This window comes from Pholcus phalangioides, unplaced genomic scaffold (genome assembly GCF_987345545.1).
Source record: "Pholcus phalangioides strain wild (caught in Gottingen) unplaced genomic scaffold, Ppha-v1.0 ptg000017l_1, whole genome shotgun sequence".
Classification (NCBI taxonomy): Eukaryota; Metazoa; Arthropoda; class Arachnida; order Araneae; family Pholcidae; genus Pholcus; species Pholcus phalangioides.
The window spans coordinates 36,698,097-36,982,680 of record NW_028301610.1 but is presented as its reverse complement, the minus strand read 5'-3'; the positions used below and the strand labels follow the sequence as shown (position 1 = coordinate 36,982,680).

Here is a 284,584-nt window from a genome sequence, read left to right as displayed (position 1 = left end):
ATACGTCCCGTATTTTCCAGGACAGTCCCGGTTTTTTGTGTTTTTTGGCTGCCTTGACTTTTTCGCAGAAATGTCCCCGTTTTTCACGTATTTTCAACGAAGCCAACTTGACTTTTTATTCCTCATTTTATTCATCAAATCAACGAATAAAATTATGTTCCCAACTCAGAAAATATATTATGGCAATTACGATAGCAAATTACAATATCAAGGAAACAGTTATTTTCCGGATATTATGCTGAGGTGAGCTCGAAAAGAAAAGTCATCACGTCTCCGCCGGGACTCGAACCCAGGCCCTCTTGCATACCGGGCAAGCATGCTACCATCTACACCCCTGGAGACACATGAATCTGCCTTCCAAGTTTACTTTACTTTCCTGAAGTTAAGAGAGGCTACTAATGCCTCTACTTCAGCGCCTCACGACACAGGGCGTGAAATTTGGAAGGCAGATTCATGTGTCTCCAGTGGTGTAGATGGTAGCATACTTGCCCGGTATGCAAGAGGGCCTGGGTTCGAGTCCCGGCGGAGACGTGATGACTTTTCTTTCCGAGCTCACCTCAGCATAATATCAGGAAAATAACTGTTTCCTTGATATCTCTGGCTGAGAAAAAAGCCATCTATATCTCTCTAAATTACAATATGTTCATCTCACATATTTGTCATGTTTTTTACTATCTTTCACTACAATTTCAAGTGGAGATTCATTGCCCGTGATTGGCGCCTTTTCTGTGATTTTCGCATGATTTGACAACTTTACACACCTTTGGCAATATTTTTGGCGATAATTTGCAATGTCCCGTATTTTCCCGTATTTTGAAGCCAAAGTTCCCGTATTTTTCTCGAACATATATGGTCAGCCTGTTTCTATCAGTAATTTTGCGATTATTGCTTTCAGTGATTCTGTGATTATTTTTCATTAATTCTAAAATTATTATTTTTTCAATAATTCTAAAATTATTTTTTTCTCAATAACTCTAAAATTATTTTTTTCATCAAGTCATTTTTTTAGCATTTCTGTAAATTCTATAATTACGCATACCTTTTAGATGCCAAGTTTGGCCTCGAAATATGTAGCCTTTTTTTTTTTTCAAACCGAGCCCAACTCAGGTCTATCGCCATGGGCAATTTATTACCTAGTGAGTTGTGCCGGAAGTGTGAGTATGTATACCTAACAGTCTGAGTACGTATCTAGTGTTGTGTATGATTTTTTTTTTAGTGCTGCCATCTATATCTCAGAAGTGAAGTGTAATGACTGAATATTTGTTAATTTTTAATACTGTTTGTAGGACTGTTGCTCTCTGTGGCGAGACTTTTTAACGGGAAGATCGACTCGCATTTGCGCCTTGAAGTTGGGAACCACAGAAAACCAACTTCAGCCGACCACCACTGTGATAACGGGGGGACTTGAACCCGGGTCTCCGCGATGCGAGTCCGTCACTATGACCACTCGACCATAGCGGCGAAATATGTAGCCTATATGAAATCATCGGGTCTCCTGACGGCCCATTTACTGTATCAAATGCACAGCATTACTATTGATTCTGGGAAGTACAGACATGCCCCCCCCCATCGGGGGGGCTGAAAGGGCCCGGGAGTCAGGGAGCCCGCGGGAAAGTCTTTTCGATTTTTTTTTTCTTTCAGATATGTCCCATAGGAAAATAGGCAAATAGACAGGACTCTAATATCAGTCATATCAATTTTTACTTGTATGGACGGATATTTTGAATTACGTACCTTCTATTCTCATTAATGAGAGTTCGTTTAATTGCAATATTGCAATTAAACGAAAACAAAAACCCTAAAAAAAGAAAAACGGAAGAAAAGGACAATATACTACAAGGGGGTCCCCTCTCGGATGGCAGTCGTTCTCCTGGAAGGAAGAAAAGACATTGTGATGGTCATGGCTACTGACGTATAAAGACACCAGCATTTTGTGTGTGTCCTCAGGGCCACAGCGTGACCCCTGCTGTTTCAGTTCGTAGAAGGCCATGTCTGGATGGAATGAAAATTGGCATAAACAGATAAGCAGATGTCGCATTTCGCAGTGAAATTGCCTTTGGGTGCCGATAAAACACATGAACCCCCCCCCCAACATCCTGGAACAGGGGCCCCCGTAGGCTGCGCTATTCAGCGGGTCCCCTCTATAGTGAACTAACATTGTTAAAAAAAAGATAAGTATGGTGTAGGTCCCCAGGCCTGAATCTTCGCCAGCCCCACTCTCGTGGGCGGGCCATGATACTGAGACAGCTTCGCTGCAAGCTTTTGTACACAATACAGTGGATCCCGCTTATAATGGTTTCCTCCTTAGTGCGACTTATTTTCCTCTCTCTGGTGCCAACTCTTATTACTGATATTCATCGAGATTTCTCGTTTAAAGCGTTTTCCTGCAAAAAGTATTGTACGAAATGGCTATTAAATGACGTGTGTACTGAATCACGTGATTTCGCTCACGGTCCCTCTAATAATCCCCTCCCTCCCCAGTCCGAACAAATCAAGGGGTTTTTTCCTTTTTTCTGAAAAAAGGCTACATTCCGCATCAGCCTTTTTTATTCGCTGTACTGTCTGGAGGACACATCTCCCCTCAAAACTTCTATTCACAGACGACATTCTTGGATCGGTTAAACAGAAAAATATTTACGGTTCGCGTCTGCAAAAATGCAGTTGTTCGAAATCTTTTATTAAAATAGTTGAACGTACTAGCGTACAGAAAGGATTACTTTTTTTTTTCCACGTGGATGAATCCTACGGTTCTAGCCCGAAAGAACGGTAAGCAAAGCTAAAAATGTAAATTTTTGTTAAATTTTTATTTTGAGAATTAAGAGTTAACTATAATAAATCTATGTCCGAAGAGTTTGGCCCTGCATCGAGGCCAGTTGCGATGTTTGTTGAATTGTGTTTCATAAAGTTTAAAACGCTTATTTTTAATAGGGCATATCTACTAATTACCGAGTAACCTCATTCATACGTGATTCAGTTATAAGACACTCACGTTTATACGACGTTTGGCTTTGGTCGCAATTGGTTCCTATACATTTTAATGTTAAAGTAATTCATTCATTTATTTAACGTATAACCTCAATTATTCGACGTTTCTACTTCGACTCAAACTCGGAAACTTTTGAAAAAAAAAGTTTTTCGTATGCAATGAAAACGCGTTGGTGCAACAGTTCTTCTTGCATATTGTCACCGCAAAAGACAAATTTTAGGGCGATTGCTGACGTATACAAAAATTGCCAGTGAGATGGCTGATGACCATTTAGAGTGGACACTTAGGTAATTTGTTTATTGCTTGTTTCTGAAAATACGCAGATGTGGCGAGTCCCGATGAAATGAGTTTCAATTATTTTGACGGACGTATGTCCTTTCAGAATTTTTTTTCTCCCAATGTTTTCAGCGTTATCCCGAGAGGGTGAGAAAGTCTATTGTAAGCATTTGGAGGGTACAGGTCTGCCGAAAAGAGACAGATACGGTAATGCCCAGTAAGTTCTATCGATTATTTCCTGTAGAATTTTCTTTCGATGTGGTGCTTTGCTTACTGATAGGGCCATCTTAAGAGCATTATGGGCCCCCGGGCCAATTGATTTTTCTGAGGCTCAACCTGGAGAATTCTCGAAAATTTCAATTAGTTCCCATTTTTGTGAGGCCCTTCTTCTCTTGAGGCCCCCGGGCCGTGCTTGGGTGAGACCATGCGTTCAGACGGCACTGCTTGCTGACTGTGTCAAATCCGCCGTTCGTAATGTCGAAAAAACAAAAAACGCTCTCTAAAAAAAACTGGAAATTTTGGAAGAATTCAACAAGAATTGTAAATTAATAACGAAAGTTCATCTTGCACATCTTGCAAATGAATATTCTCGTTTCATGTTTTTGAAACGACTATAAAGCAGAGAAGCAAAATCAAAGAGCAAGCTCCCGATTGAAATCATCTACTGCCAAAAAAAATGAGGGTCCAAGATGGGGGAAATTTTCGCAAGTCGAGAAGATTTTCTTGTAATTTTGTACCCAATGTCGTGCCTCAAAGGTAATGTGCTAAATTTTATTTCTTTAAATGATTTGAAATGTGATTTAATTTCCTCTCAAGTATGAAATGATATGTTTTAGAACAGAATTGGAATGCAGTTAAACACACATTAAATTTTATAAAATTTTATATGCATGGTGGGGAGGGGGGAAATAATTTTTAAAAAAGGCTCAGTTATTCGACTTCGACTTACACATTTATAAAACGTTTTGATTCGGCCTCTCGAACGTCATATAAACGACTGTAACAGAATTGTCAAGTTGTTTAATTGAATAGATAGAATGAACATAAATATTTGCATTATTTCAGTTCAATTTTGCAGGCCGGTGCTTCGGCCACAAGGCCAATGAAAACAGTTTTTATTATTATTACTTTCATTAACTCTTTTATTCACTAAATTAATTTATTATTTTTGGACGCCTTAAGTGAATCGCCTGGCATAACGGAATCTCTTCGTTTTAATAAAAAAACATTGTATAGAATAACTTTACGTTAGAGCAGGGCATCTCAAACTTTTTTGACCAGAGGCACCATTTTTCCTTATTTAATGCTTATCCGCGAGCTCCACCGGCTCCCCAGAGCTGTTTAACAAAGAATATTTTCGAAAACCTTTGTCGGGTTGGAGGCCCACATTTTGAGAACCTGTGCGTTTGAGGAATGCTCTTTAATGGTCTAAATATCTAAATGAAAGGAAAGTCAAATGTTTGGATAGAAATTTTGTTTTGTGCAAAACACGTTTCAAACTTGTTCGTTTTATGTAGAGACTCTACAGTAGTTTTTCATTTGGGGTAGTATGAGTGTACTTGCTTGCTTAACAACGAAACTATAGAGATGCGATGGATATCTTATCTGAGAGAAACTAAGGATAAATTTGATAGTATCAAATTGATACTGTGTGCATACATATCTATATATATATATATATAAAATTGATTTTCTGTCTGTGTGTATGCTCTCTATGAAAATCCACAATTTTAGATCGATCGTCGCCAAATTTTGGATATATACCAAACAGGGCCTGAATCGAACGATGGGCTACTTTAAAAGTTCGTGAGAGAAGGGCAAATGCCCGAAATGGACAAAAACCGTAGGGCAACAATGGTTTCTGGGCCTGAACAATCACTTTCGGAATGTTTACCGTGGTTCCCAAGTAATGCGTTTTAGACGTGCATATGCCTTTAAAAATGGTTTGTCACTTCTTTAATCTCTTGCTAGTATTATATATTTATCCCTTTATAATGGTTTGTCACTTTTTCAATCCTCCCAATAAATGAAGAAAACACGGATAGTGCCGTGTATTACAGCTAGTATTATGCATAATAAAACTGCAGTGAAATCTCGATATAACGATATTCTGCGAACGAAGAAAAATACCATACTAGAGGTTTTTTTTTATTGATTGTTTGAATAGTGCACCTGTGGAGTTAGAGCCTACTGGCCTTGCACAGGTTTGTATATAATAAATAAATAAATAAATAAATAAAAATAATTATCGTTGATCGAGAGACTTTGACATTGAACACCAACCATCAGGGCCCAAACTAAATGCTTGATCAGCTGAGGTAAGCACATATTTTGACACCGCCCCCGTAATTTTGAAGAGGTTATAAAAGGTGAATTCTACTCACCCTCTATTCCGGGGCAAGAGACCCGCTTGTCCCCCCCCCCCCAGTTGTGGCCCTGCTGACCATGGATCATGATCACCATTGGCGTACGGAAAGGGGGGGGGGTTTAAGGTTCTTACACCCCCCCCCCCCAGAGCCGAGATTATAGAATTATTTTGCAGGAAAAAAACGTGAGCCCCATCCCCGCGAAAATCCTGTGTACGCCTAAGGCAATCACAAGTTTCTATGAGAAAACCATATCGCCTAACCAATTTGTTCTCTTAACTGGCCCATAGGGGAGCTCTATTGCATCGCGCAAAATTATATACAAATCACGTAATCATATCGAAATGTAATAATATTTATTACACACACACACACAATTATATTTTATTATTTAGTTTAAATATACAGTGAAACCTCGATATAACAATATTCTACAGACCAAGAAAAAATATTATGGTAGAGGGATTTAAGAAGCAACATTATCCTTATGAGTGATCAAATTTATGCTATTGGTGTCATTTTTTCTATATCTGCATTGTTAATAGCATCGAAAAATGCGCTTTTATGTATTTATTCGTTACAAACAATTTTATAATTGATTAGTTTTATTTATAAAATTCACTTAGATGTGTATTGTCCCTGTAAATAAGTTTACCGCATAGCGCTTTTGTGTCGTACACAGAGTGTAGCAATACAAATAACTTTAGCTTTCGGTGATCATTTAGTGCAAAATATATTGATGTTATCAGACGCCTTCAGAAGAACGAGAACAGTGACGAAGTTAAAATTAAATTCACAACGATTTTGAACAAAATATAAAAATATTGTTGTGGCGATTTCAAAAATCTCCTAAAAATATCGCTATAGAGGGGTTTATCATAGTAGAGGATGTCGTTGTACCGAGAGTTTAACATTAAACCAATCAATTCAAACAAGGTTTGAAAAAAATATCATTGTAGATGTATTTACTATCGATTATAGTTGTAGCGATGTTTTGCTGCATATACAAGCGCCGTAGCGTATGCAGGATTTTGTCATGTGGGGGGGGGGGGGCAGGCAGTCAACATTTTTTCACACTTCAGTAAGCTGGTGCTTTCACGTGTCCCTTTCCATAGTACGCTGATGAAGTGGGACGAAATAAACAAGATATGTTGTGATGAGAAAAGGGGGGGGGGGTTGGTCGCCAAAGTATATATATATTTGTATGTATGTATACCATTTTTATAGTGTATTTTTAAAAGCCCCCACCCTCCCTCGAATGACTGCCCTGGATTTGTCAACACCTTGATGGATTAGCAGGGGTTCTCAAACTGTGCGCGCCAACCTTTGTCAGGGGTGCAGCTTCGCAGTGGTCCTGACAAAGGTTTTTCAAAGAAATGCTTTGCTTACAACTGCTCTTCACATAGGCGTACGCAGAATTTTCTCGGGCGACGGGGGGGTTAGAATCTCAAATCCCCCCCTTTGCGTACGCCAATGGCTCTTCATAAGGGAAATGGGCGGTGCGGGTGGAAAATGTTTGAGATTGAGAACCCGTTTTTAGGAAAACGGATAAACACCGTGATGATTACTCATCGCTTGCTAACATTGTCGGCACACGGTTTCTGTTTTTTTTTTCTCTTTTATTTTATTGTACTGAATATCTATTATTTCCGTGGATTTGAATTGGAATGCCGTGTGTTATAAAAGAGACACGAGATTTTTTTCTGATACAAATAATGAACATCTCACATACAATACATATCTCTGTATTTCTCACAAACTCGAAACCAGTTTATTGCAGCATCCGTGCGTTCTTTGAAATTGGTTATGCACAGAACATGCCGGATAAAAGCAGTGCCGTCTTAAGGCATGGGCCCACCACGGCACGCCCCGGGGGAACTCAAGATAAAAAAGGCTTCACAAAAGAGAGATGTGATTGAAATTTTCGAGAATTTGCCTGGTAGGGCCTCAGAAAAATCGTTTGGCCCTTGGGCCCATGATGCTCTTAGGACGGCCCTGCTTATAGGAGGAATCTATAATTCTGGGATGTCATAAATAATGGATCCACACTGATAATTTGTGATTAACGACCACGTATACATCTATCGCTAATAACAATCATTTTCATAATGATACGCTGGGCATAAAGAAATTACGGTTTCATCATCGAGGTGTATGGATAACTTCTCGCTTCATTTCATTAACGGTGATATTTTGTTTTGAAAGTATCGAAATTAGTTTCTGCGGATTATAGGCATGTATTTTTATTCAGTGTCTAACTAATTCTGTTGTCTCTCTATCTTGATTGAAGTATAATTATTTCAATCTTTATACATATTATGCAATAATATTCGAAACAACGGTTTGATACAAGAAGTCATTAAAAACATATATCATAACTTGTAGTCTTTTGAGGATTAACGCGTTTAGTGCAGCGCTTTTCAACCTTTTTTGACCCTCGGAGCCCTTTCTGGTACGTAATTTCTATGGCAGCCCCAGACGACTATTTTTTATTTATTCATCAAAGTTTCTGACTTATTTTTATTATTCAAAAATATAAATAATTATGTTTTTCAAATTTACTGGTTTTTTGTATTTATTTTCTTCGAGTGGCCGCGGAGCCCCTGGGAGTTCACACGGGGCCTTAAGGGCTCTGCCGAGCACTGGTTGAGAACCGCTGGTTTATTGGAATCCTCCAATATTGCCAAACTGATTGATTTGGCTAGTAGGGTTACTAGTTGATGAGATGTCACGTTTCCCGCTCAAATGCTTTTCTTCTTTACCCTTCAGAACGCCTGCGGTCATTTTCGCTCTCCTCCGCCTCCTCAGTATGTTAAGGGACATCGATGCTGATCTCGATGTATTTTCTCTTTTGAAATCGCTCTCTTTGTTCGACTCCCCAGTATGTGTTCGGCCTTAGGCGTCACCCCCGTGCCCGTTCCCACCCACATCCTGCCGCAGGGCATAGAGGCTATTTTCTTTGCCGGGCCGCCACTGTAGTGAATTTTTAGCGTGGGAAAAAGAATGATGGGAATCGTCTCTGGCTCTGAAACCAGAATCCTGATCCCAGCCTCACCTTTAGGGGGGGGGCGAATGGCTTGAGAATAATGACATATTCATTACACTATTAATGGAATCACCGAAGTCAGTAACTTTGAGTAGGTATCTTGATCTATTCTGAGAAAATTATGCCAATCTTTAGGTGCAAATCTCACACAATTCCCGTAATAATTTAACGTGCGAATATTGTTGACTTTTCTTAACCAATCTTTGCACCGCGCATTACCCGTTTTTCTTCTTTTTTTGAGTTAATAACTTTCAGTGCCATAACCAATCCAACTACACCCAAAACATCATCTGTGGAAATCATACTAGAAAATTCCGAACTTTATAGACTATGAAAAAATCCGAACTGATCAAAAGACCGCGAAGAATGAAAATATCCCCCCACAGATCGCCTAGAACCGGTTCCAGAGGCTTCGCCTGCACAGGTATAACTGAGTAGTGTGGATGTACCGAACCGTTCAGTTATGACTGTGCAGATATAACTGAGCGTGTGTAGGGGCCTTTACTCATCATTTCAGTCAATGAAGGTAGGAAATGAAAAAGTCAATATTTTACAAGTTTTTTTAGAGATCAAAAGTCATTTAGAAAAATAGGCGCCAATGTAGGCAAAATTTCGATTGGGGGAGCAATCGCTCTCTCTGCTCTCCCCCCCCCCCCGGCTACGCCACTGTGTGTGACATCAATATTGTTATGGGCATCTGGCCTGTTGTGACCTTGCATTTGTATAATAGGTAAAAATTATGTTTAGGCCACTTTTATATTTTTTTGAAAAAGAAATCACTTGGTTTAAATCAAACAATCTTGGTGATCAGATCCTGGTTCAGATCAGTCAAAGATGCCCTCATTAAAAAGGATGGTTGTATTCAAAGGCTCTTTTGACAGGTAGGGAAGAAAATGAAAGTTCTTTTCAGAGGCAGGAATAAGTTATATAAGTGTACATCCGAGGATGATGTCACTCTCACTATCCATACAAAGGTTTTAACAGCTGGCTGATGTGAAGATATATTTAGGAAAGAGAGAAAATTCAACTGCTCTTGTGGGAATCAAACCCACATCCTCTCACTCGCCGGATAAGCGCCCTAGACTATAAAGGCACTATGAGTGACATCATCCTCGGATAAGTTGGCATCTGGTGGCAGTGTCAGCAATTGTGAGCTTTGGCCTGAATTAGGTCTGACCAATCCATGTACGGTCTCGTTCAGTGCACACAAGTTCTAAGGAAAGATTGAAATATTCATTGCCTTTGTAGTCTAGAGCAGTGTTTCTTAACCTTTTTTTGCCCGTGGCCCCCTTTGAACCATATTTTTTTCTCGTGCCCCTCCCCCCGTCTTACCCAGAGTTTACGACCCTCATCTAGAAGCAAGATCCTTTATACGTATTGAATTGATTTTTTTAAGTGAATTTATACTGAACGAAAATTTTGCAAATAAGATTGGCCTAGAATTTATTGAGCTCCCCGCTAGTCCGAGTTCTATTCGGGGCCGTCTCAACATCATGGGCGCCCTAGGCAAAGTGATGCTATGGCAGTCCCATACTTAGCTGGAAATAAGCAGCCTACATATTTTCAAAATTTATTGTACTATACAAAATATTTATACAAAAATTGCCACGTTTTTAAGACAAATAAATTCGAATGGTCGACGCGTTTCGGCTCTTCCACGGAGAGCCGTCATCAGGACCTCGTGGTCAGAATACACACGAATGAGTCGTGGAAGAGTCAGTACCAGACGTAAACATCACTCTTCCACGACTCATTCGTGTGTATTCTGACCACGAGGTCCTGATGACGGCTCTCCGTGGAAGAGCCGAAACGCGTCGACCATTCGAATTTATTTGTCTTAAAAACGTGGCAATTTTTGTATAAATTAAAACCAGGCAAAGTTACTCATTTTTTGTGATAATATACAAAATATCATAAGGTGGGATCCACTTATGGACATGACCCCTCACAAGAGTGGGACTGACAGAACTGCAGACCAGGGCCTGATATGGTTGTCATAATTTTTTGTTTTTCACACTATAATTTAATATAGAGGAGGGCCTGCAAAAAAAAACCCCCATCCTAGGGATCCTGCTGCAAAATGTAGGCGGTGAGGCACGGGTGGGTCCATACCCTAAGACGGCCCTGGGTTTTATGGGTGGTTTTGTTAGAGATTCTGTAAGTGTATAGTCACCTTAATTTTTCTTCTCACCTCTCTGCAGCCCTCCAAACCACCTGTCGTGGCCACTTTCTCCATTTTCTTCTGTGGCCCCCCTGAAGTATCCCAGTACCACTAGGGGGGCCATATGACCCCCGGTTGAGAACCACTGGTCTAGAGTGGTCATCTGGCAAGTGAGAGGACGTGGGTTTGACTCCCCACAAGGGCAGTTGAATTTTCTCATTCCTAAATAAATCAGCTACCTGTCAAAAAACTTCATAAATCTACATGCTCCAAAGTTGTCAAAATCAGATAATTTAAATTATCTATTTATGTAAATCCTGCACGAAATAGAAACATTTATGTCAACATTGGCATACGCAAAGGGGAGTTTTGGAGTTCTAACCACCCCCTCCCCGAGCCAAGATTATAGTGTTATTTTGCAGGAAAAACAAAAAAAAAAAAACCCAGAAGGAAAAAAATCTGAACCCCCCTTCGAGAAAATTCTGCGTACACCTATGTATGCCAATATACTGCTTTGATGTTCCACACAACTGCCAAAATCATAAACAATGTTTCCTCACATTTTTATTTCATGTGGGTGAATCTGTTTCTTCTATGCAAGGAATAGAAATATGCCATATTCACTTATGGTGTGTTTTTTTTATCAGCACACCTGCGCAGCTTGGATAGATAAGGATCATAAAAGATAATATTTACAGCATTTACTATGGTGATTTTAAATTTTTTCAGGCATCAAATTAATAAATTAGGTCTGATTTTTATAAATAAGAACTACAGTGGAACCCTATTCAAGTAGTTTATGGGCGGTATTCACTGACATGGTTTAAACTATAGTCACAATTTTTTGATGAGAGATCAACATGGATTGGTTAAATTGTGGTTTTTAATCAATCTATGTTGATCTCTTTTCCAAAAATTGTGACTACAGTTTAAACCATGTTGGTGAATACGGCCCTATATGATGAGGTTTAAGATGCCACATCAAAACATCTTGTATATGTGAAAGTTGTACAGCTGAAACATAGATTTGAATTACAGTGGACATCACAATCCCAGATAAAAATTCCATGTTTTTTACTTCACTTTTGAATCCTGTTTGAAAATAATCTGAATATCTAAAATAGTTACAAAAAGAAAAAAAATCATGAAAGTGAATTTCATAAAAAAAACCACATAAATATGATAACTCAATTATCCTTTACTTGAATCTAAGGATTCCAATGACATTCTTTTAAAAATTCTGTGAAAATAAATGTAAATTTTTAAATTTTATGAAGATTATTTGCAAGAGCTAACATATTTACACATTTTTCTTCAAAGTTGACTTTTGGTATTTAATTTTTTCATAAATGATTTTTTTTTATTGATTCAAAATTTTTATCAAATTTTTTTCGTAAAGTCTATTTTGAGGGGGACTTTGTGTGTGCATGTGTTTGCAAGAACAGGGAATTTGACACAGACAGCTAGCAAAGAATTGTAGCTAAAGGTAATTCTACTGGAAACAAAAGAGATGATTTATACTGTACATGCTTTTTATTTGTAAACCTGTACCCTCTAAAAAGTCTGAATGGGTTTACAATTCTTCAGGAATCTGAAAACAAAGCACTAACTTTGAAGTAAAAAAAACTCAACAGAAACATCTAGTATGGTTGCATTTTAAAAAATTAAAACTAATTTGGACTCGTAGCATTTGAAGAATTCTAAAAAAAAATTACAGTAAATTTTAATGCTCACTCAAGTGGTCATCAGCCTGCTTGGTACTCATAGAATTTCTTTATCCAAAAGTTTTGTTTTTATGGTGGCAATATACATAAAAGATGATTGATTTGCAGTGTGAATATATATACAGTAAAACTTCGATAAGTTGTCACCTCATGTTATCGAAAAATTATGACGGCTTAAGCGGAGTGCAGTCAGTTTCAATGTGCAATCTTGTGAAAATCGTATTAATTTAAGTAATATGACATTTATTGAAGTATGAATCAAAATAACAATATTAATAAAATTTATAAATTGTAAAAGAAAAAATGATAGCCAATTTTTTTACCTTTTTTGATCTATTACTTAACTTATTGGGGTAAAATGTACTGTACACTTTGATTTATATATATACCAGTAATTTTTAATTTAGACTAACAGAGAAACTGTTAGAATAAGTAGCTTTTCTACATAATAGAACTCTCTATTGCGCATTAATTTTACATATACATCAAATTTAATTTTAGTGTTTCAATTCTTCATCAGTAGTTAACTATACAACTACAAGGTAATCTCGAACACTTTTGACTTGAGGTGGGGGGCCCTGGGCAGGGAAAAGTAAACAGAAGACCTCAACTTGGGGAAGAATGTCTAATTTTTTTCAACAGATATTTTGTTTAAATTTGAAGTCCTAAATTAGTAGAGCCAATGCAGAAATGAGATCTAGCTCGAATAGACCCTAACGTTTCAAAAACCTTAGTTGGCAAATGAACTTCTCCAGCGTAACTTTTGTTACTTAAACTAATCCATTTGGGTATATAGGATTTTATGGTGAGTTTTAAGCATATGGCAATGATTTTAACAAGCTATTTTTTTCAATGGGAGCCATAAAAATAGTGTTTTTTTTTTCTGACTTTCTCAAACGTTTTCATAGTGACGAGTAAACGAGGGTTTAATAACATTGTTGTCTATAAAAGTTGGAAGAGCCTAAAGAAAAATGACGACTTAACTGGAGTGATGACTTATCAGGGTGACGATTTAACGAGGTTTTACTGTATATACCAATGGAAAAAAAAAATTTGATTGATGGAAATGATATTGTTTCTGAAATTTAGGATTCAAGTAGAAATAAGAAAATGCGTAAGAGAAGCTGTGTGATTGTATAAATAAAATATTTTAACATCAAAATATATTAAGATGAATGGAGACCAAGGTTTGACGAATCAAAAATATTTAGGAGAGCTATGTCTATATACAGAGCTTGACAAATCACAAAATAATCTAGGCACCAGAAAAAAAATTTTCAAAGAAAAATGGGTTTACAATAATATTTCTTCAAACGTTTCTAGAACATATAGCGCCCCCTTCCATGTTGATAGATACACTGATATCCCAAAAATTTTATGTTGTTCTGACACTAATTTAGTAATCACATATAGAAAATTTTAGGCGTCACTCCTGATTATTTAGTCGCCATGACCAACTGGAGCTTAAGATTTGTCCACACACACACACAGCCCTGCTATATATATATATATATATTTTCCAGAAAAGGAAGGTTAAACATAATTTTTCCAGGACTTGGCTACCTCTTTCCATGTTGGTAGACAAGACATCAATTCCAAAAAGTCATCCTCAGACTTGAATCTAGTAGAAACACATTATTGAAACAATGCACTAACACAAGTAAAAACTTTTAGATGCCATCATTTTTTTGTCACAATCAGGAGCGAATACAGAGGAGGAAATGGGACGATCGCCCCTCACAAGAGAAGAATAATATGGAAGATAATTGGTCTATCCTGTAAAATATAGGGCCATTTAACTAACCCATGGCAATTACCTCTCCAAACACACTCCTAGATCCGTAGCTGATAGCTGATTGTCATGCCCTGATTGAAACCGATCCCATATGTTGTATATTATAATAGAGTTCATATAAATGAATCATATAAACACAATTCTACTGTTGTGGCATCACTCCAGCATGATAGTTTACAATAAATTGTAGGATGAAATTTGAGCATTTAAATGCCACCCATGACAATTTTTAACAATTTAAAAAAAAAACCCTGCATGGGTTATGAAATTAATGTGCCCCTCATAAAAAAACACAAGTTTCTGCATAATATTACAAAATCAAATATTTTTTACATATAAATAAACAGCATATAGCTATTACAAATTTTGATATTCTAAATGTTTTCATGCATGCAAAAATAGTCCATGGCAAAAATAAATGACTAGTTTTTAGCAGCTGCTGAAATTTTCAATGAAGAAACATTAAAACCATCATCAGCAAATGAAGCAACCGATTTCAAGAGTGCATGTTTTTTAGCTGCACAATAAGATGATTCTAGTTCGTATAATGTACAGATGTTAAACATGATACTATCGTGAAGATATGCTTTGGGATTAACATGTATAGCATTCTCCAATAGTGAAAGAGATTCTTTAAGTTTCCCCATGTATAAAAGACATACTGATAAATTATTAGTTAACAAAGGGTCCATGGGTCGAAAAGCCAAAGCTTCTTTGTACAAATCATGAGCTTTATCGATCTCTCCAAGCGCAACAGCTAATAATGCTCTATTGATTATTTCTTTGTACTTCAAATTTAAGTCACCATCTTTTTCAGAGCTGGAGAAAGCAGAGTTGAAACATTCTTGGGCTGATTTCACATCTCCTAACTGTAAGTATATTCGACCCAGTGCTGAATACAATTCAACCACATGGATTTTATCTTTCTCTAATAAACTCTGAGCGACATTGATAGCCATAACATAATCTCTTTGGGAAAAAAAACAGTTCAGTATTGAATACAAAACTCTACATTCTCTTTGATTCCAAAGTTTTAACGATTCATCACGTCGGTTTTCAGATACACTTTCTTTACTGCCATTTTCAGTTTGCCCATTCATGACGTTCTTTTTCATTTTTGAGATCACATGATGTATCGCATATAGTTTGTTTAATGTTATGCCATAATTTCCATTGTATTGTGGTATTTCAGCAAAGAGAAGTCTTAAAGAAAAAGGTACCATACATCCTTTCTTACCACTAAATTTATCACCATAAAATTCATAGTAGAGATCTGGGTTGTCTAAATTACCGAAGGTATCAATTTCAGCTTCAGCTAAAGAAAATTTTCTTAGCTTAACTAACAAGGCAATACGGACAAACCAAATTTGAAATGAATCAGGACTTGGCGGAACAATGCATGTATTTCCAACTGAAAGCGATTTCAAAAGCGCAGTTGTAAGATTGAATGCTGCATGGTAAGATCCACACTCAACAATTTTTTTTAAACTTTCTACATCAGAAGAAACATTAGTCATAGCAATAGCTTCTCTCTGGGATCCAAACTGACTTATTTCATCGAGCATCGACTTGACAGGGTCAGCAACTTTTTCCAATACAATAATTGTAGGTTTCGTAATCATCTCTTTCTCAACAGGATTAGGTTCAGCTAATGGACTTATAACAGAATCTAAAACTCGTTTAGTCCTTTCACAAGGGATCCAAGCACTAATAATTTCCTGAGTATCTGATTCGAATAGCACTGAACTACAAGAATTGTCATTTTTATGTAAATCAGTTGCAACATCGATGTTGACTGTTCCAACAACTTTAGTTTCAGACGCGATCTGTTCGAAAAATGCAACACCAGCAGTGTCCTTGCCGAATCTATCCTCTGCGAAGAGATGAAGAATTGAAGACTGTTTGGTAGAAGAGTTTCCATTATCATTCTCTTGTTCCAGATCATTTTTGGACTCAATGTGATCAAATTTAGAACCTTTGCTATCAATTAAAACAGATTCATTAGATTTACCATCCAGAGATTGAACAACTGGAATGTCACTGGGAGAAATACCTTCTCCATCAGTCCTATCTCCACTCACCACCTCGATGATGTCTTTCGCGTCCGACATGATGTATACACCACTTGATAATTAAATGATTTCGACGTCCGCCAAATTTTCAAAAGCATTGAACATACTTCATGTGAACATTACAAATACGTATACTTAATCGCATTAACTATACAGTTTGTCTAAGAAGGCGGTACAGAGTAAATAAATATCATTTGATACACTATTTATTATACAGGGTATATGTGATTGAGGCTCTGATTTTTCACTATTTCAAGTGTCAAGATCAAGTACGCACTATTTAATTGACCATATTTTATCGAGAAAAATACAGAAAACGGTAATCTAAATCCGGATTAATACAGCCAACATGGGGTGACCATATGTTCCATATTTCCCGAATAGTCCCAGTTTTTCTCTGTTTTTCCAACTGTCCCGATTTTTTAAACGGAGTTAACTTGGATTCGCTACTTCCGTTGATACATTTTCTATTATTTCTACTATTCTGTTGCCTTTTCTTGTATATTCCCTGAATTCTTCCTTAAATATTCCCCAAACTATTATGGGGAGCCGCAGAGGAACCATGAACTAAGCAAGGGAGCCACGGGTGATAAAAGTTTGGGAACCACTTCCCTACAATATTTAAATGAAGGTAAAGTTAATAGAGAGCTAATAAGGACCTTCCTCGTGCCAAAAGAAAAAGCAGAACTAAAACTCAATTTCTGGACGACATGAAAAATAAAGTTGAATCGATTTTTGAGAAGCAAAATATTCTGAATTCTCGAATCACCACAAATGAAATTATTTTGAAAATCTTTTCAAACTTGGGGGGCTCCGAAACGGCTATTTGAGGTGTATTTGAAAAATTTGTGGAATAATTGGCACATTCGTCGAAATTTGGCGACTCTTTGGCGATAATTGGCAATGTCCCATATTTTACCGTATTAGCGAACCAAAATTTCCTATATTTTTCTCGACGAAATATAGTCATCCTAAGATAATATATCCTAAGACGATACTTCCGAGATGGAAGTATCGATATGTGTGCCTATTAATGCTTTGAAGTGGTCTTTTATGAATGCATAAATCTACTAAACACTTCATCGGGAGTGGTTCATCGGGAGCCACCGATGAACCACGAGTAGAGCAAGGTAGCTGCGAGTGAGAAAAGTTTGAGTGATACTGTTTTATGGTACTAGTCTCTATGGTAAGTAAGATTTATGATGATTTACGATGATTTTCAGGAGTTGGTTACTCAATGACACCAATTGTAGAAAATATGGTTTTTTATTCAACAAAAGTGCAAATGTTTCACCATTAACACATTTGATAAAACACCTGGTTAAATCGTTGAATAGTATTTAATCAATACTTCAATTATTACTGCCAATAATTCAACAGTAATGCTTTTGCCGTTGATCAAAGCACCGAGCAGAAAGCCCTCATCTTCTCCGTCACTGCTTCCTTTTCAGCGAGAAATTTTAGTTCACACAAAAATATATTATTGAACAATAGTAATACGATATGATTATTTGAAATGAGCTTCAGAATAATCCGAACGTTTCTTGCAGTTTTCTTACTCGATTGATCTGACGTAAATTTGATTTTTTTAGCATTTGCTCCTTTCTCAAGTTTGTTTTGTTCTCAAACAGACATTTTTTGAAGACAGTGGGTTCTCAAATTTTTGTCACCTTCGCCTAAAATTCATGGTTCACCTGCGGCTGCCCAGAATAATTTAGTACAGTTTGGTTCGAGCTTTTTCAGGAACGGTCCAAAAAACACAAAGGAAAAGTTTTGGTGGGCCGGGCATATTCGAACATTGATTCATATAATTGGAATTTTATGCTTAGAAATGAAGTAGCGGAACGCGTTGTGTAGACTTTGAAAACTCCCGCGGTTTTATTCCAAACTAGCTTACCCGTCGCGCGTTGCTGCGATCTCAGAAGAAAGGAAATTCAAGGAAATGAAGGAAAGGGAAAAAAAGTATGCCAGAGAGAGAGAGAGAAACCTTCGCGGAGTATACTCAACAACTTTCCAAAGTTTCATGGCGATCGGATGAATGGTGTAGTAATGCATAAAGAACAAACAGACATACATTTGTTTTTATATATATAGATGAGAGACAATGGTTTGTTCTTTACAACTGTGAAAAAACAAATAATTATATTTCAATAACTTTAATGCATATTTTTTATATGTATTCCATTATTTAGCATATGTAAAGTTTTTAAGTCAATTTAAAATACATTAGTACCCGTGGGGGCAGTGATGAATTTTCTTCCTTGTAATCTTCATCTCCACAAATAACCAGTCTTTCAATGAATCTTGTATTAACAAGTGGAGAGGACATTTCTGTATGCATGTGGCCATCTGGTGGCCTATGTTATTCACAAGCTATTAGTTGACTGCTGCCGCCGTCCATGTACGGAGCCTTTCCATACACGCTCCAAGGTCCAATATATGCCGTCCATATACGCTCCAAGGTTAAAGTAGTCTATCTGCTTCCATAGCTTAGACGGTAGAGCACTCGCCGGCAAGCGAAAGACCGTTGGGACAGTGATGAATTTTCTTTCTTGTGTGTAATCTTCATCTCCACAAATAACCAGTTTTTCAATGAATCTTGTACGTTATATAGACTTATAGATAAGTCAATGAATAGAAGAATTCAGTATGTACTTGTGGGGGGGGGGTATCATTTACAATGTGTTCAAAGGTTTCTGTGAAACGGGGGTTTATCTACTACAGAAGTACACACCTCTCTGACATTTTCTTTTTTTCTCTCTCAATAGTCAATACACGGCTAGTCACATACAAATACGGCTGTACAAAACCTTTCGCAATTTAAAAGAATTCCCATTATCCGGATTATTTTTGGAATCCGAAATTTTCTTTCAGTACTGTACATAAAACGTCGTTTTATATACAGTGTTGAGTAATATTAATTAATTGCATCTCAATATTCCTCATTCTCATATTATTTTGCTGAAATTAATGTTACTGTAAATATAAAAGGTAAATTTTTTATATTATTTTTTTACTTCATAAGGCAAATTTTTGGTCTTTCGGAGCATATTCATTTTTTATAGAGCATTTTTTATCAGTTTTTAGGTTATGAAAATCGTAGCCCTAGTTATAAGCATACTTGCCAACTACTACGGAATTTAGATTTCCACCACAAAATATGAAACTACAGTGAATCGCGAAAAATTACGGAAATATGGTTTTTTTAGAATCTTCTTTTGTTCAAGGATTTCTTTGAATTCCATTACCCTGTCGTGTACAAAATGACGTCATGCAAAGACTGCACTTCCAAAGAATAAATATCAAATTAATAACAAATCAACAATTGACCTAAAAAGGTGTAGTTTACACTAAGATAACTTATCGTGCAGGTGGGTAACTAGGCTGGGGCAAACGGAGCCCTCTCTCAACTTCCTCCGTGAGAGAGAGCACATTACTATATGTTATTATATTTTGTATAACAAGCTGCAACATCTCTCCCTATATTTATTACCTCATCATAATATTATAAATTATAATGCAATTGTAATTTCTATAATTTGATCATTTTTGTCGCACCACGGTCATTTCCTGCACACGAGGGCTAATTTTTTAGACCAGGGCCTACAATTTATTGAAGATTCCGAACTGCAGGCTTGTTTTTATACTCATCGAGAGGTTGGTGCGCTAACCCCTCGATGGGGGACTCCCTGCGGTAGCAATTTTTTCTGCGGTCATGTCGCCGTTTCTGTTGTACCCCTGTGTCAGGAAGGTTTTCTGACAAGGGGTATCGAACTCGCGACACCTCTAAACATCATCTGATACGTTAGGCGAGTATCTTATCGACCTGGGCTACCGCGCCCTATATATAGTTATTTCATGTCATTTATAATAGTAATAAATTATTTTTACATGTTTGTGTGCTCATAGAATCATACAAAGGTGGTTGGAGGTGGTAACCCCCTAAGACATTGCTTCAGTGCACCTTTGGTGTATAAGCAACATCACTAAAGCGATCCTGAAAATTCACAATTGTATTCCCTAGTACGCAACAGTAAAACTTTAGCCGAGAGCCCTGTATAATTATTATTGTATTGTATTGAACAGTAAAACTTATCGACCTGGGCTACCGCGCCCAATTTCTATAATGATACAGTAATACCCCAACTTACGTTACCACGAGTTGCGTGATTTTCTATGAAAAGTTGCATGTTTCTGACATTCAAACATAATCACGGGATTAATGCTGCGATAGTAGAATATATTAAGTAAAACTCAAATAAGAGTTGTTTTATTCAATCAGAACACCATATGTAATGAAACTACATCGATTTCTGAAAGGCTACAATATATAAAGATGAAAAATTTGCAGTGATTTAGAAATTAAATCACAAGGGTTTTATGATATCAACCATTTTTGTGGAAAAGGTCATAATTTTCAACACACACGGTAAAACGGGTGGGGGTGGAGGCAGGGCCGTCTTAAGAGCATCATGGGCCCCCGGGCCAAGTGATTTTCCTGAGGCCCTACCAGGCAAATTCTCCAAAATTTGAACTAATTCTCATTTTTGTGAGGCCCTCTTCTCCTGAGGCCCCCGGGCCGTGCCCGGGTGGGCCCCATGCGTTAAGACGGCACTGGGTGGAGGGCAGGGCCGTCATTTCAACTTTTTCCAGGGGGCATATCTCGGTTTAAATATTTCATAGTTGTTTGCGGTTATTAATGTGAACGCCATATTTTTTCATACTATAATTTATTGGTTTATTTTTAGTTGATTTACTATCGAAAAATGCATTGATAAATTGGAGAAGGTTTTTACTAAAATTTACAAGGATTTTCTATCACATTTTCAGAAATTTGAAGTCGTTATCGTCCTTTAATTGCTTGAATATTTAAGTGTGCTTTCAATGCATAAATTTGTTGGTTTAAAAAATAAAATCGTTTTCATAACATTGTGTGTGAAAATAGCGCGATTGCACATTTGAAATGCCTCGCGGGACATCAGTCGAAATGTCTACCTTGTTTGCACCACTGTTCCGCGATCAGATACGAAAATGGAGATATCGTAGAGTTACGCAAATTATCGTAGAGACTGAAGCAACGTGATTGGCTGTGTGGGAAAAAATGCGAAAGAAATCGTGTTATCGCGGAATATATATATATAAATAGAGAGAGAGAGAGAGCCAAACGTATCAATAATCTTTAATACGCTTTGATATGAACTCCTTCAGTATTGGAATGCCTTTCACATCCTTGGTAACTACAACGGTTAGAAGTTTTTGCCATCGCAAAAATGAACGTAATTCAAAAAATTAAATAAAAAATAAACTTCAAAAGGGAAAAACACGTTCAGAGAAGTTAAAGAAAAAAAATAATGGCCCTGAAAAGGACCTTTTATTAAAATAATTAAACTAAATGATGAAATTAAACGGGAGAAAAAAAGTACCACGAGTCGCTAATACAAGGAAAAGGAGGTGGAATGTCCTTCAAATTCAAATCCCCAACGGCAGTTTCGGAAGTTCTGCCCTCTGCCGACGGTGTCGCATGCCCTTGAAAGGATTGACCTTTCATCTCCGAGGAGAGGACCGGTTCCTTCATAGGAGAGAAGACGCTTGTCTTTAATACGCTTTGGAGAGAGCCCTCCTGCGAGGGGTGTGGGTCATAATGGGTCATATTCCCGACAGACGAAATCCCGACAGGTCACAATCCCGACAAGTCAAAATCCCGACAAGGTCAAATTTAAAAATTCAATTTCGCCGTATAAGCCGCACTTCGCGATTTCTGCCGGGATTTGAAATTCTCGCGGCGAGGGGCGCTGGGGCGCCGATGAGAATGATAAATTGCGATCAAATAAATTTTTCAAATTTTAATTTCGCCGTATAAGCCGCACTTCGTGATTTCTGTCGGGATTTGAATTTCTCGCGGCGAGGGGCGGCGATGAGAATGATAAATTGCGATCAAATAAATTTTTCAAATTTTAATTTTTTCGTATAAGCCGCACTTCGTGATTTCTGTCGGGATTTGAATTTCTCACGGCGAGGGGCGTTGGGGCGGCGATGAGAATGATAAATTGCGATCAAATAAATTTTCAAATTTTAATTTCGCCGTATAAGCCGCACTTCGTGATTTCTGTCGGGATTTGAATTTCTCGCGGCGAGGGGCGGCGATGAGAATGATAAATTGCGATCAAATAAATTTTTCAAATTTTAATTTTTTCGTATAAGCCGCACTTCGTGATTTCTGTCGGGATTTGAATTTCTCACGGCGAGGGGCGTTGGGGCGGCGATGAGAATGATAAATTGCGATCAAATAAATTTTCAAATTTTAATTTCGCCGTATAAGCCGCACTTCGTGATTTCTGTCGGGATTTGAATTTCTCGCGGCGAGGGGCGGCGATGAGAATGATAAATTGCGATCAAATAAATTTTCAAATTTTAATTTCGCCGTATAAACCGCACTTCGCGATTTCTGCCGGGATTTGAATTTCTCGCGGCGAGGGGCGTGGGGGCGCCGATGAGAATGATGAATTGCGATCAAATAAAATTTTCAAATTTTAATTTTGCCGTATAAGCCGCACTTCGCGATTTCTGTCGGGATTTGACTTTCTCGCGATGAAGGGCGTTGGGGCGACGATGAGAATGATGAATTGCGATCAAATAAAATTTTCAAATTTTAATTTCGCCGTATAAGCCGCACTTCGCGATTTCTGTCGGGATTTCCGTTTGTCGCTGCAAGTGGTTTGTGGCGCATACCATGATCAATGGAGATCAATAATTTGGAAATTCATTTACTTTTCCAACTTGGCGAAAAGCAAAGGATTCAGGGTTGCCTTTTTCTGGCATTTATCGCTTTTTCTATCCTCCACAAATACTGCTATTCCTTATTATTTTCTTTGAGAATTTTTCGAAATTCTTTCTCGCTCAAGTTTCAAATAGACTTAAAATGTCAAATGATATTGCACAAAGTTAGACGGTATCATGAAGATCTTAATTTAAAATTTTCAAGGTTTTCGAAAGCAATGTAATAGTAGATAAATATTTTTATTCATATGTATAAAATTACATGTCTTGACAGCTTAATTCACTGATTCATCGCCGAGCCGCAACCACTGAAGGTCAGGCCCGTATCTAGAAATTCCATTCGGAGGGGGGGGGGGGGACAAGGTGGTCAAATAATATATTTGGCCATGTTTTACCTTATTTCAATCATTTTCTCTCATTTCGAAGGGACCGGATCCCCAATTCCCCCCTTCTCACTACGAAGCTATAAACATAAAATTCTGTCAGTAGTTTTATTTTATACTGTTGAGACTCCCAAAAAAATTTCTTAAAATTCTACCTCTAAGTTGGTCTTAAGGCTTTGAAGAGAGTATGCAAATTGTGTGGTAGTGTAGTTGCATACAGGGTGTCCTTTAAGAGTTAGTACGGCCATTGTCTCCTCAACCATCCGTGGTAGAGATGATTTCAGTTTGAAAAAATGCTCAAAAGGCGTTCAAAAATTACCCTGTACCAGTTTTGAGAGTGAAAACACAGTGTGTAACAAAATAAAAAAATATAAATTTTTAAAACTTCTAATTATAAAGTGACTGCACCGTATCTCCTGAGACCAACAAAAAAAAATCTAAGTTGACAAGTACAATGTTCGCCGAGATATTTGAATTCAAAATTCGAAGGAAAGATGGAAAGGACAGCATAAATTTGGGGAAGGAGCGTTGTAGATTAGTTTTTGCTGTCTTTTCATAACTTTTCTCCAGTTTTTGAATTCAAATATCTTAGCGAATATTGCACTGAGAAACATGCAATTTTTCTGTTGGCATCAGGAGAGACAATGCAACAACTTTCTAATTGGAAGTTAAAGGACGGGAAATCAAAGAAAAATTTAGATTTTTTTGTTTTGAGCCACACACACTGTATTTTCCGAGGATGGTATCACTTTCCGCTATCCATACGAAGGTTTCAACGGTTTGCTGATGCGAGATGAACTTAGGAAAGAAAAATTCAACTGTGCTCTTGCTAGGAATCGAACCCACGTTCTCGAGCTTTCTGGGTGAGCACACTAGACTACAAAGGCAAAGAATATCAATGTTTCCTTGGAACTTGTATGCGATGAACGGTCGGACCTAACTCAGGGCTCTGGTGCCAGATACACTGCCACCAGTCCATGTACGGTCCCGTTTAGCGCACGCAAGCTCTAACGAAAGATTGAGATATTCGTTGCCAATGCAGTCTAAGACGCTCACACGGCAAGTGAGAGAACGTGGAATCGATTCCCCGCAAAAACAGTTTTGAATGTTCTTCCTTCCCTAAATTCATCTTCGCATTGGCTAACCGTTGAAAAAAACACTATTTCCACTCTCAAAACTGGTAAAGGGTAATCTTTGAAAGTATTTTGAGCATTTTTTAAATTGAAACTATACCTCTCCGACGGACGATTGATAAGAAAAGGCAGCACTAGCACGTACAGGACACCCTGTATAGCTAGATAGGGGCCTCAGAAAAATTTGTTTCACCTGCGGGGATGATGCTGTTGAGATAGCTCTGGGCTTACTTTATGGAAATAGAGCACAAAATCTCTCAATCCAAAAACTGTGCATTAACGCAAGTTCTTGTTCGAAATTAACTTTGTCTCTCTGCTTTGTATACAGCACCTCTCGCACACTCCACTGCATAATACACTTGAAATTAAAATTTGAAAATTTATTTGATCGCAATTTATCATTCTCATCGGCGCCCCCACGCCCCTCGCAGAGAGAAATTTAAATCCCGGCAGAAATCGCGAAGTGCGGCTTATACGGCGAAATTAAAATTTGAAAAATTTATTTGATCGCAATTTATCATTCTCATCGGCGCCCCCACGCCCCTCACCGCGAAAAATTCAAATCCCGACAGAAATCGAAAAGTGCAGCTTATACGGCAAAATTAAAATTTGAAAATTTATTTGATCGCAATTTATCATTCTCATCGTCACCCCAACGCCCCTTGCCGCAAGAAATTCAAATCCCGACAGAAATTGCGAAGTGCGGCTTATACGGCGAAATTAAAATTTGAAAAATTTATTTGATCGCAATTTATCATTCTCATCGGCGCCCCCACGCCCCTCACAGCGAAAAATTCAAATCCCGACAGAAATCGAAAAGTGCAGCCTATACGGCGAAATTAAAATTTGAAAATTTAGTTGATCGCAATTTATCATTCTCATCGGCACCCCCACGCCCCTCGCCGCGAGAAATTTAAATCCCGGCAGAAATCGCGAAGTGCGGCTTATACGGCAAAATTAAAATTTGAAAATTTAGTTGATCGCAATTTATCATTCTCATCGGCACCCCCACGCCCCTCGCCGCGAGAAATTCAAATCCCGACAGAAATGTGTGGTGGTCGAGTGGTTATAGTGACGGACTCGCGATGCGAGGATCCGGGTTCGAACCCCACAGTGGTGGTCGGCGGAAGTTGGTTTTCTGTGGTTCCCAACTTCAAGGCGCAAATGCGAGCCGATCTCCCCGTTAAAAAGTCTCGCCACAGAGAGCAACAGTCCTACAACGATAAATCATTCAATCATAACACTTCACTCATAGTTTGAAAAACTTGTGGCAGATGGCAGCACTACACATAACAAGCATTACAGAGAAACAACAAAAACTTCACGTCAGGTTTCACTACACGTACACGCACATTCCTGCATGTACCGATTCGTTGGGGGGTTCCGCGGAGAGGGGGGGTTGTGGGCGGGGTGCATGCATGTGGGGTGTAGTAGTAGGTAGGGCCTCCAAAAAATGGCTCGGGGATCAATGGTGTTCTTAAGTCAGCCACCTCGTTGGGCAATTTGCCTGTTGTGGCGTTGTATTTGTATTTGTATTTGTATTAAATCGAAAAGTGCAGCTTATACGGCGAAATTAAAATTTGAAAATTTAGTTGATCGCAATTTATCATTCTCATCGGCACCCCCACGCCCCTCGCCGCGAGAAATTCAAATCCCGACAGAAATTGCGAAGTGCGGCTTATACGGCGAAATTAAAATTTGAAAAATTTATTTGATCGCAATTTATCATTCTCATCGGCGCCCCCACGCCCCTCACCGCGAAAAATTCAAATCCCGACAGAAATCGAAAAGTGCAGCTTATACGGCGAAATTAAAATTTGAAAATTTAGTTGATCGCAATTTATCATTCTCATCGGCGCCCCCACGCCCCTCACCGCGAAAAATTCAAATCCCGACAGAAATCGAAAAGTGCAGCTTATACGGCGAAATTAAAATTTGAAAATTTAGTTGATCGCAATTTATCATTCTCATCGGCACCCCCACGCCCCTCGCCGCGAGAAATTCAAATCCCGACAGAAATTGCGAAGTGCGGCTTATACGGCGAAATTAAAATTTGAAAAATTTATTTGATCGCAATTTATCATTCTCATCGGCGCCCCCACGCCCCTCACCGCGAAAAATTCAAATCCCGACAGAAATCGAAAAGTGCAGCTTATACGGCGAAATTAAAATTTGAAAATTTAGTTGATCGCAATTTATCATTCTCATCGGCGCCCCCACGCCCCTCGCCGCGAGAAATTTAAATCCCGGCAGAAATCGCGAAGTGCGGCTTATACGGCAAAATTAAAATTTGAAAAATTTATTTGATCGCAATTTATCATTCTCATCGGCGCCCCCACGCCCCTCACCGCGAAAAATTCAAATCCCGACAGAAATCGAAAAGTGCAGCTTATACGGCGAAATTAAAATTTGAAAATTTAGTTGATCGCAATTTATCATTCTCATCGGCACCCCCACGCCCCTCGCCGCGAGAAATTCAAATCCCGACAGAAATTGCGAAGTGCGGCTTATACGGCGAAATTAAAATTTGAAAAATTTATTTGATCGCAATTTATCATTCTCATCGGCGCCCCCACGCCCCTCACCGCGAAAAATTCAAATCCCGACAGAAATCGAAAAGTGCAGCTTATACGGCGAAATTAAAATTTGAAAATTTAGTTGATCGCAATTTATCATTCTCATCGGCGCCCCCACGCCCCTCACCGCGAAAAATTCAAATCCCGACAGAAATCGAAAAGTGCAGCTTATACGGCGAAATTAAAATTTGAAAATTTAGTTGATCGCAATTTATCATTCTCATCGGCACCCCCACGCCCCTCGCCGCGAGAAATTCAAATCCCGACAGAAATTGCGAAGTGCGGCTTATACGGCGAAATTAAAATTTGAAAAATTTATTTGATCGCAATTTATCATTCTCATCGGCGCCCCCACGCCCCTCACCGCGAAAAATTCAAATCCCGACAGAAATCGAAAAGTGCAGCTTATACGGCGAAATTAAAATTTGAAAATTTAGTTGATCGCAATTTATCATTCTCATCGGCGCCCCCACGCCCCTCGCCGCGAGAAATTTAAATCCCGGCAGAAATCGCGAAGTGCGGCTTATACGGCAAAATTAAAATTTGAAAAATTTATTTGATCGCAATTTATCATTCTCATCGGCGCCCCCACGCCCCTCACCGCGAAAAATTCAAATCCCGACAGAAATCGAAAAGTGCAGCTTATACGGCGAAATTAAAATTTGAAAATTTAGTTGATCGCAATTTATCATTCTCATCGGCACCCCCACGCCCCTCGCCGCGAGAAATTCAAATCCCGACAGAAATTGCGAAGTGCGGCTTATACGGCGAAATTAAAATTTGAAAAATTTATTTGATCGCAATTTATCATTCTCATCGGCGCCCCCACGCCCCTCACCGCGAAAAATTCAAATCCCGACAGAAATCGAAAAGTGCAGCTTATACGGCGAAATTAAAATTTGAAAATTTAGTTGATCGCAATTTATCATTCTCATCGGCGCCCCCACGCCCCTCGCCGCGAGAAATTTAAATCCCGGCAGAAATCGCGAAGTGCGGCTTATACGGCAAAATTAAAATTTGAAAATTTAGTTGATCGCAATTTATCATTCTCATCGGCACCCCCACGCCCCTCGCCGCGAGAAATTCAAATCCCGACAGAAATTGCGAAGTGCGGCTTATACGGCGAAATTAAAATTTGAAAAATTTATTTGATCGCAATTTATCATTCTCATCGGCGCCCCCACGCCCCTCACCGCGAAAAATTCAAATCCCGACAGAAATTGCGAAGTGCGGCTTATACGGCGAAATTAAAATTTGAAAAATTTATTTGATCGCAATTTATCATTCTCATCGGCGCCCCCACGCCCCTCACCGCGAAAAATTCAAATCCCGACAGAAATCGAAAAGTGCAGCTTATACGGCGAAATTAAAATTTGAAAATTTTGTTGATCGCAATTTATCATTCTCATCGGCGCCCCCACGCCCCTCACCGCGAAAAATTCAAATCCCGACAGAAATTGCGAAGTGCGGCTTATACGGCGAAATTAAAATTTGAAAAATTTATTTGATCGCAATTTATCATTCTCATCGGCGCCCCCACGCCCCTCACCGCGAAAAATTCAAATCCCGACAGAAATCGGAAAGTGCAGCTTATACGGCGAAATTAAAATTTGAAAATTTAGTTGATCGCAATTTATCATTCTCATCGGCGCCCCCACGCCCCTCGCCGCGAAAAATTCAAATCCCGACAGAAATTGCGAAGTGCGGCTTATACGGCGAAATTAAAATTTGAAAAATTTATTTGATCGCAATTTATCATTCTCATCGGCGCCCCCACGCCCCTCACCGCGAAAAATTCAAATCCCGACAGAAATCGAAAAGTGCAGCTTATACGGCGAAATTAAAATTTGAAAATTTAGTTGATCGCAATTTATCATTCTCATCGGCGCCCCCACGCCCCTCGCCGCGAGAAATTTAAATCCCGGCAGAAATCGCGAAGTGCGGCTTATACGGCAAAATTAAAATTTGAAAATTTAGTTGATCGCAATTTATCATTCTCATCGGCACCCCCACGCCCCTCGCCGCGAGAAATTCAAATCCCGACAGAAATTGCGAAGTGCGGCTTATACGGCGAAATTAAAATTTGAAAAATTTATTTGATCGCAATTTATCATTCTCATCGGCGCCCCCACGCCCCTCACCGCGAAAAATTCAAATCCCGACAGAAATCGAAAAGTGCAGCTTATACGGCGAAATTAAAATTTGAAAATTTATTTGATTGCAATTTATCATTCTCATCGGCGCCCCCACGCCCCTCGCAGAGAGAAATTTAATCCCGGCAGAAATCGCGAAGTGCGGCTTATACGGCAAAATTAAAATTTGAAAATTTATTTGATCGCAGTTTATCATTCTCATCGTCACCCCAACTCCCCTTGCCGCAAGAAATTCAAATCCCGACAGAAATTGCGAAGTGCGGCTTATACGGCGAAATTAAAATTTGAAAAATTTATTTGATCGCAATTTATCATTCTCATCGGCGCCCCCACGCCTCTCACCGCGAAAAATTCAAATCCCGACAGAAATCGAAAAGTGCAGCTTATACGGCGAAATTAAAATTTGAAAATTTAGTTGATCGCAATTTATCATTCTCATCGGCGCCCCCACGCCCCTCACCGCGAAAAATTCAAATCCCGACAGAAATCGAAAAGTGCAGCTTATACGGCGAAATTAAAATTTGAAAATTTATTTGATCGCAATTTATCATTCTCATCGGCGCCCCCACGCCCCTCGCAGAGAGAAATTTAATCCCGGCAGAAATCGCGAAGTGCGACTTATACGGCAAAATTAAAATTTGAAAATTTATTTGATCGCAATTTATCATTCTCATCGTCACCCCAACTCCCCTTGCCGCAAGAAATTCAAATCCCGACAGAAATTGCGAAGTGCGGCTTATACGGCGAAATTAAAATTTGAAAAATTTATTTGATCGCAATTTATCATTCTCATCGGCGCCCCCACGCCCCTCACCGCGAAAAATTCAAATCCCGACAGAAATCGAAAAGTGCAGCTTATACGGCGAAATTAAAATTTGAAAATTTTGTTGATCGCAATTTATCATTCTCATCGGCGCCCCCACGCCCCTCACCGCGAAAAATTCAAATCCCGACAGAAATTGCGAAGTGCGGCTTATACGGCGAAATTAAAATTTGAAAAATTTATTTGATCGCAATTTATCATTCTCATCGGCGCCCCCACGCCCCTCACCGCGAAAAATTCAAATCCCGACAGAAATTGCGAAGTGCGGCTTATACGGCGAAATTAAAATTTGAAAAATTTATTTGATCGCAATTTATCATTCTCATCGGCGCCCCCACGCCCCTCACCGCGAAAAATTCAAATCCCGACAGAAATCGAAAAGTGCAGCTTATACGGCGAAATTAAAATTTGAAAATTTAGTTGATCGCAATTTATCATTCTCATCGGCGCCCCCACGCCCCTCGCCGCGAGAAATTTAAATCCCGGCAGAAATCGCGAAGTGCGGCTTATACGGCAAAATTAAAATTTGAAAATTTAGTTGATCGCAATTTATCATTCTCATCGGCACCCCCACGCCCCTCGCCGCGAGAAATTCAAATCCCGACAGAAATTGCGAAGTGCGGCTTATACGGCGAAATTAAAATTTGAAAAATTTATTTGATCGCAATTTATCATTCTCATCGGCGCCCCCACGCCCCTCACCGCGAAAAATTCAAATCCCGACAGAAATCGAAAAGTGCAGCTTATACGGCGAAATTAAAATTTGAAAATTTATTTGATTGCAATTTATCATTCTCATCGGCGCCCCCACGCCCCTCGCAGAGAGAAATTTAATCCCGGCAGAAATCGCGAAGTGCGGCTTATACGGCAAAATTAAAATTTGAAAATTTATTTGATCGCAATTTATCATTCTCATCGTCACCCCAACTCCCCTTGCCGCAAGAAATTCAAATCCCGACAGAAATTGCGAAGTGCGGCTTATACGGCGAAATTAAAATTTGAAAAATTTATTTGATCGCAATTTATCATTCTCATCGGCGCCCCCACGCCTCTCACCGCGAAAAATTCAAATCCCGACAGAAATCGAAAAGTGCAGCTTATACGGCGAAATTAAAATTTGAAAATTTAGTTGATCGCAATTTATCATTCTCATCGGCGCCCCCACGCCCCTCACCGCGAAAAATTCAAATCCCGACAGAAATCGAAAAGTGCAGCTTATACGGCGAAATTAAAATTTGAAAATTTATTTGATCGCAATTTATCATTCTCATCGGCGCCCCCACGCCCCTCGCAGAGAGAAATTTAATCCCGGCAGAAATCGCGAAGTGCGACTTATACGGCAAAATTAAAATTTGAAAATTTATTTGATCGCAATTTATCATTCTCATCGTCACCCCAACTCCCCTTGCCGCAAGAAATTCAAATCCCGACAGAAATTGCGAAGTGCGGCTTATACGGCGAAATTAAAATTTGAAAAATTTATTTGATCGCAATTTATCATTCTCATCGGCGCCCCACGCCTCTCACCGCGAAAAATTCAAATCCCGACAGAAATCGAAAAGTGCAGCTTATACGGCGAAATTAAAATTTGAAAAATTTAGTTGATCGCAATTTATCATTCTCATCGGCACCCCCACGCCCCTCGCCGCGAGAAATTCAAATCCCGACAGAAATTGCGAAGTGCGGCTTATACGGCGAAATTAAAATTTGAAAAATTTATTTGATCGCAATTTATCATTCTCATCGGCGCCCCCACGCCTCTCACCGCGAAAAATTCAAATCCCGACAGAAATCGAAAAGTGCAGCTTATACGGCGAAATTAAAATTTGAAAATTTAGTTGATCGCAATTTATCATTCTCATCGGCACCCCCACGCCCCTCGCCGCGAGAAATTCAAATCCCGACAGAAATTGCGAAGTGCGGCTTATACGGCGAAATTAAAATTTTAAAAATTTATTTGATCGCAATTTATCATTCTCATCGGCGCCCCCACGCCCCTCACCGCGAAAAATTCAAATCCCGACAGAAATCGAAAAGTGCAGCTTATACGGCGAAATTAAAATTTGAAAATTTAGTTGATCGCAATTTATCATTCTCATCGGCGCCCCCACGCCCCTCGCCGCGTGAAATTCAAATCCCGACAGAAATCGCGAAGTGCGGCTTATACGGCGAAATTAAAATTTGAAAATTTATTTGATAGCAATTTATCATTCTCATCGTCACCCCAACGCCCTTCATCGCGAGAAATTCAAATCCCGACAGAAATCGCGAAGTGCGGCTTATACAGCGAAATTGAATTTTTAAATTCGGCAGTGTCGGGATTTCGACTTGTCGGGATTGTGAACGGAACCCTTAAACATCTATTCGAACCTTGGTCTTCAGGTTCGCAGTCCGATACACTATCACCTATAGGCCTATACCACTTTAGCTGACGGCGGAGGTCCTAAAACTGTTTATACAAATACAACGCCACAACAGGCAAAATGCCCAACGAGGTGGCTGAGAAAAAAATGCCCATAAAAATATGGATGTCATATATTTCAAAAATATAGCAACCCAATTAATAATGCAATTAACAAAAATTGTGAACAATATATACACATGATAAAATATTATACAATGCCCATAAAGAATACTTATGGTTGTCTTATTCTAAGTATGGATAGCTTCTCGATTTACCCCAACATGTTTATCGTATTTCTTTTTAAACGTGCCAGTTGTGATACAATTTACTACCTCCGGGGGTACGCCATTCCATTTATTAACAACCCTATTAGAGAAAAATTCCCTGCGACACCATAGCCTTGCATTGTCCCTCACCAATCGATACTGGTGTCCCCTTGTAAAAGCAGTCGATTGGCGGTGTACTAAAAGTTCATGGTCCATCCTATCCATCCCATTGAAAATTTTTAACACTTCGATCATATCTCCTCGACACCTGCGTTTATCACCAAAAGCATATACTTTTAGTGAAAATTTTTTTTTTCGAAATTGATTACCACCTTCATCACTCGCTACTATTAAGCACGGAATTTTAATCCTTCCCTTACGCGAATTAAAATGAACAATTTTGTTCGGCATACAGTGTTAATCTTTCAGAATACATTCCAGTAATTACATAACGAAGCCACCTTATGACGGAAAGCACAACAGATCGCTGAATCGTGTAATCGAGGAATAGCGGTGCATGTGCGAAAATAGCTTCCAGGGGAGGCAAAGAACATGTACTCAATGTATGTATATACGGGGTGATTATAAAAAAACTATCCCGACATATGGGCCCCTAACTATCATACCATTCACAGAAACTGAATGAAATTTTGGCATAAGGTATTTTGAGGTATGCGCTCAAGAATGATATGGAAAACAACAGTGTCACTCTAACAGTTACGGTTACAGTGAGAAAATTTCGAAAATATCAAACGGCAACACCAAGTTTTTTGTATTGGAATGTGATCTCCATACTGAAAAACACTAAATAGCGTTGGAATGGCACCTGTAGCACGAAAATCCCCGGAGCTAGGCAAGGAAAAAGTAAAAAGGACTTTGCCGTGCATCAGAGCATTAATGTTCGTTTCATTCGTCACACCGTTTCTTCGGCTGAGATCCCAGCCTGATTAGTCCTCCACAAGGTCATGTGGAAAATTTGTGACACACAATAAAATGCTTTATTTTATCCTGCTTCTCTGTCCTTATTGGTTGTCCTCACTTTTAGCCTATCTACCGCCGGTGATTTTCATGCTACAGTTGCCGTTCGAACGCTATTTAGGGTTTTTCACAATGGAGATCACATTCCAATACAAAAAACTTGGTGTTGCCATTTGATATTTTCGAAATTTTCTCACTGTAACCGTAACTGTTAGAGTGACACTGTTGTTTTCCATATCATTCTAAATGACGGGCCTGGTAGAGGGTTGAAAAGAAAATATGGTTTTTTTTCCACAACGTAATGCAAAAACATTTTGTTTGCTAATTGATCATCATAGTGCACCGCCCCTCCCCCCCACCCAGAGCAAAATTCTAATTACGGACGTGGGGGGGAAGATGAAACAAGTAAAGTGTGACGGACCAGAGGTGCGCCAAAAGGCATTTTGTCGGGCTGGCCGAGTTTTTGGCTGCAGCCCTGGCTGAATTAACTACATTTATTGAATTCTTAAATGATCAACTTGAGAATTCTAAAAATCTAACTCTCAAGAATCATTTAAGAAATATTACAATAAATATTATTACAATTATTCAAGAAATCCTAATTTTAGAGAAAGAAATCTTGATATTAATGAAATTTCTAAAGAATGTTAATTTTAAAAGTTTAAAAATTTGAACTTCTCAGAACTATATTACTGTATTTAACAAGTGCAATAAATTATATTACGATGTTTCCGAAGTTCTTTGGGAATATTATAAAAAAGTACCCGTAACACAAGAAACGAGTTTTCTCAAACACTCAGTTATAACCACACCCACACAGAGAAATTTCGCTATTCAAGATAACTATAGTACATAGAGAACAGTATCCTTTATTCACGTCTGCTTACTATATTATTTGCCAGTGAAGAGCTTCCTACCAGGGCCGTGTTAAGAGTATCATGGGCCCCCGGGCCAAGTGGTTTTTCGGAGGCCCTAACTGGTAAATCCTAGAAAATTTCAACCGGATCTCATTTTTGTGAGGCCCCTCTTCTCTTGGGGCCCTCGGGCCATGTCCGGGTGGGCCCATGCGTTTAGAAGGCACAGCTTCCTACAGTGAGATCATCATTACTGAATGCAGAGGGAGGAGCTCGTCAAACAGCATGGGTGACAAGTATCAGACAAAGCAGCTAGGGGAAGGCACTGGTCTGACCAGGACGTGTTGACGCGTCCTTGCCCGTTTTCGAGAAAGTTTTTTAGACGCGTCAACATGTTTTTGCCCGTTTTCAAAAAATTTTTTTGACGCATCAACCGTCGTGCAGCGAGGGAAATTCATTTTTCCTAATATGCAAATTAGCCTAGATGGCACTTAGAGCGCTTTAACTTGTATAAGAAGGTGTAGTTCCTTCTTGCTTCGCTGCATTTTGTGATTTGGTTGTGAGCGTGAGTGCTGTTGGGGCGCTTGGAGTTCCTCATCCCTAGAAGCGATCTGCCAAGTCATTGCTGAGGTCTCTGAAAGCACATGGATCTAACTTCTCTTTTCTGAGGACCACCTCCACCAGAAGTTGCCTATGCTGAGTTGTCAGATAGACTCATCATTTCGATCTGCTACGTTGGACTAATCTTACGTTCTTGAACGCCCTTGCTTCGTTTTCATCAGTTGGACAAATCGTACCATCGGGAGCCTACGTATCCATCGCTGCCGACTGTGCCTTACGATATCGTTGTTGTCGCCGATTGCTCATCACCGCCGACCGGACCTTACGGACTCGCCGTCACCAATCGTTCATCGCAGCCGACTGGACCCTACGGACTCGTAGCCGCCGAATAGACCAAGGGCCGTCTTAAGAGCATCATGGGGCCCCCTGTACAAGTGATTTTTCTGAGGTCCTACCCAGTGCCGTCTTAACGCATGGGCCCACCCGAACACGGCCCGGGGCCTCAAAAAAAATGAGAAGTAGTTGAATTTTTCGAGAATTTTCCAGGTAGGGCCTCAGAAAAATCACTTGGCCCGGGGACCCGTGATGCCCTTAAAATAACCCTGGCCCTACCTGACAAATTTTTGAAAATTTCAACCGGTTCTAATTTCTCTGAGGCTCCCGGGCCGCACCCGGTTGGGCCCATGCGTTAAGCCGGCACTGACTGGATCCTACGGGCTCGTTGCCGCCGACTGAACCCTGCAATCTCATCGTCGCTGATCGCACGCGAGCGCTATGATCTCATTTTTCTCATTGTCACTGACCAGACCCTACAGACTCGTTGCCAACTACTCATCGCCACCGAGTGGACCCTACGGACTCGTCGCCGATCGCTCATCTTCGCCGACCGAACCCTGTGGATTCGTCACCACTTGTCAAAAGGATTGATTGCTTGTGGACTTGCCTCGACCCCTTCGAATTCCCCGACTCGTGAAAAGGTTATCAAATTTTTGTTCAGAATTCTTTGATTGTTAGGAAACGTAATAAATTGTTTGTTCCTTGTCAATGTGTGTCTTTATCTGGTCACTTGCAGCAACGTATACAAAAACTCTTAATGCAATGTTAAGCCGTAATGCTAAAGCGTTGCATTATATGTTTGCAGCCGCACACGCACATTCACGATGTGTAGCCACAGGCTCGCATCAGTGGTGATGGTAGATACACGTCAAGACCAACAATTTTCCCAGTAGAGTCCCAAGAACCCACTTATTCGGAGAGATACGTCATGGCTCCCAAAAGAGTGGAGCGACACGGTTCCAGCCAGAGTTCCGGTGACGTTTCTTAGCAATTTTTGCTTTTTCACACTATAAATTCACTACAGAGAGGCCTGTGAAGTCTGATCTGGGGGCAGGGACATTTTGAGTGCATCATGGACTCCCCCCCCCCGGGCAAAGAGATTTTTCTGAGAACCCCCGTGTCCAGAAATGCGTTACAAATTTACATCGATCTCGAAAATCTTAAATAGATCTCACTATATCCAGGCCGTGCTTGGTGGGGACATGCGTTAAGACGGCCCTGTCTGGAGGTCCGCTAAAACATGTACTGATCCAGAGAGAACAATTGCCCCCCCCCCCAAAGAAACATTAATACAATGGGAAATGGTGGGTTTTGTTCTGTAAAATATGAGACGCATGTCTCCCGCACGCCCTTTGTTCCCATTAATTCACCCTCCCCTCCTCTAGATTTGCACATGCATTAAAGACCCTAGGTTAGGGGCCCTGCTGCAGGATTTGGGGGGATACGTGCATCACCCTACTTCAGAAGTCATCGAAATATGGCACCCTTGCTCAAACCATGAGAAGTGACAGAAATTTCTTTCCAGTCACTAGCACAATTAAAGATGGAAAAATGTTGTCCCTTTTTTATTCTTTAAAGGCGCATTTTCATGTGCTTACTCAATTTGTGACTTTTTTTTTTTTTTTTGCCGTTCCTTTTTTTCTCTTTTCATATCTTTCCTCCTATCCACACATAACCCAGTTCTGACCGCAGTACCAAAAAGCCTTCGCGCAAAATTTAACAGATTATAAACGCCCGGGGGGTGTCTTACCTTACATGTTCTGCTCGCTAAAGGCGCATATACATTATCGGGTACACAAACTTCCTTTGTGTTCATTGAAAAAACCGACTCCTGGCGGTTTGAACGGCTCAAAAACAATTAATTCGTCGTTCACAACATACATTTGAACAACCATTTCCAAATGCTTACATTACATCATCCGCTAGCTAATGTATATGCGCCTTTAGAGACACAACGTGAATCCCTTTGATGTGCCGATCGTCGGCGGGTCGCCTCAAGTATGACGTTCGTCTAATGCGCGTTGCTTAGCTCGCGATGAAATACAGGGTTGGCAAAAAGTCCATAGAAACTTTAAAAATTCATAAAAACCGAAATAAAAAACGGTTTTCAGGGTTAACATCGCTAGGTCACGGGGATTTTTTAAGACAGGAAAAAAGCAGCCGATAGATGCACTGACGTACACAAGTCAAAGGAAAGATAAGCAAATTAACGAACGGAATGCCTCCAAATAGTTTATTACAGCAGTATGTGTGTGCGTTCCACATGACCATCACCACAGGGGATAACACATTGCAGGCAGATTCCTAGAGATCACAAGGCTGTTCGACTTAATTAATCGGGTAAAAACCCATACTCCCTCACACTGCACTACTAAAAACAAAAGTGTGAAGAGGCCCTTATTCTCATTCTAAGTTTTGATAATGACACCCATGAATTTAAACAAGTTCTTGAATCCAATTGTGATTATTAATCTTAAACATTGGTTTAAATTTCATTTATTTAGTGTCATATGCAAAGTACAAATTTTTCATTAATCACACTTTCATATATTTTACCTCTGACTCCTGCAGAAAAGTTCTGATAAGCAAAAAGCAGAGTGAGGAGAAAACTTTCAAGCCAAAATCCATTTATAACAAATAACTTTATGAACAATGAAACATTAAATGTCCACAGTTTTATTTCAGTTCTTTGTTCAAACATATTCTAAAATTATCATTAAAGAAAATGGTTTACGAACATAAAAAACAAACAAATAGGATAAACAATCACATGGAACTTACAAATGCAGAATTTTTACGTACACATATTATAATATATATGTATATGTAAGAAACACATGAAAATCCTCACAATATAAGTTTTGAGATGTTTAATTTTAAAACTGCTAAATGAAAAGTAAATTCTCATATGCAAGGTTTTTTTAAAACTTGGGACACATTTTTGAACAAAATTGATTTTTTTGCATGCCCTGAAATTTACACACACATATATATATATATACACACATGTACACAAAACAAATGATGCATACAAAATGACATCATACCTAATTTTTAAAAAAATGATACAAACACATTTTTCTGGAATTCTAATTATGACTATAACATAGGAATGTTGATTTCAAATATTGAAACTTGCACATAATCGTCGCTGACGTAAGTCATTAATTATGTAAAAAGCATTAAGCTGCCATAAAATGCAATATATATATATATATATAATATATACACATACATACACTTTTATAAAAGACATATATATATCACGTATAAAACAGAATGGTTGTATTCCCACTCTGACAATGAGATATGAACTGATTCAATTTGAGATTAAAGTTGTGAAAAACACTTAATAGAAAAACTTAAGTTTGATATAATTTAAAAAATTACAAATTTATGAAATTTGAACTTACTTGTTTTACAGAATCACATAAAATATGTGTGAAAGAGAATGTGCAGTTAAAACAAGTAAATACATAGACAAAATACATCAAAAACAAAAATAAAAATGGAATGCATATATAAATCTATCACATTAGTCACACAGTCCCCCAATTACTGGCAACATAGAACAAAATGGGAAAAAAAGATAATTTGTACATTTCATAATAAATGTGTAGTGTTAAACACACACACAGCAATCGTTTTTTAAAATGCTCACAGCTATTATCACAGCCTGATAGAGTAATTACATATTGTTTGTTCAAAGTACTTGAACTTTAAGTTATGTAAGACAAGGATCATATTGTATCAGTTTGGACAATTCACATATATTTATAACACATGACTACATATCACTCGTCAAATAGTGTAAAACAATAATGTAAAATACCATGTGAGCAAAATTATATAAATGTGAGCAAAATTTGAAAAAAATTGAAATTTATTGTGCTATTATCAGTTAAACTTTTAAACTTACAAGCAGCCATTAGAAAAAAAAACTTTTTGGCACTTTCTCACATAAAAACACTAAAAGATATAAAATTTTGATTAAAAATAATTTAATTAAAGACTTTAACATTAAAAGCTTCCAAACAAAATATCAAAAAAAGTTATATATATTACAATGGAAAGTTACTCTGCTTGAATTCATTCTTTACCACTGTGCAACTTCTGAGTGATGATTGATAAGAAAATAGGAACAAATAAGCACTCAAAGGTCTCAGCAATACCTCAAGGTATTTCATGATATTTAGTTTGATATTCATACTGCATCTACTGGAAAATTGGGATAAATTTGAAGATCATAATAAAACAGATAATGTAAATTTTCTAGTGACAGAAGCTCAATCAGTGACTGGGCATAAATATTTATTCAAAAAAAAATAATTAATTTTGAAAAGTGTAAGCTTGTAATGGTATATGCCTTTTAAAATGTTTATAGTGATATTTCATTTAATAACAAAATAAACATTTGTGGCATATCTTTCAGCAGCATATGAAGTAGGCCTATGCCAAAATCCTATTTTTTTTTTTTCAATTTATATTAGAAACTAAGTTTATTATTTATTTCTTCATTTGGACTGAAACAAATTCTACATTTTGACTAACATGGGAAGACTTACACTTCATGCATATTGTGCTATAAGTCAATTGAAACAATGTGTGTTGGATCTGATGTTTGTCTCAATGAATAAGTTTCCTGTCTACAATTGTCTACAATACACTCTCACAGAACATAGCTATTTCTAGATTTTTATTATATATTTTTTGTCTCATTAGTCAACAGTGATTACTTTTCCTGTCAAATTACAATGAGATATAAATTATTTTTGTGTGTGTATGGCTGTTATTCAGTTTCTGAAAAATTATTCAAAATAATTATTTTGATAAAAAAGGGGCCACTATATCAATTGGTTAAGGACAATTCCAGGTTATGGTATCACATGGAATCTTTTCCTAACAGGGTTTTGAATAAAAAAAATGGAACAGCTCACTATCTGTTGTCGTAAATTCTATAAAAATTTACACATTTAAAAAGAAATCTGAAATTCATGTGGGGAAAAATCAAAAAGCTATTCATTCCTAATTTGATGACATCCGTATTTGTTATGGGCATTTTATTTTTCAGCCACCTTGTTGGGCAATTTCCCTGCTGTGGCCATTGAATTTGTATTTATATAACACACAGATTCAATCAGAAAAACTAAAATTTCGTCAGCACTGAAATTCATAAACATGCTGAAATTTATATAAACTATGTAAATGCTATTCCTACAAAATAATTATGCTACTTAAACCTATATGTGACTTTTATGGTTGCAACAAACACATAGAAAATTTTTAAATAAATACTTGAAATACTAAGATTCTAAAAAGTCAGCTTACTTAAGACATTCTATCTAAAAACATATAAATGATATGGAAAATTTTCAATTCTATCTGCAATATAGCAACTTTACATTCCTAGATACTTTAGAATAATTTACATTTTTTTTGTCTTAGAAAATTTGTTTTTATTTGGTAGCAAAATCATTTGCTTTTTATTTGATAGAAAAAGCATTATTGCTGATATCTGTTTGAAATTTTTTGTGTACAAAAATAAATTTCATTTATCAGTCAAAATATAAATTTGACACTATGATATATAGTTATTATTAGGTTGATATAGTTCAAGATATTAAAAAAAAACTGAAAAAAGTGTTTTTTAATCACTTGAAACATAAAAGTTTACCATTTCTTAAAAAAACTATATCAATTTGAAATATCTATAAAAAGAAACAGAAAATATAAGTAAATCATATTAATGTTTTGTTAATGAAATTTAAACTTTAAAAAATCAAATTTATTTCTATATCTTACAACATTTATAATTTTTTTCATTATAAATTTTTATAGTACTTGGAGAAACTAGTATACAGGGTTGGCAGAAAGTCCATGAAAAATGGAAAAAGAATCTTATTGAGGAGTGGTTGGCAAAGTTGTTTTTGTCTGCCGCAGGGATTTTTTTGACAGAGAGAAAAAATATTGCCAATGCACCAGAACTAGACAAATCTCAAAAAATTTAAATGTCCAACTTGAAATAATACATGCCCAAATCAATATTTATATGATGCCTACATGCATGTGTTGAAAAAATACATGTCCAGTAAACATTTTTACATGCCCCGTGCATGTCAGACCAGATTTCCAGCCCTGCAATAAACCCTATCAGCATTGGCAAAAAATACAACGAATGTATATTCAGGGTGTCCTGTAAGTGTTAGCACGACCTTTATCTCATCAACCGTCCATCGTAGAAGTATGATTCCAATTCAAAAAATACTCAACAGAGGTCCAAAAGTTACCCTGTACCAGTTTTGAGAGTGAAAATACAATGTGTAATAAAATTAAAAAATCTAAATTTTTATACGGTCCCCCATGCTCTAATTTCCGAAAGTGCAATATTCACAGTGGTATTCAAACTCAAAAAATTAAAGAAATTTGGGAAGGAACAGTGTTAAATGTGGGTAAAGCAGTTTTTCTGCATTTAACGCTGTTCTTTTCCAAATTTCTTCCATTTTTCAAATTTGAATATTGCACTTAGAAACATGCAATTCTTTTGTTGGCATCAGGAGAGACATGGTAACAACTTTCTAATTGGAAGTTAGAGCACAGAGGACCTTATAAAAATTTAGATTTTTTTATCTTGTTACACACTGTATTTTCACTCTCAAAACTGGTACTGGGAAATTTTTGAATGCCTGTTAAGCATTTTTTAAATTGGAATCATACCTCTATGATGGATGGTTGATGAGAGGCTGTGCTAGCACTTACAGGACACCCTGTATATATATATATATATATATATATATATATATATATATATATATATATATATATATATATATATATATATATATATATATATATAATTTTTCATTATATATATATACATCTGACAGAGAAAATCTCTTCGACTGTGTTTATTATGGTCAATATCACACTATCATGTGTAAGGGGAGATAGAGAAACCCTATTTTGCTCGGCCGGATCGTTAAAGTCATGTGACTTATAGATGGTCTTTCCCCTGCCGCTGCCATTCTCTATGTGTTTACAATAGACTCTTGGAAGTTCTGTCTGTTTCCTTGCATTATTTTTGTTAATAACAGTGCTTTTGTGCTGTGCCTATGCTTGTTTTGAAAAGCATGTCATAGGGGGGTGAATAAAATTTCATGGGAATGAAAAAATTGTTGCATATTTTTATATTTTTTAATAAATATTAGTTATTAAAGCTTGCCAAGTAAAAGTGCATTCATTAAAACTTGTGTTCTTCTCCTAAATAAGCTGCACAATTCAAGCCTTTTTTAGCATGTTAACTGGTGGGGTTTTCGGCCCACAAGCCTTTCTATTTGGCCCATCAGTAAAGAGGAAAAATGTTCATTCATGGCTTATGACCCATTGTTTTTTTGTCAATCATCATGACTCCTGCCACAATGCTGGATGCCCTTTCTTCAAAGTGGCCCACCAGTTTGAATTTGGCCTTCATTATAAAATGGCCCACCAGTTTGAATTTGGCCTTCATTATAAAATGGCCCACCAGTTTGAATTTGACCTTCATTATAAAATGGCCTGGCATAATCTCGCTAGTTTTTGAATAAGTATTGAAATTTAATTCAAAAACTAAATGGTTATAGATGTATCTGTGCTTTTGAATAAAAAGTTAAAATTTTGATTTATTTGTCCATCATTACTAGAGAATATTTATTTATTCTGAGATTTTTCATTAAATTGATTATGAATCTAGAAAACAGACATCTATAATGGCATCTATAAGAAAACAGACATCTATATGAATTTCCATTAATTCTGAATTTGTTTCTCATCAAATATGAATGTTCATAAATTCAGAAAATTTTTTTAATTACCCATGGATTTTCATGAATTGAGAAATAACTTTTTCAACAAATTCTGAAATTATTTCTTTCATTAATTCTAAAAGTTTTGCTTTCATTAGTTCTAAAATTTTTGCTTTCATTAATTCTGAAATTTTTGCTTTCATTAATTTTGAAATTTTTGCTTTAATTAATTCTGAAATTTTTGCTTTCATTAATTCTGAAATTTTTGCTTTCATTAATTCTAAAATTATTTCATTCAATTAATTCTAAAATTATTTCATTCAATTAATTATGAAATAATTTCATTAGTTCTGAAATGTTTTTCTGAAAGTAATTTTGAAACTATTTCTTTCACTAGTTATGGAATTGGTTTTTTTAATCAAAGTTTTTTTTTCAGATTTTCTATAAATTTAAGCCTCTTCATTGGCGGGCCACTGCAAAAAACTTTGAGGGCCCATGTGGCTCGTGGGCCATACGTTAAAGACTCCTGCAGTAGAACCTTTCCTGATGGATCAATTCTGTCAAAGGGACTTCAATGTTGTTTCACAACTCATTAGAGAACACATTTTTTGCAGAATACAGTTGTATCCTTTCATAAAAGTTTAATTCCAATAAATATTTAAAATACTCAATATCAATTAAAGTCAACCAAAAGTGCGAAATATGAAAACAAATTCAAAGAAAAGTAATTAATGTTCATGTAAGGTGTACCAAATATCACTACAGAATGATGGACATTTAAACTGGGTTGATGTGGAAGGTAAAAAAAGATAACTGAACACGAACTCGCCAAATCATGAATCGTATAAGATTACCACCAAACATGGCAGCTTCACTTATATTACAGATTTCCAACTGGTGTTCCATGGAACCCTAGGATTCCATGAGAGCTTTTCTGGGGTTCCACAGAATAAATCTGTGATGTTTGATTTATGTTCTGATTTTTGAAGAAACTTTACAAATTTCAGAACCCGGAGAGCTTTTACAGAAAAGAATTTTCTAGTTATTGATATTCATAAAGCTATTATTTATTGGAAATTCTGAGAATAAAGTACGTAAATTAGGAGGTGGAGACCCAGCATATCATTTTACCTGAGGTCCCATGATGATGTTAGGATGGCCTTGGGAATACATGTCAATTAGACAAACATTCAAAATTAATTTTGGTTCTGTTGGACAGCCTTATAACCATCAAGGGTTTCATGGAGCAACTTCATAATCATCAGAGGTTTCATGGAGCAACTTCATAATCATCAGAGGTTTCATGGAGCAACTTCATAATCATCAGAGGTTTCATGGAGCAACTTCATAATCATCAGAGGTTTCATGGAGCAACTTCATAATCATCAGAGGTTCCACAGAACAGCTTCATAACCACTGAAGGTTTGTGAGAGCTTTTACATTGGAAACCCCTGGATTATATATTGGCACGTTTCTCATTCTGAGCACCCGATCGGAAGGAGGCATTAATGGACTTGCTCCCTCCACTTCTAAACCTCCTGTAAGGTTCATGTCTGCCAAAGCTTTTTATGGCAAACTTTAAAAAAATGTGTTATTCACATACACCTATGAATGAAGAATTTATTGGGCACTCAATCTTTAACAACTGTACTGTATTTGCATTCTTAAGTACATTTTTTGGTGGTTGCTTGACCTATTAACAATTTTTTGAACTTTTGTCAGTTAAAAAAATAAAAAATATCCCTTGTGCTGAAAGTACCAAATCTGCCACCTACAACTCAATAATTATAATTTTTAATTTTTTAAATGAATTTTTGAAATTTCACCCACTTTCTGCACACTCTGTGAGTAAAACCAACAAAAACTCAAACAGCAAAGTATTTTTACAGTATATTTTATAATATATCCTCTTGAAGTTCATGTTTTCCCCCTTATGCCAGAGACATGGATGTGTAAATTTTCACTTTTTGGGTTTATCAGCTGGTTGGATAAATTATTGTGCTATCTAAGTTTTGCCAGGCGTGGATGTGTATACCCATTAAAAAAACATGTTATAAAACATTTTAGGAAAATGACATCCATAGAGTAGCATGGATATAGTAAACATTCAAATGTCAATTCCTAATTTTATGAAATTTGCACGTTCATGGTTCAGGCATAGGAGAGATGATATGACAAATTAGGGAAGTAAAATAAACAGTAGTTGTGGAGACCTTTCAGACTGACAAATGGGTTTATTTCTACAGTAAGATGTCAAATATCCCTACATATGACCTACTGTTTGCCTATTTATTTGATGGAGATGGGCTAATTATACACTCTATTACTACTCAACCATACATGTACGTTGTACACATTCCTCGACAGAATTTCTAACGAATCGATACATGCAGGAATGTGTTGTGTATGAATGTGTGTGTGTATATGCTCGCCTTAATGTATTTATGTTGTCAGAGTTGTTCTTGTTTTGTGTTCTAGATTTATGTGTTGCAGTTCCAACGTTAGATAATATTTTATGTTGTATAGTAATTTATAATAGCATCTCACAGTCCCCAAAGCAGAATATGCTGAGAACTGTGCAGAAAAAGTGAAGAAAAGAACTCTTATGTGTATAAAACAATATTGTGGAATTTGAACTGTAGAACCATTTCAGTCAGCTGAAGTCTCATTGCAGAACAATGCAAAAAATTCTGCCTTACGGCATTTAAGGCCCACTGTTTGCCTTAAAACAGTTATACAGACACTTTTTTAAATAAGTGACTGGGTTATGAATGGTCAAAAATCATCATACAAAAAAATTGAAAGAAAAATATTAAATTTCACTTCATACCATTGGAGATATATATATTACGTAAATGTGATATATTCGATGATTATATATAATTGCCATTTATACATAATCATCTGATACATATACATAATCACTGGCTAGTTGATAAATTTTGTTCATATATTATGAATTTATGACATTTACAGGTGATTATGCTTTTCTGTATACAGTATATGACCAACTTCTTGTACCCCACTATAACCTCAAATGCAGGGCCGGGCTCAAGAATTTCGCAGCCTGGTGCGAAAAACTTTTTGCAGACTTTTGTTTTGTAGTCACTTCTCGACTTATAAACTTTTCGAGTTACGAACATAAATCTTGAAGGGAAAAAAATGTTCAGAAAGAACTCATTTTTTCATTATTTCAAGAACAAGTTTATAGTTTGGATTGTAACCAATAGAGCTCAGAAGTTTAAGCACTAAAACACCTAAAATAGGCATTAAAAAAAGGCATTTATTATTTATGGAAGGAAGAAAATATAACTAAAAACTGAAGTATAAGGGTCCAAAAACTAGTTGAAAAATTGGTTGCACTTAATCTGCCTATTATTTAAATTACAGTTTATAAATGTATTATTATCCAAGTTAAATTGATTTCAAGCCCAAAATAGAGTATTTGATTAAATAAAGTAATTGACAAAAGAAATTATTTTTTATATTCCACACACTTACTTCTTATTTTTTATATTCCCACATATGTGACACTCTTCCAAGCATGGGACCCTCTGTGGCCACATCTGTCACACACCCCTGCAGGCAACCCTGATCAATTGAATTGAATACAAAAAAAATTTATGTATGTAAAATAAATAGCCATTGTTGTTTGCAGTGCATTTATGGTGTAAAAAAACTAAATCAAAACAACATGGGCCCTCAGAGCTCTGTCTTCTCCTACCCCACCTTGGGCGAGTCATGATGTCAACTGATGACCTCTTGTGACAGTCATCGGTCAGCTATACATATACAATGCAGTCCAATGCCTGAGCAAGACATAATATAAAGCATGTGAAGCAAAACTTTTTAATTTTTCTCTGCTTTTATAACATGGGCTGTGTTCATCTGAAACACCACATCTAACACACACCCATGGCCCCACAAGGGTGGGGTTGACAGGGCTCTAGCCTGGGGAACTGGGACAATTTTTACCATTTTTTGTTTTTTCATTTAATAAATTCACTACTTTGGGAACCATGAAACATCTGACAAAGGGCCTGCCAAAGATGCCCGACCAGGGGCCCTGGTGCAGGATGTGGGGACCATGCTAACACCATCCAGTTAAAGCAAAGTTAATTCATGACAACACCAAGTTCCCTATCTCTCAAATCACTCATTCGCGTTTAAATGGATCTAGAAGAGGGGAGGGCACTTTCTGATGAAACTCAATACTGAGAGTTTGAAATTTTTTTATAAAAGCATTTCTTTTGTTCTCAATGCTCAAAATATCCAAGTTTTGTATATTATGGTCTCTGAAATGCACCAATAAACTTAAAACTATGTTAAAATAGGCAACTTTTGCATCCAACTTTTGCATATTATGGCCTCTAGCCAATAAACTTAAAACTATGTTAGAATATCCAAGTTTTGCATATTATGGCCTCTGAAAATGTAGATTAATTTAAAATTACTACAGTATATTTCACTTAACGTTCCCACTCAGAAAGTTTTCTCACATTTTCGTAATCATAACTTTTACTAACACTTAATCAAAATTTCCTGTTTAAAGCGTTTTCCCGCATGCAACATTTTTCATGACAAGTTTTTGGAAAGCACTATAAGTGGGATTTACTGTATATGAGTTTTTCAATGTTATTACTTGTTTAAAACCAGGAGTTTCTTGCCACAAATAAAATCCAAGATTGAAATCTCCATATTTAAATTCTTAATTTTAAAAAGAAGCCTTGGAATAGGTTCTAAAATACTAACAACACTGGCTGCAATCAGCCTAAATCTCAGATATAATTTATTGAATAGTAGACAAACACATCGTCTCATCAGATAATTAACTACCGGGGCTGCAAGCAATGTAGCCTATATCCTAAATTTTTGGACCTCTGTGCTCTTAAATGTTTTTATGCATGAACTCTCTATTCATGAAACAAAATATCTCTAATTTTGCTACTATACTAGGTGAATAATTAGATTTAGAAAAAAAAATCAGAGAAACGTCTTACCTGTTTTTTCGGAAGTTCAGTAGTAAAAATTGAAAAATTGTCAAAATGTTTAGAATTTATACATTGTATATCAGTCTTCCGGAATATATGAGAGTATGATTCAGATGGTGGTGTTTATGACTGAAAATTTTGAAGAAGTTCTCAAGCCTCCCTAGGGAAACATCGTGACAGTTCAGAGGTTCTCAGGAAGGCATGCATTTAACACTCAGAATTAAGTCGAAGTTGTCTCACTCTGGGACAGTTGTCGTCTAGAGATGCCCATGCTACAGGATACTAAGGGAACATCAATAGTGGAAGCACAGCTGAATAAAACTACAAACATTCACCTTGTGCACACTATTGGTACCTTCAGACTAGATGGTAGCTCCAACAAGAGGGGAAGTTTTCAAGAGAAAAAATCACTAGATTTCTTTTGTCGTGTCCCTCCTCATTTGATGTCCTAATCATGTTTTTTTCCCCTCGGTTAATACAGCCCTGTTATTCTTTATGTTTATGGCAGAAAGAAAGGCCAGACTTTTTTCAGGGGTAAAGAATGCGACAAACTGCATACACTCTTTTCTCTTTTTAAACAAGCTACCGCCATATCTAGTAACACTAAAAACTATATTATAGGGGATTTAAACTGAAAGCCTCCTTTCATAACCAATAATATTAATAGTTTAATGGGAAAAAAATTAAATTTTTTAATCAAAAATTTTCAAAACATCTTCTGAGAAAGGAAAGGGTTTCTTTTGGAAAAATTGTGGCCAGGTGTGATAGCGTTTTTCGCACCCCCTCCCCCTAAGTCCAGTCCTACTCAAACACAATGAATACATAATAATACGGGTGATTATGTATGATCCTCCAGGTCACGTTGGTAAACATGATATATCTTCAATGAACTAAAGTTTACAGGAACAGTACTTAAACTTGTCTAGGATGATGAATTCGATAGTAATGTTGGTTTTGTTGGCACATGTTGATACATGTGAAAAAAATCAACATTACAAGACTGATAATAATTTTCATGTTCTACCTTTTTCACACTTATTTTCATTTGATAATTTTTATGGCAAAATATGTGTGGTGTATATGCATCACATACAGGTTAAACTGATGAGGAGAACTAAAACTAAAGAGAAGAGAGGAAATAATTTTTTGCATATTTATCAAACTTACCAACTTCATTTGAGAATTATGTATAATTTCAGGTAAAAGTGATGAATTTAGTGAAATTTATCAAAATTATTGAAATTATTGGTGATTATGCATAATTGCTAATTTATCACATTTATCACAACACATACATAAAATAATGGTATAAAACATTGCAAAAGAATAAAAAAAACATGATTTCTACTTTTTTAATGTATGTTTTGAACATCTGAATAAATTTTGGTTAATTTTGTGTATTAAATATGATTAACTCAAAATTTAATATTCTTCAAAAAAATCTATATTTTGTTTCTGTTTATTTCACATTTCTTATCTCTTAAAATATTTTTTATTAACTACATCAGTTTATATATAGTAAAGAAAAAAAACATGCTGTGTAATATATAAATGTGAATTTTTAGTGTACCCTTAAATGTTAAATTGAAAATTATTTTTTTATCCACCAGGATAATTGGAACAAATATTGGAACAAATATTTTTAAATATATGCGTATTCCTCACAGATCCATTCTTGGTCTTATGTTATGAAGAACTCATCTATATGCATATGCATGCCATCTTTATTGTATTGCACACATAAACCACAATTTATTTCCTCCCTAAAGAGAATATATTTTTTAGCTAATTATAATAATCAACAATAAATTATATGATTAAAAACTGAAATATGCTATATGTTTGAACATACATATATATATATATACATACACATACGAACATGTAATATAGAGCTATTGCAATTATAAAGAACACAAGTCCAAGAAATCATGCACTGATTACTTAGATGTAAAATGGAAAATAACAATATGAAATTAAATGAAGAATAAAAAACTTAATGACCCTGAATACCAAATAAACAATGAGCCTTATAACCAGACATTTAGATCATATACAAGAAATGATAAAATTATAGGCGTATTCGACTGAAAACATTATTGTTTGTCTCTTCTTCTTTCCTTGCCTCGGGACATGGCAGAAGTTTAGACATGGCTCTAGGGGGACATGGATCAACCATAGTTTCTTGTGGTACAGGGGGTGGAGGAGGAAGATTGTGTTCCTTCTGATAAAGTTCCCACCTTGCATCATCTGATTCATGAGTGAGATATCGCCATCCCACTTGAGATTCAAGTTCACGGAGGTCACACCAAGTTTGATAGTCCTAAAATTAATGAAAAATTAATATGAAACTATTTAAATTATCATTATCAATAAATATAATTATTTATCAATAGAAAAATTAATTTGAATTTCATTAAAGAAAAATAAATCAATGTAAATGTTGTATAACAATCATATCTCCTACACAGAGAGATTTGCACATGAAAAAATGAAAAGAGCATAATGGAACAAAACATTCCAGTCTTGAAGTGAAAACTAGCTGAATTCACATTAAAAATTGTATGATTCTAAAAAATAAAGCAGGGTAAAATATAGGAGTGCAAAAGAAAGCAGCATTTTGCTTTGAAGATATCTTTTAAGGCATCTGAAATTATGATTTTTTAGTAAAATTGAGTAGAAAAAGCAACAGATGGCTTTCATTCTATGGTGCAAGTACTATATCTACTAGTAGTATAAAGTTGATGACTAAACCAAAGTGATATTTGATTAAGAATTTGAACTTCTTTTTTGTTGAATGAAATTATGGCAGAATCATCTACCAGTAGAAAGTCAGTCCCCTTGGGGCAACGGGAAGTCATTCATATGGAAATTTTGCAGCAATGATCCAATGACACTTCCTTGAGCAATTGATTACCTAATCTGCCTGGGGTTGAAGTGTAGTCATTAATTCAAACTCGGAAGGTCATTTTCTGCAACAGTCCCTTATGCAAAACTTCGTCGAAACTTTTGGCTGAATTCAAGAGGGCCTTTGTGGCAGTATCGCTATGTATTTTGACATCCTGCAAGAGCTCAGTAACTCACAGCAGTTGGGTAGCACAAGAATAGGCCCAGCAGAAGACATGTTGTTCTGGCTATCTGCAAAATGATTTATGCTAGCAACAATCACTCATTCAAATACTTTTGAGAGGTTGCTCAAAAGTGATATCTGTCTACAATTAGAACAGAAGGTGAAAGACAAAAAGTCCTTCCCTCATTTGGGAACACATTTGATTATAGCACTTTTTCAATAGTTTGGGAAGTAATGCAGTCGCAAGAGTTGATTAAATATTTTTACAAGATATTGCAATGAGTTGGGTGGGAAGACTTCAAGGGCCTGATTTGTTATTTCATCATCACCAATGGCCTTATACAAGCGGAGGTTCTTGATGAATTTTGACAGTTCCTCTGCATGTGTAGGATAGAGGGCGGCGTCAGACTCAGCAAAGTCACCACTTAGAAATATGTTGACTATTTTGTCAGTTTAGTGAATGGAGGAATGTTATTCCATGGACTAAATTGTTGTTGAAATTCATCTGCGAATATTTCAGCCTCATCTTCGTCTGTATAGGCCAGGCCCGAAGGGTCATCAATAGCTCTCATTGGTGGGCTATGCATCTTTCACATCCAATAAAGTTTGAAGAGGGAGCCATCTTCACATGTGACTTCTGTGATGTAGTTGATATATTGCTCATTGATAAAACTAAGAATTTCACAGGAGACTCACATATATTTTTAAACCTCTCGTGAAAGTAGGGGTTCCAGGTATGTTGCCATTTATGGCAAAATTTATTTCTGAGCTGGATACTGTCTTTTAACCCTCTGGGAATACCCAGGAGATTAAAATTGTTCTTTTCCTGAGACGATTCTAGAATGGTGGTTTGGATAGTATCTGCAAGATCAGAAATTTCTGCTTCAATCTCATCTGTGTTGGTGCTTACACTCTCCAGAAAAATCTGCTGGGTTAATAAGTATAAAGTTTACAATATTCATTATAAACATCTGACTGTACTTAGAATTCTCTTCTTCATAATAACAGTATCCAATGAATGAATGAACTAGTATTCATTTCAAAAATATTGTTCATTGCATTTCTAGTAGAAATGCAACAGTTTTATTTCATATCCTCTCTGTTTAAATGAAGCACTTGGTTTTTCAATCGGAACAAGCATACTGCTAAACCAAACAAAATAAATAAATACATAAATAAAATAAGATAAAACATGTGACAAAACAAAATACAAAACTGGCAAAATGCCCAATGAGGTGGCTGACAAAAAAACCCATATATTTGGAATCATTCTAATCAGTTAGGCAGGAGAAATATGGAACTCTGTCATTACAGATAAATATAATTTCATCAATGTGACAAAATGATTTTCAAGATATATTAATGCAAAGAAATTTTGTGACAATATTAATAGATTTGGAAAACAAAACAATTCAATTAAAAACTATTAATTATTAGATTGAATTAAAGACCATTTCAGTCCAGCTAGAGGGCTGCAAGAAAAAAGATTAATTAAAATAAATTTTGTTTCTCACAATTGTCACTCATGTACCTGACATGTGGGCATTGCATATTTACAGTAAGAATAGCAATAAATATCAGAAAGCAATAATAGCAATAAATGTTTATTAAATAGAATGACATGATCACAAACCTGTAACCAAGCATGACTGAGGGATTTGTCAACAGTGTATCGCTTTCTTGTTTTCACTTGCAACAAATTATTTATCAAGTCAATAGCTGCAACAAAAAACATATATATATATATATATAGTAGGAACAAAAATCGCATAGTGTGAAAAATCTAGAGATATGAAGATAGAGAATATATATATATAACAAGAAAAAAAAGAGAGAGAATATATAATATAAGAAGAAGAGAAGAAACCAAAATATTCAGTGTTGCTTGGAAAAAGTGGCAACTAATCAAAATTCAAGTTAAAACTTATACAGTGGTACTTCAGTTTATAAGCATAATTCCTTTTGTAAACTTTCTTGTAATCCAAAACATTCATATAACAAAATGATCTTCCCCATAAGAAATAGCATAAACTCAAATGGTTTATTTCACAACTGTCTCCCTCGATTCTTTTTCTGTTTAATGCTTCATTGGGTGCAATATAAAATGTACAATGTAAAAGAAAATATTTAAAATGTAAAATAAGTTTGTGATGTGCCTGACAGACACATTGCGCCTGATGGAGGATTACAGATAGAATGCAGATTTATTTTATTTAATATTATTGTATTTTTACTTATTTTATATCGAAGGCTCAAGTATTTTCAGAATGGTACAAAAGAATAGGGAGCTCCACTTTGAAATTCCTACTTACATTAACATGCACAACAAGAGTATGAGATAGTCTTTAATGGGCTCAGCTATGAATTCCCATTACTGTAGTCAGTTACCTACCTCATAATGGATAGGGCCCCTGAATTATGTATTGAAAGTTTCATTGATATGCATACAATAATGTCACTAATGTGCTGTAGTGTGTTGGATACATGGAATTTTAGAACACTAAAAATTTTAATTTGTGAATCCTGTGATATACTTTTACTCGTTTAAGACCCAGATTCTTGTACAACCAAGTTCCAGGGATCCAGTCAAGGGTGAATATGCAAAACCTGTCATAGACTAGTCCTCATTTAGAAGGCTTTGGTATATGTATTATTGGTAATTGTGAGCTATATTTTTTTATATATCCTGCAAACAACTCCTAAACCAATTTACTCATAATCTAAAGTTTTATGTATCTTCATTGACATGATAATAAAAGATTAAAGAAATAATTGATTACAGACTTTAACTAATAGTATGAAACATTTTTAGGGGAAATGTTAATAATAGTATGCAGTCGGGTAAGAGTTTTGCTGTTGGTAGCAGGGCAAGAAAAAAAAAACAAATAGTGACCAAGTTCACACATTCGTTTTGAACTATCTCAAGACACTGCCATTATTGGTAACATTCTTGATGTCTTCAATTTATTAGGTAAAATGTGATTTTGTCATGTTAATAAGAATTTTTCTGTGAAGGAATCTTAATTCTTAGTAGTATGTGGAAATAAATATGCAAAAAAATAAAATTACCCCTTGAAAGCACACAATATTGGCAGGCCTAAATTCAATTTTTACATCCATGTAGCCAATGATAATTGACCAAATGATTCAGGCTAGTTCTATTCTGCATCAACCTATATTGATGCAAGATGTTCGTAGGGGGATAGAAGTTAGGTGTTTGCATAGTTCTAATCTTATCTTATAGATGCCCTATAGGCAGAGATAGACTTGAAAGGCTGGGGGGGGACATGATGGTGATGATGTCAATTCATACATATGGATATACATTATATGAGTCGGCTCCACCATTGGTGCTCGGAGGGCAATGACCCCCTCCCCCATGAGATGCCCTGAGGAATGTTGAGGAAAGTTTGATTATTTTTATACTTTTTATTTGTTAATAATGTCTTTTTAAGTAAAACGATTCTTGCATATTATGTTTTTATGAGCTTGTTTTTAAAACAAAATGTTACTGAGAGCGTTATTTCCTTTAAAGAACCTACAAAAATGAGATTTAAGCCCATGGCCTCACTTCCTGGAGCTGGGTCTCTAAGTTGTCATCTCTGGTTGGCCCCAGGACAGGATTTTTCACAAGTCATTCTGAAGTAAATTTATAGGATTAAAAAAGGGATTTGTTATGAGCACCAGGGCTGAAGCTCTGTCAATCCCACCCCATATGGATCCCAACCACCTTATGAGGTTATGTTGTACTCACATGCTTTGGGAAATTAGTATTATATGTGTGACAATATTATATTTGAAGATGTTTTCCCAGTTAATTTTTCTACTCCATTGTGCAATCTAAAAATATCAAAAATTTAGTTACTATTTAAAATGAAGTACATCAGAGTAGGATGTCTCTAATTTTAAAAGTAAAAAATAACAATGGATTTGTCAGGGGTTGCACCACTTTTTCTTATAATCTGAAAATACTTCAGTGCACGCTAAATCATAAAATACTTCATAGGTGGGTGTGACATATTGCCATTCCACACACTTAAGAAACATTTCCACACACATAAAATAAAAACTAGAGGGAGCGGTGGGTTGCACACATTTTAATTGTATGTTCTGAGTGTACCTTCTTAAGGAATGAAAAGAATGTGAACAATTTCAAAGTTCTATCACCATATTCTAAACTAGCTGTTACCCGTGACTTCACTCGCATGGATTTTTTAATATGAAAATCAGGGTTGGCAAGTTTTTGCAGCAGTGGAAAAACCATGGTAAAAACCGCCCTGGTAAAAATAGTTTTTTGCCACATTTTTGCCAGTGGCAAAAATTCATAGAATTAAAACACTAGATTTATCTTTTCGAATTTATGAATAAATAATTATAAAGCCTTATGCTTATCAATTTTTTATGACAAATCTGGGTGATGCATATTTTGTTTGGATAAAGCAAATATTTTTGCCACCTGGCAAAAATTCATATTTTATTTCGCAAAAAAATATTTCATTTGGATAAAGCAAATATTTTTGTCACATTTTTGTCAAAAAGTTGGATTTATCTGTTTGCAATTCTAAAATAAAGTCTTTTACTTATGAATTTTTTTATAACAAATCTGGGTGATGCATATTTTATTTGGATATGTTTTCATATATTTGTTTGCTGAATATTCATTTTTATACCATGTAATTTTATGTTTCATATGTTTTTTAAGTTTTTATATTGAAAAGAATATTTTGTAATTGAAAAACCAAGCTTGGTATGTCTTGAGTAAAAATAATAATTTTTACCAATTTTTGCCTGGTTTTTTCCACTGTCCCAGCAAAAATCCAACCCTGATGAAAATTCTTCTTTAAGACTTTCAAGGGTTTAATTTTGAAAAATCCCCTCTTAGTGAGTCTCCATATTACAAAATAAGACTACTGACCAAATTTCATGTTCATACAGCTTCAACGGTTTCAGCTAGGCGATGTTGCCCCACATAACTTTTGTTACAACAAAACCCTAACAATGCCCCTTGGGGTTGAATTTTGAGAAATCCCCTCTGAGTCTCTGCATTATAAAATAAAACTACTGACCAAATTTCACATTTATAGTTTCAGCAGTTTTGGCTCGGCAATGTTGCCCCATATAACCTTTGAAACTCCTTAAGATCCCCCCCCCCCCAGAGGTTAAATTTTGAAAAATCCCTTCTTAGTGTGAGTCTCTACATTATAAAATAAAACTACTGACCAAATTTCATATTTGTATTATTGTTGGTTGGGTCGTTGTTGTCATTTCATTAACGCTCATTCATCCCTGTGTAATTTGAATTGGAATTCTCTTTTAATGTTAATTAAGGTGAGTAAAAACTTATCATTTATATTTTTTTGGTTGAAATATTGTTTTTTTAAGGGACATCCAAGCTTTTTTTTGTATGTAATGTGTTTTTTTTTATATATAATATTTTAATTTTTTTTTCATTCAGATACTGTTAAATAATCGTTATTAATTCTCAGCCACCTTGTTGGGCATTCTGCCTGTTGTGGTCTTGTAGTGTATCTTCAGTGGTTTTGACTCTGTAATGATGAATCAGTCAGTCAGGGCATGTTATTTTATATGTATAGATTCACAAAAAAATTACCCTCTGCAGAGACTTCTTTCCATGGGCATGGAGGATACATAAAAGCTGCATTCTGAATCTGGTCATTGATATCTTCATCTTCATTAAATGGAAAGGTTCCACTTAAACTGGAATCAATTTTTCAGAACAGTAAATAATAAAATAAAGAAATAAAATAGACATATATATACACATGTTTCTAAACCCTAAAATGATATCAATCTTATAGATGAGAATTGAAATTCTATACTTAATGGGGCAGTCATAACTTAGGGTAGCATCAGAGGATTAAAATTATAGTAGATTTCATTAATAAAACTCATATAGGAATGAAAAATTAGATTGGTTTAAGAAGCAAAATTCAAGACCTCCTATTGCATAACAACTTACAGTTAAACAAGATAATATTAAATATACCTGAGTTTGAATGAAAAGAATAACCACATTTTTTTTAAATATTTCTAAAAAAAATGATGGGCAGAATTTAATGAAATTTAGCATAGATATTAAATTGCTCTAATAGAGAGCAGTTTGTACCAATTAAAGCAAAAGAAATAATAATAACAATAATACTGAAACTGTGATAGAATAAATGTCTAGGTTAGGGCTTGATGAATCGAAAGTAATTTAAGCACCGCCAAATTTCTTAAAAGAAAAACATTTATTTATTTTGAGGAAACTACAAGAATGATCTCATTTCCCTTCATCTCATTCCCAACTTTTCTGGGTGTTGGTAATTCATTTCATGTTTTAAATAAAACATCTTTAGGAATGAGTAACATGAATCAGTTTCATGAGAAAGGCAGCGTCTTGCAAAGGAAAATGCTTCTCTAAATTCATCTACAGTAGGAGTCTGTGATAATGATGTATTTGAAGTGGTGTATTGGGAAAAAATCCACTTACCATCACCAACCTTTGCTATGATTGTGTGAATGATGGTGGTTTGAAACCAGGCATTTGAGTAACTAAGAAAACTCATAGGCCATATTTACAGAGTTTTCTCATGGCATTATTGTCTTCAGGACATTTTCTGTGGTGCCTATAACAGCAGGGTCATCCAGTTGTCAACAGAGAGCCCTGAAGCAGTAGAATATTTTCAGGCAAGAGGGGCCGAGAGTATAGAAAAACATTTTTTACCCAGCTGTATTGTGTGGGTTTCATGATGACGGTACTCAAAATTGCAAAAAGAAAAAAAATACAATTAAAAATACAGCTGTGACCAGAGGCACATTTCCCTTCCTTGGGCCTTGCAACAAAACGAATGATTTTCAGTGCGATAGGAGGAAGGGGGATCATCCAAATTTCTATAACTTATGGTTGCAGCTGGAAGCTTTTGTCGAGGAACTATAAGAAGGTTTTTCATCTTTACCCTTGTATGATTTTTAGACTGAAAAATTCGATTTTCCATAGTGGTGAAATAAACGAATTAGTCATTACTGTGGAAATGATTTGAGGAATGAAAGGGTAATGAATATATTCTCGCAGTCTGGTACGATTGATGTCACGGCCAGGCGGTTGAGAAACACTGCAATATAAGATATAATACAAGATAATATAGCCTATACCGTATCTAATTACTTCTATGCTCCTCAGTCCATTTCAGCACTTTCAAATGAACAAGGGACAATATACCCCAACTGGATAATTGGTATAACTCAGTGGTTCCTAAACTTTCATGCATCAATTATACAGAAAAGGTTTGAGGCATAACCCTTAAAATATGTAGGATGCATGCTTACCCCCAAAAATGTATGGAAGTTGTGTACACCCCTAGGAATGTATAGGAGGTTTTCTTACTCCTAGAGATGTATTGTATATGTACATACACCTACAGCAAGAGAGAAATGTGTAGGGAGCTTGGGTACCTCCCTTGAATATTATGCGAGAACTGATGAATAACTAACGTGCAGAACTTTTTCACTTTCTTTTTAAATTCATTTTTTCCACTATTACTGATTATTTTTTGCATACCCTTGAGGGCCTGTAATGTATCCTCAAGGGTACACATACCACAGATTGGGAACCACTGACTAAGCTCATTGGTATGAAACCAAAAGCCTAATTTGTCTGTACCGGACACCTGAATGCAATTAGTGCACGACGTAACCTGTTCTTCATAGCTCTACTTGGTTGTTCAGTTATGCCATGATTGGTACAAAAAGATTATTTAAATTATCCCCTTAAATTTTTCTGTATACATTATGTGGATTATTCTACTACTTGAACCCTCAAACTAAGCAAATGAAAAATTAATAAACCACTAAATGGTCCCCATACACCCCATTCCAAAATACTTAAAAAACAATACAATTTATGCTTTGGCAGAATCATTAATTGCAATCTACTACATTTGTATTATTTGGCATTATATCAATGATTCCCTCCTCAATTAAAATCAATTATACAAATTTTGTTGATAGGTTTTGGTAAAAAAGTAGGAAAAGTAGGACAAAAACTAGAAAGCAGGACGAAACTGAGAAAGTAGGAGCACCAAAATGTCAGATAATTTTTCTGCATTCACTTGTGAAAATGATTATGGGAAAGAAGATATGAAACACCCCTTTATCCCTGAAGAAAGTAGGTACAATTTTTGTACTTCCTTTCTTCTCTGCTAGGGGGGAAAAGTTTTCAAGGGGGTTCAATATGAAGAAATAGACAGGCTTTTCGACTGCAATCTTGCTCATGTGAATGGATAGTGTGAAAAGGGAGTATGGTATGACTAGTACTGGAGGTCCCACAGTACACACACAATGGATGTAATAAAAAATTAAATAATGGGCATGAATATAAAGAAAAATGAGATGATCCTCCACCAATATGAATAGGAAGTACAGAATTATGGAATAGTCTGGAATAACAGGTTTTCTCTGCCTTCAGGTATGATCCCCAAGTGGAACAGTGATAAACTACTTTAAAATGCCACCACAATACTCTGCTGTCAGTGTCACTCGGTTAAAACCATCATCACAGGTGCTATAGGAGAAGATTTGTTTTTCCACTTCCAGAAATTTACTCAGGCAAGTTTTATAAAAAGTGTTTATTAATTACTGGAATAAACCTAATAATAATTACCTAATAATTTGAAACTAAGTACAATGCACATCACAAGAGTTGCATTTTATTGTGCTGTGTTCATTTCCTCTAGTTGGAAGGAACACTGTTTTTCCGAGGATGGTGTATCAAGTTACATGGAATACTATAAGTATCATCTGACTTGAGTTAAAATGTCTCTTGAAGACAGAAAGTTATGGAAGGTAGAAGAAAGGTCTGGGAATAATGTGTCCCATTCTCTATGGGTCAACCTTGACTATTTTGAGACAGAAAGGAATATTGCATCTGTGATTTTTATAAATAGACACAATCACCACTATGAACTATAAAAAAAAAGGAAAAACTATGAATTTTTCATTTACCATTTTTCATTTTTATTTATCATTGTCACAGACACATTAAATCTTGCTTTTGATTAATTTTAGTAGGTTTTCTTCATTTTGAACCCTCTATTCCACACAACCAGACTATTTCATATTAGCCCTTTAATATCATTTTTTATAAATACCCTTTTCTCTGACATGATATTTAATTTGAATACCATACATTTGTTGATGCAATGAGAAGAACTTTATATAATATTTTACAAAAAATACAGGTTTTTCCCATCTTTCTAGTTAGAATAATAATAAAAAATAAAAATTTTATTTGCATAATCCCTTCTTATTCTAAATGATTCAAAAATAAACATATATTTGAATATATATAATATATAGTTGAAAATATAATTTTTACAGTAGTATTCCTAATCGTTTCCTATATGTGTCCACTAATATAGAGTATTTACGGAATGTCACAATGATATATTCAAGATAATTTTATGAAGATTTCACACTGTAATCCATTACTTTTGAAAGACAAAATTCAAAACATTAGATAACCAAGTTCAGACCTTATATCGACTGGGTGATAGTCATTTAACATGACTTTTTCTGAATGTATGTTACAGATTGTATAAGTGGGCATATAGGCAAATACAAGGTGATTGCTCCTATCGCCTTATGTAAATTGGTATGTGTAATTTATGCATGCAAAGTTTGGAAACTTCAACATTTCAGCTTAATTAGATTCTTATATTTTTCCTCAAACTCATAAAGCACCAAAATAAAATCAAAATTATTTATTCTTTGAAAGACCATCTGAAAGAATACTTTTAGACTACATAAAATGCTATCTAACATACACTAACTTATCGTGAGTATCAAGCACACTGAAATTTAGTAGATCTTATCAGTGACATAAAAATCAGGTTTCGGATAGGTGCAAAGAGGCATATACAGTAGACCAGTGTTTCCCAAAGTGGCCAATATCGCCCCCTGGAAGCAATAGAAGTGTCCGGGAGGGGTAGAAGCTTGGGGTTTAGTATAGCATCCTATGGGTTGGCTTGAGTTGGAGGGAAGGGGCAATGAGAAGAAAAAAATTGAGAATGGGGTGATATGGAGCAAAAAGTGTGGGAAACTATGCAGTAGACTCACGATAATTCAGACTATACATTAATCCTGTCCATCCAGTAATTTGCCATTTTTCCAAGGAATATATAAGAGGAGGATTTAAGAGGAATATATGTCGCTGCATATACAGGGGTTGGACAAAACAATATAAACACCTGTGAAATGAGACAAAATCTTTATTAATAGGCTGTTAGCCCTCCTTTTGCACTAATTACAGCTTGTATCCATCGTGGGATGGACAAATACAAGTCATGCACCACAGTCACTGGGACACGTAACCACTCTTCCTGCAAAAAATTCACTAATTCAGAATGTGTCTTTGGACGTGGAAACCTACTGCACAGTTTGGCCTCCAAAATACTCCACAAAGGTTCAATTATATTAAGATCAGGGAACTGAGCGGGCCACACAAGGTGTTGCAGTTCATCATGTTCATCAAGCCAGTCTCCAACAATTCCACCAGTGTGAACGGGCGAATTACATCTTGGAACACAGGTCAAGAATTAGGGAACTAATTTTGCACCATTGAATGAAGATGGCCGGCCAGAATACTGACATAAACCGATGCTTCAACCCACCCATCCAGGACAACAAGTGGGCCGATACCATGGTGAGACATGATGCCCCACAACATCACTGATCCCCCTCCATTCTTAACAGTAGAAAGGAGACAGTCAACATCATAAGCTTGTGCTAGCGTTCTCCAAACATAAACACGTCCGTTAATCTGGAATAATGTGAACGACGATTCGTCTGACCAGATGACATTCTACCATTGTTGTTGTGTTCAATTCTTATGTTCATGACACCATGTTCATTGTTTCAAGGCATTGCATGGTGTCACCAATGATTTTGGAATAGTCACTCTACCTTGTATGTTTGCTGCATGCAGTTCACGGCGGATAGTTTTTGTCGATATACCTTCCTGTAGATGTGTGTTCATCTCAGATGTTATCTGGGATGCTGTTATCTTGTGCTTTCTGGCCACAATCCGCTTCAGAACCCTTCTGGGTCTATCAGACATCTTCGACTTTCGGCCACTGTTATGCTTGGTAGATGATAGTCTTTCCCTGTTTGCTATAGGCTGTCATTACCATCGATACAGTACTTCTCCCGACACCAACAAGGGTGGCCATTTTCATTACTGTGTTTCATTACCGTCACGGCAAGACGGGCTCCAACAATCATGCCTCTTTCGAAATCTGTGAGGTCAGCCATAACGAAGTTTTAATGCCCCAATATACATCACATCCGAAAGCTATCACTGCTACGACTAGACTGATGTATGCACATTATCACCCACTAAGAAGAACTCTTCCACACTAGAGAGCGGGTGTATACGACAGGTTCCCTTGAGTGTTGTTTTTTGCACAGGTGTTCGCATTATTTTGTCCAACCCCTGTATATTGATAATATAGATGCACTGTATAACTTCTGTTCACAGAAGTTTATACAGTGCATGCCGCTTAATGTGATCACATTCAAGGTTTCTGATAACAATAATCGATTGATAACGATATCTCAAAGAAATCCAAAAGCAAATACGATGACCATACCTCCAGTTTAATACGATGGGAAAAATGGAAACGAGACTCATCGTTTTTCTTTTCCACAAATGGTTGCAAAATATGCTCATTATGCCATTTTCTTTTTCCATACTGTTCCAAAATGAGATGTTTTTGCTTTAAGCTAAAATTCTATGTTTATTATCATTATTCAGCCACTATGAGGAGCTTAAATGAAATAATTTATTATGTTTATGGATTATGGTAATTTTTTTGATATAAGTTATGGTACGCTCCATAGATAACACCTGAGAAAGTCTTTCAGTTGAGTAATTGTGAATCTGGTCAACTGAAAGAAACGAAACTGAACCAAGAACTGAAGGAAGGGGGCTTTTGTTTTTACATTGCATTGTCTCCACTATAGGTGGGCCATTTAAAAAGTCACTTCATGTGTACATGAATTACAGCGGCTACTACTGCCCGAATATAGCATTATGAACCGAGTATGGAAATGATTGTAGACAAGGAAAGGGTACACCTTCATGGCGATAATTTATTGAGAAAGAAAGTCTGGTTCAACCTCAGCGTCAAAATACTCAAAAAAAAAAATTTTAACAAAAAGAAATTGATAACATAAACCATAATCCTGATAACTATAAGCAAATTTTTCTCATATTAAGATATTGGTCTGTTCTGTACTTTGCAAAAGTCATAACAATACCTGAATGAAAATATTATCCATTATTCTAATAAGCAGCACCTACTGTGTTATTCAAATGGGCTTTTTCCACTAACTAAAAAGTTTAACCTTACAGCCCCAGATGTGCGTACTAAAAACTTTTGTTTCAAACCTCTAAAGATGCTATACCACAGAATAAACAATGGAGCATTTATTATATTCCATATGGTGATTGCCCACTTGGCTACATAGGACCAACACAGAGACCCATAAAAATTAGATTAAATGAACATGATCACTGTGTTAAAAATCAAGAATGTGAAAATTCGATCATCGCCACTCAATGCTGGCAAGAGGGCCATAGATTCAAATTTCAGGAAGCGAGAGTTAGTGAAATCCATGGCCGATTTAGACTTCTATGAAGGCACATACGTCCGAGCCTTCAAAAATAAATTAGTAAACAACAGTAAATCAACAGCACCAATCACATCACCATGGCTTAAATTCATTACGAGCAGGAATTCAAAGGAAATTCAAATAGACCAATCGGATAGCTCCATTTTGCAAGCAGCCAATCAGGTTGTTGCAAAAGACTTAAAAGCAGGCGCTTTGCTTCATTCTTGCCACGACATTTGACAGACGTATTGTTTTACGTTCCGCTGAACAACCAAGATTGAAGATTTAGTACTCAATCCAAGTGGGAAACTCGGTCGGCATGATACTCTTATCCTCTGAAGACGACACCCATAGCGTTTTGAAAGTTTTTTAGTATTTCCTGGTATTTGCCTTATTTGTTGACAATTCTTTTGAGTATTATTAGGCAAAGTCATCTACTCTTCTGTAACTTCCAGTAATCCTGCAATTTCGATAATCCTTAGTATCCCATGGAAACCTACTACTTCACCAAACACCAACTATGGACATATTGCTATATTGCAATTTACTGCCATTAATGGGATGAGTTGGAAATGAAGGTGCTGTCTATCAGTGCTGTCTATCATTGGTAGAGAAAATATTTATCTATATCCTCCTCCAGGTTTGAATCGATCCAGGTAAATCGCGAAGCTATCCATACTTAGAATAAGACAACCATAAGTATTCTTTATGGGCATTGTATAATATTTTATCATGTGTGTATATTGTTTACAATTTTTGTTAATTGCATTTTAAATTGGGTTGCTATATTTTTGAAATATATGACATCCATATTTTTATGGGCATCTTTTTCTCAGCCCCCTCGTTGGGCATTTTGCCTGTTGTGGCGTTGTATTTGTATTTGAACCCAGGACAGTGACAGCAAGCTCCTTACCACCATGCCACTCAGTGCAATTTCGATAATCCGACACACCCTGGTCTGATAAGTGCCAGATTAGCAAGAATCTATTGTAACAGGGAAGAAAGCTCACTTGTATCATTTCACCACTTCAAAACCCAAATTGACAGAATACAGGAGCTATCTGACTTCAAGGAAGGGGAATAAGATTTTTGACCATAATCACTGTGAAACATCAGTTTGTGCAATTTTCAAGTTTTTTTATATCTTGTATATCAAGTCTTTATATCTTGTTGTAGCTTTCACAAGCCAATTGTGTTACTCTCAGACTATGAGTAAATAGAAATAGATTAATGAAAACTGTATATAGTTTAGAATTATGCTCTATATGCTAAGTTAAAATCCCTCACTATCATACCCACTAACAACATTGTAAATTATACTTACAATTTTCACTCCTATCACTCAAGGTTTTCACTTCTTTTTTTGCAAACCAGATGAAAACTTAAAAATCACTCAATATTTTGCATTCAATTACATAAACTCAAATATAGAGTAACATATTGGCACCTATAAAAAATTAAGTAACAGCCATAAAATCTGGAATGCAAATGATAAAAATCTGGGTATTGATGATGTTAGTAGGATTTGTTCTAGGTGCATGAGAAAAGTATAACTTAACCAGTCAAGTGCTTACGATGGCATTTGTCGACGCGCAGACTTTTTTCGGTCTTTTTCACCAGTCAAGTGGTTAAGACGGCATTTGCCATCGCTGATATATGTAATGGTGTTGCCTACAACGGCATTTGCCGACACAGACTTTACGGTCTTTTTCACATAGATATGACGAAATAATTTGTCATACATGTGCTGCCATCTCTGTACAGCCATCCTTCAACTTTATTATCTCATCACTAGATGGAGTTGACAATTATATTTCAAGGTCTGAGATTATTATTACTATTATCTTTGTCATGTTTTGCAAAGCTGCATCGCCATCGTTTTTGTTTCAATTTCCAACTCCCTTGCGAAGATGCATCTGTTTTATTACTCATATATCTTTTAGCAAAGATTCAACTACTATGGTTCCACATAAATCCATCAACAGCATTTCTTTTAGTCACAGGACATCATGACCGCCCCTCCCCACTTTTGGGGTGTCATATTATGTCTCAACACATTCGAGCTATAAAAAAAATATTTTAATATTTCAAACTTCCAAGAAAAGGAAAAAACGGGGAAAAAGCGCGTGCATTTTCAAAAAAAAAAGTGGGCACTGAGGGTAACGCTCGGAGAAATTAATTGAACAGTTGACTGGTTAAAGCACTTGAAAGCACTAATGTGCTTGCTTACAGAAAATTTCAACCGGACTTCCTGCCTTTAAATTTTCAGCTGTGTAAAAGATTCCTTTTCTGTGCACTTAATAAGTAATTGTGTAATTTTGTAATCAACCAGTAATTGTGTAATTTTGAGATGGTATCATTGGCATAAGACAGATGTTCTCAAATTTTTGTAACTTTTAGCTCTCTTGAACAAGTCATTATATGTTTTTCATTATTTTATCTCACAAATCAAAGAATCTTCAAACTTTATATCCATAATTATTATCTTCTGGTGCCTGCATTAACACTGATGGCAGAGACTTTGTGAATCCTGACTTTTTAAAATAAATTTCTGACGTGGTCCTGCCCTACTTTATGGAAGTAATGGCTAAAATTGTCACCAGATCATACAGCCTGGGCCATGTACAATTTGAAAGAAAGAAAAACACTTCTGCTTATCAGAAGTAGAAAAATTCTTACATATGCTTAATAAAAACAATTTGGGAGAAAAAGCAAGTCAAGATGAGTGGAAGAAAATTTGAAAGGAGAGTGAAACTTTCAGTAGAAGAAATGTGTGACTGGGTAAAGATGGAAAGGAGGTCCTCCTTAAAGTTTCATAAAAAAGTATAGTGTATAAAAACAACACCAAAACAAAAGAAAAAGATACCCCTGAGATGAATTTATTTTTTGTTTCCAAAATTCTGATCATTCCTATTTTTCCACAAAAATGATGAATTCATACCAAGTCTCATAACTGTAACTCAATGTTTTATAGCTGCATATACTTTTTTGCAGCAGAGAGAGAATGAGAACATAATTACTCAGTGTCATAAGAATAATGATGAATACTCTATAAGACTTCATAAAGAGAAAAAATTTATACAAACCTAACATATACAATCACACCAACTGACCACATGTCCAAAGATCTATTGTAACCTTTATTCCGCAAGACTTCTGGAGCTGGAAAAAATAATCTCAATAGAACCAGAACATATATACTATATAAATACTAATATAAATATCATTTGACAGTGCAAGGAGAATTTATGAACTACTATCACCATATATATCATTATATTTTCAAATTTTAGGTTAAATTTTAGACTATCACACCATTGATTTTAAGCCAATCACTATTATCTCCTTATGCTGCAAGTTATTTCAACAAATAGTAGCCGAGGTAATTTGTACTCATCTTGATTCTATAAATTTTATTCTCCTGACAAACACACTGCTTCAGACCATCATTATCTGCATCCCCACAATTGGCTCTTACTTACAGGAGAAAGGGTCCGAAAGTGACATCTTCAAAAAGTTTTGAAAAAATGCCACTGATTTTACTCATTTAAATATGCACAGAAATATAAAAAATCCAGCAAAATTATTATTGACCACTCAAAAAAAAATATTAATATTAATATTTTGAATGCTAATCAAGGCCAAGAATTAATTTAAAAAGCCAGCAACCCTAGAGTGATGTCATTCACGAATATTCACTCGTAGAGATGTTTCCCAATCTCCATATACCACAAGGTCTATTTTCATCGAATCGCTAAAACCTTTTTTGTGTGAACTCATCTAAATGTTTAATCGCTTAAATGCCTGGAAGCTTTCAAGATATCACAAAACCACTGAAGTATTTATGATGTTTGATGAGCATTGCTAAATTCTTGACCCAATCTGTGTTTTCCATTCTCAAAAAAGTTTAGGTGCTGGAAACTAAAAGACAGAGACAGATGAATCATAAGACTTCTTTGTATGCAGGTGTACATTGGACTCTCCACTTTTTGATTCCAGAAGTTGAAACCTCCTATGTAGATGACAATTTCATTTGCTATCAAGTATTTGCTCATGTGAATAGCTGTAGCATCTATACGACTTGTACATAGATAAAATCTTGCTGAAAAATGAAATTTCTATCTCCATACAAAACATGAATGTCTGGAATGAACAGGTAGAGAGCTTAATGTACACCCGCATCCAGAAAAGTCTTCTGATTCATTGGCCTCTATTTTTTGGTTCCAATAACTGAAAACATTGTTTGCACGCAAGAAACGTATATAGGATCAAGAATTTAGCAATGTTATTGAACACCGTAGCTACTTCAGTGGTTTTGTGATATCCAACGATTGTACCTGATGCCAATCCTATCAAGAAATAGTGGAGTTGTGCTAAAATCCTAAAATAGAAAAAGCTGATCAATTGCAAACCAGCTGCTATCAGGTGGGTCTACAATAGCTACAATGGGATTCATGGTTGAGGTCTAATCCAGATGTGGTGGTGGTCGAGTGGTTATAGTGACGGACTCGTGATGCGAGGATCCGGGTTCGAACCGCACAGTGGTGGTCGGCTGAAGTTGGTTTTCTGTGGTTCCCAACTTCAAGGTGCAAATGTGAGCCGATCTCCCCGTTAAAAAGTCTCGCCACAGAGAGCAACAGTCCTACAACGATAAATCATTCAATCATAACACTTCACTCATAGTTAGAAAAACTGGTGGCAGATGGCAGCACTACACATACCAAACATTACACAGAAACAAACTTTACGTCAGGTTGCACTACACGTACACGCACATTCCCGCATGTACTGATTCGTTGGGGGGTTCCGCGGGGGGAGGGTGCATTTGGGGTGTAGCAGTAGTAGGTAGGGCCTCCAAAAAATGGCTCGGGGATCCATGATGTTCTTAAGTCAGCCACCTCGTTGGGCAATTTGCCTGTTGTGGCGTTGTATTTGTATTTGTATTTGTATCTGTGCTGGAGACTTATCAATTTAATGTCTTGATGCATAACATTCATCATTAAGGCCAAAGATGACCATAGTAGAATGTATTCATATGATATTGGCATGTGTTTTATCATACCATTCAAACAAATGCACATGTAATTCTACTTTTGCAGAAATGTCCATTTTTCTTACCTATAATGTGAAGATTGAATCATTCTACATTCATAACTCAATAATAATTCATAACATCATATAGTTACGAATTCAGACTAAATTCGAGACTTATAACACTTATTTGATCAAGTTATACGGTAAATTTTCTAACTTGAGCATTTCATGAACTGCGCTCTTAAATTTCTGGGGTGTTCTAATTTTTTGAAACAAACGTACATGTAAATTACCTCAAAGAAACCCTTAATTTCTCTATTAGCAGGGGATACTCCTGAACAAAACCCAAAGGTGCATGCCTCCCTAGAAAATTTTCAGTTATTAATTTAATACTTCAAATGAATTTGACACCAACTTAATTCCACTGAATTACTTTTTAATTAGGGCTGTGAATCGATTAAAGTTTTCAACTGTTTAAATCAAAAATTTTTAGTCGATCAATCGAATTTTAATTGAATATTTTCTGTGACCATATAATATTAATAAATGCTATAAAAATATATTTTATTCATTTCACTCACCTATTCGGTAAATGTAAAAAAATATAGAAATTAGGTTCAGAAATTAAATCTGCTTGCTTCAAACAATTTAATATGCTGAACGTAATATAGCCAAACCTTTAATTTCTCCACTTGGATCTTGTCGTTTTTAAAAAAAAAATTGGTTATTTTTGATTATTATTGACTGATTTAGAAACTATTTGTGATTATACCATTACTTGTTTTCCTAGAAACTCCTCTTGAATGATACTTGTGAGGAGATGAGCTGATACTTTCAAGAATATGAAAAACTATTGTTCATAGTGGAGACAATAAATTTTGTTCATCTTCCAAAACTCCCACCAAACTCAATTTGAAACTGAAATCATCAGTTTTTGTTGAATCTAATTTGGTCAAAATATTGGTTCAAATACTTTAGATATGGTTACCTATCCAAAATGATCTGTATAGAACATGATTTACTAGAGAAGTTGGTGATATCTAATCGGTTTTTTTTTTAAAAAAAATCCAGTTAATTCACAAACTTTTAATTAAAATTTTAATCAAATTTTTTGATTGAGTTGATTAACTCAACTAAAATTTTTAACTGCGATTAACAATTGATCAATTAACCGCCCCAATTAATCGATTAATCTGACAAGCCCTGCTTCTAATCAAATGAATTTGTTAAATTAGAAAAGGAATTTCTTTTTTTGGAAGAACTGATAAAAAAGTGCCCAGTAAAATATGGGTCTTATGTAAAATTATATATCATAAGCAACCGATATATTTCCAAATACCACGGATCGATGGTGCATTCCATCCGTACTAGAAAGAGATAGCCTTTGTAGTTGGAAACACGGGGAAGGGAGAAAGGGAATAGTTGTTACACATGTTGTTATGCTTCTTCTGGCAATGTAGAATAAAGCACCCATGGATCCTGATGCTGGCCCATCTATTTTCTATCTTTTAAATCTACTCTATACCTCAAATTTGAATATAATTCAATATAAAAATATAATACATATCATTCGGTCATTATTTTTGTCGCACCATGATCATTTCCTCACAAGAGGGCTAATTAGACCACACACAGGACCTACAATTTATTGCCAATTCTGAATGGCAGCTTTTTTTTTTATACTCATCAAAAAATTGGTTGGTGCACTAAGCTCTTAGTGTGGGACTCTCAACGGTAGCAATTTTTTTCTGTGGTGATGTCACTGTTTTTGTTGCACCCAGCGTCAGGAAAGTTCTTATTTGTTATATATCTCTAAATCATCTAAAAGATGTATTATATTGGAATACAAATACAAAAACAATGCCAAAATACGCCAAATGCCCAACGAGGTGGATGAGAAAAAATGTCCACAAAAAATATGGATGCCATACACTTCAAAAACACAGCAACCCAATTAAAAATGCAATTAAAAACAATATATATACAATGCCCATAAAGAATACTTATGGTTGTCTTATTCTAAGTATGGATAGTTTCTCGATTTGCCCTAACATGTTTATCGTATTTCTTTTTAAATGTGTCAATTGTGTTAGAATTTACTACCTCCATGGGTAAGCTATTCGTCACGTGAACATAGAAGCAAAGGTGGTTAGTCACACGTGACTTCCCCTTCCTGAACCCATGCTGATTATCTGACAATACATTATATTCTCATCTATCCACTTTACCTTGCCTTTGATAATAATTTCTGAAATTTTTGAGAGGGAGCTCATCAAACTCACTGGATGATAATTGGACACATCTTCTCTGCTACCCTTTTTAAATATTGGAACAAAATTAGCAAGTTTCCAATCCTTTGAATCCCTTGGGACGATACCCTCAGCAAAAATACTCCTGCAGATCTGTGCGACTGACTCCAAAAATTCATTAGCACATTCCCTGAGGACATGGCCCCCCACATCTTGGAGCAGAGGCCCCTGGCTGGGATCTTTTGCAGGCCCCCTGAACAGACTTTCACGGACCCCTTTATGATTAATTTATAGCGAGGAAAAACAAAAAATGACAGAAAATGTCAGCCCCACCTATGGGGGGGGGGCACGCCTGAGGACCTTGGGATAGGTATCATCTGGTCCTGGTGCTTTGCTTGCACATACATTTTTTAAAAGATTTAGGACCCCGTCTACCACTGTTGAGCACCACATTGTTGAGCATTTTATTACCCCATGCAACAGCTGTACATTGAATAACATTATCTGTATTAAAAACCCATGCGAAAATATAATACATCTTTTTAAAATGGAAAATTCTAAAGAAGGGAGTGAATCATTTTCAAAATAAGTCATAAATAATTGCTGATGACAACTGCTGAAACTAAATGATTTTCAATGTTGATCAACTTCAAGATATCGGCTAGGCTCACTGCACAAATTATTTATGTTAATGTTGTATATTATTCAGCATTATTATTTTTATACTGTATAGATAACAGATAGGGGCCATTCAATTATTCCGTGAGCAGATTTTTGTCCTTTTTTGACCTCCCTTCCTCCTCCATTGTCAACAAGAGTCAGCAAAACTCTGATCCCCTATCTCCACCATCAGCAAAATTTCATCAGATCTGCCCCCTTCCTCTAAATGCTATTGGGATCAGAGACCTATGCAAGGAGGTGTGACGAGCCCCCTATGTCTCACCCCCATACAATCAAAAATTTATTTTTGATGCAAAAAAGTATTTTTGAAAAAATTGAAATATCTCAAGAAAATAACTTATGTTATTATAATCAATTTCTGTTCATTTCAATACCCTTTTGAAGGCTAAGAACTCAAAATTTCTCTTTAAGAAATTCATTGTGACACCCACCCCCAAGCCTTTTGTGCCCCTTTCAAAGACTGATCTTGCATATGCCTCTGATTGGAGTGCCCTTGGACAATATACGTATGGAGTCTGACCACCACCATCTGACGATGCTCTAGTGAACTTTGCTATGTATGTGCACTGGGATATATTTCAATTGATTATATAGACTACTGAGAGATGTCTTAAGAGCATCATGGACCCCAGGGTCGAGTGGTTTTTCTGAGGCCCTATTTGGAACATTCTTGAAAAATTCAACTACCTCTCATTTTTCTGAGGCCTCTCTTCTCTTGAGGCCCTTGGCCCATGCATTACATGAAAATATAAATGGATGGGCCCATGCATCAAGACGGCACTGAAACTACTAATAATACATACCCGCATATGCACCTCGTACACATTCCTCCATGTAATTCTGAATGAGACACATGCCAGAATGTGTGGCCCTAACGTATTCGTGTTGCTGAGTTGCACTTGTTTTGTGTTCATGCTGCCATCTGTCTTCCATTTTCTGAAGTAAAAATGGAAATGCTTGAATTTTCATGTTATGTCAGCATTGTGTTGTAGGTCTGCCTGCTCTCTGTGGAGAGATTTTTTCAAATGGGAGACCGGCTCCCATTTGTGCCTTGAAACTAGAAAATTGCAGAAAAACAACTTCAGCTGACTACCACTGTGTTGTCAATGGAATTCAAACTTGGATCCTCAGGATGGCAGTCCAGCATAATGCTCACACAACCGCACAGCAGCTGATTATGTAGACTCAACACATTATATTTTTAGCTTGTGTTTTAAGTTTATTAATTACTGGTTTAAGTTAAGCATAATTTAATGGAGTGGTCTAGATTTGCCGTTGCTAGTTGGAGCTAATTACCGAGCTTTGAGCTCTTGTCTTCTTCATCATGGTTTCTCTAAATTCCAGAGATGTTAATTAATGGCATGATGGTTACTCAAACACAATCATTTGAGTAATTTGAAGTAGGTTACTATTTAACCATTGATGCAATTGATGGAATTATTGCGGATGTATCTGGCCTCGTCTAGCTAATGATTACCATTTTTTTCTGAATGCAAGGTAGCCCCACACCATGCATCATCATGTATTTTGGGAAAATAGTAAATAAATGTACAAATGCAGGGCCATCATTTCAACTTTTCCCGAGGAGGGGGCAAAGAACATGTACTCAATGTATGTATGTATGTATATATATATATATATATATATATATATATACACAATTTCTAGTGTATTTTCCAAAGCTGAGGAAGGTTCCTGACCAAATTTTTGCTTCTTTTTTAATATCCCACCAATGTACGAACCAGTTGCAGTCACAACTTTCTAATCATACAAGAAAATTGTTTTCATGAGTGCCAGTTTCTTTGTTTATCTTGTAAATTTCATCGCAGCTTGTTTTCTTGTCTACTTGTCTACATCATACAGGAGAATAGATCTGTACGGGGGGAGGGGGATGATCCATCATTTATGAAAAATTGTATCATAAGCATTAGCAGCAAGGCGAAAGTAGATACGTCAGTTCCTTCAGATCACCTTGTACACCCTCGATGAACTGCATTCCCCCATGTGTCTGCTTATGTATGGGAGTTTAGCAAGTCACTCTAGCCTAACGCATGCGACGCTTTGAGTGGAGACAAAACAGTCTAGCCAACCCACTTCCTCTATAAGTGAGACAGGATCAGGATGTGGGAGGCGGTCTGTAGAGGTCATACAGGGTGGTTGATGTAATCATCATTCAAACCCCCTTCTTCTTTGTCATCAAAAGTCAGCAAATCCGAAACCCCCTTCCCCCACCAATGCAGACATAATACTTAAATGGACCCATAATGTGAAAAATAATTTGATAAACAAAAATAGTTGCTTATCCGTATCCAGGACCCAATTTCAACTTCAGTAGGCCCTGGGCAAAGCAGAAATTAGATGTGTGTCCCTGCAACTGGGGTCAAAGATATATTTAGTCAATGAATATTTCTTTCAGAGTTCACCTCAGCATAATATCCAGAAAGTAAATGTTTCCTTGATATCTTGGGCGCTGAAAAAGCCATCCATCTCTCTAAAAAACCGTCCCACCTGGGGGCCATTTCCTGAAGTTAAGAGAGGCTACTAATGTCTCTACTTCAGTGCCTCACGCCACAGTGCCTGAAATAAGGAAGGCAGAGTCGTGTCTCCAGTGGTGTAGATGGTAGCATGCTTGCCCGATATGCAAGAGAGCCTGGGTTCAAGTCCCGGTGGAGACAAGATGACTTTTCTTTCAGAGTTCAGCTCAGCATAATATCCAGAAAATAAATGTTTCCTCAATAAATATGTGTTTAAATTTTTGGGGCCCCCAAAATCATGAGGTCCATGGCTAATGCCTCAATTGTCTATGTGGAAGTTGGGTCCTTTCAGTATCATAGTACAATACAATATGATTTTGGCACCCCCCTCCCCAGAATTTTTTGTGATGAGGCGCTACTGACTTTCCGTAGATGACTATATTATTTACTAAATTATATAGGGCCAAGAATTTTTCTTATTATAAGTATAATTATTTTAATTATTATTTCAGTATAATATAACCTGTAATTCAGTACAATCTAAAACATAGTTTCCCAAACTTTTCTTTCTATTGACATCCATGTTTTTATGGGCATCTTTTTCTCAGCCACCTCGTTGGGCATTTTGCCTGTTGTGGCGTTGTATTTGTATTCCATCGCCCCCTTCATCAGAAATTTTTTTCTCTCATGCCCCCCCCCCAACTCAAGCAAAAAATAGGATCCTATGTTATACACACAGCTTCTATCACCCCCCTGGACCATTGCCCACCAGAGGGTGATATTGCCCACTTTAGGAAACTGATCTAAACTTTATTCCAGACTATTTCTCAACCTGGGGATCCCCCCCCCCCGCCAGCTACCCACAAAAGGTTTTTCCTCTCTAAAATTTTTTTTTACTCAATCAATAATTCTACTGCACCCAAAAGGTTGCCCATTAGAAATATCTAGACATAATAATCAGTCTTCTGTTAACTTCCATGTCAGCCACACCTTCATCTAAACTGGTGGTGTTCTTGAATCTCTATTATAAAAACTGTCTTTGTGATGACAGGACCAGGGCTCTCTACATGGTTAGTAAAGTCTCTATTTATAGAACTAAAAAACCAATTTAATACCCAACCTCTCACTACTCATATACTTCCCTCTACTCATATACTTTTCACCACTCATATCCCTCAATTGAAGTTGCTTTTTAAGATCTGTAGTCATTTCAACAGTGACACTTCTTATAAAAAAAAATTCCCAAAAATGAAACCTACTTTTCATGTACTGTTTTGAATTTATTTTCTTTCTTCAATAAATAACCAGCTGGAATAACCTCCAATCACTATTGTCGAAAGTCTACCAATAATTGATTTTATTCATAATGGCAAACAACACGTGTATCAAATTTCACCCCACATTCTAATATAGACCTTGGCTAATCAATAAACAAAAATATAATAACATATTACACTAAAAACTGAATTCACACTCAACAATTTTTAGGTAAGGTTTCTGAGTGAGAATTCTTTCCCATGCATTCTCTGGCATTTTTAATGATTTCCTATTCCTAAATTATTGAAAAACTGGTAAGAAAATTCTTCTTCAAACCTAATACATAATATCCACATTGAGGAATAAACATATTGTTGTTGAAACATATTGAAATAGTTTTGAAGAAATCAAAAGTATTTTATGGCTTCAGTTTTCAACTCTAGTTATGACACTAACACATGATGATTACAGTGCTATATATTAATATGCAGTGGAATAGCCAGGTTTTTGTCAATGGGGGAAGTGAAATTATAAAAGGCACCTTTTTCTGTTCCTGATCAAGGCGCCAATTTAAAATTATGCATTTGTTGAAGGTACTTTAAATTTCAATAAGAATATCAAATTAAAATTATTTTGTATTTTCCATTTATGTTTATTTTTCAAATTAGATTAATTACCTTTTGATTGATTTAATTGATTTTTATTTTTTTAATCAATTTTTATTTTTTTAATCAATTTTAAAATGTTTTAAATATTTTAGAATTTACTGTATGCTTATAAAAATACAAACTCTAGAGCTATAACAGGCAAGTTGCTCAACAAAGTAACTGGAAAAATAGGGTCAAATATTAAAAAAAATAAAGTAAATACAAAAAATATATATATAATCAAAGAAATGAAAGTTTAGAAAACTTCCATTATTCCATCCCAATTGTAGCTTTCATCATGTTACACTGTTAAGCAGATATCAAATACTACTAGATTCCAGACACTCGTGCAATGGGTTCCGTTTTCCAAAAAAGGTTTGGAACTACTGTTGATTAATTTCAAACGAATTGATGTGTGGCAGATAATGTCGTGTGTGCATAATGTATTTTGGAGTGTCAGAAGCAAATCCATCTTCCAAATCAGAAGTGAAAGTAGCAGGTGTATGAATCGATTGAATATTGAGTGAAATTATTTTAGTGCTCATCGGATCTACCTGCTTTCTGTGGGGAGACTTTTTACAGGAAAGGCCTGCTTGAAGTTGGAGAACCTAAGAAGGCATTGTGCAGTTTATTTGAAAAAATATATATGGACAAGGTGCACTTGCAGTTCAGTAGTGGTATGTTTGTTTTTAATTAAATAAATCCATGGGATCAATGGCACCTCAAGACAGAGTTTTCACCAACTCAAAACCATTTTTAGCATGCCCTCTGGTGTATAACTCACACCAGTAAAACAACCATGAAAACTTGCAACTGCGTTCCCTGCTAGATAAAATGCATAAAAAATTACAGTTTTCTCTATTAATCATTCCATCTAATGCAAATTTTCTGCACATTGTAATTTGAATTTTACACACAAAACATTTGTTTTCCAAAATTTTTTTCTGCATTAATTTTTCTCTTTACCTTCTCATTTGGCGTTCCTCCTATCTTGATGCTCTTTGGGGCGGCATGGGTGGCACAGCCTTATAGAGCCGCCCCTGCATGGGGTGTATTTCAGAACATGAAAGAATTAATGATCCTTTAATTTGAAAAACTATGAAATTCCTAATGAGTTTCGATACATGATGAGTGACATCTTCAGAAGATAAATCATGAAGACCGGGAATTCCACTTGAGTTGTGGTTACCAAATTTTAATTCTTGGTTTTTCATTTAGGAGAATAGGCTCCAGTGTAGGTAAAACTGTGATTAGGGGCTGCAATGAACTACGGAGCTACAGGAGACACTCTCAATACTATGGAAATTGGTTTAAAAAAATCGGGTCTGAGTTTCTCGTGGTGTTTTACTTACATAGATCTTTACCGTAATGATGAATTCGTATACACATGTGTCAGAGAGAAGACAAACTCAAAGCCGATCTGTTTTGTCTGTGCACGGAAGGCAATCTCTAATTAAGCTATGTCTAAACCTGCTGCTCTACTCGATGCCCAAATGCGCAAAAACCTGTTTTGCATCAAAACCGCGCCCCACACTAAAAACAGGTTTTTGAATGGGTCATCATGGCAGGTCCGGACCTAGCTTCATTTGCATAGTCCATAGCGCATGGTCGAGCTCATGGAACTTGTGTCGGAAAGAATGTTTCATCATAGGTGATTTGATATGGATGAAACAGGGATGGAAGGGGACCTAGGGTTACTAGACGTCCATGTATACTACCCACAAGGGCGTAGAGCCCGGATTATATGCATTTGCATATTTTGGCCTTTTTTAGCATTAACCGTTTAAAGGCCAATGTTCCATACATGGAACATAGTTTTTATTTACAAAAATATCAGATAAAAATTGATTCAAACATTTCTGGTTTTTTATCGTATATAGAGAAGAGTTCAAAGCATTTTTTGAAATATATTCGGAAACTTTAGGTTGATATAAACTTTTTTGACAGAATTTTGAAATTTGACATTTTCTGGGCATTTTTTCCTATTTCGATTAAAATTTGCCAAAATTTCAATTTTGAAGTAAATTGAAAATTATTGTGTGTTTCTACCACTGAATATATCAATCAAAGTAAATCAATTAGTTTCTTTGTATTGTTAAACGTTAAAGAACTACATGCGTTGAAAAATGCATGTTCCATTTATGGAACATTGGCCTTTCAAGAGAGCGGGATTCTAGGGATATCTAACGTGCAATGCGCTGATTTGATTTTCCCGTACGACATGGTTATAAGGGCTAATTCTGGATAATATGACACAGAGGAATGTGGTTTCTGGGGTTGATTGTTTATATTGGGTAAGTCATTTTTTATTCTTGCATTCTTAGAAATGTATGTTTTTGCGAACTGCAGAGTAATGAAACCAAGTTCGACAATCCTAGATAGTGTTATTATGTTTAGCTGAGTGTAACATAATCAAAAAGTATATCAAAAAGATATCTCACATTAGAAGAAGCTGTAGGATATTTAGAACCTCGTTCAGATTCCGAATTAGAGGATATAGATACATGAAAATTACGTGCTAATGAAAATGTACATCATGGATGTAATGGAAGTAATTTTGCAATGAGGATGAAGTATTAGGAAACTCCTAAAATGTGTTCTCAAAAGTTGTAAGGCAGAAAAAAAAGGGGTAAAAAGTGAGTGCAACACTCAAGTTTCAAGAAAAGGCAAGACAGTTTTGAGCAATTCGAAAAAAAAACCAAAAAAAAACCAATTGCATAGGATAAGAAAAAGTCTTTCCAGAATCCGATCAAAACATCGGCTCTGGATTCCATTGGAAAAAATTAGCCATATAACCATTATAGCATGTTGGATAATTCATTCAGAGTTGCGAGAAGCGGCTCGTATTTCACATTTGGAATTCCGAAGAGAAGTGACAATGGACCTTCTACGAACAAAGGAGGGGATAATTATTTATCCAGGTCCATGTTGTCAACTAAAAAAACATGTATGGTTATCCGATGGTCATTATTATCTGCGATGCAAGGAAGGTGTGTGGTTTGCCAAAAAAGCACTATATATAAATGCTACCAATGCGACAAACGGGTCCATCAAAATATATGTATGTTTTCCTTCTTTTATTATGGACATTAGAAAAAAATTTGAATTTTCTGCATTCATTTTAATGTTAAAAAAACCAGTATGTGTTACGAAATGAAATTTTAGTAGAAAATAGAAAATTTTGTGTGATAATTGTACTCCAGAAATAAATAATCGTGAGAATATAGGCGATACTAGTTTCCGCTTTCACCTCTTTCCAAGTGCCAATGTTCCATTTATGGAACATCGTGAAAAACAAAGAAAAAAAATTTTTTCTTCAAATTTCAAAGTCGATCTATGTATAGGTATGCAAAAGGACCCCGAATTCTAAATTTCAAAACAATAAGTGACTTTGTTCATTTATAACTTGACATAGTTCGGCCTTTAAACAGTTAATGCATATAAATGCATAAAATCAAAGAATTTCCAGTATAAGTGCATATTTGTGAAGGTTTATTTAAGCTCACTCAATTTTTTAAAATAATTTTTCAAATAAATATTGTTCCTAATGTTTTCAAAAAATTGGTTTTTTTCCCACAGGTGAAATTTAGTGAATTAATACATATTTATAAAGTATTTTAAGAATACTAACTGTTTGATTGTAAGGCTATTTCTAGAGATATGTCAAAGTGTTCTTTTTTTTTTTTTTTTTTTGAAATAGTGTCGAAATTCTTTTCTTACTGGTATTTTCGTTATTGTGTGTGTGTGAGCAACTAAAACAAATTGAAAATTAAAAAATGCCTAAATATGTAGAAGTTATTTGCATATATATATATATATGAGGGGGTATTTTTTTGTAAATGGAATACATATGTACGACGAAATAGAAAAGATGCCTTTTAAAAATACATCTGCTTTTTTTTTGCATGGTGATTTTTTTAATGCGTATTTTCTCATTTTTTGTATATATTTTGGAATTTTTGACTTTTAAGATTTCTAGGGCATATTCTGGGGTGTTTAATGCATATTTTGGGTTTTTCACTGCATATTTTGGCATATTAAGTGCACATTTTGTATTTAGGTGCTTATTTTTGCATTTTCAAGTGCATATTTTTTCATTTATAAGTGCATGTTTTTGCATTTTCAAGTGCATATTTTGCATTTTGAGTGCATATTTTGTATTTTGAGTGCATATTTTTGCATTTTTAAGTGCATATTTTTTTGCATTTTGAGTGCATATTTTTGCATTTTTGAGTGCATATTTTTTTGCATTTTGAGTGCATATTTTTGCATTTTTAAGTGCATATAATCCGGGCTCTATTCATGAATTATTAAGGGACTCTGCGACTTCGGAACGTTGGGGCTCATGTAGGCTGAGCCCTCTAGGTTCCAGTGCCACTGAGGTGCTGTATTTAATGAACTTTGAATTAAAATTAAAAAAAATTAAATTTTTGAGTGATTATTTTTTATTATACTATGATTATGTAGCCCTAGAGGGGTATCCACCACCATGGCAAAGCTGAACATTCACTCCTACTCACAAGCTTTAAGCCAATGTTGGCATGTCTGTATATATATATATATATAATATATATATTTGAACTTTTAATACTGTAACGATTATTATGGATAAAGAAAATTTTGAAATATCACAAATCTGATTATGATCATTTTTATAAGATAGGAAAGAATATTAATATGAAATGTTTAAACGATGCTGAACACCAAAAGTCTCGGCCTAGGGGCCCAGTTTTAGGATGTTGTGGGAGGGATTGCTTTATTATCATTACTACTGAAAATTTATAAAAACTAAATAAGAAAGATGATTTCCGAAATTCTCAGGAAATACGATTTCCTATTCCTGATTCTAAAAGGTCTCAATCAGATATTTAGAAACTCTAGTTTCAAGACCAGGTGCATCCAAATATTTCATGCCTGTTGAAAATTCGAATATTTATCAGCTCATTGCTTAAATTCCCCCAGTGGCAGTTTCCAGGCATTAATACTACTACATTGCTTACATTAAAAAAAAAAAAAAATTCTAGATTCTGCTATGCTTATATTTCTTTTCTTTTTAATAAAAAATCCAAAAATTGTCCAGTTGCTGATTCATACGCAACATAAGCTTAAGTACAAGATTGCTAAAATTATGACTTTTTGATTAACAGTGTTATCTCACTATTTCAATGCCAGTTTGCAAGTCAGATTTTTTTTTTTTTAGAAAAACATAAGAGAAATAAGCAGTTCATGAAATTAACCCTTTCAGTGGCAATTCTGAAATATCTTGTCAACTAAAGCAGATACTTGATCTGTCATCCTGAAACATTTTGTCAAACTTGATCTGCTTTTTTTCTGTCACCCTGAGATATTTTGTCTTCTAAAAATGCAATGAAGCTGTTTTCACAATAAAACACAGAACAACCAATCAACTGCCAGTGGGTAGAGTCAGCTCTTGCTCAAGGTTAGATAAATAGGAACGAGAAAAAGAGAGAAAGAAATATAAGCTCAGTATGAATAATACAAAAAGATTTTTCCCCCAAAAAAAGTATTTCTCTTCCTAGAAAGGCACATCATGGCAGGTGTTTTTGTACCATATGGCGGGAAATAAAAGTGATGGGTGGAGTAAATTTTCTTGTTGGGAGGAAAAGCAGTTATGTGTTCGCAATTGGAAAACATTCTTCTTAAAATATGTGGCAATTTGGGAAGGTTTCGCAATTTCAAATGTGGCAGTCATAATGACCCGATCAGGAAAATTTTAAAAACCACTTAAAGGGTTAAAAAAATAAACTGCTTTTCAAAAGCTATAAAAAAGTTGGTTTCTAATATTCAAACCAACATAATTTTTCAGTATAGAATTTATAATATAAGAACATCTTGAAACTGTTTTAAAACCTGATAGATACTTTAGTTTAATGAACAAAGAGTAAAGCAAAAGAATCGAAAATATCAAACTTGACTCAATGCATATAACAACTGAAAAATAGTCATAGAATATAAAACACTAAACATTATATTTCGATTAGAAGCTTTATAAACATTCAGCAGAACAGAAAAAGAATTTTTAGGAACAAGGGATGTCATAGGCAGAGATGTATTTACAAGAGCAGGTGGGCTAAGCAGCAGGAGGATAAATTTACGGACTGGGTGGTCACGAAATTTAGACTAGAACAGGAAGAGAGCTGCAAAATTTGCCTAGCTCACAGGCAGGAACAGGGCCGCAACTAGATGCTTGGTCACTCGGGGCAAGCGCGCATTTTGACACCCCCTTGTAATGTTGAAGGAGAGGTTTCAGAATGAAATTTGAACCTCCTCGGGTCTAGCGCTCGGGGCACGAGACCCGCTTGCTCCCCCGTAGTTGGGGTCCTGAGCAGGAAAACCACAAATCCATCTCTGGTCATAGGTACAAGTTTATTTTCATCTCAATGTTCCCAAATGCTAGTAGTTGTCATCATCAAGAGGTGACCAAGTTTGTGTTACAGAGTTTGAAGATTTTATTTCTAGCTACAAGAATTTCTAAAAGAGCTGCCTGACTAACTCACTTTCCAACAGCTACCTGATCCATGGTTCATACTCTTTGAAAGTAAAAAGATTCAAGCACTTTTCCAGGCAAAATTTTAAAATTCAAGGACATTTATATTGCGTTAGATAAAGATAGTAATTTAAAAAAAAATTGAATTCTTTTATTCTGGTGGCTAATATCTTTTTGTTCTGCCATTGTACACTTGGCCATACATGCAAGTTATTTGGTAGACCCTGGCTGTTAGTAGGGGACTGTGCTGGTCTTTCGCTCATCACAAATTGTTTCAACAACTGAAGAAAGTTCTGTTCAACAGAATGTCTGCTGCTGAAGCAACTTATAGGCCTATTTTTCAAGTCTCAACTGAACAAAAAATATAGGAGGTTTCATTTTTCTCATCTCAAATCTGTTTTACTCTTCCCATCAAGTACTGATTTTTTCCTAGTTTGAGAAAAATATCTGCATGATATGAAATAAAAAAAATGTTCATGCATGAATTTAGAAATGTCACATTGCCACAATCAGTGGTCGGCTATCATAAAATTTTTGAACAGAGCCAAAAAAAGAATGTAATAGTTACACTTTTATAATCTGAAAGGGAATAGGTTCTTTTCACAATTTAAAAGAGTGAGCAACAAAATATTTTTAAAAATCTCGAATTGACATACCAAGGTAGGCTGGTGTACCAACAACAGACCTACGAAAAGATTTCTCTCCAATAATCCTGGCAAATCCAAAGTCACATAGCTTAACCTAGATATAGATTTGAGAGAACATGTGTATACAGTATACGGGGTGAACATGACCTGTTCTGCCAAACAGAAGGGGATGATAGTCAAGCCCAAGTGGAACATCAAACACCCTATCAACCCTGTCCTATCTTGAATCACTTTTGAATTATGGTAGATAATCGATTATGGGGAAAAAGGTGTCAAGTTTGAAAAACCCTGAATTTGAGAAGTTTCTGAAAGACCTATGTGAAAACTAAGTACATGTTTGAAAAGAACAAAAAAAATCTATAATATGACCCAATTTTGTCATAATATCTGGATTTAATGGTGAGCTACAAGCGTTGAAAGATTGCCCAAGTTCAAAATCAAATTGACACCAAAAATTTTAATTGCCAATTCTTCAAATACCCTTCTAGCTACAATCTGTCTAATTAACCAAAAATTTGTCCATTCTACCAACTTTAAAAAAAAAAAAAACATACAGTAAACCATATCGGTGTTCTGATTAAGAAGGAATTCAGTCTTTTGTTTGCAATACATCACTGAAATCAGTGTTCGTCAAAGTAGATATGTGACAAAAATTTCGATGACAATTTGGATTTGCAGAAAAATACTATAAAGTGACACTACCTCTATCTACAGGAAGTCTGTATTTAATGTGAGCTCTATGCGCTGAAAGATTGGTGAAGTGAAAAATCAAATTGTTGCCTAAACTTACTAAAATTACTTTGCTGAATGATGATTTCAGTGATGTGTTGTAAATAAAAGGCTAAATTTCTCTTGAACCAGAACACACTGATATGATTAACTGTAGACTCATTCGAAAGTTGGTGGAACGGACAAGTTTTTGATAAATTTGACTGATTGTAACTAGAAGGGTGTTTTTTTAGTACTTGTAGGTCGCCATTAAATCCAGATATTACAATGAAAGTGGTGTCACCTTATAGGATTTTTTTGGCTCCTTTCAAACATGCACTTAGTTTTTGTGCAGGTCTTTCAGAAACTTCACAAATTTGGGTGTTTTAAGACTTGACACATTTTTTCCCATAATCAATTATTCACCATAACTCTAAACAAGTTTGAGACAGGGTAGGGTTGGTAGGGTGTTCCATGTTCCACTTGGGCTCATCTATCATCTTTTGTTTGGCAGAACAGGTCACGTTCCCCCTGTATACTAAGGAGAACAGAGAAATTAAAAAAGCTTACAAAAAAAATGAAAATTAAATATTGGAACAATTCAGACGTTGTTATCATGAGGGCAAACCCCAACATTGTTAAAAGAGCAAAACATTTCTGATGATGGTTTGCCAAAATGGCAGAGTTTACCATTAGTTATCCAATGGTTTGCAACTTAAACACTGGAAGTCTAATGAGGTGAGAAACACAAAAGAGACAAAAAATTCTTTTGTATGTATTATTTTTATCTATGTTTATGGTTTAGCCAACTGGATTATGGGAAGATGAATTCAAGAAAGATAAAAGAAAACTGAACTGCCTCTGTATGAAATCAAATCACTGTCCCTAAGCAATATAAGGAAAGAAAAATGTTTGTTGCTTCTGTAGCACTGTGGTCTAGTGCTTTGCCGAGATTGCAAGGGGATGGTGGTTTGATTCCCCATAGAGAAGTTGAATTTTCTATCTGGAATTCATCTTTGCATAAATGGTATGAATAGTAGAGGGTGACATCACATCTTCATAGTAAAAAAATACTAGTTCTATATTATCGTGAATATACTATTAGATATTTTTGATTAGTATAGATACAGTAGGTACCATTGCAGAAATATAACACCATGTAGAAAGTTTTATTATTTTTTTGCTACGACAATGGGAAGAAAATTTCCTAATCAATAAAAACTTAGAAAACTGATAAGTATTATTAGTTTCTAGATATGAGACAATTAGCTAGATATTATAAATAAAATATTAGATAATTAGTTTTTATTATTATTACAGTAGCTAATTACTTGGCTAATGAAGAAAATCCATTCTCCAATTAAATTTGTAAACCAAAACATGATTTTTTGAAGGTTTTTATAAAAAAATGTTTAATCCATAAATAATGGATGCAGCTTAAAATTTAAAGATTCAATTTATGTAACAGTAAGAACTATAAAAAAGACAAAAACTCAGTCAACACCAGAATGACTGGAATTTTGAACTACCTAGAATGACGGAAGCAGTCATTTTGATCGCAATAGAAAAAATTCAACAAAAATTATTTTTCTTCACTGATTTTTTTATGAAACAGCATAGATTCAATTTATTTACCATATTTTTGTAATGAACCCTTTTTCATTTGCCATTTTTTTGGAATTTGAGACAAACTGACTCAGAGTATGATAAACACCAATGTTGTGTTTTAATACCTCAATATGGGTTTGGATTGTAATTCTTTCAGTTGCTTAATTTTCACTTGACAATCCACTGATAATGTTTGCAGTATAATACTATTAAGAAATTTGCCAAGAGATTGAAGGGTGGAATGAAAAATTTTGAATAACCATGAAATATTGAGCATTGTAAAGTATGTAGGTGCACAGCTGTAACTAGGATTTTTGCTGCCTGGGGCAAACATGATTTTGCCACCCCCACAATTTTAAACTTTTATAGTTTTATAATAGTGTAAATAAAAATACTAGTAACTTTTATAGTTTTATAAATATTCTTTGTTCCCACCTAAAACTTCCACCCCCCCCCTAAATTTTTCCACTGTATCAGTTCCCCCCTTCTAGTTCAGGCCTTGCATAGGTGAGACAGCTTTTTGATGTCCATTGCATCATGCACTGGATGGATTCATTTTGTCGAAAAAAAATCAACAGTACTCATTAGTAGATTGATAAAATTTCATAATTTCTGGCAGCCATCTGTGTATGATATACAAGAACTAGATTTTCTCTGCTTACCAACTGTAGACAGTGAGAGTGATTTAGCCATTCGCCACTAAACTTCAATCAGATCAGCTCATTACTATAATTCGGGGGAGGTTTTCTGGGATTTGGTTAGCAATTGTCATCATCATTTTTTATGTTCTCATCAGTTTGAGAATTAACCACTGATTTCCAAAATTAAAAATAAAAACACCAAAAAAGAAGTTAGTAGCTCAGGAATCAGAGTAAATGAATTGTTTGTTTGCTCAGTAGAAAGTATGATATGTGGTAACATCATGGCTATGGCAGAGTAGATGACTTTGCCTAATAATACTCAAAAAATCGTCAACAAATAAGGCAAAAATACCAAGAAATAATAAAAAATTCCCAATGCATTTCGACACACTACAGGTGTCATCTTCAGAGGATAAGAGTATCACGCTGACCAAGTTTTGCACTTGGATTGGGTACCAAATCTTCAATCTCGGTTTCTCAGTGGAACGAAAAAACAATACTTCTGTTCAAGTCAAATGACGTGGCAAGAATGAAGTAAAGAGCCTGCTTGTAAGTCTTTTGCAACAAACTGGTTGGCTGCTTGCGAAATGGAGCTATCCAATTGGTCTATTTGAATTTTCTTTAAATTCCCGCTCATAGTGAATCTAATTCATGGCGATGCGATTGGTTCTGTTGATTTACTGTCGTTTATTAATTTATTTTTGAAGGCCCGGTTGTATGTGCCTTCGTAGAAGTCTAAATCGGCCGTGGATTTCACTTTGTGAAAAATTCTCGCTTCCTGAAAATTGAATCTATGGCCCTCTTGCCAGCAGTGAGCGGTGATGGTCGATTTTTTACATTTTTGATTTTTAACACAGCGAGCATCTTCATTTAATCTAGTTTTTATGGGTCTCCGTGTTTGTCCTATGTTGCCAAGCAGCAATCACCATATGGAATATAATAAATGCCCCATTGTTTATTCTGTGGTATAGCATCTTTAGGGGATTTGAAACAAAAATTTTCAGTAAGCACATCTATGGCTGTAAGGTTAAACTTTTTGGGAATAGGCTTGATCTTAAGTGAGACTATTGGATCGTATGGTATCACTAAACTTTCATTGAGTGGCTTCTCAGGTTATATTTTCCAAAGTGGTTTCTCTTGCTGGTTTCATGAATTTTCTACTCATTTCGTCAACAATCTTGGGATTGAACCCCGTCTTTAGCAATTGCTTCGATGGTTTCAAGTTCACTGTCTAATGTGTTTCGATCTGAGCAAATGTTAAATGCTCTTTCATTTATATTTTGGGGGTTTGAATGTCTCAACAAGATTAAAAAGTCATGAATAGTGCCCGGATTAATGCAAATGCATATATACATATGTATTTGCATATTTTGGCCTTTTTCAGCATTAATACATATAAATGCATAAAATCAAAGAATTTTCAGAATAAGTGCATATTTGTGAAGGATTATTGAAGCTCAATCACTTTTACATAGTTTTTCAAATGAATATTGCTCACAATATTTTGATAACATCGGTTTTTTCTCGCAGGTGGGATTGTTTTTTTTTCTCCAAATATCAACTGCTTCGTTGTAACGCTATTTCTAAAAGATAGAGTCAAAAATGTTCAACTCTTTTAGAAATAACCTCAAAATTCTTTTTTACTGGTATTTCATTACTAAACACAGCCATGACTAACTAGAAATTAAAAATGCTTAAATAAAAAATATTAGAAGTTATTTGCATATGCATATGTGGGAATATTTTTTATAAATGAATAACAAACAATGCACTAACAAATAGAAAATATGCATTTTTTAAAAATATTAGTGTTTTTTTTTTTTGCATAGTGATTTTTTTTAACGCATATTTTCTCATTTTTGCTATATATTTTGGAATTTTTAATTTTTTTCAAGATTTTTTAAATACGAACACAAAGGCCACCACAAGCAAATTGCCTAATGAGGTGGCTGAAAAAAAGATATCCATAAAAAATATAGATGTGTGTAAAAATTGTGTATATTTTGACATTTTTAAGTGTATATTTTGGCATTTTTAAGTGCATATTTTGGCATTTTTAAGTGCATATTTGCATATTTTTAGAGCATATTTTGCCACCTTTTAAGTGCATATAAACTGGGCTCTAGTCATGAAATTTCAATACCTGAGATCAACCATTTAGTTGTAATTGCATGTCGAAATAGCTTTGCGGTCAAAATGACTACTCATCATTCTAGTGTTAAGGCTGAGATAAACAGCTTCACAGTTAGATGAAGGGGAATTGAAAGGAAGATGAGAGATTCTGAAGATCTTTTTATTTTACATCTTGTGCAGTGGATTGATAGGTCTAAGTTATAGGCAACGCAGTTGGATTGATAGGTCTCCCCCAATGTGACTTAGTCATACAGATGGAAAAAATAGGCTCACATAGAATAACTTGACCACTCAGTTTGATGCTAAAAGTTTTACTATGTGTGAAAACATTCAAGAGTCAGGACGACTTTTCCAAAGAAAAAATAAGTTGCATTACTCGTATACAAATACAAATGATAGAATGGCAAAATGCCCAACTAGGTGGCTGCAAAAAGATGCTCATAAAAAAATATGGATGTCAAATGTACCTAAAACGGCAACCCAAAACAAGAGCAATTATCAAGAAAAAAACTAACAATTATCATAAAATACAGTGGATCCTGTGTATAAAACCATCATGAAAAAACACTGCAAGTGGGAAAATGATTTAAATGGGAAATCTTAATGAGTATTAGTAAGAGTTGGAACCTGGAAAATAAGTTGTTCCAAGTGGGAACATTATAAGTGGGATCCAGTGTATAATATACTACCCATAAAAATTATGGTTGTTTTATCTAGGTATGGATCTCCTCCATTAATCCCAATATGAATATTATATTTAAGCAGTATTTATTGATTTTACATGAAATAGCTCAGAAGCTTTCTGAAAGAAAAATAGAGGTATTTCTGGAAAGTGATTTTGAGGCTAACATAAATTCATCAAGCTTGGATGACAATAACAGGAATAATTCTGAAGATAATTGGCACAAAAGTTTAGCTCACAACATGGCTGGCTGCATTTGTTAGAACACATATCCACATAAATATTTGTTAGCTGAGGTATCACTGTATTGATTCAAATTATAAATTGTATATTAATAACATATAGTAGAACCCATTTATAATAAGATTGTACTTAATGAGAGGCTGGATATAATGAGGAAACAGATATATTTTGGTATAATGTTAATTTTATGCAAAGTCCCTTTCTCATTTAGCGAACAAATTATTTTTTTTTCTGTATCTTGAATTAGATAAGGGAACTAACAGGGTGAATTTAAAAACCCCATAAAATATAGTAGATATAAATTGCAAGGAAAACTATGCAAATGTTTGATTTCATTTATTATTATCCTAATAAGCAGATAATGCGCTTGGCCAGGAGCATAGGTGGAGATAGACTTGGAAGTCTGGGGGTGGGGGGGGGCAAGGTCATTATTGCTGGGGGGGGCGGCACGATGATGTCAATTCATATACACACATATACATTAGATTTGCCCACTCCACTTTTAATGCTGGGGGTCCCCCCCCCGTATCTCCACCCATGGCCAGGAGTGAATGTCAGTCAGATACCAAAAAATGAAGAAAGCATTGAGGGGGCTGAAAGTTGCCAGTTGTTTTGTATATACAGGACTCTAGCCCTTATGCAGGAGGGGGAGTGGTGCATTATATTGTACATTTATAAATTGTTGGGGGATGTGGGCTCAGCCCCTGTGAAAATTTATTGAAGAGGGACACAATTATCCGCAGCCCTCAAATTTTGGTAACTATGATGTCAGTTGAATAGTCCAAGAAAAAGCTTCCCACTCTTGCTGTCAATTCAGAAAGAACACATAAAACTTTATCCAGAGAGGGGGGATATGAGCATAGGAAAATGAAAATAAGAAATTAGCCAATCAGTAAAATGTCTGTCAGTGGAAATTGACCAAAATGATGCTTTTTCCAGATGAAGGAAAGGCATAAAAATCAATGTTTCTGAACTCAGTCAATTTTGGACATAAAAAAATTGTTGTTTTTCATGTGCCAGTGCATGACAACCATTTTACTATACAAAAAACATATAAGACTGTATAAAAAATTTAAATTTCATAACTTTTTCTGAAAATATTGCATCCATTCCCAGTGCATCATACTCAACTTCACAACGAGAAAGCTTAAATTTGATACTGATGTATAAAATATTAAAGTATCTTCACATTAGTTATGGGGAAATTTACTGCATTTGATTTTTTAGAAAAATATTTTGCACTTTACACACAACATAGATTTGTAAAAACTAAAAAAAAAAATACACTGTCAAGCACACAGGGCAGTCTCAACCATATGAAGGGCAAAAGGATTTTTTGGGGCCCAGCTGAATTGAAAGTTAAAACAGCCCCGTTGGCAAGTCTCTATATATCATAAAGTCTTTATATTCCATTAAAAAATTTGTTCTACAGAAATTTTATCAGAACTAATTTTCAATATGGAGCCAATGAGAAAAAATTTAGTAACTGGTAAGCATTTCATTTTTAGAGACTATCATACCTCATATCCTGCTTGTGATATTATAAAAATAAAAACAAAAAACACTAACCTGCGGAAAATCTGAATCAGAGGACAGAAGAACATTTTCTGGTTTCAGGTCACAGTGAACAATATTTTTGAAATGCAAATGGCGCAATGCAGTTAAAATCTAAAAGAGCATTCATTCACACAGTAAATAAATTGATATAATTCACAGCGTGCATCAGAAAATTTTAGTATAAATGTTTAGAGGGAGGGGGGGGGTATATAACATCTAAATCTAAAGGAATGATAATTTCATAGGGATTCATAACTAGAAATATCATGGGAAAGTGGTAGCAGAGGCACAAGAAGCTGAAGTGGCACTAGACAGTGATTAGCGAGAAAACTTTTATATATATTGGACACAATTGTTCTTGATAAATTTGTTGAGTGGTTTGTCCATTGCCCTCAGCCATTCTATGCCCTAGGTACATGTCTGTCAGCTACATGTTCATATAAAAAAAGGTTTTTAACAGCTGGCTGATGCGAAGATATATTTTGGAAAGAGAAAATTCAACTGCTCTTGAGGGGAATCGAACCCACGTCCTTTCACTTTCTGGATGAACACCCTAGACCACTAGACTACAGATAGGGACGTAGCCAGAAATTTCGTTCGGGGGGGGGCCCACTTTCATTTTGGGGGGGGGGGGGACCAAAGTGACAGAACAATGGATTTGGCCTTTTTCCCTTTTTTCGGTCATTTTCTCATATTTCGGGGGGGGGGGGGGGACCAGACCCCCAAGTCCCCCCCCCCTCGCTACGCCCTTGACTACAGAGGTAATGAATATCTCAATCTTTCCTTGGAGCTCATGCGCACTGAATGGGGTCATACATGGATGGTCTGACCTAACTCAGGCCAAAGCTCACAATGCCACCAGATGGAGACTTATCCGAGGACGATGTCACTCTCCGCTGTCATACAAAGATTTAAACACCACTAGACTACAGAGGCAAGGAATATCTCAATCTTTGCTTGTAGCTCATGTGCACTGAATGCATATTCATATACCAATGCATGCTCTTCGTATGGGGTACTACTCCTTGAATGAAGAAACCAGAAATTTCCCCTCTAGCACACTGATGAATGGCATGGCTTACCAGCTCACAGTGGCATTTCCAATCATGGGTTCTTTCAATTCTCATTCCTTCATATGTTAGCTACCTCCCTTAAATGTTTACAATAGTATTTTTGAGGCACCCTGTATATGCTAAATGATATCAACATGTTTATGACATTTAAAAGTATAGTTCACAAATCCAGAAATATATATACAGTCTATGCTCAGTTTTACAAACCTACAGTTTATAAACATGCTCTTTTTACAAACTGATAGAGCTGATTCGAACTTAGTTTTTCTTCCACAAATTTTTTTTTATTTTATTCTTCCAGCTACCTCTGAGTTTGTTGTAACCAAAAGTAAACTTCAATTCTGACGTTCTATTCGTCTTAAAAGAAAACAGAGAAAGAGGTGGGGGAGGTAAAGAGTTTTCAATTTGTCATCAACAACATGAAAATCCACATACTATGGTTTGCAGGGTTGACTATGAAGTGAAGATGCATTGACAATGTAATTCCTCTTTTGTGAATTATGATTGCATAAACTGGTAGTTTGAGAAATGATGCATTAGATTATTGATAAGGCAATATCTGAGTTGGGAGTCGATCAAATTTTATGACTAGCAGCTGTTTGTAGACATTCCTCTTTGCTATTTCAACAAAATTGAAAAGATTGTGCTTGGCAGTAGATGAAACAAAATATTTTAACAGAAATTGATGTGAGAACTCTCTTGTTGAAGAAAGAAATTGTCAAAACATATGGGATTCCAAAAAGTACATTGAGTATTCTAATGAAAGATCAGCAAAAGATCATTTCTGATGCTGCAAGTAGATCAAGCGACTTTCCACCATCCCGAAAATATTTCATAAAATCGAAATCTCTGGAGATTGAAAAGGCACTTGGTGCTTGGCTGAAGAAAATGAGAGGTAAAAATTCCAATCAACAAAAACTTTTTATTATTTGAAGAGAAATATATTAAACTACTTTATTGAGAGAAATTATTTACCTCAAAGTTAAACTTGAGGGATTTCAAAAAATCAGATGGAAGGCTGCGGAAATTCAAGAAAAGACACCGCCTGACTTTCCGGATAACTATGCAGGGAAAGTGCAGCTGTGGATACAACTTCACCAGTGAATAAAAAGAAGGGAAGCTAAAATCATTGATTATTGAAAACACAGCAAAACGTTATGATGAAAAACACAGCAAAATGTTATGATGAAAAACACAAAAATAAGTGATTTTTTGGAAATCATCAAATAATCGTGTGTGACAAACTCATTTTTTATATCCCAAATTTTTTCGTCTCTCCTATTTACAAACTTTCAATTTTATGATCAAACTATCAAGCCTGTACGGGTTCGTAAAAATGAGCGTTGACTGTATTTATCCTCACCAACACAAATTACACAGAGAGAGTAAAACTTTAGACTAGTAACTCGTTTACAAGTGCTTAATTAGCTACATTAGCCCTAAAACAGCTGTATGGTAGCCTACTCTATATATTTTGAGTGCATTAACGGTGTATGCTACATCTTCTATCTGCTCAAAAGGTGTTTTCCTTCGTAACAATAATTTTTGCATGAGATTCAAATACATGATTTTATGTTGACAAGCGGCCATAAAAAAATTTGGATCTCTCACTGAGCAAAGTCATAAAAGAAACAAAAGAAATGTGAAAATAAGTTTGAGATATTCATAAAACCTCAGAACTAAAGATTGATCCCTTCCTGACTTCACCTGATTTGATCTCTGGCACGTGTGGTATGCCAATTTGGCCCATCCTGAATGTAGCGATCAGGCAAAGAAATTTTATATTGATTAAGTTGTCTTTCTCCCATTGTTTTGTATATGTCTTTTACTGACTGTACCTTTCACCAACTTTTTAGAGCACAGACACTAACACTAAACATTAAGTGCAAATGACTTTTTTGTGTGCAAAGGTTTTAAGTACAGGTTTTTGAACTTTTTTTGTAATTTAATCAGCTTATCACCATGGCTGATGCTGTCCTATGAAAAGTTTCATTCGTGGGAAAAGGATAGCACACAATCCCATGAAATTTTTTAACAGCTGGCTGATGCAAAGATGAATTTAGGAAAGAAAGAAACTGCCCTTGTGTTGTGGGGAATCGAACTTGCTGGGTACGAATTCTATGATGCAGTAAATGGCAATCATTTTTACTTACACGAGACATTAAATTGCCACGAACCAAACCAGTTTTTGTTGTTCATTGCCTGCTGACAAAAACAGACAGGGATCTGAAGATAATCTAATGATTCATGACATATTTCTGTTTGTCCTTGTTTTTTCATCAGAAATTACGTGGAATGAAATGTGTGTGTGAGGAATTATTTACATTCAAGTGCTTATTTAAAATGACTATATATATATATATATATTATTAATTAGTATACATACAGTATTTCAGAAGATAAAAATGATTTTCTGTGAGAAGTGATTTTAAATAAATACTTCAGGTTTTTTTGGTATATTTTTTTTCCTTTAGTACACATAATCCTAATGTTGATGCATGGCCTTCATAATGATGATGCATGGCTAATGTGATGCATAGGGGGGGGGGGGGGTCGACAGGGCTCTAGCCCTGGGGCCCGGGACGGTTATCATTATTTTTTTACTTTTTCATGCTATAAATTAACTGCAGAAGGGGTACGTTAAAAGTCTGACCAAGGGGCCCACAAAAGATCCCAGCCTAGGGGCTCCGCTACAGGATGTGGGGCCATGTGTTGATGATATACAACTATATACAGTCGACACTCATTCTAATGACATTTCATTATAATGACCGGTACTAGAGGTCCCAAATATTTTATCATTTCTGCAATGTTATTTTTTAATCCTATATAACAACGGGTAAAAGATGACAAGAAACTGATGTCAAAAACTAAAATAGCACAATCACTGAATATTTCAAAGAGTACTTTGTTCATCATAATTAAAAACTGTGATTCAATTATGGAAGCAGAAGAGTTTGGGTTTCCTTTTTCACATTGTCAATAACTGAAAGGAAAATTCCAACAATTGGAAAGTGCATTGCATGAATGGTTGAAACTAATGTGATGATGAAAGAATATTCTGATAGATAAAAACATGCTAAAGACAAAGCCCAACGTTTTGCAGAAAAAATGGACATTGACAAAACAACGTTCAAAGCATAGATGGCTTAACCAGACAGATGGTTAAAAAAATTCAAAGTCAGACATGGTGTTTTTTCCGGCAGCTTTGTGTTGAAAGTGGAGCTGTTAATGAAGAAACAGTTGATGCTTGGCGAGAAAAGAGTAGAAGAACATAATTGGAAATTATTCCCCATAAGACATATTTAATGCCAATGAAACAAGACTTATGTATAATATGACACCAGATAGATCATTGGTTTTCAAAAATGAAATTAATTATGAATAGAAGAAAGCTAAACAGTGAGTTACAGTTCTCTTATGTACAAACATATCAGGAACCAAAAAATTTTCTCTTGTGTTGATCGGCAAGTACAAAAGTCCAGTCCAAGATGTTTTAAAGGTGTTAAAACATTGCCATTTCCTACAGAAATAATATGAAATTATGGATGACAGCAAGCATTTCTGAAGAAGGGTTGAAGAGTTAAGACAGACAAATAACAAATAAACAAAGAAAAATAGCTGTTGTAATTGACAACTGTACAGCAATCTTAAAGTTGCATGTTTGAAATTTACTGCAGTGGAATACTTGCCTCCAAATATGATGCCAGTTCTACAGCTGCTAGCTCAGGGGATCATCTTAATTCGTTTTTGACTGCTCTTCAAATTCTTGACTAAATTGCATAATTTATATATATATAATGACTGGTTACTCGAATAACATATTTGAGAAGTTTTAAAAAATTGACCATTAATTTAGCATGTTTTTCTTTGTATTTAATATAATTTACAAATAATTAACTTTTCAATTAATATAAATTCATTAACTTGATTTAATAAAATTAATCAGAAAGATGATTTTGGGAAATGTTATGTATCGTGACAAATGAAAAAAAAAAATTTTAATGAAAAAAAAATTATTTCTGTTTGTGATCATGAAAAAAAAAAAACCAAGATAACACTTCTTAAAATTTCATTTTTGGAAAGTCATAAAAATCAAATTTTTTTGTATAAACAAATTTTAAAAAATACTTTGACATTCATTAAATCCAATCTCCGATTCCCAAAAATATCAATTTCATACAAAAATTTGCATGAAAATTACTTGAAAAAAAAATAAACAAAGCATTGCACTAATGCAAGGTTGGTCAAAATGGGTTAAGCTTTATACAAAATTACAGGGAACTGCTCTTAAGACAGATCGTTTCATCCATAGATGAAGGTAAAATTGACAAAGCAGACATGCTTACAGCATCACACTTTTGTAAAGTAGCGTGGAATGCAGTTTTAGAGAAAACAATTAAAAATAGCTTCCATCATGCTGGTTTTATAGTGGACTATTTTGATATTCAGCCAGTAGGTGATGAAAGTTACAATGATAAAGAAATGAAGAAAGAAAGTTCTGAGAGATTAAATCTGAAAAAAAAAATTATGTTTGATGATTTTGTTATGGTTGATAGAAATCTAGAATGTGGAGAAAATCTAATTGAAAATGACATTATTTCTCACTATAAACCTGAATGTGAAATGATATCATCAAATGAAGAAGAAATTCAGATGCTGAATATAAAAAGTGTTGCGAACGCTATTAACATTCTAAAATGTTTTTTCAGAATCACAAAAATATAGAAAATCATTTATTGTCATTAATTAAAATGGAAATTTTTTTTTTTGAGAAAAGATCAAGTTCAAAGAAACAAATGAAGACTTGATTATTTTGCTGTATATTGTAGAAAATAAATGTAGGTTTTGGCCATATACAGTATTTTCATAAGTACAATATGTATACTACTGAACAACACATGCCCCTCATCCACATTCCTCAGCAGAACTTCTAATGAATTGGTACATGTTGGAATGTGCATGCACGTGTTGTGAACCTAACATGAAGTTTTTTCTGTTTAATGCTTGTTATGTGTAGTGCTGCCATCTGCCATCAATTTTTCTAACTGAGTGAAGTGTAATGATTGAATAATGAATCCTTCCCTTCATCCCATTTCGTGGAATGAAGGGAGGTCATCATTATAATGAGCAATATATGTATATGAATTATAAAAAATTAACCCATTTGCATCATATTTTAATACCTATTCATCTGACTGAGAAATTAGATTTAAATTCCTATCATTTGTAAGAGTATATTAATGATCTCTACAATGCCAGAAATTTTATTTATGTGCCAGAAATCATTGTGCCACCACAGTTAATCAAATGATGCAAATGAGTTAATAAAATTAAAAAACATACAATGCAAATCAATGTGATTTGCTACAAATGAATGAAGGTAAATATATCTTACTTGGAAGACAAGAAATTTTGTAATTCTTTCAGATAATCTACGTTTCTCACTGGACAGGATCATTTCTAACATATCTCCTTTGAGTTTTTCCATCACAACAAATATCTAAAACATAAAAAAAAATTCATCAATATTTTGAATCAAAATACTTCACACTCAAACATGAAACTTAAACTGTTAGAAGTCTTATATAGTCATTATCACCAAGATAATATTTTAAAGCAGTTTGTAACAAAATAATGTAAATTCATGTTTTAAAAAACAAGTAGATTCAATGTATAGATTCGTAAATTATTAATGCACCTGGAAATTAAAGCATTCATATTGAAGTACCATAATTACTATTAATAAAGTTCAGACTCACACAATTTTGGAAGTTAATTTTTGCTTTTGCAGCTAATTTGAAGCTGAGCCTATTCAACAACATTTTTTTCATTGCCTTGTGGGGTAGCGGTGATGAACTTTTGCTGTGTAGTGATAGGGTCAGAAGAATGTAATCAGTCATTAGATATAGCCTACTCAAATATTCATAGCCCAGCTTTGCTACTCTTAATTTGTTTTTGGAACAAATCTTGATGCTTTGTCTGAATTCATGGCAGATATTATGAGTAGGAAAAAAACTTATTGAAAATAGTTACCTTTTGATGCAGTTATTGGTATTTTTAAAAGCTTTTGAAGAAGACATCAATGGTCTGCTCTGAAGATATTTTAGATGGTGAGCTGTGAGGAAAGGAAGGCTGTCAAGGAAGAGAGCAATTGACTGTTTATTTTAAAATACTATATTTATTTGATTTTTTAAAAACAAAGGGAATTAACCCCCTCCCCATATAATCTATGCAGAATTCTGGATTTTTTATAAGTTGCAATGGTGTTCTTGATATGAATGTAGAGGTTTTCTCCTTCTTAAATGGCGTTTCCAGTTTTTGACTTCTAATTTCAGCAGTAAACTAGGATCCCAGCAAACTAATAGCAACATCAACATGGGTGGAAAAATAGGGGGACATGCATAGCTCCACCAATGAAGCAAATGGATTTAGTATATATGTACTGACATCATCAACATTATGCCTCTTTCCCCAGCACTTCAAGTTTATCTCTGCTAACAGAGATTATCACGGTCAGAGCAACAGCCTTGCCTACAGAGCAATGTAGAGGCTCTTTTGGTAAAGTATATATAAAAATTTTGATGAAAAACTATCAAAGCATGTTAATTTTTATATCAAACACACAAAAACATACACAGATAGACAACCAGATACAAAACACAGAGGAACCCCATTTATACAACACTCATTTTTCTAAAAGACCTGGTGATAGTAATATTATTATTGTCTGAGGAATGTTATTGTGACATTTCCTAGATTCACTTACACTTCTAGAAGTCAATTTAAACCATTACGATTATCAACTTCCCCTAGCACATTATATATATCAATAAATATTTATTGTCCTTCCTGGGGTGTGTCGGAACTTCCAGAATGTGTGTGTGTGTAGTATTACAACACACTATTTCATGCTGAAATGTCTGAAAATTGTAGAAATAGCATGACCAAGACTTTCAGGTACTTTTCTGGTAATCCAATTCTTTTTCTTTTTTTAAACCGAGCACAACTCAGGTCTATCGCCATAGGCAATTTACTACCTAGTGAGTTGTGCCGGAAGTGTAAGTGTGTGTACCTAACAGTCTTAGTGCGTATCTAGTGTTGTGTATGATTTTTCAGTGCTGCCATCTATATCTCAGAAGTGAAGTGAGTGATGTGTAGTGCCTAAATATTTGTACTGTTTGTAGGCCTGTTGCTCTCTGTGGCGAGACTTTTTAACGCTGCAAACTTTAACAAAATCAAATAAATTAGGACCAGATCAATACAAATACAAGGCCATAATAGGCAAATTGTTGCCCAACAAGGTGGCTGAAAAATTTTTCCATAAAAAATTTGGATATCAAATGTAATCAAAATACCCAATATATAAAAGCATATATCACCAAAAAAAAATTTCATAATATATGTAGGGTCGGGGGGGGGGGGAGATGATGATAGTCACAATTTGCTTATTTTTTGTAAAACAGGAAACAAATGCAGGTCTCCCACTCAAAGAACTAGAAAGAGTAGGACTGAGGAGGGTACCCCCTTAGACAATATAATCAGAGTGTAATAAAAAAAAAAATCCCTGAAAAAAAATTTGAAAAATTTTAATTCCCTTTTTTTCATAACACTATTTCCTGTAATAACCACTAGTATCCTGTAAGATTGACTCGAGAAAAAGCAAAATGACAGAAATGACTTGGTTACAAAAACTATTTTTGGCCAAAATGGGGTATATTAGAAACCACACATAATTTTTTTCTCTCCTCATAATATATATGACATACTTTTTTTGTAGTCTTCCACAGTCCAGTCAGACAACTCTCTTCGACAATGCACACAGCAAATTATGAAGACTTGTAAATTTTTTAAAAATGACACTATTTCTAGACCACTTCCAAAAGCAATGTGCAAAATGTGTAAATTACAAGGTCTGATATAAATAAGTTAAGGTGAAACAGATGGTTTTACTGCATTGTCCATTCCTTTTTTAAAAGGATTTGTTTAAATTTTAGCTCTCAATGCCAGTGTAATCATTTTTGACAAATGAAGCACTTCCATTTCTAGGTCTTTGCTGAGCATTGTAAATATTGTTTATGTCTCTGCATGCCCTAAAAATACAGAAGACAATTGAATGTTATTGGGTATCATCAGAGTCACAAAAGCTAGAATAGGCCCATGTATCCAAAAGCTTCATAATGCAAACTGTTATTTCACCTATACGCAAAATGTGAACCATAATTTTGAATGATGAATGTTAGTTACTATGTTAGTCCAAGACCATGAAGAAGTAAATATAAACTTACTTTTTTTAACCAGGCAGAAGTTTTTAATCACTACTCTACTTGTTGAACCCTCAAACTAAGCAAATGAAAAATTAATAAACCAACAAATGGTCCACATACACCTCCCCCCAAATAAATTAAAAAACCATACAATTTCTGCTTCGGCAAAATCATTAATTGCAATCTACTACATTTGCATTATTTGGCATTATATTAATGATCCCTTCCTCAATTAAAATCAACTATACAAATTTTGTTGATAGGTTTTGGTAAAAAAAGTGAGAAAAGTAGGACAAAACTAAGAAAGTAGGACAAGTGGGAGCCCTGCAAATGGGACTATCATCATTCTTCCATATTGGATCTTATTTTAGAATGTGTTTTTAAGGGGAAACTATCATTTTTTTAATTCCCCTTACTCATTCTAGATATCGATAGTATACCTCATAAACCAACAGATGGCACCATTAAATCATTTTCGTCAAAAAATAGACTATCATCGTTTTCCTTCCTGTCCCTCCGTATCATACACTGCCAATAAAAAAGATTATGATTGTCTTAACTAAGTATGGATAGCTTCTCAATTTATCCCACTAAATCCATTGTACTTTTTTTAAACTTATCAATTGTGTTAGAATTCACAACCCCAAGTAAGCAATTCACAAGTAAGCTATTCCATTTAATCAACGCTATTACAGAAAAACTCCATGTGACACCACAACCTGGAATTGTTCCTTACTAAACAAGACCAGTGTCCCCTTGTCAAAGATGTTGATTGACAGTGTATTAATAACTCATAGTCCATCCTATCCATCTCGTTGAAAATTTTGAACACTTTGATAATATCCCTGATATCTGTGTTCTTCCAATGTAAACATATTCAAGAAATTTAGTCTTTCTTGGTAGCTCAAGCCTTGTGTGCCAACATTAGCATTAGTAGCTCTTCTTTGCACCCCCTCAACCAAGTCTATGTTCCTGTGTAGGTATGGAACAATCATCATAGTTCTTTCTTTTGATCTTCTGCCATGCATTTTCCAGCAGCTACTGAGTGGCAGGCAGTCTGCATTGCTCTAGAAGTCTAGATGAATGTAACAACCTTCCAGAATTTTATTGTATCACTTGAAAATCATCTTACTGCTGCCGGTATTACACGACACTGTTTTTCTGGATATCGTCTGGCAATCAAATTAATGTGACTTGACTATGTATGAGGTAAATGGTCATTACAATTTTAAATAAACAGAATAAATTTAGACACTGTTTTTCTGGATATTGTCTGGCAATCAAATTAATGTGACTCGACTATGTATGAGGTAAATCGTCACTACGTTTTTAAATAAATGAAATAAATTTTTACAAAATTATTTGCTCACTGTGGAATCCTTCTTTAGCAACCACAAAGTTAAACAACATGGAGTCCACACCATACAAATGCTGATACACACAATACAAACCTCACAGTCAGAAGTGATGGGCGTTAAGATGGGGAGATCAGGATGCAACCTATGAGATAACATGCTTGCTAAGGAAGTGTACTCCCTGAGCACATAATCTTGTATGAGCCATTGCTCCATCTTGCATTAGGACAGAACTATTCTTCTGATATCAATGCAACAGACTAGAAGGTGATTATATTGTTTTCTTGCAACTTTACATCATAGGCAAAGATAGACATGAAATGCTTGGGGGGGGGGCAAGATAATGAAAGCTGGAGGGCATGATGATGATGTCAATTCCCATATATGCATATACATTATATCAGTCAACTCTATCATTGACGTTGGGGTGCACCCATATCTCTGCCCATGCTGTACACCTCACAAAACATCCAAGAATTACTTCATTGAAGAGGAAAGGGCCAAGAAAGAAATTGAGAGGGAAACTGCATCATGTTACTATGTATAATGGAGTACACTTATAACATACCCTGGATTTTCCATACACTACAGATATAACACATGGTTTTGTAATCACAAGTTACTCAAATAAGTCAAAAAATAACTTATTTGTGAAACAATTATTGTACAGTGATATCTCTCATTTATGCCTCAGTGCAAGGAAACAAGAGAAAAAGACACATAAGTTAGATAGGCCTATAAGTGAATAGTATTATTATGCTATATTCTTCGACTGGGAGTGCAGAAAATCATCTTATAGCTGAGATAAACATATAAATAGGAAGTCACTGTATTCAGGTGATACCTTATTGTATTCTTTAACAGAAAGACATAGGAATTTCTTTTATAACAAAAAATTTAGCTGAAATAGTAACATTTGCTACTGATATATGGCTCCATAATTGATCAGGTATGAATCCAGGGGTTGGGGATGGGACAAATCCCCCCATAGAGCTAGAAATACAATAGAAAATAATGATTTCATCTGTAAAATACGGAATGTATATTCACTGTTTGAACTTATATTCACTCCCACTAATTTGCCCTTCCCAACATATTGCTCTGGATTCACGCCTGTGGTGAATGGCTAGAAAGTGCTTCCTGTTAGTATCAAATATACCTATTTTGACTATGAAATTTCTTGTTATTTGAAAATATCACATCTTTCCTCCATTTCTGTTAAAAATGCATAGTCTATGCTTTTCAAATAATCAAATGCTTACATTTTCTGATGCTTTTGGATCACCTGGTAGATGGTAGTGATAAACAAATACTTATTGTGATTCAGAAAAGCAGAAATTTGCACTGTTTTGAAAGCATCAAATCTCTGCACGTTGAAGACTATGCAAAAGCATGTTGATTGATGATAAATTAAATTTATGAACAATAGTTTCTTTTTTTAAATTGATTGTACAAATACGCCAACAACTTTGAATAAAAACTCAAATAATGCCAGTGAAATCAATCAAATTAAGCAAAAATTTGCATGTTTGGTATAACAGACAGATATGACCGCTGACCGCCCAGAGAGACCATCTTGGAATGGTTTGCGCTCTTTCCCAAAGGGATGGACGGTCTCGGAGAATGTTTGGTATAACATATAATCTAATAAATTATAAAAATTCCTCAGAAGATAGTAACCAAAAAATATTTTCATTCTGCATAAGCTTATTTTTCCACGACAATCTCAATAACGCACTTACTTTATGCATATATATAACTGTTATAAAAGCTAATTTAAAGACCTCACTTATAACATACACATCGGTTATAACATATAGAAGAGGATATAGACTTTGCCTAATAATACTCAGAAATCAGTAACAAATAAGGAAAATATACAAAAAACAAAATCTCTAATGTATTTTGACATACTTTGGGTAACATTTTCAGAGGAAAAATATATAACTACTAATCATGCTGACTGCAAATCCTACTTGGGTTGGATACCAAATCTTAACTCTCTGTTGCTCAGCTGAAAAGGAGGACACCCTCAACAAGAAATTTTCTAAATTAGCATCTAATAAAGTTTCCTTGTTTGCACCTCCATCAGTATAAACAAATATAAAATAATTCATTTAACTAACAACCAACTGTTAGGAATGCAAACTAAATTCAACCCAATTATTAATTTAATTGCCCCATAGAGAAGTCGGTTTCACAAAATAAGATCTAACCTGAACAGAAAGACACCCTGAGTCATCTTATATCCAAACTTTTGGTGGATATTGAGAGGATGAACAATAAGAAGGTCTCAGTAGGATATTCATCAGATGAACGTCAAAACATCAAACAACTACAAAATGATAAAAATATTGTGATTTCTAGAGCAGATAAAAAAGAACAAATTGTGATAATGTCTGAAGAGCAATACTCAGACTTAATGACATCACATATTTCGAGTGGTCCTTTTAAAGAATTAAAGAAAGATCTATATCCAATTCCCACTTGAGAAAATTGAAAGAGGTGGTAAAAACAAGTGTCTTTTTTCCCAATCATGTAAAAAAGAGCATAATTCCATCTAATGTCATTTCCTCACATATCTATGGCCTACCCAAAATGCACAAACCTACATTAACTCTACGTCCTATAGTCTCTAATATAGGTTTCAAGAAGTTATGTGCAGTGCCACATCGGTACTATTATCCAATCATTACAATTTGCTCATAGTTAGAAAAATTGATGATAGATGCTAGCACTACACATAACAAGCATTAGACAGAAATGATCTTCAAGTTAGGCCCAAAGCAGAATATGCCGAAATGTGCGACGCATGTCGCAGAACAACCAGTGCTGTTGCAGAACAATCTGGAAGAATTTTAAGAAAAGTGTAGAAAAACGCTATTATTATATGTATATTCGAATTTTTACCGCAGAACATTTTCAGTCAGCTGAGGGCTCGTTGCAGAACATCGCAAAACATTCTGCTTTGGGGACGTTAGGTTCACTACACATACATTCCAACATGTACCAATTTGTTAGAAGTTCCACAGAAGAATATAGATGAGATGCATGTGTGGTTTAGTAGTAGTGGTCTCTAACATAGGTACAATTTCATACAACCTTGTTAAATTCCTTGTTCTGATTCTCTCTCCACTCACTACATCAAACAATAATACAGTTAGAACCATGTCAAGCTTTGCTCAAATCAAACGTGCAGTTCAACCCAAACAGTCTAACATGTATAGCCATATGCAGAATTTTCTGCAGGGTTCAAATTTTTTTTCTTCTGAAGGGTTTTTAATGTCTTTTCCCGCAAATTAACACTATAATCTCAGTTTGGGGGTTAGAAACCTAAACCCCCTTTTTGCGCGTTCGCCAATGCTAACATGATGTCTTTTGATGCAGTCTCAATGTTTACTAACACTCCCATAACCGGGGTAGTATCAGATTTCTAGAGAGACAACTTAAAACACACAATTTTTCACAGCCTGAAGTAGGAGAAATATGCAGTCTTACAGTCACATGTGTTTCACAAACAGCCTTCAGTTTCAATGATAAGTTTTACACCCAAACAGACAGTCTAGCAATAAGAAATCCCCTCTCCCTGATTTTGTGTGATATATATATACATGGATGAGTTTCAGGGTAAGCTATTGAACATTGTGCCATTTTCATTTTATCAGAGATATGTGGATGATACTTTTGTGCTTTTTGTGATGTTTCAAACGATGACTTGAAACAATGGTTGCTCATTATGAATGATATAGACCCTCATGTTCAGTTCACAACCAACATTGAAACAAATAATGAAGTATCTTTCTTGGACCTAAACCAAGCAAAAATCACATTTCCAAACCTCTGTCTATTGTAAGCCTCTCTCGGTTTCACTACCACCTCATTTTATATCTGGTCATTTCATACAACAGAAATTCTCTGCGTTTCATACTTATGTAGCGAGAGCATTTAGCATCTATTCAGATCAAAACACATTAGACAGTGAACTTGAAACCATCAGAGCAATTGCTAAAGACAAGGGTTCAACACCAATATTGTTGATGAAATAAGTAGAAAATATGAGCATGCTTATAAATACTGTGTTAAGAATTAAGAATACGAAAAATCAACCATCACCACTCAAGAGAGCCATGGATTCAAATTTCAGGAAGCGAGATTTTTTCACAAAGTCCATGGCTGATTTAGACTTCTACAAAGGCCTTCAAAAATATATTAGTAAAAGATAACAAATCAACACTATTGATCACAACGCCATGGCTTAGGTTCATTACAAGGGGGAATTTTAATCAAATTTCAATAGACCAATCAGGTAGCTCCATTTTGCAAGTGGCCAATCAAGGCATTGCATTAGACTTACACACAGGCTCTTAGGTTCATTCTGAACCAGACATTTGAAGTGAACAGACATATTTTTTTCAGTTGAGCAACTGAGAGTTAAGATTTAGGTATCCAATCCAAGTGGAATCCTCAGTCAGCGTGATTTTTTTCTCTGAAGACAACACCTACTGTGTATTGAAATGCATTAGGAGTTTTGTATTTCCCATATATTTGTTAGTGATTTCTGGGTGGTTATGACATGTACTTATCAAATAATCAAGGGGTATGTAATAAGCGAATTTGACTGTACAATCTGCCCTCGGTATTCGCCGGGGTTATGCTCCAGATGTGACAGCAAATACAGAAATTCGCAAATAACCGAAACCATAGGGTTTTTTATATATCTCATTTATTGAACATCAGAAGAAGAGCAGGGTGACACAGGGGTAATAGAATATGTAAAAGAGAGTGGAGATGTTTACTGAAAGAACATTGTGATTTCTGTTTACCGTTTCTTCTTCATATCATCAAGTATTTTGGAGTATGTTGATAAGGCTTCTTCTAATTTTTCTGCATGTGAAGAATGTGCCATAGAAGGATCTATGTCATGAAAATAATCTATTGCTGATTTGAACTTGCGAAACCCTTCCGCAATGTTACACATGGTGAACTGGTCTTGTACTTCTTCATCTGATACAGCTTCAGTTTCAGGAGCAGTAACTCAGCTTCATTAATTCCTCTTCAGTTAATGCCTCTGAATCGCTATTAATTAGCTGTTCAATTTCTTCTATATCCATACCATTGAACCCTTCTCCCCACACCTGTTTCGCTAATGTGACAATGTCTTTTATAATTTCTTTGGAAATTTTCTAGCTGCATCCTGGCAGAGGCTTGATCGTCAGTGATTTTTTTACATTGCGTAATCGAAATTGTTACTTAAACCTATAAAACCAACCTTTACTTGCATCAAGTTCTGATGAAATAGACGTTTTACCAGCTCTTTCCTTTATAGAAGAGTAAAATTTTTTCGCCTTTTCCTCTATAATATTACAATCTATTTGAATACCTTTTCTGTGGCAGTCTTGACCCACAAAAAAACAGCATTTTCTGTACAAAAAACACACGGGTACCGTAGGCAATGAAAAGTTTTCGCTGCCATAGGTGCAGCTACAGCCTCGGGTGATTGAATTTCAGATTCTTTTTTCTTGATATATCTCACCATAGATTCATTGATTCCATAATGGCAGGCAACAGCAGCAATTGATTTACTTTCTCCAAGCATATATATAGTCAATATATATCCAATTTTTCTTGTAAACCTTTAACTTTTTTTTGTCTTTTCGAAACATTATCAGTAGCACTAGAAAAATGAGCCATCCTAAACATGTACAACTCAAATTTTGTAAACAAAACATGTGAATGACGATTGCTGAGTGTTGACGAAAAATATTCTCAATGAAGAAAAAAAACAGCAAATACGGAAACCGCGAATGCGGGGGGTCGACAATATATGCCAAATATAACAGCAACCATGCTGTGCTACGTTCCCTTGCTAGCAATAACTTCTACTATTTTTCTTCATAAATCACTTGTTTATGATCTGTATATAGCATGTGTACTTTCATTTTGAAGTTTCATTCAAATTTGCTCTCTAAAATGGGAACAACAAGTGTCTGAGTGTCATCAGTTCAACTATGACTTATAATGACTGTGTCTGCTAGAAGGCATTAACAGGTTCATTAGTAGCTAATCAAACAGATCACAATTGAATAATTTTTATTATAACTGTGATTAAAACAATTGGATTTTATTATAAATTTTTGTACCCTTTAATTTACCCAGGAATTTCCTAAAAATTCATTATAGGAAAAGAACCAAGCATACCCTTTCTTGAGTTTCAAACATTTTTTCTAAATTCACAACACCAGGATGATGAATGTTATGTAGAATGGAAACCTCATTCTTTAGCTGTGCCTCCTGTTTTGTAGGAAATCTAGCTTTTTCTATCACTTTGATAGCAACACTTCTTCCACTTGTACGATGGACTCCTAAAACAGTGGATTTATTTTGAATAATTTTATACACATGTTTCACATTTGAGAACAAACAACTCATCTTGCATAAGTTGAACTAATAATAATTTAATACAGATAAGAAAAGGACAAGAAATCTTGCTTTAAAAGTCAACTTGGATTACAGTTACTCATATTTTTTCAATGTAAGAAAATGTCTAGAGAGAAGATGCATAATAAAATGATAAAAAATTCAAAAATGTATATAGCTTTCAATTTTTCTTATCATTTTATTATTATTCCTATAGGAACCATCAACAACTAGTAATTACACATGGAATGTTCAAATCAGTAATTGGTGAAACCTCCCCTGGCAGCGATGCATGCTTGGAGTACATCTATTTAAGAAGTGATAAAAGTTCCTAATCTCATCCAGTGATACAAACTGTCAAGCATTCCTCAATTGCCATTCCAGATCTCCAACATTTGAAGGTGCCTGAATCAGGTGGCTTAACATGTTATACATGCTCAACTTTTGAAAGGTCTGGTGACCTTGCTGGCAAAGAAAGATTATGAACAGACCGGAAGCAGTCCAGAGCAGGGCCGGACAAATCTATTTCCAGACATGACTAGGGCATGTAAAAGAAAAGAACCAAATATTTGAACTTTTTCGTTATTTGAATTTTTTTATCAATGATGCAAGTGTTGCTACACACATACGTGAGATTTCACAGAAATGCTTTCTTTGGCAGCCATGATGCAAATGTGCACATAAAACATCACATAAAACATTTTATCCATTTTCCACAGTCCTAATATTTAGGAGACTGGTGCAATCATGGGCTCACATATATTGCAACTGGGCTCAAAATGGAATCATATACTGCACACAACTGGGCACAAAATGGAATCATATACTGCAACTGGGCTGTTTTGGAAAACCTCACTTCTAACGAAATAGTATATCCTAATGGTATTCACAGAACAAGAGAAAAGACTTCTCAGTTCCCTTAAAAACGTTAAAATATATTTTCCAAAAAAATTATATATTATATGCTTTATTCTACAATGTATAAAGTGCCCAAAGGGGATAAAAATTCTGCAATTGATTCTAAAATTGTAGAAAATGATTTATGTCACATTTCTCTTCTGCACAAAAATATCAGAAAAATACCCATCACAAAGATATGGGATTCCTTCTGCCACCTATAAAATAAAAACTAAACTATCTGTCACAATTTGTTAATTAAAGTTAGTTGTTGGTTTCAAACCAGCATGCAGCATGAAACCAAACAAAATGTGTTATAATACTACAGTAGACTCTTGCTAATCTGGCACATATCAGATCAAGGTGTGCTAGATTATCAAAATTGCTGGATGATTACTGAAAGTTAGTAAAAAAAGCCCATTTGAATAATACAGTAGACAATGTTTATTAGATTCATGGATTATGTTACGACTTTTGCAAAGTATGGAATGGACCAATATCATGACATGGGAATAAATGTGTTTATAGTTATCAGGATTTTGGTTTATGTCATCAAATTTTTTTTCAGTGGAAAGTTTTTTGTGCATTTTGACACTGAGGTTGAACCAGATTTTCTTTCCCGATAAATTATTGTTATCAACCTGTGAAACTGTGTAAGAGGTCAGAAGGCATACTCTTTTCTTGTCAACAATTTTTCCCATATTCGGTTCACAATGCCCTATTTGGGCAGTGGTAGCAACTATAATCCATGTATGCATGAAGTTTCTTTTAAAATGGTCTACCTAAAATGGATACAAATATAATGCAAAAACAAAAGGTCCTTGCTTCAGTTCTTGGTCAATTTCTTTCAGTTTCACAGTTACCAGGACAAAAGAATTTCTCAAGGGATCAATGGAACATACCATACTTTAAAAAAACTATCATAATTCATAAAATACATCAGACAGTTCCATTCAAACTCCTCATTTTGGCACAGCTTGACCTAATTGGTTCTTGCGCCAATAAAATCAAAATCCAATCCAATCCAAACTCCTCATAACGGCTAAATAGTAATAATAAACTCAGTATTTTAACTTAAAGCAAAAACCTGTTTTAAAACAATATGGGAAAGAAAATGGCACACTAACATTTTGCAACTTGTTGTGTGAAAAAAAACGAGTTTTCCCAATTTCATGCATCCCACTCAATTAAACTGGAAGAATTGGTCATCATGTTTGTTTTTGGATTTCTTTTGGGTATAGTTATCAATTAGTTATTGTTATCAGTACGTTAGTATTGTTATCACATTAAGTACATTGCACTGCATAAGCTTCTATGCACAGACATACACTGACATGTTTTCCTCTTCAATGTTTGAAGAAAGAAACGCCAATTACTGTACAGGCCAGATTACCACAAGGCAGAATCATTCAGAATCTACTGTACATATTATTTGTTTTTATACTGCATACCAGTATGAATTTTCTGCGTTAAAATACTGGTTAATATGTTTTTATGTTTGCTGATAGATTACTTTTTGTAAACATAAAAAAACAATACACTAACCAGTATTTTAGCACATAAAAAAATTGGACAAAATTTTTATCCATTTGTCTTACAATTTGACACTATAGTACCTTTTGAAATTTTTTTTTCAAGATGCCTCAGTTTCTCCGTCACATTATCTGGCTCCGTGATAATGTGACGTAATGTTAATGCTCCGGGTAATGTTATTCCACCTGCCATCCAGTACTGTACCGTAAATTAGCTATGATTCTAAAAGCAAGCTGAATTATAACTTGGTGACTTCTTTTACCATGCTAACAAAGCGGAAAACTTAAAGAGTGGTTTGACTAATTTTAGATTTTTAATTCCTGATCTCATTCCTTTTGAATTTTTGGATTTCATTCAAAATTTCTATTTAAAAAAGTTAGTCACTTTCAATACTTTTTATGCAAATAAATCAATTTTTAAAAAAAAGTTTTAATGTAAGTAAATCCAGTGATAACATTTTTGGGGTACATAAGATATTAATTCAGGCATCTGTTATTTTAAGTTACATGGCCGACTGGGCGTGTCAATTTTTTGGCAATTTGTCCAGTCCTAGTCCAGAGATATGTGAGCCATAGAAGGCCAGGCATTACCCTATTTGGAAAGGACTTCAAGATATCGTGCCACAAAGGGTAGCACAAACAGTAGCAGGACGTAATCAACATCAGCTGTTAAAGATGTACACAGGATGACTATGGGTGACTTGCTGTCATAAGAGATAGCACCCCCACACCATCACATCAGGGAAAATGACTGTGTGTCTGTGAAAAATAAAGGTTGATTAAGACCACTGCCTCTGGCACTGCCACACATGTATGATGGTCATCTGCTCCAAGACTGAAGCAAGTTCATTGCTGAATACTATGAGATACTAGTATACTGGCAGCCATGATAATCATTACAGCGCTACTTCAGATAACTCTGTTGATATTGTGGATTTAAAACTAGATGTCTTAAAGGCCACTATGAGCGTAACCCCACCTATACAAAGTGCTGTGAGATGGTGGAATGTACTACGGTAGTATGGAATCAGCTGTAGTTCTTTGCCCCCCCCCCCCGTAAAAAGTTGAAATGGCGGCCCTGGTGTTTTGTAACCTTTTTTCTTCATGGCCCTCTTGGACCATAATTATTTTTCGAGGCCCCTGTCTTAATCAGGGTTCCCACCATAGGCAGAGATCCTTAGACTTGGAAGTCTAGGGGGGGGGACATGGTCATTATTGCTGGGGGGGGGGCACGATGATGATGATGTCAATTCATATATACATTTATACATCTCAACCTTTGACGCTGGGGGGTATTGCCCCCCCCCCTCGTATCTCCGCCCATGGTTCCCACCCCTCACTCAGGAACGAGATCCATTCAACTCATTAAATTAATTTTTCTAGTAAATTTGTAGTGAGAAAAAAATGTGTATGGTCCATTTCTGGATCCCTGTGCTGAGGTTCAGTGAACTTCCCTTTTGTGAGGTTCTGTGCAGACCTTTGTTAACATCATGGGCAACTGGGCAAAATGATGTTCTTGGGCCCCATAATAAACTAGAAGTAACAATCTTACACATATCAACATACTTACTCTCAAAAAGCATGGTAACAGATCTCAACATGTTGTAGGGGCCCTATGGACATGATGCCGCCCAGGGTCATCGCTGGATAGATATATGCATTGAGATGACCCTAGTTTTGTAGACATCACTACAGGAATTCAGAAGTGGTCACAATTTTCTTACCCATATTTTTCTGAAAAGCTTCATTTCTTCACATCTGAATTTTTTTCATGGCTCTTTGTGGCCCCTTAGACACTTGTCATGGCTCCCTTAGTATATCCCGGTACGGCAAGAAGCCACGTGGGTCCCAGGTTGAGAAACACTATTAGATGATGCCATTATCTTCAGATTCACAACAGGGACATCTTAAGAGCATCATGGGCCCAAAGGGATTTTTCTGAGGCTCCACCTGACAAATTCTTGAAAAATTCAACTACTTCTCATTTTTCTGAGGCCCCACTTCTTTTGAGGCCCTGGGCATGCCCAGGTGGGCCCGTGTGTTGAGACGGCACTGTTTTACAATTGCAAGGTATAAAGTCATGAAAATGAAAGTTTCAGCACTGACCTCCATATACAACACCAAACTGCCCAGATCCCAACACTTCTTCTGGAAATATTTGATACTGAAGGCTAATATCCTGTCAAGAAAATAGAATAATAAAGTAAAAAAATACAGAAAAAAGCTGAATATAGATAATTTTTACAGAGGGAAAAGACTTACGACATTTTGATCTGTGCTCTTATCTTTATCACTTGAATCTTGGTTAGGTGCTATAAAAAGATTAAATATAATAAAATCCAACACCCCTTTTTAATAAAATTTGCATGTATAAAAGTAGTTTATCTCAATAGAATCATTGATTAATAGAATCAATCATTCATCAAAAAATAAATTCAATCTAATGTATTTTGTAGTAGTCTATAGAGTCATCTACCCGATGAAAAGTCATTTTGGCTGCCATTTAGAATCTGCAATAAATTTTATGGCTGGGTCTAATTAGCCCTCAAGTGCATAAAATGACTGTGATGCAACAAAAATACAAATACAAATACAAATACAAATACAACGCCACAACAGGCAAATTGCCCACCGAGGTGGCTGACTTAAGAACATCATGGATCCCCGAGCCCCTACCTACTACTGCTACACCCCCACCTGCACCCCCCCCCCACGGAACCCCCCAACGAATCGGTACATGCGGGAATGTGCGTGTACGTGTAGTGCAACCTGACGTAAAGTTTGTTTCTGTGTAATGCTTGTTATGTGTAGTGCTGTCATCTGCCCCCAGTTTTTACTAACTATGAGTGAAGTGTTATGGGTGAATGATTTATCGTTGTAGGACTGTTGCTCTCTGTGGCGAGACTTTTTAACGGGAGATCGGCTCGCATTTGCACCTTGAAGTTGGGAACCACAGAAAACCAACTTCAGCCGACCACCACTGTGGGGTTCGAACCCGGATCCTCGCATCACGAGGCCGGCACTATAACCACTCGACCACCACAGCGGCCAATAATCAAATGAAAGGTATCCCCTAGAACTACTGTAGCGGTCTTATCCATATTTACAGCTATATCTGCAAAAATACATGATTTAGCTGTAAATATGGATTTATTTTGGATTAAAACAAGTTTCATTAGAACCAGGGTTGCCTGTCTTGAAATATGTGGTTGTATAAGGGTTTTAGAAGACATGGGGCCCCATGGGGTCCCACCCCCTGTGAAAAAATCTCTGTACAAATTTTTCAAATTTACATAGCATATTATTCATTGATTCCAAAATTTTTAAATGCAAGTTGCTCAACGACAACCTAGCGACACCTCCCTCCTACTCAAAGGTTCTGATACGGCAAAACTGAAGGTTTTCTCGGGATGCCAAATCATCTGGCATATAAGGGATTCATTAAAGCAAGCAGGGACAGATACATGTGTATGTATTCCTTTGTATGTAATTAACTATTACTGTATAATGTAATTGTATGATGAGCCAAAATAATATGGAAAACAATGGTTTTCTGTATGGTAACAAAATATGGTACCTAAGGTCACCATACAACTTTTACTCACACTTAGTTGACCCTTTGACACATCTGCCTGCACCTGCAAAATACATAGTCAAAAATAAAATGAGATTCACCTCTTTGGCTTTATGTTACCTAATGGGCACGCTGGCACCTTTGTGTCCTATTTTCCACCAAGTAATTCTGAGACAAAAAATAGATTATTTCAATGCATTATACCACCTTTTACAAATTAGACCATCTTTTTTTAAGCACCCTGTATGTTTATTTACGCCTGAAAAGTAATGAAACATGAACAATTCTATACCCTAGTTTTAGAAGAAAAAAATGGATAACTTTATTTTCTTAAAAATAGTCCTTAAATGCTCCAGCGAAGTCTGTACTTCCACATTGTATGCTCTTGATCAAACAGCTGCTAGATTTGAGGAAATTGTTCTATGATTTATAGGAATTATTGGAACATGTTCGATAATTGATGCTGTACTCTGTGCTGTTAGATAAGCATGTGATTCGGGATAAGAGAGCTTGAGGTCCTGATCAAAGTGCATGATAAGGTTAAGCCTTCTGAAGAGTGCTGACGTGTTGACTATGTTTGGGTACCAATTGAAAGGATCCTGAATGCTTGTGATGATAATTAATCAATCTTTGAACTGTACGAATTCGCTTTTGATGGGTACACATAGAGGATAATGGTCAATGAATTGGAGAAGAGTGCCAAAGGTTACCCAGGAGTAAAAGTCAGTCATTGATAATGATGACTTCGTGATCTACGTATCTATCTTCCCAATCACCTCTCATTTTGTAATGAGCATCAGGATAATTTAGTTCAGCTTATGAATTTGCTAGTGCCAGGAGGTCCCCAGAAAATAAGACAAATTTGTCAGTCTCTGGGGATCTCATATAGCATACGTGTAGAAAAAAGTATGAAATCTAGCTAATATGCTAAAGAATTTGTCATAGATATCTCTGATAGATTCACCATCTTGGAATCTTCTTTGAATTTCTATCATGATATTAAATCTGGATTCGACTCCATAGGAGTACACTGGTGATACGCTAGTCTCTCGCTTTGAGCAGTAAGAGACGTTGTCTTGTAACGTTCCATGCATCACTTCCCAGTGACACCTTGTATGCATATTCTTAAGCTGGCTTAGTCTTTTTTTTCTAGAGAAGATAGCATATCCTTGATAATGAAAAGTTCTTGACTCACCTTGCTGTACCTGGCACACGAAACTCTCACAATCATCAAGCCAGACCCCTGGGTGGTCATGGGAATAGGGATTGTTGAGAGTGAAGCACCAACGCAACATTATCATCACATTTCATCAAATTTATGCTGTTGTCATTTTTCCTAAATTGACATAGTTAACACCACTAGAAAATGTGCTTTCATGTATTTAATCACCGCAAAAAATTGTGATTTATTATTTGATTAATAAAATTCAGTTAAATGCATTGCCTCCATAAAGTTGTTTACTTTATTGCATTTTCATGTCATGCACAGAAAGTAGTAATACCAATTACTTCCTTAGAGCTTTTGGCGATCCTGTGTTGCAAAATATTGATGAGACTCAACAGAAGAATGAAAACAAATGATAAAGTTAAAATAAAATTCAAAATGATTTTAAGCAAATTATTAAAAAATAATGTTGTAGCAGTTTTAAAAAAAATCTCAAAAAATATTGTTACACAGGAATTTATCATAATAAAGGATATTGTTGTATCGAGAAGAGTTTAACATTAGACTAAAGGCAATTCCAAACAAGATTCGAAAAAATATCATTGTGGAGGGATTTATTGTTATAACGAGTATCATTGTATCAAGGTTTAGCTATATATTTAAAATCTGGTTAAGCAACAGAATTTTTAACTAAGGTCAAAATTGACTCCGTGGTAATTCTGGGTAAAATAATTTTCAAAAATCAACAGGATGACATAAATTTTTCATTTGTGCTCCAAAAGAATCCTTTTGACAAATTAGGAAAAGTCATGGAGGAAAATTTTCAAATTTAAAAAAATAGAGTTGCAAATGGCAATAAAAGTTTGAAAAGCAGTCAGAATGACCATGTGGTGTGTCTGTCTAGCGTTAAAGGCAATGTTGTCATTTATTCACACTTATAAAGTCGGCTTTATTAACAACTTCATTACCATCAGTAGAGAAATTTCAACTTTGAGAATAATTTCCTTGTAATGAAGGAAAAAGTTATGACTAAGAAAACCCACAGAATTTAACAGAGAGTTCAGGATAAACGAGGGTAAATAATAATCTAGGTTTGACTGTACTCCAAAAATCATATAAAATCAAACCGACCGATAATTTTTTTGACTTTGCATGCTTATATAACCTTACTAGTACTGGAGATCTAGTATTGTATGTTTGCAATACAAAATAAAAAGTTGAAACATTGTACATACAGGATATCTTATAAATAGAGGTACAAACTTTAAGGGGAGGTAGGAACATCAAAAAGATTGAGAATTGCAAAGGAACCCATGACCTGATTGAACACATGACAACATCATTGTACAATGCTAGGTGGCACTGTTCGTGATAGTGCTGGAGTGGAAATATGTGGGTTTTTTTTTCTCATTCTATAGCAGTAGTTGCCATAGGAGGAGCATGCAACAATATACGAACAGGGAGCTGGCAGAAAAAAAGGAAAAATCATTTCTCCTCCAGCCCTGTCATGAACAGTGCCACCTAGCGACATGCAATAATGATTTTGGTCACGGATTACTATGCAATTCTCAATCCTTTTGATGTTATCTACCTCCCCTTAAAGGTTGTACCTATATTTATGGGACACCCTGTATAAGATATCAGATTGTGATGTATTCTGAATGGTTGCTTTGCCTAGTAAACACAGTCAGCCCTCAGTTTACAAACTTAATTTGTTCCTGAAGTCTGTTCGTAAACCTAATTATTTGCCTTTCTGGGACTTTGAAGATTACTAGTGCCAATTTTTATAACACTCTTTCAAGCTGAGGTGCATAACATCAAAAAATTGAAATCATCATACTGAAATTGAAAGCACTTTGCCCTAGAGAGAAATAACTTCAACCTTATGAGATATTGGGCTTATATCTTATACCAGAGCAGAGCTGGACCAATGTTTGGTCCAGTATTTGTAGTTAGTATGGTATTAGTATTTGTTAATGGAAGGTAAAACACATTGAGGCCTGTCGACATAATTCGAAAAAAGTGTCCATTAATAGGAGGTGTCTGGCAACAAGGACTGTCTGTTAAGGTAGGTTCTACAGTTTATCTCAGTGGCAAAGCTCTCAAAATTTGTGCCAGCAAAGCAACCTGGCCTTCTAAACCGAGTTCATGGTTATGGAAGTCACTGGCTGGAAGTCAAAGCTGTAGTGAAAGAAGGGGTCCTCCCCAAAGTGTTAGAAAATATGACTAATACGACTAACGGTGGAGTATTTGTGGCGAAGTGAACTTTGACTTTAACCATAACCGTGAAATATACGCACATCGTGGATCTATAAATACTACCGAATTTTATTGTACATTCACATTATATTTGTTCAACTCTATAACCATCATTCAATAGTTCACGTTAATTAATCATGTTACTCAGTTCCAAATATTTAACCTTCTGATAAGTTAAATGTAATAAATAACAGTTATGTTGATTATGGAGTCTACTGCTATTTCTGAAGTCCTGTCATCCCTTCACATATTTGACAATTTTTAATTTAAACTCTAAAATATTTTGTGAGTTTCATAAAATAGAAGCTACAATAAGGAGCCATTCAAGTATTAAATCAGCATTTATGGGGAGTCAGATTTGCTGACTTTTGATGGAAGGGTTCAAATAATGATTATTTCATCAACAGCCCTTTACGAAATATTCTTAATGGCATCTTTACTAGGAATGTCAAAGTAGGTCGACGAGAAAAACCTTTCCTCAGTTTGTGATCATCTGAACTAACATTCCTGTCGAAAAGCCCTCTATAGACACCCCAACCCGTCTTACTTATGGTGGGGGGGGGGGGGTGTTGGCTAAACTGTTTTGTGTCCACTCCATGCGTCTCATGCGTTGATACCCTCAGTGATTTGCTGAACTCCCATAAAAAATGAGTATTTACATGCCCTTCAAATGGGGGATTCTCTACTTTAGCTCTCTTGACTGCCAATAATACAATTTTTCATGAACAAGGTGATCACCACCCCCTCCTCTATGCCATCTATGCTCTGGTATGATGTAGATGAGATAAAAAGTTGAGATTATTTATGTTGCAATTGGGTTGTGCATGGTGGGATATAAAAAAAGAAGAAAAAGTATGATGTATTTATATTTACTATTCCCCTGAAAAACTTGACTATGTGGGCCCATCTACAGGTGCTCAAGAAAAATTTATAATCATTGGCTTGTCGAAATAAGACACATCCACAATAATCCCATCATCACATCGATAGCTAAATAGAAAAGTATTACTTCAAATCGCTCAAATGATTTGTTATTAAGAAACCATTAATTATTATTCTGGAATTTAGAGAAACCATGATGAATAAGACGAGAACTTAATGCTTGGTAATTTGCACCGGCGATCTACATCACTCCATTAATTAACGCTCAAAACTGAAAACACAGTAAAGTAAATTTTTGATCATCTTGGGTGCGGACACACAAGCCCGCTATGTTCTCCTCCATCGTGCACCTCTGATCTCAATATATGGTGGAGAGCAGGGCTATAACTAGGATTTTTGCCTCCTGGGATAAACATGATGGTGCTGCCCCCATAACTTTAAAATTTGATAATTTTATAATGGTGTTCTTTGTTCCCACCTAAAATTGCAGCCCCCCCCCTAAATTTTTCCGCCTGGGCAGATTAGTTCCGGCCCTGGTGGGGAGGCAGAGCTGAAAAAATTTTGCTGCCAAGAGGGGAGAAAGAGTTTCGCTGACTTTTGCTGACAAGTGAGGGGGAAGAATGGCTAAAAATCTGCTGACATAATACTTGAATAACCCATAAAATAAGGGGGAAAGTATCATCACTACCTTTTGGCAACATATATACACTGCTGGCCACCGTAAATGCAACACCCTTGTAGGAAGCATGCAAATAATATGAAATTTACAACATGCATTACATGCATTAGCGGAGGTGAGATATGCAAATGATTAGAATTTCAGCGCAGACGCACATCACGCGCGCCTGTGGCGCCACTTCAAAGCGCTATTTAAGGCTTGGAGATTTCGACGATTTGAAGTACGGCAATTGTGTTTTTCTTTCAAAAAAACGATCAATTATGCCTCGTAGAAAACAGCGATCATCTTTTGATCAAGTATCCGAGTTCGACAGAGGAAGGATAGTGGCCTACCGAGATTGTGGATTATCTTTCAGGGAAATCTGTAGTCGTGTTGGACAAAACCAAACAACTGTAATGCGGATAAGTGATCGTTGGATGCAGGAGGGTACGACGGACCGATGTGTTCGATCGCATCCACCTCAGTGCACCACTTCACGTGATGACAGGCGTATTGTGCGTATGGCAGTGACGGATCGCTCAGCCACATCACGAACCATAGCACAGCACATTCAGTCTGTACCGCATCATCCAGTGTCTGCGCGTACCATTCGACGCCGTTTACAGCAGAGTGGTCTGTCCGTAAGACGTCCATTGCTTTGTCTACCCTTGACGCAGAACCACAGACGTCTCTGCCGTCAATGGTGCGATGAAAGAAGGATGTGGACGGCACAATGGAATGAAATTGTCTTTACTGACGAGTCACGCTTCTGTCTGTAACACCACGATGGTCGGATTCGAGTCTGAAGACACCGTGGAGAGAGGATGCTGAACAGCTGTGTTATGCACCGCCACACTGGTCCTGCACCAGGTATTATGGTATGGGGCAGTATTGGATATCACTCTCGCACTCCTCTAGTACGCATTGCCGGTACTTTAAAAAGCCAGCGCTACATCTCCGTGGTGTTGGAGCCAGTTGTCCTTCCTTACCTTCAGGGCTTGCCCACAGCCATATTTCAACAGGATAATTCGCGACCACACGTGGCACGCATTGTCCAAAGGTTCTTCGTCAATCGCCAGATTGAATTGCTTCCCTGGCCAGCTCGCTCTCCGGATCTTTCGCCGATAGAAAACATGTGGTCCATGGTTGCTCAACGATTGACCCAGATTACATCCCCAGCTGCCACACCAGATCAACTTTGGCAACGCGTGGAAGCTGCTTGGTCTGCTGTACCCCAAGAACACATCCAAAGTCTCTTTGAATCAATGCCGAGGCGTGTGGCAGCGGTGATCTCCAACAATGGCGACTACTCTGGCTACTGATTTTGGCAGGAACCACACTTCACAGAAGTCTATAAATTTAATCATTTGATGCTTGGTCAACATGTTATCCACAAAATAAATATTGTTGCGATATCTCTTGTCTTTCTTGGTGTTGCAATTTGGGTGGCCAGCAGCGTATTTTCAAAAATGAAAATTTCATAATCTAAAAGTTATTTATTACCTCCGACTTCTTTAGTTAATGTTATTGTTGTAGGAGCTGTTACTGGCATAAGGGCTTGTCGAATTGCCATTTCCCATCCTCGAGACATATCTTGGTCTTCACCAACATAATAGTCAACATTCGCTGTTCGAAGCTCAAAACAGTACACTTGCTGATTGTTATTGGCTACAGTTTTCACTGACTCCACAGACAGAATTTCTGACAGCGGTATTTCCTAGAAGATTTGGGAAGTTTCAACACTGACTAAATCAAAGTATTTCACTTAGACTAAAATATTTTTAACTGAAAAAAAATTTATAATACATGTGTGAGAAACTCACACACAAAAAAAAATTAAAAATGGAGTCTGTGTCTCTGGTTTCTTTTTTTTTCTTCTTTTTTTTTACACTGAAATGATGAGTAAGTTGTTTTTAAAAAGCATGTTTTTTTTTTTCAAATTGCCTAAAAATAGCTATTAATATTGAAAATTAAATGATGGGAGAAAGATACCCAAAGAAATATATATTGGGGCAAATATGAAATTAAATATTCTATTCCCATTATGCTTTTAATTTGAAATATTTTTGAATGAAGATATATTCATGATTTTGATATATAATTCCTGTAAGGACTATATAGATTGTGTGCAATATAACACTAAGGGATTCATGGATGTGGAAACAGGAAACGTTATAAGCTATCAATTTCTCCATCATTACTTTTTTTTTCTGTTAAGATAAAAACAAAAAGATGTTAAACAGTTTAGAGAGAGTTTAACATCTTTGTTTTTATTAATGGAGTTTTTCAGATACATTGTTTTTAACATCTGTTTTTTAAATAAAAACAACCAGGAAAAGATCATGCATTCAAAATGAAAATTGAATCACATGACTAATAATGACATGCACAAGTGATAAGGTCTTAAGAAGAGTAAAATACTATTAAATGTGATAATAAAAGCATCCTTAAATTGAAAAAAAATTATTGTGCAATGCAGCATTGAATCAAGGAACCTTTGGATGGGCTTGCAAAGCTGCTTGTGTGCAAGTCAAAAGTTTACTGATATTGACTATTGCAGAATTTGGGGTGGGGGGAGGGGCAATGTGTGGTGCAGTCATTTCCTAAACATATTCAATATGTAACATCTGGAACATACAAACAAGATAAAAAAAATTGTCTACTGTACAGAGAGAAAACAAAAATTTCTGTAATACAATGGTTTCACTGAATTTTTATTTTGTTTGCCCTGCTTTTCCCCATTTTAATGGAAGTGTAGGACTTTTGGTTTATAAACTTTCCTATGATACTCGTGTTGAAATTATCCCAAATTTGTAACAACCCAGATCATGATTGGTACCCAATGGTGTCCCACACTTACATGTTTGGAAGGATGTGATCATTATGATATCTCCTGAGGTCTCTGATTATAGCATCCCAGTCTAATTCAGAGACCGCTCACATTACATGTAAAATACTTATCACCACAATCTCTATCAAAATCTGCAGAAATCGGATTCAAATTATCCCAAATTTGTAAAAATCCAGATCATGATTGGTATCCAATGGTGTCCCACATTTACATGTTGGAAGGATGTGATCATCATGATATCTTCTAAGGTCTCTGATTATAGCATCACAGTCTAATTCAAAGACCGCTTACATTACATGTAAAATACTCATCACCACAATCTCTATCGAAATCTGCAGAACCGGATCTTGTGTACACGTTGGGACACCCTCATTAAATACTCTATTTAGCTATGTTAATGTTAATAAACTCACTCATAACAAGAAGAAAAACATTATAAACTGAAGAGCCAAAAAAACTGGCACAGACATGCATATGCAAATAAAGAGATATGGAACCAATCAGAGTACGGCGCTGCAGTCGGCAACACCTATATAACACAACAATTGTCTGGCATAGTTGTTAGATCGGTTACTGCTGCTACAATGGCAGGTTATCACGATTTAAGTGAGTTTGAACGTGGTGTTATAGTCAGCGCACAAGAGATGGGACATAGCATCTCCGAGGTAGCGATGAAATTTGGATTTTCACGTACAACCATTTCACGAGTGTACTGACGAGAATCATTAAACGTGACAGACGAGCAACCCTTCTGCAAATTGCGGCAGATTTCAATGCTGGGCCATCAACAAGTTTTTCAGTGTGCGAACCATTCAACGAAACATCATCAATATGGACTTTCGGAGCCGAAGGCCCACTCATGTACCCTTGATGACTGCACGACACAAAGCTTTACGCCTTGCCTGGGCCTGACAACACCGACATTGGACTGTTGAGGACTGGAAACACGTTGCCTGGCCTGACGAGTCTCAGTTCCAATTGCTTTGAGCTGATGGACGTGTACATGTCAACAGGGGACTGTTCAAGCTGGTGGAGGCTCTGTGATGGTATGGGGCGTGTGCAGTTGGCGTGATATGACCCCTGATACGTCTAGATACGACTCTGACAGGTGACAGGTACGTAAGCATCCTGTCTGATCACCTGCACCCATTCATGTCCGTTGTGCATTCCGACGGACTTGGACAATTTTAGTAGGACAATGCGACACCCCACACGTCCAGAATTGCTACAAAGTGGCTCCAGGAACAATCTTCTGACTTTAGACACTTCCGCTGGCTACCTAAATCCCCTGACATGAACATTATTGAACATATCTGGGATGCCTTGCAACGTGCTGTTCAGAAGAGATCTCCACCCCCTCTTACTCCTACGGATTTATGGACAGCCCTGCAGGATTCATGGTGTCAATTACCTCCAGCACTACTTCAGACATTAGTCGAGTCCATGCCACGTCGTGTTGCGGCACTTCTGCGTGCTCGCGGGGGCCCTACACGATATTAGGCAGGTGTACCAGTTTTTTTGGCTCTTCAGTGTAATACAAATGCATACTGCATTATTTATATAACTTTAGAAAAACATGCATACATGAATTTTTGAATCCATATACAATTCATATAACAGTGAGAGAAAATTAAATGAATGTAGAGGTCTTCGACTATGAATGTTTGGTCTATCTACTGTAAAATGAATATACAGGTCTTCGACTATGAATGTTTGGTCTATCTACTGTAAAATGAATGTACTCCATGTATAAAAAACAATTGTAGCACTCTGTAGTAAAGTTAGAAATGAGGAAATCTCTCCAATTTAGTAATAAAGCAAGGTGCAAAATAAATGTCAATTACAAAGTTGTAGAACATTGTCAAATTATTAGGAACCCAGTGCTGTCTTAATGCATGGGTCCACCCGGGTATAGCCTGTGGCCTCAAGAGAAGAGGAGTCTGAGAAAATTGAGAGAAGTAATTAATTTTTTAAAAATTTACCAGGTAGAGCCTCAGAAAAACCACTTGCCCCAGGGGCCCATGATGATCTTAAGACAGCCCTGTAGGAACCACCACCAACAAGGCAGTGTCATCAGTCTATGAGAAGCCCTGTAGTACATTTGTTTCTTGGTAAAAATTTTGATGAAAAAAATCATGCTTATATTATACGAGAATCAATTGCCATTTCATCTTAAATGGATGTTGACATTTATATGTTGGTATTAAACGAAGATGTTGCTATTATTTCCAAATATTGATCCAGTGTGGGAAATATTCATTGGTATCAAGTGAGTATTCACATTAAGCAACTTAGTCTTAATGCAGTTCAAATGTACATTAAAGTAATATTTCTTGAAAATACTGTACTTGTGACAAAACTCTGAAGGAACGATGGAGCAACTCAGCAATTTAAAAATGATTGAAAGCAGCTTTATAGATAAACTATCTGGATTTGATACAACACTAAGGAACCAAAACTAATTATGTAAAAATAGAATGAAAATGAAGATATCCAAAAAAAAAAACTTTTGCAATTGATATTAATGAAAAGCAAACATTGTAGTCACATTGTAGAACATGTATTATGTAGGTACAAGAAGAGAAGAAACAAACAAAAAAAAAATCAGCAGCAACAACTAATTATGTATTTAGAAACTGATTTAATCAAAAGATTTTCAAATGGTAATTAGCTATTTATCTATGTTGTTTTTAAATCAATTGCCTCATAAAAACTGATGCAACTAATGGTAATTTTTTTTATTTCTGTTGATTTTTGATATTTTATTGACTTTACTTACACTGCTCAAAACAATTAGGGGAGCACAAACAAAATTACGCAAAGATGTATACCGATAAGTAACATAAAATAAATCATCCATAATTTAAAGCCTAGCAGAAAACGGAAGAAGAAAACTTCATATGCAAATCAAAGTTCATGACGTCAAAAACCAGAAAAAGGAGATAAGGGCAGAAATTGGGATGTTGCAGAAACGTCTGTTTTACTGCCGTAACTGTGAAATTCGATTGCGCAGTATTTTTTTTTTGAGACAAGGTGACTTGAGGATGTCTCAACAACATGATTTACCGGAATCCATGGCATGGCGTGTTATAGGCAGACTGGAATCCGGGTAAACACAACGTAGTGTCGCGGACGCTGTTGGAGTCGCCAGAAGTGTTGTTGCAAGGCTGTGGAATCGATTCCAAGAAACAGGAAATGTTAGACGTCGACCAGGGCAAGGTCGGCCACGCGCCACTACAGCAACTGATGACCGGTATGTACGGTTAACAGCCCGTCAAAACAGAACAGAGAATGCTACGCAGCTGCAAAGACGGTTGCTCTTGGCAACAGGACGAAGGGTGTCCAGCCAAACAGTACGTAATCGGCTTCATGAGGGAGGGCTCTATGCACGTAGGCCAATGGTCTGCATTCCGTTGACCCCACGCCACCGTACGGCCCGAAGAAGATGGGCTGCTGAACATCGAGATTGGGAGCAACATGATTGGAGCCAAGTGCTGTTTACAGACGAGTCCGGATTCAGTCTGGAGTGTGACACCCGATGTGTTCTGGTATGGAGGGACAGGGGCACTCGAAATAACCCCGCATTCGTTCGTGAAAGGTCACAATACAGACGAGCTGGTTGGATGGTATGGGGTGGAATCAGCATAGGCGGACGTACGGACCTGCATATCATTCGTAATGGCACTTTGACGGCCCGAAGGTATGCAGACGAGATACTGCGACCTCATGTCATCCCTTACGCTGGAGCCATTGGAGATTCCTTTGTTTTCCAGGATGATAATGCCCGACCGCATAGAGCTCGTCTGGTGGAGAACATGCTTGAAGCTGAAACAATACAGCGTATGGAATGGCCAGCGTGCTCTCCTGACCAAGGCCGCCTGTTACTGTCAGAGACTTGCAGATTGCACTTCTTGAGGAGTGGAACAGTATTCCCCAAAGTCTGATCGATAACCTCATCACATCCATGGCAAACAGGTATGCAGCAGTCTTAGCTGTTCGAGGAGACCACACGCCCTATTAAAACTCATGCATCATGTCTAAACAGTACTTTTTTTTATCGTTTACATGTAACCAAATCGTTGCCCTAAATCATCTTTTCATGTTTTTTCCATATTTTCAAAGAATTAAAGCTTAATTCCAAATTTTTTTACGTCTTTTTTCTGTATTGCGCATTGATACGCGTGTACTATCCATTGTATGCCAATACGTGGCTGTCTCGCACGGTTTTCTTCACTTTTTTGCTTGCTCCCCTAATTGTTTTGAGCAGTGTAGTTTGATACCCTTTCACAAAAGAATGAATTTGTCACTTCCTCGAATCCTAGGAAAATCACCTCCTTTGGTTTTATATATTTAAAAGTAAATTAGAATACACGTACCTTGTAATACTTCGTTGTAGTTTCATTTTGAAACATGACAATTGATTTAGTGTCCAGCCTCCAAAAATGGCGTTTTCTCTGTAATGATAACACAGCCAGAAAATGAAATCTGATTATTAAAATTAGGCATCAATATAAATTGAATATCAACTTGATATACACATGACTCATACAAATTATCACCCAATAATGTTCCATAGTTGCAAATAATACAGCAATAAAATCCTTTCCTTTTTTTCATTTTACTGTTAATATTATTACTGTTGCTGTTCCACTTCATTGATACATATATATTTTGTTTGTTTAAATTAATTTTATGATAATTTTCTATGAGTTTCTATGGAGCACTTATGAAAAAGAAAAGAATAAAGGGCTGTTAGTGTTTAAAAAAATTAATGGTAATCAATTTTTTTTTTTAAATATATAGTTCAGTCATTTAGCACTTATGGTTTTTAACACCTCAGATTTTTTTGACGTAATATTACATAGGGAGTTTGTATAGAAGAGATACCTTATTTTCAGTTTCAGTTTGTTATATCCAGTATGTGTGTGTCAATTTTTCATTATATATTAACCCTACGAATCTTTCAAGCAAATGGTAAAAAAAGTTTTCACTCAAGATATCTTTTATTTTTCTTCTGTTTGTCTTTGCCTAAATAGTATACTGAAATATAGTTGGACCCACGTATAACAAGCCCACTTTTAGCAAGAGTCTGCATTTAATGAGAAAATTAATGTATCTGGTTTGATGCAATGCTAATAGTATTGTAATTCTGTCACTTAGCGAGCATGTTTTTCATGGCAGCTCTGATTTAATGAGGGATTCAACTTTAAAAAATTAATACAAAAAGGAAAGAAACAAAAAGTAAATGCAAGAAGAACCACACAAAGTATTTGAGTTTTTTTCACTGCTCTCATAATATAGACATAATGCTCTTTGATGAGGATAATGTACTTGACAAGGGATGACTGTTAAATCAAATAGTTCAACAGAAGGTTTATCATTCTTTTAGGTTTGTTGTCAGTGTGCAGGAACAGCCACACTTCCTCTAGAACAGTGTTTCTCAACCACCAGACTGTGACATTAGTGAAACCAGACTGAGTAATTTTTTTTATTTTTTTCATCCATTTATTTTCTACTAGTTGTATTTATGTCTCAACCTTTTATTCCAAAACAATTCAATCAGTCCTCAGGATTGTAAAGGTTGAGAATCACTGCTCTAGAAGAGAGGAATGAGCATGGAAAATGAAGATAAGATATGAAACTGACCAATCAGAATTTTAGAAGATGGCTAATTCAACCGTTACCAAATAAACAGAAATTATCTGGTTACTATAAGAAGGTGAAAAAAATATTTTATATGTCAAATATTGATATAATATAAACTTTTCAAAAGCACTTAATGTCTGAAATTTCATTTTTTTGACTGAAAACTGGTTTAGCAAGTGACCAGATTTAACAAGCACTTTAGCTGAAGACTCATTACACAAGCTCGTTCAACTGTGCATTCATGAAGAAAGGATTATATGTGATTAATACACTATTTTCTGTGTGTGATTTTCCATTTAAAAGTTGTTCATTATGAAGCCATAAAATTACTCAAATATTACTCTTTTGTATTTTTATTTTACATGATATTATGTACCATAGTGATGTTTGCTCAATATTTATGTGCGACATTATATTCCTTTGACACTTTTCTCTTTTATCTATCTAATTTGGTTAACTTTAAATAAATAGATTTGCATATGTTTGAAATTCATTATTGCTGATGTTACATATGATTTTTTTTGTTAAATTTATATAAAAAAATATTGTGCAGTGCTTACATATTTTTACAGTATGAACAATTCTATAAAAAGTTTCGTTTTGCAATTACATCAAAACATTATTTAAAAAATATCAGCATTGAAGCTCAAGGGGATTGCGAAAAAACAAAATTATCTAAAAATTTGAATTAACTAAGTTCTGCTGCATTTTATACTTTTTACAGTTGCATGTGATATCTGACTAGTGGTTTTGTGCTAGACCTGAAGGTCCTTATTGAAACTAAGTGTAATGATGGCATGACTGATGCACATTCTGCCATTAAATGCACATAACTAGAGTCCTGAAGTTCAGGCAAAACGCCATACATGCCTTTTTGTGCCTATTTTCAAACTTTTTAATGAAAATACCTTTTATGAGATTTTTCTGCCATAAATGCCTATTTGGACATTGTTTTATGTTTATTCTTGAATTTTAGAGACTATTTTCTGTCGAATTTAGATATTTTTAGCATTGAGAACTTTGAATTTTGTTTTAAATCCTCAACCCTTAGTATTAATACTCATCAGAAAGCCTTCCTTCACCACCCCAGTCCTATTTACACACAAATAGGCATAAGTGCCTGAGAGATTGTTATTTCAGGTATGCAAATTTGTCCAAAATTTGAGAGATCTTTTTTAAAATTGATGCAGATCGACCAAATACAAAGCTTAATCTGTGAAAATTTTGAGAAAAATTTGTCACTATTATGAAAATATTTTTCTAAACAATTCCATTTGAAAATGTTATAATTTTGATACAATTTATTCGTTAATTTTGGCTAGCACTATTTTTGCATGTGAGTTAATTATGTATCAAGTTTGAAGTCCGACCTAACGTTGAGGGACCACAAAAACAATTTTTTTGGCATGATACGTAACATCAAATTAACCTGACAAAAAAAATTAAATTATTATAATCTATTATTGAAACAATAGAGATTGAATGAGTGCAGCCAATGTTTTAGCTAGTTTTCGGACTTTTTAACATTGTGGCTTTTATAGTCCGTTTCAGGTTAACTTTGCAGTGAAGGGGAAGCTACGAGGGAACCGCATCACTCGTTGCTATGGGAACGAAAGCCTCTTAACCAATGTATCGATGCGCGGCCTCAGTAAGATAGGGCCGATTCTCGCCAATCTCACTGAGAAAAATATTTTTTACGTGTAACGTAATTGCACAGTTAAATTAGTAATAATTATAGAATTAAAAGAAAACCACTGCCGATACTTTCAGAAACTAAAGTGAGGTTTTTGAAATCATTTGTTTTGTTTTTTGATTAGAAAATGTTTTAAAATTTAGAAAAAAATAATTATCTTCTATCAGCGTGTCACTTACTCTTCATTGATGGACCGTAAGTAACATTAAAAATTTCGAAAAAGTCATATATTTTTCTGCAATATTTCCCTTACCTCAGCTGAAATTTATTTACAAAAAAAAAATCCAAACAATATTATGAAAGCAACGTATAATTTTAAAATACTGTATATTAACCATGGCTCCCAAAAACTTGGGGATTTTTAATTTTTTCTTCAATTTATATGGAAAAAATTAATGTTAAATAAAATTAAGAAGAAGCAGGTTAACTCTGTTTTCACGTGTAAATGCAGGAATAGCACCAAATAATAATAATGATACGGAAAAGTTTAGAATTTTTTTACTCACTTTTCTTGCCGAAATTTCCGTCACTCGATCTCCCCCCTTCCCCGAACGGTATACGTCGATGCCACTTGTTTTCCCGACAGCTTTAGTCTTTTGTTACGGTTGATGTGCTGCTCATGGTTATTACGGATTATTCTTATGGAGTTTTGTTTACAACGAATATTCAAAAACCAAAAATATAGTATTCAGGAATGGAAGAGAAAAGAACTTTAGCGTAGCCTACCTCTGGTGAAAATTAAGACACAACTGTCACATAACAGATGAAAGCCCAAACCACTGTGGACCCCCCCCCCCCACTCATTTATTGTATCTCAAGAGACGCTAAAGGCAAGGGACATGAGGAGAAACAGGCGGGTGGAAGATGGCGTCCGTTCGTGTGAGTGGAAGTCGCGACTCTGTCAACACTCTCCGTGATCGGAAACTAAAACTACCCCATAAACATGGCAAAAAATAAATAATTGAAAAAAGGAGGACCTATAACCAAAACTTCTGCACCCATAGAGGGCCTCTCACAAGTCACAATAGTATCGGCACTCTCGTGGAAGAGAAACACTTCTTCTAATCTATGAGTGAATATCTGAACTCACTGAAGCCTATTTTTAGGAGAAAATAAAACTGATTGAATATTCGTTTTTATGTAAGCCTACAACTGCATGTAAAACTGAATGGAAAATTGTATCGTTATGGAAAATTCAACCAAATAACGAAAAAAAAAATTTATATATACAGTATATAATTGTGTAACGAAAAAAAACACGACAGTGATATTGGCGGGGAAAATTTCTAGGATATCGCGCCAGAGTGTCGTTGCCGTTGCTATGGATTTTTAATAATGGTAACCAATATTTTTTATAATTTAAAGATTTTAAACAAGTAAACATCTGTTCAAAACGATTTTTTTTCAGTATTTTTTTTCAAAATCATGGAAAAAATTGAAATATTCTGTATAAAGGTTCATCTTAAACCTCCGATATATGAGAACTATATTTTGCGGCGAAGGAATACGCTTTCTACCTTTCTCTTCACTGCAAAGTTAACCTGAAACAGACTATAGTTACTTTTCTTTTTTACCATTAATTATAAATGTCTTTTTTAGTACCTATTTCAGGCATTTTTAGTGCCTTTTTGCCTGCTTATTTTGACCATTTTTAGTGCCTGAACTTCCAGGCTCTACACATAACAATAAGCAAACACGAAATCTGAATCATTTCTCAGTATATATTATTCTTGTCCTGATTCTAGTTGAAAACATAAAGCTTTACACAATTTTTTTTCTTGCCAAAGACTGATAAAAATTCCCTCCCAGGCCCCAAAGCAGAATGTTTTGCATTGTTCAGCAATGAGCGCTCGACTGACTGGAAATGTTCTGCAGTTCCCATAATAGTGTTTTCTATATTTTTCTTAAAATTCTTCCCGATTGTTCTGCAATAGCACTGATTGTTCTGTGACGTACGTCGTAGAGTTCGGCATATTCTGCTTTGGGGCTCACAGGTTTCTTCCCAATCACTATGGTCTTTTGTTATCCCAAAAACCAGTCTGGTATCCAAATATAAAAAATAACAATAATAACCTAACTAGATTGATCTTTTTGCTCTTGTTTTTTTGATTTAATATTCCATTCTTGGCAAGTTTTGGAATCCAAAAAAATAAAATGCATTCCATTGAAAGAAGTGGAAAGAATTGGAACATTCAAGGGGTTAATACTGGACATACATGCTCTAGCTTTAGCAATTTCAGCCTAACATTTGGTAACTGAAGTCTTTAAAATAGACAAGTAAGCAGAAAAATTACTTTATATTATGGAAAAACATACTTATTAAAATCAGGGTTCATACAAAATTTTCAAAATGAAAAGTAAGGAGTTTTTAAGGACTTTTTAAGGAGTTTCAAGCAGTTTTTAAGGAGTCATGGCAAACTTCATAACTTACAAGTTTTACAGCAAAAAAAAGGGGGCGGGGCACATATGCAAATTTATTTTGAATTTGCAAACAAACTTCCCCTCTTCTCAAAAATATAGATCTAGAAGTGGTTCAAAAATTACAAGTTTTGATTTGTTACCCGACATCATAAGAATTCATAAAATAATCAATCCACGTACATGCTTTCTGTCATCACCAAAGTGTTCTAAAACCTTCAAGTGTTAGTCAAAAATATAACTCATAATAGCATCACATAAATTATAAAAATTCTAAAAGTGATATTCATTCCCCCTCCAATTATTCAAAATAAAAACCACAGCCAACAAAGATTTTTCTTACAAAATTATTTATATTTGCAGCAACTCTTCAGGGCTCATATAAAATTTTCAAAATGAAAAGTAAGGAGTTTTTAAGGTGTCATGGGGCCACGCCCCCTCCGAAAAAAAAAATTGCACCACTAGACAATAAAAGAAGCCCACATGTGAATTGATTTTCATTTAATTTCTTTTTCAATGTTTCCAAGACTTCAACTTTCAGAATAAAGGGTATGATGGGTAGCAATTTCAGCTGAAAAGAAAGAGATATGCCGTGACTGTACGCACGAGTAACAAGCGACAAGAGAACACAAATTTGAACAGTAACAGAGCATGATGATCAAGATTAGGTATTGAGAAGTGTAGTAAGAAAGAACAGAGAGAGTTACGGTAGTATATAGTATTAAAATGATTTAAAGAAATCGGAAGTGATGTATTGAGTTCGCAATAAATTTTGTTTTTATCTTGCTTGAGCTGTGGCCACTTCTGCCAGAGAGAGATACAAATACAACGCCACAACAGGCAAAATGTCCAACGAGGTGGCTAAGAAAAAGATGCCCATAAAAATATGGATGTCATATTTCAAAAATACAGCAACCCAATTAAAAATGCAATGATCTGCGGCATAATCACGGATCACTTATATGATGCGCGGGACAGCTCCAGAGCATTTGGATCCGCTAAGTATTTGAAGATCACTAGAGTGGCTCTGTAGGGGACTCAATAGGAAGAATGTTAGTTCAGGTGCCCACAAACTAGTGAAAAGTTTTACTCGTTTTTCGCGCACCGAGTAAGGCGCCATTAAGAATATTTCATATTTTTTTATAAAGGGTGGTTGATGACGTAAGAATCATCCAACCCCCCCCCCCTCCACGTCATCAAGTCAGCAAATCGAAAATCCCCCATCCATGCTGACGTAATACTTGAATGACCCCTAACATAAAGATACCCGAAAGTTATTTTCAGAAGGTTAAGGTTAAAAAAAGTGGGTTCAGCTATAGCGGCTGATCGGCTCGTCCTCCCCCCTCCCCTCCTGTAAAACCAGACGTGGCTCGGGCTGTCACTTTTAAAAGCCGGGTTTTACTAGCAGGTTTTCTATGCCACGCGCAACGTGAATCACCCAGCGCTACACGCCGTCTATTCATCAATATGAAAAGCAGTACGACTGTTTTCCTATAGAGCGCAATACGGCTCACGACAGCGCTTTACATCGGGCGTGATTGGCAGACTGCTTCTAGTGAGTTAAGCGTCGTGTGCCGCGCGTTTCAGCGATCTTCCCTTCATTTTCGTGTTGTGTCTCTTCCCTTTAAACCGGATAGAGTAGATGACGCCAGGGTCATATAGCCATCCTGAGCCGATGCGCCACGCTTGGAAAACGCAAATGCGTAACGCCATTATGTAACTCATTTCTGCCGACACGAAATGATCCAGTTAGGTTCACGCGGCGCAAAAAGCCTACTCCTAGGAAAACCTGGCTTCAGGGATGAACGCTCGTTACGAGATCCCAGGAGAGATAAACCCATTCTCTCTCATGGAATCTTGTGTGTGGATAGAGCCTGTACCTCCTTTTTTTTTTTTGCCTTTTTATTTACTGCAACCAATCTGCGAAACAGATTCGCTTTCCCCACTGGACTTCAGTTTTTAGCATTTTAAGGCGCGGCGGCGAAAAGATACGCTTGTCGTCATCCCTTACTCGAAATTTTTTTTCCTTTCTTTTGCAGTAGCGAGTTGTAATGTGAATAAAACACGTCAAAAAAACTACGGAAAGCAGTGACATTTTGCGGTTTCTCGGAATTTTCGTAATGAGATATTGGCTGTAAGCAAATAGGAAGGAGGGATAAAATAGGAATAATACGAGAGAATTGCGGTAAAAAAAAAGACGATTGCGGCAAAAGTAGGAAAATAGTAGGATAAATAGGAAAGCTGCGAGGTCTGCACTCAGTATACTGCGTAATATAGGAGGTTCGAGACATCGTTTCGCCACATAAGTAAAAACTTTCTCACCACTGGGCATGGGGGAATTTTCGGCTACTGGTTCAGCGGAGTGATGTCGTTCTACGGACCATCGATTTCCAACGCTGACCACCAGTTTGCGACATAGGCAGGAAAACACGTCAAAACTAGCGATTCGGTAAAAAATCGCATTTTTAGAAGCAAAAGCGTATAATCGTATTAATTTATTAAATACGACAAAAAAGTTTTATCAGGCGTTGTTGTTGCAACCGTAACGGTTGGCAGGTATGCACAACCATTGGATGTTCCAATCCCATCCCCTGCTTTCACATTTCCTATTATAAAGGGAGAGCGCGTTTTTTTTTAAATCTTTTCTTCCTCTTTATATTGGGGGGAAGCTTCCTCTTATTTTTTTAGGCAATGCTATTCATCACCGTGGGGAACGCCTATTCTAAAAAAGATCATCCCTTCAGAGAGAAAAAAAAAAAAAGACTTTTTCAGGCGTGGCTGCAAAAAGTAAGGAGTTATAAGGGCCCTTCCAGAGGGAAATGAAAAGTAAGGAGTTTTTAAGGAGTTTGTAAGGATGTGCGAACCCTGAAAATGATATACAAAACATGGTCATTCAACTTGTGTCACAGCAGATCAGTTGCATATTCATGCAAACTTCACTCTTAGCTAAGTAACATTGTTGTAAATACAAAGCAAGTCACAATAATTTATGAAGGTCACTTTCTGTGCACAAATTAGAATGTTTGAGAATATTTGGATAATATGAGATCCTTAAAAACTGATTGACATGTATGATTTATCCAAATAATTTATTGAAAGTTGTTAAATCATGGAGTGAAAAAGTAGCAATATGCTTTGGCACATCAATTCACAGATTATAAATGTTCAATGTGCTTTTGCATAAAAATTAATAATTGTTTTGATTTCATTAGAGATATATTAACAGTTTTACATACCAAATGAAATTCATAATACACAAACTTTGACCATTTTGTTGTTTCATGAAATGCTTTGAGTTTCTTGTTTTAAAATGTACACATGCAATTTTGGTATACTAACCTTTACAGTGCATATTTCTGAGGAGAAGCCAAAGAATTTCAGATTCTACAATGGAAGTACAGTATATATAAATGTAACTAAAATATAAAGGGAAAAACATGCAACATAAAATAATTTGTATGAAAGCAGCAGCATGCAAAAACAGGCTCCTTGATATATTAAATAGCAGAATGTGCAAGCTTTTGCAATCATGAAAAAGCATAACCTTTAATATCCACTAAGTCAAAACACTACAAATCCCCTCCCAAAAAAATATGATTTCTAAGAGGGTCAGGTCAAAATCTACTACAACAGCAGCATTTCTCAATCTATGGACCAGAGTTGATCCACCAAGGTGAGACAGGTACTCTATAGATAAACTTTAAAAGTTAATCTTAATTAAAATGAAGTTAAATTAAAACTATTCAATTGTATGCCACAAATATTAGAAATACTCAGAGTTTCAAATAAAACTGTTTAGTATTTACGTTTACTGTTTAGTATTTACGTTTACTGTTTAGTATATTACTAATGATTAGATGCACATACTTTGGTGGTCCTTTTGAATTGTTTCATTGAACTATCCTCAGGTTTATAGAGGTTGAGAAATGCTGATAATCCTGGGATAATAATGAGACTAACTTTGAGGTCTTAACCAGTCATCTGTCCAATTAATTTCCCTGTATGCTACCCGCAGTGGCTGTTTCATAAGAACGCATGCATTTCCCCCTTTTTTGAGGTTTGAAACTGATAAAATATATTTTTTTATTACCATTTTTCATGAATAGACCAACATGAAAAGTGATTTTAAACTGTTTTTTTTGTTGATTAATCAATAAAAAAAATTATAATTCAACTATTTACTCATTAGTTTGTCTAAATAGAAACATTACATCCTTTATTACATAATTACATACAATGATATCATGGATCAAATTTAAAATAAAGTCAACTTAGGAAACTGAAAATAAAGACAACTTAGGGAACTGAAAATTTGGAAATTAGCCAAGAGCATCTTTTATGTGCTAGACATAGGTGGAGCTAGACTTGAAAGGCTGTGGGGGGAATGATGATGACGATGTAGAGGCTACTTTACCGTACACCAACTCCGGTCATATATCGCCATATGGCAATTTCCAACCAGTGGAGTTGGGTGGGAAATGAAGGTTCCATCCATCGGTGGTCACCCCAGGTTTGGTAGGTAAAGAACTTGCTTGTGGCGTTCTGTGGCCTGATTCGAATCCATGGACTATGATGGTAACCTTCGTAGTGGAAGACTAGCATCTTACCACTGTGTGCGCCACTTGGGCACTCGATGTAGAGGCTGAGGAGGCACAATAGTGATGATGTCAATTCATATATATGCATATAAATTGGATCACTCCCTTCTGTCAGTGACACTGGAGGGGGCATTAACCTCCATGCTCCCCCATATCTCCACCCATGGTGCTAGATAGTGTCCAATTAGCTCATGTGATGCACTGCTAGGGAGAGTAGCCACATCAAGGAATGTGGTGAAGTGTAATATGATAACCTCAGAAATGCTGTGGTATCATATTACACTCCACCACAGTTAGGGTTGTACAATGTCCTGTGGCCATGAAAAATGCTGCTGAGGGATGTACATGGATACATAATATGTGAACCTTTGATAAAAGATATATGAGTAAGTAAACACACAAACATTTTCACAGTAGAATCTGTGAAGGAAAAAGGCTTAGAAGGGCTTCATAAAGCCTTGCAAGGCATTATGAAGATGGCATCCCAAACCTTGAAATTGAATAATTCTACACCTTTTACTGTTGAGATGTAAAAAAATAAATGTATTTGATGGTGGTAGTAGGTAGGTTTACGAGCAATTTTTTCCATCAGCATGAGGTGAAATTTCCAATTTCCATCATAGTCATCAGTGTTGTTGGTGGGTTGTTGCATATGGCCATATTTTGGACCTCACGGTCAGATGACCAGTTAAATACAGTATATTTAAAATGTTCTATCTTTATTTCACAATTTTTTTTTGAATCATCTTAATTTTTCCATCAATGGATAACAAAAAAGTACTGAGTTTCTGAATGAAGAACATCAGAAACACTTAATAGATATTTAGCAGGATATGTTGATATCTAGATGGAGTAACTGGACTAAAACAGACTATAAATCAGAGCATGACAACGAGAACAACACAAAATTTCAAAATTTATGTCAGCATGTTGACTAACATATAAATGGGGCACCAAGACTCAAAAAAGTAGAAAAAGAATTATTTCAAATCTTTTTTCTTAAAAAAAAGAAACTTGGTTCCAAAGAAATTTGACCTAATTTTTTTAGGTTTGTCAAAGCTTGCTCTAAATCCTTTTGCTCTTGTTTGTAGACTGGATTTTATATCAAAACTAATTTGCCTGTTGTGCAAAATAATAACGACATTTATTCATTCTATTTCAAAGCTGTGTCATTTTCTCTCTAATTATAATTTTAATTGTAAGTCTTTGGATTTAGTGACTCAATATCATAACATGATTTATGCTGTAAGCTTAGTCAAAGAAAATTTCCCATATAATAAAAGCAAACACCAGCAATATAAAAAAACCTTGGGTCAATAAAAAAATTTACAATTTAATTACATGTAAAGAAAAACTTTGGAAAAAACTTAGAAGCATCTGTTGGATGAAGTTTATAGGCTTGCCTATAAAACTATAGCTTGAAATCTTAAACTGATGATTACTATCGCAAAAAATAATTATTTTAAGACCAAATTTAGTAGATGTAACACTGCAAGGAAACAGTGGTCATATATAAACAAACTTACTGGTAGGATTTCTAATGCAGTTTTACCTCATGGTACGGATGATGACAAATTAACTAAAAATTTTATCTCTCATTTTGAATTAATTTCTAACAGTTTAAATCGTCCTGGTAAATACAGGAAATTTTTAACCTCTACTTCCTTGCATTCATTTTTCTTTTTCCCTACTCTATGTGTAGTCAGACTACACCAGATTATGACGATGTGAATGAAAAGATTCTCAAAGCCTTTAGCATTAATAATATTGACTACATTTTAAATTTTATAAATGAATCTATTGCTCAACAATGTTTTCCTCATCCTTTGAAATGTGCTACAATTATTCCTATTTTTAAAGCTGGAGATAGAAATATCTTAAATAATTACTGCCCTATTTCTATTCTTCCTATCTTTTCTAAGTTAATCAAAACTGCTGTGAAAAGAAGCTACTAACTTTTTTTAAATAGCTGTAAATATTTTGCCCCTATTCAATATGGTTTCTTGGAACTTGAGTTACAGAAAAGTCTTTAATAGAATTCTGTAGGTTTATCTATAAAAGCATTGACCAAAATGTTTCTCTGTTCTCTGACATCTCAATGCAGGGTATGAGGTGATGAGGTGACCATAGGGCGGCATGATCACAGGTGCAGCATATTTTATGAAAGATTTGTTATAACAGTGTGTTTTCATTCTCATGAATAATTTACATATCAAAATAATTTTGAAGGAAAAGCGCAAGTGGATAAATAAGCACAGGTAAATGTAATACTTTTCAGGATTGGAATGCTATTCAACTCTTTGCTATTCAATGATCTCATCTCCAACAAAGATCTCAGTCTTGAGGAAACTAGCTCCATGATGGGGGGGTGGTGGTATGACGAGCATCGAGATGCTTGCAGTAAAAAGGAAAAATTTTATTCTTACATGAAATCTGCCCTTTAACTTTTTCCACCCCAGATAGGGGGCACATTGCCTTTTATTTCACCTGCATATCTTCTGTTTCTCTGCTCAGATTTTCTATATTTGTGCAGAATGACAAAATAACATGCAACCTTATACAATAAGGGGCTTTTTTCTGAGCAACAAAATTCTGTGATTAGAGTCTGAGCATTCTCAGACTTGTTGTTTCTACAAGGTAAAACAATGTTAGTAAAATTTGCAAAGTGTAGCCATCCTTGGCTATCCTTGGCCATCCATTACAATCATAGAAAGCTTAGGATGGATACACATTGCTAGGAAAATCTCCTGCATACTACGGTCACTAACGTATGAACCCAGTGATGTCACTTTACTACAAAATTTTGCAGCAACGTATAAATAAATAGGTAGGAAAAACTTAACTTTCTGCTACGCAACATAATGTAAAGAATCACAATTTTAAAAACTAGGAAATGAGGAAAGTGATTCTTGGATTTTCAATAAGTAAAATTTGTCTTTGGATTCAGAATAAATATCAAATTTATTAATTTCCATGTTTTCTCATAAAAATGCACATAAGTACATTCGTGGTACTTAATTGAATAAGATTTTTCTTCAAATTATTTTGGTAAATTTTATGTAGAATTTCAATGCATTATAAGATATGTGTATGTGTGCTAAACAGCTCAATTAATCCTTTGAAGGGCAGACATTTTTCTAAAACCAATAAAAAAAAAGGTAAACAGGTGTGAGCACTATGGGACCCCCCCCCCCCATCCTTCCAAAGAAGAGATTTGATACATTTACTCTCATCAGGACGTTTTTATTTACGAAATTCTCTCGCGACATCTTAAATCATCAATGTTACCCCTTGATTTGTCTCAGGCGGCAGAATTTCTAGGACTGGCCCTGCTCAAAAACATTTGAAAACATCAATCATGAGATCTTACTTTATAAATTATCTAATGCTGGTATTAGAGGTGAAATGTTTCAATGGTTCAAGTCGTATCTAAATAAAAGAAAACAGAATTTTTTAAGATAAACAACTCTTTCAGTGAATATACAACTATAACAAAAGGAGTTTCTCAGGGCTCTATTTTAGGTCCAATTCTTTTCATTATTTTTATTAATGATTTTTGTACGCTGAAACTCTTTGGTAAAATAATAACAACCCCGCGTGGATGACGCTGTCATTCTCTATTCCCGTATTGACGTACATTCACTTAAGAGACAGGTTGAACACGATCTTCTAATAATCAATGATTGGTTCAATAATAACCAGGGGCAGCTCGTGAAGGAGGCGCATAGGTACGTGCGCCCCTGAAAATCACAAGCCATTAATTTAATTCTATAAATGGATTTTATACCAACTGAATACCAATGAATTTCTTTTTTTCTTTTTTTAAAATTAATTTAATAAATTAGAAAAGAAAAATTTTTGGAAGCATTTACAAAAAAAAAGTCCTGTAAAATACGGGTCATATGGTCAAGGTTAGGCAGTGCTTTCCATGGAGAGAGCTCTGTATTCTTCTTTCTTCTTTGGTTGCTTTCAGTCGTGCACCATATGAGATACATTTTGGTAGTATAAATACCAGAAAAGGGAGAAAGGGGGATGGGGTTAGCACAGATTATTATGCTCGTTTGGCCGAGCTAAAAATGTTCCGTGGAGACTGATGCTGCCATCTATTTTTTTTAATCTACCATCTTTTATATCTGTTGTATTTTCTAAAAATTAGAATATATTTTAATTAAAAAAAAATATATATATATATATATATATATCAACTTTATCATAGAAATTTATAAGCGTTTTAAATTAGAGTATAATATTCAGGCGTCTGTTCAGACTTTTCTTGTAGGGTCCTGTTTTTGTGAAAATTTCCCTTATTTTTGTGAAAAGGATCATTAATTTTGTGAAAAGGATCATTAATTTTGTGAAAAATAAGTAATTTTGTGGGAAGCGAAGTAATCTAGTTAATATACACAAAAGAAATTAAATTACAAATTTATGGTTTCATTAATTTTTATTTTGTGAACTGATCATTTTTCAGGTCCGGAATTGTGTGAAGGGTCAGTTTTACGTCCGGAATTTTACAAAGGGTTCATTTTTTAGATTCAGAATTTTGTGAAGGCTCCAGAAAACGGGCCCAAATTTTGGCTGGGTGCAGACCCCTGATATTTGAAGAGTATGAATTTTCACAATTTGCAAAAACAGAGTGTATACCAAATACCAAAAGCAAAATTTGGTGACTTTTTGGGGACTTTTAGGTGATTTTTCTGACTTTTTCTCATTCAACAAAATGAACCATGCTGGACTGTTTTCTTATTTCAGTGGTTTCAAACTGTGAGTAGCGACCACCTGGGGAGTTAATAAAATAGGGGGGTCTTCATGAAAGGGGAAACGCAAGTGAATTTACAAAATAAAAACATTTGATAAGAAATCAATTATTTTAATCCTTCGAAACTTTCCGCAAAGCATGATGAAGATGTCAATGCATATACACACATATAGACATGCCAACATTGGCATGAAGCCTTTCAGTGATGCTGAATGTTGAGCTTTACCACGATGGGGGGATAACCCCTCCAACCAACATATAAAAAAAATTTAATTTTTTAAAAATTTGAATTTAAAGATTTAAATACAACACCCCATAGGAATTAGACCCTAAGGGCTCAATCACATAAGTCGCCTTTGCAAAGGTATATGCGGCTGGAGGTTGTTTCTCAAACGGGGAGGGGAGGACAAATGTCCACCTTCTGCTCTTTTGCCTATGGCAATTTTTTTTTAATCAGGTGTCCAACCCATGCCTTCAACCAACTTTGCAAGGTCGCCTAAGCCCTCAGTAGGCCATGAATACTCAATGCAATCCATCCCAGAATACGCCCCTGCACAAGCAGATTAAAATATAGCAGATTAAAGCGGATTTTAAATGCATCTCGGGAATGCAAAACTACTGAACATGCTATTGATCAATATTAAGCTGTACGCCCATTGTGCATATATGCACAACAACATACATATGCAGAGTTGTGTTGCAAAGCACTGTGACGCATAGCGATAGTGGGCTCAAAACAGAGCAAAAGAGCCGAACAACACATCGAACGGAACAAGATGTAGGTGATAGAGCCGTTTGTTCGACGCCGCCAACTGTAGAAATCGTCAGTTTGCCATCGGAATTGACAAGCATCGCCAGACAAGGATGTGCATCAGAAGAAAAGGTCGTTTAAATAGAATGTGCATGAATGAGCCCATTTCTTTACTGATTGAATTACCGTGCACAGACAAAACATATCGGCGCAGGTAAAATAAAAAAATTAAAAGAAACATTTCTTACATATGAGAGCTGAAACCATAGTGTAAACATACAAAAATAGTCTGACAGCCAATGCCCCATTCACCCACGCTGGGAAGCACAGTAGGGGGATGACATGGTTCCAGTTTGGGACCCGAGATAATTCTTAATTTTGTTTCACACTATCAATTCACTATACGGAGGCCCGTGAAAAATCTGGCCTGGCCTGTCGAAGATCTCAGCCTAGGGGCCCTACTGCAGGATGCGGTTCTCAACCTTTGGAATTCCGCGGCACGGTTGATTTCTTTTTCTTGATTGGAAGGCTCGGCCATACACACGATTAATGGGAAATAAATGGGTAAAAATGAAATAATAAGCCACTCACGGCCTGGTTTCACCAATGTCAGGGCCCGGCGGTTGAGAAACAATGCACTAGACCAGGCCTTTGTGATATTCATTTTTTCCCTCTTATTCTAGTAAGAGGGAAAAAATCATGATGGTCCAGACTAGACCAACCCAGGGCCCTTCCGAAGGATGGATTTCACATATTGCTTTTCCTATTCACATCTTTCAAAGTCCAGTATTAGACGCTTGTTATTTGCTCTATTTGATAGAGCAAATAACATCTTAGATCGCCATGCTTTGTTGTCGGTCTAAGATCGCAAGCTTGTCATCGTATTCCAATGGTTCTCTTTTGTCAGCTGCCTCCCTGCATTTTACCATATAAAAGAACCACTTCAAAGCATAAATAAGAGCACAGATCAATATTTTAAGCTCACCATGACGCTTATAGGAGCTGTGACATCACACTTTTAGAAACACTATGGTATTCCTTTAGATTCAGCCTAAATGTTGCATCACAACACAATTAATGGCGAATGAGTCAGATTTTTGTCATCTCTTGAACTCTATCGTTTTCTGCCACATACTTTCTTTTCTTTCTTTTAAACCGAGCACAACTCAGGTCTATTACCATCTATGGGCAATTTACTACCTAGTGAGTTGTGCCAGAAGTGTAACTGTGTGTGTACCTAACAGTCTGAGTGCATATGTAGTGTTGTGTTTTATTTTTTAGTGCCGCCATCTATATTTCAGAAGTGAAGTGAGTGATGTGTTATGATTGAATTATGTTTGTATTGCTTGTAGGTCTGTTGCTCTTTGTAGCAAGACGTTTTAAACGGGAGATCGGCTCGCATTTGCACCTTGAATTTGGGAACCACAGAAAACCAACTTTAGCCGACCACCACTGTGGCCACGGTGGGGTTCGAATCCGGGACCTCACGACGCGAGTCCTTCACAATGACCACTCGACCACCAGAGCGGCACATGAACATACTGTACGATTTCGTTGTTCACTAGCTATACCCAATCTGTAAAGATCGACTGGATTTAAAAAAAAATTAGTGCCTTTTCACCTGGCTCCCACAAGGATGGATGTGATAAGGCTGTAGAGATGAGGCCCGGGACAATCATAATCATTGTTTGTTTTTCATGCTACAAATTCTCTACAGAGCCCTACACTGTGAAAACTCTCGCTAACAGACTCACCAAAGATCCAACAGACCTGCTCCAAGACGTGGGGGGGGGGGGAATCATATCATTTCTATGGAAAACCAATATAGTTCCCAACTTTCCTGCCAGTCAACTCCTCCCCACTTCTCTAGAAATTACCACCTGATCCTGCGAACACTGCTTTAGACAAATATTACAGATGTTGAAAGCTCCAAACAAGCAAAGAAAGAAAAATTCTCTTTTGTTCATCCAGGCTGAATAGCTTTTTTTGCCCCACCCATATAATGTCTGCCCATGGAGCTTATATTACTATAATATAAGCTCCACGTGTCTGCCCCAATGTAGGGTGACTGCACATTGACATTGTTCTTTTCTGTTGCTACTCACCCATCCATCTCTCCTGGGCAAAAAACAGTAGAAATGAAACCTGAGAGAGAGAGAGGAAAAATACTGAATTCCACAGCTTTTCCAAAGCCTAGATTTTGAAGGAAAAAAGATCTGTGGAGAATCAAAAACTCTGTGACCTTCACTCAAATTTTGTGACTTTTATGGGACTTCTGTGACCTTTTTCTCATTCCGGGACTTTGTGACTTTTCCATGATGGTAGACACTGCCAGGGTGTCTACCAAATACCAAAAGCAAAATTCTGTGACTTTTTAGGGACTTTTCTGTGACCTTTTTTCATTTGACAAAATGAACCATGCTCTGGACTGTTTTCTTATATTAGTGGTTCCCAAACTGTGAGTAGCGACCGCTTGGGGGTTAATAAAATAAGGGGGGGGGGTCTTAATGAAAGGGGGGAATGCAAATGAATTTACAAAATAAAAGCATTTGATAAGAAATCAATTATTTTAATCCTTCAGTGCAATTCAGTGATGAAGATGTCAATGCATATACACACACATATATATTTTGATCAACTGTACAAATCTTTGATGCTGGGGTGGGGGTGCAACCCCCTTCATGCTCCCATGTATCTCTGCCCATGGAAATCACTGTCTCGCAGTATAAACAGCAAGCAAATTTCTCTATCAGAGTCAAACCTTGTTACTGAGTAAATAAAAAGGACCGAGGAAATTATTTCACTTAGACAAAATTTACGGATAGCCACCTAGGACAACATAATCATAGTAGAATAAAAAAAATCATTCAATAATTTAAGTTTTTCAAATATTTTTAATTGAAAGCTCATTAAATACAGCACCTCATAGGCACTGGAACCTAGAAGGCTCAGGCCATGAGCCCCCACACCCCCCGAAACAACTTTCTGAGGTCGCCGGGTCCCTTAATAATTTATGAACATTCAGTGCAATCCCAACCTGCACAAGCCCCTATGGGCTGTATATACAAACGTCTAGCAACCCTAGACTTCCCTCCCCATCCCCGTTTTATTCATATCAGAGCTCCTACAGCACCAACGACAAAACATTTTTTTCCACCACAAGTTCCGAAAGCACGACCATGCACTATTCAAATGAAACTGGGTCCAGACCCACCACACTGAACCACTCAAAAACCTGTTTTTAGCCCACAGCGTGGGGCGGTTGTGATGGTAAACAGGTTTTTGCACATGTTGAGGTTCAGCGGGGAAGGGGGGGGGGAGTTAGTACCATCCAACCCAATTAAAAAACTAAATTTTTTTAAATTTTCAAAAAACTTTTAAATTTAAAGATTTAAATACAACACCCCTAGGAACTGGATCCTAAGGGCTCAAGCCACATAAGCCCCCCTCCCTCGCAAAAGCATAAGTGGATACAGGTTGTTTCTTGAACGAGGGGGAACAAATGTCCACCTTCTGCTCTTCTGCCTATGCCAATAATTTTCTTAATTGGGGAGGGGGGGGGCGATAGGGATGTGTGGTTGCTTTTTCTCTGTATCCCCACCCATCTTCAACCAACACTGTGAGGTCGCCTAAGCCCTCAGTAGATCATGAATATTCATTGCAATCCATCCCCAGAATACAGTCTTGTGGGTCGTCATGTATACGGACGTATAGCAACCCTAGACCCGTGTGCACAGCATTGCTTTGGGAAGCACTGCAATGCATAGCAATAGTGGGCTCAAAACAAAGAAAAAGAACCGAAAAACATTGAATGGAGCAAGGTGTAAGTGATCGAGCAATTTAGTTGATCGGTTCAACAATCGGCACTGACTGTCAGAATTGATGCGCATCGCCAGACAAGGATGTGCATCAGCAAAAAACACCGTCCAAAGAGAACGTGAATGAATGTGGCCATTTTTTTAATGACTGCATTACAGTGGGCAAACAAAATATATCAGCACAGGTAAATAAAAAAATCTGAAGAAACATTTCTTAAACAGGGTGTCCCATTAAGACCACTCAAACTATGCACAGCCAGATTCCTCGCTTGGAATACATAAAAAATGCCTAAAGAACTCTACCTGTACAACCCATTGTTTTTGACATAAATTCGGAAGAACGGTATGACGTCATATCTGGTGCAAGAAAAAGAAACTTTATTGGAAAACAGCATGAACATCTGTATTTACTTATGTTTACATAGGAAGTTATTCAAAATTTCCAAGACATGCAAATACCAATGTTCATGTTTCAATGAAGTTTTTTACTTTGCACCGGATATGAACTCGTACTATTCTTTCGAATTTTTCTTGAAAACTATGGGTCGTACAGGTACAGTTCTTTGGGCATTTTTTATATATTCCAAGGGAGGAATCTGGCTGTGCAGAATTTGGATGGTCTTGATGAGACACCCTGTATACAAGAGCTGAAACCCTCGTGTAAGGAAACATAGTCCGGTGATTTTCCAATTCTGACAGTCAATGCCCCATTCACCTGTGCTGGGAAGCACAGTAGGAGGGTTGACAGGGTTCCAGCCTGGGATAAGAGATAATTCTCAATTTTTTTTCACACTATGAATTCACAATACGGGGGTCCTGTGCAAAATCTGACCTGGGGTAAAGATCTCAGCTTAGGGGCCCTACTGCAGGATGTGGGGCCACTAGCCCAGTGGTTCTCAACCTTTGGAATCCCGGAGCACGGTTGATTTCTTTTTCTTGGTTGAAAAGACCGACCATACACATGGGAAATAAATGGGTAAAAATGAAATTATAAACCATTCATGGCCCAGTTTAGCCGATGTCAAGGCCCGGCGGTCGAAGACACAGCACTAGACCAGATGGATTTCACACATTCCTTTTCCGATTTGCATTTTTCAAAGTACGATATTAGATGCTTGTTATTTTCTCTATCGTCATGCTTTGGTGTCGGTCTAGATCACAAGCTCTTCACCGTATTACAATAGTTCTCTTTTGTCAGCTGCCTCCCTTGCGTAATTCATGGTTCATCGGCAGTTCTCCAAAAAGTCTGGCAGATATTTTCCTGTATAAAAGAATATTTTCAAAGCATACATAGGTGCACAAATCAATATTTTCAGCTAGCCACGACGCTCCTAGGAGCCGCGATGCACACTTTTAGAAATACTGTGCTGCCTAAATATCAACACAATTAATAGAGAATGAGTCTGATGCTTGTCTTCTCATGAACTCTCTCATTCTGTCACATGCATATACTGTATGATTTATTTGTTTGCTATAGCTAGTTGGTAAAGATAGACACGATTAAATAAAAAAATAGATGATAATTTAAAAAAAAAACCTTTCTTCCTTCATGGGGGAAATGGCCCCTTTTCACACTATAAATTCACTACAGAGCACTCCCCCCCCCCCCCACCGCAGCGAAAACTCTGGCTTGTGGACCCACCAATTCCTCTCTGTAGGAATTATCACGGGATCTTAAAAACACTGCTTTAGGGGAATATTGTAGATGCTGAAAGGTCCCCACAAGCAAAGAAAGAAAAGGGCATCCAGGCTAAATAGTTTTTTTGTGCCACCCATATAACACCTGCCCCAATGTAGGGTTACTACACATTGACATTGTTTTTGTCTGTTGCTACTCACCCATCCATCCACTCACTCACCCATCCACAAAAAAGGGAGAAAAGAAAAAATATTGAATACCACAGCTTCTCCAAAGCCTAGATTTAAGGGAAAAAAATCTAAAAAAAAAGATCTCTGGAAAATGAAAAAAAAAATAAACAAATCTGTGACCTTCACTCAAATTTTGTCAATTTTTTGGGACTTGCATGATATTTTTTTCATTCCGTGACTTCACAACTTTTCTGTGATGGTAGACACCCGCCCAAACCGGGACCTACAGTTTATTGCCAAATACAAATGGCAGTGTTCCATATCAGATTTTCATATATCTTGCCCAGAGGTTGGTGCACTAACCCCTCAGTGGGGGACTTGATGAAGTAGCAATGTGTTAAATGATTATATTATGTTGAATTACGATATCTCGCCAACCTTGGCAACAAAAAAATATGTAGTACCGTCAAGTCAGTTCGTTCGTCATCAGTCGAGATCTGTACTCACGGAGACTGGGTTGTGTATGTGCTAAGCATCATGTAATATTTTTGTTTCACTTTACTATTAATTAAAATAATAATTAAGTATGAAGCACTCCGTATTACTTTTCAAACTCCGTTATCAACTCTGCTACACCTTGCGTCTGTAGAAATCGCAAGATATTATCACTATTTTTGTTGTCCTCTGCGCCAGGAAATATTCTGATAGACAAACCGACCACCAAGGCCCCTGCTCTGCCTATAGAGAGATGGAAACAGTGTGTTCTGAAGAACTTGGGCCACAGTTGAGGGAGGAAAAATTCTTAAATGGACAAATCAGGCATCAAACTCGCGACACTTCTGAACATCATTTGGTACTATAGACGAGTATCTTATCAACCTGGGTTAGCACACCCTTCAGTAAATATAAAAATATCTTTACTTAAATCTTTAACGGGCCAGGTCCAAGCATTTTTAGACTTCTTTGAAGAATAAAATTTTAAAAAAATCATGTCTTATGTATATAGATATGTTATGCATGTCCAGTCTTGTTTGGGTATGTGTATTAATGAGAACCTTCAATATGGTAGGGCCTCTTGTTTAATTTAGACTCCTTCCCGGGCCCCATGAGCGCATTTGTTAAGATGCCACTAAGTACGAGGAGATTAGCATCTATAGCACAAGCCCATGGGAAAACTGTCTCATCCTCTTATTCTTTCTGTGTTAATACAAACAGGATTTGAAAGCACCCCCCCCCCCTGTTTTTCTTGTAATAAGAGAGAAACAATGTCACTCTCTGCTGTTCATACAAAGTACAAAAGACTGGATTTGAGCGCAAATGAAATTTGGAAAGATTGATTCCAGCCTCCTCTGGGAATTGAACCACCAACCTCTCGTGGTGTAGGCGAGTGCCCTACTATTAAACTACAGAGGACTGACATTTCTTTCTTTGGAGAATATATCAATGTGCTCAACAAGACTGTGCATGGGCAGCCTCTTAGCTCAGCTAATGGCTTTTGACAAAAACAGGCCCCAGATGGCAATTTGTCGCGAGAAATGTCAGAAATGTCATCCTTTGCAGCTTAGTGGTAGAGCACTCACCTGGACTGATAGAGGTTCGATTCCTCACAGAGGCATGTGAATATTTTTCCAAATTTCATTTTCATCTCCACTTGGTATTCAGTCTTTTGTACTTGTATCTTTTGCATTATCTTGAAAATATTTGAATATTTAAATTAAGTAAAAATATTATCATGCATATAAAATAAATCAACCTGCACATTATCTTTGGAAAGAATCATGGCTGATATGGGAGATATGGTTATGGAACAAACCATTTGAGTTTTTGTTCTCTTCATATTTTGGGTATACTTATGTTGTTTCCCTATGTGTGTGTATATTATCTTCCTAAAAGATAATTTATTTCTATTTGAGTTTTCATTATTTCTTACAGGAGTATTCGCTTTGATATATCATTATTTTGGATAAGAAAATCTAGTTGGGATGTCTACTACTATTCCAAACACCAACTCTGGCCATATTGCTATATTGCAATTTACTTCCATTAATGAGATGAGTTGGAAATAAAGACAGTGTCTGTCGGTGGTCTCACCTCCTCGGGTTTGAACCTGGGACCATGACAGTAACATTCCTGGTGGTAGACGAGAATCTTACCACCATGCCACTCGGGCGCTAGTTCGAATGTCTAGCACCTAATAATCATGATAATAGTTGCAGCAGGGAATTATTCAAAGAAAACATATTACATGCCTAGTAAAATCCATTTTGTCAATATAATAGAAAATATAATTCTCATGAACTGAACTTAATGAGGCATTAAATAGATGCTTATTCAGAATAATTAAAATTCGAACTGTAAATAAAAAAAAATACTAGACACAAAATTTTATTTCAGCGTGAATTATGCCACGATAAAAATTTGAAAATTCAAATTTACATCCTGCATCAAAATAAACTTCATAGCAGTAAAAAAAACTTAATTTGAAATTGTTGAGCTTAACTGAGTTAACAAAATACTCTCTTAAAAAAATAAGTGCAAAAAAAAAAACAATTTTAAAAAGGCACATCCAGAAAACAGAGTGGGTAAAAAAAATGCTTTACATGGACATGCATGGAACACAAAATCAAAAAGTAAACAGGAATACTAAACGGAAAATTTTAATTAATTTTACTGAAACAACATGCAACTTTGGCAGCTTATCTCATTTCTCTTAATTCTATTTCAATTTATATTTTTTTATAAAGTACAGTAGAATTGCTTTGAAATTCAAAGGTTTTTGATGATGAAATTTTTAAAATTTTGTTTTCACACAAAGATACCCCTATTTCTTCCCTCCCATGGAACGCAACTTGCTTTATTTTCTCTATGAATGTGAATAAATTCAGTTTGAACGAGAGTTAGCAGCCTTATTTTACAATGATCTAGGGGGAAAAAAACTGAGATGATCAAACACAGAAATACAAAGAAATCAACCATGAATAATTATTAAGAAGACACCAACGAATAAGGCAAACACACGAAAATACAAAAAATCCTAATACATTTCAAAACATTGTTTATTCTGTGGTATAGCATCTTTAGGGAGTATAGCATCTTAGGGGGCACATTCCATTCGTTCTTGGTTATAGGACAGACAAGGATACCCATAAAAGCAAGATTAAATTAACACACTCGCTGTGTTAAGAATCAGGAATGTGAAAAATTGACCATCGCCACTCACTGTTGGCAAGAGGGCCATAGATTCAAATTTCAAGAAGCAAGAGTTTTTCAAAGTCAAGTTCACAGTTGATTTAGATTTCTATGAAGGAACATATATTCAGGCCTTCAAAAATACACTAGTAAAAGGCAACAAATCTACACCCCCCCGATCGCAACAACACGGGGCTTAAATTCATTTCGAGCGGGAATTGTAAGAAAATTCAAATAGACCAATCAACCCAAGTGGGAAACTTTGTCAGGCTAGTGGTTAAATATTTTTCCTCTGACGACGACACCCATTGGTGTTAAAATGCATTAGGATTTTTTGTATTTTCATGTATTTGCCTTATTCACAAGTGTCTTCTTAATATTCTTGGGCAAAGTTAATCAACTCTTCCATGAATAATTATATCACTGAATAAGGATAAGTTCTTTTTTAATTGCAAACTTCATAAAAAATGACCTATGTCCTTTAGGTATTCAAGTATTTTTGCAATTTGACCTTTTCTTTAAGAAAAACTTACATATTTGCATAATAAGCATTTTACATATTTGTTATCATTTTTTTTTTCAGTTGCCCAAGTTTTCAGTAATCTGTGATGGTTTCTCAGTCTCATTCACTTATGATTTTAATCAAAACGCTACTGCATTTTGATTTTCTATAACAGAAAAAGTAAGATATATTTGTTGATATTGTACCAACAGAAGTGAAAAAAAAAAAATTAGAAAACTTTACAATTTCAAGGATCAAAATCTTCTTATAACACACATGCAATAGAGATTGCATTGGTCAATTGTGGTTTGAGAGACGCTCGATATAATCTCTCTCTCTTTCTCAGTTTTTCCTGCCATATATCATTGACTGCAAGATTTTACGTCTATTCATTGTAAAAACAACCAATTAAATAAACAAATTTTTCATGTTAAAAAACAATGATTTTTTTTTTAATACAATGACTTACAAAACAAGTTTTATGTAAATTAGGAAAATTTAAAGCTAGAAGTGATTAACAGACCTTAAAAAATTAAGAACCTCTTATACATTAAAAATGATAAATATATATTTATTTATGCTACATATTTCATGTCATACAATTTAAAATGGAATTATTTCCTTTTTTTTCTGTCTCCATGTAGCAAATTGATTAATTAAGTTTAAGAAGAAAGTTTTCAATTAGAGTTATACTTCCACAAATTGAAAAATACAAGATATAATATTTGTTCTAAGACTCAAGTCCATAAGCAAAAATGAAATAACACTATTCATAATATCACTATAAGCTTACCATATTATCTTTGCTTGTGAAATGGACCATCCATCCTTCCTTCAGTATTTTAGATCCTTTCCGCCTCATTTGTTTAATACTTTGCACAATCCTCATCAGAGGAATATTATTACTTGATGTAACACTGTTTAAAGAATTATTGGAAAGTTAAATATCCGTATCATCTAAATAATCATTCATAAACTAATATTTCATAAACTGTACATACATATGCATAAAAGTAAAATAGACATGGCTCTCACAAGTGAGTTTCATCACGAAACCCAGGAGATAAAACCTCTTCAAAAACTTGAAAGAATAAATAGTCAAGGGTCTGCCCAGACTATTTTTCAGGGTCCTGTTTTTGTGAAAAGGGTCATTAATTTTGTGAAAAATAGGTTAATTTTGTTGAAACCAAAATAATCTAGTTAATCTTCCACAAAAGAAATTAAATGGCAAATTCATGGTTTCATTAATTTTTATTTTGTGAAGGGTCCATTTTCCAGATCTGGAATTTTGTGAAGGGTCCAGAAAACAAGCTTGAATTTTGGCTGGACAGACCCCTGATAGCATACTGGGGGTGGGGCATAATGTAAGGCCTGTAACTTTGCTAGTTGAAAACAACCATGATGATGCCAAATTGAATGCTACCACTGACTGTGAAACATGGTAAGGAATACCCAAATTTCGATCTTTTTCAGAATACATCAGCAGTATCATTAACTTGAATTTAGAACATGAGAGTATTGAAGAGATGATGCACATTGACAATGATGGTAAGTTTTTAAAAATTAACAGAGGGCAAAAGAATGAAATCCATAATATGGTTCGGAATAAAAATGGAAGTGATTCAGAAAGAGTGGTGAAACTGAAAGTGATAAGGAAACACAGCAACTCCAACTAATAAGTTGTTTCTTACTTGGTTGGTGTTTCTAGGGAATTAGGCCATTGTAACCAGGGTTGGGTTTTTGACATGACATACCTTAAAACCTAAATAAATGCTTTTTGATAATGTTTTGAACACAATAGGTATATAACATGGTGGGAAACTTACTTTTTTGCATATTACCAAGATTCATTTTTACACACTAATTTATTATAATAATTAAAACAAAATATTAATTTTGAATTGGATTTATGAATATTTCAACATACAAAGAGTCTAGAACAGATAATATACAGTTTTTTATGATTCATTTAATCTACTAATTACCTGTGTTCAATTTACTAAGCAAAATAGAGATGTTTATTCAAAATATATGTGATAGGGGATCACACAGAGTTTAGGTTTGTGACCTCAGAAACTAACTCAGTCTATTACTATTTGAATATTAAACAGTCAAAAACTTGTTGTCAGTGTTGTCAAATAGTTTTTTAACCTGATTTATGACCTGTTAAATCACAAAATAAATTAAGTGTTTTTAATTATAATTACTAAATATAAAATATATCTATATTTTTTGATATTTTAAATTTTCTGATATTTGCCCAAACTTTTATTCCATATTAAAAATTATTGTGCAGCATCTGTTAATACAAGGTGATTACTACACTAATTAAACTCATTCTCACCTAAAAATTTCTTAGCTTAGGTTGTATAAATCCAGAGTTTCAAAGAGTATTTTCAATCAAAGCAGAGCTGGAAGGATTTGATACCCTAAGCATTATTTCATAAACACCTATCTGTTATAAAAAAAATATAGTGGATGTCAAGAATCATCTTGAATTGAAGCATATTAAATCATTCCACAGTTTTTTCTTCAACTTTTATGATTGTGGTGGCCCATTGATTGATGACTGAAGACACGCCATGTGCAAAAACATGTGGGCATGAGATAGGAGATGAAAAGAAGAAACTGTTACATGAGCAGTCTACACACATGTCTCAATGACATCGCTTTCAAATTCAATAATAAGCTATAAGTGTGGATAATGATAAATACGAGTAGTTATAATTATGTGCAATTCTTAAATGTTAATAAATAGAAGATCATGATTATTGAAGACCAACACTCATCTTTAGTGGTGACCCGGACACGATCTTAGAACTGAACCCACACTATGTAGTTGAAACACAGTGTAGCTTAGGAAAATCTGCAAAAAACACAGAACTAACAGACTTGCGAACTAAAATGGCAGCACTAAATGAGCAGGTACAACGTCTCTCACGAGATAGACAGAGAGAGAGCCATTACCATTCATGCAACAGACAGTGTAACATGAGGGGCCTGCAAATCACAGATATTATCATAGGAGAGGTCCCGCGGATCGTGGGTGGGAATTCACCCCCCCCCCCCCCCCGCGCGGGAGGGTTCATCGTCACCCTCTGCGAAATTGTGATATTGTGATAAAAGAAATTTGCAATATAAATTTAAAATTATAAATGCAACTATAATTATACATGAAAATGTAATATTTTACCTTCATGCTGTCAGTCGGCCATGGACCACTTTGTGGTCAATAGCATCATAAAATTCTTCAATGTGCAATAGGCCTAGTATTGTAGACCCTGGCCAAGTCTCCAATTGTTTGTGTTTTGTAATGTTTCCAGATTCTGTATCGCATTATTCTGCAATATCGTTTCATACCATGTTATGTAAATAAGATGTTGTCCGTCACTGTAATATGCAAATTTTTCAGAATTGCTGGTCCCATATTTTGATTGGACATTATGATGATGGATGCTAGGATACGTTTCATTCAAATACCAGCAGTGTGCTGGGAATCGAGGCATTTTAACCATTTCAATGCATTTGTTCTAGTCTTTACCAGTTCCAGAGAAGTTCCATCCTGAGGGCTGTATGTCGGGTTGCCTCTCAATCAGCAAAATGTACTGACCATTCCGTAGCATGCTTCTGCACTAAACCAGTTACTCCGCCTCTCTTCCTGCTCATTGTCTCGGGGCCTAACCAAAAGCCTGACCAGAATGCCTTTGTGAATCTTCCTCTCAAATGAAGTGAACTTGCCATAGAGGACAGCGATCTGTCTACATTGTCCTTGGACTCATCGACTCTGGTTTCCTGCTGTACTTATACCACTGGGAGATGACTAGACTGTTCTTGTAAACCGAGAAATTGTGATTCTCGTGGTGATGTGAAGCGTGTCATGATGGACAGAACCGGTGAGAAAGAACCATTTTGTTGAACTTTCAATACTAACCTTTTAAGGAAAAATTTGTTACCGAGATAATAAAATCTAAACCTTTAGTTGTGAAAAACTTAAAAACTAATATTGTTGAATAAATGTTACAGTGGAAAATTTGTGTTCGTCTTTCATTGTTGTCATTCGTACAATGAATCAAAGTTGGGTTAACAAAAAACAAACCGGGAAATGTATTGAAGAATGGTACAGCAGCGATCACAAAGTCTGAGGCGATCGCTACCAGAAGGTATATGCCGGTATCATTTCAATTCTGCTGACAAAGCCTATAAAAGCCAGCAACCATGTTACTACAACAGTCACGAAAACTAAATCATAAATGACATGTGGTGGAGTGTGATTTCAAATTCAATTCCTCTGTCCGCCTATTCGTTCATGACCAAACTTAACATCGCTATCATTTAATTGACAGTGATAGTGACGTTTGCGCTTGCCCTGCAACTATGTTATGTCGTTTGTAGCACCATTATCCTTAACATTATATTCTGCCAACACCAGTCTCATCAAAATTTTTGGCACCAAGACCATTTCAGTCAGCCTTAATTTACATCGTGAATTCCAGTGGAGATTCATCATAGCTAACGTTAGCAAACCTATCATAGGTGCTTATTTTTTTAAACATTATGAACTGTTGATCGATTTGAAAAATTCTTGCCTCGGGGATCCTTTAACTAGATTAAGTTAACCTAGTTTATGACATGCTCTACTATCAACAGTCCAGAGATGAGCATTACACTCATAACTACTGATGAAAAGTTCAAGGACATTTTCCACAAATACAAAGAAATCCTCTGTACATATCCATCCTCATCTAATGTGAAACACAACACGGTACACAGAATCATTACGAAGGGACAACCTGTTTTCGCTCGCACCCAGCGTTTAAATCCCAAGCAACTGGAAGTCGCAAAAAGAGAATTTTGGATTACGCTTGAGCAAGGAATTTGTAGACCCAGTAAGTCAAATTGGTCTAATTCTCTTCATATGGTCCCAAAACCCTAAGGATATTTCTGTCCTATGTGGGACTATCGTGCTTTAAATAAACAAACACAAAAGGACTGCTATCCACTACTTCACATGCAAGATTTTTCTCAGACATTATTTGGCAAAAACATCCCAAAAATTCATTTGACCAGGGCATACCATAAAAGACCTGTTCATCCAGATGATATTCAAAAGACGGCCATTACATCACCATTTGGTGTTTTTGAGTTTTTATATATGCCCTTTGGGCTAATGAGCACTGTTCAGGCATTCCAATGCTTTATACACAAAGTTTTGTATTGCTTCGATTTTACTTACCTCTATCATATTCTGATCAGCAGCTGCTCAGATGATGAGCATATGAAACATCTTGACATGGTGTGCAAATGACTCTCCAAGTATGGTATCAGGATTAATGTAGACAAATGTATTCTGGGAGCCAAAGAACTTCCTTTCTTGGAGTAGCTAGTGACCAACAAAGGTATCTATCCTCTCCCAGACAGATTTGAGGCCATTCTAAAATTTGAACATCCCAAAACTATCACCGTCTTAAGACGATATTTAGGCTTATTGAATTATTACCATTGCAACATTCCACATGCAGCATTTTCTCAATCATTATTATGTACACATTTGCAAGGCACAAAAAAGTCTGATAAAACAGAAATAACTTGGACACACCAGAGTCCTTGAAAGCTGTTGAGGAATTCAAATACCAATTAGCGACCGGCGACCCTACTCTACCATCCTTCTCCCAATGTGGAGTTGGCATTATATGTTGATGCATCTGATTTCGCCATTGGTACTACCTTGCATCAAGTCACTTCAACAGGCTTAGAACCTTTAGGTTTCTTTTCCCGCAAACTCTCAGACACAGAAGAAAAAAAATACTCAGCTTATGACAGAGAGTTGCTAGCTGCCTATGCGGTGATTAAACACTTTTGTTTCATGGCTGAAATGCATAATTTTTTGGTTTATATGGACCATATAAGCCCCTCGTTTTTGCATTCTCACGGAAGAATGACAGATGTTCTCCATGCTAATTGCGTCAGCTAAACTACATGGGTCAGTTTATAACCAACATCAGACATGTCAAAGAAATAGAAAATAATCCTGCCAATACTTTCTGTATGGTCAATGCCATAGCATATCCAAATCCAATAGATTACAAAAATATAGTGGAGGCACAAATTGCTGACAAGGAACTGGTATCACTAATAGGCGATGAACATTCATTATTAAAGTTGAAAAAGTTAACTTCCAGATAGCTCTGTCAAATTATATTGTGACATTTCTGCAGGCAAAATTCGTCCATTTGTACCGAAATGCTAGAGATACAACATTTTCACTTCCTTACACAATTTGGCATGCCCAGGCACTAAAGCTTTAATTAAGTTCATCACAGACAGGTTTTTTTAGCCAAAAATAAACTTTGATTCTAATAAGTGAGCAAGATCTTGCATACCTTGCCAAAGGTCAAATATAGTCAAACATATAAAAAGCCCAGTTACAAATATCACAGCCAGCAATTCATGTTTTTATCACATTCACATTGGATTTAATAGGATCTCTACCTACTTCAAACAGTAACACATACTGTTTGACAATGATTGATAGATTTACTAAGTGGGCAGAAGCAGAATATTTACCAAATACAGAGGCGCTAACAGTGGCCAAAGTATTTTCTTTCTTTCAAACTGAGCCCAACTCAGGTCTATCGCCATGGTCCATCGCAATTTACTACCGAGTGAGTAGTGCCGGAAGTGTGAGTGTGTGTACCTAACAGTCTGAGTTCGTATACAGTGTTGTGTCTAATTTTTCAGGGCTGCCATCCATATTTCAGAAATGAAGTGTAATAATTGAATATTTGTACAGTTTGTAGTAGGGTTGGTTTTTTAAAAAAAACCAAATAAAAGTTGCCTAAATATAATTTTTTTCCTTGAAAAATATCATATTGGTTCATTATTAGCCAAAATGTTTCATTTTTACCCCATTTTATATCCTTGGGGTACATTCTGATGGTATATCTTTAAATGACAAACAAGATTTTATAAGTGGTTTTTTTTCAAAAAGTCTCATAAAAGTGGCCAGAATATATATATATTTTTCATATGAAGTATCTTAGTTATATAAAGTTATATACAAAAGCCAAAATTTCTCATTCTTACAACATTTTCTAACCTTTGGCTACATTCTGATGCTCTACCTTTAGCAAATTAATGAATAAGGATTGCATCACACATCTAAAAGTAGTGGTGTATTATCTCACAGGGTTTCTTTTTCCCTTCACAAAGAAGCAGCTACAGTAGTGACATTATCATGCTAGGGGCAGGTGGTCCTATAATCCAATGAAGACATCAGCTGTCCTTAAAGGACAAAGACCAGTGTACTAGTAGTTACATTACCTCACATACATTTTCATTTTCTTTCCCATAAGAAGTAGCACATCTCCTACTGTAACTGTACATCTCCCAGTCTTAATATTCAATAGTTGTTTTTTTTATACTTTCACACACACACTGTTAAGCCCAGTTAATCAAGGTTCTACTGTATAGTAGTAACAGATTTATGAACAATAATCAGCTATATACAGGGTGATTATAATTTAAGTTTTGATTCTCCAAAACTATACAATAAGTACTGATCAGAATGACTTGAAAATTTGCATGGATACTCCTGAAGCAATGGAAGTTTCTTTCGCAAAAAAAAAAAAGTGCAAAATGTGCAAGTAGATGATGCTGTACTTGACAAGCAGTATAATCTATTTTGTGCAACCACATCATTTCGGCACTTCCACAGCATCAGTGTGTGGATAGAACTTCTATTAAGATGCACATTGCAATACCAGCAAAGCAGCTGCTGAAGACCCATTTCGACAGGATGCACCTTAACCCTTGCAACTTCTGGCTGTGGGGGTACCTCAAAATGTGTTATGAACAGTGGTCAGATTGCAATCTCCAGCGCATCCCCCTATATGTTAGAAGTTCCTCAGGAATATTAATGGGGGGGGGGGGGCGCGTTTGGTTTAATAAAGGTAAATTGCAAGCACATCTACATCATGACCATGACATACTCTGATCTGTTGTTGCAACAAGAATTTTTGCTTGCCTTTTATCCCTTCACTTCATAGCCAGAACACGGTGGACAACATATTTAACATTTCTTGAGTAAGTTGTAGTTATATTTTCAATTACTTTGGTTTTTTTTTGTGATGTTTCCATGAATTATGAAATCGTGCAATGCTATAATTAAGTTATCATTTTGCCGTGACTGGCTATCGTTTCCATTCTGCAAGCGAATTTCCCAAGTGTTTGATGATGTCATTAATTTTACATTTTTAAGTATTTTTTCCCCTTTATCAAATAAAATTGAATTTTTTCAAGAATATTCATGTCAATTTTCAAGTCATTCTGACAATCGTTCTTTTTTACAGTGTTTTGAAACCAGAACCTTAGTTATAATCACCCTGTATATCGTAAATCATTGCTAATTAATCTGCATTATTTGTGCTTCATTAAATGCATTATATTCACCTAATTTTTATTATAGTTTTTGCAAAATAGCTTCATAATTAAGCATACTGAAAGTAACTGGAGAAAAATCTTTATATATTATATGATTAATAATAACATTAAAAGAATTTTGAAACACACAGTAATCCATTGAGTTAAGCAAAAAATAATTAAATTGCAAAAGTTGGTTTTTGTTAAAATGTAATAAATATTTATTGATTAATTAGCATGGGAATAGTGTTAATTACATTAATAAACATTTTGTTTTAGTTAATTATTGGAAGTTTGAATGATTTTTCAGAAATTTCATTGTTTTTAATGTTAATACTATTTAAAACAAAAAAACCGGTTTAAACAAAAAAAACCCAGTTTTTTGGTTTTTTTACCAACCCTGGTTTGTAGGCCTGTTGCTCTCTGTGGCAAGACTTTTTAACAGGGTGATTGGCTTGCATTCAAATGTGGGGAACCACAGAAAACCAACTTCAGCCGACCACCACTGTGAAGCCCTGGGCTTTGAACCTGTTACTATGACCACTCCATCACCACAGTGGCTGGCCAAAGCACTATACCGCTCATGGATATCTCATTTTGGCATTCCAACTGCCATCACCACCAATTAGGGACGACAATTTGAATCATGCCTTTTCCAATTCCTCGCCATGCTATTAGACATTAAACATATGCACATAATTATAACGTTATTATTTTCTACATTATAGCTTATTATTAAAGTTGAAAGTGAAAGCTTAATGTTTCTACAGAGATAATCTTTCACCATTGAGACACATGTGTAGACTGGTCGCATAACCGTTTCTTCTTTTTTATCACCTATTGCCCGCCCATGCGTTTTTACACACAGGGCATCTTCAGTCAGCAATTGGTGGGCCACCGCAGTACCCCGCTCCAGAAACAGGATGTTACGGAAAGCCGAAGCTTTTTGTTCCCCAAGAACTCAATTCATGCAATCGTGTTTTCCTCTGGCATGATACAGTTCGAGCCCCACTATGACCACCATAAAATGAACCATTTCCAGTTGTGGACAGAAATGATAAGACTTTCAAAATCCATAAAAAATGGTAAAGACATCGTGTCTCTATTGATGGGGTCAAGTCTGCCTTTCTTCTACATGACAGACCTGCAGAAGCAAGAGACAACCTAAAGACAGCACAGCCATCATTGATTCAATCAACTACCAGGTCTGGCTGCCACATTCAGTTGCCGGCTCGCTTTCAAGAACCTTGTTTCTAGGGGCAGGGTACTGCGGTGGCCCACCAATTGACAAATGAAGATGTGTCATTGCAGCGTATACAAGCTACTGTCCCATGATTCTCAGATACATGCTAAGTCAACAGGCAATATTAATAGCAACAAAGGCAAGTTTGAAGTCAAAACATTTATTTAACACAGTTAGTTTTAATACAATTACATTTTAGTATTCAATTATCATTGATTAAGTTAACTCTGATTTTATTTTGAGATTACATGTTACCAAATTCTCGTGAATAAACTAGAGTGATCTCACCCATTCAGCTGTAGATAATTCACTCTTTCAGCAAGGCATTCCCATGTCCACAAGCAGGGCTGGTCTTAGACTTAGTGGTGTCCGATGCAAAAACAGTAGTCAGTGCCCCCCCCCCCAGGTGCAGATCCAGAGTGATGTGTCAGAGGATGTAATTTTTGCTTGTCCGGAGCGTTTCCGCCGTTACTGTCCAGTAAAATACGGGACAGATTCATTCTACCATATTATCAGACTCTTGGTGTGGTGATCATACCCATCGCTCCCTCCTTTTGGTTGGATATTAAGGTACGAAGAAGTCGTAAAAGCTGTCTTCCTAGAGTGGGTCTACTGCTATTTAACTTGTAAAGAAGCATAAAAACCCAACTTGTTTGATTTAATTAAGAGATTTAAAAACATTAGAAAAACAAAACATCACGCATTTATACAAGATACGCATCACAAAAGATCTATCTTCTTCACACTTATTTTAATTTAATTTTTTTTGTAAAATTCGTGCAGTGCACGCATCACGTATGGGCTAAACTGATAATAAAAGTGGTCAAATGAATGTGATATTTCCATATGATTTCTTTCATATGTATAAAACTGTCTCTCATGAACATTTTAAATTATCCCTTTCAGACCCAGTATTAAGAAATGGAAGGGGCAGGGAAACACGAGCTAAAGCACTGGGCCCTGTGCTTTAGGTGCAGGCCCGTAACTATTTTGAGACAACTTGGGTGGTGCCCGAGCCAAATGGAGGGGCGCTTGTAACTCCTCCTTTTTCTCAGCATAACCATTTCAAGGAGACTCCAAGAAAAGACTGCCCCCGAGAAAGCACGCTATGGCCCTGGGGAAGGGGCAGGGCCACATTATGAGCATCATGGGCCCCTGGGCCAAGCAGTTTTTCTGAGGCCCTACCTAGTAAATTCTAGAAAATTTTAACTAGATCTCCTTTTCGTGAGGCCCCTCTACTCTTGAGGTTGCTGGGCTGTGCCTGGGTGGGCCCATACATTAAGACGGCACTGGGAAGAGGTTGTTTTTCTCTGTGTAGAATTTTTTTTTAACCTCAGGGACTTCGACTTCAATCTCAACGATAACGCACAATTCTTGAAGTTTGGGCTGAACATCCCCAAGTTTAAAAAAAAAGAATATTTAGAGTGAAAAAAAACAACCCGCACGTTTGTGCATACAGGGTCTAAAAGGATTATGCATAATCACTGGTAAAAGTGATAAATGTTGCAAAATTTATCAAACTTACCGAGACGGTTAGTGATTATGCTTTACTAATTCAACGCATTTACCATAACATACATTTAATTCTATATTTCATCCCCCAGCTTAAAAAAACCTTATTTCAAATATACAAAGATGCATATCCGAAATTTCTCTTATTCGAATGGATTTGCCACGAGGGGGGAAACTTGGGGGGTCTGGTTCCCCCTGAAATGTAAGAAAATGACTGAAAAAGGGAAAAAGATGGCCAAATCTATTGTTCTATCACTTTGCCCGCTCCCCCCGAACAAAATTTCTGGCTACGGGCCTGTTATACATTTACACATTATTGTTTTTTTAGATTTGAACAGAATGGCCCAACTCCACTTGAAAAGCCATAAAAAACAGGGGAAACAACAATCGTTTTACATGCCTATCTTCTGACTCAACAGGCATAGCTGTGTCCAGCTTCCTATAGTTCTAAATCAATGATTATCAACCTCCTCCACTTTTGAAAGAAAGAAAACTTTTACTGTCAACTTCTTCACTTGTACAGAGCAAACTGTTCTGAAAAAGGAGTTTGATCTATAGTTATGCAAAGCTCAGCTAATCAAACTTCCAACTATTCTTTCTACATCGCCTTTTAATGGCAACAAAAGACCACTCAATCTGCTCCTGGAAAATCTCATATTTCTCTCTTTTCCTAAAACATGGTCATAAAAATCACTATCGTTCCCGAACTTCTTTTTTTTTATTTCGCGGTGCCAATCCAAATTTTTCCAATATGTTTCCCAAATGTTTTCCACTGTGCCTCAAATCGTAATGCATAAGCTTACCTTAGTACAGGCAGCTAGATTGATTTAGTTCACAAAATGATTTGTATTCCCCCAAATTATATATAACAATAGAAAAATTGCATGTTTTAATAAACTAGGAACACTATTTAATTAATAAATCTATTTGGTGAGACGTATCATTGCTCTTCCATCTAGAACCTTACCAAGGTGCAAAACAATGTAGTGAAGCATATTTTAGAGCAACGATCCCAATGGAATAAAGCAATATATATTTTGCACCTCAAACTTTTTACTTAGTCTCAAAAACAGAATTAGGGGGGGGGGGGTCATGATTGTGGAATCTGGTTTACAAAGCTGTTTAAAAAAAAAATCAAATTGAATTTTCAACATATGTTTCTCATTAGTTTCTTGAAAGGGAAAAGATGTCTTTTTAGAGTCCAGTTGTATCTACACCTTACCAAGGCATCCTAGACAGTATCTCTGTCTAGGAGCCTCATAGGAGGCTTTACTCACCGGGTATCTGGAACAAGATCCATGAAACTCTGAAAAGTTGTTCAGTTGTGTATGCACGGTTTATTACAATTTTCAAGTCCAGACACACATACGTTGCACTCAGGAGCGGCTCGAGACAAAATTTCTAACCGCGCAGGAGCTATTTTTGGGCCCCCTGACCTCCCCCATTTAAAAAAAATCGGTTGTTTCAATCACTTTGTTTTGATGCATTCAAAAGAACAGAGATATTTTATGTAATAACATATCATGTCGAATTTTTTTGCCCTCTTACCTTGAATTTGACGCTCCTCCTAGAGCAGGCAGAAATCATTTTCCCATTTGTTTACCTCAGACTCGACATCCCTTATATAGAGAGGGCACAAATAAGTTTTCCTAATTATTATTATTTTTGAGTTTCCACTTCGGATATGACGTCCCTCCTAAAGCAGGCAGAAATCATTTTATGTAATTTCTTCCACCCTTTTATGTCGGATTTGGTGCTCCTACTAGGGGAGAGGACAGAAATCATTTCCCCTAACTTTTTTTCACCCTTTCTACATCAGACTTACGCCCCTCCTACAGCGGCACAAATACTTTTTCCTAATTTTTTCCTAACTAATTTTCCTAATTAATTTAACTAATAGGAAAGTCTGGTGAGTTGAGAGACTGGCAGTGATCGAAGGTGCCAAAGTGCATGGGTTTTCTCATGTGAGCACATTTTTGTTTCTCTTCGTGTGACGGGTAGGAAAGAGGTCCAAGTGCAGGATCCCTATAATGTCAGCAAATCATAGGTTTTAATTCATTTATATTTTTTTAATATCTATTCAATATTTTTTTTCCAATTCTGTACTGTGCTGGCGATTCGATTCTGTGTTTTTAATACAATTAATACAAGTCGGGAAAAAAGAGGCATAAAGGCCTTTTTCTGGCTCAAAATCTTTCCCACATGAGAAGACACCTTCAATTCCTGTAATACTCCCCACAACACAGGAAAACACTTTTGCTCTTGTCAATACAAAAATTGGGTGACCGAGAGCGATTCCTCTCATTATTTTTATTTTTGACAGCACAACAAAAGAGAAAGAAATTGCATCTCTCCCCCCCCCCCAAAATCTCCTTCAGGGGTAAATGAAAAGAGCTAAAGAGAGAGAGTAATTTTATCTCACCAAAATTGCTATGTACGGTACATATATAGGCGCACTGCCCATCGATTTTTTTGTTTTGGAAAAATAACTGTAATATTATATAGACTCAAACCTCCAATTTTTTTTCTCATCTCGGTCATTTTTTGTGTATATGTTATAGTTATTTTTTTTAAATACATATCTTAAAGATATTTTTCTAGTAATGTATATCTATATATTTTTTAACATGTTTTGGCGCCCCTTCGCGTTTGGCACCCAGTGCAATTGCACCAGTCACACTGCCCTAAGACTGCCCCTGTCCACAAGGGCTATGATGACAATCGGTATCCAAAACACTCAAGTGAAACGAAAATTCCCAGTCACCCAATAATGTTCAGGAACACAATAGAATATGGAGAACACCATCAGTCACTGAAGAATTAGTCAAATGCACTGGATCATATTCAACGATCGCACACGAAGGTGATCATCAACATATGATGTCAGGCCCGGAGAAGCATCACAGTCTACCACTTTATAAGACTTATATGTAGCAACACCTTAAATGATCATTTTGTAGATCACCCAATCTTCCCACGAACTATTTCAAAAAACTTGACTAGAACACATAATAAATTTTAATGAAGTGACTAGGAAAACATAATTAGGAACAACTACCCGGACCAGCCGGAGTAGCTTGACTGCACAAAGAAAGTATTTCCACATCTTTAGTACTCGATAAACAACAACAATTAGTTGTTAGTAGGGATGAGCAGCCCATCTTCTACGATGAGAGAATGCGAGAAGGAATGCAATCGTTCAGGTTTCTCCAAGTCTATTTATACTTGCTGAGAACTGGTTTTTTCTCAGTCCAATCGGAGAACTTGTTATCTCCAAGGCACAAAGAAAACTATGAGATCATTCAACCTGTTTTAGATATTGTAACAATAATTATTTCGAGTATTACTGTTTTTTGGATGACAACGGTTCAAACAAGATGAAGGAAGTTGTCTGGACTTCCCCACGATGTCAACAGGACTATTATGGGTGAGATCAAACAATTATCAGCACCAAAGGAAGTCTGCCTTCTGCTAGTGGACAAGGTATTTTACATAATATAATTAGTTACATCATTTCTATTTTGGAAAATATGCAACATAATATAATTAATTAATTATGATCCTTAACAACTCAACCGGGTTTGGGTTTTCTCCTGGGAGTATAACATAGTGTTAGTTGAACTAGGGGGTTAATGGTGGTGACACATGGGTGGAGATACGGGGGGGGGGGGCCCATGCATCAAAGGTGAAGTCGACTGATCTAATGCATATATGTATAGATGAATCGACGACAGCAGCATCATCATCTTGCACCCCCCAGCAATAATGGCCGTGCCCCCCCCCCAGACTTCCAAGTCTATCTCCGCCTATGTGGTGACACGACAATGGTACTACTGGAATGCGGAGTCTAAGGGGCGATACTGAATATACAGTGTGCAAAAACGTGTGGGTGCACGATAGGTGATAAAAAAGAAGAAACTGTTACACGACCAGTCTACACATATGTCTCAATGGTGAAGGATTATCTCCGTACGAACTGCATCTAAGTTTGGTTGTAAGCTTTCACTCTTTCAACTTTAGTAATAAGCTATAAGTATGGATAATAGTAATGTTATAATTATGTGTAATTCTTAAATGTTAATAAATATAAGATTACGATTATCATCGACCAACACTCATCTTTACTATGCTCTATTCAAACTGTGTATTTTACAAAAAAAATACCTATATATTGTCCAAACTAATTCAGTAGAAAATTATTTTACAGTCATATATTAAGTATTTATTCTTTGTATCACATAGTCACTTTAAACATTAAATGCAATGAATGTGTGCAATTTCAATGGGAATTTTTATATTGAAAAGCAATATTTGAGGTCTTTGACAGTTTTTAACAAAGGTTTTTCAATGGGGGTTTTTGACATAACAGTTTAAACCAAGATCTAAACCTTCAAAAACTGTCAGGAACCTGCAATCCTTGATTGTAACTACACAAGGAGAGATTATGACTCTTCATAAAAATCTGAGAGAGCTAGGAATATCAAAGGCTACATGAAACCACAGAAAATAACGAAACGTGTGTTTTGAGTGACTCGAGTAAAATATACATCAAGAATAATTAAAGTGATTTATATACACAGTTGGCACTCTGTATTAGCGGATTTTTTCGCAGTTTTTATATTCACGGTTTTAGTACTCATGGTCGCTTTCCAAGTTTTCTATAGAAAACACTATTACAGTGCTAACTCTTGTATCATAACAAAGTATAAATTGTACATGTTGAATAAACATTTTAAAATCCCCTCCTATATAGGTTTTTCTAGCTCTTATGGGAATGTTTTTAAAAAACTGTTATTTAAATGTTTGCAAAAGTGAAAAACTTGAAGGAAAGTATTGCCAATGGTTAGCTTCATTGCTGTTTCTCCATTATCAAGGCATCAAAGAATGTAGAGTCAAATATTTCAAAGAAAAAGAACTTTAAATTTGATCAGCCTTGCTGTAGCTACACCTGCTACTACATAGACCTGGATCCACATGTCTGGCACATAGAAAGTGCTGATTTTTTGTGGATGCTATAAAAAAGGCATGCAAGTTATGTAATACATAACTAATGGCCCTCGCCAAGTTATGTAATACATAACTTGGGTACTAAAACTGTCATTATTAAACCTGGAAATCTGCGAGCATTGAAGGGGGAAGAATAATTGACATCTTCCAGTATTTTGTATTAACAATAAAAAAGCTTAGACAATGGAAACACTATTCCTGGATTGGTTTAAACAGTGTTTTGTTCCAGATGTCAGAAGGCACCTTGACAGTAACAAAAAACAACAAAGTTCTTTGTATAAGCTACTAGATAATGCCCCTGAACACCATGGTGTTTATATTTTATGTAACTTCTAACTTTATATACCTTCTAACACAACATATAACATTCAGCTGCTTGATCGGTGGTTATACGAACATATGGCTATCGCCCCCAAAGCAGAATGTTTTTCATTGTTCTGCAATGACTCTTCTGCTAACTGGAAATGTTCTGCCATAAAAATTCTTATAATAGTGTTTTCTACATTTTCCTTGAAATTCTTCTAGATTGTTCTGCAGTAGCACTGATTGTCTGCAATGTATGTCACAGATTTTGTCATATTCTGCTTTGGGGCTATCACTATGGTGATTGTACAGGCGATAGAAAAAGAATTAAATGTAAGACATGTCCTACAGTAATAGATTAATTTCACAAATGCCATTAGCACCATTGCTTGAGCGTAAGCCAATACAGTGGCTCCCCATAGGAGGGGTGAATTTCCACAAGTATGCATAGTGAAGGGCCAGGAGGCTAATGGCCACCTCCACCCTCCTGCATATGCCAATAATAAATTTTTTTCACTGAATGGGGGGGGGAATCAACCAAGCCCGGGATTTGGGGGAGTCAGGGCGGGCAGGGCCGGACCCCCCGGCTTTTGAAAATACGCTAAAAATGGTATATATATATATATATATATATATATATATATGTGTGTACATTGAGTACATGTTGTTTGCCCCCCGCTCCCCCATTGACGTCTTAACGCATGGGCCCAGAGGCCTCAACAGAAGAGGGGCCTCGCAAAAATGAGATCCAGTTGAAATTTTCTAGGATTTACCAGGTAGGGCCTCCGAAAAACGACTTGGCCCGGGGGCCCATGATACTCTTAAGACGGTCCTGCCCTCCCCCTGGAAAAAGTCTCCTCTGGGAATCGAACCTAGTTCCCCTTGCATGCCGGGCAAGTAAACTAACCAGTACACCAGAGACACACTTTTCAATTCCTTATAACATGCATTAGTAGCGTGATGTGCTGAGTGGAGACATAGCAGCCTCCCTTAATATTAGGTTTAGCATTACATCCAGAAAATTCAATTTCTCAGTATATTTCAGATGAAAAAATGCCATCTCTTAATACAAAAATGTCAACTGGGACAAAAATAGTTGCAGTTAAGGGAGGCTGCTGTCTCCACTCAGCACTTCATACTACTAATGCGTGTTATATGGAATTGAAAAGTGTGTCTCTGGTGTACTGGTTAGCGCACTTGCCCGGTATGCAAGGGGATCCAGGTTCGATTCCCAGAGAAGACAAATCACTTTTCTTTTCAAATATTAGTTTCACCAAAACATCCAGAAAATTCAATTTCTCAGTATATTTCAGGCCGAAAAAATACTATCTCTTAATACAAAATTTTTTTTAATCCTGCGGATTATACAATGTTTTTCTTTCTTTCTTCAAATTTCGCATGCGGATCATGTGCCACAGCAGATGATACGTAGGAAAATATGGTAATAACTTTTCTTTGAAGGGAGAGTGAAATCGAAATTTCTTATGGGCATCTCTTTTCATCACCTCGTTGGGCATTTTGTCTGTTGTGGCATTTGTATTTGTATTTTATCATGTTCGTGAGCTGTTTTTTAAGCATTTTTTTTGAAAATTTACAAAAAAGTAAGTATCCGAAATATATAAAACTTTATACCAGCATATGATAGCACATACAATCAACAGCATGCATAAAAAATTTGAGATACATTAATGATTAAATAGTATTTTTAATGATATTTCTATTAGAGCATAGTTTGTCACCATGTTAAAATCATCAACTACCCTTAATGCAGTTGAACTTGGTTATAACAAACAGGGATGTATAATGAATTTCTACACATAACAACAAATTTTCAAGTCCCGTGAATTTAGTGTTACATATCAGCTGGTACAGATACAATGAAGTTTGTGTGTAATGAATAATTTTGCTATTTTTCAGAGTTGGTTATAAGCAGATCTGACTGTATTATATTTAGTCAATAGAAATATAATTTTTTAGCTTACTGATATAATTCCAGATAATGATTACACTACTGCTCAGAAAAACATTGATCTAAAGTTATTAAGAAAAATAAAACATTAAATTAAAGGAACATAAAGAACCTTTAATTACCAACAAAATTCAGTTTCAGGTTTTATTGCAGATATAAAACTACTCCTAAGTATACTCACTTAGCTGGTATTTTCGAATCATCATCTTCTTCTTGACTACTTTGATTGTTCGTTGATTTTTCGATAGCTTCCACCTCATTGTCAGATTCTTCATCAAGATTCTCTCTCTCTCCAGAATTATCTCCATCTCCATTGCGACTAGACTCATTAGCTAAATTATATATGTTTCCAATATTATTAAAAATAATACTAATTTGAAACTTGAAATGTTGAACAAGGAAAAAACACTATGAATCTGCATATTAAATGTCAAAACTGCATTAGACAAAAGAAAATATATTAAAATCAATGTGAAAAGCCCTCAATTTATGTGCACTAAAAATTAGTATAATAATGCTCTAAAAATGTCATAATAAGTATGATATAGGTGTTCCTCATTTTATGCAATTAACTGGTTTTCCAAAATGATCACATAAGATGAAACTGTGTAAAGTGAGTTGAATTCAGCCCAGTTATGAAAGAGATACAGGTATTTTTTTCACAGAAGAAAAAAAAACAATAACTGCCAAATGGGAAACAAATTTTTTTTGTGAATAAATTAATGTAATTACTCAAAATTATATAAACTCATCTCACAAATTCACTCTTGATGAAGAATTGGTTTTGGCATGAGTAGATCTCTGTAGATTTTTGAAGTGAAACATCTTTAGCCAGGGAAGTGAATTTTTGTGAAGGAAAGGAAATACTTCTTTGAAATGCTATTTTGGATTTGGTTCTTACTAGTTCTGAGGATCTTGTTGAACATGTTTTAGTGGGGGACATATTTTCTTCCAGTGATCACAGTGTCGTCAGTTTTCACTGTAACTTTTCTTTGGGTAAGGTTGATAACAAAAGACTGGTTCCTTGTTTTCGGAGAACTAACTTTGATGTTTTGAGAGGAAGGTTAGCGGAAGTTTTCAAAGACCGTTTGGAATCAGTCGGGGTGCTAAGTCAATGGGAAGAATTTAGTACGGAGCTGTCCTGTGTTTTGCACAACGTCATACCCTTTGTTCGAAAAAAAAATGTGTTTGTACATCATCTCACCCTCTATGGTTCACAGATAGCATGCGCAACCTTTATCTTGAAAAGAAAGGAGCATTCAGTGAGTATGAAAGTAGACAAGGTTGCATATCATTGTTTACTGATAAAAGAAGAGCGCTGAAGAAAGTGATAAGGGATAGTAACCGACCATAAAAATCTACCTTCTCTTTTCAATAAATATGTTATTTAATATTATCATTATTTGCTATTCTTTTTCGAAATCTAAATTTTGTTGTTCCAAGATTCAAAACATTCTGCAAATGAATATTGTCAATGACAGATAAATCACCAGTAAAAATGTATTAACAATCTTTGTCAATAAAAGGTTTATAAGTACTTTCGTTGCAAAAACAATTTTTATTAACAACTAACTGTTACTCGCATGGTTTTATTAATCTGAGAATTACTTGACAATGATTCCTCCATATAATGTTTACCCACTCATGACCTCTTGGGGATCGAATTTTCAGAAATTCCATCTTAGTGCGTCTATACATTATAGAATATAATACTGACCAAATTGTATATTTATAGCTTCCACGGTTTTGGCTTGGCCATGATTGCCTCATATAATCTTTGAACCATCTTATGATGCTCTCGGAGGTTGAAATTCGAAAAGTCCCTGCTTAGTGAGTCTTTACATCCTAAAATAAAACTACTGACTAAATTTAATATTTATAGCTTCAGCAGTTTTGGCTCAGCGATGACTTCCCCATATAACCTTAAAGCCCCTTTATGACCCTTTTAGGAGTAAAATGTCAAAATACCCATTTTTAGTGAGTCTTTGCATCATGAAATGGAACTACTTGAACTTCAGAAAACCCTTTCTCCGTAAGTCTTTACGTCACAAAATAAAAATAAATGGCCCAATTTCATATTCTTAGCTCTAGTGGTTTTGGCTCTGTGATGATGAATCAGTGAATTAGTCAGTCAGGACATGTCATTTTATTTATATATAGAATTGCCAACTGCTATGGTTTGTACGAAGTGTCTACATTTGAAGTTATTAAACTACAGAGTTACAGAAAGAACCCTGGATATCACAGAAGAAATTTTTATACATTCCATAAATGGAAATATACACAAGAAGACTAGTAAATCTGTTAGAAAAACTTTTTTCTGCTAGTTTTTTTTTTCAGGAGAAAAATGGCAGAAAAGTTTCCCCACACAATCATGCTGCTTTTTACCCTAAGAATTAAGAAAAATGATGTCACAGGATAGCTGTTTCGGGATTATAGTAGAGAGCGAAAAAAATTTCCAGCTGACATTCATGCCTACTTGTTATACAGCTGTTTTTCCTTCCTTGTACCATGGGCTTGATGGGGGGGGGGGGAAGAGGTTGTAACAGTATATGGGCTGGTCACTCCTGAAGCCTTCTAGCAGGATGAGAGCAAGTGTCTTAATTTATTGTTAAAAACAGCTACTTGAAACATTTAACTCTTCTATGGGGAGGGTGCTTTCCTGAGAACAATTTGCCCCCACAATGGTCTACATGAAAGTACTCTGATGGTTCATCATGGGGGCGGGCGGGTAATAAATACATACAATGTGGAGGGCTTTTGTGCTTTTTTTCCCTCCACCCATGCACCAAGTTGCAACTGCAGCCACTGTTCAAGATCCAGAGGCCCTGCCCAAATCTCTCTGGTGTGCTCAAGGGGCAGGTTGGGGGAGGCTCTTGGGGGTAATACATATATAGGTCTAACTTTTGCTCCTTTTTATCCTACACCCACACAACAACTGTACAAGATCCTAGAGGAGGAGGAGGAATGCAAGTTCTTCTGATGTACTGATGCCTTAGAATGCTTTGCCCTATATCATCATAACTTATTATTACCTTCAGATTAAAAGGGGCTCAGCAAATCCCTCAAGAGCAACAGGTAGAGTACTAAGGGAGAGGGGGGATGTTGTTGGATAACACCATGTCATGGGGGCATCAGCATCAATAGAACACCAGTTCTCTCCTGACATTTTTAATAGCGTTAAAATGAATTAGTGCTGGGTCAAGATTGGCAACTTAAAATATCCTGATAGATGCCAGAGATGGCATTGACGCGTTATAACGAGTCAAATACCCGGAATTTCGGAAAAGGACGTGTAAAAATTATGTTCTTTCCTAGTTCTAAGAAGAAAAAAGTAGAGAGATAAACCTCCCCAACTTTTTTCCCATCCTTTTTTTTTTCTTCTTTTTACCGTGTATCATGATCGCGTGACCTTGAAAAACTGGTTTTACTACTTTGTACACTACTGTATTGATATACACGCGAGTTGTTGAAGAATAAAGCCGGATTTTCCTAGGAGCAGGTTTCCTGTGCTGCGCGCAACGTAATTCGCCTAGCGCGACACGCCGTCCACTCACCGATAAGAAAAGCAGCATGACTGTTTTCCTACAGAGCGCAATACGCCTCACGACAGCGCTTTACGTCGGGCGTGATTGGCCCACTGCTTCTGGAGGAGTCAAATGCGTCGTGCGCTGCGCGTTTTGCGGATATTCTCTTCACTCTCTCTCTCGTGTTTTCTTTCGCTTCCCTTCAAACCGGAGCATGCAGACGACAGAGTAGCTGATGCCAAGGCCATGTACTATAATATAGCCGCCCTGATCTGATGCGCCACGCTAGGAAAACACAAACGCGTAGCGTAATTATGTAACACGTTTCTGCCGGCGCGAAATCGTCTAATTCGGTTCACGCTGTGCAAAAAACTTATTCCTAGGAAAATCCGGCTTAAGATGAGGGATATCTAGTTGCTTCCCTGAATGAGGGGCCGTGTACAGAAGTTTCAAATTTTGGATTTCTATTACCCTGAAGATTTTCTCTCTTCTGCTTCTATACGGGAAATTACGGTACTTTCGCGGAGATCTGTCGATATTCAAAGACCGCGTCTATATGGCGTAAATTCGTCTTGTTCCTACAATATTGCGAAATGCGCACTTTTTTTTTAATCGGAAAGGATTGGAACGCTTCAAATTGTAAAACTTTACCAATATCGTGGAAAAAACCGAATCTGTAAAAACTCGAGACCTTGAATATCCAGTCTTGTCATCTAGCTGCTATGCGGTAGTCACCGTTTCGCATCGCGAAAATCACGGGTGTGTACGCAGAATCGGCTTTTGGAGGGGCACCACAATCAAATTCTTCACAGATAGTATAAAATAAATTATTTTATTCCAATATTTTAATTCTCTACAAAAATTTTTTTAATTTTTGATCTCAGGGGGGGGGGGAAGTAAGAGGCCCCTTATAACATCCCCCAAATCTTCCTTTTGGCGAAAATCCGTGTTTGGAACTTGTGATTGCGCAATGGTAATCGGCTAAAAATGTGATTTTCTAACGATTTCAAATTTTTGAGTTGGCTATTCCTTTGAAAAAAACTTCTGGTTGACACGGCGATCACACAGACCTACAATAAAAATGTGCATACATTGAACTTCAAATGCACGCATTACCAGTTTGGAGAATAAATGCAGGGCCGCAACTGGGAGGGGCAGGCGGGCCTAGTGTCCTGCGCTCTGGACTATAGGGGGCACCAAATTCACCCTTTATAAGTGCTTCTTCTACATCACATGGGTGAGCCAAAATGTGTACTTGCCCCGTTTGTGAAAGTATCTAGTAGCGGCGCTAGATAGATGGCACCACCTACTGAACACAAAACATGCCAAATGCTGGGCACACACACATAAGCACACTGTTAAGTTTCCCCAACACAAATCTGACATAGCTTCCATATTAAGGTGTTAAAATATGTGACAGTTAAATGGTGACAGATCAGAATGTTGAACCATCAGGGAAGGAAAATAAAATCATTTTCCAAGGAAAATCAAAGTATGAATAAGGAATCAGAAGATAAGTGTCTGAGAGAGGAGAGAATCTAATTTGCTTTAAATTTGATCAGAAGATATTGAGAATGCTAAGATATTTTTAACGAAATGTAAAATCAATCAGAAGGAAATTTATACATTGATTAATAGTAAATATATATATGTGTGCCTCCAACTGTTAATTAAAGTGGATCTTGCTTATAATGTTTTCAAAAACCGTCATAAAAAACGTTATAAATAGGAAAACACTTTAAACGGGAAATCTCAATGAGAATTACTTATTGTTAGGACCACAAAAATAAGTTCATACATTCTAAATGGGAGAAACGTTATAAGCGGGATCAACTGTATATTTGCTTTAGATTTATTACATGTGCGCGGAATACCATACATTAAACTCTCAGTGCTAATGAGCTTTTTTTGCAAGTTTTTCCTACTAGTAGACAATGAAAGTAAATGAACCTTTGGATAGAACATGTTTTTAGAAATGTAGTTGATTCACAGATACCTTCTACTTATGGCCCCCACATGCTAGTGCCGGGCCCCCAGGCCAGGATTATAAATAATGCGATACTATTTCAAAATTATGAATAATGCGACGTTTTCAAGATTATAAATGATGTAACACAAGAGTAATATAAAATATATTACTAGTATTTATAGCATAATTATTAAATTCATATCCTAATCAAAATTTAAAGATTATAAATAATGCAACAAGTAATACGAAAAATATATACAGTATTTATGCACATATAAATTAAATTCATATCATATTGTGCTTTCTAACTTTTGCAGTTGCAAACTTATCGATCACATCAGAAAAATCTATATGCCTAGCAAATTCATTTTTGATGCACATTATCGCCAAGTTGTTGAGTCGTTCTTGACTTGTTGTGCTTCTTTGCCACGTTTTCAATGCATTTCCCAACTTGCTGAATGACCTTTCAGACCTCAGGCTGTGTTAATCAGTCTTGCCACTTTGGTGGAGAGCTGGTTTTCGTCCAGTTTGGTAAAGTTTAAGATTGGTGAAAATATGTCGTATACAATCTCAGCTGTTTCGAATCGGGTTATCAAATCATTGATAATGAAGTCCAGTACTGGAAATACAACCGAAACTCTAAAGTCTTGATCAGTGTTAGCTTTTCGACTGTCAGGAAATTTAGTTTTCAATCCTACAGCCTCAGCAACTATTTTTGCTTCTTGCATAGCTGCCAACTTTTGAAAATGAAAATTCGGGAGATTTTCGTGCAAACCCGTATTTTATGCTAAAACCACTCCCTAATAAATACAATAGGGATTTTTCCAAATAAAATAGGAATTTTCCAAACATAAAAGTTAAAGCGTAGGGAATAAATTGTGTAATAATATTGGGAATAATATTGTGTTCATTCAGAAACGCTGCGAACAAACATTCTGCGCGAATGACCCCAAGATTATCGGAAGATGAAGGAAAACGCTGTGTCAATTTTTGAAGAACACTGACTTTTTGTGACACTTGCTTGATGTTTTTTTTTCATTTCACGAGTGATGATGGCAGTCTTCCCATGACCGATGTTTATGTCCGCAACACAACTTGTACAAAAAGGAAAAGTCGGCCCTCTTCTGGAACGTTTGATGAAAGGAAATTCATCGGAATAAGTATTTTTAAAATTGATTAAATATGTTTTTGCTTATCATTATTCATGCTTTGTTATATCGCACGTAACTTCAACAAAAGAAATTTTGACCATATGCACGTCACTATAATCTTCAATTATTATCCAGGACTATTGGCTGCTAAGCCATTTCCCTGCACGATAAGGCAAACAACTTTCTTGTTACCATCAGAGGGTTTGTAAAACTTCCTTAAAAAGGGAATTTTCCCATTTACGACATGTGACGTCATTTCAAAAGGAGAAAAAAAGAGGCTTCATGCCCCACAAGAAATTCCTTAGGGATTGTTTTCATAAGTGGGGATTTTTTTAATGAAGTAGGGAATTTTTAGGGACAATTAGGGATTTTTGTGATTTTCGTAAAAATTCGGGAGATTTAAGAACTTTTCGGGAGGTCGAGCGATGAAGCTAAAATTCGGGAGATTCCCGAAAAATTCGGGAGACTTGGCAGCTATGTTCTTGGAGTATATTCGCCCACGAATCTCGTAAATGCTGCATCTCTTGCACCAAATCTCTTATGAGCAAAATCTCAACATCAAGAGATATTCCTTCGCTTTGCATAACTACATTTTTTTTGGTCAATACTGGCTAGTATTTTGTGCCAAAAAACAGTCATCAGCAAACCTTTAAAAGATTTGAAATACTTATTCACACCTTTAGCTATATTGAGTGCAGAAGGTGTTAAACTCGTTGCCATCTCCCCTAAAAGAACGCATAACGCATTAAGAATGCTGGGATAATGCTTAACAATTGGACGCACAGCTTGAATCCTCTCACTCCACCTTGTTTCCGACAGACTTTGAAGAGACAACGGCTTGACATGCTTTTTTAGGACACCCTGTATATAGATAATACTGAATTCTGATGTTACTTACAATAATGATGAATTCTTTCGAAAATATTACAGTAAATAGAAATGAAACACCTTTTAAGTGAGACACTAAAAGGTTACTAGGGAAACAACGTAACTATACCCAAAATGAGAAGCGAACAACAGCGTGAGTTACTCGCTGTTGTAGACAAGAGTCAAATTCTAAATGAACCGGCAACAAAAGAGCAAGAGGACGGAAAAAAGAAGAAAAATGGCAGAGCCAATCACAACCAAGAACGTGTTAGTGATGCTGATGAAGAAGAAGAATTATTGTAGAAACTGTTGCCAGATTTTTGAGGAGGGTGGTGTGCTAGATATATCGTTGACCAACTGGTTTGTGTTTTTGTTGATGTGGAATGATTCGAAGAAATCATTTGGTCAACAAATGAGTTGGGTCAACACAAACCAGTTGGTCAACGACCTATCTAGCACACCATCCTTCTCAAAAATCTGGCAACAGTTTCTATACTAATTATTCTTCTTCATCAGCATCACTATCCCGTTCTCGGTTGTGATTGGCTCTGCCATTTTTCTTCTTTTTTACGTCCTCTTGCTCTTTTGTTGCCGGTTCATTTTGAATTTGACTCTTGTCTACAACAGCAAGTAACTCCTGCTATAAGGAGTTTTTTCAATTTTTTCTTTCCTCTTTTTTTCTGCTACTGATGAAGGAACTTCATATATTTCTGAAACGCGTTTAGCCGTGTTCGTTTTGGAATTTTGGGTACACCCAAACGTTGATTATTTAATCGTATTATCAAACCCAAAAGGTAATCCATTTCTATTTCTAAAACCTTTGAGACACTAATGAAAACACTGGGTATTACACTCAGTACATCATCTGGCCATCCTCGAGGTAATGCTTAGAGCGAGAGGATCAACACCTCTCTAAAATCAACTATTTCACCATTCCAAGAGCAAGATTTCTCTTTCAACATGCAATAGATACACATAAATCCATTTATATTGGTTCTGAACACTCGAGCACTGGACACACTCCTAACCTACTGCACTTTGAAAGAGAAATCTCCCTATTCTATGATATGTATAGTCCCACTATACCAAATGTCAGTGTTGACAATTAGCATTATTTGTCTCAGGTATTTTCAAACATGAAAGGTATTTTTATGAAAATGTGTATAATAATCGAAGGTTCCCAAAATTTACAATATCTATGACAACTTCAAAAAGCAAAACTTAGAAGTTTAACAGTGGGAGACATGGTGTACTTAAAATTGAAGGAATCTTTCACCCACAATTTTATGGACCATACAAGGTCATACATAAATGTTCTAATATAAACTCTATAATATTCAGTTGCACAATAATCCCCATTCAAATGTGTGTACTATACATATTGATTGCTTGCATTACACTATTCCCAGAAGACTGTACATGCTACCTACACCCAGAGATGCTGCTGTACTCTAATTTATCTGGGTCCCGGGACCCAGGTCATTCAAAAAATATTTTTGAGTGAAAGTGAGTCCCTCTCAAAAAAAGTTACCTTGAAAAACTTATGCCCCTCTTTTCCCCCATAATTCACTGGTATCTCTAGGAATTTTTTTTCAGCATTCCCCAGGTCTTTGATCACCTGCTTATATCTCTTCCTTGAGACAGAGCAGTGGGCCATGTTCTGGGTAGGAGGAGGAGGTATCTAAATGCTATCTATCTGTGAATGAAATAAATAATTCATTTATACAAATATGTTCTATGCAAAGGTTCATTTACTTTCATTGTCTACTAGTGGGAAAAGCTTGCAAAGAAGCCCATTAACACTGAGAATTTAACATATGGAATGTAGCACATATAACAAATCTAAACCAAATATACAGTTGATCGCGCTTATAACGTTCCCATTTAGAACGTTTTTCCAATTCGTACAACTGATTTTCATGGTACCAACTCTAAGCAATTTTTATTAAGATTTCTCGTTTGAAGTGTTTTCCTCCTTACATTTTTTATGAAATGTTATTGAAGATCATTATACGCAGGATCCACTGTAATTAAAAGTTAGAGGCACACATTTACATATTTACTAATAAATCAATCTATAAATTCCCTTCTGATTGATTTTTCATTTCTTTAAAAAAACCTTAGCTCTTTCAATAATATCTTCTGGTTTAAATTTAAAGCAAATGAGATTCTTTCTCCCTCTCAGTACACACTCTCTCAGACACTTATCTTCCGATTCCCTATTCATATAGGAACAAGGATTTCATATAAATCCTTGCGAAGCGATTTCCTGGTAGAATTATTTTATTTTCCCTCTCTGATGATCCACCATTCTGATCTGTTCCCGTTTAACTGCCACATATTTTCACACCTGAATATTGGAGATATGTCAGATTTGTGTTGGTGAAACTTAAGTGTGTTTGTGTGTGCCCAGCATTTAGCGTGTTTTGTGTTTAGTAGGCGGTGCCATCTATCTAGAGCCGCAACTAGATACTTTCTCAAACAGGGCAAGCACACTTTTTAGTACCCCGTGTAATATAGAAGAAGCAGTTATAAAGGGTGAATTCAGCACCTCCTCTAGTCCAGAGCCCAGGAGGGGGCACTAGACCCGCCTGCTTTTCCCCCTAGTTGCCCTGCATCTATTCTCCAAATTGGTAATGCATGGATTTGAAATTTAATGTATACATATTTGTGTTGTAGGTTTGTGTGATTGTCGTGGCAACCCGAGCTTTTTTCAAAAGAATAGCCAACTCAAAATTGTAAAACCTTAAAAAATCATATTTTTGGCCAATTACTACTGTGCAGTTAAGGGTTCCAAACACAGATTTTAACCAAATGCGAAATCTGGGGTATGGAGGCCTGAGGCTCCCGCACTAAGAAAATGAAAAATATTTTTGTAGAAAATTAAAATATTGGATATATATAAAATACAGTCTTATGCTATGTTAATTCTTTTTGAGCATTAGGGACCCACAATTTCTATGGAAGAAATCCTTCTGCCCCTCCAAAAGCTGATTCTGTGCACACACCCATGATTTTCGCAATGCGAAATGGTCACTGATAGATGATAAAACTGGATATTCAAGGTAGAGTTTTTACAGATTCACCTGTTTTTTTATTTTCTGAATGATCTCTGAAAATGTTTCACACTTTGAACAGGCATTCCAAATCCTTTACGACTCTTCAAGAAATGTGCATTTGCAATCTTGTAAGAAAGAACAAGGCGAATTTACACCCTATAGACTGCTGTCTGCCGGCAGATAGCTGTGAAAGTATCGTAATTTCCAATACATAACCAGAGAAAATGGTAAATACTCGACAAAACAATCTGCAATGTACAGGGTGTGCAAAAAGAATATTCACACAGTGGTCTTTGTTTCATATTGTATAATCACTGGTCATACTCAGATATCATGAATGTATAACGACATGTCAATATGCTTTTGACATAGTGATTGAAGTACAGGGTACTTCACAAAGATGTGCAATATTTTTATATTGTGGCGTAGAATTATTTGTTGATCAATCACACACACACACATATTTCACGGCATAATAGCATAATCATATGTATTACCCTTAACTTTAATTTTGGCTCTGCTATTTAGGTTTTTTTGACTCTGCTAACCTGTAATGTTTTTATTTGTATATGCAATGACTGTGTGTTCACAATTTATTTTTTTTTGGCGGGGTTTCATGTCAAACATGAATTTGAATTTTTTACATATTTTTTAGTACTCAACCCTAAATCCACTGCTCCCCAAGAATGTGTGTGTGTTCGCTACAAAGAACGCTGGACTGTTTGTCAGCAAAAATTCATTCTTCACAATGGTCTCTTGTGCTCAAATCTTCAGCAATTACGCGACCACCAGATTTCACCAGTTAGAATGACCGCTGCAACAAGAAAGGACACTCAATCCAGCCAGCTTGGCAAGATCATCACCACCAATTTGTGAAATTACTGAGCCCGGCCATGTACCACGCAAAAGTACACTTCAACACATGATCCTGAACAAAAAAGACTCATTCGTGTTTCTCAAAGTCCATTTTTTTTTCCAAAGTTCTTTTTTGTTACTAGTATGTGATTCTAGAATTTGAATCAATGCATCACATATCCATCTTCACCGCATCGTACAATAGTGATGTTATAAATTCACGACTGTTAGCAATATTTTGTGAACTGCTCATCTTTCAGTTGAAGCAAGTTGTAGATGTCCAGTGTCTCATCTTCATCTTCATCGCTGTAAGTAACGGTAAATGACTTGTATGCCAGCTTGCTCACCAGCACAGGGTAAACGATGTCACCCACGGATTCATCTTCATCATCAACATGGCGGGAAAACTATCACAAACTTTGTCACCCCCAAGTATCCTGTTATCGCAATGTATGAGGTATTCCATTCAAATCAGTAGCGCTACCGTTTTACCTGTTTTTTTTATGTGTATATCCCGCATTTTTGTGGTATAATAATTTTCCGTGTGAGCACAGCCCATAAGCTAAACAACTTAAAAAAAACATGAAAAGCATAATTTTTACTATGCATTTACTTTGCATTTACATTTTTGTGTATAAGCTACATAGAAAAATCACATTTATGAGTCATTAATTTTGTATCGCATCAAATCACTTGATCTGAAATGCAAGTAATTTGTTCTGTCCTCCTTTATTGTTATCTTCTAGATTTTATTAAATATGATGTAACGTTCTACCACTAACATCATCTGGCCTTTTCAATTTTGTTGCATTGCTTATTTTTGCCATCCGTCCTCTTTTGCCTTTTCACAGGTTACTTCATCAGGATAACACCACCAATTTAATTTAATTTAATTTAAATCTCAACAACCAAGTTTTTTTATGTAATCTTAAGTACTCATATAAATATTTCATCACAAGGTTAATTGTACAAAACATGTTTTCTCAATTACAGTTTTTATTATTTATAGTTTAGTTTACATGCATTTCTACATGCTTATTTCTCTAGTAAAAAATATTCACATGCTAATAACTATCACATGCCTTTATCTTAAGCATTTTTAGTTTTTATTATAGTTTTTTTGCTGAGCTACTGGTACAACTGGTGTTCTGATGAACTCTGGATTTTTGTGAAAGTTTTTTCGAGGTTCCCTAATAATAAAAACTGTAAGTTTTTTCATTGGTCATGCAATAAAAATATCTATATCAGGGTTGGACAAATCCCAGGCGCCAGGCCATCATAGTTACAAAAAAAATTGTAATTGTGCCCAAAAAGTTTTCTTGTGTAGTTACTAACTTGCAGGCTGAGAGCAACACAAAATATTTGACATTTATAGCAACATATCTGCCACCATGAAAGAGGGCCACTATATCCAGATAAAAAAAGTCAAAATAAGTATAATTTTTTACTTTTTTAGTGCTGGTTAAATTTTTTTTTTGGTGGCTAGATTTTTCTTGTGATTTGTCTAGCCCTGATCGATATTATAGAAATATTCATGTTTATTTGAGTTTACGAAGCAGACTCCTAACCATCAAGGGTTTTGTTCACACTAAAACACTGGAAACCTCTGGTCTAGCTTAAAAATAGGGGAATAAATATCTTCAGTAAAAAGGAAAAAATGAGCTGTATTTTTATCCAATCAGGACAGTTGCTGAATCCATGCTACAAATGTCTCCAAATAGTGAAAGTTTTTTTTTATGATCACCCAGTAATATTATTTGATAATGAGTAAACAAATTTTTTTAAACTAAACAGCCATAATTATACCAATAAATAAGTATAGAAAATTATAAATGTAAGGAAATTCAATATCACATCATAACACACATAAAAAAAATGAAATATTTGATTTTCAAATGCTTTACCCCATTCTTTTGGTGCTTCCCCAGTACAGTCCATAGGAACACGATCCATGCATTTCTTGTGGACATTAAATTTGCAATCTAAGGGAATAAAATTATTGAAAAGAGCTTATTGCACTGGTCACAACATTTATTATTACAACTTAGTAGGCTGTGTGTGAAATAAACTGTAGCAGTTAGCATATGAAAAAATGAAACATACCATATTTCTCGGCCTATCCCTCTTACATTTTTAAAAACATAATTTTGGATATACAGATATAGTGCCTATAGATAAATTTTCATTTTAAAAAATACAATGTATGATAAATTGACAACAAGCATTAACATATAACAGTTAAATACCAACAAATGAAATTGCATTGCAACTATTCAGAATCCATTTCAAATAGTTAGCAAGCATTTTTTAACAAATATTTGTTAATACAAGAAAACAATAATTACATGAAAGTTAACCTTTTCACTTGCATAATTCATTTCACTAATCTGCATTAGAGAGAGATGGCACATCTTTTTCAAAAAAGCTTTCTCCCAATTTTGAGCATGTGTAAGTGCTTCCTCCCTGCCCTCTTTAATCCAAAAACAATAAGAATACGTCCAGGAGAGAAGTAATCACTCTTTTTCTACTATATATGCTGTATACAGGGTATCCCATAAATAGAGGTAAAAACTTTGAGGGGAGGTGGAGAACATCAAAAGGATTAAGAATTGCCTAGAAGCCCATGACAAAACGTCATCGTATGTTGCTTACTCTCTCTTATTTGTACTTATGTATTATACTGTTTTCCTTTCATTTGTTTTTTTTCCTTCAATTTCTTTACTTTTCTCTAAAGTGCAGTTAGGTTAGGACAAGGTTACCACATTTTATCGCCAATTCGTCAAAATAGAGATCATCCAAATTTCTTGCCAATATCTTGTAAACCACGAGGCATAATGATATCATTATTGAAATACATCATTATTACTAATCTATTAATATTATTACTACAATTAAAACATTTGAATCATTTCAGTAATTGATATCATTTAGATAATTTCTGTGCTTTAGTGATTTGTAAAGCAATAGTACCTTAAATAAATAAAAACCTGACACTATCGTTGATAATCATTTATTGATACATAAGTGCATGAATATTAATACAAATTCAAAGAATTCTTCAAGCGTAAAATGTCTTCAAATGAAAATTTGGAGAAAATTTAAAGTCGAGTGTGCAATTTTGTTTGAATGGAAATGAAAAAAGTTTGCATGAATAATTTTTCATATGAAATTTTGGCTTTAATAGGATAAAATATGTTGATATATCAACACATTTTATCAATTATAATTGAATCCATAATACTGTGTATGTTTTTTACCGAACATTTGAAAACCAGTGGAATCAGTCGATGATTGAAAAAGATGCAGTGAACTAGAAAAAAATTATTTTAAAGTCTTCCTTTTTTCTTTCTTTTTTTAGCAAATTATAAACAAACACAAACAATTAATTCTGTCATTTATATTTTTTGAATGATAAAAAAAATGAAAGATGACCAAAATAAGCGCAATCAACATTATTTAACAATAATGAAGGGGATCAAGTTAATATCATTACTTGTACGCTAATGCTACATAATAAAGTGCAAATCATAAATTCTTTATAATTTTTCAAGGATAAAAAAATGAAGTTAACTTATTCCTAAACTCATGTTATAATAGCCATATGCATGTTATAATAGCACTGCTGCGGTGGCAAAATTGGGTAAGGTGTTAGTTAGTGAAGTCCGATTTGGCCCCAGAAGGCTGAATTCACTTGTTTTTTTTCTGAAATGGCGCCATCTATCATCTAAATAGAAAAAATAATAAATTTACCTTTACTTTACACTTTGAAATGAATCTTATCTTAATAGTCCAGGAATATGAAAGCACTTTGAAGGACGTCAATTAAACTATGGCAAAGTCTTATTCTTTTTTTTCATTCAAACTCAAAATATTTTTGTCTTATGCTTGGTAATTTTCTCTGGAAAATCAAATTTTCACACAGTTCCTAAACTTTTGAAACATGCTGTGTATGGAATTATTAACTGTGCATACATAAAATCATTCTTGTTTTTCCAAACACTATCACTTAAAACTCGAAACAATTGGTTTGAATCAGTATTCGATGGTAAATTTTAATAAAACACCTATTTCATCTTGCACTTTGATGCAAGAAAAAAAAACATAAAATTGATTTGTGAATTCTTACCTTTACACTGAAGGCCTTGCCGAATTAATCCTTTTAAAAGCTTTTTACAATGTTGACAGACAGTTGGTCGGGTGTATGAATGTACAACAAAAGTATGAGGTACACGGATACGACCAGCAAGCTCTCGTTCAACCCATGCTGGGCGTCCCATATTTAGTGATGGAGACCTGGATCGACTAGGAGAGGTACCACCAAGCTAAAAAAACAAACTTATATTAAATGTAAATTGTTTTCAAACAAAAACCATAAGCATGATATGTATTTTTTCTCAGAATGAAACTAGCAAAGTTGTTTCATTTGGTAAAACATTTTATATATATTACAATAATGACAAGATAGAGTAGTTTTTTGGTTGATAATTTTCAGAATATTCTTTTTCATAGCAATGATTCAATTTCAAACTAAATACTCAAACAACCTCATCAATAGAAACAGCTCACCTTTCGGGTGAAAGAGTATTAATAGAAGAAAAATAACATGGATACACCTAAAAATTGGTAAAAATGGCAGCTACATGCATTTCGGAACTGTATGAAGTTTCTTCTGTTGCATGAAACACATAAAAAGCCAAAAAAATACAAAAAAATACTCTCACAGTGGAGGTTGCTCATTTGTCAGGACACAAAGTCTAAATGTATGACTATTCAACTTTGTGACATTTTGACAATTTATGATAATTAATTGGATAACCTGAAACTGTTAATCAAGGTTTAAATATTTGATGTCACACTGAATTTATCATTTTGAGAGAAAGATAAAACATTACAGGCAATGAAATCAAATTTTCTTATGTGTCTTAATATATGCATACTCAAATATTTCAGAAAAATAGATTGTAACATAAATTTTATAAGCCTGTCATCTTCAGAAGTGTTGTTCTATTATTTTGTCATGGAATTAATATAATTATTTTATTTTTATGTAATACTGCAACTATGCATGGGCTAGTGAACATTGCAAAAAAATGAAAGTTTAAAAATGAAAATAAATTCCTTCTGTTTCATTTACAGTGTTCAGTATTTCATTATAAATTAGGAGGACTGATGTACCTATCAACAATAGTCTAAGCTTGAAATGATGATATCAGGTGATGCAACTACACTTTGATCTTAGCCAAAAGGCAGAGAAGCGATCAGGTGATGCAACTGGCACTAAAGTTGTAGAAAAATACAGTATTAAGAGAAGCTGGGTGAGAATTTTAAAATATATGCAGGAAAGGGTGTGTAAAAACATTTGCAAAAATATATGGAAAAGTGACAGTGAGCAACATTCACAGATATGGTGTAATGGGGAGAGGAAGACAAAATATATAATAAATAAATAAATAAATAAATATATATATATATATATATACAGGGTGAATCTGACTTATTCTGCCAAACAAAAGTGGGTGATAGATGAGCCCAAGTGGATCATGAAACACCCTACCCACCCTGACTTATCTCAAACCGTTTTCAAGTTATCGTGTGGTGGATAATCTATTGTAGTGTTTTTACAGGGGGGCTAAGCGGGCTACAGCCCAGCGCTGCGAATTTTGGTGTATAAAAAGAGGGTGGTGAGAAAAAAACATATTTTTTTAATTCATGTTTCGTAAACGTGCCATATGCATCATTTCTATCGTAAATAATATATAATTATTAAACCATATTGTTTAGTAAACCACTCTGTATATTCAAGTAATGCAAGTACATTAAAAGTTAGCACATAAAAAAGTTAGAATGAAATGGGAGGGGGGGGGGCGGCAAAATTTGTATAGCCCACAGTCGGCAAAAGTGTAAATACGGCCCTGATCAAGTCTGAAAAAAAACTAGAATTGGTGAAGTTTCTGAAAGACCTATACACAAACTAAGCACACATTTGGAAAGAGCAGAAAAAATTCTATAAGGTGGCATCAATTTCATCAAAATATCTGGTTTAAATGGTGAGCTACATGTGCTGAAAGATTGGCAAAGTTCAAAATCAAATTGTCACCAAAATTTTTAATCATCAATTCAGCAAACGCCCTTCTAGCTACAATTGGTCAAATCTGACAAAAACTTGTCCATTCCACCAGCTTCTGAAAAAGCTTACAATAAACCATATCAGTTTTCTGGTTCAGGAGAAATTTAGTCTTTTGTTTGCAATACATTACTGAAATTAGCATTTATCAAAGTAGATATTCGACAAAAATTAGGAATTTGTGGTTACAGATTTTGACAACAATTTTATTTTGCACAAAAAAACCCTATAAGGTGACACTTACCTATATCTACAGGATAACCGTATTTAATGGTGAGCTACAAGCGCTGAGAGATCAGTGAAAAATCAAATTGTTGCTAGAACCTACTAAAATTACTTCGGCGAATGCTGATTTCAGCGTTCAACAAATGACTGAATTTCTCCTGGACTAGAAGGCCAATTTCGTTTATTCTAGGCTTGTTTCGAAAGCTGGTAGAATGGACAAGTTTTGGCAAATTTGATTTATTGTAGCTAGAAGGGTGTTTGCGAGATTGGCAATTAAAAATTTTGGTGACAATTTGATTTTGAGTGCTAATCTTTCAGCACTTGTAGCTCGCCATTAAATCCAGATATTTCAATGAAATTGGTGTGACCTTATAGGATTTTTTCTGCACTTTCTAAATATGTGCTTAGTTTGCGTGTAGGTCTCTCAAAAACTTCACAAATCAAAATCAGGGTTTTTTCAGACATCAAGCATTTTTTCCCTTAATCAATTACCCACCATAAATCAAAAATGGTTCAAGATACGACAGGGTTGGTAGGTTGTTTCATGATCTACTTGGGCTTGTCTATCACCCCCCCCCCTTTTGTTTGGTGTTTGGCAGAATAGGTCGGATTCACCCTGTATATATGCTTGAACAAGATACAAAAACATCTGTAAGGAGTGAAATTATTTTGTTTACGAGGAGTTTGATGAGAATTGTATAGCATATGCAAGAGAGGGTTGCATAAACATTTGAGAGAGAGAAAAGTAGGAGTCACAGTGTACTGCATTCAAAAGCGGTAGAATGGAAATTGTGATATATATCGCTAGCTAAGGTTAAAAAAAAATTGAAAATTTGCCAGTACCTATTCGGTGAACATATCACAACCATTAAAAAGGAACAGTAAAATATGCTACACAGAGCAGAAGAACCAATGTAAAAAAATGTAGTCATAATGCAGGGCTTGTAAAGTTCCAGTTGCCATGGCAACTAAGAAATTAGTATTCACACCTAAAATTTTTTCATGTGTAATTACTAAACAAATTTGAGGGCAATACAAGGTTTCTGGAATTTATATGCACATATCTATCAATACTGAAGTCAATCTCTATGCCCAGCAAAAGTGAAAAATATATTATTTCTGACCTGTTTTTCATGAAAAAAATGTTTTGTACCTAGAAAAATTGTTTTGTCAGAACAGACAAGGTCCGGGCTCTGTCCCTTTTGCGATATTAGCCCTTTACCCATGCAGGCCTCGAAGTGAAAATTTGAAAAAAAAAGTAGGAAAAATAGGAACACCATTGACAAAAAATAGGAAAAAAATAGGAGGGAAAAAATGGAATTGTCGAATTATCGTGGCATTTCAAAATGTTGTGCCGTTAAGATTCACACCTTATATACTTTAATTATAGTATTATCTATAGATATTTTAGGAAACTCAAGTTCTAATGAATTAAAAAATCTTTCATTTCCACAGAATTTGGTATCAAAAACAATGTAAATAGCAAAACTAAAAAGAAATTAATCAAATTGCTACTGTTACTTGAAAAGTCCAATTATTGATCGTGATCCATCCCCTCCCCCCCTTCTTTTCGAAGAAAGAAAAAAAACCTGTCTAGGTGCCATAAAAATTACACCCATGCATGCTTAATCCATTGTCCACGGGCCGAATGTGGCCCGGAGTCATCTGTTGTGGCTCACAACTTCACATCTTATTTTGTAAAAATGAACCAAGCGACACTTCCATATCGTTCAAGAGACCCTGCAGCACAGATTCATGTCATTCAAGTGGCTCGCATCACATTCGCAGATCACCGCAGCACAGTTCCAGATTACCCAAGTTACCCCAGCTGCTGTTCCACTTCACTTAAATAACCTGTGGCACATTCCTAGATCATTTAAGTGACTCACAGCATAGCTCCAGACCACTCAACTACCCGCGGAACGTTTACACGTCATTCAAGTGACCCGCGGCACATTCCTTGATCAGTAAATATGTCGCTGAATATTTACAGATCATTTCGAAATCAATGAAATGGCCAATACTCTACTGAATGTTGAGCACCGCTGATGTAACACACACACACACACCTCCTGGAGTTACATTACACCCGAAGGATACAACGATTAGAATAGCCTGCATATTATGTTCATGAATTATTATTTCTTTTTCATAGACAATGGCAGTTGTCAATAGCATACACATGAACCTAGTTATGCCTTAAAACAGACATGCTAACCAATGGCACCTCGGAGTTATCTTATGTGGCCCATTATGAATAACAAAACCACACAAGTGGCTCACGAACGACATCAAATCATTTAAGTAGGACTCATTTCCAGATTACTTCAGTGGCCAGCGGCACATTTCCAGATCATTTACGCTGCCAACGGCATATATACAGATCACCTAAGTGACCCCAAGCACATTTCCAAATCACTTGAGCGACACGCTGCAAACCCCCAGTTCACTTAAGTAGCTTGTAGTTCAGTTGCAGATTACTGTAAGTGTCTGGAGACACATTTACATATCATTTGAGTGGCCCTCGGCACGCTTCGAGATCATTTGAGTGGCTCGCAGCACACATATCACCTAATGGTCTGCAATACATTAACACTTTAAGTGGCTCGATGCATTCTTTATAGATTATTTTAGTGCCACTCTTGACACATTTTTAGACCACTTAAGTGGCCCGCTGCACACTTTCAGATCATCCAAGTGACTTGTGGCACATTTCTAAATAACTCAAGCGGCCCGCGGCACATTACAACTTAACTCCACCTTTTGTGAACAGTGTGGGGGCCACTTCATTGATTTGAAAACGTGTCGTGGGCCACTTAATTAAGTGATCTAGAACAACGCGCAGATTATTTGCAATCTGTAAATGTGCCGCGGGTCACTCAAGTAATCTGGAAATGTGCCACGGGCCACTTGAGTGATCTGTACCGAGGCCACTGGAGGCACGCCATATTTAGGCCATGAGTTGAGCACATGCTTAAAAAAAAGGGGCCGTTCAAGCATTACGTCAGCAAATTTTTAGCGATTTTTGACCCCTTCTCCCCTTGTTAGAAAAAGTCAGCAAAACTCTGATCCTCCCCCTTTCAGCAAAATTTCGTCAGCGCTCTGCCCCCAGCTCCTAACGCATATTGAGTGGATCAGAGATGTACATGGGGCTCGTGGTCTCCCCCCCCCCAAACGATCAAAAATATATTTTTTAATCAAGAAATATTTTTTTTAATAATTAAAATTTCGAAAGAAAATATCTTATTACAATGAATTTCAGTTAATTTCAATGTTATTTGAAGGCCAAGAACTCAAATTTTTTAAGAAATTCATTGCGACCCTACCTCTAAGCCCGTAGGTAACACTTGACCCGTGCGGCCTAAATGTGGCCTGTCCCTTTCAAACCTAACTTTGTAAAAATGAACCAAGGGGCACATTCACAGATCGCTTAAGTGACCTGTGACATAATTCCAGACCATTTAAACGATCCGTGGCACATTTATAGATCCGTTGAGTGACATGTGGCACAGTTTTAGAGCACTGACACGTTCACAAGTGCTGTTCTATAACACTCAAGTTATCCGCGACCCATTCCCAAATTACTTAAGTGATCCGCGGCATAATCACGGATCACTTGTATGACGCGCGGCACAGAACCAGAGCACTTGGATCCGCTAAGTATTTAGAGATCACTAAAGTGGCTCTGTAGAAGACTCAATAGGGAGAATGTTAGTTCAGGTGCCCACAAACTAGCGAAAAGTTTTATTCGTTTTTGGCGCACCGATTAAGATGCCATTAAGAATATTTCATATTTGTATAAAGGGTGGGTGCTGAAGTAAACATCATCCTAACACCCCTCTCCGTCATCAAATCGCAACACCTCCCCCCCCCCCCTCCCCCACCATCGATGCTGACGTAATACTTACTCCGAAGATAAAGAAACCCGAAAGTTATTTCTAAAGGTTAAAAAAAAAAGGGTTATAAAAAAAAGCTAATTGCCCCCCCCCCCCCCCGTAAAGCCAGATGGGGCTCGGGCTCTGTCCCGTAAAGCTGGGTTTTCTATGCCGCGCGCAACGTGAATCACCCAAAGCGAAACGCCGTCCACTCACCAATAAGAAAAGCACTGTTTCCTACAGAGCGCAATACGGCTCACGACAACGCTTTACGTCGGGCGTGATTGGCCAACCGATATTTACGGCAACCGATATCTCAAACAGATTCGCTGTACGGCGCGGGGGCGAAAATACAGTTATCGTCATCCCCTACTCCCGTGGAACTGAAAAAAAAATGTATTTTTTCCCTCTCTTTTTCAGTAGCGAGTTGTGAATAAAGCACGTCAAAAAGGGACGGAAAGCAAAGCAGTGAAATTTTGCGATTTCTCGGAATTTTCGTAGTGAGATATTGGCCGTAAATAAAAGGAAGGAAGGGATAAAATAGGAATAGTAGGAGAGAATTTGAATAAAATAGGGCAACTGCGATGAAAGTAGGAAAATAGGAGGACATTTCTAAAAAATGGGAAAAGTAGGAAAAATAGGAGCGCTGCGAGGTCTGCCCATGTGGGTTGGGCTGTACTGGGGAGAGAAAAATTGTTCTGTCACCTAAATTTTTTTGCAGTTTGTCAAGCTCTGATATAATGCAAACAAAGAATTACTATTTAGCAATGTGATTCCAATAGGCATCAAATCTCTGTTGTCAAAGTGGATCAAAATGGGTTTTTAAATCTAAAAAAAAGATAAAATAACACTAGCTGATATACATCTCAATTAGTAGCTCAGGGTTTCAAATGAAAACCCAGAATCAATTATAAAAATGCATTTTCATGCATTGTAAACTTTTCTACATGTCTGTTCATAATTTTAGTGTGCTTCCTAAATTTGCATCATGTTGTGTTAGATGTGTGCAGCTGCTTGATGGGGCAGAAAAAATTATCTTGTTCAGAAAAAATCTTTCAGCTAACTGTAAATGTAAGACGTGCCAGATGACAAACTGATATGAACTCGTATTTTCACTTTCATGATTAGTTTAAAATTAAATGCTTGAATTGATAATATTTTTAATATGTTTCGTGAAGCAATCTCTTTTTGTGTTGAAACACTTTGATAGTTGTGACATTGTTCATACTCTTCCAACGAAACAAAAATTCAAGGACTATTCAAGCACTTTTCAAGGTAAAAATTAATTCAAGGACTCTTTTTACAATAGCATATTTTTCACATGAATAATAGGCGCATTTTTAATTTTGATTGAAACTTTCAGAGATTACATTTCTACATACTTTATTTCACATCATCCATAATGTATATCATTGCATACTTATGTATCTTCAAATTTTCACATCAACATTGAAATATTTAAAAAAAAAATTTCAGACAAACAAGGTACATGTTTTTATCATAGAAAAAAAACCCACTGTGTGAATCATTAAGAAATCACTGAGCTTTATGACAAATTTCTCCCATGGAAAATGTTTCCACTACAAACAAATCAAAAGTACAAATTACTCTAATTTCTTGCTGATAATTCAAGAATTATAAACTAGAAACACAGAGTATTTATAATAATTCATGCTCTAATACATTTCTCAGAATGATTTATAGGCCACTGCATATTATCTACAGCTCCCTCCAGGTTGTTTATAGTGATTTGTACGAATGATGGTTTTTTTATACGTTGTAGTGTCCATATAATTTCTACATTCACAACTTCATTTTTCAATGAATGACCTCCAATGAAACATTTATTTTGTTTTAAACAGTGTCACTTTCAGGCTTGATGGAATCATTCACGGCAGGAAGTTTCTTGAGCAATAGATTCGAAGACGAAGCCAGATTTTCATCAAATAGCAATACTTTTCACTTTTCATACAGGATTTCAGCATCAAGCTTTTATTACTGGAGGGAGCATGGAGCTGCAGTGACAGCAGCAACAACAAAATGCAAGGAAAACATATGACGCATTGAATAACACAGTTCGGGCCTGTCAATTTCCTCATTGAAACATACAGTTTAGTCTCTAAATATTGCAGTTAATTTTCTTTTAAAACTAAAAAAAAAAGAACTCTTCTAAAGACAGAAAAAGATTAAATTATTTCTTTCATTAATTCTGAATATATTTCATTAATGCTGAAAAAATTTCTTTTGTTAATGCTGAAAAATTTCTTTTGTTAATGCTGAAAAATTTCTTTTGTTAATGCTGGAATAATTTCTTTCATCAATTCTGGAATTATTTCTTTCATAAATTCTGGAATTATTTCTTTCATAAATTCTGGAATTATTTCTTTCATAAATTCTGGAATTATTTCTTTCATAAATTCTGGAATTATTTCTTTCATAAATTCTGGAATTATTTCTTTCATTAATTCCAGAATTATCTGTTTTATTAATTCTAGAATTATTTCTTTCATTACTTCTGGAATAATTGCTTTCATCAATTCTAGATTTGTTTCTTTCGCTAATGCTAAAATTCTTTCTTTTATTAATGCTGAATTATTTTATTGATTCTGAAATTATCTTTCATTTATTCTGGAATAATCTCTTTCATTAATTTTGGAATTATTGCTTTATTAATTTTGGAATTATTGCTTTATTAATTTTGGAATTATTGCTTTATTAATTTTGGAATTATTGCTTTATTAATTTTGGAATTATTACTTTCATCAATGCTGAAATTACCTCTTTCATTAATTCTGGAATTATCTTTTTCATTAAATTTGGAATCATATCATCAATAATGAAATGATTTCTTTCATTTATTGTTTTTAACTCCTTTAAACGACTATGGATGCCATTAAAAATGACAGAAATTGCGCCAACATTCAACGCATCACGTGATCTTCCAAGAAATGATGTAGACCGCTGACATCATACCAGTGCCGGGACTAGAGGGCGGGGGCAACTGCCCAGGGTGGCAATTTTTAGGTGCACACCGTTATAAAATTATTGATTTCCGAATTGGTGGGGGCAGCAAGACAATACAAAAATCCTAGTTATGGCCCTGCATCACATACTCCCTCCAGTAATATAAGCTCAATGGATTTCAGCACCGATTCACTCATTGAAGCGATATTGGTGATTTTGAAGCACAGCTTGCATTTGGCGGCATTTTTATCTATCACACTCAGCAACCAATCTTGATAGCAGGGATTTTTCAGCCACATTTAAAAGTACATACACTTGCCACTCATTTTTTTGCTTCACATCACTCCTAAATTTTAAAAAAAAATCAATATTTTGTTGACACTAATCAGAGGTAGATTCGCTCACTTGCAGACAGAAAGGCTGAAATTATTTTGGCAAAAATAATGAAACTTTCTTTTTAAGATATTGATTTCTCAAGTCCTCCACAAAAAATACCTACTACAAAAGTTTAATGACTTCCAACGACTCCAAATACGTCTACATACGATCACAGGATACATGCTACCATAAAGCCGGGTTTTCCTAGAAGTGGGTTGTTGGGGGCCAGAGCGTGCCGACTGAGTTGAAGAAAAAAACAACGATCGGAAGTTCATTTTGAACTCTAGCTTTTATTCCACAAAAGTTGCAAGGAAAGAAACAAGATCATTTACGATCATAAAAATAATAAATAAATAAAACGGCCGACAAATAACAACCAGCAATCTCGGAGAAAAAAAAAACAATCCTGACATACATGTGGAAAAAAACCAGCCTACAATATAAAGCCGAGCTCCCGTGAGGGTGAGAGTACGCCGCCGGCGATTTAAATATTGTCTCAGGCCGAGCAGTTCCACGTGCACAGAGAATAAAAAGGGAAAAAACATAGGTTTTTGGCTCAGCATGAAGTGAACTGGATCATTTCGCATCGGCAGAAACGTGTTACATAATCACACTAAGCATTTGTGTTTTCTTAGCATGGTGCATCAGCTCACAGCCCTGGCATCAGCTACTCTGTCGTTTACATGCTCTGGTTTAAAGAGAAACATCGAGCTTGATGAAGTGAAAGAAAACAACAAAAATTAAGAGAAGATCGGTGAAACGCGTGGTACACAACGCATTTGACTCCTCCAGAAGCAGTCGGCCAATCACGCCCAACGTAAAACACTACTGTGAGGCTTGTTGTACTCTCTAGGAAAACAGTCAAACCTGTTTTCTTATTACTGGTGAGTGGACGGCGTGTCACGCTGGGCGATCCACTTTTGCACTCGGCACAGAAAACCTGCTCCTAGGAAAACCTGGCTTAAGAATAATGGGAAAAAAACGTGCTTTAAATCCAGTTATCCAGGGTTATTGGCTGCTAAGGCTTTTTCCGTTTTTTCCGGTGCTTTGCACTTTGTTTTAAAGACGTCACTTATGGAGTAAAAAAAAATGGCTAAAACTATTTCGGAAAACACTCGTTTTTTTTTTCAAGGACTCTCGCAGAATTCTTTAAAAAAATTTCTTTTTCAAGGACTTTTCAAGGACCATACGAACCATGAGTGATATTTGTTTTCTGACATACAAAACTGTATGTCACACTCTGAGCCAGGATAAACTAAGACATGGAAAAGTATAAGAATGACTTTAGGAGAACATGATGAGACCTAGGCTGCTCATCAATGAGAATTCCTAAACCGGTAGACTAGTTCCATCCAGTGGTAAGAAATAAATTTATTGGTAACAAATAAACTTCTTGGCAATAGCTTTACTAATTTTTATTGTTTTTACTGTTTGTCTACTTGACCAAGTATGAATTTCGAAACTATGCATTGGCAACAGGGAATTAGTGACACACCCAAAAATACAAATACTGACCATGCTCATTATAAAGACCATTTAAACTCATTATAACCCCATGTAATAGCAACCATTCCACTATAAGAACCTATAATATAAGTCCCAAATGTTTTCATATAATGACTATATATACACTGAAGAGCCAAAAAAACTGGTACACCTGCCTAATATCGTGTAGGGCCCCTGTAGGGGTTGTAGACCAAACATTCATAGTCGAAGACCTCTACATTCATTTAATTTTCTCTCACTGTTATATGAATTGTATATGGATTCAAAAATTCATGTATGCATGTTTTTCTAAAGTTATATAAATAATGCAGTATGCATTTGTATTACACTGAAGAGCCAAAAAAACTGGTACACCTGCCTAATATCGTGTAGGGCCCCCGCGAGCACGCAGAAGTGCCGCAACACGACGTGGCATGGACTCGACTAATGTCTGAAGTAGTGCTGGAGGTAATTGACACCATGAATCCTGCAGGGCTGTCCATAAATCCGTAGGAGTAAGAGGGGGTGGAGATCTCTTCTGAACAGCACGTTGCAAGGCATCCCAGATATGTTCAATAATGTTCATGTCTGGGGATTTAGGTGGCCAGCGGAAGTGTCTAAAGTCAGAAGAGAGTTCCTGGAGCCACTTTGTAGCAATTCTGGACGTGTGGGGTGTCGCATTGTCCTGCTGAAATTGTCCAAGTCCGTCGGAATGCACAACGGACATGAATGGGTGCAGGTGATCAGACAGGATGCTTACCTACCTGTCACCTGTCAGAGTCGTATCTAGACGTATCAGGGGTCCCATATCACGCCAACTGCACACGCCCCCATACCATCACAGAGCCTCCACCAGCTTGAACAGTCCCCTGTCGACATGTAGGGTCCATGGATTCATGAGGTTGTCTCCATACCCGTACACGTCCATCAGCTTGAAGCAATTGGAACCGAGACTCGTCAGAACAGGCAACGTGTTTCCAGTCCTCAACAGTCCAATGTCTGTGTTGTCGGGCCCAGGTGAGGCGTAAAGCTTTGTGTCATGCAGTCATCAAGGGTACACGAGATATATATCAATGATGTTTCGTTGAATGGTTTGCACGCTGACACTTGTTGATGGCCCAGCATTGAAATCTGCAGCAATTTGCGGAAGGGTTGCACGTCTGTCATGTTTAATGATTCTCATCAGTCGTTGTTGGTCCCGTTCTTGCATGATCTTTTTCCGGCCGCAGCGGTGTCGTAGATTTAATTTTTTACTGGATTCCCAATATTCACGGTACACTCGTGAAATGGTCGTACATGAAAATCCAAATTTCTTGCTACCTCGGAGATGCTATGTCCCATCTCTCGTGCGCCGACTATAACACCACGTTCAAACTCATTTAAATCTCAATAACCTGCCATTGTAGCAGCAGTAACTGATCTAACAACTATGCCAGACACTTGTTGTGTTATATAGGCGTTGCCGACCGCAGCACTGTACTCTGATTGGTTCCATATCTCTTTATTTGCATACGCATGCCTGTACCAGTTTTTTGGCTCTTCAGTTTATATATCCTATGTTTTTCCTTTACTTTCAATATAACATTGGTTTTTGATGGAATGATAGGGTTGTTATAATGAGCATTGACTGTATATTGTTTTCCCCTTTCTATGTTGTTTTTGTATAATTATTGTACTTGAAGGTGACCTTCAGCACCTTTACTTTACTCTCGCTGTGTTTTTGCAAGAATTTTGTCACAAAGAATGGCAATAAATCAATACTAACCATAGTATCATCAGCAAAACTAGCAGCACTGCTTGCGGTGTGACCCAGAGGTTCTGTTGGACTGTGAGGATATAATGAAGTGGCTGATCTTCTACGTCGTGTGTGAGTGCAATTATTTGGTATTTTATAAGCACATCGTTTGTGAAAGTTCAAACCGCATCCTAAAGAGACAAAATTTTTATATAATATAGATCAAATGCAGTTAGTCATACATTAATCAGAAGTCACATGTTCTGAAAAATGGTATAAATGTTAAAAATTATACAAATACAAAGTAATGGTCCCAACAGGCAAATTGCCGCACAAGGTGGCTGACACAAATATTTATATGCCCATAGAAAACTATAGATGTCAATTGCAATTAAAGCAACTCAAACTAGAAATAAAAAAAGAGTATACACTGTTCATAAAAAATATGGTTATTATCAATCATGGTTCGTACTCTTCCAACGAAAAAAAATTCAAGAACTATTCAAGCACTTTTCAAGGTAAAACTTAAAAATTCAAGGACTTTTTTTACAAACGCATATTTTTCACATGAATAGGCGCATATTTAATTTCGATTAAAACTTTCAGAGATTACATTTCTACCTACATTATTTCACATCATCTGTAATGAATAAAAGAGGCCACATACACATATATATCATACAAAACATATGACACATTGAATAACACAGTCCGTGCCCGTCAATTTCCTCATTGAAACGTAGTTTAGTCTCTAAATATTGCAATTAATTTTCTTTTAAAGACTAAAAAAAGAACCCTTCTAAAGACAGAAAAAGATTAAATTATTTCTTTCATTAATTCTGAATTTATTTCATTAATGCTGAAAAAATTTCTTTCGTTAATGCTGGAATAATTTTTCATCAATTCTGGAATTATTTCTTTTAACAATTCTGGAATTATTTCTTTCATTACTTTTGGAATAATTGCTTTCATCAATTCTGGATTTGTTTCTTTCGCTAATGCTGAAATTCTTTCTTTCATTAATGCTGAATTATTTTATTGATTATAAAATTATTTCATTAATTCTGGAAATACTGCTTTATTAATTTTGGAATTATCTCTTTTATCAATACTGAAATTGTCTTTCATTAATTCTGGAATTATCTCTCATTAATTTTGGAATTATCTCTCATTAATTTTGGAATTATCTTTCATTAATTCTGTAATTTTTTCTTTCATTAATTCTGGAATTATCTTTTTCATTAATTTTGGAATCATATCATCGATAATGAAATTATTTCTTTCATTTATTGTTTTAAACTCCTTTAAACAACTATGGATGCCATTAGAAAATAACGGAGATGCACCGACATTCAACATGTCACGTGATTTTCCAAGGAATGATGTAGACTACTGACGTCATACAAGTACCGGAACTACAGGGCCGAAATGCCCCGGGTGGAAATTATTAAGTGAACACTGTTATAAAATTATCGAATTCCGAATTGGTGGGGGCAGCAAGACAATACAAAAATCCTAGTTATGGCCCTGCGTCACATACTCCCTTCAGTAATATAAGCTCAATGGATTTCAGCGCCGGTTCACCCATTGAAGCACAGCTTGCATTTGGCGGCATTTTTGTCTGGCACACTCAGAAGGGATTTTTCAGCCACACAAGTAATTAAAAGTACACACACTTGCTACTCATTTTTTGTTTTCTTTCTTTAAAGAACCTTGTACAAAAAAAAGCACTTCACATCACTCATAAATAAATATTTTGTTGACAGCAAGGGCGGATATACGGGTGGGGGGGGGCAGCGTGAAAGGTGAAGTTGACTGATCTAATGTACATATGCATATATGAATTGACATCATCATCGTGCCCCCCCCCCCCAGACTTCTAAGTCATTGATTTCTCAAGTCCTCCAGAAAAAATACCTAGTACATAAGTTTAATGACTTCCAACGACTCCAAATACATCTACATACGATCACATGATACATGCTACCATAAAGCCGGGTTTCCCTAGAAGTGGGTTGTTGCAATACCTTCTAGAGCAGAAGGACTTCTACTCTAGAAGGAGGTATTGGTTGTTGGGGGCCAGAGCGTGCCGACTGAGCTGAAGAAAAAAAACAACGATCGGAAGTTCATTTTGAACTCTAGCTTTTATTCCATAAAAGTTGCAAGGGGAAAAAACAAGATCATTTACGATCACAACATACACGTGGAAAAAAAACCAGCCTACAGTATAAAGCGGAGCTCCCGTGAGGGTGAGAGCACGCCGCCAGTGATTTACATATTACGTCGGGACGAGCGGTTCCACGTGCACAGAGAATGAAAAGGGAAAAAACATTCCAACATAGGTTTTTGGCGCCGCATGAACCGAACTGGATCATTTCGCATCGACAGAAACGTGTTACATAATCACACTACGTGTTTGTGTATTCCTACCGAGGCGCATCAGCTCACGGCCGGCCCTGATATCAGCTACTCTGTCATCTGCATGCTCCGGTTTGAAGGGAAGCATCGAGCTCGATGAAGGGAAGTGAAAGAAAACAAAAATGAAGAAAAGATCGGTAAAACGAGTGGCGCACAACGCATCTGACTCCTCCGGAAGCAGTCGGCCAATCATGCCCAACGTAAAACACGACCGTGAGGCTCGTTGCGCTCTCTAGGAAAACAGTCAAACTTGTTTTCTTATTATTGGTGAGTGAACGGCGTGTCACGCTGGGCGATTCACTTTGCACGCGGCACAGAACATCTGCTCCTAAACCCGGCTTAAGAATGGGAAAAAACTTGCTTTAAATCCAATTATCCAGGGTTATTGGCTACTAAGGCTTTTTTCCTGTGCTTTGCACTTTTTTAAGGACGTCACTTACGGAGTAAAAAAAAAGTGGCGAAAACTATTTCGGAAAACACAAATTTTTCAAGGACTCTTATGGATTTTCAAGGACTTTCAAGGCCTTGAAAATGAACTTTTTTTTCAAGGACTTTTCAAGGTTGTCAAGGACCGTACGAACCATGTCAGTTTCCAGATGAATAGCTTCTTGATTGTTTCCTACAGAATAACATATATTTTTGAACATGTTAATTATAGTAGAATTCATGACAACTGAGGGTAACCTATTCCATTTATTCACAAGCCTGCTAAAAAAATACTTTCTGGGACACCACAACCTTGACCGATCCCTTACCGAGTGATACTGCTGACCCCTTGTTAAAACACTCGATTGATGATGTGTGAACATCTCATGACCCATCCCAATAAAAATTGCAAACATTTCAATCATTTTATATATCACCTATGCTTTTCTAATGAAATTTTTTTTTTAAATATAAAGTCTCTCTATAGCTCAGGCCCTGTACGCCAGCAAGAGCCAGTGTAGCTCTTCTCTGAGCCCTCTCAACCAATTCTACATCTTTCTGTTGATATGGCTTACAAAACTGTATGTAACACTCTGAGCCAGGATAAACTAAGACATGGAAAAGTATAAGAATGACTTTAAGAAAACATGAGGAGACCTAAGCTGCTTATCAATGAGAATTCCCAAACCGGTAGTCTAGTTCCATCCAGAATAATTTTAATATACATCTTGTAAGTGAAACATTGGTTACCCAAAGCAAAGTGAGCAACCAAGCATTTCTCAACATTACATCCATTAGTTTAGGTCATTTGTGAATGTGTTACCCTTACCCAGTTTTCGATAAAAAGTGAAAAAAAAGTATGAGGCACTTATTCAATTAGGAAATTCTCCATTCACTATGACCCACTGTGAATTAAGTAAGATAAATTTATGCTAATTTTGACATCAATGTAAGAAAATAACTTTGTAGTTATTTTCTTACATTGATGTCAAAATTAGTGTTCAAACTTTGTTAATGCTGCTGAGTATGAATTTTGAATATATTGTATTCCGCTCCTTCTCCCATATCAGGCTTGCATACCCTAAAAATCACGGGGCACCAGCTCTTTGGATGTTCAAGCCTGGCTGGTTTGGATTTTCAAACAAAAGTGAGGTTCAACAAGGATCGTGCAATACATTCAGAAGTTTGATATTAATCTTTATTTAATTCTGGATTAATACAAGAATCAGAATGAAATAATAGCTTCCATTGTAGCAAACATGTTTTGTCAAGGAATTTGATAACAATAATGAAAAAATTAAGCATTTACTTATTACTCTGACTTAATTACCACCAGGCTAATGCAGATATAGTGCTTTGTGCTTTTCTTTGCATGTTCAGAAAGATTGAAGAAATATGCTCTCACTTTTTTATTACAATATTATGTTTTACAGTGCAATTTAATTTTTGCTCTGCTTATTCAAATATTGAGCGCATGATCAAAGAACACAAAAATAGCTCATTGTATATTAATTTTTCTATTTAGCTCATCTAATCTATGAGAACGAATAGCATTAACATCCCATTTTTGCAATAAAACAAGATTTATGGTAGCAAAAGAAAACCAACATTAGCTAATAAAACTCAATATCCTAAAAAGCAGTGAACAGGCAAGGTTCAAATTAACCAAATCAATTAATTCTTTGACTCCAAATATTTAAGAATTTCACAGAAACCATGACTTGAATTTCCCAGTATAGCAGTCTCTTTAACTGTTCCGCAGCATGCCCAAGCAAAATGGCATCTCACCTATAGCCATTGGATATACTACAAAAAAGGGTAAAGATAGTGCATGCATCTGCTTGCTATATCTAATGGCTATAGGTGAGATGGCCTTCTTCAGTGACGTCACAAGCTTTGTGTGGAGGCCTTCTTATTTAAGTGATGTTGCACTTGAGGAGTCAGGATGTCTTAGCCATGGGATTCTCAAATCCTTTACATGCCTGAACTCTTCTTCAGTGAGGATTCCTGACAGTCGGAAGGAATTCATGAGCTGAATTGTATATCCAATGTGATCAATGTGATCAAACTCTTGTGTTGGGTTGAGTCGTGTTACTTACTCATGATCCCTGAGTTGTGACTCGGTTAATCATGCCCTCTTAGTTAAACTTTATTAGAAGAATGACAAACGTGCCAGTGTGTCTTTGCAGGCATATCAACTCATACATGGTATGCGAGATGGTGAAGGACCAATGACGTGTTTCCTCAGTCACAGAAATGGTACAACCACTTGAAGCCACAGGTTCTTTAGAGACGTGCCCAAGAAGTGGCTGGCCCTCAACATCCACTGTTGCTGCCTAGCAAATTGACCAGACTGTGCAATCAAGTTTGGCAGTTTCTGCATATGGGGATTGCAGCACTTGTGAAGTGTCCAGACAAAATGGCATTTCGTAGGGCAGCGCCTGGAGATCAATGAGAATTGCTCTGCCCTTAAGTGATATCTGTACATAAAAAAGTAATTGCGGGTGGGGGGGGTTGCTTTTTTCTTTCCTTTCAAGTTTTAATGACCACTGACAGAGATCAGCTTTAAATGCCATGCAAAACAAAAAACTGTGATGTACAAGTGGGGGAAAAATCACTCTACAATTGAAGCTACAAATCTCAAACGTTTAAACATAGTTTAAAACGCAGAATTCTTGTATGCTTATTCTGTGTTAGTGGGTATGAATTATTATATTTATCAGTATGATAAGAACGATTAAGAGTGATGTGTAAGCATGTGATCAGTCTAATTGGAGTGAAGCCATCTTAGTGCTACATGAGCAAGTTGTAATTCAAACTACACAAAAGGTAAGGCATATTTCTTTCTTTTTTTTTTCCTTTGGTAACTGTAGGATAATTAGAGAAAATAAAATTTCTTGCTGTGTAAATTTAATTTAATCTGCAACAGGAAAAATATTGAATCATATAAGTTTTCGGAGCCTGGCCAAACTACAATGAAACTTAGGATCTAGTGCTAGGGCCGACACCAAGAGAGTCGAGTACACAAGCACGAGTGCCAATTCAGCCTTTAATGCAAAGATTTATAAACTTCCTACGTTTAACTGTGTGTGGATCATTAATATTATAATACTAAAAATATAATAATATAATATCAATCCTAAAATTTGTGATTCGTGTCATGAAAATGTCGTATAATTGAAGTTGTGTGATGCATAAATGTGAAATATTTTAACTTCAAAAAGTATAAAGAGTAATCAAGGCCAAAAATAATGTTGTATAAACAGAGGGAGTCATGTAAATAGGGTTTCACTGTAAATAAGTGAATTTGGAAATTCTCAATAATTCTTGGGAAATATGATTTCCCGTTCCTGATGGCTTCAAAATGTCGGGAATTTGGAAACCCTAGACTATTTAAATTTTGCTACCCTTCTCCCATTCTAATTTAATTTTCTTGAAAAAAAATTACTTAAATTTGCCACCCTGTGAACTTATTGCCACCACTAAATATACTTCTGAAGGTTGTATGTGTTGTATTTCCATCATTTCCTTTTAATTGAGTAATAAATAGCTTTCTATGCTTTGGTAGTACTACATAAGGTAGACATGGTAAAACATGGAACTCAAAATTTGCCCTTGCACTCATTTGAATTCTCTGTTGATCAGACCTGAAACAGTCATTGATTTTGTGGATCCAGAACAGCCTTTACCAGACCTGGGGACCAGTGGTAAAATAACCATGGGCCCTCTTGGAGGATGCAAGATTTCACATATTCTTTATATTTTTCAAATTTCAATATTAGACCCTGGTTATTTGCTATATTGTCATGACCGCTTGTCAGCTTGGATCGTGAACTTGCCATGACTGTATTAATTTAAATTTGGCCCAAATATTCCGTTGCAACACTCTTAATGGTAAACGATAAGTCAATTTGATCACTGAACTTTTTTCCAGTCCGAGTTCTTCTCTTCAACTTTCTTGTGCTGTAGCTTTGCATATACAAATTTGTTGTTACGCTATAACTACATAGTTGCTAAATATTGACACAAAAAAAGAGTAAAATACCAATGAGACCAAAGAAATTGAAGATCTGATTTTTTCTGAAAGAAAATACCTGAAGAAAAAACATTTCCCATAGTATTGAGATTGTCTCCCATAGCTTCGTCGTCGTCGAGTGCAACCCTCCATAGAAATCTATTAATCATTTCTACTTCCCGGTATTTGTATACATATATACACTGCTCAAAACAATTAGGGGAGCAAGCAAAAAAGTGAAGAAAACCGTGCGAGACAGCCACGTATTGGCATACAATGGATAGTACACGCGTATCAATGTGCAATACAGAAAAAAGACGTAAAAAAATTTGGAATTAAGCTTTAATTCCAAATTCTTTGAAAATATGGAAAAAACATGAAAAGATGATTTAGGGCAACAATTTGGTTACATGTAAACGATAAAAAAAAGTACTGTTTAGACATGATGCATGAGTTTTAATAGGGCGTGTGGTCTCCTCGAACAGCTAAGACTGCTGCATACCTGTTTGCCATGGATGTGATGAGGTTATCGATCAGACTTTGGGGAATACTGTTCCACTCCTCAAGAAGTGCAATCTGCAAGTCTCTGACAGTAACAGGCGGCCTTGGTCAGGAGAGCACGCTGGCCATACCATACACAGTATTGTTTCAGCTTCAAGCATGTTCTCCACCAGACGAGCTCTATGCGGTCGGGCATTATCATCCTGGAAAACAAAGGAATCTCCAATGGCTCCAGCGTAAGGGATGACATGAGGTCGCAGTATCTCGTCTGCATACCTTCGGGCCGTCAAAGTGCCATTACGAATGATATGCAGGTCCGTACGTCCGCCTATGCTGATTCCACCCCATACCATCCAACCAGCTCGTCTGTATTGTGACCTTTCACGAAATGCGGGGTTATTTCGAGTGCCCCTGTCCCTCCATACCAGAACACGTCGGGTGTCACACTCCAGACTGAATCGGGACTCGTCTGTAAACAGCACTTGGCTCCAATCATGTTGCTCCCAATCTCGATGTTCAGCAGCCCATCTTCTTCGGGCCGTACGGTGGCGTGGGGTCAACGGAATGCAGACCATTGGCCTACGTGCATAGAGCCCTCCCTCATGAAGCCGATTACGTACTGTTTGGCTGGACACCCTTCGTCCTGTTGCCAAGAGCAACCGTCTTTGCAGCTGCATAGCATTCTCTGTTCTGTTTCGACGGGCTGTTAACCGTACATACCGGTCATCAGTTGCTGTAGTGGCGCGTGGCCGACCTTGCCCTGGTCGACGTCTAACATTTCCTGTTTCTTGGAATCGATTCCACAGCCTTGCAACAACACTTCTGGCGACTCCAACAGCGTCCGCGACACTACGTTGTGTTTACCCGGATTCCAGTCTGCCTATAACACGCCATGCCATGGATTCCGGTAAATCATGTTGTTGAGACATCCTCAAGTCAAATTGTCTCAAAAAAAAATACTGCGCAATCGAATTTCACAGTTACGGCAGTAAAACAGACGTTTCTGCAACATCCCAATTTCTGCCCTTATCTCCTTTTTCTGGTTTTTGACGTCATGAACTTTGATTTGCATATGAAGGTTTCTTCTTCCGTTTCCTGCTAGGCTTTAAATTATGGATGATTCATTTTATGTTACTTATCGGTATACATCTTTGCGTAATTTTGTTAAAACCATGTGCTCCCCTAATTGTTTTGAGCAGTGTAGTAGCCATTCCCCATATTTATCTCTATGAAAGAACAGTCTGTCTAGTAATTACCTTCTTGGTGAGAGATTTTTTTAAAATATATCTAATATATTTTGTTAATTATCCTCTAATTTTGCATACCAGTGTAGTAGAAGTCGGTTAACTGAGTGTCAGATAATCAAGTATACTATATGTACAATAAATTATTTTTTATGATGCATTATAATTATATTTTTCATTATTATTATTTCAAACACCAAAGGCAAATTAAGTATTAAAGTTAAGTGAATTAAAGTTAACAGCTGCTTAAAAAGCTCTGTTTCCATGGCAATTTTGGGACTTAGATCTCGACTTGGTCGACTAGAGGATGGTGCACAAACTGCCAAGCAGCCATGGTTTATAAAAAAATAACATATAAGTATTCAATTTATTTAAATTTTCATTTCATTTTAAAATCATTTACTACATCAACCTATTAAAAACTATTAAGGTATCTTGATTCTAAAAAAAATAAGAAAATATTGCTTAGATAATAAATAATTCTAACTGCATTTCTATTAAAGCACAATATCACAAAAAGGGTAAATTTGCTCACACAAGCTAATACATAAATATGCATCACCTTCACATTTCAAACCTTGCCTGACAAGACCAAACAACATTTCACCACAGAAATCACAAAAAGTAGGCGATTTGTATGAGTGGACCATAAGAGAATGAGGCATTATCTGAATGTCTTCAGACGGATCTTTTCCTGCATATGAAAATAATAATATTTGAAACATTAGTGCAAAATAAAGAAATATAAACATTTCACACAAACACAAACATTTCACTGAAAAAAAAGTTGATATGAAAACAATGAAGAATTTAACAATAGTGAGATTGAAATGTGTAAAAAAATATTTAAGTACCAGGGTGAAGTTCTGCCTTATAACGCTAAGGAAATTACAGATCAGTATCATAAGAAAAAATAATAATCTTTTGCCTGATACTGACACAATAAAGAAAAACCAGTGATAAAGGCAAACAACAAACAAATGCACAATTTTTTGGGACTTCAAGTAGGGTCTCCACTCAAGGTGATAGTATGGTTATATATAATAAAAGTTTGATATACCGCTTATAACAAGAATCTCTGTATAATGAGTGATTTTGTGAGTAGCTATCTAAAATATCTAATGTTAAAGATACAAAATATATTTGGTTATAGTGAGTTAAAAGTGATGAAGTTTTCATACCAAAGTCAACAAAATTTTCCAAAAACATCAGTTTTTCTCCTTTTCCCTTGAAGAATTCAACTAAAAGCATGGATTATTATCACTTGTTTCAAATTATCCCAGTAAACATTACTCTGAGGTACTACTAACAAAGAATGGATTCAGAAAAGTCTCATTTTTTACATCCCCTTCTTATTTTTAGGGTTTTCCACTACATGTCCCCCCCCCCCCACATCTTGGAGCAGAGCCCCTAGGCTGGGATCTTTTGCAGGCCCCCGGTCAGACTTTTCACAGGCTCTTCTACAGTTAATTTATAGCGTGAAAAACAAAAAAATGATTTGAATTGTCCCGGGCTCTGGGGCTAGAGCCCTGTCAGCCCAGCCCTTCTGGGAGTCATGACCCACTATACATACATAAGATATGTTGTGATTTTATTAGACTTTCGTCTCTCTCTCAGTGACTAAGAGACCACAGTCACTGCTTATTTGGCCCAGATAATGATAATAAAACTTCCTGATTGGCAGCAAAATGTTAATGAGTCTATGAAGCCTACAGTGAGAATTTTAATTGTTCAATCGGTTTGCTAAATCGTTCTGGGAATACAAAATTCTATGCAAAAACGTCTTACAGAATGAACTGATGTGAGAGAGAGAGACAAAAATCAATTTAACGATTGAAACCCTGCTAATTCACTAATATTAAAATGAAATGATCTAAAAGACTATCATAATGCAGATATAACAGGAATTTTCTACAATTTATAACCTGTCACAGCAAAAAATCAGAATTTGCTTTTAACAAGAAGTTTGTTATAATGACCATTTTCACTGTGATTGTGAGCTCTTATTATAATGGACTTTACTGTATATATTCTCTGACAATAGCACCTATACTGTGTTGCAGGATGTTAGGAAATTTGCAGTTTTCTTTGTTATATGCCTTCTGTTGGTTTTTTCTTCCATGGAATCGATGTTCTCTATTAAAATACAGTGGAACTCTGGTTAAGAAATGACACAGTTTATAAGTATTTCAATATGCGAGCAAATATTTTGAGCAAATTTTGACTTGATAAACAAGCAATGATTTGCATTATGAACAAAAATTTTGCATTTTGCTTACATGGTCAAAACCGAACCAACACGTTTTCACTTTTACCGGCACAGACACTGTGGGACTATGCGTAATCTTCAGTAAACAGAACAACCCCTACCTTCTGAAAGTTTTGGGGGTTTTTTTTCCACACATCGTGCACTGTCTCAAGATCATTAGTAAAGTCTGGAATGGAGTCACCAAGAGAAGCTCCACTTCTGCTTGGAGAAAACTGTGGGCTGATTATATTATTCAATGTGACTTTTAATAGTTATCTCATGAACAGAAACCCTCATTTGTTGAAGAAATTATGTGCTTGAGGGAGGGGAAGCCATGGGACCGGAGGTGAATGAGGATAACATTCTAAAACTAGTGGAGAAACATGGCTAGGAGTTGACCACAGATGAACTGGTGGATCTCCATTGCATGCAACAGCAAGAGCATATAGATGGAATCTTGTCTGAGGAGCAGAGGAGAGAAATGAGAGGGAATCCCTCACTTCAAATGAGATTAGAAGAATGTGTAAAATGTGTGGGAAGCCAAGCAAAATTTTGAAGGAAGAAACCACCCAAATAAAACTGTAGCACTGTATGCAATAAATCTGAAGAACAATTTAATTCCTCATTTCTGCAAAATTCTCAAAAAGAGTCATTGTACTGGTCCAAGTTGCATGAAAAGAAAAAGATTGTGGAGAGCCAGCAGATAACAATGAGTCAAACAATATTCCTCTTTCTCCTCGTCGTTTAGAGTAGGTGAATTTGGAAAATTACTTAATGTATAAATTAAATAATAAGGAAAGGGGGTGGAGTGTTGACATACATAAAATCATGTTTGAAGGCTAGAGAGTGTAACGCGAAGAGAAGTGATATCGAAACTATATATATGGGTTGAGCTTGAAAACAAAAGACATCATAAACTTATTGTTGGGGTTTGTTACAATCCACTGAATAGGGATCCAAACTACATCACCAAATTTCATGATGAAATTTCCTACATGTGTAAGCGTAAGAGAGTTATCATACTTGGGGATTTCAATTACCCAGGTATTGATTGGGAGAATCTTTCATCTGGAGATCAGTATGAAAGAGACTTTCTTAAGTTGGTGCTCGAAATTTTTTTGTATCAGCATGTATCAGAAGCTACTAGGGGTACTGCTATTTTGGATTTAGTTCTTACTAGTTCTGAGGATCTTGTTGAACATGTCTCAGTGGGGGGAAGAGTTTTCTTCCAGTGATCATCGTATCGTCAGATTTCACAGTAACTTTTCCGTGAGTAAGGTTGATAACAAAAGACATGGGGTAATAAAATCCTCAACGATATTCAAGTGAAAGACGTGGAGGTCCTGAATCTTGGAACCTTGTTAATGTTGTTCCGATATTTAAGAAGGTATCGTATATTTATCGAAGGTAGTAGAGGAGCTGTGTCCAATTATCGTCCAGTGAGTCTGACGAGCTCCCTCTAGAAAATTTTGGAAATTATCATCAAAAGGCAGTTTGTGAGGTGGATAGACGAGAATAATGTATTGTCGGGAAATCAACATGGTAAACTCTTGAAGCGTTTACACGAGATTGGAATTGGGGGCAACTTGCTGAATTGGGTAGAATTGTGGTTAGGTTGCAATGAGTTATGGTGAACGGGGAATTCTCTGGTTGGACAGACGTCACAAATGAAGTTCCTCAAGGAAGTGTCCTTGGCCCCATACTTTTTTCACTTTTTATCGATAAACTCGATCAGGGTATCGATGGGATTGCTAGCAAATTCGCAGATGATGTGAAGCTAATGGGGGTAATCGGGAATCAAAACGATAGGGAGTTGCTCCAGACCAACTTAAACAGGATTGCAGCATGGGAAAATGAATGGAGCATGACGTTTAGCGTTGATAAGTGCATTGTTGCTCATTTTGGTTCGAATAACCCACGGTCTCTTACGAGTTGAATGGTGGGTCATTCCATTTCAAACCACCCGGCAAAATGCCAAAATGACACCCATAGTCTCAGATTTCAATGATTTTTTTTTTATTTGTTGCATTTACCATCCTTATTAACCGTGTGAAATATTATTTGCATATCTCTAAAACTTTTTGAGAAAAAAAATGTTGAAATTTATCAAAAACTGATGCAGATGACTTTTCCGAGTCTCAATTTTTAAGCGGCATTGTTTGAGAAAATAAATCATAACTTTTTCGATTTTCAATATATTCAAGTGAAATTTTCACTAAAGTGTTCACAAAAACATACAGAATATGAATAAAAATAATTCATACACTTACATTTGAAATTTACATGCAAAAAAAATTATGTAAACTTTGTTTTTGTGGAATTTTTCGTTAGAAAAAATACAATTTTTCAAACGTATTTTTAGACCAGAGGCACAGCAGTTACCAAAACAACTTTTATTTTAAATTTCTCCTAAATATATGAAGTAAAATACTGGAGAAAAAAAATAATGGTTTTTTGACCGTTAATATGTTTATTCTGGCTCGCAACACAAAATTCATCGAAATAAGACTGGATCGTTCCGATTTCAAATCATTCAACTAGATACTGAAATGCAACCCATCATCCCGGATTCCAATTATTATTTTTTATTTATTGCTTCTACCATGCTTGTTGACCATGCAAAGTTTCATGTACATGTCTCAAAAGCTTTTTGAGAAAAAAAAAAATTTTCTAACCTCACGAATGACGTCTCTTAGGCCTAACCCCATTCAAGCAATATTATTTGTGAAAATATATCATAACTTTGCAGATATTCAATACATTCAAATGAAATTTCCACTAAAACGCTCACAAAAAAATGCAGATTATGAAATAGAAAAAATGTAAACCTTAGAGGAAAAAAGTCATTTAAATTTAATTTTTTTATTATTTTTTTTATTTTTAACACAATTTTTTAAACACTTTTTTTTTGGATGCAAAGCATGAATTTTCAATTTTTTTTTAATTTAATCCTATTAATATATTAAGAAGACTGTAGAAAAGTAAACATTATTTTGACAGTTAATACATTTGAGTAACAAAACACAATTGTACTGATATGACTACATTAATTATATTTGTACATTTTGACTTAATATAATGATTCATGCTTAGTAAAAAGAAATTTATATTTTATTTTTCATGTACGCTTATACATTTATTACAGTATTCACTAAATTAAGTTTTATGAGTAGTTAATGCAATAATTCAAAACAATTAATAAATTTTAAAATTCTAGTATAAAATGAATTCATGAAATAATTAGAAATGTTAATGTAATGTGTCAAATGGGAGTTGGTGAAAAAAAAAGGCGTTGGGTGAATAAAATAATTTTTCAAATTAAACCTTCATGTTCAGATTCTTAGAAGTGTTCAAATTCCAAATAATTAATTTCACTTTTAATTGATCTATAAATATTTCTTATGATGCAACAAAGACGAACTTTTGCAATCTGATATATTTTTGCATAAAGAATTATTTTGTATTTGATAAACCCAGATAATATTAATCATATATATAGATTAATTTTTGAAGTTTTTTAACATGCTTAATTATAAAGTTATTTTACCACAACAGTGTTAAATTTTTTTTAATTACTTTGATTTTTACAGCATATATGTTAATAAACATATATTTAATGTATATGATAAATATGAAATGGTTATACTTGTGTGAAAAAAAATCTACATTTTAATATTTAACACAAGCCTCTATATATTTTTCCCAAGAAATAATTTAAAATTGCTGATAAAAAGCCAGAATATAAGGAATTAAATCATAAAGAATGAAATAATTATCAGCTACAACCTAATTGTTGTAGCTGAGGCAGATGGAAGAGAGTAGAATTGAAAACCTAATGTATATAATGCCTGGTGGTGATATATAAGATGTGATGTTTCTTGTTTTGATGATTGTAAAAAATAATAATAGCTTCTGTGAAGATATAAACTATGGCACACTTATGTGCCATAATTTTTCTTATGATAACACAATTCCCATTTGAGCTAAATATTTTATATCATCATTTTGGAATTAAAAGTGAAATGTCAGAAAAGACACTTGAAATTTATAGTGTTGGAAAAAAAACTGGATCTGTCTGTCATAAAAAGTGTTATGCAAAAGTGTAAAATCTGTTACCCATTACATCATTGGACCCATCGGACATCAATATTGAGCAGTGAGCAAGTTCTGAACATTTATCTACTGTGTGTTTAAGCATCATAGAGCTTTTTTCTCAAAGTATGAAATATATCCGAAAGCGTGCTTTAATCCTTTAAAATGTCATAAGAAAAAAATAACAAAAGGTTTAAGGATAGTAAACTTGTATTTTTCATGTATAAATGAAATAAATGGTTGTACAAAATCAATTCCAGGGCAAAAAATATGCCATGCCTGTAGGGACAGTGAATATAAACAATAAATTATGTGAAGAAACTGAATACTGTGAAGAGAGGAACAGTGATAGTAATGTAGAGAAGTAACTTGGTAAAATGTCAGTTATTAAACAAGAAGCACTTGAAGAAATAAATTGATCTCTACAGAACATAGAAGAGTCACCAATTAAACTTCATAAGGTAGCTCCACAGTGCAAGTCAAACAATGCCAAAAGAAAAGTTGAATCTGCTTGCAACACCTTAAAATCAAATGTTTGTAAAGTTTTTGAAGAATTACCAGAAAATGAATCTCAAAATACACTTAATGAAGATATTAAACATAAAGCAAATATGATTATTTTGATAAAGTTAATTAGAAATAAGACTCAATTTAACCATCACAACAAGGGGAAAACTGCAAATTTTAACTCTTGCCCCTGCTGCAAAGTTATGATATATTTTCACAAATAATATTGCTTGAATGGGGTTAGGCCTAAGAGACGTCATTCGTGAGGTTAGAAAATTTTTTTTTTTCTCAAAAAGCTTTTGAGACATGTACATGAAACTTTGCATGGTCAACAAGCATGGTAGAAGCAATAAATAAAAAATAATAATTGGAATCCGGGATGATGGGTTGCATTTCAGTATCTAGTTGAATGATTTGAAATCGGAACGATCCAGTCTTATTTCGATGAATTTTGTGTTGCGAGCCAGAATAAACATATTAACGGTCAAAAAACCATTATTTTTTTTCTCCAGTATTTTACTTCATATATTTAGGAGAAATTTAAAATAAAAGTTGTTTTGGTAACTGCTGTGCCTCTGGTCTAAAAATACGTTTGAAAAATTGTATTTTTTCTAACGAAAAATTCCACAAAAACAAAGTTTACATAATTTTTTTTGCATGTAAATTTCAAATGTAAGTGTATGAATTATTTTTATTCATATTCTGTATGTTTTTGTGAACACTTTAGTGAAAATTTCACTTGAATATATTGAAAATCGAAAAAGTTATGATTTATTTTCTCAAACAATGTCGCTTAAAAATTGAGACTCGGAAAAGTCATCTGCATCAGTTTTTGATAAATTTCAACATTTTTTTTCTCAAAAAGTTTTAGAGATATGCAAATAATATTTCACACGGTTAATAAGGATGGTAAATGCAACAAATAAAAAAAAAATCATTGAAATCTGAGACTATGGGTGTCATTTTGGCATTTTGCCGGGTGGTTTGAAATGGAATGACCCACCATTCAACTCGTAAGAGACCGTGGGTTATTCGAACCAAAATGAGCAACAATGCACTTATCAACGCTAAACGTCATGCTCCATTCATTTTCCCATGCTGCAATCCTGTTTAAGTTGGTCTGGAGCAACTCCCTATCGTTTTGATTCCCGATTACCCCCATTAGCTTCACATCATCTGCGAATTTGCTAGCAATCCCATCGATACCCTGATCGAGTTTATCGATAAAAAGTGAAAAAAGTATGGGGCCAAGGACACTTCCTTGAGGAACTTCATTTGTGACGTCTGTCCAACCAGAGAATTCCCCGTTCACCATAACTCATTGCAACCTAACCACAATTCTACCCAATTCAGCAAGCTGCCCCCAATTCCAATCTCGTGTAAACGCTTCAAGAGTTTACCATGTTGATTTCCCGACAATACATTATTCTCGTCTATCCACCTCACAAACTGCCTTTTGATGATAATTTCCAAAATTTTCTAGAGGGAGCTCGTCAGACTCACTGGACGATAATTGGACACAGCTCCTCTACTACCTTCGATAAATATACGATACCTTCTTAAATATCGGAACAACATTAACAAGGTTCCAAGATTCAGGACCCCCACGTCTTTCACTTGAATATCGTTGAGGATTTTATTACCCCATGTCTTTTGTTATCAACCTTACTCACGGAAAAGTTACTGTGAAATCTGACGATACGATGATCACTGGAAGAAAACTCTTCCCCCCACTGAGACATGTTCAACAAGATCCTCAGAACTAGTAAGAACTAAATCCAAAATAGCAGTACCCCTAGTAGCTTCTGATACATGCTGATACAAAAAAATTTCGAGCACCAACTTAAGAAAGTCTCTTTCATACTGATCTCCAGATGAAAGATTCTCCCAATCAATACCTGGGTAATTGAAATCCCCAAGTATGATAACTCTCTTACGCTTACACATGTAGGAAATTTCATCATGAAATTTGGTGATGTAGTTTGGATCCCTATTCAGTGGATTGTAACAAACCCCAACAATAAGTTTATGATGTCTTTTGTTTTCAAGCTCAACCCATATATATAGTTTCGATATCACTTCTCTTCGCGTTACACTCTCTAGCCTTCAAACATGATTTTATGTATGTCAACACTCCACCCCCTTTCCTTATTATTTAATTTATACATTAAGTAATTTTCCAAATTCACCTACTCTAAACGACGAGGAGAAAGAGGAATATTGTTTGACTCATTGTTATCTGCTGGCTCTCCACAATCTTTTTCTTTTCATGCAACTTGGACCAGTACAATGACTCTTTTTGAGAATTTTGCAGAAATGAGGAATTAAATTGTTCTTCAGATTTATTGCATACAGTGCTACAGTTTTATTTGGGTGGTTTCTTCCTTCAAAATTTTGCTTGGCTTCCCACACATTTTACACATTCTTCTAATCTCATTTGAAGTGAGGGATTCCCTCTCATTTCTCTCCTCTGCTCCTCAGACAAGATTCCATCTATATGCTCTTGCTGTTGCATGCAATGGAGATCCACCAGTTCATCTGTGGTCAACTCCTAGCCATGTTTCTCCACTAGTTTTAGAATGTTATCCTCATTCACCTCCGGTCCCATGGCTTCCCCTCCCTCAAGCACATAATTTCTTCAACAAATGAGGGTTTCTGTTCATGAGATAACTATTAAAAGTCACATTGAATAATATAATCAGCCCACAGTTTTCTCCAAGCAGAAGTGGAGCTTCTCTTGGTGACTCCATTCCAGACTTTACTAATGATCTTGAGACAGTGCACGATGTGTGGAAAAAAAACCCCCAAAACTTTCAGAAGGTAGGGGTTGTTCTGTTTACTGAAGATTACGCATAGTCCCACAGTGTCTGTGCCGGTAAAAGTGAAAACGTGTTGGTTCGGTTTTGACCATGTAAGCAAAATGCAAAATTTTTGTTCATAATGCAAATCATTGCTTGTTTATCAAGTCAAAATTTGCTCAAAATATTTGCTCGCATATTGAAATACTTATAAACTGTGTCATTTCTTAACCAGAGTTCCACTGTATTTTAGATTATTTACTTATTTTCCACTTAGTTTTTGATAAATTTCAACATTTTTTTTCTCAAAAAGTTTTAGAGATATGCAGAAAATATTTCACACGGTTAATAAGGATGGTAAATGCAACAAATAAAAAAAAAATCATTGAAATCTGAGACTATGGGTGTCATGGCTGGCTGATTTGACATGGAATAACCCTGGTGTCACTATACTGGATGCCACTAGGGTCACCAATTTGGGAATTCTCATTAATGAGCGGCTTAGGTTTTCTGAACATTGTTCATCGATGGTCAAAAAAGCAAATAGAATGCTTGGTCTCATTTTCAAAAAGGTTTCTTTGCGTTCTCCTAAAGCAGAGGTCGGCAAATCGCAGCTCGCGAGCCACATGCGGCTCTTTGGCCCCTTGAGTGTGGCTCTTCCACAAAATACCACGTGCAGGTGCACAAAAATTCCAGATTTTTTTTCAAAATCATGTTTAGCTACGCATTTTGTTCTCGCTCCCTTCCCCTCCCAAGCGAGTCATCTTTTTCACGGGTTTTTGCCGAAAAAAGGGTGAAAGACTGACGCTGCTGTCGCGTGACACTTCTGCGGCCAATCATGTGGGTCAAAACTGTGAAGTACGAGAAAAAGTTGTCAAAAACTAGGCTTTTTTCCTAAGGTACTCGGGGTAGATAGACGCAAAAGACGAGTCTCCTCTCAGAACATGGGGGGGGGGGTGGCATAAATGTTTTCCATACTAAGGAACATCAACTCTGCCAGATCATAGTAGACGATGCTCTTGGGCCATCACATCTCATGACGTCTCTCCAGAGGCCTCCTCTCTCCATCCAACATCGGTCAACACTGCTAGAAGCGATCTACTAGGGGGTCACACATCTGAAGACGACGCTCCTGGACCACCACCTTACCAGTTCTCATGACGACTCTCCCGTGGCCACCTATCTCCATCCACATACAACATCGTCAACACTGCTAGGAGCCATCCAACAGGGGCCACACCTCTGAAGACGATGCTCCTGAGCCACCACCTTACCACCTCTCCTGACATATGACAGATGACCATGACATATCTCTCGTGGCAATCTCTCTCCATCTGCATCCAACATCAGTCATCGCTGCTGAAGCAATCCACCAGGGGCGACCATCCGAAGACGATGCTCCTGGGGCCTCTGCCCCACAAGACGGGGCACCTTGAGCCGGAGGACGCGGCTAACATCTCGTCAGATGAGCTTACAGTGAACCCGTCTTCCGCACATTTCCCAGAGAAGGGAGCCAGATATCCATAAGACAACAAGTAAAATAATAACTTAATAAACTTTAAGTAAAGTTTGTCAAATTAATTTTAGGGAGCGTTAATTTTGGAGTGAAAGAAGATGTCGTGTCGAGGATTGAGAAAGTTATGTTGAGATGGTTTGGACATATAGAGAGGATGAACAAAAGGAGATAGACAAACAAAGTATACAAGACGAATGTGTATGGGGTGGACCTCAGCGAATGTACCTCAATCAGATCGAGGACGTTTTTAGCAAAGGCCAGCTTAGGAGTACCTAATTAAGTTAATAACAATTTACCTACCTATATAGTTTAAGTTTGAAAAATTTGGCTCTCAAAATAAATTTCAATTGTTGTGTTGTTGATATTTGGCTCTGTTGACTAATGAGTTTGCCGACCACTGTCTTAAAGTAATTCTTCCGCTTAGTTTGTCCGGGACTATCTACAGAGGGACATGGACTTGGTTGAGGGAGTGCAGAGAGGAGCTACGTGTGTCCTTATTGACACACAGGGCTTGAGTTATGAAGAGAGACTTCATTTTTTGAATATGTTTACATTGGATGAATGCAGGTGTCGAGGAGATATGATCGGGGTATTCAGAATTTTCAACGGGTTGTCTAAGATGGACCACATGAACTTTTGGTACACCACCAATCAACTGCTTTTACAGGGGGACACCGGTATCGATATGTAGGGGACAATGCGAGGTTGTGGTGTCGCAGGGAATTTTTCTCTAATAGGGTTGTCGGTAGGTGGAATAGCTTATCCCTGGAGGTAGTTAATTTTAATACAATTGACACATTTGGAAAGAAATATGATAAACATGTTGGGGTAAATTGAGGGGCTATCCATACTTAGAATAAGACAACCATAAATACATTATGGGCATTGTATAGTATTTTATCATGTGTATATATTCTTTATAATTTTTGTGATTGTGTTTAATTGTGGGTTGCTGTATTTTTGAAATATATGACATCCATATTTGTTATGGGCATCTTTTTCTCATCCACCTTGTTGGGCGCTTTGCCTGTTGTGGCGTTGTATTTGTATTTGTATAATTTATGACATTATTGTATTATATTGTAATAGTATTGCCTTATTGATAAAATTTTTTATCTGTCATTTTTTTCATTTTTGTGCGAATGAACAATTGTGGAAAGGATAATCCGAGTTTACATTATATCCTATGAGAATGTTTGATTTGATATGAGTGATTCGGATTAGGAGCATGTTCCCAGAATGAATTATGCTCTTAAACTGAAGTTTAACTGCACAATAATAACCTCATAAGAAAATCATATACATGCATGAAATATTCTTTAACAAGAAATTTTAATCACTTGCCTGACACCACAATTTCAACCATTGTGCCTTCTGATACTTCTGAAGCTACATTGATAGGCAAAAGAATGTTTGTTGAAGAGTAATCATGGCGAAACAATATTAGTCTTTCACTCAATCGATTTAAGTTATGATCAGGAAACTGGAGAGAGAAAATATATTTCAACTTTCAAGACACTCATATGTGGCTGAAAAAAATTTAAGCATAATGTTTAACACCTGTATATAAATATTAAAAAATATATTTTAGGGGTAAAATAATTACTGCAAAACCACAAACTATAATGTTTACTCTAAAATGTTTCTACGAAAAATATAAGTCAGAAAAATTGAAAGGTACAATCAAACAAATTCATACAGGGAAAGAATGTGTGACAACTGCACAAATGAGAGCTCAAATGCACTTCAGATAGAGTGATAGATATAAATAAATGGTTAGCACAACTCTAGTCCTGTCCTTGAAGACAAGATTTTTTGAGAGACACACACCCTCATATCATTCTTGTTTTTTTTCCTCAAATATCACATAGGTTGCAGTATCACCAGATTTGTAAAGTGTTAGGTGTGTTGCAGAATTGCAATCAAAACCAGTGATGTAACATGTAAATCTTTCAAAACTTTTGAATCCTAACTGGAAAAAAATCTCATCTCAAAATTGCTAGAGATATTTTATTCATTTAAGGGGTATCATGACCCCTGAAGTCGATTTTTTAAACATGACCCTGAAAAACATTTCATTCAATTGTGAAAATCAAATGCAAAAAAATTGTGACAATAGGGTTAATTTGTTTTTTTCAAAATAAAATTAAAAAATTAATGAATAATAGTGTAAACGTGAACAAGAAAAAACGCTTTGAATGCAATTTTCACAAATTACAGTTTCTGAGCTCATCAGTTTGATATAAAAAAACCTACTAAACCAAAAATTCTGAAATTTTGTAGAAATATTTATACTTATTATAGTAAGATGAACTTTAAACTTCAATATCTGATCATCTGTTAGAATTTTATGAATTTTGAAAAAATGTATAAATTTCAAAGCCTGAGAATTCAATATTTGTTTTAAAAACTACTTGGGTTAACTTCTAAATCTAAGGTTCATTTTATTAACACATGGTAAATAGCACATTTGAGCAAAATTTCAGAATTTTTGGGGTGGCAGTAGTTTTTTTATCTTGCAGATGAACTCAAAAACTCTGCGATCTTAGAAAATCATAATAATTAACAACTGCGTAAAAATTTTAAAAGTGCACCAACACATACATACAACAAAAGAAGGAAAAGAAACTGGTTTACTTTCTCGATTTCTTAGGGTAATCTTAAGGCAAGTTAAAGGTTTGGTGCACGTTCGGTGAATTTGGCAGGATTTTGAAGTGACGTCATCAATTTTTAAAGCGTTATAACTCATTAATTATGGGTCAAATCAAAAAACTGAAAAAAATTTTCATATCAGTTTTTTACAAGGAATCACGTGTGTAATTATTCGGCAGTTGATGGTTACCACCCTGTATATAGAGAAAATGTACATTACATTGCAAAATTAATTAACTTTTGTTGAAACTCACCAATACCAGTGCCATAGGCAGCTGCAATATATAGTGTTGTGTAAAACATTGTAGAAATGCATTGTTTATAAATAAAAAATTGAAAAAAAAATGATGATGAGAAAAACTGGAATTTGAATGCATTATATGAAAATTTAAAGCATTATATAAAGATTGAAAAATTCAAAAATAAAATTAATCGAAAAATCAGACATAAAATAAATTAAAGCCAATGTCTTGGGCTCTCATCAGGGGAACACCCTGACATTAGCTTAAAACAGAACATTTCTGAGAGGATCTTGAGCCTCAAAAAGCCTAAATAGATGCTCGATCCCCCAACGTTCTGCTATTGTATCATTGAGTTCAATAATTATAGAAAAATAAAAATACAGACAAAAAATTGTTGTTTAGACAAACATCATAAGCGATGGTTGCAGTCAAAATAAGAAATACAAAAATTCAAATAAAAGTAGATGCAGAAGGTGAAAGTACATACCATGTGATTAGTCTTAGTATTGGCAGTAAGATTTGAAGTGAACAGTTATTGGTGTGAAGAGGAAGTAAGTCCAAGGTGTATGGAGGAAAATTGTTGCCTATTAAGATTTTTTTGAGATTAATTAATACATTTTGAAAGTCTGTGGCATTATTACATATATGTCTGATGTGTGATAATTGAGAAAATACAATATTTTTGAAAACCTTTTTGCTGATATTAGAATTGTGATTAGTTAAAAAACTGACTTTGAAATTAGTCATTTCTTTTGTCATGGATACTAGTTAAGACCATATTGTTAACAATGTTTATTTTTAAGTCAAGGAAATCAGCTTTATTACTATCGTGATTAGATTTTTTGAGATTTAATTAGCTAGGATAAACTTGTTGACTGATTTAATGAAAGTTGTTTTAGTTGAAGATTATTAAATCATCAATGAATCTGAAAACTGTAATATTAAGAGAAATTAAATTTTTGTTTTCAAAGTAACGCGATAAAATATTTGCAAAAGCACAAAAGCTAGTACCCATAGGAATCCCTGTGGTTTGTTTATATAAACATTTTTCAAAAATACTGAATTTCACAAGATTCATCCATTCGTTTTTTCCATTTTTATGCATTGTTCATAGTTATCGTAGAGAAATTCGCAGATGTTTATAGTTTCATTGCATGGAATGCTAGTGAATTTTCAAAATCAAAAGTCTCAATGGATTTAATATTATTGTTTTTGAGAAGTTTCAAAACTTTGACATTATTATCAATGATGAAACCAGGTTTGCTGTTATCAATTTCTTTGAGAATTCTATGAAGCAAATTAAAGAATTTTAAACCAGTTTTATGATTGTAACTATTTGTATTGCATGTGACAAATCTGAATTTAATTGGATTTTTGTGAAATTTGACAGCAACAAATAGATATGGAAATTTAAGATTATCATGTGCTCTAGAATTAAAAATAGCACATGATAATCTTAAATTTCCATATCGATTCCAGTTTTTCTCATCATCAATTTTGTTTTTAATTTTTCATACATAAACAATGAATTTTTACTATATATATATATATGTGTGTGTGTGCGCGTGTGTGTGCGTAAGATGAGATATATGAAAACACAGAGGAGAAATAGTCTATCTAGTGTACGGCATTGGTATATGTCTTCTTCCTCCAACTTGAATTAGATAAAGGGAAAAACGGATTTTAAACAAACTGTCTTTTTCCCTGTTTTCAGAATGTGAACAAATTCAGCAACACAATCATTTCGCAAATTTGTAGATTCAGACATATTTGTAATAATAAACAAGAATTCAATACAGCACTCCTCAATCTTTTCAAAACTGCATCTGGCAACAGTATTCCAACCGCCTTCTTCAATGACATTTCCAGAAAAATCTTCACAACAATAAGTCTCTCCATTCTTTCCGTATGTCCGGTGATTTTTTTACTTCTTTTTTTTTGGACTTTTTAATTTATTTTTTACTTTTTAATTTTTTGACATTTTTCATAATGATAGTAAAATATTCACTGTAATTATTATATTCCTGTAACTTTGTATATATTTTTCTCATGCTACTTTGAGCTTATAATCTGAAGCTCTGTATATATTTTTCTAATATTGTATTTTTTAACAAAAATTTTTCAAAAAAAAGACAAATTTTCTTTGTCTTTTTCCATCCAACATGTTTTTTGAGAAGGCAGGCATCGGGGAACAAGGGTTGGCATTTTTAATGCAATTAGGCATGGCCACCCTTCAGAAACGCCTACACTTTTTGAACCATGCATGGGATTTCCCCGATGACGACCCACTGCATAGGTTCTATTTCACTCTCATAAAATTTAATTTTTTTTCTTTTATCTTAAAATAATTCTTTTTCGTATAAATAATAATTTTTGAAAGAACAAGTGAGCAGCAAGCACTAACGCGCTTTTGTCATTCGAAAAATACCTTTTCACTACCTCTTCATTTTTTATCTTCACTTCTCTTGTGTATTTTTATCCTACTATATATATATATAGTTATTTCAGGGCTGTTGAATAGTCTTTACTTGTTAACTAGGAGAAGACCCTTTAATTACTTCATTATGAGGACTTGAAGGAATCGACTAGGAGTAGAGGCTTAAAGTCCAATCCGCACCTTCTCGTGGTGCAGCCTGTAAGTAGCCATGTTTAACACATGGTGAACGGATGCAGATGGGCTTCCTCCAACCCGCACTGGCCAGCGTGGAGGATTATGGCCAAAAACCCTCTAAAAAGAAATATGAACTCTGTCAATAAACTAAGGAACTCAGTCCCCAGCACTCTGAGTGTCTGTGGTTACAGCAGCAACCATCAAGACATGAAGACAGAGGGTGCTAAGAATCTCTGGGTTGGACCAGGCTGCCATAAGATGATGACCTTGGCCACCTATAATGGACGATCTCTTTCTTCAGAAAATCATTTGCAGGAGTTGGAAGAAGAACTGGAAAGAATAAATTGGGACATCTTAGGCATCTGTGAAATAAGAAGAAAAGGAGAGGAGAAAATCGAACTTGCCAGTGGACATGTATTTTATTACAGAGGAACAGATAATGGAAGAACCAGTGGAGTAGGATTTCTCATTCATAAAAAGTGAAAAAAACAGATCGTTGAGTTAAATAGTACATCTGATAGAGTTGCAAAGCTGGTTATGCAAATATCAAGCAGATACCGGATACAGATTATACAAGTCTATGCACCAACGACAAGCTATTCTGAGGAAGAAGTAGAAAACTTTTATTAAGAATTAGACGTGATGAATAGTAAAGGAAACCATCATGTCAAAATAGTAAAGGGTGACTTCAATGCTAGAATTGGAGAGAAAAGAAATGCTGAAAGCTCAGTTGGAAGTCTTGGTTAGGCCCTCCTCACACGGGTAAACTAAAATCAAACCCGAGTTGCCTGAACTTGAGAGTTGAGTTGACTTGAACGAGTCAAGCTGCCAGTTCTCCCTCACACGGCGCTACTAAAAAAATATTCAAAGCCCGGGAAATTGAGTAAAAACTGATTTCAGGAAGTTTAATTGTGATAGTGTAAAGAAAGCATTGGAAGATAATAGGAGCTTAAAATCAGCAAAACGAAAACTGTGAGTTGGGAGAAAGGAAAACATTTTGCACTAAAAATGAGAGATGGAACCATCACAAAAGAGGGAAATGAAATTATTAGTATTGTTGAGGAATTTTATAATACTCTATACAAACATGAAGAACAGGATTGGAACAAATGAAAGGGAGCAGGAAGAAAAAAGAAAATGGAGCTGAATTTGTACAAGTAGCACCTGTGCTGAAAGAGGAAGTCTATAAGGTTATAAGATGTATGAAAAAAGGGAAATGCCCAGGTGAAGATGGGATTTCAATGAACATTATTAAAGAAGCAGGAGAATAATTTGCCAGCATGCTAGCTGCTTTGTTCACAAATTGTCTCACAAAATCAGATGTGCCTGAAGATTGGAATAACGCAATGATGGTTCTTCTTTACAAAAAGGACAAAAAAGAGGATATTAAGAACTATCGACCAGTCAGTCTTCTATCAGTAATTTATAAAATCTTCACCAAAGTGCTGACATATAGGCTTGAATCCAAATTGGATGAAGCACAACCAAAAGAACAGACACGATTTCGAAGTGGATTCATTACAATGGATCACATCCAAACAATCAGGAAACTTATAGAGAGACGCAAGGAATACGAATTACCATTGTGTATGGCCTTCATTGATTTTTAGAAAGCGTTTCACTCTGTCTTCACATCTGCTGTTGTTAAAGCTCTAGATATAATTGGGATAGAGAAGACTTACGTCAATATCATCAAGAAAATATATGACAAAGCAACTGCAACGATTCATTTGGATAAAGGAAAAGCAAAGATTAAACTCAGAAAAGGAGTCTGTTTAGAAAAAGTATTCAGAAAACTGGATTGGGATAAAAAAGCAATTAAAATAAATGGAATTAAAACTCAACCATTTGCGTTTTGCAGACGACATTGTTGTTATCAGCAGTAATCTAGACGAACTAGAAGAAATGGTACAAGAACTGGCAAAGGCAAGTATTCAGGTAGGCTTGAAAATGAATCTGCAAAAGACTAAAGTTATGTTCAACCCCTTTGCGTTGAAGAGGACAATCTTGCTCAACAACACAGAGATAGAAGAAGTAGAAAGCTATGTATACCTGGGACAAGAAATTATCATGGACAACAGAATCATTAATGAAATAAACAGAAGGATCAGGATTGGATGGAGCACTTTTGAGAAAAACTGTGTGATTCTGAAGAGTCATATACCTGAAAAGGAAAGTGTTTAACCACTGTGTGCTTCCAGCACTGACTTATGAAGCTGAAACATGGTTACTCACAAGCAAGATGATACAAAGGCTACAGACAACACAAAGGAACATGGAAAGATGTATGATAGGCATCACAAGGAAAGACAGAAAACGAATCACTTGGATAAGGAACCACACAAAGGTGTATGATATCATGGAAAGAATTAAATGTTTGAAATGGAAATGGGCTGGACATATTGCAAGAAGACAGGACAACAGATGGACCACAAGTATTCTAGATTGGTACCCTCGTGGTGTTAAACGTCTGAGAAGGCGTCCCCATGCAAGATGGATTGATGAGATCAGGAAAGTGGCAGGAGTCAAGTGGATGGCTAAAGCATTAGACAGAGCAGAATGGAAAAATTTAGAAGAGACCTTCATCCAGCAGTGGATTGAAAATGGTTGTTGTTGTTGATGATGATGATAGTTATTTCATGTCATTTATAATAGTAATAAATTATTTTTTTACATGTTTGTGTGCTCATAGAAGCATACAAAGGTGGAGGGAGGTGGCAACCCCCTCAGACATTGCTTCAGTACCAATAACCAACATCACTAAAATGATCCTGAAAATTCACAATTGTATTCCCTAGTAAGCAACAGTGTAAAACTAGCCTAGCACATTTTTTCTTCGTTTTGTTATAACATATGCTGGAGCACTTTGTCTTTTGCAGTGGCATTTTTGCGAAATCTCTAGTCCTCAGTTAACCCCTTAACTGCCACCGGTGTATACACATTACAGAGTTTATGGGTTAACTGCCACAGGTGCATTTAACCATCTTTACAGCCCATGAGCAAAAAAAGATGGCACAGGGAGAGGATCGTGTAAGATTCCATTGGCAGTTAAGTGGTTAAGGATGAGTTATAAAAGGAGGGGATGGGGCATTAGCTGCTGGTAATATCCACAATTTATTTTCTCATTTTGCCTGACTCCTTCAGCAGAGATGCCACTGTACTCTAATTTACCTGGGTCATTTGAAAAATCTGGTCTTTTTTTTGAGTGAAAGTGGGTCCCTCTCAAAAAAAATTTAACTTGAAAAAAATTACGCTCCCCCAATAATTCACTGGTCTGTATTGTTACAAAAACTACTGTATACGGGCTACATCAATATAGTTATTAATTTTTGCCTAGGTCAATTTTTTTATTTATCCTTTGCTTCACTCATTGCTCTACTCCAGGGGTTTTCAAACATTTATCTTTCCCTGACATCTTTTTCCATGAATTTTAGGAATGTCAAATATCCCAAGACACATCAGCAGCATTCCTAAATTTCTGTGATACGCTAATTGGGAATAACAATCCTATTATGTTAAACATAAGTCTACCTCAGAAATACTGTACATAGTTGCACTCTGCCCTGACCGATCTCACGGCACATCCCTTTAGGAATCACTGCTGTACTCAGAACTGTTCGATTTCCAAACTTGAAAATATCTCGAATGGAACCATGGTCTCAAAAGCTAGTTCAGTTAGAGAGAAAATCTCTATGCAAGTGGGATCTATTTTTGGCACCCCCTGCCTACTTCCCCATCCTTTAATGAAATATATATATATATTCAGGAAATTTTTCTTCAATTTTTATTCCGTTTCACATAAGATTTAGCACCCTTCCTAGAATGGACAGCATATCATTCTCCAAAATTTTTTTTCAAAAACAAATTCCCTACCTTTAAACCGGATTTTGTGCTCCTCTCAGAGGGGTGGCATACAACCCAAGAGCTGCCCCTGTCCAGAAGAATATGCAAGAAGGGACAAAGGGTGCCCATGTTCTTCTCCTGGTGATCAGAAATAGATAATTTTCTTTCAATATACAATTCAAAATACTAAGAGAAAATCTATGATATTTTAATTAAATTCTTCATCTTAAAATGATAATTTTTAAATGTTAGTAATGCAAGGTTTTCTGGAAGAAATTCTCTGAATACTCCTCATGACCCCAAAATCCTGCAGCAGAGCCCCAGACCAAATATTTCGTAGACTCCTCCATAGTGAATTTATAGTGTGAAAAAACAAAATTATAAGAAATATGAATGGTCCCTGTCAGAGTTCCACCATGATCTTCTTCACACCCCAAGTGTGTGCCTCCTCCCAAAGATGGGCCCTGCATGGCTCCAACATGAGGGCTCTAGCCGAGGTGAATTTTATTGCCTCATTCTCTCCTCTGCCTACCTGCCACAGCACTTATGTTACTAAAAACACAATTTTGCTTACACTGATGCTGCGCCTACATCAATGTTAAAAAAATAAACATATAATTTTCACAAAATCAACCATCATCACTACTACACTGCTCAAAACAATTAGGGGAGCACATGGTTTTAACAAAATTACGCAAAGATGTATACCGATAAGTAACATAAAATGAATCATCCATAATTTAAAGCCTAGCAGGAAACGGAAGAAGAAAACTTCATATGCAAATCAAAGTTCATGACGTCAAAAACCAGAAAAAGGAGATAAGGGCAGAAATCGGGATGTTGCAGAAACGTCTGTTTTACTGCCGTAACTGTGAAATTCGATTGCGCGGTATTTTTTTTGAGACAAGGTGACTTGAGGATGTCTCAACAACGTGATTTACCAGAATCCATGGCATGGCGTGTTATAGGCAGACTGGAATCCGGGCAAACACAACGTAGTGTCGCTGACGCTGTTGGAGTCGCCAGAAGTGTTGTTGCAAGGCTGTGGAATCGATTCCAAGAAAAAGGAAATGTTAGACGTCGACCAGGGCAAGGTCGGCCACGCGCCACTACAGCAACTGATAACCGGTATATACGGTTAACAGCCCGTCGAAACAGAACAGAGAATGCTACGCAGCTGCAAAGACGGTTGCTCTTGGCAACAGGACGAAGGGTGTCCAGCCAAACAGTACGTAATCGGCTTCATGAGGGAGGGCTCTATGCACGTAGGCCAATGGTCTGCATTCTGTTGACCCCACGCCACCGTGCGGCCCGAAGAAGATGGGCTGCTGAACATTGAGATTGGGAGCAACATGATTGGAGCCAAGTGCTGTTTACAGATGAGTTCCGATTCAGTCTGGAGTGTGACACCCGACGTGTTCTGGTATGGAGGGACAGGGGCACTCGAAATAACCCCGCATTCGTTCGTGAAAGGTCACAATACAGACGAGCTGGTTGGATGGTATGGGGTGGAATCAGCATAGGCGGACGTACGGACCTGCATATCATTCGGAATGGTACTTTGATGGCCCGAAGGTATGCAGACGAGATACTGCTACCTCATGTCATCCCTTACGCTGGAGCCATTGGATATTCCTTTGTTTTCCAGGATGATAATGCCAGACCGCATAGAGCTCGTCTGGTGGAGAACATGCTTGAAGCTGAAACAATACAGCGTATGGAATGGCCAGCGTGCTCTCCTGACCTGAATCCAATCGAGCATGCTCGGACGACGCATTGTTACACGACCAAGGCCGCCCGTTACTGTCCGAGACTTGCAGATTGCACTTCTTGAGGAGTGGAACAGTATTCCCCAAAGTCTGATCGATATCCTCATCGCATCCATGGCAAACAGGTGTGCAGCAGTCTTAGCTGTTCGAGGAGACCACACGCCGTATTAAAAGTCATGCATCATGTCTAAACAGTACTTTTTTTTATCGTTTACATGTAACCAAATTGTTGCCCTAAATCATCTTTTCATGTTTTTTCCATATTTTCAAAGAATTAAAACTTAATTCCAAATTTTTTTACATCTTTTTTCTGTATTGCGCATTGATACGCATGTACTATCCATTGTATGCCAATACGTGGCTGTCTCGCACGGTTTTCTTCACTTTTTTGCTTGCTCCCCTAATTGTTTTGAGCAGTGTATATTAAATTCAAAACAGTCAATCTCACTTATAACGTTGCCACTTGGAACATTTTCCTGCTTAGCATCACTACTTATAATTAGTCTACAAGGTTTTTCTAACATGGAAAAATTTAGCTGTTCTCAATTAATTTTTTGGTGATGATTCCAGATCTGGCCTTAAAAAATGGTCATCACATCTAGTTTTTTTGTTATATGGTATTTAATTTTGAATAACTTTCAAAGTTTACATGTTTAAGCTATATGAGTGAAATGATACTAGAAATCGTTTTATATTTTTTGACATCTAGAACTTGAGGAAGGGCAACACTGATTTTATTTCTAATTGCAACCAAATTCGGTTTTTTAATTGAAAATGAAACAAAGGCTTTATGTTTATATACAACTCTTTAGTAAAAAAATGGAGCTAAGTCAATGTAACAGATGCATTAATGTTCCAAATAAATTCTGCTATATGTTTTGCTGTCACCACTTTACATCAAATTGGGCTGATCAGAAGTGTATGTAGGGGTGGGAGCATGAAGGCTTATGCCCCTCCCACCAAGGCGATCAAAAATTACAAATATTTTAAAATATTTTTGTAAGAAATAAAATACAGGAAGACTAAATATGAAAGACTGATAAAATACCTTTATCAGCTATTTCAGTCAATTTCTGTTAACTTGAATGTTTTTGAAGATTAATAACTTTCTTCCTTTCTATCAAACTGAGCACAACTCTGGTCTATCGCCATGGTCACAACTCTGGTCTATCGCCATGGTCACAACTCTGGTCTATCGCCATGGTCACAGCTCTGGTCAACTCAGTGTATGCACCTAACAGTCTGAGTTCGCATATAGTGTTGTATCTAATTTTTCAGGGCTGCCATCTATATTTCAGAAATGAAGTGAGTGAAGTGTAATAATTGAATATTTTTACTGTTTGTAGGCCTGTTGCTCGCTGTGGTGAGACTTTTTAATGGGGAGATAGGCTCATATATTCTCTCACACCTCAAACTTGGGAACCACAGAAAACCAATATCAGCCGACCACCACTGTAGCGACTGTGGGGTTTGAACGCGTATCCTCACGATGCAAGTACATCACTATGACCACTTGACCACCACAGTGGCACAGTGGCTAGATCCATGCCACATCATGTGTACAGTACTTTCTTCCTGTAAAGTATCGCTAAATAAAGAGTTTTTCCACCATTATTGGATTGTCATTTATGCATCTTCATTTATCCTTCTGCTGATCAGGTTGGGGTTTCCGGTCATACATATCTATGTGATTCTGTTTTGTTTTTGTGTTTTCTACATCCACTAAATGTTTGAACACTGAGTTTTGAATCACCCTGTATATAGCTTGGTAATCTTATTTTCTCATTTTGGCATGTGTCTGAAGTATTTTTGACCCATGGGTGCTCACATAGGCGTATGCCTCGAGGGGGCTACCCCTCCTTTGAAGGATATCAAAAATTGAAAACATGGGGTAGGGGCCCAAGGCCCAATTATCACCTACGTTCCTAATAGTGCCTACCATGGTTTCTTCTTGATTAATGCTGGTAGCTGGTGCCCACTACTGGAACTATGAAGCTTTCCCCTTCAGTTGTGGAAACTAGATGCACCTGTGTTGTTTTTTATATATTCTCTGGCAATTTTTTCCTATTTTCATATATGATGAATTAATAAACATGTTTTATTACTTTTAGTATAATCAATAAAGTTCAAGTGATAGCGTTATATCATTTGAGGCAGTGATAGCAACTATAACAGGCTACATTTTTGTGTAGTTTGTTTCTTGGTTTGCGATTTGATTCCGAGGGTGGAGGCCACCATGTTTGAGAGTTAGGTTGCTCCCAATATCGCCCACTTGAGTGTTCCCATTATCGCCCTAGGCGATATTACAAACACTTTTGAAGTAGGTTTTTTCAGATGTCACATAGAAAGACGTGGAACAAGATTAAAACAAAAGACATGTAATAACGGTAAAAAAATAAAGAGATGGGACTACTGAAAGCATCAGAAGCTTTTTAAGAACATGAATCTACATTAAAAGACTACGTAAAAAACCTTAAGATGAACTTCAAAAATTAATTGATGTGCCACTAGGACGAAGGCCATTTTCATCTCCTCATGTAGAAGATCAATTTGTTGAGTATTATTTACAAATGGATAAAACTTATTATGGACTTAGGACAAAGCATGTAAAAAGGATGGAATTTCAACTTGCCATCAGAAATAATTTATGCCAACCATTTTCTGAAGAAAAAAAATTTCAGGTAGGAAATGCCTCTCTCTTTTTTTTCAACAGACACCCTGACTTGTCTCCGGAAAACAAAAAAAAGGGTAAAGCACTATCATGGGTGCAAGCGCCCCTTATTTGTTTTGGAGCAGCAAACCTTCATTTTTGAAGCAGAAATTCTGAAAATGGAACAGAACTAAAAACTAACTATATTTCAAATATAAGGAGTAATTTTTACTCCTTTATTCTTACTCCTGTTAGGAAAAATTACTGAAGTTTTAGGCGTAATAGGAGTAATTTTTCGCAGAAAAATACTCCTAATTACTCCTAAAACGCCTAAAGTTTTGCCAAAAAATGGTTAAAAATGATTCTGAATAAATTTCCTTCACAAATTAAAGTCCATTTAACCCATTAATACCGGTTGGTAAGAAAATTTGCCATTCTAAATTTTAAGTTTTTTCTTTTCCAATAAATGGTGGAAGTGGTTCCACTCATTATTTTTTGTTTTAAAAAAAAATCAAAGTTGTCGTTAATGGATTAAATTTTTTCTGAAGTATGTTATCTGTCACTACTAAAACATACATTACATGCATCCGGGATAGTGACACCATTCAACTCATAACAGAACCGTGGGTTGTTTGAACAAAAATGAGCGACCATGCAGTGGTCAACGCTAAATGTCATGCTCCATTCATTTGCAAATGCTGCAATCCTGTTTGAGGTGGTCTGGAGCAACTCTGTATCGCTTTGATTCCTGACTACAACATTAGCTTCACGTCATCTGCGAATTTGATAGCAATCCCATCGATACTCTGATCAAGTTTATCGATAAAATTGAAAAAAGTATGGGGCCAAGGACACTTCCTTGAGGAACTCCTTTGTGAAGCCTGTCCAACCAGATAATTCCCCGTTCACCATAATTAGTTGTGACGTACCTCTTAACCAGGATTCTATCGAATTCAGCAAGTTGCCCCAATCCCAATCTCGTGTAAATGACTCAAGAGTCTGCTATGTTGGACCCGATTGAATATCTTCTGGAAATCAAGGCAAACAACATCTACATTTTTGCCCTTACCCAAAGCCTTCGTCATCATATGTTCGTGATCATAGAAGCAAAGGAGGTTAGTCACGCAGGACTCCCCCTACCTGAACCCATGCTGATTATCTGACAATACATTATTCTCGTCTATCCACTTCACCAACTACCTTTTGATAATAATTTCCAAAATTTTTGAGAGGAAGCTCGTCAAACTTACTGGATGATAATTGACAGCTTCTCTACTATCCTTTTTAAATATCGGAACAACATTAGCAAGCTTCCAATCCCTTGGGACGATACCCTCAGCAACACTACTCCTGTAGATCTGTGTGAGTGGCCCCAACAATTCATTAGCACATTCCCAGAGGACCCTGGGATAGATAACATCTGGTCCTGGTGCTTTGTTTGTACATAGGTGCCTGGTTCCCCATTTTAAAAATGATGAGGTTAAAATCCAAGCATTGTCCAGAGCCCTTAAGAACAACTTCGGCCAATGGGGAAAATAGACTGGATCAACAGACCAATCCCGACGAGGCAGTGCGACTCAAGCAGGAAGAAGGCGTAACTAGTATTTTTTTGCCTGCGTTACGCAATTCTTGAAAATGTTCGCCACTCATGCAAAGGAAACGTCGGAAGACAAAAACTGTATTTCACGTCAGCCAAACAACCCGAAAACACTTAAATTTAATTCTAATTAAGAAAGTCTGTTTGATATTGATCTCTCTAGCTGAAAGGTTCTCCTAAATGATACCCGGGTAATTGAAATCCCCTAATATGACAATCCTCTAATGCCTACACATGCAAGAAATTCCATCATGAAGTTTGGCGCGATGTACTTTGGATGCCTATTCGGTGGATTGTAACAAAAACCCTTACAATAAGTTTATTATGACTTTTATTTTCAAGCTCAACCCATATAGTTTCAATTTCACTTCTCTGCATGTTACACTATCTAGCTTCCAAACGTGATTTCACGTATATCAAGACCACCATCTTTCCTATCCAATCTATTTCTTAAAAAAGTCTTGAACATTGCTAATCTTCCCTCCAGGAAGACAACAGCATTCGAAACCCTGAAAATCCCTACACACTCTGTTCCCCAGTTCAAACCTTTTCTTATCAATCTTCATTAGATTCAGCTTATATATATGTACCACTTACTTTTCAAATAAGAGGATTAATAACAATAATTAGAATAAGCAAACTCACCCTGATATATTTTCATTGAAAAAAAAATTTTCTTACATGCTCGAGCACGATGCTTTAAACAAATAGTTTCAACTGTAAATCTATCGATTCAAGTCCGCTAATAACGGGAAACAACACCGTAGTCAAGTTTCTTAACATGATCAAAAGAGAAACAGTTTCTGTACAAAAAATCTACAAATATATCACTGATAACACATTAGTTAATAATTAGAGGGGTGGGGGGCTAAGTGAACTATAGCCCAGTTCGGCAAATTCTTAGGGGCTGCGAATATTGGAGTATAGAAAGGGGGGAGAAAAACATTTTTTTTTAAATTCACATTTCGTAAATGTGTAGAAGTGTCATATATACCATTTCTATCATGAATAATATATAATTATTAAACCCTATTGTTTACTTTTTGTGTTTTTCCCACACAGACTAGCGTTGAAGTGAAAAAATATATGATTGTCTAACCTTCCTATTTACAGTGTGCAGCCTTCACAAATAGTATTGTCTCTAGTAGAGGTGGGAGGGTGAGTAGGCATCCAGCAAAGCAGAACTCGTTTCAGATTACTGAAGGTGTTGAAAAAAAGACAAGAATTCAGCCGACATCCCCTAAAGAAGGAGAAGGGGTTATCTTCTTCACAGAGCTATCTATGGAGAGTGTTGGTACAGTGGTCAGGACGAAAAAAAGGGTTCTTTTCGTGACTGGAGGTTGCTACACCTTTCCCAGCTGACCACAAAGAACATTTCAATAGCTCAATTTTGGCTCTCTTTGAAGGTAAAAAAACAGAACATTCCACTGATTAAAACAAAGCCCGCCATATGAGAAAGAATCTACTGCAACAAAGATGCTTTTATTGGCCCCGGTCTGGGCTTTGGTGAGAGTCTTTAAGAGTGGGATATGGTTGACCATCTGGGGGGGGATAGAAACAGTGTTAAGTGCTATATATCGAATGGATGAATTCAATTACAATATGATTTTTTTGAACTTGTTTGAGAGTCTAAATGGGATGAAGCTGGTCAATCCAGAACAACATCTGTTTGCAGTCACTAATTGGAATATAAATAAATGTAGTACAGAATGGTAGGCAGGGTCACATGATTCAGTTTACTGGTCCTATAAGGACAGCTTTCCTCATATGAGGTTTTCCTGAAAAAAGGGGGGGGGGACAAATGCGGAGCTTGGCAAACAGAACCCACATTTTTATTAATTGCATACAGTATTACAGAACTACATTCAATTATAAATGCAGGATTACCAACAAAACGGAAAAAAGCTCCTCTTCATTTTATACTTTCCCAACGAAAACAAAGTAAGTAAATATCAAATATAGCTACACATTTCTGATAAATTCATACATTTTGTATTTTGTGAGAGTTTTCTTTAATGATAATTTATGAACAATCGCCACAAATCAGTCTTAGGTAATTCAGAATTCTCTGTAAGGGTGTAAACATAGTGCATCTGTATTTCCAATTTTGGAAACCCGATGTTTATTTTCGTTTCAAAAAACAATTTCCAAGAGATTGGCCTACTACATAGGTGCAACTATATATAGTACCATTTTTTTGTCTTTCGTTTGTTTATGATTTATTATTAACGACATGGGAGGGGTAGAAAAGTTAGACTGAAATGGGAGGGGGGGAAGGTGACAAAATTTATATAGCCCACAGGAGGCACAAAGATAAATATAGGCCTGTATGTTTGTACTTCATCCTCACTGTTTGCAGCAATCTCAAAGTGTGTGTTGGGACTACTAGGGGCACCACGGTGAACTGTTGATATTGATGTGTGCTGGTTCAGTGCTTTGAAGCAAATTCTTTGTTAGAATATTGTTGGGAGCTGTGAAAGGGGCAATAGCCGTGGGTGACAAAAGTTTGAAAGCCATTGAATTGCACTAAAATTTGTAACGTAACCATGTTCAGCTCCAAGAAAGGAGCTGATTTACCAAGGAGGAACGGAGCTGATTTACCATGGAGAAATGGAACTGAGTGCACCATATTCAGCTAAGAGTGGAGGCTATAGTGGCAATCACAGATGTGCCAACTTTTTGATTCCGGAAATCGGGAGATTCTCCCGAGGGGGGTACCCCCCACCCCCGGCACTCAGATTGGATCAACAAAAATTAAAAAAAAAAAATTTTTAATCAATTAACAGCAGGTTCAGCACTGCCTCTGAGGAGAATATAGTTCCATGTCAGTCTTTCCATTCAGAATAGAGAAATCACATCTACATATACTGTTCATAAAACATAAGTACAGTAAAACCTCGATAAGTCGTCACCTCAAGTTATCGAAAAATTATGATGCTTAAGCTGAGTTCTGTCAGTTTTAATGTGCAATGTTATGAAAATCATATAAATTTAAAGTAATATGACATTTATTACAGTGTGAATCAAAATAACAATATTAATAAAGTTTATAGATATAAAAAGAGAAAATAATAGAGCAATTTTTTATTTTTTTTATCTCTTATTACTTAAATTATTGTGGTGAAATGTACTGTACACTTTGATTTATAGTAATTTTTAATTTAGACTAACAGAGAAACTGTGAATAAGTAGCTTTTCTTCATAACAGAACTCTCTATTGCACATTAATTTTACATATGCATCAAATTTAATTTTAGTGTTTTAATTATTCATCACTAGTTCATGATACAACTACAAAGTAATCTCGAACACTTTTGACTTAGTGGAGGGGCCCTAGGCAGGGAAAAGTAAACAGAAGACCAACTTGGGAAAGAATGTCTAATTTTTTTCAACAAAGATATTTTGTTTAAATTTCAAGCCCTAAATTAGTAGAGTCCATGCTTTCTATGATTATTTATTGATGATTATTTATGCCCGTTGCACTCTGACTTGAACATGATTAATTTGATTCTTTGATTTACATAATTTTTGATTTCCTTGCACTATATGTAATCTTTGACATATCAATAAATTTTGGTTTTGCCGGAGATGCCCTGGTCCCTCCCCTAGTTTTTTTCCCCTTTATCAAATAAAATTGTATTTTTTCAGGAATATTCATGTCATTTTTCAAGTCATTCTGACAATCGTTCTTTTTTTAGTGTTTTGAAATCAGAACCTTAGTTATAATCACCCTGTATATCGTAAATCATTGCTAATTAATCTGCATTATTTATGCTTCATTAAATACATTATATTCACCTAATTTTTATTACTTTTTGCAAAATAGCTTCATAATTAAACATACTAAAAGTAACTGGAAAAAAACCTTTATATACTATATGATTAATAATAACATTGAAAGAATTTTCAAACACACAGTAATCCATTGAGTTAAGCAAAAAATAATTAAATTGCAAAAGTTGGTTTTTGTTAAAATGTAAGAAATATTTACTGATAAATTAGTATGGGAATAGTGTTAACTACATTAATAACCATTTTATTTTAGTTAATTATTAGAAGTTTGAATGATTTTTCAGAAATTTCATTGTTTTTAATCTTAATACTATTTAAAACAAAAAAAACGGTTTAAACCAAAAAAACCTGATTTTGTGGTTTTTTTACCAACCCTGGTAAAAAAAGAGATGTGTTTCATCTCACCTATTGGAAATAATTCGGGACTAATAAAAAAACTCTGATTTCACATAAGTTTTGTTTTTATTACAAATATTTAGATTACTGGAAATTATTTTTTTATATATACAATATAAATCTGCTTAGTCAAACATGACTGTTTTGGAGGGTTTATCTTTCTCAATATAGTCAGATGAGTACCAAATCTCATCTTTAAGCTCTGACTTTCAATATTTACCATTTTTTTCTATGATATTTACATGATATTCATCATAAAAAATTTCAGTAATCTGTGATCTGGGTATTTTCTTCCCTTATATTTGACTAAAATAAAATTCCCAATTCTGTCAAGTTTATTTTGTCCTTCATCAAATGTTCTATAGTAGGAGTTAGAACAACATGTTTATTGCTCTTCTCTTGTGGTGTAGGAGCATCAATTTCAGAATCTTCTGGCATCAAAAGGCTGTCTTCACTTTTTTGTCTCTTATGTGCAGAGATGCCAATGTACTCTAATTTACCTGGGTCCCGGGTCCCAGGTTATTTGAAAAATCTGTGTCCTTTTTGAGTGAGAGTGGGTCCTTCTCAAAAAAAATTTATCTTGAAAAAAATTATGCCCCCCCATAATTCACTGGTATCTCTATGAATTTTCTTCCAGCATGCCCCAGGTCTTTGATCACCTGCTTATATTTCTTCATTGAGACTGAGCGGTGGGTCATGTTCTGGGTAAGAGAAGAAGGTATCTGTGAATCAAGTAATTCATTTCTAAAAACATGTTCTATCCAAAGGTTAGGTTAATTCTGCACATGTAATAAATCTAAAACGAATATACAGTTGATCCCGCTTATAATGTTTCTCCCATCTAGAACGTTTTCCACTTAGTATAACTTATTTTCGTGGTCCTAACAATAAGTAATTCTCATTAAGATTTCCTGTTTAAAGTGTTTTCTTATTTACGTTTTTCATGACGGTTTGAAAAACGTTATAAGCAGAATCCAATTTAGTTAACAGTTGGACACATTTATATATTTACTAATAAATCAATCTATAAATTCCCTTCTGATTGATTTTATATTTAATTAAAAAAATCTTAGCACTTTCAATATCTTTTGATCTAATTTAAAGCAAATTAGATTCTCTCCTCTCTCAGACACTTATCTTCTGATTCCCTAATCATACTTTGGTTTTCCTGGTAAAGTGATTTCATTTTCCCTCCCTGATGGTCCACCACTCTGATCTGTCACCACTTAACTGCCACATATTTTAAATCCTGAATATGGGAGCTATGTCAAATTTGTGTTGGAGAAACTTAACAGTGTGCTTATGTGTGTGTGCCCAGCATTTGGCATGTTTTGTGTTCAGTACGTGGTGCCATCTATCTCACGCCGTAACTAGATACTTTCTCAAACATCAGGGTGAATTTGGTGCTCCCCTCTAGTCCAGAGCCCAGGACACTAGACCCGCCTGTCCCTCCCAGTTGCGGTCCTGCATCTAAAGATAATTTATCAATTCAATAAGATAATTTATCATCTACATTTGAAACAATAAGTATACCCAAAAAAAGCAAACTTCTATCAAGACTGTAACATATAACCACTGAGCTATGTAAAGTTTTGTAATGGTTCCATGAAACCTTAAAACAAGTTATGATAAAAGTAGGTGGGGGAAAAAGATGGGATAATTATGAGATATTTAGGAACAATTTTTGATCATGGAGGTTCACTCTTACGACTGGACCTGGAATCACTTCTCTATTTCATTCACAGGGGCTATGGTGTCACCTAAAACAAACAATTAAGAGCATGCATCCCAGTTACCCCACTTTATGGTAACAAAGTTTTTTACACAAAGAACTTTAGATATCAGTGGTACTCAAAGTTTGTGTTGTGGCTCCTAGGGATGCTGCTGCATGTTTACAACATTGATGTATGCCTGTTCCGTGCAGGGCCGGTCTTAGACCTAGTGGCGCCCAGTGCAAAAACAGTAGTCAGCGCCCCCCCCCCCCAGGTGCGATCCAGAGTGATATGTCAGAGGAGGCATTTTTTGCTAGTCATTATTGTCCCGTAAAATATGGGACAAATTCATTCTACCATATTATCAGACTCTTGGTGTGGTGATCGTCCCCATTCTCCTCCACACCTCTTGGTTGGATATTAAGGGACGAAGAAGTCGGAGAAGCTTTGTTCCTAGAATGGGTTTACTGCTATTTAACTTGTAAACAAAAGCATAAAAACCAACTTGTTTGATTTAATTAAGAGATTTAAAAACATTAAAAAAGCAAAAGTCACACATTTATGCAGAATACTCATCACAAAAAGGATCTATCTTCATCATACTTATTTTAATTGAATTTTATGGTGAAATTCATGTATATATAGTGCATGCATCATGTACGGGCAAATCTGATAATAAAAGTGGTTAAATTAAAGTGATATTATGTATGATTTCTTTTACATTTATAAGACCCATGAACTTCATCCCTTTCAGACCCAGTACTAAGAAACAGAAGGGGCAGGCAAATACCAGCTAAAAGCACCGAGTCCTGCAACTTGGGCAGGCCCGTAATTATTCTGAGGCAACTTAGGCGGTGCAAAGAGCCGAATGGGGGGGGGGGGCCTTGTAACTCCTCCTTTTTCTGAGCATAACCATTTCAAGGAGACTCCAAGAAAAGGCTGCCCCCCCCCCCCGAGAAAACATGCTACGGCCCTGGGGAAGGGGAAGGACCGTCCTAGGAGCATCATGGGTCCCCGGGCCAAGTGGTTTTTCTGAGCCCCTACCTAGTAAATTTGAACTAGATCTCATTTTCGTGAGGTCCCTGTACACTTGAGGCTTCCGGGCCACTCCCGGGTGGACCCATGCGTTAAGACGGCACTGGGAAGGTACTGTTTTTTTCTCTCTGAGATTTTTTTTAACCTCAGGGACTTCAGCTTTAATTTCAACGATAAAATTCTTGAAGTTTGGGCTGAACATCCCTGATGTTAAAAAAAGAATATCCAAAGTGAAAAGAAGCAACCCGCACGTTTGTGCATACAGGGTCTAAAAGGGTTATGCATAATCGCCGGTCAAAGTGATAAATGTTGCGAAATTTATCAAACTTACCGAGACGATTGATGATTATGCATTACCGGTATGCTTTACTGATTCAACGCATTTACCGTAACATACATTTATTTCCATATTTCAGCAGCTTCAAAAACCTCATTTCAAATATACGAAAATACATATCTGAAATGTCTCTCTTATACGAAATGGATTTGTCGCTGCCCCCTCCTTGTTTTGGATATGTAAGGTACATTACTTTATTTCCATGGAAGTCCCAATTAACCTACCTATTCTGCTGCGTACATTCTGTAGATTATACGTTTAAAAAAAATTACGTTGAAATAAAAACAAAACGTTGCAATCGAATTTATATTGAGGTTTTCGGCCTTTCTTGAAAGTCGGTTGGAAAAAAAATCAAATCGAATTTCTAACACGTTCCTCATTAGTTTCTAATGAGGTCATTTCATTAGTATCGAATTTATATTGAGGTTTTCGGCCTTTCTTGAAAGTCGGTTGGAAAAAAAATCAAATCGAATTTCTAACACGTTCCTCATTAGTTTCTTGAAAGGAAAAAGATGTCTTTTTAGAGTCCCGTTGTGGCCACAACTTACCAAGGCCTCCTAGACAGAGATCCTCATAGGAGGCTTTACTGTTACTCACCGGGTACTTGGAACAAGATCCATGAAACTCCGAAAAGATGTTTAGTTGTGCATATGCACGGTTAGTTAAAATTTTCCACAACACACATACGTTGCACTCAGGGGCGGCTCGAGACAAAATCTCTACGAGATTGGGAGCTATTTTTTGCCCCCCCCCCACCTCCCCAATTAAAAAAACTTTTGTTTCAATCGCTTTGTTTTGATGCGTTAAAAGGAACAGCGATATTTTATGTCAAGCATGTCGAATTTCTTTTGGTCTTTTACCTTGGATTTGGCGCTCCTGCTAGAGCAGGCAGAAATCATTTTCCCATTTTTTCGCCCTTTTACCTCGAACTTAATGCCCCTCCTAGAGAGAGCACGAATAAGTTTTCCTAATTTTTTTTTTTGCGTTTCTACTTCGGATATAACGACCCTCCTAAAGCGAGTAGAAATATTTTTCTGTAATTTCTTTCACCCTTTTACGCCGGATTTGGCGCTCCTACTAGAGGGAGCAGAGAAATCATTTCCCCTAACTTTTTTTCGCCCTGCTTACCTCAGACTTGACGGCCTTCCTACAGGCGGCAAATTTTTCCAAAATTTTTTTGCCCTTTTGCTTCGGATTTGACTCTCTTCTAGAGCACACTGAGCTGCCCCTGGTTGAACTAATAGGAAAGTCTGGCGAGTCGGGGGACTGGCCAGTGATCATGGGAGCTAAAGTGCATGGGTTTTCTCGTGTGACCACATTTTTGTTTCTCCTCGTGTGACAGGTAGGAACGAGGCCCAAGTGCAGGATCCCTATTTAAAATAGTCAGCAAATCATAGGTTTTAATTCATTCATTTGTTTTCTTAAATGGTTTTTTTTTTTGAAATACTGTATTGGCGATTCGATTCTGCGTCGTTAATAAAAGTAATACAAGTCGGGGGAAAAGCAGTATGAAAAGCCCCTGGCTCAAAATCTTTCCCACATCAGAAGCATGGGCAGAGATACGGGAAGGTGTGGGGGGCATTGCCCCCCCCCACAGCATCAAATTCGACTGATCTAATGCATATATGTATAGTTGAATTGCCATCATCATCATTGTGCCCCCCCCCCCCAGACTTCCAAGTCTATCTCCGCCTATGATCAGAAGGCACCTTCAATTCCTGTAATACTCCCCACAACACAGCAAAACCCTTTTGCTTTCGTTAGTAGAAAAATTGGGTGACAGAGGGCGATTCCTCCATCATTTTTATTTTTTACTGCACAACAACAGATATTTCTTCTCTCCCCCTCCCCCAAAAATCTCCTGCGGGGGGTAAACGAAAAGAGCTCGAAAGAGGGTGTGTATTTTTATCTGACCAAAATCGCGATATACTGTATATAGGTGCACTGCTCATCGATTATTTTCTTTTTGAAATAACCGTACTATTATATACACTCAAACATTTTTGTCTTTTTTTGAAAAAACAATTTATCATCTCGGTCATTTTTCGTGTATTATAGTTATTTTTTTATAAATACGTACATTAAAGATATTTTTCTAGTAATGTATATTTAACGCGTTTCGGCGCCCCTTCTCATTTGGCGTCCGTTGCAATTGCACCGGTCGCACTGCCCTAAGACCGCCCCTGGTTCCGTGCTGTAAAGCAGGGCTGTAACTAGAGGGGGGAACGGGGGGGGGGCAACTGCTCCAGGTGGCAAAATTCAGGGGCAGCAATTTTAGGTGGGAATAAAGAACACAGATACAGAATTATCAAATTTTAAAGTTGTGGGGGCAGCAAAAATCCTAGTTTACTGCCCAGCTGTATAATGTTTTTTTTTTCTGAACTATTCTAAAAAGTAAGGGAGAATCAATGGATAAGACAATGAGAGAGAGCCGTGGTTGGCAAAAGTTCGGCAACCCCTTGATATTGTGTAAATGGAATTATTGCTTACCTAGTTTCTTCAAATAGAAGGAGGTTGAAACACTCAGAAGTCTTGCATTGATAAACAGTCAAAAGGAAATGAACGAAAACACAAATGGACTAGCCACTGTCAAAATCTTATAAGCAAATTATTTCCATATCTGCTGGTGTCAGTCGCAAACAAGGAGACAAGTTTTCCTCAAAACATTCTTGTATTCTCTTCAGGTATTCATTGGATGATTGAAACATATATGTATGGATCACCTCAAAAATGCAGAATTTCATTTATTGTAAAACACACTTTAACGCTGAGGCAGAAAAGGGATGCCTACCTGTATCCAACGAAAAAAAGAGAGGATGTGGGCACTCCAAAAATACCCATCCTACACACCTAGGGCCGTACAAATAACTACTGGACACGTTACAGATAGAACAAAATATATATATATGGTGAAAAAAAGGTGTTTTCATTTATTGTTAAGCTTTTACGAAAACAATCAGTAAGAGGTTTTTATTTACTGTGAACCCTGTGAGTGCTCAAGCAACCCTGGCTCTGATGCCACTAATAAAATATATATGTCTGGATACCCTCCATCCCTTGACACAAGCAAAAATTCAAAGAGGTGGGAGTGAGCTCAACAGAAAGTTTTGTTTCCTTTATTGACACCTATAGGCTCTACCGATTGCTCACACGATTCAAGATGCTTGGAAGGAAACAAGTAGTTTTTCCATTCTATTAAATATTTCAGTGTTTGTTGTTCATGAAAAAAATCAAATCTATTTTTAATCTATGTTTTAAAAAAAATGATAGAGAGTTTTATTTCTGAATTAATTCTAGTGAGTGCTCCGCCTTGTGCTACAGAACATGGGTCTAGGTCAATTCGTCTCGCTACAAACTCGTCGTGATACGAATTTGTCGCAGACTCATTTCATCACGGTATAAAGTTGTAGCGGAGTCATTCCATCACAATGTCAATTCGTCGCGAAAAATTTGAATTGCATTAAAATTCAAATGTTTGTTGAAACCTTATAAATAGGGTAGTTGCTTTAGGCGTAAAAAATGGAACTCATTTTTTTTTTCATTTATTGGAAAAATGTTCCCTCTTCCCATCTTATTTTAATTTTTAACAAATGAAGGAAAGTATTCATTGAAGTCATCGAGGGACATTGGAATGTACACCAAGGTAATAAATTGAAAATAAATATTCAAAATTTAATTTTTACCATATAAGCCGCATTTCTGTCTGGATTTCCATTTCTCACAGTGAGGGGCATTGGGGAGCACACCAAGATAATTAATTGGGATGAAATAAATTTTGAAAATTTAATTTTCACTGTATAGTCTGTGCTTCCCGCTTTCTGTCGGAATTTCCATTTCATGCAGCGAGGGGGATCAGGGGCACACATCAAGATAATAAATTTCTATCAATGTGCCGCCTCCCAGTACAATTTCCGTAATTCATTACTGAATATATCTATGAAGAGAATATATCTTTGAGGAATTTTTTATTGACAATGTATCTAAGTTTTATGTATAACAGCTCTGAAAAGTCTTATTTTTAAATTCTTTTTTTGCAATGCAATGTACATTTCAAATCACTTTGTATTATTACACCGAAATAATATTCAAACACTCCGACCATAGGCGCCAGAACCTAGGGCTGATGCCATTTGAGGCTCCCCCCACTCCAATGAATCATGAATATACAATGCAATGCACCATTCCGCCTCCTGAGTACGGGTTTGAGTCCCTTATATACAGAATGTGAATGGCAATTTTAAGCCCCCCCCCCCCACCTTTTGTTTTGCACTAACATGTTTCCTTCATGTTAGTGCCTTTGACTGATCAAGAGTGCCAGAAGCGTTAAGAAATGTGGGTTCTTGTCTTTTGATCTTTAAGTATGAAATTTTGATTTCTGAATCATTTCTCTGGGTGCTCATACCTATTCCATAAAGTACCCTGGGCACCCACAGCATCCCTGTCTCTGACACCACTGCAAATGTTAATCAATTTTTCATTGTTTTTTTTTTAACTCTAACGGAATAACTCTCAAGTAAAAAGAATCAAACTTTTAATTAGCCCATTTTATGCAACTTCATGTACATGACACTCATACAGTTCCAGTCAACGATTAGTAAAAATGTCTTCTTACAACACAAGTGAATTAACATTAATAGACAATATAGGATTATATTCAGAGAGGTATATTTCCTGGGTGGGGAGAGGGTATGCGGGCTTTATTCCAAGATGACAAGTTCAAGTGAAAGGACGTAACCAAAATTGAGTAACTAGGTGATCAAGAACACGAATTAGAAAGGGAGAAGGGAGGTAAGGTTTGAATAGCCCACAGGTGGGAAAGCTGTAAATCCGCCTCTGATTATAGCCTATATTTATCAGGATAATTTTAATTTAAAAAAATCATATTGTACATATAAACACTCCACAATATCTAAACCTTTATTTATTTTCAGTGCCTTTGAGTAACATTTTATTTAAACACTTATCTAATGTGAATATCACAATAAAATCCTGATGATGATTAATAGAATAATGAGTGATGCTATTTGAAACTACCATAATTTTTTTAAACAATACGTAGGAGATTTTAATTTATTGCAATTTACATTGAATTCAAACAATTTAATTTAAAAAGTACTACATTATTTTTTGTCATCCATATAATCTGTATCTCTATTTCATGATACAACAAAAAACTCAAATAAAGAAAATTAATTATAGGCCAATTCATTCAATTGCATTAAAAGTTTTTCTAATTTCGGAACATGAATTATGTGGGGGAAAAACTCACACATAAACCAATATATAATTTCCACATTTGGTTTTGCAATATTCCATGTTTTTCCCAACAGAAAAATGTAGACCAAGCACACCAACCTTGTACCAGAAACTTAGACGGTAATGAAAACTATTTGAAAATATTCAAACAAGCCAGCTAAAGATATGCAACTGACCATATAGATATCAGATTAATGGTTATAGTACATCTATGCGACTGACCCATAGTCGTCTTTCTTATTGGTGATTATATGGCCTTTGTTGGTGCTCATCCTGTGGGCATTATGAAAGCTTAATCTAATTGTCATTCATAAGCACTGTACATTTCTACCCTTGATCTGCGCCCAAATCCCTTCGCTGCGAGAATTAGAAATCCCCATAGAAAGTGGGAAGCGCGGCTTATACAGTAAAAATTACATTTTCAAAATTTATTTAATCCCAATTTATCATCTTGGTGTGTTTCCCCAACACCCTTCGCTGCGAGAAATGGAAATGCTGACAGAAAGCGGGAAGTGCGGCTTATACGGTGAAAATTAAATATTAATTTAATTGAATTGTTCATTAATTGAATATTTCAGGTTCTTATGGAGATACTGTAGCGGTAGATATTGGTGACTCTCCAAAGGGGGAGGGGACTCTCGAGCCCATGGGGCAGATAGAAGTTTACAGTTAAGGAGAGGCTCCACTGTAATTTGGGGTATATCATACAAACTGAAATTTTTCCACATGATATTGAAATTTTATCACAGCAAAAATCAACTATTTAACATTTAAAATTTTTAATAACTAAATTTTCAAATGTAATTGATATGGTAATTACAATAATAAAATATTAATATCAATTGAAATTTTAATTTCGATGACCAAATAATTTCTACATTTCGCAATGACGAAAAATAATTATTTTTAGTAAACTGCATGTACACTTTTATTCATGTTACTTATTTCATATATAAGACAAAAACCTACATACAAGCTTGCGTGGAATGTGTACCGTGAAGAATTGACTTTTCGACGAATTGATTCTGTGATAAATTGACGTCACGACGAATTGATTCTGCAATAAATTGATGTCACAATGAATTGACACTACAACAAACTTGTACAGCTACGAATTAGATCTGCGAAAAATTTGTACTGTGATGAATTGACACTGCAACAAACTTGTACTGTGACGAATTGGAGCTGTAACAAATTTGTACCATGATAAATTGACATTGCGACAAACTTGTACTGCGATGAATTAACACTGTGAAAAACTTGTACAACAAATTTGTACCATGACAAATTGACCGGTTACGACAGGAAACTGTGAGTGCTCGAGCACCCACATCACTCCTGGGTTTGATGCCACTGGATTCATACTGCAAATGTATGCCTTTTCATTCCTGATAATTAAATTTTTGTTATCATGATAGTCAATGTGAAGTCCCATTGCTGCTTTTATAAACGATTTGAATTCATAATTAATAATTTTTGTGCAACAAATAAAATAACACTGTTCTATGATGTCAGGGAGAGAGATTTTTCTGAAATTCAAAAAAAAAACCCATTAATATAAGAATCATACTTTTGTACAATCAAATGAAATATAAATAATAAGTGTAGGAAAAAAACCTTTTTATCTACAAAATTGCATGCCAAATCTTTAAGGCTTTTTAGATTAAGGTCTCCAACATCAACAGTAATTGAGCCCCTGGCTAATCCTGCTTGCATCACAAAAGTGACTTCATCTGGAAGGTTTAGCGTAGGTGGTTCCATAGCTGCACGTGACTGAAATTAACATAATATTCCAACATTGTAAATATAATAGAACCAACAAAATAAAAACTTGCTGAAATTTTAGGAATGCAAAAATAGAAAAGAATAATTCATGAAAATTCCCTTTAATCTTCACCAAAATCTTCATAAAATTTGTCACTAGCCAAATTGCTGTTATTTTCACAAGAATTTTTAATAAAATGTTATATGACTGGGGACATCCGATTTTGTCCTCATAGAAATTTAAAAGGAAGGTATATATACATGTCCTTTTCAAAAAATTAGAACACCTCAGAAATTTATGAAAGCAGTTCATGAAATGCTGAAGCTGGAAAGTCGAAATTAAGGGTACGGTTGTAATTTGTATTTTCATCTTGTAAGAGGTTGTTCTTGAGCATATTAGCAGCAAAAAAATTTCATAAAGTTGATTGAATGTTTCTTATGGTGTCAAATTACTTTTTCCTCTTTGTTTCAAAAAAATTAGAACACCCCAAAGTTGTTTAAAAAATTAGAACATCTGACTCATAACAAATTATTATGTGAATATTTTCATACAAATTTACATCAACTTTATCAAATTCGTGTTTTATGTCTTTGCTCATTATGTATGTAAAAATAGATTCATTGCCCCTGCTGACCAAGCAACTGGTTGCGGCCTGATACCGTATCTTTGTCAACAATCAGTCAATTAGTCTATCATCAAAGTTTAGGGCTTTTGAAGTGACAATATGAAATGAAAAACTATTATAGCAACACATTTTTGTAATCCACAATAATTATACCGATTCAATGTATAGAAATGATCATTTTCCAAACATTTGGCGTTTAAGTTGAAGTGAAAACGTCGAGTAATTGAAGTTTTTTCAACTTATAAATGTTCTGTTGTCACTCTCAGTAACACATAATCGCTCTCATAATCATGACCAGCATTGATGTCTAATCAATGTTGGTCATGCAACATCACATGACAAGCAAATATTTAACATCTTCCCGGAAAAAAAACTCTACATGGTCAATTGCTAAAAACTGACCGTCCTTTCACTTTCATGTTTTTGCTCAAGTTGGAATTTTTCACTCATCTGAGACCAACAGCTTGTGCTCTCTTTCATCAGAAGAGAAGTTATCTAGCAATTTGTTGTAGTTTTTCGCTGTATTCTTATTTGCTTTTGAAGGCTCAGCTCATCTTGTTTTACTCTACAGAAGCGTAAGAATAAATAGTTTTTATTCATTTTCACTATAGATGCTGCTGGTTTGGCCAACACTTTCTAGAGCAAGCTGCTTTAGAAGGTATTGGTTTAGCACACTGGACCGGAGGGGGATTAATTCTTTCTCTTTCTTTGACCACTCGTTCTACACTTTGGATGATAATGGTTGTATGCCAAAATTCTCCAGGGTCGTAACTACGATTTTTGTGAAGAGGGGCAAACATGATTTTGCTACCCTCTCCACTTCAAATTTCGATGATTTTGTAACGGTACTTATTGTTCTTTCCTGATATTTTGTGATGTTAATGTGATTACTTAAACGAGATCAGTGATACTGTGTATCAGTGCTGTCATGATTAAAAAACCGTGGGTATTTGTGGAATACTACTTATATAACAGTGGAATATGGTAGCCCAGGTCGATAAGATACTCGCGAACTGTGCCACAAGATGCTCAGAGATGTTGTGCGTTCAATACCTTCTTTTGTCCTTGCCAGTGCCTTTTCTGATACAAGGAACTATTGCAAAAACAGCGCCATAATGATCAAACAGCACATTGCTATTGAAGGAAGTCTGCACAACAAACGTTTGGCGTATGAACCTCTCGATGAGAAACAAAAAAGCCATTCGGAATCGGCTGTGAACTGTATAAGCAACGATCTAATTAGTCCTATTGTGCAGAAAATGAAGGGGGTGGAGAAAAAAAAGATTAAATGAGCATTTGTTTCGTTATCCTGAAGCTATGTGTATTATATGAGCAAATGAAAATAAAAGAAAAAAAAAGAAATGGACATTTTCATCAATTTTTAAAATAACGAATTCACGATTTAAAAATTTCAAAGTGAGTTTTTTTAGCAAGGTTGACAAAATTAACATTTTTATTAAAACGATGAAATAGCCGAATATTATGAAAACATAATACCGCCCCGTAAAATATGAATCATATGGTCACACTAACTCCTAAATATACATATTTTTTGACACTTTTATCTACTGCAAGCGAGGATTCTTGTTCCGCAGAGCGAATGCAGACTTTTGGGACACCCTGTATATTGAAGAAATAGTCAAAATTTGTTGAGGGTTCCGCGGAAAAACCACGAACCTAAGGGTTCCACGCAAGCTTTCACGTTGGAAAACCATACTTTTGGAACTGGTTTTAGTTCTTTTTTTCTTACCACCAAAGTGTAGAGCGAATCTTGGAGATACTTCGGAGCAGTTGGTTCTCAACCTTTTTTTACCCCTGCCCCCCCCCTTTCAACCATTTCTCATTCCTTTGGCCCCCTTGAGACCAAGATCAATTTCCTAACCCCCCCCCCCCCTGTTTTCCCATTAAAAGAGAATTAATTTTTCAAATATTGTTTGAAGTATAAATATGTGTTTGAATTTAATTATTTAATTTATTTTTAATTTATGAAAATAACAAAAAAGCAAAATAAACATAATACAACACAGTAAAAAATAATAAATTATTTTCAATCATTGCGCTTGAAGACAGCATGTCATCAAGTTACTGTACAGGATGAAGTTTAAATTATTTACGTTTTTATATTAGTTTTTCTTGGGTAAATTTTAATTCGGGTAAATCAGAATTTCAAACTAATCATAAATTATAAATAATCAGATTTCTAATAAGAAAATTATTGGTATTTTATTATAATTTTGAAACGGTGAGATTTACATTCATCGTGAAAATCTGTCTCGTTGGATGACAAGCCATCTCCAAGTGGCTTTTTGGTTCATAATGTGACCTCTCTGTCTCACAGGCGAAAGCCCCAAGGGCTCCACAAAGCACCGGTTAAGAACCACTGCTTTAGAGTACAAAAAGTAATTTTGCCATTTTTGGTCTTTATTTCCTTCTTAAAATTGACGATTCAAATGTATGTGAGAACATTCATCTCACATATTTGTCATGAAAAAAAAATATTTACAATACAACAAATACAAATACAAATACAACGCCACAACAGGCAAATTGCCCAACGAGGTGGCTGACTTAAGAACATCATGGATTCCCGAGCCCTACCTACCACTGCTACACCTCACATGCACCGCGGAACCCCCAACGAATCGGTACATGCGGGAATGATTTATTTAGTTTATATCAGGGTTGGTAAAAAAACCAAAAAACCGGGTTTTTTTGGTTTAAACCAGGTTTTTTTGGTTTAAACCAGGTTTTTTTGGTTTAAACCAGGCTTTTTTGGTTTAAACCAGGTTTTTTGTTTTAAATAGTGTTAACATCAAAAACAATGAAATTTCTGAAAAATCCTTCAAACTTCTAACAATTAACTAAAATGTTTATTAAATATAAAATATATATAAAACATAATGTTTATTAATGTAATTAACACTATTCCCATGCTAATTTATCAATAAATATTTATTACATTTTAACAAAAACCAACTTTTGCAATTTAATTATTTTTTGCTTAACTCAATGAATTACTGTGTGTTTGAAAATTCTTTTAATGTTATTATTAATCATATAATATATAAAGGTTTTTCTCCAGTTACTTTCAGTATACTTAATTAGGAAGCTATTTCGCAAAAAGTAATAAAAATTAGGTGAATATAATGTATTTAATGAAGCATAAATATTGCAGATTAATTAGCAATGATTTACGATATACAGGGTGATTATAACTAAGGTTCTGATTTCAAAACACTAAAAAAAGAACGATTGTCAGAATGACTTGAAAAATGACATGAATATTCCTGAAAAAATACAATTTTATTTGATAAAGGGGAAAAAATACTTAAAAATGTAAAATTAATGACATCATCCAACACGTGGGAAATTTGCTCGCAGAATGAAAACAATAGCCAGTCATGGCAGAATACCTTAATTATAGCATTTCACGATTTCATAATTCATGGAAACATCACAAAAAACGAAGTAATTGAACAAATAACTACAACTTACTTAAAAAATGTTAAATATGTTGTCCACTGCGTGTTCTGGCTATGAGGTTGAAAGCACAAAATTTCTTGTTCAACAACAGAATCGGAGTATGCCATGGTCATGATGTGGATGTGCTTGCAATTCAGCTTTATTAAACTAAACCAAACGTGCCCCCCCCCCCGTTAATATTCCTGAGGAACTTCTAACATATAGGGAATGTGTTGGAGATTGCAATTCACCAAAGTTTGCAATCTGACCACTGTTTATAACATTTTGAGGTACCCCCACAGCCAGAAGTTGCAAGGGTTAAGGTGCATCCTGTCGAAATGGGTCTTCAGCAGCTGCTTTGCTGGTATTGCAATGTGCATCTTAATAGAAGTTCTATCCACACACTGATGCTGTGGAAGTGCCGAAATGATGTGGTTGCACAAAATAGATTATACTGCTTGTCAAGTACAGCATCATCTACTTGCACATTTTGCACTTTTTTTTTTTTGCGAAAGAAACTTCCATTGCTTCAGGAGTATCCATGCAAATTTTCAAGTCATTCTGATCAGTACTTATTGTATAGTTTTGGAGAATCAAAACTTAAATTATAATCACCCTGTATATAGCTGATTATTGTTCATAAATCTGTTACTACTATACAGTAGAACCTTGATTAACTGGGCTTAACAGTGTGTGTGTGAAAGTATAAAAAAAACAACTATTGAATATTAAGACTGGGAGATGTACAGTTACAGTAGGAGATGTGCTACTTCTTATGGGAAAGAAAATGAAAATGTATGTGAGGTAATGTAACTACTAGTACACTGGTCTTTGTCCTTTAAGGACAGCTGATGTCTTCATTGGATTATAGGACCACCTGCCCCTAGCATGATAATGTCACTACTGTAGCTGCTTCTTTGTGAAGGGAAAAAGAAACCCTGTGAGATAATACACCACTACTTTTAGATGTGTGATGCAATCCTTATTCATGAATTTGCTAAAGATAGAGCATCAGAACATAGCCAAAGGTTATAAAATGTTGTAAGAATGAGAAATTTTGACTTTTATATATAACTTTAAATAACTAAGATACTTCATATGAAATATATATATATATTCTGGCCACTTTTATGAGACTTTTTGAAAAAAACCACTTATAAAATCTTATGTCATTTAAATGTCATTTAAAGATATACCATCAGAATGTACCCCAAGGATATAAAATGTGGTAAAAATGAAACATTTTGGCTAATAATGAACGAATATGATATTTTTCAAGAAAAAAAATGATATTTAGGCAACTTTTATTTGATTTTTTGAAAAAAAACCAAAAACCACTTGATTAAAACCAAGGTTTAAACCATGGTTTAAACCAAACAACCCTGGTTTATATGAGTTTCAATTCATTGCGATTTGCAATAGTGCTTCATTTTCCACCCCTAGCGGTTTATTTCAGCAATTTTGTAATAATTCAGAGTAACGTTTCTCCATTTTAGCATCTTTTTTGGCAAGAATTGTCAATATGTCATATTTACCCGTATTCGGGATCCCAAGTTCCCGTATTCTTCTTGAGAAAATATGGTCTGCCTATGCATAGGTAAAATGTCCCATTTTTTGAGATATAGAGTAACCATGCCAATAATTGACGGTTTCGAAGCTTATGGTTCAATCATCCACATTTTTTACAATGCGAGACATAATTATAAGATGCTACGAATATTCGCGGAAAAAAAACGGAAAGAATATTTCCACACACACACACACACAATAATGAAACTTAAGTACATGTATCGGTCATGTTGTTTACAATTGTGAGTGAAATTACAAGGACGTCCGAGAAATAGTTTTTGATATTTTAATAGTTTTGTGAATTCCAGTAGGAAATTAGTGGGACAGAAATATATGACATTTTCATTTCCACCATTTTACAATAGTGAAGCACTGTGTTACTTTATGCAAATGATTCTTTTACATCACTGGATAACAAACTAATAAAAATATTTCTTCTTCCCGCAAGTACCTCATCAGTAGAAAAAATTCCATGGTGTACAATGATGTAAAAAAGTGAAATTCGTGAAATTTTGCTATTGGGTGGCACCGGTGTTTCTAAAACATATATAGCAATTAAAATTGGATGTCCTCCATGTGCCGTCACAAATGTTTTAAACCGTGGAATATGTGATTTTGTAGAGAAATGATCTGGGTGCATCCCATGCTTGTCTGCGGCATCAAAGCGCAATGTTTGTGCTCGAGCGTTAAGGAGCAAAAAAATGTCATCCAGAAATATAAAATCTGCCTTACAACTTCCGTGCTCATAGCGGAGAATTTCTAGAGTTCCAAGTTCTGCAAGTAACATCAAATTCACGAAAATCAAGAAAAAACCTCAATTAACTTTGAAACACAAACAGGATCATTTGACTCTCGCAAAACGTACCATGCCTTGGACTCATCAGTGGTATTCTGCTCTGTTGTCCGATGAAAAAAAAAAAAAGAGTCTTGATGGTCCAGATGGTTTCCATTAATATTGGCATGTTTTGAAGTTTGCAACGCCGCAATTAAGGAGCCGTTAAATGGGTGGTGGTTCATTGATGGTTTGGGGAGCATTTTCTGCCCAAGGAAAGACTGATGTAGTTTTTCTACCCTCGAAGATGAATTCAAAAAGCTAAGTAGAACTTTTGCAGGAGCAACTTGGTATATATAAAGAAGTTCTTTGTGGGGAATATTGCATATTCTCCAACAAGATAATGCGCCAAATTCATGTGTCAGGTCACACAAAGCAGTGGTTCAAGCAAGAAAACATCAATGTTCTCGTTAAGACAGGCTCGTTCCCTTGACCTCAGCCCCATGGAAAACTTGTGGGGCATCCTTTGCAGTATACGCAAGTAGGAGCCAATTTTCTTCCATCAAACATCTAAAAGCCGCCATATCACAGGCTTGTAATGATGTCTCTCCTGATACTCTCATTGATTTGGTTGAATCCATACCATATCACATTTTTGCTTTAATTAGCAACAGAGGTGGTTGTACAAAATATTGATTTTGATAAATTTATATGTAATTTGTTTGAATTTTATTTTACTTGTCCCCCAAAAATCAGTAGGTGTCTTATAATTCTGTCCATGCTACATTTTCTGTTTTTCCATAAAATAACATGAAAATGTTTTTTTAAATTTCTAATATTTGGTATAAAGTTATTTTTTGCCGTCATGAAACAGCTTGGAATTTTTGATATTTTTTACTTTGCTCCTTCTTGTGATTTCACTAATATTTAAGAGTGTCTTATAATTATGTCTCGCACTGTACATAATAAAAGCATTGTGCTTCTTTGTTTGTATTGACTTTTACTATTTATGCATCCATTTACGTCCGCAGGATTTTCTCAAGGGAAGGGGGATTCAATTTTTTTTCTTTTGTAAGGGGAGGGGGGGTTACATTTTTTTCCTGGAATAATATCATCTCGGCTCAAGTGGGGGGGGGGTGGCGTACGCCAATTCATACATAGCCTCCGTCCAACGAAAGTGGGCTGGAGCACTCTTGGTAAGATAATTAAAGTTAATAAAAGTCTAAAGATAATAAAAGTCTTTGTTGAACATAACCGCAAAAACCACAGCCAGCGTGAACCCCGGCGTGAAGCAATCCCTACTTGTTCGGTTATTCACAAAGGAAGACGCTCGTTCCGCTGCCTTTGTATTGAAAGCCATAAAAATTATTGCTTCCCCGAGGCCCGAGACGACCGCGAATCCTGACAAAGGCTTTTATTATCTTTAACTTTAATTATCTTACCAATGGTCCCCTAGCCCACTCTTGTGGGACGGGGGCATTAAGGGGCCTACACACGTTCAGTTATGCCTGCACAGTTATACCTGTACAGGCATAACTGCGCAGGCATAACTGAACGGTTCGATGCATCCACACTATTCAGTTATACCTGTGCAGGCGAAGCTTCTGGAACCGGTTCTAGGCAATCTGTGGGGATATTTTCGTTCTTCGATATCTGTCTTCGAGGTCTTTTGATCAGTTCGGATTTTTTCACATAGTCTACAAAGTTCGGAATTTTCTAGTATGATTTCCACAGATGATGCTTTGGGTGTAGTTGGATTGGTTATGGCACTGAAAGTTATTGACTCAAAAAAAAGAAAAAAACGGGTAACGTGGTGCAAAGATTGGTGAATGATCGCTATAACGTGAGGTTGTTGTAACGAGCGTCAACTGTCTACGAAAACAAGCATCGTTTCTCCTCTGAATATACGGATAAGGGATACATGCTCCTCCAGCATCGTTTGATAGCATTTTTTTCCCGCGATAGCGTCGATTTAAAAAAAAAAAAAATTGACTTGGAAAATGTTTATGGTAACTCACGTAGTGTTTTTCTTTGAAAGAAAACAATGCATTTTTCGCGCGACCTCTTAAGATTAATTCAAGTCAATTCGAAATTGACTTATGGTATGTATATTAATAGTATTACTCAATATATGATATAATTATATTATCAATCGTATATATCTCTCTCTCTCTCTCTCTCTCACAGAATTTTGTGATTGTTTTCTTACGTTTAAAACTAGCGTAATTTCATCTGAATTTTTTCTTTCAATGTTTGAGCTGAAAGTTGAAATTCGTTGCAATCTGACGAGATGTGCTCAAAAAACAAATTCAATGAGATTCATTAAGAATTACATGTAAAAGAAAATAATAAATTTATTATTTTCCCGTGAGTGATTTTTGTCCCGTTGATGCTTGCTGGTTTTCGGTCAAGAAAGGAGTGGGAATCCGGCGTTTGAAATTGCAAACATTAACTGACTCGTATAAACACCTGCTTGATTTCTAGGAATCTTGATTTCTAAAGGAACTACATGTGAAAGAATACTAAAATAATCTTCCGTTATATACGGGGCCTCTAAAATCTCCAAGAACCCTGGTTAAAAACCTCTTCTCTAAATAATCAACAAACAATTAATAGTCATAGCACATTATTTGAATATAGAGTTTGTGTGTTTCGGTGCATAATTTCGGGCAAATTTATTGAAAAGAGTGATTTCAGAAACAAAATTGCGAATTTTAACAATGGTCGAAATATTTCTAAAATTTTATTTCGATTTTTTTATTCGATATGAAATTGTAAGAAAATATCGTGAAAATTAGGCCATTAGAAGATTTTCTTCTAATTAAATGGAATCCCTCTCCAAAACATGTTATTCAGTTATTATTGTTCTATTACATTATCAGTGAAAAAAGAAGAGGGAAGAAAGTAGGGCGAATATAAGAAAGCGGGAAAAAATAACTGCACAGTTATACCTGATGGCCCATACACACGCTCAGTTATACCTGCGCAGGCATAACTGTACAGTTATACCGAATCGAAAAACCATTCCCTTCAGGTCGCCTGCGCAGGTCAACTGACGGCCCCTACACACGCTCAGTTATGCCTGCACAGTTGGACTGTACAGGCATAACTGCGCAGGTATAACTGAGCGTGTGTAGGGACCTTAAAAGGCTCCTTCGCACTATGACTGGTTTCAGTCATCCTCCTCAGATAATTAAGGTAAAAGATAATAAAAAGTCTTTGTTGTGTACATAAACCGCAAGATGCTATAGCGAGGATCCCACGATTCGTGGTTCGCAACGCAGGGTAAGATAATTAAAGTAAAAGATAATAAAAGGTATTTGTTGAACATAAACCACAAAATGCTATCGGCAACCGCAGCCGGCGTCAAGAAAAGCCGTACTTTTTCGGAAATTTTCTAAAGGGGCCTACACACGTCAGTTATGCCTGCACAGTTATACCTGTACAGGCATAACTGCGCAGGCATAACTGAACGGTTCGATGCATCCACACCATTCAGTTATACCTGTGCAGGCGAAGCTTCTGGAACCGGTTCTAGGCAATCTGTGGGGATATTTTCGTTCTTCGATCTCTGTCTTCGCGGTCTTTTGATCAGTTCGGATTTTTTCATAGTCTATAAAGTTCGGAATTTTCTAGTATGATTTCCACAGATGATGCTTTGGGTGTAGTTGGATTGGTTACGGCACTGAAAGTTATTAACTCAAAAAAAAGAAGAAAAAACGGGTAACGTGGTACAAAGATTGGTTTAAAAAAAAGGCAACAATATTCGCACGTTAAATTATCACAGGAATTGAGATTTGCACCAAAAGATTGGCATAATTTTCTCAGAATGGATCAAGATACCTCTACTTAAAGCTTCTTTTTTTTCAATTCCTTTCGGAAATTGCTTCGCAAACTGTTTATTTTTTTAACAACACTGTCTCTTTTCGCTAGAGGATCTATTTCTCTCATTTTCCACACCAATCTCTCATAACTATCATCTTTCTTAATTTTGTTATGGCAATCTTTAGTTTTCACCTGCCACAAGCATTTCTTATTCCTATACATTTCAATGAATTCTTCCAAACATTCGCGCTGCCCGTTTCGAAGATCGCTCGTCATTATAAACCTCGAGTCGTGAAAACTAAACTAAGCTGAACTCTGAACTAAACTCTGGTGGAGTGTTGAAATCGGTGTTTCCCGAAGTAGGACTATTCAGGCTATGAATGGACACAAGGGGGTGATGGGGGGACGAGAGGAAAACATCAGTTTTCGAAAACTCAGACCATTTTACCAAGGAAGCCTTTGTAAATATGGGCCTTGGGCAAAAAAAAAATAAAACTAATATTGCACACAGAAATTCGTACTTGTTTCATCAGAGCTAAAGTGTTTTTTTCTCCCTTTGAATGTGCGCTGTACATTCCAGATGTATTGTAACTGTAAATTGATCAAAAGCCTACTGTCACAGATCTCCACACCATCTGGGGTCCTGCATCCCCGGGGGCTGGTTTTACTAATGAATATTGTCATTATTCGAGCCATTCCCACCCCCCCCACACCCACAAAGATGGGATTGGGATCAGGATTCTGGTTTCAGAGCCCGAGATGATTCCAATCATTCTTTTTTCCCACGTTAAAAAATTCACTATAGTGGCGGCTCGGCAGAGAGAATAGCCTCTGTGCCCTGCGGCAGGATGTGGGTGGGAAGGAGCAGGGGGATGACGCTCAAGAGCCGCGACGCACACTTTGAGGAAGACTGCTGTAACGGAAGATGTTTGTTGAATCTACACCATAAGTACAATAATGTATTTTGATGTTACTAAAACCTCTCATAATGACCGATTTTCATGACTTAAGTAAAAGGCACTACTGCCTACTCATGCTTATCAAGAATGCTATCCATATCTACAGTGATTATGACAATATGTTTAGGCAATAAAAGAGAAATTTTGGTATTACAATCGACGCCCGATATAACGACCCCTTCGTCTCGTCGAGAATGGACGTTATATTTGGAGCAAGGTCGTAGCGAGGGGGAGACTTGGGGGTGTGATTGGGACGGTCGTTATATAAGTAAAACATAAAACATTTGGGACTTACCCTACCAGTCTCTGTCGCTATAACGTGAATGATCGCTATAACGTGAAGTTCTCATAACGAGCGTCTACTGTATCTTCGAAAACAAGCCTCGTTTCTCCTGTGAATATACAGATAGGGGATACATGCTCCTTCAGCATCGTATGATAGTATTTTCTTTTCGCGATAGCGTCGATTTAAAAAAAATAATTTTTTTTGACTTGAAAACTTACGGTAACTTTTCTTTCCTTGAAAGAAAACTGCATTTTCACGCGACCTCTTACGATTAATTCAACTCAATTAGAAATTGACTTATTATGAAGCATAGTATGTATATTAATAGTATTACTCGGATATAATTATATTATCAATCGTATATATCTCTCAAAGAATTTAACCAGCGTAATTTCATCTGAATTTTTTTCTTTCAATGTTTGAGCTGAAAATTGAAATTCGTTGCAATCTGATGAGATGTGTCAAAAAAACAAATTCAATGAGATTCATTAAGAATTACATGTAAAAGAAAATAATAAATTGCAGTGATTTTTGTCCTGTTGATGCTTGCTGGTTTTCGGTCAAGAAAAGAGTAGGAATCCTGCGTTTGAAATTGCAAACATTAACTGACTCGTATAAACACCTGCTTGATTTCTAAAGGAAGTACATGTGAAAGAATACTAAAATAATCTGATGTCACGGGGCCCCTAAAATCTCCAAGAACCCTGGTTAAAAACCTCTTCTCTAAATAATCAATGAACAATTAATAGTCATAGCACATTATTTGAATATAGAGTTTGTGTGTTTCGGTGCATAATTTCGGGCAAATTTATTGAAAAGAGTGATTTCAGAAACAAAATTGCGAATTTTAACAATGGTCGAAATATTTCTTAAATTTTATTTCGATTTTTTTATTCGATATGAAATTGCAAGAAAATATTGAAAATTACGCCATTAGAAAAATTTCTTCTAATTAAATGGAATCCCTCTCCAAAACAAGTTATTCAGTTGTTCTATTACATTATCAGTAAAAAAAGAAGAGGGAAGAAAGAGAGAGAAGGACGAATATAAGAAAGGGGGAAAAAAAAACTGCGCAGTTATACCTGATGGCCCATACAAACGCTCAGTTATACCTGCGCAGGCATAACTGCACAGTTATACCGAATCGAAAAACCATTCCCTTCAGGTCGCCTGTGCAGGTCAACTGACGGCCCCTACACACGCTCAGTTATGCCTGCACAGTTGGCCTGTACAGGCATAACTGCGCAGGTATAACTGAGCGTGTGTAGGGCCCTTTAGGAAAACGCTTGGTGGGGGAGAAAAACCTCCCGTTCCGTCATTATTCGATGGATTTTGTATTGAAAGCCATAAATTATTGCTTCCCCGAGGGCCGAGGAGGATGAATGGACCCATTCATATTGTGAAGGGCCCAGGACGGATCCCACTTGGTTCGCGACGCAGGGTAAGATAATTGAAGTAGAAGGTAAAGAAGTCTTTGTCATGATCAGAGGTCTCCTTGGGGAAGCAATAATTTTCATGGCTTTCAATACAAAGGACACGGAACGAGAGGAACATCTAGCCAGCAACAGGGAAGGTTCAGACATTTCGAAATGGATAGAGAAGGAAGACTGCTCGTTTGCGCTGCTGCGTATTATGCCCTAGTATGCGGCGAAGAGTTAGAACGTGTGCGAAGAAGGAAAGTGCAGCGCAAAAGGCGATGGCGGATGACGTCAGAGTCAGTATAAGAGCCGCACAACAGGTAATTAAAATTCAAAATTAAACATCACTTTTCATGTAAAGAATTTAATTTAAAGTAAGTTTAACAACTGTAATTTAACGAAGAAATGACTTTAGGTGAAATCATCTCAGCAAATTGTATTTTATCAGCTGAATGCTTTAATCATTACGAGAAAACCAATAACAGTTTAATGAAAAATCTATCATTAATTAAGATTAAGTTCACGAGAAATGCGAAAATTCGGTTAACGAGCAATTCACATAATGAGCAAAAATTTTGAACGAATTTTGACTCGGTTAACTAGCGATAAATCGCATTACGAGCAAAAATTTTGCGCTTTATTTATTTATTTTCACGTTATCACAACGGAGCTGATAGTTTTCTGCTTTCGTTCACACACGTGCTATGGAATTGTGTGGGTAATATTATCCCCATAGTCTCTGTGCCTCACTCAGAAAATTAACACACGTGCGAGTGTGAATATTTACGATACGAAACTAGATGTAGCATTGCAGCCAAGATTTTTTAAAATTCTGCTTGGAGAAAACTGTGGGCTGATTACATTATTGAACGTGACATTGAGGGGCTAGCTAATGAACAAGAGCCACTACTTGTCGAAGAGATTTTGTGCTTGGGGAAGACCATGGACTGGAGGTGCATGAGGATGACATTCAAGAACTAGTGGTGAAAAATGTCTAGGAGTTGATGGTAGATGAAGTGACGGATCTCTTTTGCACGCACCAGCAAGAGTTCATAGACGTTATCTCATCTGAGGAAGAGAGAAGTCAGAAGTCCCTCACGTGAAATGAGATTAGAGCAGTGGTTCCCAACCGGGGGTGCAGGAGAGCATTTTTGGGGGTGCGAGATGGGGAAAAAATTACATGACTGATTATATATACACTCATTGCCATAAAAATTTGCGCACCCAGAAGAAGTCGTCAAAATGAAACGAAATTTTACACATGTAAGTACTACGTTGATATAAGTAAGTGATTAGAAAATCCAAGAAAAAGGATCATTTATTGCAGAAAAAAGTACAGATGAACAGAAGTTTTAGTACTCTGTTGGACACCCTCTAGCGGGAATGCACGATGCGATACGAGCGGGCATTGAGGCATACAAGTTCCGTATGATGTCCTGAGACATCTCGTTTCACAGTTGCTGTAAATGCGCCTCTAGTTCGACCAACCTCGTAGGGTGTCCAACTTGCCGTCCCAAATGATCCCAGATATGCTCGATTGGTGACAAATCTGGGGATAGAGCAGGCCAGGGAAGGGTGGTAATGTGGCGGAGGCAGTCTTGTGACATCCTTGCTGTGTGTGGCATAGCATTGTCTTGTTGAAAAATGGCTCCTGGGAGCCCTGCCATGAGTGGCAACACATGTGGCTGAAGGATGTTATGGACGTACCGCTGGGCGGTCATTGTGCCATGGATCAATATTAGGGGTGACCGTGTATCGTAAGCAATGGCACCCCATACCATGACACCAGCTGTGGGAATGGTGTGTCGCTGTAAAGCGAAGGCAGGATTGAAGCGTTCACCACGGGGCCTCCACACACGAACACAATTGTCATCACTACTCAAGTTAAATCTCGATTCGTCGCTGAAGACGACTTGGTTCCATTCCGTTGCAGTCCAATCCCGTCGTGCTCGACACCACTCCAAACGGAGGCGTTGGTGGGTGGGTGTCATTGGCAGCACACGTAATGGGCGCCGCGATACCAGATGTCCTTCAGCCAGGCGCGTTGCGATGGTTCGGGAAGACACAGGGGCCCGTAGTGCCCTGCTGCCTGTGTCTGGATAGCGGCCAATGAGGCAGTTGGCTCTACGCGTGCGTTTCGGATGATGTGACGGTCTTCTCGACGACTGGTCTGTCGAGGGCGTCCTGAACCTAGTCGCCGTGTAAATGACGTCTCTTCTGTCCACTGATCCCAACACCTCCTCACAGTAAAATCAGAACGGCCTAGTTGACGAGCTACTCGCCGAGCTGACCACCCAGCTTCCATCATCCCGATGATTCTTCCCCTATCGAACTCTGACAACTGCTCATATGGTCTTCGACGGCGGCGTAACGGCATGTCTACTTCAGCATTTCCTTTGCAAACGATTAAATACACTCCAGCAAGCTCTGCTTACCTGTTTTATACTCCAAGGAGAATGAAGTTCAACGCCCTCTAGTGGCATTACGCAATGCGCAATCACGCTGCATTTCTAATAATTTGCATATCTGCCCGACATGTACCTTCAGGCCAACTTTCGTTTCGATCCCACAATTATTTCTTGGTGCGCAAATTTTTATGGCAATGAGTGTATATATATTTAGGAAAATTAAAATGATGATAAAAATTGAATTTTTCAATTCCTAAAAAAATATGAAATTTTGACGCGTCATCTTCTGACTTCTGCTCGTAGAAATGCGTCATGCGAATTTTTGTGTTGTAATATGTTTCTTTTTCGATTAGTGATCGTACTTGTTTTCCATTTCGATTGAGAAAAAATACCATTATTCACTTAAACTGTTTCGTGGTTTGTTTACATTGGTACCCCATGTTATTAGCACGTGCTTAGATTTAATACTGTCGTGAACACACTTGACTCAGGAAAAACGTCAAAAAATTCAGTCAAGTGTCAAAGAAACACTAATTTATTGTTGTTGCGGCTGGAGCAATAAAGAACTGTTCAGTGAATTTTTTTTCCAAATGTTAAAAAAATAGTAACTTTTTTTAGTTTCGGTTTTGAATTAATTTTGAAAACAGGCCAAAATTAAATATCAGCCAATGCCGAAAAGACATTAAACAATAAGTAAAAGAATTCATAGAAATTAATTATGGGATATTTAATATAATCAATTACAGAACTAAAACCTGAATTTTTTTACATATAAAAAACAAGGGGGTGCGTGAAGGTAAGTTGCCTTACTCTGGTGGTGCGAGAAGGAAAAAGGGTTGGGAATCACTGGATTAGAGAGACGTGTAGAATGTGAGAATCTGTGCAAAACTGTAGAAAAGAACCACACAAATAAAGTTGTAGCAATGTACGAGCAATTAATCTGTCCAACGACCACTGTAATTTACCATTTAATTAGTTATTTAATTTCCCATTAATCCTAAAAGAAAGCAAAAGCAAGTGTCATTAGATAAGGTTCTTTTTTCAAAGTCACGTAAAAAGAATAAGTTTGCAAACAACAGTGAGTCTCTATAAATCGTCTTATATATATGAACGATAGTCCTAATCTCCCTCTCGTCGTGTAGAGTAAGTTAATTTGTAAACATTATCGTATTGTATGTTTATTTATGGCGTTATTTATATTATGCATATTTTATTATATTATGTATATTTTATTATTGTGTTTTTGTGTTTTTAATTATTGATTGAATGCTGTTTTTAATTATTGATTGAATGCCGTTTTTAATTGTCATTTTTAAGTGAATGAATAATTGTGGAACGAATTATTCAAGTTTCCATTATTTCCTATGGGGAAGTTTGTTTCGAATAACGAGCACGTTGGCGGAACGAATTAAACTCGTTAACCGAAGTTCCACTATATACTCATCAAGGAGTATCAATTGCTGACCGACTTTCGGAACTGCATCATCACCTTACTTAACTACCAAGTGCCTGCAACAGTTGGCTGATGAAAAAAAAGGATGAGTTTCCCAAAGCTTCTACCATAGTCAAGCAAGATTTTTATGTTGATGATTTGCTCACTGGAGCAGATTCCGTCGAGGACGCTATTCACATTTAGCAGGAAATCATCAAACTTCTTCAAAACGGTGGATTCGTCGTAAAAAAAGTGGGCATCAAATGAAGATGTTCTTGTATCTCTACCGAATGACTTTCGTGCAACAAGTACTGTGTTCAAAATGAAGACTGCCATCAAAACTTTGGGCATTCTGTGGAAGCCAAAGGATGACATATTAAATACGTCCCTAGCAATACCCAAGCTCCCTTCGGGGGTTCGAGACCAAAGCCTTCTAGATAGACTAGAAACTCTAGATATAATACTTGGTAGTATCTAGGAGGCTTTGCTCGTACCACGTTCTACCACGTCTTATAACATTCGCAGTTTGGGAATACCCCCCCCCCCAACCCCACGCACCTCGCGATTGGTGGCGAAATATAAAATAATGAACAACATTTTTAACTTGTGCAAGGTTTAAAAAAATTACGATACAGAAAAATAAATTCAAAATCACATCAAGAAACGAAGATGGAAGGGAGAAAAAAACATTGGGGCGTTTGAAAGGAATCTAACCATCAATCTTCGTAGTGAGAGTTCCATGCACTGTGTACTACACCAATAACAGTGTCATTACGTATATGAATGTAATCAAGTATATCTATTGTGGAACGTCACCAAGTAAAAATTTTCACGCCAATCAACAGTTGCCGAAAAACGAGTGCCAAACGGATCGAAAAAGTGATTTTCAACGGCTACAGGCTTCCCTAGAGTAGCGAGGATAGCGCGCAAAATCACCGGCGCGTAAACAGTGCCGTCTTAACGCATGGGCCCACTCGGGCACGGCCCGGGGGCCTCATAAAAATTACATCTGATTAAAATTTACTACAACTTACCAGGTAGGGCCTCAGAAAAACCACTTGGGCCGGGGGCCCATGATGCTCTTAAGACGGCCCTGCGCGTAGACATTCTAGTCACCAATACTCCAATATCGTCAGAATCGCGTCATAGAAATACACTTGTTGGGATGCCTAGATATTTGAGTCTTATGGTATCCCCAGGCAACATCGGCATCCCCGTGTAGGGGCCTTTGAAAGATTGGATTGGATTTTGGTTTTATTGGCGCAAGGACCAATTAGGTCAAGCTATGCCAAGGCCTTTGAGAGAACAAGATGGCTAGGTTAATAAGTAAAATTGACGTGAAATAAAATCTCAACCCCAAAAAAACGTGAAAATAAATGAAATTCAGATAGTATATTCATCTATTACTATGAGTGATTTCGTATAACTTATAATGTTGATACTCATATTGTGCGCTATATTCGTAGATCACCTTCTGGAAGTGGAATTTTCTTCAAAATTAATAACCACCAAATCCCCAAGATGTTGAGTACAAGATGGCACACACGAGTGTTTTCTTTTGTGGAGCTGTCGAATGTCAATTTTCGTTATGGACTTTCACGACAATACACCTGAGCAGTTATATCGGAAAGGGTAAACGGTCATTGGTGATTGTGATGCAGCCCGGAACTGATGTTCATATCTTGGACGGGCACGAAAGATGCAGCCGCATAATTTTAATTAGGTCGTACGTACACGTGCGTGTGGGCGGAGCTGTGACCCCGGAGGGAATGATAAGGGCACGAGGCGTTTTCCACAATTCGTGTGCCGTGCCGTTTGCCAGGCGATCATGAATGGCATGCCGCCAGGCTGGAGGCACCGATTCTTAAGCTTCAGTCCCACGAGAGTGGGCTGGAGCACTCTTGGTAAGATAATTAAAGTTAATAAAAGTCTAAAGATAATAAAAGTCTTTGTTGAACATAACCGCAAAAACCACAGCCGGCGTGAAGCAATCCCTACTTGTTCGATTATTCACAAAGGAAGACGCTCGTTCCGCTGCCTTTGTATTGAAAGCCATAAAAATTATTGCTTCCCCGAGGCCCGAGACGACCGCGAATCCTGACAAAGGCTTTTATTATCTTTAACTTTAATTATCTTATCAAGAGTGCTCCAGCCCACTTTCGTGGGACTGAAGTTTAAGACGATTTGCGAATGTCGCCACTGTGGCGGCATCGACCGCATAAAACGCCCTATGATGGCGACATGTGCAACTAATTTTCGCCCCCGAAACAAATTCTCATCACTTCATGAAGTCCTCCACAAAATTCCACAATTATCTGATGACTGGTTTCGCCTGTAGGCTACTTTAAAATAGGGTCTTTTAATTATGGACGCCCTGTACTTCTCACCCTACCCTTTCCGGAAAGAAAACCCATCATCTAATTCTTAATACTGTACACGTATTCCTAGTGGCTGTGTGTGTGCAACACCCCCATAGATAAGACTGATCTTATCTATAGGAGCTGTTGGTGTGTGTTATGCGTTCAATAGGTATTGCAATCTGTCTTCCATATACTAAGTAAGAAATTAATAACGAGCGAACGCGTGATGGATGTTTTTTTTGCGCTGTTGGTCTGCTGCGCGCTGTGAGAAGACCTTTATTGAAGGAAAAAACGGTTTAACTTTGTGCCACAAAAGTTAGAAAACCACAGAAAGCAACTTCAATCGACTCCCCGCTGTATGGTTTCTAGATTGAACACACGTTAATGTGATGCGAAGGTATCGCGATACCCGTACGATCGCAGAGTTGTTTAAAAAAGACATGGTAATTACCTTCATTACGTGAAGAGACGTGATTATAATTAACACTCGCACCTTTAGAATTAAATATCTGGTGAGAAACATGATGGACACATATTGACTGAGATATACTCAAAAACAGAAGTGCTCAAACTGTGAGCCGCGGAGAGGCGCGTCTAACACAAGTTTTTCCAAGACACTCTTTGTTAATCTGCTCTGGGGAGCCGCGGGTGGGAAAGGTTTGAGAACCCCTGCTCTAAAATATAATTTTTTTGCATTGTATTTTGTATCAATATCGTTAAACTTATTACAAAACATAATTAAGTCGAACAAAAAAAAAACACCGTCAACTTTAGCTGACATTTCCGCCAGAGAGGACCATGGAAAGACAAGAACCTGAGCCTTTTATTTAAAAAAAAAATAAAATTAGAAACATACAAAATATAAATTTCTCCCGACACTAAGGGGTAAATCATCCTAGTCCAAGGGTCGGCAACCTGCGGCTCGCGAGCCACATGCGGCTCTTTGGATGTGAAGCTGCGGCTCTTTAGTTCCATACGCAAATATTATTTATTTTATCAAAAAAAAAACATTTAAAAATCGTTCTGAATCGATTAACGAGGATTAGGCACCGATTCTATCTCTCAGCCACTTGTACTCGCTTTTCACCGCACCCCTCCCCCGTGACACGCGTCGTCACTGTCGTCAGTCCATCGGAAGCTCTCGAATGACGCCGTCGTCGGATGTTTCTATGTAGGTTTTAATTCGCTTTCGACGCAAGACAATTTGGCGTCTTCACCAGTGCTTTGGCTGTGACGTATAGTTTGTTGTTTCAAGTAAAAGAGTTATAAGTTATAGAAGCGAATTATCTTCTCAAAGTTATGTATGTACATATATATATATATTGCCGCTGTGGTGGTCGAGTGGTTATATTGCCGGACTCGTGATGCGAGGATCCGGGTTCGAACCCCACAGTGGTGGTCGGCTGAAGTTGGTTTTCTGTGGTTCCCAACTTCAAGGCGCAAATGCGAGCCGATCTCCCCGTTAAAAAGTCTCGCCACAGAGAGCAACAGTCCTACAACGGTAAATCATTCAACCATAACACTTCACTCATAGTTAGTAAAACTGGGGACAGATGACAGCACTACACATAACAAGCATTACACAGGAACAAACTTTACGTCAGGTTGCACTACACGTACACGCACATTCCCGCATGTACCGATTCGTTGGGGGGGTTCCGCGGGGGGGGGGGGGGGGGGGTACATGTGTGGTGTAGCAGTAGTAGGTAGGGGCTCGGGGATCCATGATGTTCTTAAGTCAGCCACCTCGTTGGGCAATTTGCCTGTTGTGGCGTTGTAATTGTATTTGTATTGTATTTGTATATATATAATAATAATAAAAAAACCGAAGTAAAGGTAGGTAACATAATAAATATTATATTTTTAAAATACATATTATACATATTTTTTGATAAAATGTTTTTTGATAAATTATATTTCATTATGCCCAGCTTCTCGTATGTGGCTCTAAAAATTTTGTGGCTCTTTAAAAACTTTGAAATTTTGTAAATTGTAATTTTTGACTCTTCCGACTCAAAAGGTTGCCGACCCCTGTCCTAGTCTATTTAGGTTAATTATATATAAACTTTCGTGGCTTAGCAACCATTTAGTGTGTGTGTGAGATTGAAAATAAAAATATTTCTTCTCACTAAACTCAATAATCGTTTTTCTTTCTTCTCAAGTGGAAAAAACAAGAAAGACAAGTTTTTGACAAGCTTATAATTAGGGCTCGGATTTTTATGCCCCTAAAGATGAAACGTCGTTGCTGTTGGGTTAAAAAACCTGAATATACCGATCAGCAACGACGTTTCAACTTTAGGGCATAAAAATCCGAGCCCTACTCATAATATAGAAGAAATAAAGGAGGGGGTGAGAGATGTCGATAACAAAGTAACACACAAAAACTTACATATATCTTTTCCTCTCTTTTCTACGTGTAAATAAAGATTTTAGTTTTCGAAATTATTTACTTCGTCCAAATTTGTTGCCAAAAACCAGTCAGTAAAGGATTAAATTAATAGAATATTTTTTAAAACCTGTTTGTATGTTTTTTTGCTAATATAGGGTGTCCCAGAATTCTACCGTCAAAATGACACAGGTGAGAGGACACGTCAAGACAAACAATTTTTGCAATGGAACCTAGGGTTCTTTAAGCAGTTAAGAACCCTTTAAGCAGTTTTTAAAATTTCGCTGACCTACATAATAACTGCCTCAGTGGAAACCACTAAACCCTCTATAAAATACCATGCCTCTTTTCAAGAAGAATATTTATTCAGATTTTGTGCAGGCAATTTTGTTTCCCCCCAAACTCCGAGAATGTTAAAAAAAATAACCGAAGAAGACAAACACTCTGGTTTTTTCAATTATTTATACTATACGCTTATTCCTATGCTACCCTGAAGGGAAGGAAAAAAAACCGTCTCTCTCTCCTTCGATTATCAAACTGTGCACAAAAGCTGACTCTACCCACTGGCGGTTGATCTGACAGTTTGAGGCGGAAACCTTTACAGAAATCTCTGTTTGAAGGAGAGATATCTCGTAATTGTAAAAGGAAAAAAAATATATATATATATTCCTTCACTAACTTACATTCAACCCATTTCAGACCCGAGCATTCATTTTTTAGGGATCTTCAAGATCTTTTTGCATCATTGATATTCATAAAATACATCTAGGACATAAATGGCAGCAAATCTTTATTATTATTTTTTTAATTATTTTGTCGAAAGTTTTTGGAGCTTCATAAGAAATAATTCACCTTATTCATATTTTTTCAGCCAAGATTATGCAAGGTATTTTGATATTCACATACAATTTTTTTTCTAGGATTTTATTGCTAAATTTTATGCAATACATTGGTGGATGTGAGATCGACGTATTCTCTGTTCGCACGATGCTGAAACCCGTCTTATTATTCCTACAGATCTTTTTGTTTTACATGATTATGACTCCTCGTATTTTCTCTACTGTTCCCGTATCGGACAAAACGCAGCCGGATTGTCTACTGCTGGTTTTTTTCCTCCGTCTTCCCGATGCAAGCCGTGTATTTCGTTCTCGTTCACATGTCGGCGTGCCTCCCCACACTCAGTGGACTCTCTCCATACCACCTGCTGCTGCCACCTGGAACTTGTTTTCTCCCAAACACGGGGCTTTCCCGGCTTCTACACTCATGTCCATAAATTAAGAATAATTCAGAATCACACGGAAATCGAAATCTAAAGTAAAAATTTCACCTGTAGAATTATCACACACATCTGCAAGAATGATATGCAAATTTCAGGAAGCCACCAGATGATGCCAATAGTACGTCACAATGACGAGAGTGTAAGAGGGGGGTATATAAGGAATGGTGGCAAAGAAATAAAATTGTTCACAAGAGTTCTGTAAGGCGCTCAGTGCCATAAGCGAATAGTTATGACACAGAGGACGCATGTGGATGATTTTTTACGTGGTAGAATTATCGGCCGCCTGGAATGTGAGCGTACTCAGATGGAAGTATCCGAGGAACTTGGAATTGCCCAAAGTGTCATCTCTTGGCTTTGGCAACGATTCCAAGATAACGGAAATGTCAGTAGACGTTACAGTACAGGTCGCCCCCGAGTTACAACGCCGAATGAAGACCGGTATTTGGCAGTAACTGCCAAAAGAAGCAGACGGAGCACAGCATCCGACCTGTCTCGTCAGCTATCTGCAGCCACGGGTACCACAGTTTCAAGGCAAACAGTGTACAGACGTTTGGGAGATATTGGTCTATATGCTCGAAGGCCTGTCAGATGTGTTCCGCTCACGGCAACTCGCTGTCGGCAGCGATTAGCCTGGAGTAGAGAACATGCAATGTGGACATCGTCACAGTGGGCTTGTGTGATGTTTTCCGACGAGTCCAGGTTTAGCTTGCATACTGATTCACGTCAGACTTTCATATGGAGAACGCCAGGTACCCGTTACCACCAAGACAACGTCATTGAACGACACCGTTACGGTGGTGCAGCATTGCTCGTTTGGGGTGGAATTATACTGGGTTCCAGAACAGATCTGCATGTTCAAACCGGAACCATGAAAGCCCAAATTTATCGCGACATCATTCTGGAACAATATGTACGTTTGTTTAGGGGTGCCATGGGCGCAGAATTTGTGTTTATGGATGACAACGCCCGTCCTCACCGAGCAAACATCGTAAACGAATGCCTTGAATCTGAGGATATAACCGTATGGAATGGCCAGCATTCTCACCTGACTTGAATCCGATAAAGCATGTGTGGGACATGCTTGGCCGACGAGTTGCAGCCCGTCAACCACCTCCTACATGTGTACCGGAACTTCGGAGAGATTTGCTTGCTGAGTGGAGTGATCTTCCCCAAGATCAGATCGATAATTTGATACTCAGCATGCCTAGGCGTTGTACGGACTGTATTTCATCGCATGGGAGACATACAATGTATTAACCATCATACCGACCATGTAATAGTAAGTTTTTGTAAAGGAGATATTTTTTACAATTGCTCTAGGGAGCAAAAATCGTAGTTTTTATGAATGGTATCATACAGACACCATCGTTTTTGTTCTTTATCTTTTGTTTAATAAATGGGCTTTATGAATAAGTAACGTCTGTTTTGTTTCTGAACCTTTATTTGCCGGAGCTGGCATTATCCTCAATTTATGGACATGAGTGTATAAAACTGACTTTCTTCAGTGTATCTCGGGATGCGAGATCAAGCGTATTCTCTGTTCGCACGATGCTAAAACCCGTCTCATTATTCCTACAGGTTAGTCTCATTTTCATATATATATATATATATATATGTTACATTCCGTATTTTATTTGTTTTTCTTTACAAGTTTTTTAAGTTTATTTGTCCCACGTCGATCTCGCATTTTTTATTTGATTATTTCATGTATTATATTTTATGTTTCCCCCCATAGAGTTCCTTGGCCCACGTTAGCCATTTTTTGTTTAGGGTTGTTCCTCTCGATAAGCAGTCTTTTCATCCACCCCCCCCCCCCATCCACCTGTTTCTACTGCTTTTGCTCTCCGGTGATATCGAGTCTAACCCCGGGATCACTCATTCTTCCTGAGCTTCACAAATTCAAACGCGATCGAGTTCCCTTTCCTACCCTTCCAAAGCGTCAGACAACCCTTCCCCCTCCGATTCCACCATCCTTCTAACTTGCCATACTAAACCAACTCACGCTCCTATCCCAAAAGTAAGATTCTTTCAGTATTCAACTCAACGGATTATCCCAGCGACTAAGTGCGGTAGAAGATGAATTTTAGCCTATTGAGGGTCCGACCTCTCCTTGGACCTCTCTGAACTTCGCTCTTCGCTCGCCTCCAAAGTTATCGACCTAGAGGACTGCTCCCGGAGGAGGCCTTGAACATTGAATCTACCTGGACTCTTGAGTCTAAAATAATTAAATGCTCTCCGATCTTCTATAACTTGAAATTTCCACCTCCGACATCGACCGTTGTCATAGAATTGGCTCTAAAAGAATCCTCGGTACCAGACTTTCAATAATTAAATTTAATACATTCAAAACTAAAACTGAAATCCTTAAAAATGCATTTAAATTAAAAAACAGTAGTATTTCAATTTTCGAGGACTTTTCATCTGAGACACGCAGGCTACCTGGGCAAATTTGGAGCGTCTCCCAGAACTTTTGCGACTCCAGATTGAAAGTTAAACTCTTTCACAACTTTGCCCTTGTCAACAACATCAAATACATTTGGGATCCCAGCATTAATGACATTATCCCGTTTTCTCAGACCCCTTCAAGTATTACCCCTCCCTCTGCCTTCGCCCGTTCTCCCTTTAATCCTCACCTCACGAACCACCCCTCCTTAATTTCCCGTTTACCACTCCGAAATAATCCTTTCAGAATTGGAACTGTTAATACAAGAAGCATAATCTCAATAAATCTCTTCCTTCGAATCCATCCTGCTGGCTCATAATCCCAATTTTCTAGCGGTTACAGAAACATGGTTGCATAGTAATATCAGCAACACCCCGAATTCCTACCACTAAATTTCTCTGCCTTTCGAAAAGATAGAAATACCCGTGGAGGGGGCGTTGCCCTTGTTTTTAACAGTTCTATACCCCTAATTGAAATTCCTCTTCGATCAAATATTGAAATTGTCGGTGCCGAATGGCATCATCCCAGCTGCACTCCCATTGCAAATTTTTCCCTTTACATACCCCCCCCCCCCGGACCCTTACTATTTCATTGAACTTGAAACAATTCTGGACCGGTTTAATAATTCACACCTTCTAATTATAGCCGGAGATTGGATGGGGCGGCCCGGGTTCGATTCCCGGCCGATGCAACAATACCTTTTGTTCCAGACTCTGCCACGAAGCTGGGCTGGAAGAGATCTCGGCAACGGGATAAGTCCAGTGGCAAAGTTCTGGCGTTCTTTCATTCATTCATCCGGCGATTGGAATCTACCCGGTATAGATTGCCATAAAATGCAGTCTCTCTCGGGAAACCATAGTATTAACAATAGAGTTCTCGACATTTTTTCCAAGTCTATTTTCCCAATTTTTAATCAAATTTAAAACTTATTAAAGTATGTAGTCAATTAAATATTCCTAATGAACAGAACGGCTTATAATTTTGGTCCCGTCAGTGGCCGTTGTTGACAAGTTTTATTGTATAAAATTGTAAAGTATGGACAAAAGGCAGGTAAAGTTGCTTTATCTCCATCTCAGAAGGAAACGGAGGGATAGACGTATGTGGGTACATCCTATTCATAAACAGGGACCTTCATATGGTGTTTTTAAGGGTATTTATGACAAATATAATTAAAATAATTCCGTGCAAAATCAGCTTTAAAAAGTAGCCAAAGATGCGGACGAATTTTGCCTCGTCTGAAAGGCTCAGTACAAACCAATTGTTAAAAAGTCTTCCGGACCCGCGTCCGCTCCGTATGAAAAAGGGGGCTTAAATTAATTTTTAATTTGTTAAACCCTTCGTTATGGTTTACGTCCGATGTTTATCGCCTTCAAGAAATTTCTCACGGATGGTCAGTCACTTAGCGAAGTGGCTGGCCAGTGTCTGATGAATGTGAGAAAACGCTATGAAGCTTCAAGGAGTATACACGCGTCCGTAAAGGCAATGAACGATATTCTTTGTAGTATGGCGATGTTGCGTAAGTATCTCTGCTTAACAGGTAAAAGGAGAGCCATAGGTAAAATATTGGTTGCTAAACATTTCTCCCTCTAAACGGAGTACAACCCCGGTCTATCACCATTATATGGGTGATTGAATACCGTTCTACTCCCTTCCAGGATAAAGTTAGTTGAGACGGAAGTGTGTAGGGTTACCAGACGACCTCCTTTTTGATGTCATTTCAAGCGTCCTCCTACGTTTTGGAAAATTTGCCCTATTGTCCTTCTTTTTCAGGTTTCTGGAATTATTTTCTTGGAATTTTTTTTTTCACTCTGAAACATATCTCTTCATTCATATGAGTATTTTTGTGGTATTTGTCTCCACATGTGGATTCCCAGAATACAAGAACCCAATTTGCCTCTGAGCAGGCCCGATGCTGTTTTAACCATGGAACAACTTGCTCCACGATAATATGAAAAAAAGGAGTCTGGAAAACACATTTGAAGATAACCGCAGCATCTATTTTGTGAATGTTGCTCACCAACAGCTAACGCCGTTTATCGAAGTCGGGAGAAAGCGGATGTTACCTCTTCCATTCACAAATAAGTAAAATAGGATGCAAACAACACTCAACGCTAATTCCTACGGCAAATCATCTCTGGCAAAAAAGCAACACTCTCGAAAGAAAAACAAAACCTTCTGAGGGAAAAGCTCACACACAGACTATGAAAGCTTTCAGAAATGCCAATAAATATAACAAAAGACAAGATTCTTCGCCGAAAAAACCTCGCCATGCTTCAGGAAAACGCCGCAAAGCAATAAAACTAAGACAAGACGGTGGGATAAATTATAAGTGAAGGGAGATGAATCAGTATATTTGTTCTTTTTTTGCTTTTTTTAGTGGTTCTGTTTTAGTTGGAAAAAATTTTCGTGGTGATAGATTTTTTTCCGTATAATGGCGCCACTACTTTACAGACTGTTGTGTAAATTGGGAAAAATGGCGTTATATACCGAGGGTGTGTGTGCAGGAATCTTTCTTTTTCAGTTTTCGAATCTAGAAATCGTGACTCTGTCAGTCGTATTGAGGTACTATCTTGTTGAAATATATACCCATTTATTCACCTCTAATTATTTCCCCAAACCTTCAGACTCCTAGAAAAGACAAAAAGGTCTGTCCGTTGAAGTAAAATGCTCTATAAACTATTCCAGACTTTCCTAACTATTTTTTTTTATAAACGTACAGACATACGAGCTAGTTTAATCTTTCGTTTTTAAAAGTTGTTTCGCAGGGCGAACCATTTTCTTCAAAACGATGTGGTCGACACCTTTGGTTTGTGGAGTCAGAATTTTGTGATCAAGGCCATTTTTTTATCTGAAGCAGAGACTTTTCTGACCAAATATCATTCTTACTTTAAACCTCACGGTGGTTAAACTTATGAATCAGCCTATATGTAGTAGGGAAGTCAGCCGTAAGATCAAGTTTGCCTCTCTTGACAAAAATCCTAGTTATGATTCCGGAACCATATGGCCCCCCAAATATATTGTATTTATGATGCCAAAAAATGAAAGAAAAAAATATTCAGCTCAAGTCCCTAACCTCGAGCCCTATCAGTCCCCCTTATACCATGTGGGGGGGAGCATGCTAGACTTACTAACGATGAGTGCAGCTGTCGGGCCCTCCATTTCGACTAAGGATTTTAAGACATTCTACTTCTTTTGCGGTACTCTTAGGCAGGGCCGTCTTAAGGACACTATGGGCCCCCGGGCCAGGTGATTATTCTGAGGCCCTAACAGACATATTTACATGCACACTCTTCAAAAATTTCCACTATATCCTGTTTTTGTGAGGCCCGAGTGGATCCATGCGTTAAGACAGCATTACTCTTAGGAACGATATTAATATTTCAAACATCTCGAGGCAATTCTGCACGACTCCCGGGCACAATCCAGGCGCAATGACACACAAAAACGAAGCTTGACAAACCCCCTAGAGCCACAGATCGCTATTGATGACTAGAAAATCATATTGGGCCTATATAAATAATAATATATACATATACAGTGAAATGTCTCGCTACAGCGATACTCGATATAACAATAAATAACGATATTTTTCCAAGTCTTGTTTGGAAAAGTCTATACTCTAACGTTAAACTTCTGCCTCTCGATATTACGATAATTCCTCTACTACAACATTTTTTCTCGGTACACAGATTATCGTTCTATCGAGGTTTCACAGTATACGAAAAAATTTCATAATCTAGGAAAATGTTTACATGTGATTAGTAAATTGAAGTCTAATGACAGAAAACTTTCTGATTTCATGAGAGTGAGTCTTTTTGAACTGAGAAGGGAATAGTAAGTCCCGAAAAGTCTAAAACATCATGTAGGGCAGTTTTTCTTGAACAAAAATTAATCTTGCCTCCTAAGAAATTTGACTGGAGAGAATGTTTTTTTTTTCCGATCTGTCAAGTGTTGCCTTGAAATGCTCTTCGGCTTAATTACTACTTCATTTCAACTTCATCCTCGAGATGTCTCGTGGCGCCCTTTCCGCCGCAGCATTTACGAGAACCACTCCCAGACGATCTTGGCCAAGTCTCCTTAACATGCTGTAAGTCTCATTAAATTGCCGTCACAACTAGAAAACTTTTCTAGAACGAACATGGATATCTTTTGTAATTTTGGCTTCCACACTGCCCAGTTTAAAGCCATAAATTCAATTAGGAACACATGTTTCTACTGCTCGTTATTTTCCATAATCATTATTTTAACGCACTTCGAGAACGGGTGTGTATGATCAGCTGACTCAATACTGGGATTTGAGCCAGCCATGATATGAAACGTATACAGAGTGAGGCAAATAATTGAAAATAGCTCCTTACATTCACTGAAACGTAACCAACTTGATTTTCGTCGATGTTAGGCCGGGATTACACTATGAAGGTTTTAGAAAATTTCTTTTATAAAAATTAACAATTGCAACAAATAACAGTATCAGTTATATTCGAATAAACGTAAACAATAGGCTTATTGGTTGTTTTTTTCAAATTTCGTAAAAGATCTTTTATCAAACTTTTATAGTGTAATCCCAGCCTTATGCAAACCATCTAATTTGCATGCGACTAAGCTAAGTTGTTCACTCGCGATAAATAAAATATACTTCATCGAATGCTTTAATGTGGTTTTCATCACACGGTCATTTTATGCTCACTGATGTGCTAATAATATGGGAGCTACAGTTTAGAGTCGATTTCGAACGAATGGACTGGAGATCTCAGTTGGGATCCGAACTCAGGCCAATGAAATCAAAAATTTATCCGTTAATCACATGACAACCATGCAGCCTCGAATTCCTGATGAAATACGTGATTTTATCTCATTTCAGAAAAGTCCGATGAAACAGATACAGTCAAACTCGGTTATAACGACATTGAAAATTCCACGAAATTTTGTCGTTACAACCGAAGTGTCGTTACAATGGAGGTTGACGTTAACAAGACCTTTAAATAATAAAATATAATCGAATACTTGAACATAAAGGCGGTTTTACATTATAATTAGGATAACTATATTTTATTGAGAAAAATATACGGGAAGTTTGGATCACAAATACGAAACATGTGAGATGAATCAGAGATGTGAATTTTCTCCGAATATTCTCGTGGACGTAAAAATTGGAGAATAATCGAGAATATTCATTTTTCTTTTAAATAATTTAAATTTTTTACTAATTTCGTTTATATTGTGAAATATAAATGAGTTTTCATTGCCTGAAACATTTACAACAAAACAATTTTTGGTATAATCACCCCCCAATGACAACTTTTAGTTCGAGAAAAATAATTTAGTTCGATTACCTTAAAAAATTATTTCAAAATTAGTTAAATTTTCAGGAATAAGTTGAAAACAAAAAATTTAACCAAAGTTGATCGGCAAAGGAAGCTATTTTTATACAATCACCTTTATTCTAAGAAGATACAGAACTGTTAACTTAAAATTCTGTATCACTCACATTTCTTTAAAAGTTGTGTAATTCAGCCCTGTTGATTTAATTTTCTTGCTTTCAAACTTTAATATTGTGCCTACAAACTTCAATATACCCATCTTCTTGACGGGAAGAGAGACAGGAACAGAGAATATTCTGGAAAAGGACTACTATTATAAATTACTAGAGAATATTCTTATAAAAAATAGTTATTATTCTCCAGTTATTTATCGAGATTATTTATTGTAATACATGTTATTACATATATTCTTGATAATCCTCTCTAGAAAGATTTCCGTAACTGAAGAATATTCTGGAAGGACTATTATTAATAACTTTAGAATAATCCTTATTATTTTCTATAAGAATATTCCCAGTAATTTATGAAAGTAGTCCTTCCAGAGAATATTCTCGAATATTCTCCTCGATGAGATTCTTCGAAAGATAATTCTCGAGAATTTTACATCTCTAAGATGAATATTTTTATAGTCGCAATCAAATTATACAAATTATCACCATCCTCGATTTTAGTATATAAATACAGTAGGACCTCCCAAATCCGCACAATCCGGCCGAATATTTTTTTTCTTTACCCAAATTCTGTTTGGGCCTTTTCTAATACATCGGCCATTTTATTAATTTTTTTTGTGCCACTTATTGTTGGTGTTTCGGGCGTCTGGAAAACTATTATGGTGCGTGTATGTGTTCTCATGAATGTGGTTAGTCAGAAAGTCAGCTTTGATCAAAATAAAAAGTACATGTACTGTACAGTAAAATCTTGGAGTTTTAGAGCGTCCAGTGATGTGGCAGGTTACAGCTACAAAAGGAAACAAGATGTTTTATGTATACGTAAGAAAGTTGAAATTTCGAAAAAGCTAGAACGCGGAACACTAGTACGAATATTGTGTGGAGAATATAGAATCAGAAAATCTACTGTTTTTACGATCTTCACAAAGAAAATCAAGTTTTTTTTTCGGAGGGACTGATTGAAAATATTATCTCTTTCAGAAAATGTTTAAAAAATAAGGAATATTTTTTTCTATGGATAACTAGCAACGGTATGTGAATTAGAAATTATGGTTTTAATTTAAATCATTTGACTACACACATATATATTACTTTATTTTTCTTTCAAAGTTAAATATGAAAAGTGATCAAAGAGGTATACTACTGCTTTAAATATGAAAACTTAAGAAATAAACAAAAAAAGGGGATCTCTCCATAATCCGGAAGATTCCCAAATCCGGACTCACGTAGGTTCCGAGGAGTCCAGAATTTAGAGGTCCTACTGTATTGTGAATTTGTGTCATTGAAAAACGGGAATTTTTTTATTGATCGGGGGCAAAATTACTGGCAAACACGGCTATATCCCATACATGGGTCATATAAATAAATCAACAAGTCGCTGAGTCAAATAAGTTTATCGTTAGGTATTAGTAGAATGACAGACTAACATTCCCTCAATGCGATGAGCGCTAGTTTTTGGCATTTTTGGGAAAAAATTCCGTAAAAACTGAAGCAGAAGCATAGAAAAAATGTCGTTATATCCCAGGTCGTTGCGTTTTATCGACGTTATAAGCAAGATTCATTAACATTATCCTCAATAGGAATCGGCCAGAAGTGTCAATTATTGACGTTACAGCAGAGGTGTCGTTAAAAGCAAATTTAACTGTATCATTTAGAGCCCTAATATAAAGAATACTAGAAAGCTAGAATTATAATTTTCTTTGGGTATATATATGCATTGCTTTTAGACATTTAGGTATCAGAAAGAGATTTCAGTCTGCAAAAGCTAAAGACCTTCATAGAACTTGGTGAAGATCGTCGCATCCAGTTCTTGCACATCAAGAAAATTACTCTTCAGTTTCGAAATCTTTGGAGGGAAAATGTAGGAGTAAAACTAGGGAACCAGTCATGAACGAGGTCATCGACACATAATTTTAAACTAACCCAAAACCTTGAAATTTCTGCTTACAGACTAATGGTGTGGTGTAACATTTTACTGTGGTTTATAGAATATCATTAGCGAATTCATAGGGAGGATACAAAACATAGGGAGGAATATACTAAAAGTTGATTCTTCCGGATGGTGACTCACATCGGTCGAGTCCCGATTATTTGCTGTCGTTGACGAATTCGAAACTTTTTGTCCATCCTTCATGATACTTGATGTATGAAGCCGGCGCTGAGGGGAAAAAAGTTACCGCTAAATCTTATTACTAATTCAAGCTGAGGTGAAAGGAGAAAAACAATAATGATCTTGAACTCAAGGACGGCGAGAGTTTCACCGGGTCCTGAGGCAACAATTATAACGCGAGTCCGATGTTTTATCCTTTCAAATGATGATTGAAACGACAGGCTTCTAAAACTGTGATTACAAAACCTTTTCGCCCTCTCGTCTAGCTCTCACAAAATTTAAAAATATTTGCAAGATAAAAAGATCAACTAATATTTACCTGAAAATTGGTATAATTTGAAATGATGCATTGAAAAAATTACAGCCAAGAATTTAAGTAGAAAAAGTCAGATATCTGAGTTAGAAGAAAAGAAACGGTTAGGTTCATGGAGTATTATCTATTATGAAATTGTTCAAAGCTTGTGACACCTCTCAACATGTACAGCAGACTCAGACGCCAAACTATAAAAACAATAACGCAAACTTTGAACAATCTAAACGAATCTCCAATGATATTGTCGGAAACAAACTATCTATCAATGCTTTTATGGATTTCCCGGAAGATTCATACGATCGCGAATTGAAAGAATGCCGGAAAAAAAAGAACCACGCATTTTCCAACTTTTTCGAAGTCCACGTGTATTTACTTCTTAAATAACTGCAGTGATAATTGCATTAGCACTATGACCTTAAAACGCAATCAATCGCGTCTTTTAAACCAAAAACCTGGCGACTGACAGGATTTACGGGTCAAGATCTTTATTGCAGCCTTTGCTAATGACATATGAAGCATTTTCGAAATGTTAAAAAAAAGCATGGAATAGATCGATTTACCTCAGCGACATTTCGGTTAAAGCGTATTTTACAACACTCCTATTTCCTTTAATTAGCTTTAATTTTAATTGTTTCTTTTTCTGTAGTAGTACAGTATCTACTAAGTGGTGCGAAGCCTACAGAAATTCCTCTCTTGACCTGTAGCATATGCCATATGCTTAACTCATAAATTAGAATCATCCCTGCATCGTTTAAAGGGCTTGCCGAATTGAAAAGAAATTAAACATCAGTCAAATTTCTTAAGGGAGAGTCCAGGATATTTTTTCGAGAAAAATTAAATCCACAACAATTTCTTCCCAGACTTTTCTCGGACTCTGTGACCCCTCCCCTTCCATGTTGATAAACATGTTGACATGAATTCCGAAGTTTTGTGTGTTGTCTTCAGACTCCAATCAAGTAATTTCGCATAGAAATTTTATGTAAGCGCAAGTGGAGATCTGGCGCCCGTGATTTGTTAAGCCTTGATCGTTCGATATGTCTTATTCTTCCTTGTCTGGCAACAATGATTGTCGATTCCCGATTCTGAATGAGATTATAAAACCAATTTATAGAAAAAAGATCGAACATGGTGAGGAATGCTAAAACGTCAGAGCAAAACGAATGAATCAGTTATAGAGATGCACATTGCACAAGGTGTTAAAGAAAATTCTCAACTGTATTTGTCGTTCAGGATTGGACTTACGCACATGAAGGGTACGATTGCACCGGGCTGCAAAACAAGAGGGGGCCCCAATTGTGGGGGGGGGGGGCTTTCTCTCTCTCTCTCTCCTTTTAACAAATGAGAATTTTTTTTAATTTTTTTTCCTTTAACCGATTTTTATTTTCTTTACCAAGATAATAAAAATAAAACTCGGCATCACACGACTAAGATTTTTAATTATTTGGCGAATAAATGTTATCAACGTTGATTATATTATATTGACACACACTGTATTTTTATATTTTGACAAACTAGAAATATTTTATCATAGTTGTGAACATCAAATCAGGCGCGGATCCAGGGCGATATATTGCGTAGGTCCGTTAAATCGTCCCGTATTTTACGGGACGGATAAATTTTTCCCATATTTTTCTGCTCTTGGGAGGTGGGGGTATCGCCTTCCTGGATCCTGTGTTTGCTACAAAAATAGCTACTTTACACAGCTCCTCTCCCAAGTCGAAATCGGGCATAAAAAATGAAAATTTTTAAGTTATATACACCCACAAAGCAAGACAGTTTCAAAAATGAAACCAAAAATATAAAGCATGACATATCTTTTCTTATAAGTTATGTAATGTGAGTGTGTCCTTTGGTGAAATCAATTTCATTATAATATTTTGAAATTTTTTTATCACATTGAGTTTTCGCTCACTATAATTCTTCATTTCTATACAGTGCCGTCTTAATGCATGGGCCCACCCGGGGCCTCAGAAAAACGAGAAGTAGTTGAATTTTTTGAGAATTTTCCATGTAGAGCCTCAGAAAAATCACCTGGCCCGGGGGCCAATGATGCTCTTAAGATGGATGGCCCCGTTTCCATACCATACATTCACTGCTATACCGTCCAACCATTATTGAATTACCTAATTAATTAAGTAAAAAATAGGTTGAATGGCTACATTATAATCTGTTGAAGTCACTTGATCTAATTTTGTGCAAACTTTGCCTTGACAATAGTGTCTAAGAACTTAATCAAGTAAAATATAACTAATATTTAAAAAGAAGATAATCTATTTTCTAATCATGTAGATGTTTAGAGATTTCACGAATGTTGATTAGCCCATCTATAATTTTTGTCCACCTAGGATTGATGGAATGTTAAAAAAAAAAAAAGTCACAAACAATGAGGAAATGTAAGGGAAAAAAAAATTACACCTATTGTTTGAAAAAGATAATTAACAATTTTCTGTTATACCATGCAATAATTTGTTTGAATCTTTAATCGAGAAAAGCTCCATAATACATCTACCATTGCAACATAATATACAGAGTTATGAAGAATATAATTGTTATATTTTTTGGTTTTTAAAAAGTTTCTTTTGGATAAGTAGAAGTAATTTTTTATTATTTGCTTCAAAATGGGAAATCTAGAATGTTTGAGAATAATTTTGATTGGCTGAACATATTTTAAAAATTGCCATACTTTTTATATGGTTTGGTTGAAAAGTAAAAAAAATGTGACAACATGCAAAAACTTTTGACTGATAAATGTTTTTTGATCTTTTCAATATTTAAAGAATGCTATTTAAAAATCAGTTTGTAGTTGTTAAACACAATATACAATCAACTGAAATAGAGTTTAATTTCAACAAGATTATTATAGGTATAACATACACGTCTCATAACATTTTTGTTCAAAATAATGGAAAATCACAAGTATGGTAAAAAATAAGACAGTTTAATAATTTTATCCATTGGGAGATATTATTTTTATATTCAATCACATTCTTTTTCTTCTTTCTTTAAACATGGAATAATTTCATATTTTAGCATTTTAATTTTAATTTTCAAAAATATAAAAAAATGAGGAAAAATTGTTGAATGAAAATAGATTCAATAATCCAGAAAAAAATGTTGCATATACATTATAGGAATCAGAGATTACCAGAGATAGGATCTAATTTTATAGGCGGGATTCTTATCCTTCAACACGGAAAAATAAACGAAATATGCTGATACTATTGAAACATTTATTTTTAAAAAATATCATTATGTTTTAATGAATGATTTCAAACTTTGCGATGACATAATTTCGATAATGTTCTATGCTAACCATTACGCCATAACTGCCCACGAGGAAAGCGTTAGATTATTCACAATCCAAGTTAAAAGAACGCTTTAAAGCGATCGCAATTTCCAATGAGTAGTCGAATAACTATAATTAACCTTATTTACGTGAAACTGTAAACATTTTGTTGTCGATAATAATTTAATGCATCAAAGTTCACACAAGTGATGTTATCGATGAAAAAACTAATAAAAATGACATGCAAATGGAAATTGAGATTAAGAGGCAATCCATAATAATAATAAGAGAAAGAAAAGAGTAAATCTGAGCTAGAAAACTCACTGAAACCGACGCTCTTTTTTTTCACAGCATCAAAACACACTTGGATTCAGAACAGCATAAACATGTTGTAAATGTCAGTGGTCAAGACAGTGACAGATGGACTGTGGATAGGGAAAAGGGGAATTTACAAATGACGGACCACTTCAATTACGAGATCCAATCCGTCTTCGTCAAAGAACCTCATCAACTACGGACTTCTCAGCTGAACTTATCTTCGCTCTTTGTGATTCGTCCATTGTGGATGATACTCCGTGCGCTGATGAATCGAGCTTTTGACTTTCTCCTGACCATATATTGTCGGCAAAAATACGGCAACTTAAGATCCTCGATGCAGTCTGACCATATCCGCTCGAGAAAAATACTTAATATTGAACTTTCAAATATAGTC

General features: G+C 36.1%; 2 protein-coding genes and 1 non-coding gene across 4 annotated transcripts; 1 reads left to right on the top strand and 2 right to left on the bottom strand.

Moving 5' to 3' along the window:
* Window positions 1-12,047: 12,047 nt before the first annotated feature.
* LOC149072971 (trafficking protein particle complex subunit 12) lies at window positions 12,048-16,628 on the bottom strand. The gene has a single exon (XM_089246493.1). The coding sequence runs from the start codon at window positions 16,463-16,465 to the stop codon at window positions 14,777-14,779; it is 1,689 nt and encodes a 562-aa protein (XP_089102619.1). The 5' UTR covers window positions 16,466-16,628; the 3' UTR covers window positions 12,048-14,776.
* A 33,274-nt stretch (window positions 16,629-49,902) lies between these two features.
* LOC149072969 (serine/threonine-protein kinase D3-like) lies at window positions 49,903-284,329 on the bottom strand. Of its 2 annotated transcripts, XM_089246375.1 has the most exons (22): window positions 284,197-284,329; window positions 247,304-247,459; window positions 219,139-219,277; window positions 207,196-207,327; window positions 198,060-198,220; window positions 185,370-185,565; window positions 183,148-183,225; window positions 169,997-170,147; window positions 152,157-152,280; window positions 135,277-135,321; window positions 126,557-126,634; window positions 120,833-121,046; window positions 113,054-113,103; window positions 112,898-112,970; window positions 108,144-108,307; window positions 97,722-97,826; window positions 91,263-91,361; window positions 83,688-83,772; window positions 67,268-67,343; window positions 57,121-57,227; window positions 53,143-53,228; window positions 49,903-50,762 (listed from the first exon to the last, which is right to left on the bottom strand). In XM_089246375.1, exons 2-22 carry the CDS (start codon window positions 247,445-247,447, stop codon window positions 50,511-50,513), a joined length of 2,559 nt encoding a protein of 852 aa, XP_089102501.1. In that variant the 5' UTR covers window positions 247,448-247,459; window positions 284,197-284,329; the 3' UTR covers window positions 49,903-50,510. The 2 variants fall into 2 exon arrangements, with proteins under 2 accessions (XP_089102501.1, XP_089102502.1); XM_089246376.1 differs by lacking the exon at window positions 135,277-135,321.
* On the top strand, window positions 74,747-74,820 carry TRNAI-GAU (transfer RNA isoleucine (anticodon GAU)). Its single transcript has one exon. It is a non-coding gene; the product is annotated as a tRNA-Ile (tRNA).
* Window positions 284,330-284,584: the final 255 nt, after the last annotated feature.

Excerpts from the sequence above, each read along its gene's own strand:
- LOC149072971 (XM_089246493.1), bottom strand. The coding sequence starts at position 16,465 with ATGTCGGACGCGAAAGACATCATCGAGGTGGTGAGTGGAGATAGGACT.
- LOC149072969 (XM_089246375.1), bottom strand. The coding sequence starts at position 247,447 with ATGGAACCACCTACGCTAAACCTTCCAGATGAAGTCACTTTTGTGATG. Across the intron at positions 121,047-126,556 it reads CTACAACGAAGTATTACAAG|GAAATACCGCTGTCAGAAAT; the intron begins GTACGTGTATTC and ends CAAATCTTCTAG. Across the intron at positions 50,763-53,142 it reads TCAGTCATGCTTGGTTACAG|GACTATCAAACTTGGTGTGA; the intron begins GTTTGTGATCAT and ends CATTAATTTTAG.